This window comes from Pelodiscus sinensis, chromosome 4 (assembly GCF_049634645.1).
Source record: "Pelodiscus sinensis isolate JC-2024 chromosome 4, ASM4963464v1, whole genome shotgun sequence".
NCBI classification, from domain to species: domain Eukaryota; kingdom Metazoa; phylum Chordata; order Testudines; family Trionychidae; genus Pelodiscus; species Pelodiscus sinensis.
In genome coordinates this window covers 11,717,564-12,005,921 of record NC_134714.1, presented here as the reverse complement: position 1 = coordinate 12,005,921, position 288,358 = coordinate 11,717,564, and the positions used below count along the sequence as shown (strand labels likewise).

At 45.7% G+C, this 288,358-nt stretch overlaps 1 protein-coding gene and 2 long non-coding RNA genes across 3 annotated transcripts; 1 reads left to right on the top strand and 2 right to left on the bottom strand.

Moving 5' to 3' along the window:
• Window positions 1-5,495: 5,495 nt before the first annotated feature.
• On the top strand, window positions 5,496-28,902 carry LOC102461683 (potassium channel, subfamily K, member 16-like). The gene is given in 7 exon segments (XM_006135254.4): window positions 5,496-5,611; window positions 8,465-8,665; window positions 11,353-11,473; window positions 15,575-15,741; window positions 17,433-17,601; window positions 28,316-28,444; window positions 28,447-28,902. Coding segments are annotated over 6 exon segments (975 nt in total). The 5' UTR covers window positions 5,496-5,611; window positions 8,465-8,470; the 3' UTR covers window positions 28,641-28,902.
• On the bottom strand, window positions 15,581-17,505 carry LOC142829058 (uncharacterized). The gene is made up of 3 exons (XR_012903262.1): window positions 17,372-17,505; window positions 16,736-16,813; window positions 15,581-15,717 (listed from the first exon to the last, which is right to left on the bottom strand). It is a non-coding gene; the product is annotated as an uncharacterized LOC142829058 (long non-coding RNA).
• An 82,560-nt stretch (window positions 28,903-111,462) lies between the features above and the next one.
• LOC142828946 (uncharacterized) lies at window positions 111,463-287,166 on the bottom strand. Its single transcript, XR_012903121.1, has 4 exons — window positions 287,121-287,166; window positions 257,882-258,030; window positions 143,704-143,896; window positions 111,463-111,836 (listed from the first exon to the last, which is right to left on the bottom strand). It is a non-coding gene; the product is annotated as an uncharacterized LOC142828946 (long non-coding RNA).
• Window positions 287,167-288,358: the final 1,192 nt, after the last annotated feature.

The window sequence follows — 288,358 nt, the reverse complement described above, 5'->3', positions numbered from 1 at the left end:
CCCCACGGGCCCCCAAGAGATTAGCAGAGGCCTGGCACTGGTAGCAGAGATCTATTCCCCACACATTCACCGGTGCAGGCGGAAAGTGGAGCAACTTGGCCCCAGCCCGCCCCTCTCCCCTGGCTCCCAGCCATGTCATGCGGCTTCCCGCGGCCAGTGAGTGCAGAGCGGTGGTTCTGTCCCCCAACCTCCAGTCCCAATGACGGCCTGGGGCAGTAATGAGGGACCTGACACAGGCTGTTGGGGTTGGGCCCCCTCCCCGCTCTCACCAATGACAGGAAGTGTCACTTGGGAAAGGAGGCGTGGGGGATGGGGTGGAACTGCCCCACCCTGCCCTCACCGGAGGTGGGAAGTGGAGTGGTACAGCTGGGAGCCGGGGAGCAGAGCGGGCTGGGGACAGGTCACTCTGCCTCCTGCCTCCACCACCAGTGAGTGCGGGGAGAGGGGGGTCTGACCTCTGCTGCCAGCACTAGGCCCCCATTAGTCTGCTACTCAGGGAAAGGACTGGAATGGTGTAGGGAGGGGGCAGAGCAAGGAAGGAAAGAGGTGGGGCGTGGGCTTGGGGGAAGGGGTGGAGCGGAGGCAGGGCTGGATAGGTAAGAGGTGGGGTTTGGGTGGAGTCAGGGTGGGACGGGGCAGAAAGAGGCAGGACCTACCTCAGGCCCTCCCCAGGCTAGGGGTGGCGCAAGGAGGAGTCATACAGGGGGCAGTCGACTGGTACCCCCTTTGTGTCCCTCCCCAGCAGTAGCCACTGGTAGCAGTGACGGAATGAACGGCTAGCTTACGTCAAGTCTCTCGTTGCTTCCAAATCTTTGGAAGGTCCTCAGTCCTTTGGCTAGAGTACTTCCATTAGTACAAAGTCGCAGAGGGGTAGCTGTGTTGGTCTGTAACTTTAAAAACAGAGTAGTCTTTTGGCAGCTTAGAGACTAACAAATATATTATATCATGAGCGCTTGTGGGTAAAACCCACTTCATCACATGGGTTTTGCCCATGAAAGCTCATGATATAATATATTTGTTAGTCTCTAAGGCTACATCGAAACTACACCCCTCTGTCGGCAGAGGGATGTAAATTAGACATTTCGAAAGTGCAAATTAAGCGGGGATTTAAATATCCCACATTTCATTTGCATAATTACATAATTGTGTCATGGCGCTGTTTCGAACAAGCGCCATTTCGAAACTGAAACCGCGGTTCGAAACAGTGGCATGACGCGATTATGCAAATGAAGCGCAGGATATTTAAATCCCCACTTCGTTTGCCCTTTTGAAACATCTAATTTACATCCCTCTGCTGACAGAGGGGTGTAGTTTAGACGTAGCCTAAGCATTTATCTTGAATACTGCATATAGATGTAGTCGCCTCTAAGGATGTTCAGGACTAGTCGACTATCCATAAGCAAAAGCTTATCGAATTCCTCCCTTGCTGCCTCTATTAGATAAAGGGGATACTTCAAAAGGGCAGCACTGCACAGCTGACTGTGCTCAACTCTGCAGGGCTGCCCCTTAGAAACACGGCGGCTCAGCTGTGCTGCGCTGCCCTTTGAACTCCGCCTCCGTGTTTCAACGAGGCAGCCCAGCACCGGCCTCAGCTTTAGCTTTTTCTGCAAAAATGCCACAGTCTAGACCTAGCCTGAGGGGCCAGCTCATTAGTGATATCAGTTGTGCTATAGCACCAGAGGAGAGTGGTTTGGGAATTTCCATGGCTGTGGTGACCTTTGGGTGTGGTCCACATTTGAGCCTTCTCTTCCCCCTGGCTTGGTGCTCATCATCAGAATCTCCCCCATTCAAAATGGCAGTCACCACGTTTGACCTGGTATGGAGGTGTGACTCATTCAGCCAGGCCTTCAATTCAAGACCCTCCCAACATTCCCAACCATCCATGCACTCACAAAGCAGAATGCAAAACAGAGGCGCCTCCAAAGGCTCTATCACCACTCCGGAAGTCAGCAAAGCTACCTGGAAATGGTATGAGAAGTGCCCTTCCTTAGTAGAATTACCAGTACCGCCTCACAGGCAGCCTGAATTCTGGCATTTTGAGTGCTTGGCGTTGCAACCTGAAAGGTTTTTAATGTAATAATAAAAAACGTGTTTATTGAACTAGTGTTGATTTTTTAATATGTAGGATGCAAAATTGCAAATGGCCAGCAGAGGGCATGGAAGGAAATGATTTCTTCAGTGCTGCCAATGTCAAATCAAGTGCACAGAAGTCGATAGACCTGCAATGTTTCCATGCGCAACACCAAATACAATTTAAAAAGCAAATGAAGAACTAATTAAGAATGGGTTTGATAGTCACCGCATTCAAAGATTACGCTGGATAACCTATTTTAATGAAAAGCTGCTTTCGAAACCCTTCTCTCTAATCCCTCTTTACTGGAGCAATGTGAAGTCAGGGTGAGGAGTAGACACATTTTTTGCTATTTTAAAGGAAACAGGACTGCACAAATATGCGATTATGTATTTGATTCTCCAGTTACTATGGTGATTGGGGCTCTTTGGATGGCCCTGAATGGCTGCAAAGATTTGAAGCCTCTGAGAGTAATTGTTATTTTAATTTCAGCCCAACATAGAAAAACAATGTAACGGTGAAAATCTGTAAACCACCTTCTTCCCCCTTGACTTGGCACTCCCCCACTGAGGGACACTGGAGGGGCAGGATGGGGAATGGATCTTATTGATGGAGAAATAGAAGACTCCAGTCTCCAGCACTGGAAGATGACAGCTTTTGCCAAAATTCGAGTCACATTTCCAGTGGCCTGCCACAAGCTAGTCACAGCCCTTGTATTCCCTCTGTTTCTTTCAGCCATCCTGAGGCACACTCATCATCTCATAAGACAGGAAGCAAGGCCAGATCCTGCTACTCTATGTCAGCCCACAAAGCCTTCATGTACTCCAGGAAGAAAGCATGCCCTCCAGGAGGTATTGTATAGCCCCTCCCCAGGCGACACTGCGGTAGGGTGGGGCTGCAGCAGGCTGACTCAGGAATGGACTTCAAGTGCACAGCTACACTCAAACTGCTTTCATCACAAAGCTCACCATATTTGATGGTTTTCTTGATGCCCCACTGCCTGGACTCTTGTCAGGAGGGGTGAGGCTGAGGCCCCATCTTCACTAAAAAGAAGATCAAAGCTGCAGTGATTGATCTTCCGAAGTTTGATTTAGTGGGTCTAGTTCAGAGTCACTAAATCAAACTCAGAGGGCATCCTCCGTCAGCTTCTGGTACGCCTGCTTCTGTGCGGAGTACGGCTCCTGTCAGCCTCCTGCTGTGAGGATGGTGGGGAAACTCAAATTAAGGTGCGTTGACTCCAGCTACATAAATAATGTAGCTGGAGTTGTGTATCTTGATTCCACCTTCCCTTTTAGTGTAGCCCTGGCCTGAGCTTTCATTTTTAAAAAGGTTCATTTCTAGCCACCATGTTTGCAGAGAAATGCTTGAAACTATGAGCCCCCTGCACTCAGAAAGCTCAGACGCTAGGAAACACATGGACTTTTTTTAATCTTATGATTTTAAGCCATTCTCCTGATTTGTGAAACCTGACTCATGATACCAGCCCTGTCCCCAGGGTACAAAGGTAATACCACAGCCTGTGCCCAAAGCCTTAAGGATGGAATTTACAAAGAGCACCCAAAAGCTTTAGAAAAGCCCAGTCTAAACATGCTCTCTCTCTCTCTCTCTCTCACACACACACACACATCATACCTAAAAGGTTCAAATGTGCATCCTGGGGGCACACCAGGCAGCAGCATGTGCAAAACCTACCCCCTTGTGCTGAGCAGTGGTTAGCTGCATATGGAATGGGCAGTGCAAACATAACTACCCATTAGTGCACACAGACAGAACACCACACATCTTGTTCCAGAAATGTACCCCCTTTTATGTACCCATTGGTGACACTTTTCAAGGTTAACCGAGGTGTCTAGGGTCAATCACAACCACTCACAGTAGGAAGGAGCTTTCTCTGTGACCACCAAGGGAAACTCTCTAAATATTGATGTGGGCCTGGCTTGATATGATCACCAGGACATGGGTGAGGCCTCATGCCTTGGGAAACAGGATTAGAGAGGTCAGTGGATCAGCAGGCTGGAAACAACTGTGGGCAACACCAGAGCTCCACTCTGAGCCCTGCTCTTTCCCTCTGCAGCCTAGCAATTAGCACACCTCACCTTCTTACACACGAGTTTCCAGTCCCTGATCTCCAGGACACCCAAAATGGACAGCAATCTGCTGTCTCCATGGAGACAGAACAGCCCAGTTCACTGGTTTCACCTCAGTTCAACACTCCTCAGACCAAGGCACTTTGCTATGTCAATAGTAAAACCTCAAGAAAATGTATTTAACTGATCTTGAGGAAAAGATACAACACACATCAGGTGGAGCCCCTCTCAGCAGCCTGGGACAATCACACACCACCCCTAGGGCACGGTTAAGAATGGCCATACTGGGTCAGACCAAAGGTCCATCCAACCCAGTATCCTGTCTGCCGACAGTGGCCAATGCCAGATGCCCCAGAGGGAGGGAACACAACAGGTAACGATCAAGTGATCTCTCTCCTGTCACCCATTTCCAGACAAAAGGCAATACTTCCCCTTTCCCACGTATAGCTGTCACCAGGTAGATCTGAACCTGGAACCTAGTGTAGTAGCCGCTACATTTTGAGCTATGAAGCCAGCTGGATCCCAACTTAGGCTGTAGAGCTCCCTTGTTCTTATCCCTCGCTGTAAGTGGTCTAAGTGTCACTACATGGGACAGTGAACCACACTAGGTCTATGGGTTACACAGGCACAGAGTCTGAGTGTAGAAAGAAACTTTTAATGAAAGGAAGGACGTCACCCAGCATTAATTTGTGAAAAATGGGCATTTTTCAAACTCACTCTCTGAAAACACTGGGCTTTGGAGAGCAGAGCTGGCTGGTATACTTAAAGCCTTCATCAGTGGCTTATTTACTTTTATGATTTTTAAGGCAGCAGCCAAAGAGCTGGGCACATTGAGAGATCCAGGTTGTAAATCTAAGACTGAGCAATTTCATTTGCACCATCTGTAAGGATGTGTTGGGTTAACCAAAGTCTCTTCTGTCCTTTCCTTATCTCTGCTGTCCAAATATAATGCCTGCCTTCAGGGACTCTCAATGACTTTGGTGGGGACAGATTCGGACTCTCTCAGAACAATTCCACATCCTTTACTTATGCTGGTGACACGTAACGTATGTGCGTGGTCCTTCTGAAGTCAATAGACGCTACATGCATAAGTGTGTGCTAACCGATCGTAGTACAGTGGCCTTTAACCTTTCTCTAAGGGAATCTGAGCTTATCTGCCATAAGAGTGCAAAGGGACACCAGTCTGGTCACACCAGGGACTTATGAGGCCCTGGGGCTGGTAAACAGAGGGGAGTGTATCAATGACCTCACAGAGACCTAGGGGGGCAGCTAAGCAGTCCCACCAAATACAGGGGGTGACTATATCAGTGACCTCATAGAGGCCATGGTGCAGCTAAGCAGCTCCCACCTAATACAAAGGCAGTAGCCCAGCTGTCAGACAGAAGGGGAGGTGCTGTGAGTGTAACATAGGGACCTGGGCAAGTGGGCAGCTTTGGACACAGGGAGAGGAACGGTGAGTGTGTGCCTGTACAGAAGGCTGTGAGGCTCAGTGAAATACCAATTCTACCTTGCTTTATAACAGATGGGTCGCCCCACTGGCTGCTGGGGATGGGGTGGAGGGGCGGTGAAGGGGAGAGGAAATGAGCCAGCTGTATAGAGAGGGTCAGTTAATTCAGGGTGTGACAAGCAGCAGGTGAGAAAGTACTAAAAGAGGAAGCCAAGCTCTCCACAGTGCTCAGCTGTCGGGCTTTACAGACAATGCTGCTGGGAGAAGCAAATCATCACACTTTTGACTTTGGAAATCTTGTTTTCCAGATCACTACTTATGAATCAATCATGTGCCATGGGAATACTGCTTTGCCAGCCAATAATAGCAGCAGCAGGATTAGCAGCTAATTTTGTCCTTCAGCTAATATTACACTATCTTTAGGGTGCAGTGCTAGGATGGGATTGAAATGCATTAAGAAACAATAGGTCTAAAGTAAACTGTTGGGGTGACATCACTGGCACTGTAGAGAACTCCTGGCTGAATGAGTTAAGTGAATAAACCGTTATTCAATCCTCGCTGGAGTACTTTCCAAACCTTAAAAACAGCTTCTAGACTAGAATATTGTGGGTCTGATCTACCGAGAGACGGGACGGGGAGAGAGAAGGACAGAGAGAGAGATTTGTGCTGAAATCAACAGGCGTTTTGCCTGGATAATGTCTAGAATTGGGCCCATAGACACTGATTCAACAAAGAACTGAAGTATGTGCTGAGTGCAAAAGTATACCAGCACATTTTAAAGCTAAACTCCTGTTTAAATGTGTTGCTGAAGCAGGATAGACCTAGGCATGGGCTGAAGGTATTGAATCAGAGCTATACTAAAGTTGGTTTCTTCTACCAACTTCTCCTCCATGACTGCCCAGAACACCCACTAGACCAGAACAGGGTGTGAGGTGGAACATGGGTCCCCAGATAGGTTTTTAACAGGAAGAGCTGTCTATAGGAGCGGCAAGGCCCTGCTGCCTCTCGCTGGGGAGATACAAAACAGAGGACTGTGAAGCGAAGTGCAATGAGACCATCTCGACACCCTGAGACGCAGGGCTCGGGGATGTCTAGGCTGCATTGTTAATCTGGAACAATGGGAGCTGCCACACCTGTTGCCAGGCATTCACAGCGCACTGTAAACCTGGCCTTGCCATAGCTGGACCTGGGTGTGATGCGAACACAGCCACATGGCATTAAACCTCCTGGCATGGGGTCTGCGACTTGAGTTGCAAAATGACAGGGCTTGGACCTACTTCAAGGTGGGTCCACGGGCCCAGATCTGCAGGGCTTTCTGACCCAGTCAGAAAGATGGGGGTGTGGATGGTTGGGCTTAAGCCTGAGTTCGTACAGCAGTGTGGCCACACCCTTCACGCGGCACTCAGTCGAACGCAAAGGATGCGGCAGGGGGCACGCGGCCGTGAGTCGGTGTGGATGTCTACGTATGGGGCTGCGACATCTTGTAGTTGTGTGGGATAAAACACAGAGGAGGGTGCTGCACAACAGAGATTAGAAGGGTTTGGTGGGATATAATTCAAAGTCTTATGTGTGAACAAGACACACAGAGCAGCAGGGGAATTTGAGGCATCCCATGAAGCCCACTGCTCTGGGGACTGGACTACTGCCTCCTTCCCCCTGGGGTATCTGTGGGGGCTGTTCACCTGCCCCTAGGCCTTTGTGAGGTCACTGACGTAGGAACTCGCTGCTGGCAAGGCTGCGCAGCTGGGACGGGCTGGAGATTGTGTTTCTGAGGAGGCCTGACTCAGCTATCATCCAACGGCTGAGTGGAGACCCTGGCGCTGGCTGGTTCTCCGAGGAAACATGGGGAGATGGTCAGGAGCTCTGTGTGAACACAGGGCGGGTCCCAGTATGGAACCCAGGGGGCCAGGTGCGTGTCATGTCCCCCTCCAATAGTGGTTCCATAGACAGCAACAGCCCGTTACTGCTGCCAGTTGAAGGAATACCTCGTTTAGCTCAAGTGATAGAGCCTTGCATGGGCATTGACTTTCTTCTTCATCTGCATGCTCCATCCCAGCTCTGCCCTGAGGCCCTGACCCCACTTCATCCCTTCCAAGGCCTCACACTTCCCCTGCCTCTTCCTGTCCTGCCCCCTCCCCGTGCCTCCCGCCCATCACCGCACAGTTGTGTACCCATGGTGCTACAAACCTGGCACATCCTGGAGCTGACACCTATGTTACTTTTGGGGATGAACATCCTACCTGCTTTTCCCTGCTGGCAGCCTATGGGAGGGCGGGGGGGGGGGGGGGGGGGGGGCTGCCTGGCTGGAGTTTTGAGCTCTGCTTGACTTCGGACAGCTGGGTGAGCTTCTCCGACTTCCCCACCAACAAGCATCTCCCTTGTGTGGCTCCAGGGCCTGGTGTTGTGGAGACGCAGGCTCGTGCTGCGGTGTTTTGATGAATAGCTCAGCAAAATATGTGGAGTGGAATCCTTGTTGCAGTGGGAACAAGACGACATGTGGTGCAAGGCGTTGATCTATTCTTGCGGGTATTGGTTGCACCGGCCCTCTCCCCCGGCACCCTTCCAGCAGAAGCAGGAGGCATCCAGCCAGTCTGCTTCCTGCACTCTGACCTGCGTTCCTGAGAACTCAGCCAGGCAAAGTCGCACAGACTGCAGACCCACGCTACTCCAAGAGAGTTGGAGATTTTATCTTCCCTTGAATGGTCACATTAGCTTGCTGTCTGAGACTGCCTGCGGTCACTGAGGAAACCCAAGCAGTTGGGAGGGGCGCATAAACCCCAGGCTCTGATGTACAGGAAGTTGACATTAGAGAGTTATATGCAAATAGAGACAATTCCCTCTTCCTCCATTTGCCTGTAGGGTACCATGTGCAGTAACAAAATCCAGGCCAGTCTGCTGGTGGTCAGCTATTCCACCTACTTACTCTTGGGTGCAATCGTCTTCCGGGCTCTGGAGAAAAATGCTGAGAAAGAACAGAAAATGGCTGTAATCCAGATGAAGGAGGCTTTTCTGCAGAACTTCACTCGCCTCACTGCGGCAGATGTTGAGCAGTTTGTGAAGGTAAGGGGTGCTGCGGTAGCACGCGACGGTGGCCTCCAGCGTCGTCCCGTGCAAGCCAGCCTGGTTTTCACTTACATTGTGTTTACTGTGACACAGGCAGGTAACAAGCATTGTGTCTTTTCCTGTGCATCCATTGGGGTGGTGGCATTTAAACGCTGAAGGTGAATCCTGAGTCCAATGGCCAGTCGGAGTAGACAGCCCACACTCTGGGCAACTGACCAAAGCAGCAGCTGCTCCACTCCCCAAAACCACTGGGGCATCTCCACAACCCTGGCTCATCTAACCCAGCGATCTGTTCCCACCCTACCCCCGGGCATGCTACCCTGCACAAAAAGCTGGGCCAGCAACCTGGTAGAGAGAGAGAGGAATTTCTAGTCACTGAAAAGGAAACCGAGTGGATTCTGGCTCTTTCTCTACATTTTAGACCTTATCTGTTACACCACATGAGAGCAGGGGACTGGACTTGATGGTCTCCCTAGATCCCTTCAAGTTTGAGTATTCTATGAGAACATAGGGTTAAAATAGTCCTGCCGTTAAGTGTTACCATATGGGAATCTAAAGAGGGCTTTTAATAGTAAAAAAAAAGGGCAGTTAATAAAGAAACCATTGATCCAGCTGCCACTTTACCCTTTACTCTAGCTTTCTATTTGGGAAGGGGGGGAAAAAACCTTATTCAAGAGAATGAAAATAAACCTTTGTGCTGGCCCTGTGGAGTGATTTCTGCTTTTCCGGACTCTGGGACACCAGCAGTGCAGGGTGCGAAACCATGGTGTGAGATCATTCTGGTGCAATTTATCCTGTCTTGTGTCTAGCTTCTGGCCAGTCTCATCTCTGGAATTGATCTATACTGTGACTGTATCAAATCAGCCTTACTTCAAGCTGTCCGGCCCCACTTCCTCAGGGTGTTATGGGCAGGCACAGCTGGATGCAGGTTTTGTTTAAAGTTTTATCTTAACATACACCCATCACTTACCATTAGAACAGAGAAAGACCGAAGGCGTCTGAAAACTCTTCTTTGTGAATATCTCGTATCTATTTGGGGGAGGGGGGGAAATGTTCATAGCAGCACAGAAATATAAAGCTGGAAGAGATCTCATCTAATCCAACAATGGACAAGCTAGGGCTACTTCTATGCAAAAACACACTTCAACTGTGTTTTTGTGCAAGTAAATTTACAGTGAATTGACAAAACAGAGGGCTTTTTGTGGTATCGGTATTCCTCTTTCTACGAGGAATAACTCCTTTTTGTGCAAGAGCTCTTGTGCAAAAAGGTGTGTGTGGACAATGGCAACCAGAGCGTTCTTGCAAGAGAACATTCACGCAGTCTGGACACTCTCTTGTGCAGCTTTTGCAGTGTGGACGCACTTTTGCGCAAGAAGTTTTTGCAGAAGGTCTCTTCCACAAAAAGCTTCTTGCGCAAGAAGCCTGCAGTGTAGACATAGCCTAGGCTAGTGAGCGGACTGCATGAGTGGCCCTCCATCTCAGTGGGCTGCAAGATGGGTGTCACCAAGACAGGCTCCTGGGAAAGGGTAGTTTTGTTACCTGTGCTGGTGTACCTAGAATTTGCGGGGTGTGCCAATTGAACTGTAGCAGCTGTTTGATTGGATGCAGCAAGAGCACCCGGCTCTCACAGCCAATGTTGCGTACAGTCGGCACGCACCTCACGTGTGTCACTTTGGTAATACTAGCAGGAAAAAAGCTACACAGACAGAAACCAGTGGAATCTGGCCACTCTGCACGTGGATTACAGTAAACAAAATATTTCATGGGCCACACATAGAACCCTGGTGGGCTTCATGCAGCCTGTGGGCCATGGGTTGCCCACTACTGTTCTAATCCATCCCTTTGGGCTGAGGTTGGACCACCTAAACCTCCTAGATCATCCCTGACCGATGTCTGTCCAGCTTGTTCTTGAGAAGCCTATTCCAGTACTTAGCCCTTGCGCTAGTTAGCCCTTTTCAATTGCTGGGTCTCAGGGCAACTGTTCCCTTTGTCCGCCTGTTGGTGACCCTGGCTTGGAACCATAATTGTCATCACCCTATGGTTCTAACAATTGCTCTCTCCATTTCTTTTGGCAGACTAGCTGTAGTCCCCAATGAGCACTGCAAGTTAGAATCTGGAAGGGAGGGAACATATACAGCAAGGCATTGGCGTTTGCTTTCAAATAAAGCTACAGAATGTAGAGGGATGATTCAAATACCCGGGAGTGTTCCTTACAATTCCACCATGAAAACAGTACCTCTCAAACTGCTGGGGGAGAAAGAACCATCGCAAAAGACCCAGGGATGGAGAATAACAAGGCACAATGTTAAAATGCAGCAGGCTGAATTAATCTATCCAAGCCTTTTCCATGATTTCTGCATTTCTGATGCAAATAATTTAGGATAAAACTCTATCAGGCTAGGTCTGGGTGGAAATCAATGTAGTTCTGAAACACCCAAGTGAAATGAACAGGTAAGCACAGGACTTGGTCTGAAATGCTGATTGGCTGCTGGTGAGCCGGTGGTTGTGGAAGCAAGAGGGCCGGTAGCACAGGCAGCAGAGAATGCCGAGCCCTTTGTGTACTTCTGCTTACAGTCTACGGGTACTCACAGGAAAGGGGCCTTGGTGGGCTGATTCCTCTGTGTGATCACAATGGACCTTGAGAAGGGGGAGATGCTCATATCAAACGTTGCTTTCGCTTGCAGAACCTCACCGAAGCGGTGCAGAGAGGAGTCTATCCAGTAGGAAACGAATCACAGACTGAACTCAGCAACTGGGATTTTAGTAACTCCTTCTTCTTTGTGGGCACGGTGGTATCCACAATTGGTAAGTTCAGGGCTTTTCCCCTCTGTCATATATAGTTACCATCGCCTTAACAGACTGTGCTGTAGACAAATTCAGACTGGAAAAAAAGCATACATTTTTAATAGTGCGGGTATGTCTACACTGCAGAGTTTTTTCAGAAAAAAATGGCCTTTTTCTGAAAAAAACTTCATTTATGTTCACACTGCAATCGCATTCTTTCAAAAAAAAATCGAAAGAACAAAGGTTTTTTTCTGACACTGGTAAACCTCCGTCTATGAGGAAGAAGCCTTTTTCTGAAAGAGCTTTTTCAGAAAAAGGCGTGTGTGGACGGGGAGGAGGGAGTTCTTTCGAAAGAAGAGGAAAGAGGAGAAAGCACAAGTGCCCTGGTGGCCACTCCGTCCATAGTAATCACAGCTGACATGCGAGTTAGCGTCCATTCAGTGTCGACGCTATCTGTCGAAAAAGCAGATCACTTTTTTGATGCACTTTGGCAGTGTGGATGCTCTCTTTCGGAAGAAAGTTTTTTGGAAGATCTCTTCTGGAAAAGTTTCTTCCGAAAGAAGCCTGCAGTCTAGACATAGCCTGAGAGTAATTAACCACCGGAACCATTTGCCAATGGTGGGGAGGCAAAGTCTCCCTCACTAACAATTTTAAATTCAAAACTGTTTCCCTAAAAGATCTGCTCTAGGGATTATTTTGGGGAAGTTCTACACCCGGGGTTTTAGAGGTGGTCAGTCTACAAGACCATGGCCTGGGATGTCCTGGCTATGAATTACTGCTTACCGTGGGCCAGGAGGATTAGAAGCAGCAGCAGACGTGGCCTTGAGGCTTCCCAGCTGCAGAATCCATCATTCATGGCACCGTTTTAGTTTGAAATGGAACAACAGCCTTTTACCTCTCAACCTCCCCTTCCCTATCCGTCCGTTTCTTTCTAGCCACGGAGTCGTCTGTTAAACTCTTGGCTGAGCCAGCCACCAGGCGTGGGTGGCAGACGGACTTCCCCTGGTTTTCATTCCTAGGTCAAACAAACTGTAAATAATTTCCAAGGCAGCTGTATGGCAACAAAGGAGGACAGGAAACAACTGAACACAGCTGGGCCGTGGAAGGCTGTTATTCTAGTACTTATTGCACCAGTGCATATATTAGACGAGCATACCCACAATTTTCACTGCTGCCAGGAGAGAAGATGGGGGAGGGATAAGGCAAATACCATCATTTTTTCACTGCTAGTTCAAGCACCATGCTGTTCTTAACACTAACAGAAATTGGGGCTGCCGGATGTGGAGGCATAAACCAAATTGTGCCCCAAAACGAGTATGGCCTAGAGCAGGGCTACTCAACTTTGAAAGCCCTGAGGGCCACAATGATACTCACAACACATGCCGAGGGCCACATCTTAAGTGTGGTTGCATTTACATGCAAATATATATGCAAATTGCTTCTTTTACACTGACGGGCATGAATACAAAGATTAAGGCAAGACAACACACCACACAGGCCCCATTTAAGTCAGTTCTGCTGATATTAATAAAATGCAATATTTACCCAATTTTCACCCCTAGGACAGCACTTTTAATGAGCAATGACAGTCCAGGAATGTAACTACTAAAATGCATATCAACAGAAGACCAATATATTGACTCACCATTGCAGAGCGTGTTCCCCATGGAGGCCATGTTCAAAGGATCCCACCCACGGGTCGCATGTTAAGCCCTGCATAAATCCAAACCACACCGCGGGCTACAAACAAATGGCCTGTGGGCTACATGTTGAGTAGCCCTGGCCTAGAGGTCTCCACCAACCTAGTAAAACCACCTCATGATCCAGCATATCTCTGACACCCAGAGAGGCTTGGTAAGGGCTTCACTAGAAAGGTGTTTGAGCTGGATGAAAGAGCCAAAAGCTCAGTGAGATGAAGACAAATAGCTCTGTCTCATCCAACAGAGATTGCATCAACCTTCTGGTTGGCCGAAAGTCCAATGAACTTACCAGGGAATTGTCTTAGTTTCTATTCCCCCTAAATAGAACCATTATATTATCAGTCAGTGAACAACTTGTGCTGGGATAGATCCACTTTGCACATGCTAAGGACATGAATCAAGCATATAACTATCCCTTTGTAAAACTCGCCTTGCAGCAGCTGAATGGCTATGGGGGAGAGGACATGCTACAGTAAATTCTTTGAAGTATGAAGCCATTGACTCATTTTTCAGATATTGCTCCCCTTTAAAAACAGCTGATGGCAAATTCATCCCTAATGTGAATAAATCCTTTATCTTTAAGGCCTGGTCTACACAGTGATTTCGTACCAGTATAACCATGTCAGAAGCTGTGTGAGGATTTTCTTACTGATGTAGTTATGCCAGTACAAACCCTCATGTGTATGCAATTATACTGGTATAATAACGCCTTTCACCTCTATAGCTTATTCCACTTTCCATAAGGCTCTGCATTGCCATAGTCTTCCTAGTGTAGACGTACCCTTATACTGTTATAGCTATCTCTGCAATAGAGGGATTATACCAGTAGAGTTCAAGTGGTATAACTTTTGGATCCAAATGAGCTGACTTATAAGCATGGATGCATTTGTACTTTCTTCACGGTTAGAATGTTGCTGTATTCTCGGTGTGGGTGAGGTCAGCGGAACACCAGGAATTTGATCCTAGGTGTAGCTTGTTGGTTTGTTTTTTCAATGGGGGCGTGTTTATTTCCAGCATTCTAGGCTATGGTTCATCTGATCTCACAAGCTGAGCAAGGTCAAACTTGGAGAGCGGTTGAGTGACCAAACTCCCCTCTCCTGCCAAGGAAATCTCACTGGGCTACAAAACGCAGTAGGGTGGTATGCTTCCCTCTGGTTCCTCTTTGAGACAATACTAGTATGGGGCTAAGGTGGGGTCAGGGGGACTGTGATTTTGGAAGGTGTCATCTTTCCACTGAAACTTAAGATTAAAGTCCTCACCATTTATAACTATTAAAGATCCAGTAGTGTCTTTTGCAGAAGGATCTTAGCCCTGGTGTCCTAGCCAAACTCCACTTTCTGCCTATGTCACTGGTCTCTGTGTTTTCAATTGGATATGAGGTGGCTGCCTTTCAGTGCTGGGTGAAGTGAGCCCTCTATATGGCAATTTACAGTCCCTTGGGATGAAGGGCATTATTAAGGGTACTACTATTTTATGAACAACTGCTCACATGTTGGGTTCCCAGAGCCATTGAAAATAAGAGGGAAGTTGGAGGATTTTAAATGTTAGAAAGCTGCAGAGGGGTAGCTGAGTTAGTCTGTAACAGGAAAAACTTAAAAAACAACAAATAGTCTAGTTAGTAAAGACTAACAAAACATGCAGATGGTGTCATGAGCTTTCATGGGCACAGCCCACTTCTTCAGATGACAGGAGTATTAGAAGTCCAGATCCAAGAATAAATAAGGGAAGGGGAAAGGAAGGAGAAGGAAAAAAAAGAGGAAAAAAATAGAAAAAAAGAGGGGAGGAAAAAAGAGAGACAGTAGATAGTTCAAATAGTTACAAGAGGCTGAGTCACTACATTAAGAGAAGGCAAAGGGTTTGGATACCTTTTTCCACGTATGAGGCCAACTCTACCCAGTCCGAAGCTTTCAGAGGGTTACTTAGTGTGGTACAATGCACTGATCCCTGAGGGATGGCGTGACAAGAAATGAGATGTGGGCTAAGATTCAGGAAGGGAGCTTATCTGATCACTGAATGGCAAACAGCCCAAACACCAGCCTTGACATCTTCCAGATCCTTTGACTTCTGGTTTCTCTATTTCCATGTTGTATCTATTTGCATCCTTTGTAGCAATGGATAGCGTGTTTTTATAGATTGCTTTCAGATTATAATGTAGTTCAAATGAAGGTCAGGCCAGACCCAAACATAGCACTCTCTGAACCCTAAAAATATGCAGACCATGTAATTTAACCAGTCATTGTGATTTGGTTGGAAAGAGCGTGCACGTCTGGCTACGGAGCACTAGAAACACTCGTGATGTGCTAAAGCAGTGCTGCATGAATGCAAAATGGAATGCGCCAACACGTGTAAGCTAATTAGAAGCCTAATCTCCAAGAAGAAGGCTCACTGGAGGGGTCCCTCTCCTCCTTTTGTGTCTCAACAGGCTATGGCACCTTGTGTCCTAAAACGGCTGCTGGCCAGATCTTCTGTGTCTTGTTTGCCTCATTCGGAATCCCTTTGAATATCGTTTTCCTGCACCAGGTCGGGAAGATGCTTTCTCTGCTGTGTGAAAGGCTTGGGCGATGGCTGTATGCGAAGGGAATGAAAAAGGTAATCAGTTCCATTCTCTCAAGGGTTGTTTGTACGCGGGGTATTGAGTTTCCTTTCGATGTTCCTTACACAGCCAGCCGGCGCTAGGCACTGAAGGGAGAATCCCTGCTCTGAAGATTTTAAACTCTAAAGAGATCAGGCAAGGTGTGTAGGACGGTGGGAAATAGACACCAAAGCAAAATATCTTCCGCACCGTCGAATATCAGAGAAATGTTAACAAAATACCTGGTGTATTGCAAGGTGCACAGCTTGGTAGGCCCATGATACAAGCTACTCCGTCCCTATCCTCCTGTTCCCCGATGGCCTAACCTGCCACTTTTCACACCACAAGCCAGCTGCCCACTGTCCAGTGCTCCACAGGGTGAAAGACAAGGAACAAACAGCCTATGAGAAGAGGGCCATTCTAGTCAATGTGCTGGAAGACTGGGATGGGTCTCGTGGAGTCGGAGGCAAGGGCTTTCAAGGCCGACCAGGCCTCACAGGGTATGTCTACATTGCAGCAGGACGCAAGTCTTCTTCCACCCTCACTAGACAGGCTTCTACTAATAGGGCTCATGCTAACGTGCTGTAGAGAGCTGTGTGGAGGGCACCCGCGGAAGCCCAAGCCTCTAAGTCTGAGCTTGGGTGGCCAGCCGGACCCATTGCCAGCACGACAATGCCCACGTGGCGATGTTAGCATGCCAGCGCAAGCTCTGCTGCCCCAAGGAGGCTCAGTCCCAGCTGCAGAGTAGACACACGCAGAGTCGCTCGCTGTTCCTAATGATCTCCCCTCTGCTTTTGAGGTGGTGGGAGCTATCCTTCTGGGGCTGCTGAATAATCTGAATTCTCCCATAAAAAGGCCAATTTCCTTCAGTTTGCAAGAGCAAATGGGATAAATGCTCACTTTTGCCAAAACAGTCAGGCCAGCCAGGACAAGGCTTAAAAAAGGGACCGTCCAAGCCAACACGCAACATATGGCCACCCTAAGAAGGGACTAAGGGTCTATACAGCTTACCTAGCCCTCTGCAGGGTGGGCACCAGGGTCATCCCATTTCCTTTCCTTTAATCCAATTTCTACTTGTAAATTTCATACCTACAAAAATAAGAGAGAAATTTTTGCATACACCAAACTCTTGCCTCTGCCAGCCTCTTCACCCATTCTTGACTGCAAGGACATGGGATGGTCCAGATTCCCTCAGCCTTGGGGTGCACCTCTTGAGCATGACTCCATGCAATGCAACGCCAGCCCTGCACAACCCAGGGTCTGGGCTTCATGACAGCTACTTGGGCTGGTTGGCAATTTTCCATGGAAAGTTTATTTTTTGTCAAAGAATTGAACATCCACAAATCCAACTACACCTGAAATATTGTGGCTGAAAAATGGAAAAGCTTTGATTCTGAGAGGTCAGCAGGGTGCCTCCAGGGAGATGTAGTTCAAGTGTGTCATGCTTTCATTCATTCCTGGGGTGGGGACTTCGTCTCCCATGATGCACCGAGGCTACGTGATTGTCATGATACGTGACCCCTTCTCCCCGAGAAGCGAAGCCACGGTGCTTCATGGGAGACAGACCTTTTGTCTGACTGTTGTCAATCTTTAACTCTTGCTGGCCTGGAAGGAGTTCCTGTCCAGCTATTTATCCAGAACACTCACATTGGGTAGGGTTTGCTCTTGGTTCCAAGCAGGTCATAATTTGTGTTGGTTTATTTTTCAGAAGAAAATCAAGTTTCTGACCCTTCTCTTCTTCCTGGTAATGGGCATTCTAGTGTTCCTGTGTCTGCCGTCATTTGTCTTCCAGGTAGCGGAGGGCTGGTCCTACAGCGAAGGAGTTTATTTTGCATTTATCACCCTGAGCACCATTGGCTTTGGAGATTACGTAGTAGGTAAGGATAATAGAACTGCTCTTGGAATTAAAAGGTGGCAGAATTACTAGTGCAGTGATTAACAAAGCACATGTACACTAGGAAGCAATGCTGCATTCACTGGTCTTTCCCATCTCTGGCTTTTGTAATTCTATGAGGAAAGGCCAGTTCCCTGAAGGCAGCCCAGAGTGGTTCAGACACCCAAATGCCTAGACGCGATGAAAAATGGGGCTTTATGAACGGAACAAAAACATGCAGTAGTTTGGGCAATGCAGATGCAGGGAATCTGGGAATCTGGGGAGCAAGAGAGGAAACTTTGAAGTGTCCTGACTACAAAGTTTTACATGCATACGTGACACCTGTGTTTTACACAGTGATGAAATAATTGGGGCTTGTTTTAACCCCACTAATTTGGAAGCTATGCTTTTCACTGCTTCAATCTTTGATGAAAAGTGGGCAATGGAAAACTTATCCTGGGGGCGGGGGGAAGACCTATTCTTCCACTGACATGACTCCCCATAGAAATTAATTCCTGTAACCCCCCCATGTATCATTAGACCCTCCTGGATTTCACACATATGGGAGTTCAAAAGTTCTCCCGAAGCTAAACCATATAAAACACAGCCTCGTAGGCAAAGTCATTCTGCAGACACCTTCATGTATTTCTCACCAAAATAGTTTCTCTCTTGGATCCCCTAGAGACACCCTTCAAGTGAACCCCAGAGTCCAAACCACTAACAGCAGAAATGATCCAATATTTGTATTTTGTCAAATTGAACGGAATAGATTCCTCCACAGTACATGCAACACGTTGGCAACCAGAACTCCCTCTCAATAGAGAAATGACAAGGAAAAAGCATTTACAATGGTACTGGAAGTTTAGGGGCTTAAACGCCATGAGTTTGGAGCCTCACTCCAATTCTCAGCAGACAAGCCATCCACAGCAGAAAAAACCCACCTCTGCCAGCATGTTTAAGTTCAGCAGAGAGGTCAAGACCTGCAGGGCATGGAGACGGACTGACCTTCCTTCTCACCCATTGGGAGGTCTCCTGCAGGCTAGGGCTGAGATGTGTTGGCAGAATGGGGTAGGGAAACGTACACTGTCATTGCCTGCATTCTGCCTCTTTTGTGAGTGTGATGGATCAGGCCGTGTCTGGGCACAGCTAAGGGCGTCCACTCAGGGCGAATTGCTCAAATCCGGGGCTACTTACAGCCCCCGACTGGCGACCTCTCCACACAGGCCACAAACCAGTCCCACAGAGCGCTTCAGCAGCCTGCCTGAAGCCTCCCGAGCAAAACCCCTCCGACACCCCAGCAATATCCGTGCCCCAGATGGCCCCGGGCCTCATACACAGGTGGGGGGTCCTAGCACCCAATCCCACCTACCCCGAACAAGTTCTGTCCGGTTCCAAGAAACCAGCCACAGATCCCTGGTCAATTTACCCTCTGGACCTTACCACAAATCACGCTGGGCCAATCCTTTAGAATCTATATCTAAAGGTTTATTATTACAGGAAAGAAAAGCATGAGAGTAAGGTTATTAAAGTACAGTACGTTACATGCACCGAATCTCCCAGTCCTCGATGCAGGCTCTAGCAGAGATGTTGCAGTTGCTGGTTACAAGTCCTTATTGCACATCCTATGATCAGGATGGGTTCCCAGGTCTTCCGGGCTCTTCAATCCCTGCAGTGCTGCCTCTGGGATGAAGTGCTGAGCTGAGAACAAAATGGCATCGACCACATGGCCTCTTTATACTCCTTCCTGGCCTCTTCCAGTATGTAGCAGGTCACCTGGTCCTCAGCCTCTCTGTGTTCCCTGCTGGCTGCTCTCAGGACAGCCCCCATTCTTTGGGTGTGTCTTTGGCCCATTGAGAACCATTGTCCCACAGGTAATTAGCATGTCCACAGGCTCCACAGGCTCGGCCCTGCCCAATGCTTAACCACATGCAGGGAAATCTTCAGTTTCTACACAGATTACAGATCTACACACACAGACATTATGTACTCACATAAACAGTGTACACAGGATCAGAAAACAACAAGCTCCCATTCAATACCCCACATGGCTCCCCCCACACCAATTTCTGGGGCCAACACCCCCACCTAGGGGTGCAGCAGCGACCTGGCTGCTTTCCTCCAATTCAGCAACGTGACACCCCCAACGCAAAATTGATGCAGGAAGTGATGCCAGTAACATCACTGAGGGCATCACAGGCCTCCCCCGTCAAAATGGTGGTGTGCCTCAGTTTCCCTTCTTACACAGGACCTTCTGGCTGGAACCCTTTTTGTCCTGTAAGAAGTTCCAAAACCAGTTACAAGTGTTAACCATGAAATAGCCACATCACAATGTCCCCTTACATACCGTCTGTCGTTTGGTACATCTCCAGACAGATTACATGGTATTTTCATAAGCTCATGCACACTGTATACCGTTACAATTCTCTGCAACAATAATACATTGGTTACAAGAATTAACATCAGTAACAAAAACAATCCTATATCAGGTGTATATTGACATTCCCCATCATGCCCCTTCTCTGGCCCCACACCATTGCAGTTTTTTCCCTTCAGGTTCAACCTGCAAATCTTCTTTGTCAAAGCAAGTCCTGCCCCTCCCCCTTGTGCTCTGGGCTCCAGGCCTGAAACCTCTGGCCTGACCAAGACAAAGGGCTGGCTGGGCGTGACTCCCTGGCTCACAATGGCCCTGGAATTCTCCCCCTTCCCCCACTCAGTGGGGTAACAGCAGTGAGCTGTAGACTCCCAAGTCTCTCCTCTGGCCACCTCCAACCTCTGTTTCCACATGGAACCAGATATCAACTTCCCTGATTGAGTATGAGTGTCCACAGTGTCCAGAGATGGGAGCTTAACTGCCATCTCCTGCATCCTAGGGAGAGTAACCACACAGCTGTTCTGCTCTGCATACTTGGCTACACCGTCCTCCTCCTGAATCTGAGACACTAACTTCCCACTCTCCTCATTCACCTGGGAACAATCCTGTCCCACACACACTGACTTCCCAGCAAGCTGGTCACCCACAGTCACTGGGTTAGCAGCCTGCTCCAGTTCTCTGGATGTTCCTGCCTCATCTGGAACAACCCTCAGTCCCTCTGAGACCTCTCCAACACCATCCACACTGGGTTTCCCTAAACCCAAGTCAGTGGAGTCACTGCTAACAGACAAATCCCGTCTGTCAGGCACCAAAACAAGTGCCTCACACAAGAAGCTGCTGCCTTTTACAGGCAGAGCTTTCTCCTGAATGCCTTCTCCAAGCCAGGCATCGTCACCTCTCTCAGTTACTGCAAACTGCTTGCTACAAGCACTGCCAGGACTCTCCTCCCTATGAGCTCCCTTAAGCAGCAGTTCACCCTTCCCTGGCTCTGCAGCAGCCTTGCCCTGCTGAGCCACAACCAACTCCTCCTGCAATTCCCTTACTCCCTGAATCATCTCTGGCCCCTCTGGTGGATTCATAGACAATCCCCTCTCTGGCACACAGACAGACCCACAAGAGACAGGGTCAGAGGCATCTTCACTCCCTGTGCAGCTCTCTAGATGGCTGTAAACATCCACACCATCATTAGGCACCAGAGTTAACACACCCTCATTCTCTCCTTGTGCCCGGGCTAAGGGGTCTCCCTGCTCCCACAGAGTCGCTCCCCCCTCTGCCAGCAACACAGCAGCATCAGACACAATATCAGGGTCACCACTGTCTGATCTCTGGGGTTCTGGTAAAACACTGACTGACTCTACCTGAGTCACCTCATCCCTCTCCCCAGCAGACACAAACCTTGGGCCACCCCCTTCCTGGGCCTTAGCCATATCCAGACCCAACTCTGGGACAACAACACTGCTCTCAGCCTTCACAGGCTGTGGGGCATCTTCCTTAGACAAAGGAAGAAACTCTTCCCCACACACAGCCAGACAACCAGAGACAGCTTCTCCCTTGTTCCAACACCCCTGGCTAATCTTAGGCATACAGCTAGCCACTGGGACAGCTTCCTTTACTGCCCCCCTGCTACTTCCACCAGCCAAATTGCCAGCTTGCGCACACTGTGCTTCTTCACACAACTCAATTTCAGCTTGTGCAGGTTCAATTCCACAAACCTCACCAGCCACCAACTCCTCAACTAAAACTTCACTCTGGCCAGCCACTCCAGGCTGCCCCAGAGAAACATTTCCCTGATTTCTGGGCTCTTCTTGCCCTGGTTCTGATTCCAGCCTCACCTCTGAGGCATCAGACGGGCACTCACCCCCAGGCTCACTGCCCCCCTGCACAGACACACAGCCATCTGCCACAGGCACACATGTAAAGACACTTTCCCCTTGGTTACAGGGAGACTGACCAGCTCCAGGAAACTTTCCATACCCACATGCACCCCCTTCCCAAACCTCCCTGTTAGCTACAGGTAACACAAAAGGTTTGCATTCATACATGCTTTGGGGTTGGGTCATCACATCAGCTGGGCAAAATACGTCTGCCATATCATAAGCACACTGCATACCCACAGAGTTATACATTGAACCTTCAGGAGGATACAGTCTTTCTTGTTCTTTTAGTCTCTTAAGCTGGAGGTCAAGTCTAGCATTTTCCTCCTTGGCTAGGGCCATCTTCTTTGCATGCTCTGCCATTCTCTCTGCATGTTCTGCTTTTCTCATCTCAAGTTCCCGATCCATCTCCTGCTTTCTCTTAGCAATTTCTTCATCTGCCTTCCGCCTTCTTTCAGCAGCCTCCTTGGCTTGCTTCTGCTCCTTTTCATCCACATCTCTGGTTAATAACAGCACTACCAGATCTAGTTTAGAGGCCCTTTTCCTAAAGGCAATGCCTCTCCCCAAGCACAAATCCTTCAGAGCACTTTTGCTCAGACTCTCATATAATTCCGGGTTCATCGCAGCGGCTCTTTAATCAACCAAACTCTCAACACCAAAAATCAAATTTAGACAGCGTGGGGTCCTGATCCCAAAGCTCAATTGACCAAGATCTGTGGATCCTGCCGACTACGCCACTGTGATGGACCAGGCCGTGTCTGGGCACAGCTAAGGGCGTCCACTCAGGGCGAATTGCTCAAATCCGGGGCTACTTACAGCCCCCGACTGGCGACCTCTCCACACAGGCCACAAACCAGTCCCACAGAGCGCTTCAGCAGCCTGCCTGAAGCCTCCCGAGCAAAACCCCTCCGACACCCCAGCAATATCCGTGCCCCAGATGGCCCCGGGCCTCATACACAGGTGGGGGGTCCTAGCACCCAATCCCACCTACCCCGAACAAGTTCTGTCCGGTTCCAAGAAACCAGCCACAGATCCCTGGTCAATTTACCCTCTGGACCTTACCACAAATCACGCTGGGCCAATCCTTTAGAATCTATATCTAAAGGTTTATTATTACAGGAAAGAAAAGCATGAGAGTAAGGTTATTAAAGTACAGTACGTTACATGCACCGAATCTCCCAGTCCTCGATGCAGGCTCTAGCAGAGATGTTGCAGCTGCTGGTTACAAGTCCTTATTGCACATCCTATGATCAGGATGGGTTCCCAGGTCTTCCGGGCTCTTCAATCCCTGCAATTCTGCCTCTGGGATGAAGTGCTGAGCTGAGAACAAAATGGCATCGACCACATGGCCTCTTTATACTCCTTCCTGGCCTCTTCCAGTATGTAGCAGGTCACCTGGTCCTCAGCCTCTCTGTGTTCCCTGCTGGCTGCTCTCAGGACAGCCCCCATTCTTTGGGTGTGTCTTTGGCCCATTGAGAACCATTGTCCCACAGGTAATTAGCATGTCCACAGGCTCGGCCCTGCCCAATGCTTAACCACATGCAGGGAAATCTTCAGTTTCTACACAGATTACAGATCTACACACACAGACATTATGTACTCACATAAACAGTGTACACAGGATCAGAAAACAACAAGCTCCCATTCAATACCCCACATGGCTCCCCCCACACCAATTTCTGGGGCCAACACCCCCACCTAGGGGTGCAGCAGCGACCTGGCTGCTTTCCTCCAATTCAGCAACGTGACAGTGAGCAAATAACTTTTGTCTGTAGGACTGACAATCCAAATTCTTTCACAAACCCTAAATTCACCCCCCAACCCCCACAAAAGAGAGGGAGAAGAAGAGAGAGAATTCTGACTGGAACATCAAAACACCATCTGGCCTGTCAGATGCTGAGCACCCAAAACTCTTGCTGTCATCAAGTCAGTGGGGGGTTGAGCCTATAACACAGAGGGCTGAGAGACTGAGGCAGCAACAGAACTGGCTGTGACATCTGCCCCTGGTCCACATTAAACGGGCACTTTAAAATAACTGGAGCAAATTACATTCCGAGGAACAACATCTGAACAGCATTTTCCGCAACTGTTGATGTGCGACTTTGTAAACACAGTTAAAGAACAACATTTATGCTAAATTCATGGCCCTGGATTTTCACCATCATCGACTGGTCTAGCAGGCGGATGCTGAAATATTTACCCTGTAGTATAGGTTTACATCAGTGCTAAACAATAGTAGCAAAACTATGGTTAGTCTAGCAACTCATGCCTTTTTCATGTGATGGAGCTTGTTCCCCATAAGAACAGCCATACTGGGCCAGTGACCAATGCCAGGTGCCCCAGAGGGAATGAACAGAATGGAATCATCACGCGATCCATTCCCGTCACCCATTCCTAGCTTCTGACAACAGAGGCGAAGGACGCCATCCCTGCCCATCCCCATGAAACAAGAACCGGGCTCTCCTGATTGTTGTGTACTTGGCATTATTTTTAGACAAGCAGCCGACTCTGTCTACTGTATATGGCCAGATGTGAAATAGCCAATTGGAAAAGAATTTGCTTGAGCTCATTTGCATGCAGCAATCTTACTGGGTAAAAGAGGATTATGCAGCTGTTGGATCACAGCAGCAAGATAATGTCTTTTGTGTGGTATGAGAGAGCCCACATATACGATGCTGAGTAGATGAGTCTGGTCCCTATTTGTTCATTTTAATTCTGTATATAGGTAACACTTCCAGGGTACAATTCCCCTCCATGCAGAAGGCGACAGTTAGGTGGTGAATTGGTCTAAATCCAGGCCTGGGCAAATACAGCCTGTGGGCCGTATCCAGTCCACCAAGGCACTGATACAGCCCACAGATACTGCGGGGAGCCCCAGGCAGGCTCCCTGCTTGCCTCGCCCCACCCACACGTCACTCAGAAACATGGCTGCAGGGAGGTTTTTCTTTAAAAACTGAGGCTGGAGAGAAGGGGGAAAAGTTTTAGGAGCTGCTCCCACCCCCAGAACAATCCCATTGGCTGGCTTTTGGCCAGAAACCGGACAATGGGAGCTTCCTGTTTCAATAACAGGCAGCCACGAAGCACAAGGGGCTCCAGAGCACATGGCTGCTGCCTATGTAGGGGTGGGGCAGGCAGGGAGGCTGATTTGGGAACGGGCTGCTGGCTAGTAAGTCTCCTGGCAGAGCCTACTTCTGGCACCCCAGGCCCTCCCTCCCCCAACCCTCTGCCCCCCACTCCACATAACCAAATCTGTGCACCCCCTCCTGTACCTATATCCCCTCCCAAATCTAGCACCCCAATCCCTGTCCCAGATCACAGTCCCCTCCTACCCTAGCTCACAACCCAAATCTCTGCACTCCCTCCCTGCCCTAGGTCACAATCCAACCCCCTGTATCCCAGTCCAGTGCCCCAGGTCACAACTGCCTCCTTCAGCCAAGCTCCCTTCTGCACCCAACCTCCTTCCCAGACCCCACACCTCCTCCATTAATATCATGGAAGAGTGCAGCCCTCGACTACTTTCCAAATTCTTGGAGTGGCCCCCCCATCAAAAAGTATTGCCCACCCCTGGGCTAAGCCATATGTTGAGTAATTAAGTGATGCATCGGTCCTATGCTGGCTCACTGCAATGGGGAATTTCGCACCTCTACAGCTAGACAGCTCCTCTGGAGCAGTGATTCCAATTTGTTTTGTTCAGACCATGTAGAGGCCAAATCCTGTTTGTGGCTCTCAGCCTGAATAACTGGGCCCAGTGGGGAAGGGGAATCTTCCCAGCCTCACGGCTGCTCTTGCAACTCCTATGCCAACTTATTTCCACCTAGAAAGCAAGGGAAATGGCTGTGAGTGGCCAGTGGATACGCCTCCCTGGCCCATTCCTCTCCCATCTACAAAATCCGTGTGTGCTGGGGCACAAGAAACCCACAGAGAGCTCTATGGCTCCCCAGTGTGGTAGGGGTTAGGGCTCTTCCACACCCATGCAGGCCTCCACGCCAGAGGATACTCTTATCCTCTCCATTCCACCCACAAGGGATTAGCCATGAAAAACAATCTTCAGTGTAAGTCCCTATCATGGGCGGACGGTATGCTAGGCAGGGAAAGGTACAGCCTTCCCAAACCGCCAGCCTGGCCCTGCCCACACTCCGCCCCCAGAACCCCTGCTGTAGACATTCTGGGGGCGGAGTGCTACTGTCCCCAGTGCCTCCCTCCCCATGCTCTGGGGCCAGGAAAGCTGGGAACATGCCCTCTCCTCCCTCTCCTGCTCTCGAGCCGCGGAGACTGGGGCCGCGTGCTCTCCTCCCTCCAAGTGCTCTGGGGCCAGGAAGGCTGGGCTGTGCACGCCCACCCACCTTCCTCCTCTCCCCGAGGTGGTGGTAGGGAGGCAGCTTGGCTCCCATGGGGGGCAGGGCTTCAGCAGAAAGGGGCAGGGCTGGGGCTGGGGGCTTCCCTCCCCCAGCTCTACCTTCACTGACCACCCATGATCCCAGTCCTTAGACCGACACGTCCTTGCTAAACAATATTGTCAGGTAGACACTAGGACTGTAACTGAAGAGCAACTTAGTACATGGGTCAAGAACAAGCAGGCCTGCCATTGTGGGGTCGGAGGGGACGGGACACAAAGGAGGCAGTTGCCCTGGGGCCTAGCATTTGAAAAGGCAGTTGCCACAGCCTCCATTACTGCAGCAGTGGTGGCACTCGAAGCCCTGGGCCCTTTAAATCGCCACCCAGTCCTCCGGGCGGCTCTTAGGGCTGCCTAGGGAGGTGGCGGCATAGCTGGGTGCACTCCAGGCAATGCTGAGGGCAGGAGAGGCGCGTCAGGATGAGGTGGGGGCTTGGCAGCACTGAGGGCGGGGTGGGGTGGCAGCTGTCCTCCGGCCTCACGGCTTCTGCCTGAGGCCGTGCCCCTTCTGGGTGCATGGAACTGCCCCACACCTTGTCCAGGAGCCCGGAAAGGACATCATCTTTCCTAATCACAAGTTTGCAGGGCCTCATTTGTCCCAGGGAAAAAATACGGGACACCCGACCCCCCACCTGAATCCATTCCCTTTAATTTTGATACAAAAATGTAGCAAACCAGTAGAGTTTTGGGTGCCAAGGCAGGTCAGTCTTTGGCGACACGGCTTTGGAGTTGCACAATGTGAACTGCACGCAGTGCGGTGACTCTTACAGAGCCGAGACCTGTTATTCTGCAGCTCCCAGGCTGGTGTTTCGACCTTCTGCACTCGGCGAACAGAAGTTTACATTTCAGTGAGCCGTCTTGGCTGCATTGTGCGGTGAACATCACACGTGACTAAACCGAGTGTGAACAAAGCGTCACTTGTTGGAGGATTGCTTATGTCTGAGTAGCCAAACTAAATGATCTGTGTTGCACAGCAGGTGGAGAGCTCCTAGTGATGCTAAAAGGTTTGGACTGCATGAAATACACATCAATCCAATGGGCTCCAATGCGGAAAGTTGTGCCTTCAGTATGTAGCAGGGAGTTTTCATCAGTTGCATCCATTGTATTTCTTTCCTTTTAAATGGAGTAAGCCCTGCAGCCTGTAGAAAGTAATGTATGAATTGTAGTTTTCGCCCTTACATCCAAGGATCTCTGCTGTTTGAGACAGCTGTTTGTTAGGTCACAATCACCCGTTGCCAGGTAAGCATACAGAGATGGTATAAATTGGTAACCATGGTACATTTCAGCTACACTCCTCCATTGCACTCCGTCCCTGTCAATGCTACTGAAACACATCTTGGAGTATCTTAGTACTAATATATTATCTTACATCATTGGTTACCGCTATAAATATTAGGTTTGCCTGTGGTAGTCCCCACACTTCAATCCAACAAAGCATTTTTCCAGTGGAAAATGTAGCACAATTGCATCCCTTTTGGAAAGATGAAGTAACATGCTACATTTTAGTCTCAAAGGGGTAACCATGCTAGGGTGTGTCTTCACAGCACCCGTAGCTTGAAATAAGCTATGCAATTTGCGCTACACAAATTGCGTAGCTTATTTTGATGCTATTTTGAAATAGCTTATTCTATAATTCCACAGCACCAAATTTTGAAATAACTTGCTATTCCAAAATTCCCCTTAACCCTCGTAGAACGAGAGTTACCGGGATGTCAGAATAAGCCACCCGTTATTTCGAAATCTATTTAGAAATAACGAGATGCAACAATAGATGCGGAAAAGCTATTTTGGGATACTACCAGTATCCTGAAATAGCTCCGCAGTGTAGACATACTCTTAGTCTGTCACTATAAAAAACTATCTGTAACTTTAAAAACAAGTAGCCCAGTGGCACGTTAGAGACTAACAAATATATTAGGTCATCAGCTTTGGTGTGTAAAACCCACTTCATCAGATGAGTGACCTTTTAGGGGCATTTAACATGAACTATTCTGACCAGTATACTAGCACAGTCAATTGTATTCAGGTAAACTGAACTCAGCTTCTTAGCTGATTCTCCTTTCCTTCTCCTTGTTTTCAGGTAAACAGCCTGACAGGAATTATCCTCCCTATTACCGGTCTTTGGTGGCCATCTGGATTATCTTTGGTCTGGCCTGGATTGCTCTTCTGTTTAATTTATTAACAACATTACTAGAAGACACTGAAAAAAAGTTGCCCAGGATCTTGATAAAATGGGAACAGCAGGTAAAGACAATAAGGAAAACCGACAAAGATATTGGCCCGCTAGATTTGTTCCTGCAGGAGAACCATCATTACTGGATTTTGGAGGAGCTGCACAGAAGAGAGGGTCCCTAGCAGCACATTTTGGAGATGCAAAACAAGGGGAAGCTATTTTTTTCTTATAGCAAAATATTGTAATAACCCACTGGGACCAGAATTATTAAATGCAAATTACACTGGTCCAGTATTGTAAGAACTAGACCAAAAGGAGTAAATCCTGTGGAAATATACTGGGACTTCTTTGAGCTATGTCTCTGTAACTCATCCTTCTTCCCCTCCCTTGCGCCCTCTTGTGGCTCTATGTGCTGCTATTCCGACAGTACCTTTATCAGGAAATGATCTTTCTTTCCTGTTTCTATCCAGTTTTCCCTGTTTCTCCACTCCAGCTCATCTGAAGAAGTGGGTTTTGCCCACAAAAGCTCATGATATCATATATATTTTTGTTAGTTTCTAAGAGTCTGTCTAGACTACATGCCTCTGCCGGCAGAGGCATGTAAATTAGACTACCCAACATAGTTAATCAAGCGGGGATTTAAATATTCCCCGTTTAATTAAAATTAAAATGGCCACTGCACTGTGCCGGCTCAGCTGATCGTTGGCACAATGCGGCAGTCAAGACGCGGATCAGTCAATGAGGAAAGCCTTTGCCGACCCATCCTTTATGCCTCGTGAAACGAGGTTTACAGGATCGGTCGGCAAAGGCTTTCCTTGACAACCGCATTGTGCTGATGATCAGCTGTGCCAGCACAGTGCGGCGGCCATTTTTATTTTAATCCCCACTTCATTGACTATGTTGGGTAGTCTAATTTACATGCCTCTGCCGGCAGAGGCATGTAGTCTAGACATACCCTAAGTTACATACTAACAGGGCTATCCCTCTGAGATGTCTATTCAAGTAAGTTATACTGATCTCATCCCTTCACAGTCATTAATGGCTTTTATCCTCAATGCCCCTGAGAGATGGGCAGACCTAACCTCTATTTTGCTTTTGGGTAAGAAACTCAACCCTCCTACTGTTGTTTAAGAATCAAAGGGATGGAACATGATAAATAATCCTTGGAATCTTACAGAATTTCCCACTCAAGACCCACTCAAAATCAAAACTAGAACAAGGCTTCACCTCAATGCCACAGGCTTTTTGAAACAGTCCTGAAATATTAAACAAATGCAATCCAGAGTCCACTAATAATGCAGCGTCTACTGAAAGGACCTATCTGTCCAAGGCCCAGAAAGCAGGAATCAAATCCATCCTAAAAATAATTCTCCAGACAGGGTTTTCTCTGCTGAGGGATCTCTACGGGCTGGAGTAGTAGCAAAGAACAATTAAAAAACGTTCTTACCAACCTGATGCCACCACACGGCTAATAGAAATCCAGATTTCAGAGGCAAGCCTCCCATGCAATTTGCAGTTCCCCGGCTGCTACTCTGTCAAAGGGAAGCCTTTCTAAAGCAGGCCAACTCCTTTCCCATCCATGAAATCAGTTCCAGCAATACCCTCGGAATTGGGTTGCCAGGTGTCCGGTTTTGAACAGGACCGTCTGGTATTTGAGCTTTCTGTCCAGGAAACAGATTGAGAAAATACCGGACATAGAAATGTCCGGTACTTTCTAATTAAGTAAGTTTTATTATTATCATGCACCATGCAGGCTGCGAGGGGCTTCATTTCCCCCTCCCCCCACTCTGCCCCTGCCCGACGGTGCCTCCCAGCTGCAACGGGGCAAACGGGCGCCACTGGAGGCGCGTCCCACTGGAGGGGTGAAGATGGTGCTGAGCGGCAGCAGGCAGCTCCCCAGCCTCCTCTTCCCACTGGTGCTGAGTGTGGTGTTGGCGCCGCTGCTAGGCTGAGCAGAGGACACAGCGCTGCCCCCCATCCCCGCAGGTGAGCAGTGGGGAAAGGGGGGGTGTACTCCAGCCTCTCTGCGTGCGCTCCCTCATGGCTCATTCATTCCGGACAGGACCCACTGGGAGACCCGGAAGACCTGCCCATCCTGCTGGGATGCTGTAGGCTCGGCAGGTATCCCCACCCCCACCCCCACCGTCGTGTGGGGGAAAGTGCCGGGCTTTGCTTGGGGCTGTGTCAGCCAGATGCGGGCTCCCAAGTTTTGAAGGAACCTTGGAAAGTTTAGCGGCCCCCTGCCGCTGCCCTCTCCTCCCCCTGCTCTCTTAGTGATGGTTGGAGGAGAAGTTTGAAACGCTCCGATAGCTCTCCCAGCCCTCATGTGGGCAGGAGATGCTCTCCAAGAGCATCGCCAGCTCGGCCTTCTGAGTTCCAGCGGACTTGGTGGCACATGTGTTCTGCTTACTCCCCTGTGCGGCCTCCCTCTGAAAGATAAGACGACTTACCTCTTCCAAACTCTGGCATGATTGGCCTTACGAGACCACTTTATGCTGAAACAGGGGTCTTTTTAAAAAAAATGAAGTGCAGAGTGTGACGGGGTGTCTGCCCCGCACTGGCCTAGCAAGGGTTAAACTCAGCCCTGGAAGAGGGTTGAGATTGTAGAGCCCACAGCTGAAGCCAATACAGCCAATTAGGGCCCAGCTGAGGGCTGTATAAATGAGGGTTCCTGGGACCCACATTGCTACCACAACTCTGCAAACAGCAGTTCTGTATGGTCGGGTCATGGGATGGCTGCTCTCACCAGCAGCCAAGGGAAAGCTGTAGAAGGCCTCCACTCATTTTCACAGCCCCCTGGCTGTCCCCTCTCAGGGCAGCACAGTTCCCACAAGAGTCAGGGTGTATCCACCTCGTGTAGCAAGAGATTTCTCTGCTATGAGGGTCACCCTGGAGATTGGTTGTGCCTTAGACCCCATCCCCTCCTGCCCTCACCCACTTTCAGAGCCCCTGTCCCTGGAGGGACAGGTTACTTCTGTCTGGGAATAGTGATAGCAATCGGGGCACGTTGTCGGCTGTTTTAGGATGATAAATGGTTCCAGCTTTTGAAATGTATTCTTGCCAGAATGTGATCCGAGTGGTTAACTGCACCTTTAACTTGGAATGTGAACCAGAATAGTTCCAAATCCATTCAGAAAGCTTGACGTTTTTCTTTCCTGGAGGGGTCTGGATAGTCCTGTAGGAATCCTTTAAGAAAAGCTTCCGAGTGGCTCATTTCACAGTTAAAAATCAAGGAAATTACTGCCATCATTTAATTACCAGTCCAACATGGTTTGGGAGCCACCTTTCCACAAAATCTTGCTTTTTCCTTTAATTGCTCTCACAAATGTGGTTGGAAGACATGGAAGTAATTTTGCAGCCCCGAGTCAGAGCATGAAATAAAATCCTTCCTCCAAAGACAGCCAATACAGCAATTAAGTAGAGCGATAAGGAGTAAAAACCATGCACCACTGAAAACTGACGAGAAGCGTGATCCATGATTTAGATAACATCTTCTGGATTAGACAGAAAGGATGCCAAAAATTCAACAGAGAATCAATATTACTTGAGATGAACCTTGAATCCCAGATAAAGTAAAGGCTGGGTGTTTGTCAGAGCAAAAAGTTTGAAAAAACCCCTCGCATTGCTATGGCAGCAAATGAAAGTCAGCATTTTAGCTGACAACCCTGCAAAAGTCGCACCACAAATTCCCCTCAAATACACTGCTTTCTTCTCCAATTTTAAAAATGTACTAAAAATAGGAAATGCAGCCAAATAGGAGACATTCACATAAGCAATCTCTCTTAGGGAGCCATGTAGATGAGATTTCTAGACATAGGGAAATGAAGCGGTGATTTAAATAATCGCCGCTTCATTTACATCAAAATGGCCGCTGTGCCGTGCCGATCAGCTGTTTGGCGACACAGCGTGGTAGTCTGGATGCTCCGCGGTCAACAAGGGAAGCCCTTGTCGACTGCCCCGTTATGTCTCGTGGAATGAGGTTTACTGGGGCAGTCGACAAGGGCTTCCCTTGTCGACTGCAGAACGTCCAGACTGCCCCGCTGTGTTGCCAAACAGCTAAGCGGCACAGCGCGGCAGCCATTTTGATGTAAATGAAGCGGCGATTATTTAAATCGCCATTTCATTTCCCTTATGTCTAGAAACCTCATCTACATGGCTCCATCGACGGAGTCATGTAGTCTAGACATACCCTTAGGGCTGTATATTACAGCCCATCACTACAGTGTGTGATGCTACATGTACAGTCAATAGCAGTAGAGCTTCATGGAGATTCTGGCTGTTCTCCCTTTTCTGAGGGGGGTGGTCAAAGCTCTTCTTGGGGTAGGGATTTGAGATTGTTTGGGTGGAGCTGTTAAGGCTTTGGAAGTAGCAGAGATTATCTGAATTGGGAATGTCCCTTATAGCTGAAAGGCTTTCGCAAGGAGGAAGGTTTGGCAGTAATTCCTAGAGATGGGCAGGTTTGCGGCTTCCCTTGATCTCCAGAAGCCTGTTTCAGAGCTGGATCTCCTTGACAGAGAAAGCTTTGCTCTCACCGTGCCCAAGCCTTGAGAGCCTCATTGTCCCAGAGAGCGCATAGACTCAGATACAAATGTGGTCTCTGGGGTTGTGGGGGTTAGATTTAATGACTTTGAATGAGAGGGTCAACATCTGAAATTGGGAACTGAAGCAGACTTGGAGCCAGTGAGAAGGACATGAGCACAGGCCTGCTTGGAAATGGTGAGGAGTCACATTCTGTATCAGAGCCTGTGCATCCTCTTTACATTCGTCATCCATAACCATCATCGCCTCAAACCCCCAGCCAGCAACCTGGGAAAGATGAAACACCTTCCTTGGGCACCATGCCAGGCCATACTTCCCTGCCTACAGGCATGCACATAAAGCAAAGAGAGACTTTCCTGGGGACAAGGGCAATCGGACTTCACTAAGGGTACGTCTAGACTACATGCTTCTGTCGCCAGAGGCATGTAGATTAGGCTACCAGACATAGTAAAATCAAGCGGCGATTTAAATAATCGCCGCTTCATTTAAATTGACATGGGATGAGGTTTACCTGGGTGGTCGACAAATACCTTTGATGTCGACACCCGTGCGTCCAGACTATAGCGCTGAGCCGACAAACAGCTGATCAGCTGTTTGTCGGCTCAGCGCGGCAGCCATGTAAATTTAAATGAAGCGGCAAAAATTTAAATGAAGCGGCGACAGAGGCATGTAGTCTAGACGTACCCTCAGACCAGGAAGCAGAAGAACCAGCTGGAGGCTATGTCTAGATTACAGGGTATCCCGGAAAAACTCCGCTGCGTCCAGGGAACGTATCCACTCTTCCTCTTCTTTTTGTGGACAAGTTCAGTCCAACACCCATTAAAGTCAATGGGAATTAGAGTCACCCCTCTGGTTAGTGGTTTTGGCATATAAATTTGGAAACCAGGCTTGGAAGGGTGCAAGCTCTTTCTTTAAAATCCCACTCTTGGGGTGCATGCTTTTCTGCACAAGGAAATGTGTCAACATTTGATTATAGCATTAATGTACATTGTACATCATAAGGGTAAACCAGGCTATTGCCACGTCTGGAACGTTTTTACACTTACTTGCATTACGTGAAACGTGCAACAGGAATTCTCCACCCTAGCTCCTCTCCATCAGCTGGAGGTGCGTCTGCACCTGACATTGAGAATGGATGGAAGTTGTTTCAGTGACGGACTGCTCTGAAACAATCTCCATCCGGATCCCAAGGAGGAACTCCCAGGTTGCCAGCTGAAGGACTGTCACACAGTCGCCAGGGCCGTCTATCAGTCGGAGTGATGGAAGGGGGAGCAAAGGTTATGTAGAACAGCAGTCTGCAAAAATCAGTCCAAGATCTAATAGTTCTGAAGAGAATACTGACAGCAGCACATGCTGTCCCGGGGTCTTTATGGTAAGACCTGTCCACAGTGCAGTGAGTCACCTGTCAGACCTAAATGCCGGCGGTGACCCCTCAACCTTTCCATAAGGTCGTAAGCAGTGAGGGTCTGGCAAAGACAGGCAAGCACGAGAGAGGGAAGTAAGGAATGGGGGTCTGAGGAAACCAGAAGGGATCAGGAGAAACTGGAGTAATTTAGATGACCTATCAGAGAAGGCCTGAATAGAAACCTTCCATCACTGTTCAGCCCAGGAATTTTAGACAAATTTTAGCCTCCACTCTGCGCACCATTCTGTCCCCTTCATCCCATCCCCAATTGGGGGCTCATTCTCCTTCCCCTCCCCCAAACGTAGGTCTCTCCTCCCATCCTTTCCCCTCCCACTTCCCAATACATTTCTCCCCCACTTGTGAGTTCTCTCCTCTCTGATGGTGCCTATGCTGGGATCACTGTTAAACAAGAGCCGTGGGGAGGTAACAGGGGACAGGGAGGAGAAGGGGAAAAACAGGCACTTAAATACTTTTAACTCCTTACCCCTCCAGCAGTTGGATTGGTCCTGTTTTGGGCAGGGGACTGGACTTGATGACCTCCTGAAGTCTCTTCCAGCCCTAGGATTCAGATTCCCTTACATGGGGGCCTGTTTCTGGTTCCACCGACACTGAAAAGAACTGTGTCATTGCCTTCAGTGTACTCCAGGCTTGTATCCAGATCTACCCACGTATGATTTGATATTTGACATTTGTTTCTGGGGTTAGACTTCTAGGGAAAAGAGGAGGACTTCCTGGCTCCGAATGGGATAACAAAGCTACCTGAAAACAATTCACAATGGTTCCAAAGGAAATCTAGTTTGATTACTGTGTTTGCTTTAGTGTTTAGTGATAATACCAGATTGAGTAAAAGGTGCTACATCAAAAAGTGACATGACCAAACCAGCTCATTTGTTTGCGGCCCGCGGTATTGTTTGGGTTTATGCAGGGCTCAACAGACGGCCATTGGGTGGGAGCCAAAACAATAAAGTAGTCATTATAATGGTCTTCTGTTGATATGTGTTTTAGTAGTTAAATTCCTGGACTGTCATTGCTCATTAAGTGCTGTCATATGGGTGGAAATCGAGTAAATATTGCATTTTATGAATATAAGCAGAACTGACTTAAATGGGCCCCGTGTGTTGTGTAGTCTTGTCTTAATCTTTGTATTTGTGCCCGTCAGTGTGAAAGAAACTATTTGCATATAGTTGCATGTATATGCAACCACACTTAAGATGCAGCCCTCGGCATGTGCTGTGAGTATGATTGTGGCCCCCGGGGCTTCCAAAGTTGAGTAGCCCTGCTGCACAAAATTATGTATTCCCCACCCTCATTCACAGAGCGTGATTCATTTGTGCAATGTCACTTCTTTGCCTCTAGGTGTCAGCATAGACAAGGAATTGAGAATGAACAGTGCGCCATGTAGCATAATTACATTCCTTTGACTTTTTCTTCTTAAAATGATGCATTAAAATTACTGCTATCTGGTTTTGTAACTAATAAATAGAGGGCTCCTGATTAACCCACAAAAACATTCAGTACAGACAAAACCATCTGGGAGACAAGCGCACACACTTTGGTCTGACATTTCAGCACAGAAAACCAGAAGGATATTTTCCCACGACTTTACATAAAAATGTTTCTAGGCTTTTATATTTTCAAGCAGCCTTTCTAAAAGCCCGTCTGCAGCTCCCTCCACTTCTCTCAACACTCCCTCCGCTTGTGCCATTTATGAGATAGAGTTTGAGCTTGGGAGAGAATGGATTTTAAAGTACAGGGGGAAATATTCTGGATGGACCCTCCCTTGGAGTACAGCCGCAAAGCTGCATGGAAGGCAATGTCACAAAGCCTATTTATAGGCACTCAGGAGTTGGCCTGCTTCTGTACTTACATTTAATCGGGCAAATTTTTTACTTTTCATTGTTTTTTAATGATAGTGGAATGTTGAAAAGACAAATCCAAACCTTCCTCCTCCCCCAGCAGTGAGGCATGGCGTGAGGGGAGGGGGAAGCAGGAGATATGCTCTTTCACTTTTTGCAGCAGGGTCTTGTGGGTGAGAGGTGGCATGGGAGCGGGGCCTTGAGGGGAAGGGGTGGTATGAGGACAGGGCCTAAAGGAAGTGGGGTGATGTGAGGGCAGTGCCTGGGTTCAGGAACCAGTGGCCCCCGCACACTTCTAAGGTGCTTCTGCCACCCCTCTCCCCCCACCCGGTTTTTGGATGTATTCAAAATTTATTCTAAAAAGATTATGCAGAATGTTTCTCTTAAGATGAAGGAGCTATAGTAGTTCGCACTCCGAGCACCAGGTCTCAATTTACTCCTCTGCCATGTGGGAGCATCAGTTGTCTACCTGCCACGAGAGCTATGAGGTTAAAATTAAATCATATTTGTCTTTGCAGATGTATCTGGCATTGCTCGGGTCTGTAACTTTTTTTTAGGGGGTTGAGAGGTGTGGGGGAGCTCAGGATATGTGGGGGGGGGGCCCTCAGGAAAGCATTGGGGGATGGGGCAGCTCAAGGCAGGAGATGAGAGGGGTGCGGGGGAGCCCCGAAGCCAGACAGGGCTGAGCTACCCTGCTGGTGGCTCCCTGGAGAGGCCGGGGGCAGCAAGGGCTGTGCTGCCCTGTCAGCAACTCCTCCAGGGGGCTGTGGCAACAGGAGTTGCACCAGTCAGCGGCTCCTCCTCAAGGGGATGGGACTGCACTGCCCTGATGGTAGCGCCTCCCGGGGGAGGATGAAGAGAGGGGCTGCGCTACACAACCCCAGCCAGTGGCTGCTCTCCAGAGCTGCCCTACCCTGCTGTAAGCTCCTCTGGGGGAGCTGAGGTGTGGGGGGGTTGCACTGGCTGGACTCTGAGGACGGGGGCTGCTCTGCTCTGACGCTGGCTCTTGCTGCAGCTGTAACATGTTATTGGCTCTGGTTCTAGGCCTGGCCTGGTTTCATTAGGCTGAGAAGTCACAGAGACGGTAGAACCTCGGAGTCAGGAACTGACGGGTGAATCACACCCCTCATTTGGAACCGGGAATACGTAATCAGGCAGCAGCAGCGGGGGAAAGCAAATACAGTGCAGGGCTGCGTTAAACGCAAAATACTAAACAAAGGTAAAGTTTTAAAAACAATTGACAAGGAACAGAAACTGTGTCTGTGCTGCTTTCGTTTAACTCAAGATGGTTAAACGGAGCCCTTTTCTTCGGCAGAGTAAAGTTTCAAAGCTGCGTTCAGTCAATGTTCAGTTGTAAACTTCTGAAAGAGCCATCATAATGTTTTGTTCAGAGTTACCAACATTTCCGAGCTAAGAACAGCCTCCATTCCCAAGGCATCTGGAACTCTTAAGATTCTACTAGATGTCAGGTGTACCCTTGGTGTAATTGTAGCACTGACAGGCAGAACCAAACCTGGGACCTCAGGAACTTACTGCTTGAGCCCCTACACACGTTGAGCGAAAAGCCAAGTAGCTCTCAGCTAAGGCTGTAGATCAGGGCTACTCAACTTTGGAAGCCCCAGGGGCCACAATGATTCTCCCAGCACATGCCGAGGGCCGCAACTTAAGTGTGATTGCATATACTTGCAAATATATATGCAAATAGCTTCTTTCACACTGACGGGCATGATACAAAGGTTAAAGCAAGACTACACAACACGCAGGCCTCATTTAAATCAGTTCTGCTGATATTAATAAAATGCAATATCTACCCAATTTCCATCCATATGGCAGCACTTTTAATGAGCAATGACAGTCCAGGAATTTAACTACTAAAACGCATATGAGCAGAAGACCATTATATTGACTCGTCGCTGTGGAGCGTGTTCCCGGTGGAAGCCATATGCAAAGGATCCCACCTGCTGAGCCCCGTGTAAAACTACACCGTGGGCCACAAACAAACAGGCCATGTGTTGAGTAGCCCTGCTGTAGAGCAAAATCATTTCTTCTCTCTGTAAGGGTATGTCTACACTACCCCGCTAGTTCGAACTAGCGGGGTAATGTAGGCATACCGCACTTGCAAATGAAGCCCAGGATTTGAATTTCCCGGGCTTCATTTGCATAAGCCGGGCGCCGCCATTTTTAAATCCTGGCTAGTTCGAACCCCGTGCTGCGCGGCTACACGCGGCACGGAGTAGCTAGTTCGGATTAGGCTTCTAATCCGAACTAGCTGTACTCCTCATGGAATGAGGAGTACATCTAGTTCGGATTAGAAGCCTAATCCGAACTAGCTACTCCGTGCCGCGTGTAGCCGCGCGGTACGGGGTTCGAACTAGCCGGGATTTAAAAATGGCGGCGTCCGGTTTATGCAAATGAAGCCCGGGAAATTCAAATCCCGGGCTTCATTTGCAAGTGCGGTATGCCTACATTACCCTCCTAGTTCGAATTAGGAGGGTAGTGTAGACATACCCTAAGTGGTCTAAGTGCCCCTACCTGGGAGAGTGAACCACACCCAGTAGGTGTGTGGGTTACATAATCTTGTTTAATTTAAAAAAGCCCACAAAGTCCTCTTTCCCTGAGCACAAGAGGAACAAAAACAGCCTTGCTCAGAAATCTCCAGGTCTGCTGCTCCTGTTCTGTGCCCAAGAAGCATTATCTCTCTGCTTCCTCTTTGGGTCACATAAGTCCTGCTACTAGCTCTCTGCCATCAACAACCAGTCTCCTCACTCTTGTGTTTGCAACTAGGGAAACCCCAAGGTCTGCATGACTTCAGCTCTGACCTGCCAGAGAGCCTAATGCCATAGGCAGTTCCTACTCAGATCTGCAGCTGTTTCTAGTACATAAAAGGGTACCGATTTGATTGCTTCTTCTGTTGAGCCTGCAAGAGACAGCGTGCCACTCATTAGCGTTAATGTAGTCGGATCGGCCTATGGATCAGACACATCTGCTGTCAGCCATGAGCACCTTTTGACATGACATGATTATTATACCTGCTGATATAAGTACCAACGTGATTCGGGAAAACCAGGGGCCATTTGCTGAAATCCCACTGTTCCATCAAAGCACTTTTCACTCAAAAGAAAGGATCCACAGAAGTGTTTTAAGCTAGTGGAAACTGTATTTTAAAAGAACTGAACCCCAGAACATTACACATTTGTACTGGTGTATTGAAGTGCTGGTCCAGACACACCTACAAGAATTCCTTTTACTAAGGCTGGCAGTGTTACATGCACCCTAGCCCAAAAGATTATTTCATCCAGTTTCTGTCACGTTACACACTAGCAGGATGCTGTCCGAAGAGCACAATTAGCACCAGGATGTAGCTGTTTTAAAGCCCTCTGTGTAAAGGGCCTAAGCCTTTTATGCCAACGGATCATATCTTCAAGATTCCCTCGAGACGAAGGGGAAAGTGGAAAGAAAGAGAAAGGAAATCCCTTATTTCATAATGGTGCAAACAGACGTGTCAGGAGCATTACATCAACGCGCAGGGGATGTGAAATTTAATCCCATGCCTAATGCATTTATAGGAGGTAAAATGCAGAGTCTGGAAGTGCCTCTGGGGCTAATACAAGGAGGACGCTTTCACCACCAAGAATCAAGGACTTTCTGCCTACTGTGGAATTCGAGCTTTTGTTTTCGAAGCCTTCCTGAGAGATTCTAAAAAGCGAGTGTTTAAGGGTGTGTTCCTGTACGCAGATCTATTTTCCCAGCACGATCGGCCCAATTCTCTTTGTTGCCACTGCGAATCAGGTGTAATTCTCCTGACATCCGTGGGGGGGTTCCTGGGCATTAAACTGGGGTAAGCGAGAGGAGAATCAGGTTGCGTGTGTCTGAAAAGCCCAGGATATACAAACAACTATATGGAGGCTGTCTCCTTGGCTGGTGCCAATAGGTGTAGCTCCATTAAGTTGCGCTGAGTCATACCAGCTGAGGGCTGAGCTGTAAATCTATCAAACAGGACATACCACACTAATACCAACCCTGGTACTTTCCCTTGTAACAAACCCCGTTGCCAGCTTTGTCCACATATTCACTCTGCTGATACCATTATTGGACCTAACCAAGTGAGTTATAAGATCAAGAACACATATTCCTGCGCATCCAGAAATATAATTTATGCTATCATGTGTTGAAAGTGTCCGTCTGCTTTGTACATTGGACAAACGTCTCAGACACTTCGCCAAAGGATCAATGCCCACAAAACAAATATTAGACAGGATCACAAAGAAAAAACAGTTTCTTGCCATTTCAACCAGAAAGGACACTGTCTCAACGACTTAATTACCTGCATCCTGCTTCAAAAGCCTTTTAAATCTGCACTTGAAAGGGAATCCTCTGAACTGTCATTCATGCTAAAATTCGACACTCTATGCGGGGGGCTCAACAAAGACTCTGGCTATCTTACCCATTACAAAGATAGCCTCCCCAATTATCACCTCTAATACCATTAGCTCACAGACATTTACCTTCCCCCCCCCGCATCCCCCTTCTGTTCTGATATTTGATTTGTCCTTTTCATATGTGTTCTTTTTTTTTAAATTGTATCCTTTGGTATATATGGTTGTGACTATTTTTGTCCACTATTTGATCTGAGGAAGTGGGTCTGGCCCACGAAAGCTCATCATCTAATAAACCATCTTGTTAGTCTTTAAAGTGCTACATAATCCTGTATTTTGTAAAACAGTGGTAACTTCTTTGGCGTTCGCAAACTGAAAGCCCAACGACTTTGTGTGTCAGGCCAAAGATGAATGTCAGTGAAGCCGAGGGCCGTTTAGGATGTAGCTCAGAAGTGGCTTGGATTCAGACGATCGACTTAAAGTGCTGACTCTTTCCCCCTGTTGCAAATGAGCCATGTATTATGTATGAAGCTATCGCCAGGCACAGATGGGGTGGGAATAGAAGGTGCTAGCTGGCAGTGACGTCGCCAAGCACTGGTGGAAAGGACTCAGCAACTCGTTTGCATATTTAACAGAATCCACATATAATATGCATTAGGGACAGGTCTTGCTTGAGAGGCCCAGCCTGCTGGGTTACTGCTACACGAGGCAGACACGGTCAAGTAACTGCTCCTTAAATCTGGCAGGTTATGTGCAGAGATCCGGTGGGATGATCTGTCACTGCTCGGGCATTGCCCCCGGCAGAGTTCAGCTGCACTGCCATCGCTGTACTGAGCACTGTGATAAAAAGCCCAGTGAAACCAGTCAAAATCCTTTCCTTGAATGGGCTCTGGATCACGCCCCGGTCAGAGCTCCCTCTCATGTTTCCCACGCTGTGCGGGATGACTTTTGTTACATGCACCCATATGGAGATGCTGTGTGATCCATCACCTTTTTGGGGGGGCACATAAAGTCCATATGATGAGGGTAGGGCTGGAGGGTTCAGAGCATGAGAAAGGGCCCAGGACTGGGGTGCGGCCTCTGGGGTAGGACCAGGAACGAGGGGCTCAGGTCTGGGGTACAGGGTTGTGGTGGGGGCTAGGAATGATGGGTTTGGGATGCAGGAGGGAGCTCCAGGGCTAAAATGGGGAGAGAAGACTCCCCCCAGCTCTTTCCCTGCAGCAGCATGTGGGTTCCTCCTTTCCCCACTGCTGCAGCTCAGGGGGATCCCCCCCCCCACACACACACACAGTCCTGGCAGGTCCAGGCCTGGGCGGGTTTCAGGCAAGGTGAGGTGTGCCTCAGCTGTAACAGATCTGGGCCACAGCATAGCTGAGGATGGGTTAGGGGCACTCCACAGGCGGCAGGGCTCAGGACCCCCGCCCCTTGCCATGGCAGGTTGGAAGCCAGGCTGGGCTGGAGCCCCAGCACTGGCACATCCCGGATGGGTTCTCTGAGTGCTCGTATGGTGTTAAATTGGTTACTGCATGGCTGCACAGCGTACAGGGAACTTGGGCCCGGTACTCTAGCACTCTGGATTGGATTCTGCATTCGCACTCTGCGTCTGAAGAGGCAGAGTCCACGGGCTGCCATGAAGTTGCTCTTGGCCAGCACAGTTGTAAGCAAAAGGAGCATCAGGCCTACCAAATTCAGCAAGTCGTACATGGCATGGGCGGGAGAAGGCTCAGTAGTGTCGCAGCCAGCGCTGTGTGAGAAGAGGGCATTAATAGGTAGCAGGCGTTTAATGGGTAGCAGGTTTAAAACTAATAAAATAAAGTTCTTCTTCACATAGTCAACCTGTGGAACTCCTTGCCGGAGGAGGCTGTGAAGGCTACAACTATAACAGAGTTTAAAGAGAAGGTAGATAAATTCATGGAGGCTAGGTCCATAAAAGGCTATTAGCCAAGGGGTAGGAACGGTGTCCCTGGCCTCTGTTTGTCAGAGGCTGGAGATGGATGGCACGAGACAAATCGTCTGATCATTGTCTTCGGTCCACCCCCTACGGGCACCTGGCATTGGTCACTGTTGGCAGACAGCCTACTGGGCTAGATGGACCTTTGGTCTGACCCAGTATGGCCGTTCTTATGTAGGTATGCCATGTGTTCAGGACACAGATCATTTTTAAGAGCAGGTGAGCCAATCCCCTGTCGGGGACGGTCTGTAATACTTAGTGCTAACAGGAGTGTAGGGAACTGGACTGGATGACGTCTCACGGTCCCTTCCAATCCTGTGATCCCATAATTTCCCCCTCAACCTTTCACAGCCAAAAGAAATTATTGCCCATCCCTGCCGTAGAGGCTTCATTCACTAAGCTCCAAATGCCCCAGGTTTGATCCTGCCTTCTGATGACCAGAGTCTGTCAGTGTTACACAAGCACAAACACACAATGAAATTCTTTAAAATGATAACCCTACTGTAAAACCAACACGGTAGAGGGTTAAATATACCCTCCAGTTCAATTTGTCCCCTGGAAGATGGTGCATTGGATTCTGCTGTGCTAGAGATATGCATAGTGAACATGGATGCCCTAACTTAAGAACAATAAAATAAGACACTGACCCTTCACCTTTCATTGTGGGGAGGCTGGGTGCTGACGCTCTCCTCAGGAAATGGGAGGTGCTGGAGGCCTGGCTAGTCAAGTACCATTCACTGCCATGGCTGAATCGTGTGCCCTGTGGGCAGGGCCGGCCCACAGCATTTTAGCACCTGAGGCGGGGAGCTCAAATGATGCCCCCATGCCCCCTCGCTTGGGCCAAAACTTTGAAAGGTCTCAATTCTGTGGGTCCTACTGGCGTCCCCCCCTCCCCCCCACACACAGTCTGGCACTTGAGGTGGCCACCCCAGCTCACCTCATGGTAAGGCCAGCCTTGTCTCGTGGCCACAGCCTGCTGGAGCCAGAAAAACCCATCAAGTGTGTGAAGAGGAGCAAATGCCACTTTGACTGTTTCTACCCTCCATCCTAGCCTATTTGTATGCCACACGCACAAACACCGCGCTCCTCACCAGAGCCATTCCTCGGCCTAAGCTCCACCCTGCCGTTTTCCGGTAGTCGGTTGCCTGTTTTTGGATGTACCCAAACATTTGGGAACTAGTTTTCTCTGTCCCCGCTTGGCATCTCCACCGACCTGAGTAACAATATATATGGATCTAGCTGCCTGGAGTGGGCTCTACTCCTATCTGCAGCCAGACAGAGCTCAGATAAGGAGGGTGAGGGAAAAGTGTCTCCAAGCCCTCTTTCTACTAGGGTTGCCAGGTAGATCCTGCCAAAAAACTGGACACACTTGATTGGGGGGGGGGGGGAAGAACCGGCCGGGAGGGGGGTGGGGCAGGAAGCAGAGCTGGCGGGGGGAGGTGCCGGGGGGTTGGCCAGGAGGAAGGGGGGGTCGGAGGGGGGCTGGATGGGAGGAGAGGGGGGCCCGGAGGAAGGGGGGCGGGAAGCAGACCTGGCGGGGGGGCTGCAGCCACTGGCCACAGCCAGAGTCCTTCGGGCCGTGCCCCCGGCAGGCACTCCCTCTAGTTGCGAGCAGAAGCCGGGCGGGGGTGGGACTGGGAGCCACTCCCCCGGCCCGGCTTCTACATGCGACCAGAGGCTCCCAGTTGGGAGGCGGGGCCGTGATTGGTGCTGGGAGTCTCTGGTCAGGTGCAAAAGCTGGGTGGGGGGAGTGGCTGGGAGTCCTGGCCACCCGGCTTTTGCACGCCACCACAGGACTCCCAGCGCCAATCGCAGCCCCACCTCCCAGTCGCTCCCCTGCCCCCGCCAGGCTTCCCTCCGGCGCACAGCAGGGAATTCAGAAAATACTGGACGTTGCACATGTCCGGTATTTTCTGAATTTTTCTACCGGACAGAGGGTGCAAATACTGGACTGTCTGGTAAAATACCGGACACCTGGCAACCCTACTTTTCTACCTTCCTCAATCCTGGGGCTGCTTACGGGGCAAACCAGCCCTCTGTCAAAGTTAGAATAAACCAAGTGTTGCAGTACCTTCCTCTGTCCTGGAAGGCCAGCCGAGTAGGGGATTATGTCAGTAAACCAGGCTGTGAAGACCAAGAGCAGCATGCATGGAGTTGGCCATGCTGACTTTTTCTCCATGCCAAGCGTGGCTTCTCGCCAGTGGAATCCTTTGCTGATCTTTGAAGTCAGCTTTCAAGTCCCTATGTGCTGGGCCAGTGACACCATGTGACCTTACACAGCACAGACTCTGGCCCAACTGTGAGCACGGACAGTGCTTTCATCACTCTAGTTATACCTTGCATTTTAAAGCAGCTCGGCACCTCCTGTTTAGCCGCTGAGTTCACCAGTAATACTGGATGTATTTCTTCCTATTGCTTTCATGGAATTGCTACCTTTAACAGCAAAGCAGCAACAGGCCATACTCCTGTGCCAGGCCAGAACATCCCTGCCAAGGAGTCATTAATCAGTTGTAGCTCTGGTAATTACGTGGCCCTAATCAACCTGGTATCTAAGCGTCTCGCCATCTTTCAATGAATTTATCCTCAGAACACCTTGGCAAGGTGTGTGCCTTATGGTACATGATAAAATTCCAAGTGTATTTCACGTTGGCTTTATCTGAAGGGAACTAGATTTGAGGACAATACATCAGCCTTGGTTATACCAAGGCAGGCTCCCCTCTCAAAGCGTAGCCTAATGTCACACTGGAACAGCCTCTCTTTGGCCTTTGACTGTCTTTGAGCAGGGGTGAAGCTATTTTATGCACCTGATCAGTTAAACAGAGAGAGCTACTATAATAGGCAATGTAATTTCTGTCAGGGTAAGTAAATGTGAGTATAGTCTGTCAGGTATTTATATCCCCCTCCCCCTCCACCTCCATTAGTGTACTAGCTAAGCAACTTGCAATATTTAATGTATTTAGCCTGGCAAGGCAGGGGAATGTTATTATCTACGTTTTATATGTGGGAAATCAAGCCACAAAAGGCTAAATGATGTGCTCGAGAAGTCTGCTGCAGAGCATACACCACATGCCCCAAGTCAGTACCCTAACCACTGGACCATCCTTGACATAATCCCCTAGTCGGCTGTGACACATCCTGTAACACTGTTTGCTCCTACTGATTCACAGTCTTGATCATTTAAACTAAAGAAAAGGCCCTCACAGGACCTTTGCTCTGACTCTCCACAATGTTCTCTCCAATCTTTTCCATCCACGTGCAGATTTTTTCATCTATGTGAGGCATAAATGTTACATGCACCCAGGCATGTGCAAATGTGCACCACCCGCAGAAACAAAACCTGGCGGTGGGTGCTCTGTTAAATCAGCTGCGCAGCATGTGAATGGCTCCTGAGGAGCCGCAGAAGTGCATGGTTACAGGGAACACTGCTCTGCCCCCTCAGAAATGGAGAGAAAAATGGAAACTGGATCCCAGCCACCTCTAGCTTTGGCTTAGTAACAACCAGAACTTGACCCCTCCTCACACACCCCAAATTTTCCTAAATTAAAACGCAGCCTGCTCTGCCCATTTCTAAGGCAGAAATTCTTCCCTGGAGAGAACAAGTTTGTTTCCTACAGCATTAAAACGTGCTGCCTTCTCCTCCCTGTTGTTGCAGCTGTGAGGTGCACAGGCCCACACAGTCCAGTCAGTATTTTTACAGGCAGAGTTTCGGACTATAATGCTGATATTTTATGAATGCTGCCTAGAGCAACATTGACATTGGGGGTTGACTGTAAAGCGGAGACGAAACGGATCAGGAAGCAGCAGATGGCAAAACGATTAAGGCTCCGTGTCAGCGTGGAAAGAAAAAGAGAGAGAGAGAGAGAGAGTGTGAGGGAGACACACACCCCACCTTCATTCCCAATGCATCACAGCTCTCTGGAGCACGGCCAGAACATGCATGTTTCTCTGTCCCTTTCCACGGCTACAGACTCCCTGGGCTACAACAGGCCAAGAAGCCTGCTCCAGCTCACAGCTTAGGGAAGGGGAAACAAAGCTGGCTTGTTACAAAGCAGAGCTGCAGCAAACCGCATGCCTCGGAGCAGAGCAAGGGCCTGCCTCACACAGATACTGCTCGGAGGAGTCGGGATCTGAAGGATGCTCAGAAGTAGACTGGAGCTGCCTACTGGCCCCCTCAATGCCAGTGCTGAGGCATGTCCCCTAGTGCAGGCTGCGCACCAGAGCAGGTAGGGTAAATCAGTGTAGGGCGGGTGGGCCAGTCGTCTGGGGCAAGCCAAACTGCAAAGGGCCTTTCCCGACCCCTATGAAGCTCCCATTGGACAAGCATGACAGCCCAGGTGAGCTCTGGGGGAATTCCGGCTGCATCTCTATTTGGGGGCGTGGGGCGCGGGGCTGCTCTGGGACACCAAGGAGGGCCCCAGAACTATTGGGTCTAGACAATCCTCGACTTTCCTACAGACAGATGTCATGAGAGCACTGGGCATTGTGATGGACCGAATGGCGCAACATAGAAAATCATTCCAGGTGTATCTCTGTGGCCACAGGGGGACATGCTGTAGGCACAGACACAATGTCTGAGGGCAGGAAAAACTCAAGGAAGGGTGAGAGGAAGGGAGTATGGGGTAACTCCAGGAGAGAAACCAGAGAGAAGAGGGGGATGGGAGAAATCTGAGATACAGAGGCTAGATGCATTATTTGCACACAATCACATTACCTCATTGACACAAACCCTCCAGATTTTTGGCCCTACTGCAGGGGGCTGACTGACTCTGCAGGCCCCTAGGCAAGGTGTGTGTTTGGAGGGGGCGGGGGAGGGGATGGCTCCGCACTCCCCGAAGGGGCAGGACCTCAGGCGGAAGAGGTGGGGCTGGGACAGCCAGCCCTCCGTGCCACCCAGAGCGCAGCACCCTCCCCTCACCCTCAGCAGCTGGGAATCACCAGGCCCAGGGCAACTGCCCCCTTTGCCCCGCCCTGTCTGGGGGCCTGGCTAGAGGTTGTGTTTCTGGATCCTGAACTCTCCCTCGTTCTGGGCGAGTTTGGGGCAGCACAGCCCAAACCACTCCCTGGGACTAGTCATCGGACATGTCCGCAGGCTGAATTCCAGCCCCTCTCGCCAAGCACCAAGGTTCTCCACATACAAGAGCTGACCACTAGCTGTGTGAGACTTCCGGCGTCAGCCAAACGTGTGGGGAGGCAGTCAGATCATTTGACAGCTACCTCTATAAACCGACAATGAGGCGCACGAACTTCAAGTCCAGACACAGAAGCAATGCAGAAAGTCACTCGGTCTCACGCAAAAGGGGCACGAAACACAGGAGCAGACAGGTTCTTTCCCTACACCTTACCGCCAAGTGAGCCCTGAATCAGGGAGTTTGCCACCTGATAGCCAGGAAACTAAGGGGAACTCAGTCAAAAGGGAAGACCACCTTTGTTTTTTGCAAAAGCAGGATTCATCCCCATGGGCCACAGGGAGCAGACAATGGCAAAGGAAGGGTCTAACCGACTTCAGAATGTCTAGGAAGAATAATTGAAAACATCTAAAAGGAGAAGGCAATGTTAATACTAGCCACCCCAAAGTGGCCAAAGGAGCTCTCCCTCTCGGGCCCAAGTTGAATGTTCACATAACCCTCAGATATACCTTCCTCCTGCACACGGGGTCTCCTGTCACAGGATCTTTATTCACGCCTGACAACTTGACTATCGAAAGACCAGACCTAACGGAGATGGGATATTTGGTCAAGGTTACAAATTCTCTTGGAATTCACTGGGAGTTTGATTTTTTTTTTAAATTACCACACTGAACATAGAACACGTGTCAAAACTGTGTATCATTTCTGTGGCATGATCATTCTGCTTCCGAAAATCAGTCGTGAAGATTAATTTCCTCTCTGTGACTGACTAATTATTATCAGGGTCCTTTAAGTGCTCTCAACTCAGCACTTAACTCTCTTGTATTGATTTTCAAGGGAACTATACAGAGCAACAGACAGCCCCACAGCACTGACCATGGGGGATCAAATTGAAAACGGAGTTTTATATCACCAGCCATAGGCTGGAGAGATCACACCCAAGTTTTCAGAAGAAACAGAAGAAGGCAGCGCGTGTACGACATTAGCAAAGAGTTCAGATTTGCTCTGTTCTTATGATCGAACGACAAAACCCATAATGGACCTAAGCATTTGGGAAATGTGAACTCAGAGCACATTAGGGATTTTGGGAGGGCATGCATTGGGTTCTTACTGTCTGGAAGAGTAAGTCTAGAAAATTTCCCCATCCAAACAAGTTGATCCTAGATCTTATCTCCAGAAGACAAAGAGCTTACCAGAAGCTGTCTCTTTCCTTTTCTGAAGAGCTAGGGGAATAAGAGCTCCCACTTGTCTTCATCATCTCGTATTTATTTTTAGCTTTGTGTATTTGGTTAGCAAGGTCAGTGCAGACCAGGCTTAAACATGTTTCAAGCAAATGTTACCCAGATCTGCCAGGGATCTGAATTGCCTTTGGCTAAGGAGAGCTTGAAGTAGCATAATATTCTCTTCCATGATTAGTTATGTTAGCATTTTTTGTTAGACTTCAAACAACGATGTAACCTAATTTTCTGAGATAAATTTTTTGGATACAAAGAATGTAAAAACAACAATTCTCAGTAAGTAGAGCCAAAAACATTTGATGAAACTATTTGCTGGTGAAGGCAGCCCATTGCCTTCTTCATTCATTTTGCGATCAGGAGTTTATTTACAAAGTTTGGGGCCCAAAAAATTCTTAATTTCAAAGTTAGGGGGAAAAAAGATACTGAATTTTAAAGCATTTATCTGAAATACCAAGTGACTGATTTTTGGAGTACCAAATGCTATCTGCTCCCAGTGATTTTGGCCTCTTCTCCATTAGAAAAAGTTTGCCAGTACAGCAAAATCTTTTAATGTAGATACACCTTATGCTGGCAAAAAAGTACTTTTACTATTGCTGTGTGTCACAGTTCCCTGAGTGAAATATGCTATAGCAGCAAAAACACTTTTATTCTAATTAATCCCCCTCTGGGCCTTTCCTGATATACACTGCTGCAAAATAATCACATCTTTAATCAACATTGCTATAGCAGGAAAAGTTTACAGTATGCACCTGGTTTGACTGCAGTTGAGGGATGAAGCATTTCCGAAAGTCACAAACAACTCAGAAGCCACTGAAACCTAATCCAACTTTTGTTTATTCTCATAGTATCTAAAGTTCTGACAATCTTCATTAGCACAGAGTCCACAAAGATGACTACATAAGTGGAACAGGTTAAAAACTGGGCAGGAGCAGGGAAAAACATGTTCATGAACTTCCATTGAAATTGGGAATGGTTTTTAGGTTCAACCTTTGTTTGTACTTCCTTTCCTATTTGCTGAGAGGGTTTGTCTGTCTGTCTAAGAGCTCCTTCTAAACTGTAAGAATTAGGATCATTAAATTTGGTAGATAGCTTCCTGTTATCATAACTTAAAGCAAGGTCAGGGTTTGGTTGTGCGAGGGCAATGGAATGTGGCCAGAATGGAATTGCTTCTCAGAAAACCATACAGAAGAGAGACAGACTCTTCAGGCAGGTGAAAGGGGCTGACTGGGGGTACACCCCCTCCCAATCCAGAGCTGCTCCAGCCTCAAGACTCCCATCTGCCAGGTGCTCATTAGAGAAGGCAGACAAGGGGCTGAAGCTTCCCCACCCCCTCCAGATTCATATGGGAACACTGCTGGCTGTTCCCCTTCAGCATAGCTTGCTGCATTCCTCACTCTGGCTGGGCAGTGCAGGGGGCAGATGCGTTGCACACTTTGCTCTCATTCACTGACTGGGACAGTAAGGGATAGAGCAAGCAGCCCTGGTATGAATCTTAGGGGAGGGGGTTGGTTGGGCTTTGCACTCCCCCTCCCTACCTGCTCCCCCCACAAACACACGCAGTCCCCTGCCCAGAGCCCTCCTTACTCCCCAACCCTGACTCCTGCACTCCCACCCGCCTGCTGTGAGTCTCTCAAGTACCCAAGCAACACCGAGTAAATGTGCTAGTACTCATGAAAATGGAATTTTATGTGGTATCAGTGCTTGGAGAATGGCTGTTTGTGTAGTGAATGCATCCATTTTGTATGCAGCTAGGACAGCCATGCGTTACCAATGGTACTTGCTAACCATATTAGTAATTTACTATTAGTCATTTGTGAGTTGCCTTTTAATAATTTCAGACACCGACCGAAAACAGAATGTGTGCCATGTGAACCGCATCAGTGTTTCTCAACCAGTGGTATGAGTACCTTAGGGATACTTGAGAGAGGTCTGGGGGGGGTATGTCAACACAATTAAAATTTGGAGAAAACTGAATTCTTGTTTTAAGTTTTGCAGCGCGTTATTATTTTTGTACTTTTTAGGCCCCAAAATTTCATCACCTGCCCAGTTACGATTTAGTTGTTTAAATAAATGTGTTGCAATGGTAGAAAAAATTGTGTGTGTCTGAAAACTGTAGGTATTGGGGGTACTTATAATTTTTTTTAAAGGGGACCTTTATTAAAAAAAAGGTTGAGAAACACTGAACTAGATGATGAGTCCCCAAGCCACATATATCAAATAGTCAAAGATGAAGCCACTCAATGAAATGCTGTTCTTCCCAAATGTCCAGCAAATGCAGAGCCGCAGTGGGAACGGTCTGGAAACAGAAAAGCAATGACTAAAGCCATCAGATAATCTGACAACTCTGATCACAACAAATCCCTGTGTCTGGAGGCATTAAAGCTGCATTACTGAAGGCAGGAGGACCGAGACACACCTACCAACATTCACTTTGAAATATCTTTCAACAGCGATCAACGAGACCAGATGGAACCGTGACAAGTCGTAGCTATTGGGCTCTAGGGAGACTTATAGTAGAGAGAAAACGGAGCAAATCTAGAAGGACTGAAGTGATACAGGATCCAATTTTCAAACATGGGCACATCTACAGGAAATGCAAAAGCCCATATCTGGTTGCTGAGATCGACAGTCGGATGCCTGAAGAAGAGCTCTGTGAAAGCTCAAATGCTTGTCTCTCATACAAACAGAAGTTGGTCCAATAAGAGGTATTATCCCACCCACATTGTCACACTACTATCCTCGGACCAACACGGCTATATCAGTATTGGATACATAAAGCAGAGCAGGGGTGGAGAACCTTTGGCCCCGAAGCTGGATCTGGTTATCACCCCCTGCTCCTCTGCACACACACGGGGCTGGAACATGAAGGCCAACTCACCTTGCTGCTAGGGGAAGCCACACATGGGGCTGGATACTAATTGCTAATGGAGTCCTAGTGACCCAAGATGAGCGAGAGGTGTATTTTTAGGTTTTGCATCTCACTTGTGTGTGGCCCACCCTGATTTTTCTGTGGGTCAGTGACCCTGACCAAGAAAAAGCTCCTCACTGGCAAATGGACATATGTATTCTTAGACAAGATTTCCAAAAGCAACTAACCATTCTGAGTGCCTTTAAAGGGGCCCTGTTTTCAGAAAGCAACAATCAAGCATCCTATAGAAATCTCCAGTTGGGAGATGCCAACACTACGGCACGTGTGACTATCTCGGTATCACCGTCACTCACCATTGTACAGAAAATCTCATGTTTGCCTTTAGGCCCCAGTCCGTGGAGTAAAGTGATTTTTGTGAAAAATTTGTTGTCTAAGCTACTGGAAAGTTCAGACAGTTTTCTTTACTCTCCTTTATATTCCTGATGCCCAGCTTTGATTTCATCCACTTGGATTTCAACGGGGCTCGCATGGACCAACAGCTGATCAGATTCATGATCCTAGTTTGTTAGAACACGTGTGCTTATATCCAGGGATATGTGGCATTCGACTCTCAAGAGGTTAGTCTTCCTTGTTGCCCTGGCACTGGTTTCAAAGCTTATGGAAGTCAATGGGGATCATTCTGTTGAGTCAATGAGCTTTGGATCAGGCCCTAGCTTTTTAGAGGGTGGCAGGAGAGAGAGGTGCTAGGGAAGGTAAGAAGAGTGCTTTGGTCACCACAAGATGTTGCAAGCACCTCCCCTTTCTTCATTGCTGCCATGGTCTCTGAGTGGAGACTGGAGATAAGAGGGGAGAGGAGTAGGTGGCGTTGGTCTTTGCAAGTGAGCAATGTGGTGTGCAGTGATCATGATGCTTGCAAGGGACTTTTGCATTCCCTGGCTGGTCCCACTGCAAAGCTGAGCAGGGATGGCCAACCTGTTCCAGACAAAGAGCCAAAGTAGCAGTGAATAAAGTGTGAAAAGCCAGGGCAAAGTTGTTGAAAAAAAAAAAACCCAACAACTGCCCCTTTAAGAAATGCGCTTAAAGGCTTTTTTTTGGCCACATCAGGCTCCTGCTGGTCAGCACCATCTTCAACATGTCATTTTAAATGGCCGCACCAGATGGCTCCCCTACCATGGAGAGCACAGGGAGCCAACGGCTGTTTTCAGGGGCGGCTTCACGAGGGAGGGAAGAGCCGCATGCAGGTTGGCCACCCATGCCTTAAAGGCACAATCCCTAATATCACAACCAGAGCCAACCCTACAGCCGCTCTCTCTCTCATTGCTGTTCCAATCCGCTAAATCAGTGACTTTTTATTCTAAAGCATGCCTCTTTGTTGCATCCTCAGTGTCTGATCCCAAAAGTTGTGACCAGGTGAAGCAATGCTTTTTAGTTGACCAAAAACCCCAATACAACCTTCCCCCCCCCCCCCGAAACCTATACACATTTATGCAATGAAAATATTAAATACATTTATTTTACTTCTAGTTACAGACAGTACAGCCACCAGAAAAGAGCAAGGACTTTCTTTCATACTCCAATCATCATTTATATCTATTAAATCGGCAGGCAGCTGAAAAATTGTTCTTTTTGTGGAACTGCTAATATCATATCCCATTTACTCATGTCCCCAGAGAAATCATAATAAGAGACAATGAGTTTACCACCCTCAGGCAGGAAATTGCTGCCTTTCTAATGCTTCCTAATTGCTTCACATAAAATTACTTTGATTTCTTGGCACTGAAACAGTATTTTAAACCTGAATTATGACTGAGAAAACTTCCTTCACCTACCGAGGGATCAAGCCATTCAAAACTGGCATGAGCAGGTCTCCCTGTATTTTGGAGAAATTGCAAACTCTTTTATAAGTCACTAACAGATTTCCCCAGCATTGCTCAGGTCTTTAACTCAATATTTTTTGAAAATAAAAGGAAAATGCACATGCTTTATTGAAATGATTGTATTTTTCAAAAATGAAGTGCTATTTGTCTGAAGTTAATTTTAGTAAATTTTTTTAAATGGGAATTCCATCAAGCACATTTTCTTCGTTATCTCTATGAAAGGTTATCATTCGCTAGGTTTTAACAAAAAAAGGCTATTGTCAATGTGGTTTCCAACAACATTTCCTTCTAGTTTTCAAACTGTAAGCACTGACTTAGCTGTGCCAAAACAGAGCACTACTCCAAATTGCTCCATTTTATCTCTTTTCTGCAAGGCTTATAGAGAAGTAATCCTATTCCAGGTTCATCTTATTTTTCTGGCTCATCTTGGTTCAGTCTCCTTCAGCATTCACTCGGTTAGGTATGGTCTTTTTGTCTGTTTGATCAAGAACGCCTCCTAAATGGTAAGAATTAGGACGTCCAAATTCAGTATACATATTTCATGGTCCTAATTTTTACCATTTAGGAGGAGTTTCTTGATCAAACAGACAAACTCACTCTCTAAAATATATAGTAGACAAAAGATTTTTTGCTCCAGAATGAAGGTTGCCATGTCTCCATAAAGCACCAAAAGCTAAAGCATTATTTTATTTATATTTAGTCTATATATGCTAAATATACATGAGATTGTGAGATAGCTGTCGGTAGTGATCATTCAAAAATTATTCCAAATAAGCATCTGGTAGATGGTGACATGTTTGTACCTTGCTTATGGCTATCTACTCCACTGAGTGGTGTGAGGATTGCATAGGGTTTTTTAAAAAACTTGATGTTTTCAAAAGTGGCGGTCACTGTAGTGCAATTTGGTCCTCAGGTCAATGATATTACAATGCGAATTATGGTGAGACCAACACTAACTTGACTGACATGCTGGCATTGACACTAAAATGCTGAACTCATTCTTTACTTGCAGAAATCTCGTGGTTTTGTGGTTCTAGATGCAGCAATCATTCTAGTTAGCAATGCCTTGTCCACACCAGTCTTTACAGCAGAAAGAATTTTCTACTTGATAGGGAATACTTCGAGCAATCTTCCATAGCTACACTACAATCAAATTGTTTAAACTGTAGCCTTTAAAATGGAACTTGAATCTAAACAAATTATCATCTATAACCTACTGAAATCGAATATGATAGAATGGAACTGTATTTTATCCTTCAGCGTAGGAGGCTGGGACAGTGAGGGATGCAGGAGTCAGGACAGGGACTTGGAGGGCCCAAGACAGAAAGCTAGGGGTATGGAGGGTACTGGAGTCAAGGCAGGGGGTGAAGGGCTCAGGGCAGAGAGTGGGGGACGCCGTTGGCCTGAGCCAGTGGGGGCCATGCTGTCCAGCCTGCTGGAGGTGCTGCTCTCCTAGGCCAACCTGGGGCGGTAGGGGACATGCTGCCTGGCTGGCAGCTATTCCACATCTTTTTGGAGCTATCGAGGTAGCAGAGCACACCTGCTTGCTGCCCCCCTGTGGTGATACAAGAGAATAACTGTCCCTGCTATCACAGCCCCTTTCCATTTGATGAGAAACAATCACATTCAGTGCACATCCCATTGTCTCGGCACAACCAAACCCCGACCTTGCTTTAGGGTATAATAAGAGGAAGCTGCATACTGAATTTGATGACCCTAGCTCTTACTGTTTAGGAGGAGTTATTGAACAAACAGACTCACAGATGGATGGACAGACAGACGCACAAACTCTCTCAAATATATCATAGATATTTGCTTCACATTTTGCTTCTTTAGCTACTTCTAAGTGATTTGACAGCTAAGCCAGCCCTAAACCTTGTTTTTGTGTGTCTTTTTCTGACATAGCCTCCCTGAAACAATAAAACACAACAGTTCTGATAAGTAATGTCCTTTCTGAGAATAATGTGCCACTATAATCCAAATCTTAGAAGTTCTCTCTCAGCATTAACTCTACATGGGGGAAGGATATACTGTGGTCAAAGCATTGACCCAGGAATCAAGGACTGATTGTTTGCACAAGTGAAGTTACACAAGCACATAAAGGGTGGATTTGCAAAAATGTTCAGTGCTGGCATTACTATGATTCCCCTGAAGCCAATGGGAATTCTCTTCACTCAATCACTTCCTGGGCTCATTTGATAGACAAGCTTTTTCCAACATAGCATATGATAATTTTGTCCCTCATGATCTGAAACAGTCAGGGCTCCCTTCCTCTGCTTGACACAGAAGAATCAAAAGTGTGTGCACTGCCTTGTGATTTGCTCTGTGGAATATCAGTCGTGGGGGCAGCAGTCTCTTATTATAAAATAGCTGAAATATCACAATGGAAAGCAAATTAGTTATAAAATGCCTATTGTGTCCAGCTTGAAATCTTTCCTAGCAATTAACCCTAACTTCTTTTTATTTTAAATTTTGAGCTATACGACCCTTTATTTTTAACAAAAATATTCCAAGCTTTACTTCTTTAAAAATATCTGGATTTGCTCATGTAACTTCTTAGAAAAGAAACAGCTTTCCCATGTTCAGAGTCTGAGCACTATGCACAAATATATATTCACTAAAACCTTATGATGATGTACAGATATAAATAATTAGTGTGTATTTGTGAACCAAGTACAAGCACACACACAGAAAAATCATCATGAACACACTTCCTGTTGCCTTGCTTACTGTGGCAGCTGTCAGTATAAGACACTAGAGAACTATTCTAGAGCAGTAGTGGCAATAAGGAAACATTCAGAGTCCTCTACCTAAGGGAAGGTCTACATTTACCTTGAAATCAATGTTCTAGAGATCGATCTTCCAGGGTTCAATTTAGCAGGTCTAGTAAGGACCCACTAAATCAAACTCTGATGGCATCCTAGTCGACCCTGGTTCTCCATGGAGTTGTGGGGAGTAAGGGAAGTCAACAAGAGAGTATGTCCTGTCAACCTCCTGCAGTGGAGATGCCGCAGAAATTTGACTTAAGGTATGTCAACTTCAACAACGCTACTCTTGTAGCTGGAGTTGCGTATCTTGGGTCTATTTTCTCACATAGTGTAGACCTGGCCTAAAACCTTGTCTAACTTAAATGTAGGAAACCATGACCAAAGATGTGATAGGGGCACAGTGGGGGCGGGGGGGGGGGGGGGGGGAGAACCACAGATTTCTCCATGTTAGGGCAAATTTTCAAAGTGTTATGCAGGAAATGCACAGACAAAGCATGTCAAGTTTTGCAGGACCTGGGCAATGTTTCAGAAAATGTCCCTGTACTAGATTATCTAAAGCAAAGGAAAATGAGATTAAGGGCTAGCTCTTCAGTTGATGTACACTAGTGAATATCCATTGAAGTCAATGGAGCTATTCTAATCTACATCAATTGTGGATCTGCACATTTATCTCTAAAGAACATGAATCTGAATAAAAGCGTGATCACCAAATAATCACAATTCCAATGTCAAGCATTTACAAAGTTAAAACATTCCTTTATGACTAGAGTGTCCTTCATTAAACCATGGTCTTGGGACAATAAAATGAGAGCACTTAAGGCTTTATTAAGATTGATGCTTTGGAAATCAATCTTTCGGGGTTCAATTTAGTGGGTCTAGTAAGGACCCATTAAATCGACCACTGATGGCACCCCCGTCAAGCCCAGTACTTCATCAGGTTGTGAGGAGTAAGGGAAGTCAACAGGAGAAACTCTTCCATTGACCACCTGCAATCCCCATAGTCGATAAGGGGAAGGTGGGGCATTTGCAATCCCTGCTATGCCTCTGCCTTTTAAATGCAGTAAGAGCTGCCCACAGCTCTTACTACATTTAAAAGGCATAAGAGCAGCGGGGAACAAGGGGTGAGCGGGGACTCAAGCAGTCCCCGCTCACCCCGGGTTCCGACTGCTGCACTTCTGCCACTGAAATGTAGCTCTTGCTACATTTCGAAGGCAGAGGCGCAGCAGTCGGGTTTAGGGATATAAGTGACTAGTCGACTACCCGATAAGCATATGCTTGTTGGGTAGTTGAGTAGTGACTTGACTAGTTGCTCCCCCCCTTCAACCTTGCTGTTTCTATCACAGAGAGGCACTAACACTAACTCACTCTCTGAATGCTGCCACACAAAATTCTTATTCTGGCATGAAATGTAACCATAACTGACGCAGGACTTGTTTTCTACACTGTGTCATAAGATGAACCATTAGCTTGTTATGCACATATATGAAAAAAATCAACCCCATCCCTCCACAATAAACATATGCACCTTTCTGACCGTTTCTCTTCTTCACCTCACTTCCTTGACCTTTACCATTCTCCCAAGCACTTGATGAAAGACATACACAGTTCATGTCACGAACTGAAACTTAATTTTTTTCTATCAAGCTTCAGAATATTCCCCAAACATCTCATATGCCTCTCCAGGAAATCCCTTTACAAACAATCTCTACTGGGTAATAAAGGCATCAAACCATCACATAGTCCATCTCCGATTTCAGCTAATAGCTAATGATTAGATCAAATATCTGAGAAGAGTGCAACTTTTCTCATTTTTAGGTAAATGCTAAAAAGACTGGACATTTCCAGCCTACAGACACTAATTTATATAGTTGAGAGTTTGTCTTTCTATTCACTAATTCCTTTTAAATAATAAGAGTTTGTACCATACAATTTGGTATTCAGCTTTCTCATATCATAACAAAGTAAGATCAGGGCTTGGTTGTGCCGGGACAATGGGATGTGCCTGGAATGGGATTGTTTCTCAGAAAACCATACAGGAAAGAGACAGAATCATCAAGTAGGTGACAGGGGCTGGCTAAGATCATGCCCCCACCTCCTCTGGGATTGCCCTAGCTCTGAGCCTTCCACCCCCAAAGCACCCTTTAGGCAGGACGTGATTCACCCAGGGACATTGCTGGCTGTTCCCCTTCGTCAGGGAGTGAGGGAAAAGTGCACAGTTTGCTGCATTCCTCACTCTGGCTGGGAAGCACACAGGGCAGACAAACCTGGACCTGTCCCAGCCAAAGGACATGCACTCCTTCCCCTGCTGTGCCTGCTACGGCTATGGAGAGGCAGTTCTCACCTGACCGCAAGCTGCTGCAGTGAGAGAGGGCTGGGGTTGTTCTCTCCCCCCGGGGTAGCCTGCATACTGAACCCTCCTCCCCAGCCCCACTCCAAAGCATTGATTGCAATGCTCATCCCAACAGTGCAGCGCTGTGCAGGAGTCGGCATCTCCCACAGGTGCAGATGAAATGATGGGATGGAGAACAGTGCATTGTGGGATGTCAAAATCATGTTCTCAGTCACTCCGTGCAACTTTAAGCCCCATTGCTAAACTTTCTCAAAACATCCTGGCTGTGTCTACACTGCACCCCTTTTCCGGACAAGGGATGCAGATGAGACAAGTCGGAATTGCAAATGCAGCGGGGATTTAAATTTTCCCCGCTCCGTTTGCATGAACATGGCTGCCGCTTTTTTCCGGCTTGGAGTTTTGCCGGAAAAAAGCACCAGTCTAGACGGGGATCTTTCGGAAAATAAAGCCTTTTCCGAAAGGTCCCTTATTCCTTTTAAAATCAGGAATAAGGGACCTTTCGGAAAAGGGTTTATTTTCCGAAAGATCCCCGTCTAGACTGGCCCTTTTTTCCAGCAAAGCCCCGAGCTGGAAAAAAGCGGCAGCCATGTTCATGCAAACGGAGCGGGGAAAATTTAAATCCCTGCTGCATTTGCAATTCCGACTTGTCTCATCTGCATCCCTTTTCCGGAAAAGGGGTGCAGTGTAGACACAGCGCCTGTGTCAAATGGTCACGAGTTGCACAGTGGGGGAGCTACCCAGGCATGGTTCACCGCTCATGGTATCGAGGCAAATGCCGTGGGCGAGGATGTACACTGCTGACACAAGGAGCACAGTGTGCACTCACAAAAGCAATGTAATTACTGTGTCAGATATAAAGTCTCGGGGGGATAGCTGTGTTAGTCTGTAACTTAAAAAAACTTAGATGGCGAGTGGTCTTGCAGCACCTTAGAGACTAACAAAATATTTATATTAGGATCATGAGCTTTCATAGGCGCAACCCACTTCTTGGGTACGTCTACACTAGCTCGTTAGTTCGAGCTAAGTAGGGTAATTAGGGCAAGTGAAGTTGCAAATGAAGCCCGGGATTTAAATATCCCGGGCGCCGCCATTTTTAAATCCCCCTTAGTCTGAACTCCCTGCCCGTGGCTACACATGGTATGGAGTAGGTAGTTCGAATTAAAGATCCTAATTCGCTCTATCGTTACACCTCATTTCACGAGGAGAAACGGTAGTTTGAATTAGGATCTTTAATTCGAACTACCTACTCCATGCCGCATGTAGCCACGGGCATGAAGTTCTGACTAAGGGGAATTTAAAAATGGCGGCGCCTGGGAACATGCAAATGAAGCCCGGGATATTTAAATCCTGGGCTTCATTTGCAACTCTGCTTGCCCTAATGACCCTACGTAGCTCGAACTAACGAGCTAGTGTAGACGTACCACTTCAGATGAATGGAGTCTACTCCACTCGTCTGAAGAAATGGGTTCTGCCCACAAAAGATCATGATTCTCTCTCTCTATATATTTTTGTTAGTCTGTAAGGCTTTGTCTACACTACAGCTTTTGTCCGTGTCCACGTCCGTTTTGCACAAAAAAAAACCCTTTTTGAGCAAAAAGGAAATCTCCACACTGCTTGTTTTTGCGCAAAAACCCCTTGTGCAAAACCGGCTCGGAATAGATTATGCAAATGAAGGGTGACAAAAAATGCTAATCAGCACTTCATTTGCATTACCTCTTCCGACAAAAGCCGTAGTGTAGTCAAAGCATTGGGTGCTACAAGACCACTTGTTTTTAAAGGTTTTTTTGTGTCAGCTATATGCAAGCGTAACTTAGATTGACAATTTTGTAGTGTAGAGAGATCCTTAGTTTTAAGATTTAATGATTTACTAATAAACAAACAGAAAATCCCAACCAAACAAAAAGAGAAATTGCTCTAGGATTAAAAAAATGCCTTTTTAAAGTCTGAGTCTAGGAGAAAGTATCATCATACTTATATGTATATACACACACACAAAGGTGGGTTTGCGTGTGTATTTACATATGCATCCACTTTTTTTTTTAAAGAAAATATTTGGTTTCCTGTTCTTCGTCTCTTAAAAAACAAAGAGGTTTATAGTTAATTGATTACACATTTAGCTCTTTTAGAAAACAAGACGAGTTATTATCCTTTCAAAATCCCATGCTTCTATGTGTGTGTTCAGTATGTGCTGAGAACCTAACAATTCTCATGGCTTTTGTAGAATGCATCATTATTCTATACATGCACATCACCCTCTCCAAAATGATGAAACTTAACCAGACTATAATTACTTCCCAGCACAACAGACTGCATTTGCTCGCATCAAGGAAATATCACATAATGTTATAATTTACCTACATACAGTAATTATGTATTTGCTCTTCAGAGCCATAAATAATAGAGTGCAAAGGGTCTCTTGTTCATCTATTGTGCCAACTCATACATTTTAATTACTTGATTTTAAAAAAGCAAATAGAGAAACTTGGATCCTAAGCATCATGTTCAAATCAAGTTACATTGGGAAATAAATTGTCAGCATTTAGGAAATGAGTGAATGTGTCCCCATCCCCATCTGGAGGCCCTGTCATCCTGTCAGTTCCACGTACACGTCTTAGAGTTCTTGGTCAGGTTACTCAAATTTTCTGTCAAAATCAGTTCTTAGTGGAAAACTGAGGGTTTTACTCAACAACATTTGCAAAAATGGTTTGCTTTATCTGTTTTTTAATTTTTCCTTGAAAAAAATGAAAATTGAATATTTTCCACAAAACCTAAAATATTTTCATTAGGTTATCCCATGCTGCTGCCTCACAAAAGAGACAATTTAGTTTCCTCATGTCCTCATGTCCTCATTCCTCCCTGGGCTAGGCTTCCTAGAAAGACTGCAGCTCCCATGATGCATCATGGTTAGGAGCTCCCATGATGCAAGTGTCTGACTTCACCGAAAGGGGAGACCGTGGTGAATCCGGGAAGTTGTAGTCCAATTGTGGAACTGTAACTCCTCTGTAGCTATAGAAAATGAGACACTTAAACTACAGCTCTCAAAGAGACTACAGTAGCATTTCCAAATCAAATGAGTTCATTTGCTAGTGAAACAGTCTAACTTTTCCACAGAAAATTTTCTTCTAAGATTTTTGTGGAAACACCCTATTGCCAACTGACTAGTCACTGGGATTTGTATGACTACATGTGGTTGCAGCTGAGTGCACTGATGTTTAAGCTAAGGGTAAGAAGAGTTTTGCATGGGCTCGTGAGGTTTAACAATTTAGTACACAGCACGAAAAAATAAATAATTAAAAAACAGCAAGGCTGGTACATAATTCCCTGCTTTGCACATCATTGACTCTGAGAAAGCATTCAACTCTATTAACAGACAGAATCTGTGGGAAATAGGTAAGTAGGATGCTTTTATCATCAAGCTGATTCAAATACTTCAGAGTCTGTGAGGCATAGCCGGGCATACACTATGAGGTGTTGTTGAGCTGTCAGAGTGGTTTGAAGTGAAAACGGGGGGCCTGTTTGCGTAATCAGCCCTATACTTTTGGCTCTATATTCCTTTTGTCAGGATCCTGAAAAATCGACTGTCTCATGATCACTGTTTCCCAGGTTGCCACCCACATTTACCTCCCCTACTACAGTAAACTTCCGATAATCCGGCACCTTTGGTACCCAAAGCCTGGCAGCACCCCAGCTGCTCTTGGGGACTCCTGGGGCAGAGCAGCTGGGGGGCTGCCAGATTATCAGATTTGCTGGACTATCAGAAGGGGGGGCTATGAGGGGCCTAGGGTGGGGTGGGGGGGGATGCCGCCCCAGACCCCTCATAGCCCCCCTTTCCAATAGTCCGGCTCTGCCTCAGGCGTCCCTGATTCAGCCGCTGCTGATCAGTTTCAGCAGCGGCTGAATCGGGGACGCCTGCAGCTGGAGTGCTGCGGGGTTGGTCTGGTAGCGCCGTCCTTTGGCGCGGCGAGACCAGCCTGGCAGCACCCCAGCTGCTCTTGGGGACTCCTGGGGCAGAGCAGCTGGGGAGCTGCCGGGTTGGTCCCGCAGCGCCACTCCTCAGCGCAGTGGGACCAACTCGGCAGCCCCCCAGCTGCTCTGCCCCAGGCGTCCCCAAGTCAGCCGCTGCTGAAACTGATCAGGGGCTGATTCCAGGAAGCCCGGGGCAGAGCAGCTCTACCTCGGGCTTCCTGGAGTCAGCCACTGGTCAGTTTCAGCAGCGGCTGAATGGGGGACAGCTGGGGCGCTGACGGGTTGGGCCCCGCAGCCCCGAGGGGCAGCGCTATGGGACCAACCCGGCAGCGCCCCAGCTGCTCTGCCCTAGGCTTCCTGATTCAGCCGCTGGTCAGTTTTAGCAGCGTCTGAATCGGGGAACCTGGGGGCAGAGCGGCTCCAATGGTCCGGCTGCCCAGAGCACTTCCGGGTTCCTGATGGTGCCGGACCATCAGGAGTACCGGACCATCAGATGCCGGACCATTGGAGTTTTACTGTAGTTCCTCCCTGTTTGTGAGCAGCAGGTCAAGCTGCGCATAGTCCCCGATTGGTTCCCTCAGTACTTGTACCAGGAATTTATCCCCAACATTCTCCAAAAACTCCCTGGATTGTCTGTGTACTGCTATATTTGTCTTCCAACATCTTGTCCAGTTCCCTTATTGGCACTGGAGGAGTCAGCAGGATATTGTGCAATTTATTAATCATAATTATGCTTACGGAAAAATACAATCAAGAAGCAGCAACTAACATGTACACAGAAGTCAGAGAATGAGGATTAAAGATGAACAAACAAAAGACCAAACTAAGGATAACATCACCCCCACACATCCCAAACAGGTGAAACTAGTCATTAACAGTGTGTGGACCTCAAACAAGTAGACGCTTTTTGCCACTGTTGAATCATAACATATGGGAACTGCTATGAAGAGGACCTTGAAGCAGCTCACTACTAAAACCACATGATCTACAAGGGTTAAGAACAATGGGAACTGAGAAAGCATGTGTAGAAAGAGCCGCAGCCTAGCTGTGACAAGGCTAGACAGGCTAAAGAAATGACAAAAATCTGTAGAAGACTGAAAGCGATTTCCATGATTACTCTCATCAAACTGTGCCAACTTCAATGGTTTGACCATGGTGCTAGAATGACCCCGAACTGCCTTCCTAAAATTGTTCTCTTCAGGAGAGCACATGGAGATGCTGTGTAAAACCATCCAGGCAATTCCTCGTCTGCCCCCCAACAAAACGCAAATGGCAGCTCACTTGGACTTGGGTGCAACCTGCTCAGAAGCTTGGAGCTACCCAAGCTGGCTGCTGGAGAAAGGATTAAACAATGAAAGCTGGTACATTCCACCCAGGTAGTAAGTATAACTGCAAATGCAACAGAGTGAGGGGATTCATGGAGCCTTTGCAATGTCCGTTTCTCTCAATGCCTACACCAACCCAGAGAGAACGTATACGAAGACCTTAAATCGATCTGTTGATTGGATACTAGCCAAAGCAACTTCTGAGAGAAATGCCCCAAGGAGCTAACCTTGGATGCATGTGTTCTTATTAGAATGTTCATACGTCTATTCAGTAACAGCAAAAGTAATTTTATGACTTGTGACGGGGTGTACCAACCCTGCACTGGGCAGGAAAGAGAGAACCAGGGATACCTGGCTGAGAAAGCCCCACCCCCACAGCCCTGCTGGGCATGCTCCAGCTGGAAGACAGGTATAAAGGTCAGGGGAACAGCTCCATCAGAGCAGTGAGGAATATGCTGCTACCAGACCTCTGCAGGGGGAGTTATGGGAGGACCAAACTGTGGAGGCCAGTCAGCGGAGAATGGCCAGGGGAGCCCTCAGCCCAGATGTGACTGGAGAAGCAGCCAATGTCAGGAAGGCTGGTAGGAAGTAGCCCAGAGCGGGGAGGAAAAAAGCCAGAGAGCTCAGCATGTTGAGGGCAGATTCCCTGCTGAGCTACTGGTGAGACACACCCACCCCTGACAGGGCCCTGGGCTGGGACCTGGTAGAAAGGAGGGGCTCAGGTCCCCCTACCCCACCCCATTAAACTTCTAGACAGAGCTATAGCAGTGACTATTGACTCTGGCCACTAGGCCTTACTACCCTGGGACAGGGAGCTATTGATGCTGATTCTGGCCACTAGGCCTCACTGCCCTAAGGGAAAGATATGATGACTGCTTCAAGCCACTAGGCCCTACCGCCCTGAGGGAAGGGGGCGGAAAGGACCCGGGATGCTGGACCCCACTACCTTGAGAGAAGGGACGTTGGAGTGATCGTAGCTGCAAGACCAGACTGTTGTAGGGGAGCAGGGACACAATGAGAGGACCTTGTCCATAGAGACTGAGACCCTTCTGGGATGGAGCACTCAGTGAGAGACCTGAAAGGTGTAAGAAGGGGTCAAGCCTGCCCACCCCATGACAGGACTCCATAAGTACAACAAATCGAATGCGTTGGGCATAATGGATGGAAGTCATTTAGTGCGAGTGCTATTTAATTTCTCTCTTGTGAGTATAAAGATCTCTATTGTGAAAAATTCCTAGATAATGATCTGAGGGATTGTTTTAAAAGTCAAATCTTTTCAAATCCAGATGGAGGACAGGGTTTATTGCAGCTGAGCTGGAATGAGGGTATTGTTATTGTGAACTTTGTGGACATCATTAAAATTCCAAAATCTGCTTTCTTTTCATCTTGCCTAATGGGACATTGTCAATTTAATTCACATTTGTGTCCGAAAATGTTGTGTCTATTATGATTACAAATAGCACCTCAGGTGACTGGAAGGGAAAGAGGCTAGTGGGGGGAGTACAGGAAGGTGTCAGGACTGTTCCCCACTCTGGCACTCTGAGTGCAGAAGATGGGCCCCGCAAAGAGCTCAAAAGACCAAAAAAAAAAACCCAAACAAAAAAACCCTTTTGCCTCTACAGACACTGGTTACAAAAACATCTCCCCCAGATCACAATACACAGATTTTGGGGAATTGCTGCCACCACCAAGTGATTTTTATCCCTAAAAAACAGGGGTGAACATTTGAATCCACTGCCAAGGGTACCCCAAGCTCTTTAGCCCTAAAAGAGCTTGAAAAAAGAAAAAAGGAAAACAAGCTGCCATCTTTAGTAACTGACCTCTCAGGCTACATCTAGACTGCAGGCTTCTTGTGCAAGAAGCTTTTTGCGGAAGAGATCTTCCGCAAAAACATCTTGCGCAAGAGTGCGCCTACACTGCAAAAGTGCATCGGAAAAGCAATGCACTTTTGCGCAAGAGTGTCTCCGGACTGCATGGACACTCTCTCACAAGAAAGCTCTGATTGCCATTAACAGAATGGCCACCAGGCCACCTCTGCTTCTTTCAATAGGCTGTTTTTGTGCCAAAAAACCCTGTTGCCTGTCCAAACACATCTTTTTGCGCAAGAGCTCTTGCTCAAAAAGGAGTTATTCCTTGTAGAAAGAGGAATACCTATACTGCAAAAAGCCCTCTGTTCTGTTGATTCACTGTAAATTTAATTGCACAAAAATGTGCTTGAGGTGTGGACATTCCGCGGGTTTTTGTGCAAAAACAACCATTTTTGAGCAAAAACCCTGTAGTGTGGATGTAGCCTTATTCTAAAGCATACAGATACACAGACAGACAGACCTTCCAGAACGTCTTCCAGGACACTAGAATCAAATCGTCAACTTAAAAAAAAGTGATTTTTATTACAAAACAAAAAATATACTTGATAAAGCATACTTGGTTGCTAGATGTTACAGAGCAACTAAGGTAAAACTAATTAAAACTCAGAGAAAAGTCTCCGGGCACAATGCTAGATGGTAAATAGGAAGGCATAGATTCACTCAGAGCAGTTCAAACCAAACCACAAAATAAAGAAAAATACCCTGCATGTGACTAGATTCACTTTTTCCCCCTTTATTTACTTCCAATCTTTTCTTGGTTCAGTCCACTTCCATGCCCTGAATTCCCTGGAGACATGGTAGTCCTGCTTGGGTTTAAATCATTCTGTGTCTCTCAACTCCTGGTTTTTCACTCCCACACCAAGAAAGCAGGCAAGGAATCTTATACAATTCAAATTTCATCCCTCTATCTCGATTGGTTCTCCCGGCCCCCTGGCCAACACCTTTGCTAGCTACCTGAGTTTAACCACTTAGTCACCGGGTGCTGGTCAGCACTCCTCCTTTACATTACAGAGGGAAATTTTCAGTTTGTTGTCATCATATATTTGACAGCATTTTTCAGTAAAAGCTTTATCATCTGCCATGTTGGGAGAATGGGGGGTGTTGGTCTAAGTCCAAAATTCCAATTAACTACAAGGATGGAGTTTGCGTGTAGGAGGGGAGTAAAGGCTGGAAATTGGGGTGTGGAGCACCAGTTCTGAGAGAGAGTTTGGGAAGGGGGCTTGGAGCTGGGAGGGGTTTTGAGGTGCTGGCTCTGGGCAGTACTCAATTCAGGCAGCTCCCCGCAAGAGGCAACATATCCTCACTGCTCCTAGGCAGAAGTGCGGCTAGACAGCTCTGTACACTACCTCCTCCTACAGGTGCTGTCCCCACAACTCACTGGCTGTAGTTCCCAGCCAACAGGAGCTGCGAAGCCAGTGTGCGGTGGTAGCAGAGAGAGTCCCTGTGGCTATTCCTCCCCCTAGGAGCAGCAGGGATATGTTGTCACTTCCAGAAAGCTGTGCAGAGCCAGGTAGGGAACCTGTGGGCCCTGAACAAATCAAAGTATAGACAGGACATTCAGTGAAGATCAGAAATACCAGTTTATGAAAGTTTCTGGTTGACAAAGAGCCGGATAACACTGCTTTTACTGTACGTGGAATTTTCAAAAGCATTCCGCCTTGGCCTACTGTGAAAAATCATACCATTGTGTACAGTCATTTTCACTCTTCCCACAGTACATCCAGATAAGTCCAGACTCTTGCAATTAGTTTTGTCCTTGTACTAACTAACACAAAGCCCCATTGACTTACAATTTCTGGATTAAGACTTTAGTCAGTTAATTTCTTCCTTGTTTATAAGGTTCTTTTCTAATCAAAAGGAAAGCAAGAAACCCTTACATTTTCTTTTAAAGACTTCAAAAAAATGTCTACGACATGCTGTTACAAGCAAATAAAGTTGTGTCGTCATCAAAATACTTCATGAAACCGTACTGATTTAGCTAAAATTTAGTTTAAAAAAAAGCAGTGCCAAAATTCTGATGGGGTAGATAGGACCCATTTTGATATTTTGGAATGAAATGTTTGGCTTTTGAATTTTGAAATGACATACCAGGTGGAATGTTTTTTTTAATTTTGTATGATATCATGTACATCACAAAAAGTCAAAATCAAGATGTTTCAATTTTGTCGAAAACAAAACATTTGACCCAGTCCCATATGAAATGATTATGGGTATTTCCCTTCAGAGAATTTTGAAAATTTCAAGTTTTGTTCTGTTTTGAAGCAAAGCCAAACTTTGAAATCCATCACAACAACCAGAATCACCATCAAGTTTTAATTGAGTTTTTCAGACAGGGAATTCAGCAACAGAAAGGCTAAATGATTTGTCCAAAGTCATGCTGAAGTCTTTAGCACAGTAGGGACGTGAACCTGGAGCTCTGTAAGGCCGTGTTAACACCTGGCTTGCTAGGCCACCGTTTTTCTCTTGCAACTTTATGTGTTGCCAACCAAAGAAGAGGAAACCTATCCTATTTCCTGTTCCAGGCGCTAAGCATGAAATACGGCTTTAAAGATGTAAAACAAGCTTTCTGAGGCCAACTGCATTCATCTTAGTGGTGGCCACTTATACTTTTTATTAAAAGTTTGTGTGGAAGTTTTTATTGTTCACCATAAAGCCCTTTATTCTAAAACTGTTACTGTAATTGGTAACTGCCTTAATCCACAGGTAGGAGGCACTGTTTAAAGAGAAAACATTCCTTCTTGCTCTAAATCAAAGAAACTTTTGAAGTACAGCCCAAAGATGGAGTGTAGACAAAAAAACAAACAAACCAGGTTCTGATCCAGAAAGAGGTTGAGAAAACCAGCCTGTTAAAGACTAAAAATGTATTATAAGGCAGAAACATGCAATGAATTGTACAATCCTTTCCAGGATCGCCTTTCCTGCCGGTTTAATTTCAGAGCCCACTGGTTTTACCCACAAGTGTAACCCACCCAAACAGTTTGCTCTTTAATTTGCACATTATATTATAACAGTCTGCACAAGGAATTATAGGCTCTGGGACAAACTGTGTTCTCACACCCAGGTCACGCACAAGGGATAAATAACAGAACAAGTTTTGGGTCTACCTTTTGGGACAGCGGCCCCTGGAGTTTAATCCTATATTTGCAGAATTTAAAATCTTTAGTTGGTTGTTATTTTCTCTTTGCATAGGCTTAGCTGAGACATGAGCTACTAAAAATCTTCTTGGAGTATTTTAAGCCCTCCCTTGGTGCTCAGAAAAGCAGAGGAGCTGCTATTTGGGGCTGATGAGCAAGAGGAAAAAATCCTGAAGTTGAGGGCAGAATACCGTTAAGTTTTTAAGAGAAGACCAGAAGATCTGGGTTTTATTTCTAGATTTGCCACCGACCTCCCGTGTGACCATGGGCAAGTCACTTACACTCACACTTTCAAAAGTGACCACTATTTTGGGGTGCTGCAAAATTGTGGGTGCCCAGCCTTAGTTAGCTATCATCTGTGCTGAGCACCATGGTTCCTATTTAATTCAACGGGAACTGTCGCTGCACAGTACCCATAGGTGCTAGAATTTAGGGGTGCTATTGCTGCAATCCCTGGCTTGAAGTGATTTCCATCTTATCTGGGGTCTGCAGCTTGGTTTAATGGCTCTCAGCACCCTCACTAAGCAAATTGTTCCAGCACCTTTGTACTTTGGGCTCTAACCCAACATTTCACAAAAGTGGCCCCAGATTTGGGATACCTCCTGTCACTTTCTGGAACTGCTTCTCCCCGTATCTCCGGCACTCCATCATCTAGTCTCCATGGGTGCTTCTCCACCCCTTCCTCTCTCCCTGAAATGAGCCACAGTCTGACTTATATAGACCCCAGATCACTCCCATGAACAGCAGCCTCTCAGAGGAGTGGTTAATTGCAGTCAGCTGCTTGGGGTTTTTTATTTTCCCTCTCCATGTGTAAGTTCATGCTGTTAGATCCTCATTAACTGAGCATTGTCCATTCTATACTCTGAATGAGGTAAGGGTCCTGGGAGGGAACACAAATAGAATGTGGTCATGTAATTAAAGATCGTATTATAATGCATACACATGTGGGGGCCAAGTTAAGGTTACACATGCAGCCTTAATTATGGCATTTCCTAAACTGTGACAGCTTGATGCTGGAGCCTTAATAATGTTCTTTTAACATGACTTGTGTGTTTTAATATATAAATATGTTACCTATGGCAACATGGAGGTGCAGGCTACACAATGGCATGGGGAAAATATGTTAACAGAGAAACATATTTAACAGAGAAATATGTTAAAAGGCCTTCTGAGTAAACTTGTCTTGTATGTTCTGTATGAAAGGAAAACTTTATTAAAGATGTAGTGTCAGTTACCATGGTATTTGAATTCTATAATGGGCTATTAATGCACTGAAAATATAACTAGATGTGAGCAATGCTGGAGCTGTGGAAATCCAAAAAGCTTTTACTTTATCTTTAATGAGACGTGTCACAAGATTATTGTGACACAAGTGTGGCTCAAATCAGCTCAATAAGTGGATGTAGTCATCCTACTTCAACATTAGTGATTTGGTTAGGGCTGCTAACATTACTGCCCAGGAACATCTCTTTTTAATAGCACCTTCATTAGTGACCATTCAGCTCTTAGTAGCAGGTAATGGGAAGAAGGAAGCATCCTGCTCTAACAGTTGCTACATCAGAGTGTCTGAAATAGTGGGAATACCAAAGCAGTAGACGCAGCAATTTAAAACTCACAAGCGAGACACAAAATTAAAGGTCACTTAATGTAAGGTTTATACTTGCTAAAGATTAAAGTGATTAGGGGTTATAAGCATGCTACAGTCATAAATAGCATGTGTTATAGATTATAACACCTTCTATGGATATGCACATAACAGATGGTTCCAAGCCATGGCTATCGACAATGTTCTTGGATTCTGACAATTGATTGACTATTTATAAAGACATTCATTACTCCTGTATTAACCATTAATAAACTGATTCTAAATGTACCCTTACTATGTATAATCAAACTAACAAATACGTAACTATCTGGCTTCTTTTTATTTCATGGTCAGATAAAGGATTCACCCAAATAAGGAAAAGTGTTTTGGTTTTCTACGTAATTATAAAACAAGATGTTGTCTGAGTTAAATGTTTCCAGAGAAAGTGATCATTGATAATAGCAAGAAATACAGAAGATACACACAGCAATCTGTCCCTGGAAAAAGTAGAAAGAAAGCTAAGTTGTCTGTAGCTAATGACTACATCCAAAGACCAGACCTTCTCCCTCCCCTCACCACATTAACATTAAAAAGACAGAACCTAATCCAGAGCTCAAGGAGAATCTTGGCACTGAAATCCACTGTCCTGTCACTTAGTTCTTGTCACTTTACATCTTCTTTCTCCTCACGTACGTTTTTGAAACTTGCTTTCACTGTAGCAGGTTTCCTTCTGCCTTTTTAAAGGACAGCAGGAGCCTTTCTGATATTGGGTGTACTTCCCTGACAAAGGACATTCAGCAACCAGGGAGATGAGCAGCTGGTTATCACTGAACCTAGACAAGATGGAAGTCATGCCAGTGGGAAGAGGAAGACCATGAGGAGAATTTTCCTAATCCATAACGTCTCCCTCCATCAAGGCCATCTGCCCTTGGATTGTTAAATCAATCTGCATCGTGGGGCTCCCCTAAGATTTCCCATTGCTATCAGATGTCCAGATAGCCACCGTAGCCAAAACTGCCCACTTCCATCTGGAAAGTGGCATCCCATCCTCTCGGGCAGAGTTACTCATGAAGATCCATGCATGTGAGACCTCCAGGATGGTTTTTAGTCATGAGTGTCAATGAAATCACATTCTAAAAAAGCCCCAGCGTGTCCACTTAGCAACACAGATCACCAGTAAACACATTGCCACACTTCTCTACTCTCTGCATTTGAAGGGGGATGCAACTGGTTAACCCATTAACCAGTCAACCGGTTGACCCGTAAGCATCATCCTTAACTGGTGGGGGCTGGAGCATCTCCCCTCCAGCAGCGAGCAGGTGTCTGCTCCAGCTCTGCAGGGCCTGCCGTGGACAGGGGCGCTCCAGCCTATCCCTCCCTTGAATTGGTTAACCAGTTAGACATCACGTTTAACCAATTAAATGTGATGTTACATCCCTACCTTTGACTACAGAGTGCAGTGTAAGGCCTAGTCCTGATTTTCAGTGGGATTGGCCCTAACTCTAAAATTGCCTTTCCCTCCCCAGCTGTAACCTCTCAAGTTAGCTACACTCTGGACGCCCAGCGGAATGGTTGTCTCCTCAGCATGCTCTCCATGGAGGTGGGTGACAGGGGAGGGCTCACATGAGGATTACCTGTTGTGGTCCCTCCCTCTAGGGCATTTGGTACTGGCCACTGTCGGCAGACAGGATATTGGGCTAGATGGACCTTTGGTCTGACCCAGTGTTGCCGTTCTTATGTTCCTGAGTGTCTGATACAGGACCTTCACAGCAAGGAGCCCTAAATTACAAGGCTGTGTCTAGACTGGCCAGTTTTTCCGGAAAATCAGTCGCTTTTCCGGAAAAACTTGCCAGCTGTCTACACTGGCCGCTTGAATTTCCGCAAAAGCCCTGACTTCCTAGTGTCTGAAATCAGTGCTTTTTGTGGAAATACTATGCAGCTCCCGTTTGGGCAAAAGTCCCTTTTGTGCAAAACTTTTGTGCAAAAGAGCCAGTGTAGATAGCTCAGATTTGTTTTGCGCAAAAAAGCCCCGATCGCGAAAATGGCGATTGGGGCTTTTTTGCGCAAAAGCGCGTCTAGATTGGCCACAGACGCTTTTCCGCAAAAAGTGCTTTTGTGGAAAAGCGTCTGTGCCAATCTAGACGTAGCCCAAGAGTAAGTCTGAGAGTTTACTAATCTCCCTGGGTTCAAGACCCAAATACAAGACTCATGTCTGACTTAGCTTTCCAACAAGAACAATATGGATGTCTTTTAAAAAATAATACATAGGAGGTATTATGTAGTGATGGTGCTACTGTAACAGCCCAGATAGACAATTAGATCATATCAGGCGTTAAACGAAGGGAGCAAGGTCAGTAAGCTGTTAACAGCAGAAGGGATCCCCTTCCTCTCTTGGGGCTGGATAAGCAGTCGTCTCCCTCCTTATGGGTTGGTAGAGCTCCCTCTCGGTTTTTATTTAACTGCTGGACAATACTTCCCCTCTGGAACTTCTCCAGCACAACATCCGTGCTTCTCTTCCGCTCCTTCCTTTGTTTGCATCGCTCCCCAAGGTGGAAGTTCCAGGCCTTGCTGGGGTAGCTCCCAGCTCCACAGAGAGCAGCTGACTTGGTACACACCTTTTGCTTTAATTAAGCGGCCAGAGAATGCAATGCAATTAAACCTCTTCTGCTCTTCAACCGAATGCTGGCTTTGAATGCTCCCTCGACGGTTACATAATATTCCCCACTCTCCCTGCATTTTGGAACGGTTTTTCGCACACGTGCCAACTCTCACAGCTTTCTCACGAGGGTCACAATTTCGGAGTAAAATTAAGCCTTACTCACAACAAGGCTCAAATGTCAGGGTCCCCCCCACCCTAACCAGCTGTAGCACATTCTTAAAATGTGTTTCCAGTCAAACCCCACCCTGAACAAAGGAATGTGATTTCTCCAAGGCAATTACTATCAAAGAATTTTGAAAGACAATGAGAATTCATCTACCTATCAGATAAACACAGCTATTGAGTTAAGGGCGTGGGCCCACCCCCAAGAGACAGGGTGGCTACACCACAGCAGGGAAGAGAAACTTCATCTGAGATATAAAGGTGGGGAAGGAGGGTCTGGTAAAACTCAAATAAGGAAAAGAATCAACTGAAAAAAATCCTCACAGCTGAGAGTTCTAGAAATGTGGCTTAATTAGAAAACCTGTCAGCTGCCCTGGATGTGGCCAGGCCTTCCTCTGTCAGCCCCAGACAACTGCTCCCTTGCCATCCTGGGAAGGGGGAGAAGGGACCAGTGTTCCCTGTAAGTTAGGCACTGGAGGAGCCACCCAAGAGAGATTCAAATGCTGCCCAACTGATTAGCAGAGCACCTACAACTAGGTTTTTTGTTTCTCCTGGTGGTGCACATGCACACTTGCTTTGGTGCACATACAATTTATTCCACACATGGATAGAATAATTTTCACGTGGATGGAAAAGATTAGAGGTAACGCTGGAGGGAACCCCACAACTCCTACCCAGGCTTGGGAGGGTGAAGAACCCTAAGAAGCAGAGATGAGGTTGGGGACCGAAGCGAGGAGGACTTAGGCTAATGAGGTGGGGGGCTGTATTGAGGGTGGGTTCTGTGCAGATGGGGTGAGTGCAAGGTGGGTGAACTGAGGGTGGTGGGGGTCAATGGGGTAGGGGGCCTGAACTGAGGAGGAACTGAATTTACGAGGATTGGGTGGGGAGAGAACTGATGTGCGGCTGGACAGGGGACTGGCAGATGGAGTGAAAGCTTCTACAGCAGCGACCAAAATTCCCCTTATCCAGTTCATGTGGAACTGTGGGTGACACTGTCAGATGCCCACACGCTGGATATGGTAGAGGAGACTGATCTAAAGATCAATAAATTGACCTAAAAGCACAATAGAATCTACTTTAAAAATATCCATGATTGGGGGGAGGGGTTCAACTCATTATATTTGATCTCTTGAAGTTGGCAATGCTGGTTTTGTAAGCAACTAAACAACATGAAACATTCCAGAGTCATTTGTTCCAGTCAATTTTATCTTGGTGAGCTCTGTGTAATTTAATTTAGTAATGCAAAGGCACCACCCTTCTTGCTTTGGCCCACGTCAGCAATTATAATTCATAGGCATTTACAGCCCTGATCTTCAGAAATGGTTGGGGAGAGAGTTAAAACTTCCTGTAGCAGCCTAATGTATTAAGATTTTTTAATTTGGATTTTCTTTCATCTATTGTTTTTTTAACACAAATTTGCTTGTTGGTGATGCCACAAAATAAGATTGAGGACTACTATTGAATAGATCGCATAGTTTCATGTTAGGTTTGTATGAAATACATCGGGGGGAGGAGGTGGAGAACCAATCCCACGAAAGCAAAAGCTGTACCCAAACAACTCTACATTCTGCACCATGTTTAAGGGTTCTGACACCGAGAAACAAAGGGGGAATTTTAATTACTATGAACAAAATAAAGAAAGGCAAAGTAACCAGCTATGGTAATATAATTTAGAAGAATCATGCCGGATTATTAGACTTTCCAGAAAGACTCTAGTTCAGTGTTCCTATCCTTCATCTAGGCTATTTTCCCTTTTCCTGTGGCCAAATATTGCTATGATATAACACTCACACTTTTCCTTCTGTAAATGAAGCCCTTGTTTGCAACAGACCTAGGTGCCCATAATTTTGTTTGGTTCTACACTAAAAAGCTGGGTTTGCTGTGAATTCCTGCCTTGTGGCTATATGGGTTACAAAAGTAAATACATTTCCTGAGTCAGCCAGGCCCAGAATTCCATGTGGAATATGACAGCCTATAGGAGGAAGCTTAGAAACTTAAGGTTGTTGTGTTTTTTTTTAAATAGGCTTCTGAGCGCAGCAAAACACAAGTGTGCTTTTGTGTCATATTTACTGTACATGATGGATCCAGTGCATAAAAGCTGCATTGAAGATTTGCTGAGGGGGATGGTCTCCCCCTAAATATGTGCAGGATGCAATGGAAACTAGATGTGCTTGCTTTTTACTAACTCCCTTGTGCCCTCTCTACAGGTGGCTACAGAAAGACTAAACACTCAAGGGTGAAGGGAGAAGCAGCCAAGAAAGTAACTTGACCGACTCAGATGGACTTATTCAAAAAAATAAAAATAACATTTGTTGGCAGCTTAGCTCCTTCCTCCATCATTCAATTGTGGATCATTAAAAGTCACTGGAGTGTTTAGTGTGGCAACCCTGACCAGATATCCCCATACAAATGGACCTGTAGTGTAATTTGGATGTTTTGAGATGAAAATAGCAAATTGCCTAAAATCTATCCTGGATAATCACGGCCCATTATCACTAAAGACTTCATCTGGCATTCCACGTCTAGAGAAGCAGCAAAGAGTCCTGTGGCACCTTATAGACTAACAGATGTATTGGAGCATAAGCTTTCGTGGGCAAAGACCCACTTCGTCAGATGAATGTAGTGGAAATTTCTGAAAATTTCTGATGTCTAGAGAGGATTCCCTTCCTGCCAGCTATCACTGACTTACTGTTAGTACAGATTTCTGGATACAGAGAATAATAATTGGTGACACTTAATTAATTCTTTTATTGCCAGGTAAATAAGTGAATGCCAACCTTCTCATAAGGCCTCTTTGGAGCTCTGGATGTGGCCTCAGTGACTCTGCCTGTTGGCATGGCTTGTATTTCAGGCATGAAAAGCAGTTTCCTGCCACATTCGTACTGTTGTGATTGATCTGTGGCCAATACAGCATCTCTCCTACTCGATGACACTTCTCAATTCCTAAATGACCCTCATGGATCTTCTGTAGCATTTCTTTCGAGAGGCTCATGGAATTACAATCTTACTGCCCGGGGGGAGGGGAAAATCACACTAAAGTTATGTTCCAATAGTCTCATACTTGGACAGCAACTGCTTATTTCTTCGGGCCACCCTATAAATTATCATTTCAAGGATTCCCAACTGTTCATCTTTGTTTCTTCGCTTGTTTGTTGCCGTTTCCTGTTGCTATGGGAACGGACTTATATCAAATCTACATAGGCTTTTATCTCTGGTTCCATTCGTTTTTGGCATGCAATGATTCTCAAATTTAGTCACTATTGTATTTCATGCTTTCATCTTCTTCAAACTTAAAGTTGTTATAAATATCCAATGCTTCCTCCTGAGCAACATGCTAAAAGATTGATGATTTCACTTTATCGATTTTCAACTCTGTCCTTATGGCTGCTAAATACCCTTCAGATCTCTGTCTGAATGTTTTCCAGTTTTCTGCAACATCACCTGACAATTGCAGACTGGATGGAGGTTGCAACACATCAATTTTTGGCTTCCCCTCCCAACATAGACAGTGGATCAATGCTGCAGCGATCGATCCACCGGTGGTTGATTTATCATGTCTGCTTAGACACGGTACATCGATCTCTGAGTGCTCTCCCGTTGACTCCAGTACTCCATCAAGATGAGAAGAGTAACTGGAGTTGATGGGAGAGCTGCTCTCGCCGACCTTACTTCATGGACAACACTGCAGTATGTACGTCGACTTCAGCTAATGAGGTAGCTGAAGTTGCGTAGGTTAGATCCACAGGGGAATGTACCGTAGACCTAGCCATAAGCTAGTTAAGCTAAAAGCATGCTTACCAAATACATGCAAAAGCCTGTGAGTTTGGTGCTCCACATGCTTCTCTGGGCCTCCCTTTGTCTCTGCTTTCAGTTGCCAACACAGGAGTTCACTTCCAAATGACTTGCAGTTTCCTTCTCATTCAGCACGGCTGACACCACGTGATGAGCTTGGGGTTCATGAAACAACAAACCAGTTAATGAGAAAGAAATAAAAAACTTTGATAAAACAAGCTGGCGAGAGTCTCTAGTGAACTGCCCTGAAAGATTAATAGACTTGCTAGCCTGCTTGGAGACGGGGTATTTCAGGACTCAAAAGTGATTTGTTGGTAACCTGTCCTCTCTGGGTGGTTGACACATTGATTTTATGGAAGTGTGATTAGATGGATTGAGAATTTAATGCATGTGTTATTAGGTAGTTGTTAGCTGTTTTTATACGCAGGAGTTAATTTGTTTTTCTTTAAGGGTATGTCTAGACTACATGCCTCTGCCAATGAAGGCATGTAAATTAGACATACCAACATAGTCAATGAAGCGGGGATTTAAATATCCCCCGCTTCATTAGAATAAAAATGGCCACCGCGTTGTGCCAGCTCAGCTGTTTGTCAGCACAAAGCGGCAGTCAAGACAGGGATCGGTCGGCAAGGAAAGCCTTTGCTGACCGATCCCTTATGCCTCGTGCAACGAGGTTTACAGGATCGGTCAGCAAAGGCTTTCCTTGCCGACCGATCCCCGTGTTGACTGCCGCTTTGTGCCAACAAACAGTTGAGCCAGCACAATGCGGCGGCCATTTTTATTCTAATGAAGTGGGGAATATTTAAATCCCCGCTTCATTGACTATGTCGGTATGTCTAATTTATATGCCTCCATCGGCAGAGGCATGTAGTCTAGACATACCCTAAGAGAGGGAAGACAGGGAGAGATTTGTAGAAGATTATAATTTAGATATGCTCCCTCACACAAGAGTGTATTAGGACCATCATGTGGTTGTAGCTCTCCAGAGTTACTCTCCAGTTTGTTTTATTACTTCACTGGGTTGTTATTTAATGAACCCCAAGATTGTTACATGCAATGGCTAAGTGATTTGCCCAATGTCAGAGGAAGTCTGTGACCCCAAAGTTTCTAGTGTGCAAGGCTAGGTCACTAACCACTGGACTGTCTTTTGCTCCCTTTCAGATGAAGATGTCTATACTACTCAGCCAGCTGTGGTGAGCCTTCTAGACAGCTGGAGCCTGAGCGTAAGAGGCTTTTTAAAGAACGTGATTTCTGTGCCATCATTTCATCATTGCTGTGGGAAAGCAGCAACGCTGACATGTTTGTCAACACAACAGTTATTGCTCTTCTGGAGTTTTGCATGCGTGCAGGATACTTCTCAGCTGCTTATAACTTTATTGTTGGATTCACCAGATATGCTTGCAAGGGTGTATGTGCATGCGCACACAGGCAGCATAAACAACCTACTATTTTCTGATGTCTAATGAAGAGTCCCTGCTGTCTCAGGCTCCTAGATCTAAAATACAATAGCACATTCGCCACACCAGAGTGCTCTTATTATTTAGGAGTTCTTAAACAGATTCACTGATGGACAGACACAAAGGCTACGTCTACACTGGCCCCTTTTCCGGAAGGGGCATGTTAATTTCAGAAGCCGTAATAGGGAAATCCGTGGGGGATTTAAATATCCCCCGCGGCATTTAAATAAAAATGTCCGCCACTTTTTTCCGGCTTTTAAAAAAGCCGGAAAAGAGCGTCTACACTGGCCCCGATCCTCCGGAAAAAGCGACCTTTTCCGGAGGATCTTATTCCTACTTTGAAGTACCCTCTGCAGGCCAATGGGGTTATAGCTGTCCCAGTCCCCATGCTGTCCCCCTATGGTTGTTCTACAGTATAACTGTCCCTCCTACCAGACCCCTCCCTTTCCATTTTATGAGAAACAATCAAAGTCCGGGCATAGCCCATTGTCCTGGCACAACCAAAACCCTGACCTTGCTTCCAATTAAGAGAAAGCTGCATACCAAATTTGAGCCCTAGCTGACCATTCCGGAGTAGTTCTTGAACAGATTCACAGACGGATATACAGACAAAGCTGACTTCATCTATGAATCTTGGGGAATACAAGAAAATGAATCTTGGGGATATACAAGAAAACGCAGACACCTAAAAAGGAACACAGTAGCCTGGAAAGAATGAGAGCCACTGACCTAGTTTATCTTTTCCACCTCCACTAGCCCGGACTCTGAATTAAGGTCTTGATCCTTCAAACACTTAAGCACATACGTAACTTTAAGTAAGGGTACGTCTACACTAGCCCCCTAGTTCGAACTAGGGAGGCTAATGAGGGTGACCGAAATTGTAAACAAGTGCAGGATTTAAATATCCCGCGCTTCATTAGGGCCAGTCACCATTTTGGAAATTGACTAGTTCGGAATAACTGCCCACATCTACACGCGGCAGAGAAGCATAATTCTGAGATAAACCCCTTAGTTTGAATTAACAGTTAAACCTCATTCCATGTACGTGTAGACGTACCCTAAGTGAATAGTCTTGCTGTTATCAGGAACAGGAATCAATGGGCACAGGATAGCAGCCATAGGGTACATTTTAAAATTATTTTTCCATTTAAATTACCAAAGATGTTTCAACCATTTCTTGTAGAAGATGATTCTGAGGTTTTATAGTTCTATTAGTTACTGGTATGGGTTCTGTTCACTGACGTAGTGAAAACTGAACAAACAGAAGCTTATTTCAAGCTTGTTTGAACTAGAAGACCAATGCCCACCTAAATATTTGAATTAATATTTTATTTTTTTTACCTTTTTCTAGCAAATGTTGGAATTATCTTCCTCATTTCAAGCACCTTGTAGCTCATAGGAAAAAAATTATGACCCAACTGTGCTTGGACTGTAAGTCACTATTGAACTATTTTTAACCATGTAATTTAGCACATCCAGACAGAGGTTCGCTCTGCAGCCACTCTAATTCCCCCTAGACCCAGGAACATCCAAAGGCCATGGGAAAGAAGTGATATTAGTTATCAGCTCTCTCACAGTTGCTGCTGTAATTATGTCTCTCCAGAGCTTATCCGGCACTACAACCAGATCTTTCCAAACACCACGGCAAGTATTACTCAGTCAGGAGTCACCATGCCTGCAGAGGTTCCTCCTAGGGCCACATTACTGTCGGGGAAGTGTGCAATGCAATATGAGATGAGTTTCATGGAGATTATCAGTCTAGTCCAACTGTCTGGCTGTTTTATTGTACACTGGGGGAATAGAGCAGTGACCCTTTAGCTATGGCCAGAGACATACATGCTTGGAGAGTCAGACCCTCCGGATGTTTCAGCCAGTGATTTATAGATTTTTGCAAAGAATTATGGCTCTCACTGATGAGCTAGGGCAGTTACAGTAAAACCACTAACTCCATAATGAAAGGGCTTCTCTATGCTTAATAACGGTGGCAGCGATGGCTGCCAATTTTGCACAATTCACTTTCAAGAGGGGCACAAACTGGCTTAAGATGATTTTTGAATGATGAATGGCAACTTGAAGGGTTTCCAGTACAACATAATTATATTGCATCAATGTGCAATAGACAATGGCCTATATGTATCTCAGTGGGGATTTGTGGGCATCATGCCAATTAAATTCCAAGGGGAGCCAGGCTCACAAATCCCAGCAGCCTGAAAGAAAAATAGATCCCACAGTCATCCCCGAATTACTAGCATTTGGAATGGTGTGTTAGAGATTTGGAATCCTATTCATGGAGTAAGGCACGACAGTCGTATTGATTTCCGTGAATGAGGCCCATTTTCTTTTCCCCTCTCATTGGCTCTTTGCATTTTGCTCTTGCTAATGTAGGTACACCTTCACTTTGCACGTGCCTCTGGGTGATTAACAAGCTTCCTGCAGCTTTATTTGATGATCACATAATCAATAAAAAAAGAAAAATCCACCTTTAGTTTTGAACAACATAGGAGAGCAGAAATGCCGAGAAGAATTCATTCAGTCATGCCAAGCCAAGCACTGTTCAGTGGCTTCGTTTTTCTCAACATCTGTCAATCTCATTCAACCCACCAATTCATTGTAATCCTCCAGAAAAATCCCTCTACGCCTAGAGAGCTCTGGCACCTTTGCTAAGCAGACAATCCATCCTGTGTTTAGTAATACAGTCTGAAGTAGCAGAGTTACTAATTCACATCATTTTGACCAGTATTTGAACAGCCCAAATGTAGGGGATGTTTAGATCTGGTCTTTGTAAAATATTAGACAACTTGATCTCATATTTACTTGATCTCATATTACAGGCACATTATAAATACACTCAACGAGAAATTGCACAGTCCCCAATCCTGGGTCAGATTTCTAACATCTCCCAAAGCTCAATGATATTTGGGTGCACAGTTTTCATTTTGGTTCATCTTTAATTTATAGTAATATTTATACTCACTCTGCTCCAGAGCAATGCTTTTAGGCCTACTGTCATGTCAATTGGCTAGAGTTCTCATCATGTCAAAGAAAGCAGACAATTGTTATTAATAGCAATAATTTTTCTTGCTCTGAATGAGGCATACAGATGGCATTTTATTATTGCTATGGCGACCATATTTTCCAAATCAGCACACATGATTTGACAAAGGATTTCTTCTGATTCGTGGGGGGGCTGGAGTGCGGGGTCTCAGCAGGGCAGTGAGTGAGGGGGCTGGGGATGCGGGGTTTTGGCATGAGGGGAACGGCTTTTGTGTGGCTCCCAACACTGTGCCACACCACAGGCTCCGCCTCCTGCTGCTCCTATTGGCTTTTCCCGCTGCTCCAGAATCTGGCCTCCAGGAAGCAGATCCCTGCGCAACTGTTCCCTCTGCCAGGGGTGGGGAAGCGGCAGTGTGTGCAGCCACTTCTAGCTGCCCTTCTTTCCCACAAGCCAGGTCCAGCAGGGAGCCATGGGGCTCTCTCGCTCCCCTCCTCCCCCCTGCCGAAATATTGGCATTTCTGGGACATTTCAATAGTTTATGGCAGGTCTCGGTAAAATACAGCCCGTGGGCCGGATTCAGCCCACCAAGCCTCTGGATCCGGCCCGTGGATGCAGCAGGAATCCCCAGGCAGGTTCCTTTCCTTGCCCTGCCCACACACTGCTCAGAAAAGCAGCTGCCAGGTCATTTATCTTTCACAACTGTGATCCTAGAGGGGAGGGAAGGCTTCAGGCACTGTTCCTCATCCCCAGCATAATCCCATTGGCTGGTTTCTGGCTAGAAACCAGCTAATGGGAGTTGTCTGTTTGAAGCACCATGCCCCGCCCCCCGCCAGCTCATAGTTATTTATATATGCACATGGCCCTGCAGCCTGTGTGGGGGCAGGACATGCAGGCAGGCTGGCTGGCTGGCTGGGAAACGTGCTGGGCTGCTGGCCAGGAGTCACTCAGGTAAGTCTGCTGGCCAGAGCCTACCTCTAGCACCCCAGCTCCTCCCTTCCCCAGCCCTCTGCGCCCCCCACTCCTGGCCCCCCAATCCACATACCCAAACCCTGTGCCTCCCTCCTTGTACCCATATCCCCTCCCAGATCCAGCATCCCAATCCCTTCATGCTCTAGGTCACATCCCAAACCCCTGCACCCTAGTCCCCTGCTCTAGGTCACAACGCGAATCCCTGCATTCCAGTCCAGTGCCCTAGGTCACAGCCAGCTCCCTCACCCAAACTCCCTTCCAGACCCCAATCTCTTTCCCTAAGCTCCCTCCTGCACCCAACCTCCATCCCAGACCACACATCTTCTCCATTAATATAATGAAGAGTGCAGCCCTCAATCACTTGCCAAATTCTTAGAGTGGCCTCCCATCAAAAATTATTGCCCACCCCTGGTTTATGGGGAAAACGGAATATTTGAAATCAGGACTGTCCCGGAAAACCTGGGAAGTATGGTTGGAGTAATTATTGCAGAATCTCTCTATGCTTTTAATTCCAGGTTTTATTTCCTAGTTCAACTTGTTTTGCTGTTTAGTAAACTCCCACTCTGGCTACAAATTTGACTAGGGAAAAATAACCGTGGCCCCCTTCTGACAACAAAAATGACTACACAACCCGAGGAAGGGGGGACCAGAGCCAGAGCCCCACTGCCCCCATGTGCAGGGACCAAGCCCTATGTCCCATGCTTGGGGGACAAAGTCTGAGCGCTACCACTCTGGGCTGAAGCTCTGGTGGGGTTGGGGCTTCAGCCCTGGGCCCCAACAAGGCTAAGCCAGTGACCTACTTTGGGGTCCCGACCCCCAGTTTGAGAACACCAGTAACACACAGTGACCTTGCTCATGCATCTTTGAACAGCATTCTGCAAATTTAGCTCCTGGACATTAATAAAGCCACTCCTTCTAAATGAAGTTCATTTGGCATCAGGCTGACAACTACAGATATGTTTCTGGCATGCCTGAGCTGCAAACTAGCGCTTCCAAAAGGCTGGAGACTGTCAGGATTTAGCAATAGGCTACCACAGCTTTTTTTAACCTCCAGCTCACTGGTTCAAATCCATGCATGCAACCTATCGGGGTTCTATGTGTGGCCCTGAGACATTCTGATTGCTTACTGTTATGTCGTGGGGAGTTTCAGAGCATAGGAAGAAATCAGTGGAAAGGCAGAGAGCTGGAGTAGGTGCAAGTGTCCATTTTATTGCATAGCACAGAACTCACCAGAACAAGCCCAGACTAGCTGGGCTGACCCCAGTGACCTACTCAGTTACCATAACAACAAGATCTAAATCTACAACCCAATATACAACACTTACAACAGTGCGAGAGCCATGTGCTCCCTCTGCGTCCAGTGCAAATGCTGCTGCGGTTCAGTCAGAGTATCCTTCAATTTCTAGGTCCACGAGCGCAGTTAGCAAGACTTTCCCACCCAGGGAGCTCATTTTGGTTACGACAATCTTGTGGCCCACTGAGATGAAGAAGGGCCACTCGTGCGGCCCGCTCACTAGCCTAGGTTGCCCATCGCTGATCTAATGGCTGCTTGGTGCCCTATGGAGGCGAGGGAGCTGGTGGACGCCAACCGTTTCTTTGTGGAAAAAGGGTCCGCATCCTACAAAAACTGTCATATTTGGAACCACTGCTAGAAGAGCAAGTAGAGAAGCCAAGGCGTAAACAGGCATGAAGACGGAAGGCCTTTTCCTGCCTAGCAATTGTCCCTTCGGGGACAGAGTGAGGCACAGTATTGAAGCTGAGTGAGGAAAACAATGGCTGTTGGCCCCTCGGAGAGGTCTTCAGGCACCAGTGCTATCAATCTGGCATCTCTTACCCACACAGGCCCCATGCTGAGTAGCAGTTTACTCAGTGTAGTTCTGCTGACGTGAACGGAACGGCTGCTGGAGTAAAATATCACTCAGCAGGAGTTAAAAGGGGAGCAGAATCTGTCCTTAATTTTAAACGCAAAATATAGACTCAAATGCCAAAGCCCTGTCATGCCTCAAAGGGCTCTCCACAAGGATAGAGTCTCTATATGGAGTTAAAACAGATGCTGCTCTGGAAAGTCTGCCAACAATGGATGTGTATGTGTCTACCTCTGCCAGGAAGCAACTAAAACCCCCCACATTCAAGAGTCTAGAAAACATTGTGCAAGAAAAAACAAACTGCTGATGGCATGTGTGTATACGACCCTGTTAATGACATTTTTACATAAACTCATCAGTGTCAGGGGCCGGACTCACTGCTTTGGCACCTCCTGCTGGTAGGTCTGGGGAAATTAGTCCTTCCTCAGTAGGGCATCCTCATCTGGCGGTGTTTCCCCCCATCTGTGCTCTATGCTCTTACTCCAGACCCACATTGCTCCCAGACCACAATGTCCTCTGCGAAACACCGCCCTTCCCGTAGTGCCTAAAGTGGTCTCTCATCCCCCTTCTGGGGGTTTATCAGCAGTCCTGTGTCTGCTGCCACTGTGGCTTACTGTGGCTCCCAAGCCTAGCTCCTCTGTCTCAGGGGCAAGCCGCAGTTTGTATAGGCCATGCCATGGTGGCCAAGCGGGTTATAAGTGGAGAAAGGGAGGACAGCCAGGTCCACTCACTACTGTGTCCCAACTCAGGGATCCTATGGCAGCAGCCTTGTCCTGCCCTCCTCTACTTCCCCTCATTTCGAGCTACTTCCTCTGTGACCCTTTGCACCCTCCTGGCCCTTGTAGCAAGCCTGCCACCTGGCAGGTATCAGACTGGAGCCTCAATTTCTAGTAAACTTCCCTCCCACAAGTCTGCCCAGCACTGGTCTAGCAAAGGTACTTTCTCTGGAAATCAGGTCCTGCACCTTTCCTAGTCAGACACTCACTAATTCTCTCTGCTGGGCAGCTCCTTATATACAGGGCTGCCCAAGCAAGCCACCCTGTGGTTGGCTCTTTAAAAGCTTCTTCCTCATTGGTTGGGTTCTGCACAGGTCCCTCCTACCTACCTGCTTTAACCTCTTCAGACCATTGCAGGGCAGTTGCGCGCGCGCGCACACACACACACACACATACACGCTTTAAGTCTAGGGTTGCCAGATGGTTTCAACAAAAATACCGGACACACTTGACATTACATCACAATCTACATTATATCTCATTTAGAAAATACCGGACATTTATATTTTCTCAAATTGTTTCCTGAACAGAAAGCTCAAATATTGGACTGTCCGGTTTAAAACCAGACACCTGGCAACCCTATTTAAGTCATTAGCTGTTTTTCACCATGTCTTACAATATACACTAATTTTTGAGTTCATAAAGTGAAATCTAGATCAAATTCTATTCTCAGCTGCATCTGTGCAAATACAGATTAGTGCCAATTAAGTCAATGGAGTTAATCAGGATATATATAATATAGCTCAGCTGAATTTGGCCTTTTAACATTTGGTTCTTTAAATGCAGCCCAGGAAGGGGAAATGAAGTTTGGGGTTTTGCCATTTTTTATTGTTGTTCTTACAATTTCTGTGGCTACAGGGCGGTCTCATATTTTTCCCCCCAAACCTAAGCTATGTCAGAAAAACCACATTCTATTTTGTTGTGAGATTATACATATTGATAGCTTTTTCAGCCCTTTAGTGATTTGGTCCTACAGCTTTAACTAAGAGATTTCTCCCCCCTCCCCACTCCTATATTCTTGATGTTAACAGACAAACAGTCTGAATAAAAATATTTTGCCTTGCTTGGTATTTCTCATATAATAAAACTACTAGCTTTCCAGTTGTCCATAGAATCTTCCAGGGAAAAAAAATTTCTAATGTAAAACACAAGCAGGAAAAAACATGTTGGGGAGAGCCAGACCCAGATCTGGTATAAATCAGCATAGCTCCATTAAAATCAATAGATATATGCTGTTTTTTTAGGAAAAAACTTTTAGAAAAACTTCTTGGGCCATCTATCTACATCATAAAGAGATCCTCCCCCCCCCCCCCCCCAAAAAAAAAAGACAACCCCATTCTCTTTCTTTGCAAGTCAAGGTTAAGGGATATTTTCACTCTCACAAAGGTGCTTGGGTCTCCTGTCAGACACCATCTTCAACTGCATTCCACTCTAGAGGTCTGATTTATCAAAGAAACATGCCCATTTAATGCAACCAATGCAAGGCCATAAAGGAACACATACCTTAGTGTTCTGCAGTGAGAAAGCTTTGTGCATTTTATACATATATCAGCCATCTCACTTTGATTTAGTGATGTATTTTGCAGCTCTGTCTGCAGAATGCACACGGGTATCAAAGTAACTTTTGAAATATATGAGTTATATTCCAAGAATAAGATTGCTCTCTAGTTAAACCTCTGCAGAATTCAGACCACCCACTTACAAAAGACAGCAAGCAGTTTGTTCCAAAACCTCAACAGTTCAGATTAGCACACTAATTATCTGCACAAATTATGGGACCTTGGCATCTATCAGAAAAGTCCAACACACGCGGTGACACTGTTCATCCTGCCCAGGGTCTTTCAAAGGTAGACCTGGAAGAATTGAGATATACCCAGGTTTGCAACAGTCTAATCTTCAACTCAACACGTCAGCATTTGCAGAGCATGTGAAGAGCTTTTTGAATTTCACATGCATTCCACGGAGTTCCTTAGAGTCCTGGATGCCTTGTCACTTTGCGACATGTCCATGTTGTTCTGAAATAACTAAATTGTATTACTTTTCCTTCCTTGTATCCACCCAGTGGTGTTTTCAGCTAGAGATCCAGAATCCAGTACGCTATCCTATTAGCTAGCACATTGCCTATTAGTAAGGTTTTTTGATCAACAGAACCTCTGGAGGTAACTTGCCCAGGCAATTAACTGAGTACTTTTGTATTCCAGGGGAATCCTGTACCAAAAAATTAAAAATGTTACAAAATCCTCCATATTTTGTCAAAAAACCCACAATATAATTATGCCAGTTTCAATTATTTTGGCAGTTTTTGAAAGTTACCTGTCAGCAAGTATGTCTGTAAAAATACAGACAGCAACAAAAAATTCCCCCAGGAGTAGAGTTAAAGAAACCCCGGGGCCCACATGGATCCTCACAGCAGAATCAAGGTATAAATTACCCTAAACTGGGAGAGATGGGGAGGAAGGCAGCAAGCAGATTAGCCAGTTAAGAGAATGTATTAGCTTGGGCGGATGTGTGTGTGTGGGGGGGAGGGGGAGAGGGGGGGGGAAAGGATGCTCAGGGAGAGGCCAGGGTTCTCCCAGCTTCTCTGAGGGCTAACAGACCCCAAGACCTACTAACCTGCTCCTAGCCCTCTGCCCTTCTTCAGCTTCCCCTCTCTCAGGAGCCTTGCCCCAGGGACTGTTCTCCTTCAGCCGCTCCTCCCGTGCTCACGGCCCCCTCCCTTGGGGCACAGATCTATGCCCTCATCTCTCCCTTCCCCTGTAGATTGACTCCCCTTTCACACTCCACTGCCCCTCCTTCAGGATCCAAAACCCGCTCCTGCCATTGGGGATCTTCTCTTTCTTCCTCCCACTACCACCACCACCACAGAGGCCTCTGTGCTCCCTTCTACCCCTACCATGAGGTACCCGATGCTCCTCCTACCACTACTGGGTACTGTGCTCCCACTCCCATCCTGACTGACTCCTCCTTTGCCTGCCCTGTCCCCAGAGGATATAGTCAGAGGGTGAACCCCTGGTTTGGGGACCAATGTTGTTGAGAAAAAAAAGGCATTGCGCCTTTAAATGGCCCTGCGCTCCTCACTCCCCCACTCCCGTCAGACACGGCAGGGGAAAATTGTCCCCGCCAGGCTTCCATCCGATGGAAATAGGAAATACCGGACATTTCATATGTCTGGTATTTTTTTTTACCGGATGGGGGATTCGAATAACAGACAGTCCAGGTGAAAACCGGACACCTGGCAACCCTGTCCACAGAGCCGTGGATGCACAATCAAGATGCAGGGTAGATGAGCGAAGAGAAGGGTCTATCATGGGCTGCTAAGAGAGTGGGTGGTCTGACAGCTGCTGTGTTTCTGCTGATGTTCAGCACCTAAACTAGGCGGGGGCTTGGTATGCACAGGACCACAGAAAGCTAAGTCTAAGGCTGCCATTATGAATAGCTGTCATTAGAGGAGGTGTCCTACCAGGTCCAAAATCAACAGGAGAAAAGTAGCAGCGTAAGCAGGATCTGCTGCCTCTATAAACAGGCAGGTAAAGCATTTTACGTTCCCAGCTAGCCAAACAACAAAAAAGTCTTTCCTGTTCTATAGACGCTCACAAATGAGCTGGAACTGGTTTTACTGTGTATTGCAGAGAGGAACAAGTTTGGCTTCTCATTCACTGGCACGCTCTCCTTTTAGCAAAGGCTGTATTGGTTTTGCTTCTGTAATACAGTGTTCAGGGGAGGAACATTTCAAAACTGTACCCATAATAATCACCAATGGATGTATTCTCAAAAGGTTTGTACTTCCCCCTCCTCAGGAACCAAATAAGCAGATGCTTTAAAGTAATAACACATAATATGAAGTCTGTTTTCCTCTCAGGCCAAGAAGCTGACTTTGCTAGATCATATGGGTGCCTCAGGACTCCAAGAGGCTTACCCTTTAGAGAAAGGATTTTCTTCCATAGTAGAAACTGGAGAAGGTAGAGATCTCCAGTCTGCTATGCTAGCAAAAGGCAGGGAAAGGCCTCAGAGGACTTAGTAGAGACTGACATCCCCTGAATAACTGAAAGAGGAATCTAGGAACACTGCAGCTGCCCCCAGACAGGGCTGACTGTATGTTACTGATGGGAAAGGACTCTTGAGGAATAGTGAAGGGGGCTGAATAAAAATGGCAGTGTGATCGAGCAACGCCAAAGAGGCAGGTGGTGGCTGGGCTTGCCTGGTTGCAATTCAGATATTTTATACCTGAATACAGGTGACAAGCCACAATTCCAATTCCCCCTTTCAAGGTATAAAGACCTCCTTTGAAGTTAATAGACATGACTTACATCCGATGGCAGAAGATTTGGACCTGCAGAGACTCGCTCATGGAGAGCCAGCCAGCTGTGGAGCATAACCAGAAGCCGCAAATCTGGCAAGCAGTGTTCATGAGGCAGGAGCTGAGGGCCCACAACTGTTTTGTTTCTTGCCCTTCATCTGTGTTGTACTGGATCTGAAGATTAATGTATTAAACTGGGAAACCACTGAGCAGGAGCTGAACAACTTACACACGAATGTAAGCAGGATGATACCCTGGAGAAGCAGGGCAGAGCTATTATTCCTATTTTACAGCTGGGAACGGAGGCACTGAGAGGATAAACGTTTTTTCCAGAGTCGTAATTTAGTGCCTCGACCACAAGACTGTCCTTCCTCTGTTTCTCTTACAATTTGACAATAAGTAGGAAGAGGAGATGGAGCCCAGCCTTCTAGTCCCTTTGGCTCGCTGATCAGCCAGCCAAGAGCGATGCTTGCAGGGGTTACAATGACTGGTGTACAAGACAGAAAACTGTGTAAACACGTGCAGTCAGACACTGTAGGGCATCAAGTGTGACGAGACTGTGTTCTGCCCGTGCCCACAGTGGAGCCATTCTCAAAAAGCTGTGGAGTGGAATTGGGATTTGCGTGCATAGCTCCAGTACCCTGCTTAAGCCTTTTTACTGCCCTCGCAAAAAGTGATTCGTTTGAGGGTCAGTTCCCCTCCCCCCCCATTTCATGCCCTTGACTCTCACTGCAAAATAATCAGCATTTCACATCCCAGCCGCACACGGCTTCCTGTTCTAACTAACCCGTCTGTGTTGCTCCCGAACAGCTACATATTTATGTGGATGTAAATTTAATGAGACACTCAGTGCCCCATGATAATGAATTGGCTGTTTCAAGAAACTAGAAACTACCCCGAGAGTTAGTGCATCTCTAACCCGTTTCTTTTCAACAGCATTGCATATTTTCAAGTTCTTTAGCCACAGCCGTACCTTTTAACACAGAGCTTCTTTGAGCAGCTTGGGGGGGAATTCAAATATTGTTGCTTAGGAAAATTTCCAATTCGGCTCCAGGGTAACCGAGCTTTTGCTTATTTTTAATGAACTTTTAAAGGCCATCCAGTGAGACTGTACGAAACCCAACATGCTCCACGCCACCACAGCATGGGTAGAAGAGTATGCACGCAGTCACTGAACTTGCTAGCAAATAAATAATCAATAAAACCTAGCTCTTATATAGCGCTCTCCCGCCACAATCTCCAGTGACAAAGAACGATCTCATGAACTCAGTCTGGCCAAAAGAAAGGGTGAAACTTTCCTTATATATTCAGACAGCTGCCCTTTCACAACAGTGACCCTGTCTCCTTGTCTTGTATTGCACCTCCTCTGCTCCAGCCAAGGAGGTCAGCAATGTCCAGATCTGAGGGGGCTTGACTGCTCCGTGTCCATCTCCATGTTACCCCGGAGGCATTGAATACTCATCTTATCTCTGTAAGATACTGATATAGCTCCCCCCTCACCATAGTAGTCAGGTGCCTCAAAATATTCAATATTTTTATCTTCACAACATCCCTGTGAGATAGGGCAGCAGTGGTGTCCCCATCATACAGACGGAGAACTGAAGTGCAAAGACTTGGGGCACGTCTACACTAGGAAACTATTTCAAAATAACTAAAATCGCTTTCATAACTCTCGAAATAATATCGATCTAGTATGTCCTCACTGCAAAGAAGTCTTGGAATTAGTCCGGGGCAGGCTCCATTAATGTGGAGGCGCTACCTCAACAATTAGAACCCCAGGAAGCACTGGGGAGTAATTACTTTGAATGACTCTGGGGAGGTGTTATTTTGAAATAGTGGCACTGGAGCACCCACACTACCGCTATTTTGAAATAACTATTTCGAAATTAGTGTTATTCCCCAAGGAAAGCAGAAGTACAGATTTCAAAATAAGTGGCTCGTTATTTCAAAATAACAGGCTAGGTAATGTGGACGCTCAACTTATTAATTCGACCTAAGGGGGGCTATTTCAAAATAAAGCCCCAGTGTAGACCAGGGCTAAGTGACTTTCCTAAAGTCTTCCTCAACTGATCAGGGAGGTCTCTTTCCTCCTTCAAATCCCTCATAAAGACCTACCACTGACCAATCCCATGATTCCCAAGGGGGTTGGAAACCCTACATTTTCAAAATCAGCCTGTAAGTCCAGGTGCCCCATTCTGGGGTGCTTCAATTGAAAGCTACCAGCAGTTATTGCCACGTATCACTGTTTTCTCACAAAGGCAAGTCACAAGTTTTACTCTTGCTGGAGTACTGTGAGTGTGTGAGAACCCTAACTTTCACTATTTAAAAGGTAGCTGTGTAGCCCTGGTTGTAGTGAAAAACATGAACATGTAATGCGAGTTCACTCAAAAGGCTCAAAAACCAATAGGCAGAGAAAAAGTACCCTAATAAGACAGATATTATCCATTGATTTTTGCGGCAATACCGCAGTGACCATGAGATTTTCATCCCTCTCTTTAAGTTGACTAGTAGCAGAGCTTAATGTAATGGCTGATGACCAAAGGCTACCATCAGGAGGTGTGACAGTGTGTAGAACACTTCAGTGGTGGCCGTAGCTTGTAGACATTTGCTGTGCGTAATTGAGAAAAGCTGCTCTCCCTGCCAGCGTAAACCACACGCCTGCTGGGTGTGGTTCACTGTCCCATGTTGCGGCACTGATGCCACTTATAGAGCGAGAGAATGAATCTGTTCTACAGCCTGAGCTGAGAGGCTGCTGGTTTTTAGCTCAAGTGGTAGAGGCTCATATACTAAGTTCTGGAGGTCCCAGGTTCGGTTAGAGCTGGATGCCATTTTGTTTAGTGATACAGATCGCCACAAGGGAGACACGCACAACATCCTCTCTTTTGGAGATCTTTTTTTTTTCTATCTTGTTTTGTTCTCCTGAATATAAAATAAAAATCATTATCACTGGAAGGATACGGTTGCCGTTTCTATAGGGAAAGACATCATAATAATTTGCTTGAGTTGAATTTGGGGCCTTACAGGATCTATAGAAAGATCAGCACAATCACTAACAAAACAAACAAACAATATTATTCATCTCACATAATGCAAACAAATTCCATTTTCTAGGGAAAGAATTGTAAAAATTAAACAGCACCTTTAATAAACATTTCTTGTTCAGCTAATATTCCCCAATGTAATTTTTATTCCCTCCTCTCAGTTGATCATCTCTTTCTTAGCAGTAGTGAGAAAAATTAACCTGCCCAAGGGAGACACTTGCAGCATTGTCCTATACCACAGCAAAATAAAATAGAAGTTCATGTGGCAGGCTTGTACGACACATTCTAGAACATCTAATTTGCTTGAACACCCATGCTAGAGATAAAGGCATTCAAAAAATTGCTTTTTCAAAAGCACAATGGTGCTAAAGCACCACAGATACAGAAACAGCTATGTCATACTTTCAAAAAGAAAAAAGAAAAAAGAAAAGCAGTCCTTTAACACCACATTGCTTTCTTGTCCACAGATGCATCTAAGAACCACTTCTTAAGGGAAGCAGAATTAAAGCAGAACAATCGGACATCTTGCATTTGCAGCAGGGCACATAGCATCAATCTGGCGTTTTATTAATATGAAAAGGGACCCGGCGTATTGTGACAAAGAAGGCAATCATTTTTGCAAAAAAGTGTCACCGAACGTGAGCAGAATTCAGGTGCTAGCTTTCAGCATAAACCCTTTAATCTCACACTGCCTGGATGCAAAGGTCCCCAGAGAGGTTAGGTGGCTGGAGTCTAATCAGAGTCATCTCTGTGTTTCCAAGTGCAAGGAGTCTTTTCTGTCAGAGCCTTGAACAAGGTCATTGTTCTGTGCCTGTAATGCATGAATGCACACTAGCCCCATCAGACCACTCATTAGTATTCTATACATTGCACAGACTAAATTTGCCATTTCGTTTACAATGCTTCTCTTTGCATTTTCCCCCCTCTATATCATAGGCCTCCTCAGAAAAACAGGTGCCATGGGTAAGATTTGACAGGCATTTAAGCACATTTTGCAACATATTTACAGTAAGGCAGCAGAAATTGCCTCTTATTAACATACTAGGAAGTGATTTATTCTATATACGGGGAAAAATGAAAGGTGAATTTGGAAGTAACGTGACAAAGACGTGCAAGGGATAGAACGTCAGAAACAAAAACCATGTTTAAAAAAGGCCTTATCTTGTCACATGGGCAATGGGAACAGGCAGCTATGGAGCCAAGCCCAGTGTTGTACTCTGAGTTCAGTGAATTAGGGGACACATCCAGTTTGATAGGATCATCCTGAAGCTTACGCTACAGTCAGTTCATTAGGGCCCTGATTTAGCAAAGTACATAAATGCCCGCACTTAAATCCATTCAGAAAAGCACAACAGCACGTTTTAAAATTTCTCCAGTACTTCAGTGGGAGCAGGGTCATTATTCAGCAAAGCACTTAAGTGTGTGCTTCAATTTAAAGACACCTATTCCTGTTCAGCAAAATAAGAAGCAAATGCTTGAGTACATAGCTGAACTGGGGGTGAGAGGCTTGCTCTTGCTTCCAGTAAAGCTCAGGGGAAAATTCACATTGATTGGAGCATCACAAGAGCCAGCCCTAGGCTCGTACTGTGTAGCTCATTGAGTTTCTTCTTGTCGATACTGAATTGCCATAGAACCATGTCCATGTCATTATGGATCCAGTCCTGCAGGACTGGGCTGGCAGACTGCTTTGCTGTTATTTGTCTTTCGGGCAGCAAAGTATAATCCAAGGTCATATGGAATTTATTAGATGGCAATATCTTATGTTCCCAGTTTATTCTAACAACAGCTAAGAGGCATGAACGAATTCGGGATACAAGAGCTCGGATAAAAGAGCAGTGAAGAGTGGTTCCACTCTCTAGTCTGGCACCACCTGTTGGCCGTCTTGGGGATCGCTCTGCAGGTCAGTACGTCCTCTCCTGATGGTGCCTCATACACAGTCATATCTGCTCTTGGACCCATGTCACTCAAAGGATCACCGTGTCCTCTTTATGACACAGCCCTCTGGCCACATCATGATCTGTGTGCCTCTCTTCTGGCAGTCAACTGTCCAGTCACTTCCCCAATGGCAAGTGGAAGGAGTGGTGGACCTAAATTCGCCATTACACCGGGTCCCATTACAATGGCAGCCATGTGTTGCGTCCTGTCCAACCTCTCAGCACATTTCCCTGGGCTGCTTCCCTGTAGCCCCAACACCTTCATGCTCAAGGCCTCAGCATTCCAGTCCTAGCAACCAACTAACTACACCAGACAGACAGGACTCCCCCCCATCCCGTTCCTGCCCAGAACTGCTGTTTCCAGGACGCTAGCTACCATCCTCAATCCTAGCAAGTCACTCAATCCTTCCTCCTAGAGCTCCAGCAAGTAACTAACCTTGCAGTGCCCTGGGACTCTTCTTATATGGGCCTGCTGAGCCTAGATTGGCTACTCCTCACAGCCTCTCTTCCATTGGCCCCTTCCCATGCAGCCTTCCTCAGACTCTATTAACCCCTTACATGCCAGTGTGGGGCAGACACCCCCTCACAGATACAGCCACTTGGGTTAGCAGCTCAAGTTCAATCTCAGATTCCTCTACAGGAGCCTATTTTAACCCAGATTGGCTATGCTAATTAAGAACATATTTTTTCCCCAGTGCTTTAGTCTTCCAAATGGAATAATGAGATAAGCCCCACTGAATTCTTTTCTTTTGGAATCAAGAAAATAAGGCCTCTGATCTGTGAAACCACACGGAACGTCACTGACTTCTCTGGAACTCTGCATATGCATAATGGTCCAACCATACAGAACTGATCATTGGATTGGGGCCCAGAAGAGGTTTTTTGGATGAGAGGACTTAATCCTCCCTTGCAAAAAACTGACTACCCTGTTTGTGTGCCTTGTAATGCAGCTGTGGAACTAATGCATTCTCAAGCCTGCTGCTCCGCTAACACATGTTTTATGTGGTCACATCACTGCATAGAAAATAAATACAGTAGAACTTCAGCGATATGAGCACAAGGAACAGAAGTTGTTTATAACTCCAAAGAGCTGAAAAAAACATTATGGCGGTTCTTTCAAACATTTACTGCTGACTTAATACAGCTTTGAAACTTTACCGTGCAGAAGAAAAATGCTGCTTTTAGCCACCTTAACTGAAATGAAACAAGCACAGAAGCAGTTTCCTTATCTTGTCAAATCTTTGATTTCTAAACTTTCCCTTTATTTTTTTAGTAGTCTGCATTTAACACAGTGCTGTACTGCCTTTGTTTACTTATTTAACTTTGTTCCCAATGTGGTGTGTGGTTGACTGCTCACTACGCAACTCTAGTGTTCGTAATGCTGAGGTTCTACTGTAATTTAAAAGGAATCATTCTGCCAAATTCAAAGTTTTAATGCACCATTTAAACTAAATTCTGAGACAACTCTGACCTCTGAAGGAAGACTGAGCCCTAAGGGTATGCCTTGGCTGCACCTCTGTCAGCAGAGGTATGCAGATTAGGCAGGCTGACATTGCAAATGAGGCAGGGATTTAAATATCCTGCACCTAATTTGCATAAAAATGTCCGCTGCATTTTGCTGACTCAGCACTTTTTCCGGCAAAAAGCGGCAGTCTAGAGTGGGATCTGTTGAGAAAGAAAGCCTTTTTCGACAGATCCTGTAAACCTCCTTGCAGGAGGCATAAGGGATCTGTCGAAAAAGGCTTTCTTTCTCGACAGATCCTCCTCTAGACTGCCGCTTTTTGCCGACAAAGTGCTGTCGGCAAAACGCGACAGCCATTTTAATTCAAATTAGGCGCAGGATATTTGAATCCCTGCCTCATTTGCAATGTTGACCTGCCTAATCTGCATCCCTCTGCCGACAGAGGGATACAGTCTAGACATACCCTAAATGCAAAGCTGTCCAGTGCACATTTTTCCTGTTATCTCCCTGCAAACCATCGAGATCAGCACATAGCACTGTCCAGTCTTTGAGCCCCATTCTAACATGATCTTGGTAACTAAGGGTATGTCTACACTACAGCGCTAATTCGAACTAACTTAGTTTGAATTAGTTAATTCGAACTAAGCTAATTCAAACTAACGCATCTAGAACTTAAAACTAGTTCGAATTAGCGTTTCGTTAATTCGAACTAGCGCGTCCACATTAAGTGGACCCTGAAGTGGGGTTAAGGATGGCCGGAAGCAGTGCCAGCAGGGCATCAGAGGAGGACTTAGAGCGTGGAGATGCTGTCTCAGGCTAGCCGAGGGCTGTGCTTAAAGGGTCCCGAACCCCACCCCGGACAGACAGTTCTCAGGGGTGCCCCGCTTGCAAAGCAGTCCTGGCTTGGATTGCCTGGACTACCCACAATGGGCACATCACAGCACTCGGCCATCAGCCCGGCTGCACTTGCCGCAGGCTGCCATCTGGGGAGAGGGGGCAATTGGGGGGCTGCAGGAGAGCTTCCACCCCCAGAAGCTCGCAGAGCCAGCCCAGTCCTCCCCATCGGGGGCTCGTGCCCCATTCCTCCCTCACCTCCTTCCACTTACCCTTCCCTAGCCCCTCTTCTTGATGTACAAAATAAAGATAACGTGTCTTCCAAAATGGAATCTGTCTTTATTGAACAAAACTGGGGGAGACTGGGAAAAGGAGGTGGGAGAGGGGAAGAGAGAGGCTGGGAGAGGGGAGGGCAACTAAAATGATCAGGGGTTGGGAACAGGTCCCATATGAAGAGAGGCTAAAGAGACTGGGACTTTTCAGCTTAGAAAAGAGAAGACGGAGGGGGGACAGGATAGAGGTCTCTAAAAGCAGGAGTTGGGTGGAGACGGTGCATACAGAAAAGTTCTTCATTAGTTCCCATAAAGAAGGACTAGAGGACACCAAAGGAAAGGAATGGGTAGCAGGCTTCAAACTAGTAACAGAAAGTTGTTCTTCACAAAGCAAAGAGTCAACCTGTGGAACTCCTTGCTGCAGGAGGCTGTGAAGGCTAGAACTGGAACAGAGTTTAAAGGGAAGTGAGATCAAGTCATGGAGGTTGGGTCCATGGAGTGGTATTAGCCAGGGGGTAGGAGTGGTGTCCCTGCTCAAGGTTTGTGGAAGGCTGGAGAGGGATGGCACGAGACAAATGGCTTGGTCACTGTCTTCAGTCCATCCCCTCCAGGGTCCCTAGGGTTGGCCGCTGTTGGCAGACAGGCTACTGGGCTAGATGGACCTTTGGTCTGACCCAGGACGGCCATTGTAAGCTCAGGGCTCACGTCGGGGGTCTCAGTGGACCACCTTGATTCTCTTGCACACCTGCTCCTGGGTGGCCAGGCTGGCAGCTATCCTGCCCAAGCCGGCCACTTTCCTGTGCCTAGTGCGGAGATCGTGGACAAGGTCCACGATGTCCGCACTAGCCCAGGCGGGTGCCCGCCTCTTGCGGTCCCGGGCAAGCTCCTGGGAGCCGCCAGCCTGGTCCTGGGAAGAGGGGGGGGGGGCTGGGGGGCATCGGGTAGCTGGCTCAAGCCATGCCAGATGCAGGGTCTGCTGGCTGGGTGCTGGCAGGCTTGCACCTGGCACGGGCACCGTAGCCAGCCCGTGCCCCTTTAAGGGGTCCAGGGCCGGGAGGGGGGCAGACGAGTTTCCCTGGTGTTGGCCAGAGTGGCCACCAGGGAAACCTGGGGAGGGCTAGCCTCCCACTAGTTCGAATTAAGGGGCTACACACCCCTTAATTCGAACTAGCTAGTTCGAACTAGGCTTAATCCTCGTGGAATGAGGATTACCTAGCTCGAACTAAGCACTCCGTTAGTTCGAATTAAATTCGAACTAACAGAGCGCTAGTGTAGTGCCTATGAAAGTTAGTTCGAACTAACGTCCGTTAGTTTGAACTAACTTTGTAGTGTAGACATACCCTAATTGACCATTCATTATCAGTGGGAAATAGGTCAATAGAGGGATGATAGGAATTACGATAGAGAACTTTCTTGGTGTCTGGCTGGTGAGTCTTGCCCACATGCTCAGGGTTTAGCTGATCGCCATATTTGGGGTCGGGAAGGAATTTTCCTCCAGGGTAGATTGGCAGAGGCCCTGGAGGTTTTTCGCCTTCCTCTGTAGCATAGGGTACAGATCACAGCTGGAGGATTCTCTGCATCTTGTGGTCTTCAAAGTATTTGAAGGCTTCAATATCTGAGATACAGGTGAGAGGATTATTCTAGGAGGGGTGGGTGAGATTCTGTGGCCTGTACTGTGCAGGGGGTCAGACTAGATTATCATAGTGGTCCCTTCTGACCTTAAAGTCTATGAGTCTATTCTGTGAGGTATTGAGAACTCTCATCTCCTATGTGAAAGTTAAGGATAATCAGCACCAGCCAGGGGACATACAATTTCCCAGAAGTTTGGGTGCAGATCCATCAAACTGGGATACAAAGGTCTTGATTCTGATCTCTCTTTCACCAGTGAGAATCAGGAGTAAACCCCAATGAACCTACACAACTGTCAACTGAGTTAAGTGAGATCAGAAGTGGTATCAGAAGCACAGCCATAATCCAACTCAACCTAGTCTTGGGTTTTGGAGGTTTCTTTAGGAGTCACCCATTCCTGCATTCTTTCCTTCCACAATGCTTAGCCCCAGCGGTGTCAACATCTCAGGGGGTGTAGATTCCACTTGGCTCATGTATATAACAGCTATTCCGGTTAAATGAGGAAGAATGGCCCCCAGAGAAGAAAGCAGTGATTGGCTCAGTCCTGTGCCTCTTCTCAGAACATCCTTACCATCCCAACATGCCCAAATCTGAAAGTTTGATGTATCCTGCTTTCTATAATGACACGTCAAAGTCGTTCCTGTCCCAGTACTTACACTTCATCAACATAAGGGGAGTGATGTTCAAGAACTCGGCAGGGTAGTTTTTGGATTGTGTGCCTAGCCCCAGATGTTAAGCGACAGAATAAGAAAGATATAAAGCCCAATGGCCCATGGAGGTACCTCCTTTTAACCTCATGAGTAATCTCACTGGTGTTAAGAACACTATGTACTTTGCTGGATTATAGGCAATAGGGAATCTGGGGATCACCTGTTTGAGGCTTTGTTCTTGGATGTTTGTAAGTCTGCTTTCCAAGACCACTGAAATTCACAGACCTCATTCTAAAATTCACATTTAGAAGTCAATGGCAAAATTACCCTTGTTTTAAGCAAAGGAAAATCAGGCTCTAAGTTCAGGTAGAGTACAGAATTAATAGGACATAGTTCTAAAAAAAAGCATCTGATTAAGGCAATACATTTACTTTTTAATGGAAGTATTAATAATGCATGTTATTTGACTTCACTTTCTTTGAAGAAGCAGTTATTTTAATTTTCCAGTACCAATATCCAAAATTAAAAAGCTTCTACCTGTGTCAATAAAAGGCATGTACTTCATTATTTGTCATTTCCCAGTGATAAATTCAGTTCCTGTCTTGAAAATGTAATTATCCTTCCAGACATTCATTTGAATGACTGATAAATTGATTGATAAATGCGCCAAGCAGGAAAAGAAAATTGTGATGGAATGATATTTGCTAATGCAATATGCATATCCACGAGAGTGGGAATAAATAAAGGTTGGGCTCTTTCTTGGAATATCTTCATTCGTAATGTCGAGGACATAGATGGCAGGAATCTTTGCAAAACCAGCAGGGCTCAGAATGAAATTAAATTCTGTTTGTCTTGCAGATATGAGCTGTAAATGACACCATTTCCAATGCAGCAGTGTTTAATGTCTGTCCTCTAGTATGTATTCTGTGCCAGTTCAATTAAAATAGTCTGTTCTAGGACTTGATTCAAAGCCCGTGAAAGTCAATGGAAACTGGTTAAGGGTTTGGGTGAGTTCTGGTTATAATCAGTTTCTCCTGACTGCTGACTTTCTACCATTTTCCATAACAATTTCAGTCTCTCCTCAGCTGTTCTCTCATTCAATCTTCATATCGTAACAGTGTTTTTAATTTACTAATAATGTTCTGTGGAATCCTTCAAATACCAGTTCATGCCAATGACAGGACAAAAAACTGAGGAGAAAGTCTCAAACAGATGATTGCCAGATTCCCTATGAGCGTTAGTCAAGATGTATCTTTTCTAGAAAGAATGGAAAGCCTACATCTGAATACAACAGCAGCTGTTAGGCCTAGTGTATTGGCTAGGCCTCTCTAAGTTTAGTGAGCTACTTTATTCTCACCTAAGTCCTTTTAAAAAGGCATAAGGCTTAGCAATGTCAGAGAGGTCCCTAGTGATATCACAAGAGTATCCCAGGAAGTTTCTTGGTGTTTATACATATCTTGGATGGTTTCTGTTCAACTTTCTTCACATTTTGAATATTGCTCACATCCAGGGTGGCCATCAAGGTACCTCAGGAATAGAGGACAGTTACATTTAGTGCACAGGGGGCCCAGAGGAGGAGGATGTGGGGATTAAGGAGTCGGGACTGGGGATGGAGGGCCTCAGGGACGGCGGGTGTAAGAGTGAGTGTACAATGATGATGACATGGGCAAGAGCACCATTTTGAGAGTGCACGGGGAGGGCACAGCAATCGTGGGTACCAGGACGCTGCTTGCTTTTCTTTCCATTCCCCTGACTATAGGGAGCTAGGGGAAACTACACAGATTTTGTGAATTACTTCTCTGCTCTGTCCCTTCACCAGTGGGGAGTGAGAGGGTATGTCTACACTGCATTCCTCTTTCAAGAGAGGAATGCAAATGCAGACAAATGAAATTGCAGATGACACGCGGATTTGAATTTCCCGCGTTTCATTTGCATAATCGCGGCCGGCCGCTTTTTTGAAATACCCTATTTTGAAAGAAAAAATGCAGTCTAGATGGGGTCAAAATAACCCTTACTCCTTAAAAAATGAGGTTTAAGGGTTATTTCAAAAGAAGCGTATTTATTCAAAATAACCCTGTCTAGACTGTGTTTTTGCTTTCGAAATAGGGTATTTCAAAAAAGCGGCCGGCCGCGATTATGCAAATGAAGTGCAGGAAATTCAAATCTGCACTTCAATTGCAATTTTGTTTGTCTGCATTTGCATTCCTCTCTCGAAAGAGGAACGCAGTGTAGGCAAAACCAGAGACATGCACACGAGCCATGAAGTTTCCCTTCTCCTTCTGATAGTCAGGAGAATGGGAAGAAAAGTAAGCACGGCCTGGTACACCTGGACGCTGCCCTTGCTGCCTTCCTGAAATGGCGCCCTTGGACATGGGGGAGGACAGAGTAGAGTTCTGAGCCAAAACAATGGGCAGATCTTTAGTCTTACAAAATTCCGTGCCCACACAGAGCAGAGAAGGCCTCCACATTGGTTTTAAAATGACGCTCTGTCACTCAGCAAAACCACTGATTGCTCTATTTATCCAGTTGGGGGGTGGAGGGATTAGCTCAGTTCCAAGAGAACAAATGGTGATCTGTGTTAATTGCAGATTTATATACATTAATTTTGGAGTAGGCAATTGTATTGGCACATTAAGGTTGTCAATTGATACGCAACATTGACGATGGCCAGGCCCGTCATGGGGGGAGGGGAGGGGCAAAGGGGCAATGCCCCAGGGCCTAGAGATTCAAAAGGGCCCAGAGTCCAGCCACTGCCACTGCTGCAAGAACAGCAGTGGCACCCAAGGCCCCAGGCCTTTTAAATTGTCGCTGGAGTGCTGTGCAGCATGCTCCAGAAGGCTCTACAGGCTGAGGGGGGCAGGGTGGAGGTGGCACAAAGTGCTCCAGCACTGCTGAGGACTGGCAACCCCAGCCTCACTCCTTCTGCCCAAGGAGTACAGCTCCACCCCCTACCTTACCCAGGGGCCTGGCACAGCTGTTGGCTCCCCTGACAATGGCATAAAGTTCCACAGAATTTCTTGAAACTAGCTATGTTTGTACAGTGAGGCAAGGTGCAAGAAAATTCAGCTGGCCTGGTTCCAATCTCACTTTCTCCAATGTGACTCGACTGGAGTGAATTTTCCCAAATTTTCACTTGTTGTAACTTAGAACAGAACTAGGCCTAGTATCTGCTGCAACAATGCTGTCTTCTCACCAGAAAAAATACCACTTGAATACTTTCTACTAATTGCCAATCTGCTTTTAATTCATTAAGCTGTTATGCAAAATTATGAAATAACTGTAGATCTCCATGATAAAAGTCTCCCCACCCATCAACGGAATGAAAAAAAAAATCAACAGCACAGTTATAGTTACTCTCATATGATTCCCACAACAGGAGCTTATTAATGTGGCCAGGAAAATTGACTCACTTTGGGCATGTTTTTTAAGTAGCTCCTAAGTTCCATACTGCCAAGAGATTTAGATCGCAGGAGAGAGAAAAGAGAGGGGTGTATTACAGGCCCTGCTGGTTCCCATAAAAACTTTAAAAAACCCCAAACCAAATGGCAGCACCTTAGAGACTGGCAAAAATATAGATAGTGTCATGAGCTTTCATGGGTACAGCCACTTCTTCCTATGCTGTATTCCCTGCACTCAGCTGGGAATAGAGGGTATGTATCAATGGCGGGCAACCTGCAGCCCAAAAGCCACATGCAGCCCACTGGAATTATCAGTGTGGCCCATGAGAAATTTTGTTTACGGCTGCCCACAATGCCACTGGTTTCCATATGCATAGCCTTTTTCCTACTAGCATTACTAAAGTGACCAGGACTGAAAGTCAGGGCACGTGAAGTAAGGTGTGTATTGACGGCAGACAATATTGACTATGAGAGCCGTGCACTCCCTCTGCATTCAAAGTGCTGCTGTTTGGGTTCAGTCGGCACACACTGCAAATTCTAGACATGCGAGTGCCATTAGCAAAACTACCTTATCCATGTTAGTCTGTATCGGCAAAAACATCGAGGAGTCCTGCAGCAACTTAAAGGCTAAGGGTGTGTCTAGACTACAAACTTTTTCTCAAAAAAGGGATGTAAATTAGACACTTCGAAATTGCAAATGAAGTTGGGATTTAAATTTCCCATGCTTCATTTGCATAATGGTGGTCATGGTTTTTTTTTTTTTTTAACGGGGCTTTTCAACAGAAAAATGGCAGTTTAGATGGGGATCTTTCGAAAATAAACCCCTTTTTCAAAAGATCCTGCACTCCTCAAAAAATGAGGTTTACAGGATCTTTCGAAAAAGGGTTTTATTTTCGAAAGATCCCCGTCTAAACTGCCGTTTTTCTATCAAAAAGCCCCATTTCGAAAAAATCGTGGACGCCATTATGCAAATGAAGCATGGGAAATTTAAATTCCAGCTTCATTTGTAATTTCGAACTGTCTAATTTACATCTTTTTTTTTTTTCCTCGAGAAAAGGGATGTAGTCTAGACAAACCCTAACAGATTTATTTGGGCATAAGCTTTGGCTGGCAAACCCCCCCCCACTTCATTAGATGCATCTGACAAAGTGGGTTTTGCCTGTGAAAGCTTATGCCCAAATAAATCTGTCAATCTTTAAATGGCAACGCTCTTACATCCCTATCTTAAATGGTTAACCAATGAGCATGAACTTGTCGGTTGCCCAAACGATTACACATGGGTCCTGGAGCTGGCTGCCGCCCTTTGTCTTGGTTACAGCAGTCTCGAAGGAGAGCACCTCATGCGACCCACTCTCTATCTTAAGGGTGCCCATCGCTGGTGTACATGGACCAAATACTGCACAATATGTTACTGTGCTCTTAAAATCACAACTTTGTAGGGTGCATTGCTGGTCTCGGTAGATAAGTCTTTGTATCTGTACACCTGGCCCTAAGATCTCAGTAGTTCATATGGGGCACTTCTGGTTCCTTTTAGGTCCCTACATGGGCACTTAGTCCAAGTCACATAGTAGTAGCCCATAGCAAGTCTAGTCCTCCGTTTCTCAGGGCAGTTTGGGCAGTTCTGTCAAAGGATGTGGTGGTTTTGTGACAAGAGGGCCCCAAACTGGCCTGCTGCCTCAGCGAGGCACAAAGGCGTTTTTTAAGAACAAGGCACTTGAAAGACAGAATTGGCCTGTCAGCAGCTAGGTTTGGGACAGAGTCCCTGTACGGAATTCTCCTGTGTCTCTATGCGGTGACAGCTCTGTAAGGGGTGCTCCAGTCTGGTGAGCACTGTGCTAATTGCCTGATGTGGAAGATTGAGAAAAATAGCTGCTAAATGACTCATTTCCCATTAAGAATGAACCTTAGACTAATGTAGCCCCCTTCTGAGCAGCACTGTGCAATGAGCCAGTACTAATAGTGCCCTGAAGGGGGACACTCCTCCTTGCATTCACACTGTCCTGGCTCTCCAAGAGATTCCGCTCATGATAGGAGTTTTCTCTTTGCCGCGGTTTGACAGCAGTATGAATGCAATGTGGGTCAGCTGTGGGAACCGCACACAGAAAACAGGCATCGCCTTTCTTAAGCGACATCATAAACCTGGCCGGAAAACACAAGCTGAGTAGCAGGTCTTCTCCCACACGCTTAGCTCCTGCTTCTAGACATTCTCTGGCTAGCAGCTTTCCCAGCACAGGAGGGAGAGTCAGGGACGTCTTTCAGCAGAGAACTCAGCTCACAGCGTTCCTCAACGTTTGGTTGTTCCAAGCATACTGGGCTGAGCCAACAAGCACAAATACTGCAAGACCATTCAAATCAAAAACGCTGGGCCCAGACTTTGATTACAGCTGGACCCCTTTCCATCTGTCTGGCAGCAGAAAAAAGGCCGTAAAGTAGAGAGAAATGGCCCCTTGAAAAATATATCCTGTGTAAGGGGTTTCCTTGTCCCACCAGGGTTACCTGTCATGAGGACTGCCTCTGCCTCCCAAGCCAGCTGCCACTGCACAGAGCCAACAACCTCGAACATCTGTGGGAGACTGAATAGACCAAAGACAGCTCTTGCAGAAATCTGTAGCCGGCAGGTGATCCCATGTGCACCCCTGCCATCCCTACAAACATTGCCTCCATCAGCCCACAAAGCTGGGATCCCACGTTTGTGGGGACAAAAAGCACTCTCTTTATTATTCCCTCTGTGATGGGCGAGGTGCTTGTTTGTCTTTCCCTTATGTCCTCAAAGTTTATTGTCTTTGCACCTCTGAGTCAGGATAACCCCCTAGTCCCTAAGATGCTGCCAGACTGTTCGTTGTTTAAGTTTCTCCTGTCATTCAGTCTCTGTCTTTGGCCCCAAGGTGTCTTCACATACTCCTGTGTGCACACATTTGGCTTCCATTGTGTTGGTTCACAATGCTTAATTTACATTTCAACGGGTAGAAGCACAAACATTTCTGGTTTGTCAGGAAACCAGTTTCTCCACTCCCCCCCCCCCCAAATAGTCTTAATCTTTAATAATTAAAGTTAGATAACAATTGGATCCAGTGTTATGCTTATATAGAACAGCAAGAAGCTATTGCACAATATATCAGAAGGATTTCCAGTAGAAAGGAACATATAAAAAATTCTGTCACAGAAGTCCCTGGATATTAATTTTTGGTGCGGGATGCTAACAAGTCTTTTGCTACATTTATTTTGTTGCTAAGTAGGGAGATCCACCTTCATCAGGGTGATTTAAAATCATGATTCTCTTATGAGTTGTTCTTGGTATAGATGAACTTATGCCTAAAATAAGACTAGCTTCTTGTCTACCCATTTTCTCTTCAAATCCTCCTTTATAGCAGGATGAAAGACTAGAGGTTGAAAACTTACCCTCTTCTGCTGGGGAGTAATCTCTTGATAGAAAGTCTCAAAGGAGTAGCCATGTAAGTGTGTAACTTTAAAAACAATGAGCAGTCCTGTGGTATTATTCCAAAATAACAAAGAGGGTGTCTACCCTTCAAGCCATTATTTCGAAATAACTTACTCCAACTCCTGCAACCCTCATTTCACAAGGAGAAAATGACGTCAAAGGAAGAGTGTTCTTCCTTCAACTTCCTGCAGTATAGTCAGTGCCAAAAGCCTAGTTAAGCTATTTCTACATAAGCTAGACAACTGACATAGCTCAAGTTGGGTAGCTTAATTTGACTTTTGCTCTGCTGTATAGACATGCCTTTAGAGACTAACAAATTTCATGGGCAAAACCCACTTCATAATATAATACGTATTCAGCATGTGTAATCTCCACCAGGCAGATTTGAACTTGGGACCTCTGAAACTTAGTATAGGAGCCTTTACCCTCTGAGCTAAAAGCCATGCCATAGTGTAGAGGTCTCTTGTTCTTATCTGTTGCTGTGGTCTAGGTGCCACCGCATGGGACAGTGAACCACACTAGGGCTACATCTACATTGTAGCCTTCTTGCAGAAAAGCTTATGCAAATGAAGCTCGGCATGGAATAGCCCTGCGCTTCATTTGCATAATTAATGAGCAGCCGTTTTTGCACAAGAGGCTTTTGAGCAAAAAAGAGCCGTGTAGACGGCTCCTTTTTGCGCAAAAATCCCCTCGGGAGGAAGAACGGCTCTTGCACAAGAGGGGGTTTTGCACAAAAAGGAGCCGTCTACACAGCTCTTTTTTGCACAAAAGCCTCGTGAAAAAATGGCTGCTCATTAATTATGCAAATGAAGTGCAGCTATATGCCACTCTGAGATTCATTTATATAAGGTTTTCTGCAAAAAGGCTACAGTGTAGACATAGCCCAGGTGTGTGGGTTACACATGCAGGCATAACTTTTAAAATATCAATCCATACATTTCATTAGCACAATCCTGGTTTTCCCAGAGGATCTCAAACAACATTCTTTATGGATAAATACCATGGCAGTAGTGAGTTTGTCAGATCTAATAGGAATTACAGTGTAATCCTTTGCCCCCTGGAAGTGAAGAATTTTAGGCTCACAGTGAACCTTTATTTGATGTATTGTAACTGTTGACACGTTCCTCCTAAAACTTAATTTGGACAGAACCCAGTAACAGGGAACTAACTTTGCAAGCTGCAGTCCTGCAATAGGTGATACAGAAGTTCAACTGTGCTCCACATTTTTGGAATCACACATTTTGCCATAAAAAGCCTCACCCACTTCAAAGCTGACTCAACAGGATATCTTTGAGCATTTGCAAACTCCCCAAAATAATACATCTGGAGTCAGTAGTAATGTTGAAACAGAAATCCCTGACAATGGGCCATATTCTAGCCTTCATCTGTGCACAAGCTCCTGTTGTTGTCAGTGGGAATTCTGGAAAAGGAAGAAGAATAGATCCCACGCCAAGAGTGGAAGGATACATGCCAGAACTGTGTTAGGGATGTAAAAAACTCTGGTGAAGGCTTAGGGATGAAATGCTGGCTCTGCTGAAGTCAATAAGGAGCTTTGCCATTGATTTCAATGAGGCCAGGATTTCACCTCGCTGTGGAAGCCATTAGATTTAATCTATTCACTTCTGAGTAAACAGTCCAAATAAAAGGTTCTGCGTGTGGTCAGTGTGATGGTTGTGGGAGATTAATTCAAAGACTCCAGAGAGTCTGCAAAATAATTGTCCAGAGCAGTCCGGTCATCTCAATTTATAGCAATTCTGTGGCAAATTACTCTGCTTCTCATTCATTACTGCACTTTCGCCTCTCCACTAATGCACAGATACTGTAACCCTGGATGTTTTCACATCCCACATAAAGTGCAATACAAGCTCTGTGATTCAGCCAGTCAAAAACTGTCTCCTTGCCATCAATCCCACAAGCCCTGCAATTAGCACGTTGGTCAGAGGTGTGCAGCCGGCCGCGTTACCAGCACAGTTGGCCTGCCTCAGCCTTGTGCTGACACATCTGTCAAACTTAATGGGCAAGGCAGTGGCCAAAGGCTGCCAAACTCAGCGGTCTGGCAAGAGTTTTGCAAAGCCAAACAGCTGAGCCATTTGCTTCAGTTCAAATATGGGGAAAACCCACACGATTAAACAGGAAGGAGCAAGACTTTTCTACTTCAGCCCTCTCTGCTTCATGAGCAATGTCAGGCTAGCACTAATGAGAGGAAAGAAGAGATTATCCTGCAGGAACCATTCTGTATGCAGCATTTTGCAGGAACTGTTCTGTATGCAGCATTTCCTATTCAAACCTTTAGATTTCCTGCCCTTGTCATTTGATTTCTGTAAAGAGGGCCTGTGTATTATTGTGACATTTGAAAGAAAGACTGTCATGGTTTACAAACCTGTCCGCCGTCTGCTCCGAAATGCAAAGTGCACTGGTAGGTCCTGCCTTTTCCAGCCCTAAATTCAGAGTAGCATGAGCATTAAAAAAATCCCCTCCACTCAAATTCCAGCTCAACCCAACCCCTACACTGCACAGACAGGTCTGGAATGAGTAGAGGAGAGAAAATGAACCAGACACTGCAGATGTGGACCTGGGGCTTGCAGCAGTACGGGCAGATGCTCAGATCTTACGGTGTAGAAGGGAGAATAAGAATTCATCCAGAACAGGAGAAAACACCTTTATATGGTTAGGGCAATAATTTCAAGCCTCTGTGTTTGAAGTTAGGCTCCTAACTTGACATTTAGGCATCGGAAATGAGATGGGCTGTCCAAGCAGCTCCAGGGAGGACCAGGCAGTGGCTGGTTCTGGCCAGGGGTGGAGTAAACCATGCTCCGGGCTGGGGCATTGGGTGGTGTAAGGTGCCATCTGGAGAACATGGAGCTCATAGAATCCTAGGGCTGGAAGAGACTTCAGGAGGTCATCCAGTCCAGCCCCCTACCCAAAGCAGGACCAATCCCAGCTCACCCAGACGGCACCTGGGCTTATGTTCCTGCCGAGATGTGGACCACACCAGCCGGCCACCCAGCCCAAACTAAGTCCCACAAGTAATTATGCCAGCCCTAGCCCTTACTGGTCCACAGAGGGCTGTATTGGTCCAATATAGAGACCATTGTCCTGAACTGTGACAGCAACATGTATGCACTTAAAGCTTGACAGCAGCTTTCATCTCAAATTTCCATCTCTGGCAGTGCCATTCTGTCCAGCAGCAAAGGGAAAATTTCTAGATCCATAAGGCCATCTGCACTGAGTTTGGGAGAGCATTGGAAAGGTAGCAGGATCTAAGCCTGGAGCTAGAACTTCAATCCATATTATACCACAGCCAGGAAAGCATGGAACGTAAGGGAACGGGGAGGGAAAGGAAAGTAACAAAAACACAATCATGCTGACTTTAGCGGGAAAGATTTCCACACTCAGCTGGAACTTTCATTCTTCTCCGGCCACACACATTCATTCAGTCATCAGAATGTATTTTGGCTGCATGCGTTGTCTTCTTTTCCCACATCTGTCAGCTAAACCACAGGCAAAACAGAGTGCTTCAGCGTATGATGTGGATTTCTGACATGCCCTAACCAATAGGCTTAGGTTCCATATAGCAATGAATGAATCACATTACAGGAAGAGAAGCAGGATTTTCACCTGTGCCGGATATAATGGTGCTCCAGCCTTGTTCGTTTTGGGTTCAGTTTTACCTGTCTCCTTCACAGCAGCATTCTAAGCAATGGAAATGAAATGCCATGAGCTATCTCAGAAACATGTAAGAACGAGACTAAGATCATGTGTAAAAATCTCATTGTTCCGAAGGAAGGAAAACGAGGGCATTTTTCCATGAGTTACCTTTTGAGAACCATACCTGACTGAACACACTGGAAAAGAAATGGTTCATCCAACATGCAGGGAGCTTGTTTACATTGTGACATGGGCTGATTTCACGGACATACATCGATTCTGCTCTTTTAGGACAAAAACAAATGTTCACAGATGAACTCAGTTTTGCGGTGACCCCTGTTTTTCAGTAGTGATACTACACTGGTTTCAATTACTCTTTCAAAGCACTCAAGTCAGTGGGAGAGGTCTAGATTAGCTATTAGGAGAAACTATCTCACTAGGAGGGTGGTGAAGCACTGGGATGGGTTCCCTAGGGAGGTGGAGGAATCTCCATCCCTAGAGGTTTTTAAGTCCAGGCTTGACAAAGCCCTGGCTGGGTTGATTTAGTTGGAGTTGGTCCTGCTTTAAGCAGGGGGTTGGGGTCGATGACCTCCTGAGGTCTCGTCCAACCCTAGGATTCTATGATTATAAGTAAAAATCAGGCCTGTGATTTTGAACTGTAAAGGCATGGAAATGCTAACTCACAATTCTTTAGCCATGGACACAAATACTTGCATAATTGGATACACAAAAAAACAATTTGCTTGCTGAAGTGCAGGGCTGCATGCAATTTTTGCATCTGTACCTAGGTCTCTGCTATTTGACACACAGGTTTGCAAAAATGCTCCAGTACTGGTAACCTCATTTTTTGAGGAGTAACATTAGTTCGGACTAAGGGCTTTAGTCCGAACTAACGCATCCCGGCGCGCACTTCCTGGTTCGAATCAGCCGTGATTCGAACTAGCGCGCTGGCGAGATCATGTTAATGGAGCGCGGGATATTTAAATCCCCGCTTCATTAACTACTTCGGTCGTCTCCATTTGCATCCCTAGTTCGAACTAGGGATGCAGTGTAGACGTACCCTCACTCAGTCCATGTCTGCGCTACACGGAAGAGTGCCACTGCCGCGATCGATCTTCTGAAGTTCAATTTAGCGAGTCTAGTTAAGACTCACTAAATCAAACTCAGAGGATGCTCCCGCTGGCATCCAGTACTCCTGCTCTTGTCAGGAGAGAGGGAAGCTAATGGGAGTGTTTGCTCCCATTGGCCTCCTGCTGTGGGGATGCCACCAACCTCAGCTTAAGGTAAGTCGACTCCAGCTACATGTTCTATACAGCTGGAGCTGCAGACCTTAAACCAAGCTGCCAGGTCAAGCATAGATCTTGCCTCAGGGAGATGACCAATAAACCCTGCTGAGAGGTTAGAATCTAAAATAAGGCACTTTGAATTTTAAAACAGACAAACTGCAGTTAAATTTAGCCCAAGAGAGAGGACTCGCTGTTGCAGGAAAACTGACTATGTGTTTCTGAAATGCAGATCTGACCAAAAAAACAACAATGAAACAGACCAGATCCACATTTATGACAGAGATTAATTTGGCAGAATCAGGGCAGTCCAGATGGCGTGCAGAGAAACAGTGAGGTTTTCTGTTTAAGTTCTTTCTTTATGAGGGAGGAAATAGCTTTCTAAAGTTTTATACCTCGCAATGCCCACTAGATGTGGCCGTCCAAAATACCTTGTCTTGACCTTGTCAAACAGAGTTCTTAACCACAATCCAGCTTGCTTTGTGACTTCATATAGCACAACTCCAGTCATTGTAAGGCTCTGAAGTTTCGATGTCTCAGAGGGCCAGTAGCACGCTTCTGCTGAAACAGTGTTAGAATTTCGCCTTTCCCAAGGAAGCTCATCTGATACAATCAACAGATTTAAGAGGATGTCTACAAAGCAAAAAGACAAACAGCCAACTTTCAGAGCCTAGATCGAAACCTCTTCTGCAAAAAGAATCGGAAGAAAATATGCAAATGAGAGTGTGATTTGCATATCCTCTTCCGCAAAAAAACCCGGCAGTGTAGCCGTAGCCTGAGTTCTTTGTCTGAGCTCCAGGGATTAGCCCAAGTCTGTTCCAATGCTACAACGTCTACAGTGTTATTTTGAGTGCACTAGTGCAAGTCCCCCAAGCACAAGTAAATCTACCCAGCTGGGAAGCTCATGGCCAGCTGCCATTTAGAGGTGCACTTTGCTGCTTTCAGAAATCTTGGCCTCTCCTCCCAATAAATTAATACCCAAACATCAAAGCAAACTCCACAGCCCTGTCAGTTTTCCACTGGTAACATGAATAATCTTTTCAAGTTTCAAAACAGGTCTATTTTATTTTAACCTGGAAGACTTACCCGGTATTGCCCAGGTCCCAGGACCATGCAGACTATCACTGGCTACTCCCCGGAGCAGAGGTGGGGGGAGCCACGCACCCTGACCACTGACTTCTCCCTAGGGCCAGCCCAGGGTGGGGGGGCAAGGGGCATAGAGGCCATCCACCGGCTTCTCCCCAGGCCTGCAGCCTACTTGGTGGCTACTTCCTGAGGGACAGGCTAGGGTGGCGGGGGCCATGTCGCTGGCTAGTGGCTGCTCCCAGGACAGGGACAATTGCTGCCCCCTTGTGGTCATTCGTGAGTATAACTGTGCCTCCTATCACACCCCATTTGATAAAAAACAAACAATCTTCCCATTTGATAAAAAACAAACAATCACATTCCATGCACTTCCCATTGTCCTGGCACAACCAAACCCTGACCTTGCTTTAAGTTATAAGAGGAAGATGCATACCATATCTGGTGGTCCTAGCTCTTTCTGTTTAGGAGGAGTTCTTGAACAAATGGATTCTCAGGCGGACAGACAGACACAAACTCTCTCAGATAGGGTATGTCTACACTACCACCCTAGTTCGAACTAGGGTGGTAATGTAGTCAACTGGAGTTGCAAATGAAGCCCGGGATTCACATGCGGCACGGACTAGGTAGTTCGGACTAGGCTTCCTATTTCACGAGGAGTAACGGTAGTTCAGAATAGGAAGCCTAGTCCGAACTACCTAGTCCGTGCTGCGTGTAGCTGCGCGGCACGGAGTCCGAACTAGCGGACATTTAAAAATGGCGGCGCCCGGCAAGATGCAAATGAAGCCCGGGAAATTCAAATCCCGGGCTTCATTTGCAACTCCGGTTGACTACATTACCACCCTAGTTCGAACTAGGGTGGTAGTGTAGACATACCCAAATATAGTAGATTATTCCTCTTTGGTAGTTCAAGGGTTCAGCTTATGATAACTCCCCTGTATTGAGCTGTGCATATTTCAGATTGCAGAGAGAAAAACATATTGGCCGGATTCTGATTCCAGACACAGAAATCCATATATATAAGTGTTTGTCACTCATGTGACATGATCAAAGGATAGAAGAATCATTAACAGGTTCCCTCATCTCCCAGTACACACACCAGAGTGAAACCCAAATTTGCATATGTCACTGGTGCTACTGTAAGGAAGGCTTACTCATTATGGGCTTAATTTTCATCAGTGGCCTCTCATTTTGTGCCTTTAATTAACTCTGAGAGCAGAGTATCCCGGATACAACCGTCAAAGCCATTCTTGAAAATTTACCTCCACCATTGTTCCAAACCCTCTAGAGAAGTGATGGACCTTGCAAATACACTGGCAGTTACTCAGGCTGTGTCCAGACTCCATGCCTCCGTCGACGGAGGCATGTAGATTAGCCAGCTCGGAAGAGGGAAATGAAGCCGCGATTAAAATAATCGCGGCTTCATTTAAATTTAAATGGCTGCCCCGATCTGCCGATCAGCTGTTTGTCGGCAGATCGGGAGAGTCTGGACGCGATGCCCCGACAAAGAAGCCTTTCTTCATCGACACAGGTAAGCCTCGTGAAACCAGGTTTACCTGTGTCGATGAAGAAAGGCTTCTTTGTCGGGGCATCGCGTCCAGACTCTCCCGATCTGCCGACAAACAGCTGATCGGCAGATCGGGGCAGCCATTTAAATTTAAATGAAGCCGCGATTATTTTAATCGCGGCTTCATTTCCCTCTTCCGAGCTGGCTAATCTACATGCCTCCGTCGACGGAGGCATGGAGTCTGGACACAGCCTCAGTTTCTGAACAGACCTCTTTCAAAGAATCCATTGGCACAACTAGCCCATAATGCACAGAGCACAGTTCAGCCTTCGAACAAAGCAGAGTGTAAGGACACTCTCTCTTTGGAATGCATGGCTACAGGAAGTTGCTATGGACGAGAATTAAGCAAGGTTCAGGAAAGGACCGGACACGTGCCTGAATATCAGGAATATCCAGAGTATTTACGATGAATAACAATGATCATTCTGGAAGGGATGCTACCCATCATGCTTCAGGGCTTAAGCTAATCTCTAATTATTAAAAAGCAGGATGAGACTTAATTGAGAGATGGAGGAACAAATTACCCCATGTCTGGTTACTGCACAGCTCCTCTTAAGTGTCTGGTTATGGCCAGCATCAGACAAGATTAGATTAGATGAACCTTAGGTTTGATCTGGTCTGTTGATTCTGTCACGAGAATCACAGGTCCGATGATGCATACCCAAGGAGGGAAGGACAGAACCAGGTGGACCGTTTTAGCAAATAAATATTTATTTATAACAGTGATGAATTTATAGTATTTATTCTAAGATTTTTAATAGACCGTGTTAATAATGAATTTACAGCATTTATTATATTTATTCTATGATTTCTAGTTTAACGTGTCAGAGATATAAGGATGGGAATGGCAAGGGGAATAGTCTCTATTCTAAAAATATCCAGCTACACTAATTAAATAACAGTGATAAATACAAACTCTATGTACTACCCAAAACAACTACAACACTAAGCTTATACAACAAGAAAAAATCAAATCATATGTACCAACTTACACAGCACATGGAATATTTGAAAGATATCGGTTTGGTTGCGAAGGCCTTGGTTACACCCGAGAGTTGGGGGAGGTGGCTGGTCGGTTGATCAGGCCGGCAGCGCTTTGGAGTATACGGGAAGGCACACGCACGGTGGTACGTGTGTTGCGAAGACCTCCTCGAGTGAACTGTGCGATGGGTATTTATCCCCAAATCTACACATCGCTTTCCCGCACTTGCATATTACCATATATGGCCCAATGGTCACCAAGTGGGGGGTCTGTGTCCCAGGGGTTGGGTCAAAACTGTGCAGGTTTCATGCGACCAGGTAAGCCCCGCAGTTCTCACGCCAAGGTGACGGGTGGGAGAGTCTCAGGCTATTTTCCTCTTTTCACACCTTCCTTTTTTCTAAAGGCAATGGTATGCAGGAAGGGTGCGGCTGGTTTCTCCCAAGGAGTACTGCAGCCCACTGCAAAAGTGCTGCAAAAGTGGCCTGGCCAAACTTTTTACTGGGGGGGGGGGGGCAGTTTTATCTCTAACAGATGCCTATGTTCTTGTAACATGATATTTGATTTTTTTCCTGGTGCAGCAGAATTGTGTGTTTCTAGCTCTGGTCCTTCTTCCAACTCTCCCCTAGGCACCATGCAACCTCCCCAATCCAATCCGTAAGAGGCCAACTCTCTTGATTCTCTATTCTGCTATGTTATTTACAGTGAGTTGTCCTACCTTTATCAACTGCCTGTTGTTCCTTTTCCCTGAAATCTGTCTAGTTCTCTGTCGGTCCTTAGGAGAGGAGTTCTTTGGACCAGAGAGCAGCCGATTCTTACCAACAACCACAGGACATACCACACTAATACCAACCCTGGTACCTTCCCTTGCAACAAACCCCGTTGCCAGCTTTGTCCACATATTCATTCTGCTGATACCATTATTGGACCTAACCAAGTGAATTATAAGATCAAGAACACATATTCCTGAGCATCCCGAAATATAATCTATGCTATCATGTGCCGAAAGTGTCCGTCTGCTATGTACATTGGACAAACATCTCAGACACTTCGCCAAAGGATTAGTGCCCACAAAACAGATATCAGACAAGATCACAAAGAAAAAACAGTTTCTTGCCATTTTAACCAGAAAGGACACTCTCTCAAAGACCTAACCACCTGCATTCTGCTACAAAGACCTTTTACATCTGCACTTGAAAGGGAATCCTCTGAACTGTCATTCATGTTAAAATTCGACACTCTCCAAGAAGGAATGAACAAACACTCAAACTATCTTACCCATTACCAAGATAGCTTCCCCAATTATCACCTCTAATACCATTAGCTCACAAACATCCCACTCTCCCCACCTCTAATATCATCAATTCACAGACACTTACCTTCCTTCTTCCGCCCCCCCCCCCCCGCATCCCCCTCCTGTTCTGAAATGTGATTTGTCCTTTTCATATGTGTTCATTTTTTTTAATTGTATCCTTTGGTATATATGGTTGTGACTATTTTCTTCCACTATTTGATCTGAGGAAGTGGGTCTGGCCCACAAAAGCTCATCATCTAATAAACCATCTTGTTAGTCTTTAAAGTGCTACATTGTCCTGCATTTTCCTATTCTTCCTGATTGTTTGGAAAACACCTACTAGATTGACATCACTACTGCTGATAAATAAGAGTTACTACTCAACTATTAGGACATTTAAAAACCTTAGTAATAGCGTGTCAATGAGGCTGACTCAAAGCACTATTGGGCATGGTTTACTGATTAAGAAATCCACTTTACTCTATTTTTTATTTAATTAAATACAAGTGCATGGCACCCTAATTGTCACTTTTTAAAAAAAAAAGAGATACCAAAGGTTATAAGCAAAGCATATGGCTTAGCAATTCTGTCTGCCAAAGACAGAGTTGTGTGGGCCAGTGTACCAATGACACTGCAAAAACCATTGCTTTTTACTGCAAGTGTAAACTCAATAAACCCCCAGGAGAGCAATAAAAATGCAGTAGCCAGCAAATTTAACAAGGACACACTCGGTGCACAATGTAATCATCTGTGCACAATGCCCATTGGAATTCTCAAGAATTTGATACGGCAGTCTCAGATCACAGTTTCTCAAAATGCACTGACTGCTTATAAATTAAGGGTACCATTTGGGGGGGAATTGCTTTTCATTTGTGTTTATGAAACCTTACACCGTGTTTATTCTTAAGGGAGCGTTTTATACTTTTAACCTGCCTTTGGGACATAAGCTGCAATGACGGAGCGCTTCCCTCTGCAACAATGACAGGAGCTCTAATTTTTCATTAAATCTTGGGTAAGTGTTTGAGCCCAGTATGCTACACATGCTCACAGCATCTATTTCATAGTTTCTCAAACCTCTTTGAATGTGTGAATGAATGAATTTCTGGCCAAAGACTCTGCTTTTTCTCCATCGGTTTCACTGGAAACAATATCGTTTGAAAGCCAGTGAAAGCCTGCAGATGTGCTATAAAGAATTGCTGTTTTGATTAAGTGAAACAGTGTCCTAGTGACCTTAACTGTGTCTCACTGTAGCGCCTTCTTAGACTCATTTCAGCTAATCCCATTTCAGTATGTAAATGAACTGGAGAGAACTTGGCAGTGATTGGCTGAGTTACCTTCTGAGTCGCAAAAATGCCACTACTTAAGAATGACTTGAGCAGTTGATTCGACAGCATAATGCAAAGAGGCCAGGAGAGTGTCGAGAGCAGTACTGGAGTATAAAGAGGAGAACAGCGGGGTAGAGCTGCAAAAGAGCAGGCACCAGGCAAGGGTGGCAGTTGAAATGGGGAAGAGGCACTAAAGAAGCACAAGAGAGGTAAAGGGGAGGAAGGACTATGGGCCAAGTAGTGCCAACCCAAAGGTTTTTGGCACCCTAGATGAACGATGACCTTGGTGCCCTTCACCCCACATTCAATATAGAGAAAAATGAGAAGTCTAGAATGTATGTATGTATATAGCTTTCTACCCCCTGAAACCTTTCCTGTCGAGTTACTGCACATGCAATGACATCACAGTAACATAAACTTTCTACATTTTAATTTATTTTTATCATTTCAATCTTCACTTAAAACTATTAAAAATTAAACAGAAGGCCAGAATTTCTATTATATCAAACATTATTGCAATTAGAAGGGAAAGGAGTGCATATGTTAAGTGGTCTTTGTTAACATTAGCAGTCAGGTGTTCGAAAAGTAGGGTTTTACTATTACTTTAACAATAACAGTCTACAATAAATATGCAATCTTAATCTCTCAAGTACTTGCAGTTCTCCTTTTACAATTTTGTTAAAACCTCTTAGCAAAATTTTCAAAGCCCTACACAATACAAATTCTTTGTGGGCACTGCGTCTTTGGGATCATGTCTCGGAGCATGGCAGAAGAGCTGTTGCAGGTTGCTGACCAGCCTTCACTGAGTGATGAGCTCTGTGACTGGCCAACACTGGGCCAAAAGGACAGAATTGCCAGAGCCATGGCCCTAGGCAGCAAACCCAGGTGGCGCTCTTTGAAAATGTGTCACGGTATATCTTCAACTGTGTTTATTTGCACAGCCATGCTCCATAACGTGGAATAAACTTCTGACATGGCATTGAAGCACTGTTTCTGAAGTACAATATTTGATACTTTCATTTATAAGAGTCTCAGGGGGTAACGGTGTTAGTCTGTAACTAAAAAAACAACAATGGTCCTGTAACACTTTAGCCCTGGTCTACACTAGGGAATTATTTCAAAATAACTCCCCTTATTTCAAAATAACAAGTGGAACATCCACACTCCCGAGCCCGCTATTTCGAAATAGTGGGCTGGTTATTTCGAAATAATAACTCCCACAGGGAATAACGCTTATTTTGAAATAGTGGTAGCGTGGATGTTCCACTTCTGCAGTTTCGAAATAACGACTCACCAGTAATTCAGAGTAATTACTCCCCAGAGCTTCCTGGGGCTCTAAGTCGAGGTAGCACATCAACATTAAGGAATAATCATGAGCTTTTGTGGGCACAACCAGGCCCGTATGCGGCGGGGGGGGGGGGGGGGGTGAAGGGTGTAAACTCCCCGCCCCACCGTCCACAGTCCTCTAACTAACATTGTCCCAGCCTCTCTTCTCCATGCTCTGGCCAGCCTGGGGAATGCCGGGGCTGATTTCTGCCCACCCCAAGGAGTGAGACCAGGATAGGGCTGAACCGGGATGCAGGACAGCCACCAGCCCCTCCCACGGATTACCCCCCCCCCCCATACAAATTCCTGGGTATGGGCTTGGCACAACCCACTTCCTCAGAAGACCATCTCTAGAAGTGGGTTGTGCCCATGAAAGCTCATGATACTTTTTTTGGTGAGTCTAAGGTGCTACAGGACCATAGTTGTTTCTTACGTTTTTTTCATTTATAAGAGATACGGGTACATCTACACTTGCTCCCTACTTCGGACAAAAAATGAGGAGTAACATTAGTTCGAACCAAAGGGTTTGATTCAAACTAACGTGTCCCGGAGCACATTTCCTGGTTCGAATCAGCTGGCGAGCGGAATAACACGAGGGGAAAGATTATGCTAATGAAGCACGGGATATTTAAATCCCCACTTCATTAGGAATTTCTGTCGGCTACATTTGCATCCCTAGTCCGAACAAGTGTAGACTTACCCTTACATGTTAATATATTTTTAAACAGAGGAAAAAAATCACTTCTATCTAATGTAGTGTCCCTTAAAGCCTGGTGCCATAGATGACTGCCTACTTCAGGGGTTCCCAACCTTTTTTGGTCCCCGTACCTCCTTGGCTTTTAGTAAACCTTCCCATACCCCTATTCAATATGAAAGGAAAGAAATTCTAGACTCTAGAATCCACAACTTTTTTCACTAACGCTACTACTTTTGGAATATTTCAATTAGGATAATCTAGTTATTTACCAAATATTCCCTGTACCCCCTTTACAAGCTTCTCGTACCCCCTGGGGGCACGCGTACCCCAGGTTGGGAACCCCTGGTCTACTTCATCTATATAGTTGGGTCGGCTCTGGCAGAGGTGGTCCCCATCTTGGATTGGGTTACCTCAGTATCTATATGATCATTCCCCCCTGAGGGTACGTCTAAACTACATGGCTCCGTCGACGGAGCCATGTAGATTTGTTTGTTCGGCAAAGGGAAATGAAGCCACGATTTAAATAATTGTGGCTTCATTTAAATTTAAATGGCTGCTGCGCTGAGCTGACAAACAGCTGATCAGCTGTTTGTCGGCTCGGCGCGCTAGTCTGGACGCTCCCGCGCCGACATGAAAACCCTTTATTGATCTCCCCGGTAAACCTCATCCTACGAGGCATAACAGGGAGGTCGATAAATGACTTTCAGGTTGGCGCAGGAGCGTCCAGACTAGCGCACTGAGCCAACAAACAGCTGATCAGCTGTTTGTCGGCTCAGCACAGCAGCCATTTAAATTTAAATGAAGCCGTGATTATTTAAATTGCGGCTTCATTTCCCTTTGCCGAGCAGCATAATCTACATGGCTCCATCGATGGAGCCATATAGTTTAGACACACCCTGAGTGTGCCTGAAAGAATTTCCCTTGAACTCCCATTGTTTGCTGCTCATCTGGATACAGAAAAATCTCCACAACCTGTACACGTGGGAAGAGCTCTTGTTTTCCTAACCAAGTCAGCCAGTGTCTTCTGAAGGCTCAGTTCATCTTCCTCTGTGCTCTCCTATGTTCTCATTCATTGGCCAGCTCAATTCACTGCAGCCAATAGGGATGCACAATGTCAGTTAATTGGAGGAGGGACTTACGTCTGGTGTCACAAAGCCCCCCAGTGAAAGAGATTACCTATTCACAGCATAATAAAAGACAAGGACTTAACAAGTCTTTGAACTTTCTCACCCATTATCAAGACAGTTTCCCCAATTATCACCTGTAATACCATTAACTCACAAACATCCCACTCTCCCTACCTTTAATATCAGCAATTCACAGACACTTACCTTCCTTCCTCCCCCTTCCCACCCCCCCGCATCCTCCTTCTGTTCTGCAATGTGATTTGTCCTTTTCATATTTGTTCATTTTTTTAAATTGTATCCTTTGGTATATATGGTTGTGACTACTTTCTTCCACTATTTGATCTGAGGAAGTGGGTCTGGCCCACGAAAGCTCATCATCTAATAAACCATCTTGTTAGTCTTTAAAGTGCTACATTGTCCTGCATTTTGCTTCAACTACCCCAGACTAACACGGCTACATTTCTATTACCATAATAAAAGAGGAAGAGAAGCGAGATCTGTCCATTCCCACCACGGACTCCTCACAACCCCTCTAGTGACTTGGGGAAAGGTGATACCATATGGAGCAGGGAAGAGGGGGATGTAGAGACTGGAGTAATTTGATGACATGGCAGTGGATGCTCCTGGAACAACCCTGGGGAAGAGAGGATGTAATATCAGGAGTGATATCAGAGAGGGTGGTGCTCTTTGGTACCTAATGTAGCTTCTGGTAAACCAGATATTTGTGAGACACTAGACCAGGAGGCCGGTTGTAAATGGCCCTGCACAGCTTCCCCACCCCCCACATCTGATCCCTCTGCCCACAATTCCCACCATTCCTTGTAATGCTCCTTTTGTCTCCTTCTCCCATGCCTGATTTCATGCCATTTTCCTTATGCTTTCACCTTATGCTTGAATCAGCCTCATCCTTCCTGTGAGCAAAACTCCATTCCTGTCCTGCTCCTTCAAAGCCACTTCTTTTGCTTGGCCTGCACCCATCTTTCTGTCTGTTCTTTTTTATTGTAAAGCTCAGCAGGGCAGAGACCTTTTCAAAGACTTTTGTAACGAACTGTATATGTAACGATTACACACCCCTCACATGGGTTACTGGTGGGGACTGAACCTGGGACTTCCAGCATGAGCTCTTCCAGTTCAGCTAAAGCAGTCACTCCATTAGCTGGTAGCAGTAGAGTACTCCAAGCTTCATCTGTGAATCAGCTATTAAAAGGATTCCTGCCCAAACTTTAAGCAAGAGCTATTTGATTCATGTACGATGCAGGAAGTAAATGGACAAAAATACTCCCTTTTTTCTAACTATTATGTGTCTGCCAATTAGTTACATTTATTGCTCTATGGTACAATGCTAACAAAATCAACTGGACTTAATTGAGTTGAATTACCTTGGAGTTTTTTTTCTATAAAATGTCTGCCCCCTTCCTGTAAAGAACTGGAAACTCTGAAACTCCCCTTCCTGTTGTCTTGAGGTGTGCTCACTTATTTTGCCCGGTGCCAATGGCTGCCGCATGGAGCAAATGATCCACTGCTGAGGTACTGGAACAATGATGAGCTATTGGAGCTGATCAGTGGTTGGAGAGGAGGAGGAGAGTGGTTGGAGAAAGTGGATTTTTGTCGACAAAACTATACCTGCATCTACACTACCAATGAGTTCTGTCGACATAACGTCGACAGAACTCAACAGTTTTGTCAACGGCTGTTAACCTCATTCAACGAGGAATAACGCCTTCTGTCGACAGAGTTCTGTCGACAGAAGGCGTTATTGCAGCTACACTGTCCTTTGCATCTACACTGTCATGTCGACAAAGCGGCTTGCTTTGTTGACAGAACTGGATGTAGTCTAGACGCTCTTTGTTGACTGAAGCTTTGTCGACAGTATCTGTCGACAAAACTTCTGTCGACAAAAACGTGTGGTCTAGATGTACCCTGGGATAGCTGCCCTCAGGCACTGCTTTCATTGGTGATGGAAGTGTTGCAAATGTGAACACGAACGATACCTGTATAAGTGAATACACAAGCTAGCTTCTCCCCTCCTTCACTGAAACGGATAGCAAAAATACTGCAGATGTAACTGTAGCCTTAGTAACCTTAAGAGGATGTATGAACTTACTGCATTTGTTCCAAAACCACTCAGACTAAAGGAACCACTCAGTGCTTCCTGATAGCTAAAGCCTGGAATACCTATAAGAGCAAATTTTCCATTAGGTCTTCCCTGACTTCCAAAAGGATTATGGTCAGAGCTAGGTTTCTGCCTGTAATTGTCATACACTTAAGTCTCATGGTATGTGCTGGTTTTACCCTCTTTTTCTCTGGATTTCATGACAGATTTATGTGCTTCTGTTCCACAATATGCTCCTGCACAGTGAAGTGAGACTTTGTTACGGCTTTTTAATAATTGAGTAAGTGATACAGCAGACATGCAGGGGACAATGTTAACCAGAACTTTGAAATTATACCTCCATAAATATCATTAAAGAGAACCTCACAAAAACACTTGCGCTTGACAATGGGGAGTGGAGAGGGAGGGAAAACAAGCACAAAAGGGGAAAATGGTGCAAAGCACACACCAGCTTTTTGGCATCTCAGTCCAATTATATGATCAAAGTTAATGCTTTAATAAGCTAATTGGTAACAATAGGAAGCCTTGCATTTGATCCAGTCCTCCCACTGTTGAAAGTGAACTCTTTTCAGAACTAGCAGTTAACACCATGGCATCTCACCCGTGCGAGAATAGTGATATTTCAGCAGTCTTCATTTCCAAAGGGTGACTCTGAGCTGTGAGAAGAATCGCTAAACAATCGGTAGCTCTTAGAATGAGCAAGTTCTGTCAGGGACATTTGCTCAAAACAATACAACCTTCCACATGTGACATTTTGCAATAGGCTTCAGTTCTATAATCAGCCGAGGGGCCGATTCAAAGCACACAGAATTTCCATTTACTTCAATAGGTTTGCATCAAATGCCGTGCCCTAGAGCAGGGCTGGGGAACCTTTTTTGGGTCGGGGGCCACTGACCCACAGAAAAATCGCTTGGGGGCCACACACAAATGAGAAGCAAAACATAACAAAACAAAAACCCCTCATTGACGTGGTCCCCGACTTTGAGATGGAGAAAGACACCCCCCCGTTCCTCTCCCACACCAGAGCCCAAGGGTGCCCAACCTAGTAAAAATTATGTGCTCCAGTCCTGTGATGGGGAAGTAGGGAGACTGGAGCACTTGTACAGGTTTCCCAATGCTGGGGGAGGCCCTGAGCCTCAGGGGCTGATCCAGGTGAGTCGGGGATGCATCTGGCTCCCTGCCGTAGAGGTTCTGTGTATCACTACAAGTATAAGTTAGAGCTGGCTGGAAGTTTTTGCAACCAAACATTTTGCTTGCTGAAAAACAGGAGGAGAGCGTGTCGAAAACAAGGTATTTTCTCCCCACACGAGAAAATGTCATTTTCAATAAACCTTTTCAGACAGGAAATGTCTAAGCTAAATTCCACAAAAGTTTTAGTTTCACTTCAAATTGACACTTTTCATTTTCTGTTTGCAAAACTGAAACAAAGCAAACAAAGCAAACAATAGAATCTATGATTCTATGATTAATTCTACATAGGAGAAATGAATTTATTTCACACAAAAAGTTTTCTTCACATAGTTCATGGGACCCAAAAAATGGGGTGGGATGGGGTGAGGTGTTTCTGACTAGCTCGTAGGTAAGATGCTTTCTGAAATGTGTCTGGCTCTATTTAAAAAGGCCAATCTAATCAACCTGGTCCCTGTCAGCTTGCTCTAAGAAATTCCAAATGGAAGCATTTAAACTGTTTCTTACTAGTTCCAGTGGGCAGTGGGATTTTGGAATCAATCCTAAGCAATTGCTAGGCTACTGAGCACTAGAAGCCAATAGAAAACAGTTAAAGGGTTATAGTGGAAAAACCATAAGTGAAATTTTGGTCCCAATGAATACAATAGCAGAACTTCCGTTTACTTCAAATGGGCATGACTTCCCCCCCCCCATGTGCCAGGCTCTTCAGGGTGCACAGTGTCTCCAATGAAGTGCTGAGCGCCCTCAACTCCAGGCACTAAAACTAGGAAAGGGGAAGCTAGGATCTTTCGCACCCCTGTAGTTATACCTTACACATGACTGTTACAATCTTTGTATGAAATATGCCATGGGAGGCGTCATTTGAAAACTACTAACTCACTGATCATTGATAGTCTTGCATGATGTACATGGTGTGTACTAAGAGTTATGGATATATGCTGGAATTATACCTGAAAGCTGCTTAAGCCAGGCATGTCAGGGCAGTTGGTAAATGGGATGTGTACCCGCCTCTCTGAGCCGCCCAATCATCAGGAAGAGACAATAAAGGTCTAGTCACAAATCAGGTAACAAAGCTATTAAGTGGGAGAGGAAACCGAATGGCATCTATGGAGGTTTTCATTTTTATTTGCCTATGACTCTTTCTAACTTGGTTCCTTATACTTAACATCACTTAGCCTATATCCGGTCAATAAATTGGGTTTACATTTATTACAAACTAATTTAATGCCCTGTGTCTGGGGAACAATGTATTTGCCCCACTTAAATTTATAAGCTGTGCTCTGCTTTGTTTAAATGAATAGTATTTCTCTGAACTGTCCCGGGGAGTAGACACTCCATTTTGTAGAGCCTTTGTAGAGCGCACCATTTTGGGAAACCTCAGAACTGGGAGTGTGTTGGGGTTACCTTACCCATGGTAACCATGGCTGGTGGAAGCCAGAGTTGGGCTGTAGACGAGCTGCTGACCTAAGGCTGTCTAGCAACCTGATATTCAGAGTGTGACCTGGATATTTGTAGGCTGTCTGTGAGCACCCCAGGCAGGGAGCTACAGCCCCAAAGCATTGTAATGTACCTTGAGCTGCAGATGAAATGGTGACAACCCCTCTGTGGTCCGTACTGCACACTGAACTCTGTGACTGAGGCCTGGAAATAAAAAGTTCTAAGAGCAAGGTTTAGAACCGTCAGAAATGTTTCAGGTTTGACTGGAATTTGGGCTGAAGGTTTGGAATAAATAAGATTTGATCCAAATAGTTTAATCTTTTCCTAACTCTCAATACTTTCAATAGGGGCAAGAGTGCCTTCTGTATGATCTCCAGTCCAACCAGAAGGACCCCGCTCAATGTGTGTTACTACCTTACTTCTGATACACTCCAGCCCAATTTTCACAAAGACATTGGGTTGGATACATTTTAATGGCAGATCCCAAGGACATCCTTGTGTGTTTAAGAATATCACCTTACCTATAATTTAGAAACCAAATTCAACATCTTCCAAACCCCTTCTTATGTCAAGCAAGCAATCTGGCCACCCAGGTCTAGACAATGTATAGAATCAGGGGAAACATATCTCTTGCCTCTTTGTAAGTCTAGTAAGTGCTCATCAAAAGTAGAAGGAGGGGGTCTCTGGGCCTCCAACCTTCTCCTTAGTTGTTTTCAGCTGAAAGCAGCAATAAGATTAGTCTGTTTTCCATAACTGTATTTCCTGAAAGTCTTTTAGTAAGATGATCGGGTGTATTATAGAGAAAACAAATTACTCATTCTCCATGTCTCCAGGTGACTTCCATGTGAGGGTTTTAGCTTAAACAAGCCATCGAATTAAATGCCTGCTGTGCATGTTAAGTTATAGGAGCTAGGACAGAAATGCAGGGAATCATTCCCTCTCATCATGCCCCATTCCACATAGCTGCACACACTGCTTTTTACTACCTTATTTATGTCCTTTTCTGTGCAGTTGTATGATAGACGCACTCTCACTCTTGCTCTCTTTCCACACCATGGTCCAAATTCTGTTCTGTTACAGTTGGATCACTTAAAGTATCTCTGATTTCGGGAGGCCGGAGGGTGCAGTTCTGTCTACATTTAAGGCTTCTGAATTCTTTCCATTCTAAGACACTATTTTCAGTTGCATAGAATTTTTCCAAACTTTAGCCATGAGGGCTGAAATTTTCTATCCCAATTGTCTACTCTAGGTTGACTTTTGGGGGACTGTTCCACTTATACTGGTACAGCCATTTGAGACTGAGGCAAGGGGGGAAAAGGTTGAAAAATTCTTACAGCCATACTAACTCCTCTATGCTTTGGATCAGTGAGTTGAAATATGAGTGGGAGTTACACTGATGTCAGGGATGTGTCTTTTCACATCCCCTTCAAATGTCACCCAAATTTGTCCAAGTTTAAAATCCTCTTTACAAAAACAAAAAATCCCTCAGTTTGTGTGTGTTCAGGAAAGACGTGGTAATGTTCAGCTGCCTAATTCTCTTCAGATTTCATCTGCTGCTACACTAAATATCCCTCTCAACCCAGGGAAGTAAGGGCTCACAACAGGACTTTCCAGCAATTGCTTTTCTTGGCTGCTGTGGTGCCAGACACCAAATCTGAGATCAAGAATATTGTCCCTTCTGTGCTCTTAGTGCCTCCCTGCTATTGCCCAGGCACAATTCAAATACAGAGAGAAAAGAAATGTAGGGTGTTTGTGTGTGTGTGCGCATGCATGCGCGCACGCAGAAATGGTATAATAGTGCATTTACACAACGGGGCCAACTTATGGTTAAAATGGGCAAGCTTGATTCTGACATTCCCGTTTTGAATGCTTGACTTTACATTAAAAGAATGTCAAATCTGTGCTCAATACACAGTGCGAGGCAGATATACAACCTGCCACTCATTTGTTTATGAGTACTACAGAATAGCTTTTGGTAATTAGTTGACCAGCTTCATCCAGTACCCATCCAAGTGTAACTCGGATATCTACTGCCCATTTGAATTTATTGCCTACCCCTAACATAACAGAGCAGTAGCGGATACTGGGAGGGCAGAGGCAGAATTCTATAGAGTGCTGAGTACTTATTTGGGGATTACTTACAGAGAGCCCAGCATCTCAGCAGGGGCTGAGATACAGCTCCTTAGCTTTTCACATCTGTTGAAAGGCAAAAGACAAGAAACTCTAGAATCTAATAATCACCAGGTTTTGTAACGTACAATTGCAGTAAGACATTGTTGCTCCCTGCTGCCAAATGCTAAAACCACCATGTGCATTGAGTTAACAGCAGAATGGATGAGTTATTAAACCATTTCTAGCTACATGCTGGCAGAGTTTGATTTGTTAATTAGGCATTAACTTATCCTGATCTGAGGCATCCCCCATGGACGCTGTTGTAGGACTGGGTTGCTCCTTCTACAGACTATTCCCTTCCCTTGCTCTCCTCCAGAGCAGTTCTAAAGATGGGCTGGCAAGAGACGAGCTGTGCACTGAACCTGCTCTACAACACCACCAAGACCATAAATATCCTAGCAGGAGTTAGGAAACATAGAAGTTTCTTCAGGCTCCGCTCTGTGCTGCCAAAGGAAGGGGGCAGAGGGTGGAGGGAAGGTCCATACAGGTAGCTTCCTCTAAGCTCACTGGGCCTCAGAAAGCTCCCTAAATGCTGTACAGGAACTCAGCGTGATTCCTCTAGTTTTTTTCCTAAAGCCTGAGCTTAAGCCAGAGTCCACTCCATGTTTTTGACTCTCTTGTTCATTGTCGCGTCTAATGTGTTTTCACCTGTAGAGCTGCACACATGAGCATCCTCAAACATACTTTTTCTCAGCTTGTGACTCTTAGAACACACTCATAACTATTTCCACCTACAGAACTCAAAGCACCTAGGGTTACGTCAAGACTGCAAGCCTCTTTCGAAAGAGGCTTTTTCAAAAGAGCATCTAGACTGCAAGCAGTACTTTCGAAAAAGCAAGCCGCTTTTTTGAAAGAGAGCACCCAGGCAGTCTGGATGCTCTCTTTTGAAAAAGCCCTGTTTGCATTCAAGAACGCCTTTTTTCGAAAGAGCACTTTTGAAAAAAGGCGTTCTTCCTCGTGAAATGAGGAGTACCGCCGTCGAAAGAAAAGCCGCGTTCTTTTGATTTAATTTCGAAAGAACGCGGCTGTAGTCTAGACGCAGGTGAAGTTTTTTTGAAAAAAGGCTACTTTTTTCAAAAAATCCCTGCAGTCTAGACACAGCCTAGTTGACAGACACCATTTCCCCCCTCTCCCTTGTGGCTGCTTCTGTGGTCAGTAAACTTTGCTATTCAGTGCTCCCCTTTTGGTCATCAATCAAGTTGGGCCAAATCCTGCCATCCCTTACTAGGTAGGTTTTCTATTCATGTCAACAGGCATTTTGCCCAAAGGTGGGAGAATTTGACCATATGAGCTAACTTATGCATGCCTTCTAGATAAGATATCTGAAGGGATTTGAGAGGTTTATTCCTTGGCCCAGCTGGAATTCAGAGGCCTCTGCTTTTCAAAAGCAAGGGTCTCTGATGTGAAACTAGAGGTCCTGGTCTCTTTTCCTCTTCTAGCAAGCAAATCAGAGGGAGGCCGGCCCTAACACTGTGTTGTGAGCAGCTACATTTAAATCATCAAATATTGTATTTCCCAGTACATTTGCAGGGCAGTTACATACCAATAGCAGACCAATGCAGCTGGCGCTAGAGGCTAGCTGCTGATCTCAGGACACAAGGGCTCTCTGTGTCCAAGCCAAACATCTGCAACAAGCATAAAATATAGGGGTAAGTAATGTGTTAGTAATGTGCTCTTAATACAACCAGACCAGTTTGGCTGGTGACAGCATAAGAGGTTCAGAAAACACAAAATAAATTTTTAAAATACACGTCTAATTAAAGTGTATTGAAGGCACATTTATTAGCTCCTCCATAGTGGAAATCAAATGAATAATGCATACAGAATGAACACAATAAAAATTTTAAAAAACAGCAACAGTCCTGTAGCGCCTTAGGGTATGTCTAGACTACATGCCTCTGCTGACAGTGGCATGTAAAATAGGCTACCCGAGATAGTCAATGAAGCGGGGATTTAAATATCCCAGGCTTCATTAAAATAAAAATGGCCACCACGCTGTGCCGGCTCAGCTGATCGTCGGCACAGTGCGCGAGTCAAGACGCGGATCGGTCGACAGGGAACGCCTCTGTAAACCTCATTTCATGAGGCATAAGGGAGCGGTTGACAAAGGCTTCCCTTGTCGACCAATCCGCGTCTTGACTCGCGCACTGTGCCGACGATCAGCTGAGCCGGCAAAGCACGGCGGCCATTTTTATTTTAATGAAGCCTGGGATATTTAAATACCTGCTTCATTGACTATGTCAAGTAGCCTATTTTACATGCCACTGTCAGTAGAGGCATGCAGTCTAGACATACCCTTAGAGACTAACCAAAATATATAGATAGTAACATGAGCTTTTGTGGACATAACCCACTTCCTTAGATGACAAATATCAAGAAGTGGGTTGTGCCCATAAAGCTCATGATTTATATATTTTGGTTGGTCTCTACAATGCTATAGGACCATTGTTGTTTAAGTTTTTTTTAGTTATAGACTAACACGGCTACCCCTCTCAGACAATAACAATTGTTTTCCTTTACTGCTTTCAAAGGGCCAGATTCGGCTCACAGTTATGCCTGAAGCGGTGGTGCATGTCGACTTTACTGAGGAGATCTATCATCACCCTGCTAATGTAGAGTTTGCTTACATGCCACCCCCCAAAAATCAGCACACGTTTCAATACAGAAACAATGAAAAGACTCACGTCAGCACCCTACTTTTCTTCATCTCGCTCATTTCTTGATCAAGGTTAGCCTTCTGTGACCTGCTTTGAAGTAAAGGCCTCTTTGATGATTGCCTTGTTGGCAATCTGCTGAGATCGTCCCCTTTTCAGTACCAAGCTGTCTCCATAGGTGCTGGAACTAATGATGCTGGGGTACAGCGGCATCCCCCTGGCTTGAAGCGGTTTCCATCTGATACAGAGTTTCCAGTTTGGTTCAATGACTCTCAGCACCCCCCCTATACAAATTGTTCATGGCCTTTCCCTCCATCAAATGTCAGTTCGCAGCATGGTGGGAAATGTGACAGCTAGGTGCTTTTGTCACTTTTTAAGCAGAAGTGACATGCAAAAAAGATTTATTTAGTCCTGGATGGCAAAAGGACACCATCTTAGCACCCCTGAACACTTTCATCTTCCAGTAAAGTATCAACAAGATTTTGCTCTGCAGAAGTTCTAGGCTCTTTTGGTTTGTTTAATTCAGTATCTAAGTGCTTCCCCATCTAACAGATGTAGACTTTCTAAAAATGCAAGTTGATTTAGAACTAAGTCAGGACCCCACTATTCTCAACATCAGACCATAACATTGTAAATTATATTTTCATTGCAAAATGGTGACTCTAGATAAGTAAAATAAATAGATGAGATGTGAAGGGTTAAACAAGCATCACTTTGCTACTTTCAAGAACCTCTCTGCTACCCCCTTGCTCAGTGGAAGATCCAGAGAGAGTAGTAAAAGCTTCTGTGACTCAGATTTCTATTGATATTAACAAGGATGCAGATGTAACAGAGTCTAATGTTGTTATCCAAACACAATGCAGATGCCTGTGAAACATTTGGACTGCTGATTGCTTTTGATCAGGACAGAGTCCTTGGCCAGCTGTTAGCATCGTAACAGGAATAGGATAATTCCTGATCACAAGGCACTGTCACAAAACACTATATCTGGCCTCTTGCTTCACTTTCGAAGCCACTGTGTGCAATGTTACTCATCAGGTGTAGAAATGTATAGGATATTTCAGTGGGAGAGCTCAAAACTCATTTGCTATCTTTCTACTTTTGCTCTAAACACTGAGTGAAATTTGTCTCCTTTCTCCCTGTTCCCCCGTTACTAAAACACTCATGCCAAATATATTCACTGTACTCTGATAAAGAATGCATGGACCATATTAGGTGGGGCCAGGAATACTTAATCTTTGGAAAAGCCAACATACATTGAACAATGGAGACAATCCAGTGTTTTCCAGCTTGGAGGCATGTAGCATTCTCTGCAAGAGCTCATTAAATCTTAAATATCAAATAAATGAATCATATAGGGAAACAATAGGAAGAAAACCTGTTCTATATTTTTAGGCATCTTAAGTGAAACCAGACCTGGCCTTGAACTTCCTTTGTGGTCCAGGTGGAAGCTTCTTGTCCTAAGAAACTAATGAGAATGTACAAAGAGCTTTCTTCAGCCCAGCAACCCCCGTTCAGGATCACAGCTGCCTTCCCAGTTTGAAAGCTTTCCTCCTCTTGTTATACAACTTATGGGAAGGAAGCAGAGGTTGTTATTGCTACAGTCAGCTTGGGCTTTTGATAATGTTAAGCTGTTTAGGTTGGATCCGAAGCCTGACTTTGTTGAAAACCATATGGTGCTTAAACAGTGTTACTGCCTTGTGATTCCATGGGACGGAACACAGCCAAATTCTACAATAGCTGTAAAATTACCAAAGCTGTGAATTTAATGAAGAAAGAAGAGATTAAAGAAGTTCTGGCTTTGCTGGCAAAGACGTGACTGAATGTGGGAATGCCCAGGGGCGTCGGATAGTCTATCTGCAATAAATTACAGGAGCAAATTCAGGTACAGGTCTAACTTGTCAGCTTCAAGGAATGAGAACACTCACGGAAATGAAAAGTCCATGACCCTTAACATATACAGCCAAGTTTGTAGGATCCCTGTCATGATAAACCTCTTGCGTCTCTTTTCCTATGGGTACAACAACATTTATATTTCTCATCTTTGCCCTGTTGTACAGCATCTGTGAACTAAGGACCATGTCTTTAGTTGGTGTAGAACCATCGAAGTCCAGTCAACTTTCCCCAGATGAGGATCTAGTCCCAGGAGTTCACGTAGGTGCCACTTCCTATCCCAAAGATGGCTACATTTTGGTGGTGCCATATGTACTTTGTACAAAACCTTGGGACCCTTTAGGATAAAAAGGTGCTACAACTGTGAAATAATATTAACTATACGAGAACTGTATGCACCAGTAGCCTGGAATCATTCCCCATACATGCAGAGAAGAAAAAAAAAAAAAACAATCCAAGTTTCCTGCAAGTTAATGAGGAATATGGAAATCATTTCCCCCCGACGTGCCCAGGATCACGTGTTACATTTATGGCCACATCAAGGATTTAAAACAATTTAAAATGCATTTTCAAACATCTCTTTACATTTTGTTCTATTCATCTTAATGAAAGGCAAAGCTGCTGGAGCGTACATGGCACTGCGGGGAAAATTGTGTTTCAGAACAGGGGGACTGGGCTGCCAAAGTCTTGGTCTTCCAGGTGTTCATCACTTTAGCAGCCTTATGGTGAATTTGATCGCAAAGGACAGGGAGTCTTAGGCCCCAGTTCTACAATGGGATCTATAGGAGTGGATCCTTTTCCCCACCCAGAGCCCCACTAGTGGCAATGTAGAACTCAGACAACGGCTGAGTGGCATTTACACTGTGAGTCTGCCCACCCTGCAGCTGGGAGAATGCTTCCCAGCCCAGGTAGACAGACCTATGCTAACTCCGCTAGTCCAGTCAATAGTGGTGTAGCCCTAATAGCACACGTGGCTACAGGGGCGGATGAGAATTCTGCGGAGCCCACGGCAGCACAATTTCACGGGGCTCCCCCTTTAGAGAAAAAATAGGAAAAAAGTGTCAAATGCGCAAATTGAAGGCTAGTTTCATATTAAAGGTGAATTGGGTAAATTTGATAGAAACTTAATTTAGTTGGATAATTTTTATTTTAATTATATTGTAAATCATTCTTAAACAAAATTCTGCATTAATAATTAAAAATGTTCATTTGTATTTAAGTCTATTATAGCTATCTAGATCTTTTGGCAGCACATTCTTCAATTATGTCATTAAAGTCCATTTCTTTACACAGTTTGTTTTCAATCGATATAATCAAAAAACCTACAAAATGCTCCTGGCTCATAGTAGATCTTAAGTAATTCTTTATTAGTTTCAATTTTTCCATAATACCTTTTAGACTGAGATTACATTCTTCAAATTTTATTTTTTTCTTTAATTTCTGGCTTCCCGACAAATATTTTCTACCTGCGTCTCTCGCTCTGCTAGTCATTTTATAATTTGGGGTTGTGGGTGAATTTACACTTATAAAATTGTTACTTATCTGTAAAAAACAGAGCGAGTGACATGGCACATGCACCACGGACACAGCTGACAGTAGCACGTGCGCAAATCAGTTTCAATCCATCACCCGTTGCATATTCACATTACTTCATTACACGTTTCACATATCAATATTAAATGTTCGTTATTAAAAAAAAACTAGCCAATAGCCCATCATAAGACGGTATTTTTGAGTCTCTCCTCCATGTCTCTCTCTCTCTCTCATCCTCCTCCTACTGTCTCCCCCATCTCTCTCTCAGCTCTCGTCTGCCTCCTACCTCTCTCTCCGTCTCTCTCTTTCTCTTCTCCCCCTCCTGCCTCTCACTCTCTCTTTCTCTTCTCCTCCCCCTTCTGCCTCTCACTCCCTCTTTCTCTTCTCCCCTTCCTACTTCTCACTCGCAGAGCCCAAACAGCCGTTTGCACTGCTTGCTCCCACGCTGCGGCTCAGCTGAGTGGTGCAGAACTCAGCTGACTCATAGACTTTAAGGTCAGAAGGGACCATTACGATCATCTAGTCTGACCCCCTGCACAGTACAGGTCACAGAATCTCACCCACCCCCTCCTAGAATAATCTTCTCACCTATCTCTCAGATATTGAAGCCTTCAAATACTTTGAAGCCCCCAAGATGCAGAGAATCCTCCAGCTGTGATCTGTGTCCCATGGTACAGAGGAAAGTGAAAAACCTCCAGGGCCTCCGCCAATCTACCCTGGAGGAAAATTCCTTCCCGACCCCAAATATGGCGATCAGCTAAACCCTGAGCATGTGGGCAAGACTCACCAGCCAGACACCCAGAAAGTTCTCTATAGTAACTCCTATCACCCCTCCAGCTGAGCACCACGGCGGGAGGTGAAGGCGGGGCGGGGCGGTGACATACACGGCCGGGGGCAGGACCTGGAGCCTCTGTCACGCCCTTCGCCTCCCACCATGGCGCTCAGCTGAATTCTGCGTGGGAGCAAGCAGCACAAGCAGCTGTTTGGGCCTCGTGCTGCACCCTCATGCTGCACAGGGAGCGTGGGGCCCAAACAGCCGCTTGCTCCACGCAGCAGCTCGGCGTGAGGCCTATTGAAGTGCGGGCTAGCCTGAGCCTGAGCTGCTAACAGGACATACCCAGGAGATCCAGGAGGTTGAACAGCGAAACTAGAATTTATTTGCAAATTTATCACTATCAGCTTAGCACTGAATAAGGATCTCAACTGGTTAACGCATTACAAAGGCAATTTCCCCTCTCCGGATATTCCCATCTCCACACCAAATGCTGAGAAGGCCCCACTTCCATGTTGACTTAATTAGCTTCATTAACACAAGCAACTTCTTCCTTATTTATACCCCTGCTTCTGTAACTTCTACTCAATTCATCTGATGAAGTGGGTTTTACCCACAAAAACTTATGCCTTAATAGCTCTGTTAGTCTCTGAGGGTATGTCTACACTACCCCCCTAGTTCGAACTAGGGGGGTAATGTAGTCATTCGGAGTTGCAAATGAAGCCCGGGATTTGAATTTCCCGGGCTTCATTTGCATGATGCTGGCCGGCACCATTTTAAATGCCGGCTACACGCGGCACGGACTAGCTAGTTCGGATTAGGCTTCCTATTCCAAACTAGCTGTACACCTACCCTAACATGTGGCTCAGGATAACCATGTGAATGAACCTTAATTCTCCTTCTTCAGCCAGCCTGAAAGAGGAAGGGGGAAGACGAAACCCTATACCAATGCCTGCAATGCCATCACTATACAACTCCAATATCTTAACATCCAGCATCAGGGACTTCTGTGTGCCTGCATTTAAATAAAGAAAAAGGATATGCCTACTGGCACAGCAGATGGAAGACAAGGAAGAACCATGACTGGAATCCCAACTCCAGAACCCATCAAAGCAAACAATCGTATCCTTTAAAAAGATATATAACCCCCAGACTAGGTCATTAGGACTTTGTGTCAATCAGCTAGCCCCATTGAGGTCACTGCATCTATGCTGATTTACATCAGCTGTGATTTACATAGCTCATTCTCTGTTACAGAAGTGAAACTGCGCAGTCCCAAATCTAACATTGGAAACAGAAATCTGGAGAGCCTCTCCCAAGCTATGAAGACACGATATTTCAAAGTGTTTGAATGAGAAAGAAAGAAATACACATATTCCCCTTAGAGAGTTAAGATTCCGATCCACAGTATGGGAAAAACCTTTTCCCACATAGAGCTAACTTGGTGTTTTGTCATCTGTGAAGTTTGAGAGCAGTAATTTCCTCCTGGGCATTTGCAATCTGTCTTATAGGCGCTGTTCTCAGACACACATAGTGGTGTCAGACAGCAATAGCAGAGCAGATTTGGAATGGCACCCATGTTTATGCTCCAGAGCGGAACATTTGACTAGCAAAATAAAATAGTGGGAATCTTCTTAAATCCAAGGGACCAACTCCATCAGTTTACACCAGCTGAAAATCAAGTCAATATATGGAAATCTAGCACAGACTTCACAGCAGTGTCTTTGGCTGCCAGTCTAAAAGAACATGGGTCATATTTTCAAAAACACATGAAGGTACATTTACACAGGAAATGTTGGCTTTCCAGTTTCACCTCTTTTGTTCTACTTCCCCTTCCTCCTGTCCTAGGACACCAATACTATCTGAAGCCTGGAGAACACACACTTTCATCAGCACATTTTCTGGTACGTGAAATCCTAAAGCTTTCATTTGGATTGTTTAAATGCCTCCTAAAATTCCCCTCACACCACATCTGTGCCCTTCTACTATGCCCAACCTCAACTGGGGTAGAAGAGTATCTAAGGCAGTGTTTCTTAAACTATGTTCTGCGGAACACTGGAGTTCTGTGAACAACTCACAGGTGTGCAATGACCTCTTCTTTGTTTTTGTCTTTTTTTGTCTGACTTTTTTTTTGAAGAAAATTTTCATAGGTATTCTGCATAAAAAACTATTATTGTTTGGTGTTCCGTGGTCTCAAAAAGTTTAAGAAACACTGATCTAAGGTAACTCTCTCCAAGAGGACTAGGCCATATAAGGGCAAAGAACAGGCCCCAAAACACAGAGGAACTTGGAAGTGGACCTAAGGCAGGTCTGTTGCTGGCAAGATATCTCTGGAAACACTCAGACCTGCTGCCTAAGCCCCCAGCCTCGTCATACAAACAAGTGACATTCCATTGGCCTGTAACAGATTCAGAGATTAAGGCCAAAAGGGACCACTGTGACCAACTAGTTCAACCCCCTGTATAACGCCGGCCATAGACCTTCCCTAAAATACTTCCTGGAGCAGAGCTTTTATGAAAAAACAACCATTCAATCTTGATTTTAAAAAATTGCCAGTAATGGAGAAACTAACACAACCCTTGGTAAATTGTTTCAATAGTTAGTTGCCCTTACAGCTGAGCAGAAACACCTTAAGGTTTTTCTTAGGTTTGTCCATGCTGATGTAACACCAACAGGCGGAACCGAAACTAGGACCGCTGGAGCTTAGTGCACTAGCCTCTACAGCTTGAGCTAAAAGCCAGCTGACTTGCAATTAATGCTGTAGAGGAAACTCAGTCTCTCTCTCTGTAAGTGGTCTAAGTGCCACTACATGGGACAGGAAACCACACCCAGCAGGTGTGTGGGTTATACTGGCTCATTTGAACAGACAGCTTGGTTGGGCTGCATTCTGGATTCCTGGAGGAATTCTTCTTTCACCCCAAGAGTTAAGGTACAGAAATTTTATGAAGACCTACTAAATGATTTCAGTCTCCATCTACCCACAAAGAACAAACACATTCAGTGTTGTTAACCTACTAATTAAAGTCTGGTTGGAACATAAATTAGAATGATTACTAATGCTGCCGTCATTCTGGGTTGGTCAGTCTTTCCATTCTAAACTCCTCCCTGTGTCAAATGAGCCAAAACTTGGTCATAAAAATATGACACTAGGCTAAAGCCTTGAGAGAGAAAACAAAATACAAGTCTAGAGCTGAGGCCTTAATTTGAGTTGGGAGTGGAGGAAAGGTTTGGTTGTTTTTAGGGACTGGAAGGGGCAAATTAGAAACCCTTCAAAGATCTGTTTGAATCGTAACCAATTGCTCAATTGGCTTTAAATAGAGATTTTTTGGCTAATTTTGCATAATATGCTTGAAATGCTTTTGACACAGCAGAACAAAAAAACAACAACAACAAAAAAAGAGAGCGAAATAATTAGGTTTCTATGTCAGCCACTCCGGAAAAAGAAAATGTGTACTCTTTTTGCATGTGACATTCAATGGACTAAATTCATCCATGGTGGAACTCCACATCTGTGGGCAACCAGCTTAACAGAAGAGGTCTCCGTGATAGCCCCTAATAACTCCTTGCTCCCTCAGTGCAGCCTATCAGGCAAAAATGTGCCGAGTAAAACAGATTTAATCCACATTTCAACATGTATTCATGCAAGTAAAACAAAACAAGAAGTCAAAGTATGTACCAACAATTTTTTCCATCCACAGTTAAGAAATATCTTTTCCCTTAACATTAAGAAGAAAATCAATAAAAAAAATGGTGCTCTCTGGGAACATGATGAGTTGAATGCAAAACCTCCACCAAAAGAGTCAGAAATCAGGGATGAAATCTTTGCCCCATTGAGGTCAATTAGCATAATTCCAGTTATTTCAGCAGGGCCAAGATTTCAGTCTAGGTCTCAAAGCAGCCTGTCTCCTTCTTGGTTTTTCAATGTTGTTAAACCCTAATTTTATGCATAATGGGTGTTGGTGAACAGACAATTTTGAGTCCATACTCTATATTAATCAAAAATAAATGTGTCTTATTTATAAAAGATTAGTCTATCCACTCATGGAAGAGACCAAATACCATGTAATTTAAGTGATAAAACAATGCTCAAATAGTGAATTCCAATTACAGGTTGAACCTCTGTAGTCCAGGACCCTCTAGCTGAGCAACATCCATGGTCCATCAACATCCATGATGTTAGTTAGCTGGATGTCCACTTATCATGGGTGCGGCCAAGTTTCCCGTAGTCCCACCAGTCCTAGTGTAACCCACACACCTAGAGCGATGCAACTGACATCTAGACCACAGCAACAGCTAAGATCGAGAGACCTCTACAGCATGGATTGGGAATCAGCTGGCTTTTAGCTCAGAAGGTAGAGGCTCCTATACTCAGCTCCAGAGATCCCAGGTTCAAATCCTCCTGGTGGTGGTTACAAGAGCTTTCAGTATTCTGTGCTGTTATTTAGCTCTAAATGTCTTAAGAGCCCAGGAACCAGTGGAAGTATTGATAATGCTGCTAGACAATACTGATCTCCTGTGGTTTGGCAAATTCTCTGGTTCAGCAGCAGTCAGGTCCCAAGGGTGCTGGACTAGAGAGGTTTATCCGTGTACTAGATCATGTGAATACTCATTGCAGACAGTCATAAGTTCTTAAATTCTAATTTTTCTACAATTTCTAATAGTCAACGACTGCATCATGTAACTGACCAGATTTGACAACTAGCATGCAGGGGAAATACCTGGATAAAAATTGTTCCCACATTGATAACCACCTCTGAACCAAAGCTAGAAACTTAGCTCAGGCTCCAGACATTTTGTCTATGTCCAGTCAAGAAAAGCACTGTGCTGGAAAACATGACTTAACACGGTATCAGACATCACTGTCCCTATCTACACTTTATGTTAAGTCATGCTAAACACTGCATTGCTTACAATGTTTGTTAATATTTTCTGGCACTGCTTTTTTCTCAGGTCAGATTCCCGTAGGAGGTTGGAAAGTTCACAATGGTGGTGATTTTTTAAAAAAAAGCCAGATAATTCCAAATTAATGATCAGCTCCTGTACTGAACATTTGCTGAGCCAATACAAAGTACATAGAAATAGCTTCCCAGAATTGGTGATTGTTTCTTTTCTGCCTACAGCTGCTTCTTGGCTTACGAGATGCTATTTCTGGAAGCACTCTTGCAGAAAGTCCCGTTTATGGAAATTATGTTTCATAGCAGGGGAGAGCTAGTGAATTGGGCAGGTGCTAGTACGGCATTATAAGGGTGAGGTGGCATTTTAAATGTCAACAACGAGGAAATATTTTCCAGTGATGCAAGCTTTAAGAAGTTGCATTTCATGGGTCACTGGAGAACTATTTATCATGAAGGCACAGAACCCTCCACCTAGATCAGAGGGAGGCGACAGGACATTGTACAAACACTACTTACATTGAGGACATTTTTTCTCCTTTCCTACTTTGCCTCCCATGTCGCTCCCCTCCAGTCTATCCAAAGCACTGTACCTAACTCCCTTTTCTTGATCCCCTCCTGGACCATGTCTCTCCTGTTTTCTCTGGATTCCACTCTCCATCCTCAAGATTCTGCATAATTCTCACTCTGCTTCCATGTCTTCCTACTTCCACTCCCATCATGCAGCATCCCCACCCCTCCCTGCTCCATTTGTACCCTTCTTCTCTATCCTTGGTGGTCTCTTCTACCTTGCCCCTCACAGGGCTGGCCCACAACATTTTGGCACCTGAGGCAGGGAGCTCAAATGATGCCCCTACGCCCCCTTTTCTCCTGCCTGTCTGTTATGTCTCTCGTGCCCTCCTTCCTCCAGCACAGCACTCCCCCATCTCTGTGCATCTAGAGCAGAGAGAATACATACGCACCAGCAGCAGACACAATTTTCTACACTCTGGCTCCTAGTGGCGCCCCTCCCACAGTCTGGCACCTGAGGCAGCAGCCTCAGTTTGCCTCATAGTAAGGCCAGCCCTGGCCCCTCATTGCCAAAGCAGCCAACCTCTTGCAGTCACCTCCCTTCATAAAACCTGCTTCTCCTGCAGGCCCCAATAACATTGCCCCACCGTGTTAAAGATGATGCCGTGGCCATGTTGCACTAAGACAGAAAAAGAAAGAAACACCTGGCAGCACTGTCAGATCAGTGGCGTTTCAAGTGTGCAGTGTTGGACTCTACTAGGTAAGCTCTGCGGGGTCTGCCTGTGAATTTGGAGCAATGCTGTGCCCTGCATAATGCTGGAGGTTCCTCAAACATCACGATTCACAAGTCCCACCACCCCCATAGAAGCCAGAGAGTGGCTCATCCTACAGGGTAAGGGCAGGCCCTGTCAGATGGGGGGTCGAGGAGGATCATTTGGCCCAGGCCTCCGGAGACAAAGAGCCCTCAAATGTTGACGTTTTTCTACCAAGTCATTTCCAGTATTATACACCTTGCAATTATAATAGAGACAACAAAAGAAGTGATACACACACCTACAAAAAACTGATTTAAATCATCGCAGGACCGAGGGCCTTCGCCAATTTTTTGGTCACACTGGGATTTTCATCGGCATGACTGGAGACTGGAGTAACTTCTGTGATTACTGACTCTACATTATGAAATGCAGTTTACCGTATTTGTATAGTTTAGAGGTTTTGAAAGTTGTAATAAATTCTATCACTGTAAAGTGATTTTGCTTGGTCTGAAGTTGAGTATAATCTTTAAATCAGATGTTCATGTATGCTTAGGAGATTTTTGTATTCCTGTTTTTTCTTATGTGTCTGCATATACAATAATCATATACGGCTCAGCTGGAAGCTACTTCTTCATCCAGTTTTAGATTCACATTTAAAGGCTTTTTTGTGATGATAAACTTAATTCTAGTTGTTTATTAACCTTTATATCTAATCTGGCAATCACCCCGTGTTCATATTCATAATAATGCTCCAATTATTAGAGGATTTTAATAACGGGAACATGTTAGCAGATGACATTTCAAGACTTTGAAATAAGGCTATAAGGGCCGTAGTAAATAACACTCCCAAACCATTGTTATAGAATATTCACTGTGAACTATATACAATTAAAAAAAATGTTGTGTAACTAATAGCCTTTAGTGAATTAATGTATTGTGTGTTACTGTGTTTTAAAGGAACTCCTTTATAAAAATGAAGCAAAGAATTGAAAGTGGTAGAAGTAAGAGACAGTGAAAGCAACAAACTGAAGCAGCAGTTAAAAGTTCAAAGCCAATAACATAGTTTCTTATAGACAAGACACCTCAGCCATTATACAGTGACCATACTGACAGTGACACTTCCAGTTCTGATGCTGAAAACTCTGTACTCCCCAAATGACATTTCAATGACATTCAGTGTCTCAAAATGAGGAGGTCATTAATCAAGACATAGAAATAGCAACAATAGGGATAAATACAGAAAATGATAACTGGAAAAAACTTGAGCACATATTGAATATCATTCTTTTTCTTTTCTGAACAGGGATTTGTCTTTGTTTGGTTCCAGTCAATGTATTAGCAATCCTACGAATGGAAACTTTTAGTATACTTGAGCTTCTTAGCAAGTATGACCCATTTTTATCACGTCATGTTAAGCGTGTCCGTGAATCACAAGAGAGCGGAAAACACATGCAAGTCCATTATCTGTCTACCAGAATACAAAACGTGTTTATTGAGCTGTGTGGAACATTTGTGCAAACAACAATTCTTGAAGAGATATGACATGCAAAGTACTTTCAATTATTATTAATGCGACTCCAGACTGTTCTCACAAAGAAGAGATAACCTTGGTTGTTCGATATGTTAAAATTTCAGGAAGTTCAAAGATTTCAATTGAAAAATGATTCATTTTGTTTGATAATTTCACACAAAAAATCTGGAAAAGAAATCGCCACTCGAGTAAAAAATTCTGGAAGGCTTCAAATCAAATTTTCAAGTCTGCATAGGCCAAGCCTATGACAATGGATCCAAATTGATGGGAAGTACAATGGAGTACAAGCAGTCCTCCTTGAGCAAAATCCAAACTGTATTTTCTCCAGTTGTGGCAACCACACAATAAGTCTTGTCGGCATTGATTGCGCTAAATCATGCAATGACACAATGACATACTTTGGAACAATCCAGAAATTGTACAACCTCTTCAGCAGCAGTCCTCGAAAGTGGAAAATTCTGAAGCAGCGTCTGCCTGTTTCCCTTCAAGAACATCGACAACGAGATGGTCAGCACAAATTGATGGTGTTAAACCAGTTGCACAGCATTTGGACTCTGAAAAAGGTTTTAAGTGAGCTTGAATCTCTTACTCTCACAGCACAGGCTTGCAATTTAGAAGTATACATTCAAATCTGAATGCATTTTAATGTTGTCCATGCGGATGAAGCTGCTAAAAATGATCCATGAAACTAATTTTGTAACTGAAGCATGCAGTGCTACAGTAGATGCTGAGAGGGATAACATTGAACGACTTCTTAAAGATATTCAAAAGATTTATGGTCAATGGGATGCAATTCTTTCTGAGTCCAAATCAGTAGCACAGGGTATTGACAATTTCATCTGAGTTTTCCACCAATCACAGCCTAACATCTCAATCTGAGGCAGAAAGGCACTTTTGATTCAATGTTTATGGGGGGTGGGTTTGTTTGTTTGTTACGATTGGCTCCATCAAATCTGGTCTTACACATCGATTTGAGTCACTGCGACAAATTTGTACCTTTTTTGGATTCCTTTGAGAGTTCAGAGAACGAAGTGATGAAGATCGATAGTCAGAGATTTCAAGAGGTCTCTGTGATGAGATCATCTTCCTGAAATGTATACATTCCACCAACTTTTAAATCAGACTGCAAGCCAAAAGAACTGCTTCAAAAAATATTCGATCCGTGCCTGTTGACTATTTCCTAACATCACAATTGCATATTTAGCAAGTTAAAACAAGAACTATCATTATTTTATAGTGGAACAAGAGTACTTGAATGGCCTCACACTTCTTAACATTAGCAGTAATGTTGCACATAAATTAGATTTTTCTTCAATTATAAACAAGTTTTCACGCAACAAAGCCAGAAAAGCATTGCTAAAATGAAGAGTTTTGCTTGCAGTGGAAACTCACAATTAAAGTTATATTTTTAATATACATGCTAGTGGTACCATGACATAATGGTTAATAAATAAATGTCTCCAGTGTTCATTTTCATATATTCTTTTAGGTTTAGAATGACCCTGTTGATGAGAAATTAGATGTGTCAGGGCCCTGGGGAGGGGTTGGGGTGGGGCCTATAAAATAAAATTGGCTCAGGCCTCTGTCATTCTGAGAGAGGGCCTGGGTAGGGATAGCCCCCTTCCCCCCCAACAGGTTTTTGAAGCACTCACCTTCCTTTGTGTTGGAAAAGCTTTTTTCAGTCACGATTTTCACTTGTGGATTTGCAGCCTTGTGGATTTTCCTCTTCCAAGGAGCTCAGCCCAAGGAGGGACATCACACATTTTAGACATTGTTCTCTAGTAACAAAACTCCATTTGTCCAAAGGGGGCAGTAGAGGGAATTACTCCATAACCAAGGCTTTTCCTAGAAGAAAAGGAAGATAAGTGAGTCTGCAGAACCTGTTTGCATGAGGTGTTAGTGCACAGCAAGCCAGAATGTGAATCTACAACACACTAGCTTGTCATGCACTAAAGCCCCACTGCCATTGCTGCAGTGCACTAAAAGTTGAATGTTGCACTTTGCTGTTCCCTTATTGAGTGCGCTCAGATTAACTTACTGGCTTGCCATGGACTATTGTTCTATGTAGAGAAACCCTTATACTGTTAGCAGTATCTTGAGGGTAACTAGATCTGGAATGTATTGTTCTTGGCTCTATACAAACATGAAATGGAATATTATAATGCTCATGTAATGCTCTACGATGCCCACAAGAAGTGAGCTTAATCATTTGGGTAGGAAAATCGCTAGGACTTCCTCACTCCTCCCATTTCCTAGACTGTAAGTTCTTTAGGGCAGGGACAGCAAAGATCAACAACATGCAACATCAACAAATATTACACGGATCTGTGGAATAGAAAGTGTCACATCCAGGAAGTGCAGCACAGATGGTACAGTCCATCTCTGCTCCTTCCAGAGTCTGGGCTGCATGGAGGCCAAAATGGCCCCCCAAGCATAAGTCAACTTGGAGCAGCCCACCGACTGCTTTATGGCAGCTGTTCCAAGGCTTCGTAAGGGACTACAATCAGCATATCCCTATGCCCAGGGCTTGAGTGATGGGCAATATAGAACAGCTGTGCCCACTGACAGGGGCGGAATGTGTCTTTCTGGTTCCTGCATCAAAATTGTGCCACAAAATCTGGCGTAGTGAGGGGGAAACTGAAAAACCTAACATTTCGGTTTCCTGTGGGCATCCCAAGGCACTTGGGCTTCATTTTGCCAGCTGCACCAACATCACCCTGACATTATATATAAATCCTTTCCTTCCACCTCACAGTTCTAGGCAGCAATTTCCATCTCCCGTGTAGACACAGTGCTGGGAGGAGGGCACGCTGAAATATATTGCGGGTAGTCCTTCTGCACTTGTGAACACTGTAGCTTTATTAAGAGTGCCTGAAAAAGTATTTGCTATGCTGACAGCAGACAGATGTGCTTTAACAGAACATCCTGATGTTTCCCTTCCCTCCTCATGACCCCAGGATGTCTAGAAAGAGTTTCCAGTCTAACGCTCCCCCAAAGTACTAGAGACTAAGAACCACATGGGTGTTAGACTGGAATGGCCTATTTAACACCTTTTGATGCCTTGTCTGCCCACCAGAGAGGGTAGCGACCGGACCACTCTGGATAGGGAGGCCTATCAGCCACAGAGTTTATGTACTACAACCTGCATCAGGGCAGTACGGCCTAGCGGGCACAGAATCTAAACATTTCCCCATGTGTTCAGAGTAACAGGGCCTAGCAACCACAGTCTGCACCTGACCTTGGTTGTCCAAGTAGTACATTCATCTTGTAAACAGCTCCACACAAGCAAGACCCATGTGTCAAGCAGTGCTGTGCAGCTGATTGAATTTACACCCACCCATTTTTGGTTTTCCCAATGAACTGGGGAAAAAACAGTCATTTAGTATCAACCAAAAGCAAGAGGTTTCACAGTTTTCTTGGCAAAACAAAACAAAACAAAAAAGGAAAAAGATAGCGGGAACTTGAATTGAACCTGTCACAATCACCTTTTCATATCTCAATGGACAGCTTCCAATATCTTTTCCAGAAAATTTGTTCAGTAGAGTATTTAGTTGCCCGGCATGGACAGAAAGATCTTTACTATCATGCTATAGGTAAATGGTGTTTGTAAACATATAGTGAGGGTTAGCCAAAAACTGATCTTTACAGACAATGTAATGTGTGTAGCATGTTTGCGAGAAAGAAACCACTAATATCCGTGGCATGCTCAGAGTAAGATGAGCCAGTCCTTGACCAGTAAAATTAGCTTTCCAGTGTCAGTCTGGCTGTGTCTGAACGTAAAAGCTCGCCCTCTCTCCCTATGCCAAAGGCAGAACGAAATGCTATACAAGTGACTGCCTCTAACACAGTGAGAGTACAGTATTCAATCTGCTCTGGCAGCACATTACAGAGGCTGTCAACTCCAAACCAAGCACTGCCATGCTGCTGCTTTACTTGTGAAATTATTTATCATGATTTGGTTTATAGTCTTTTATAGACACAATATTGGCTAACAGCAGCCTGGGGTTCTTGTGTTGTCGGCTTTGACAGATTCCACATTTATGAGATTGGAAGCCTGACTCCTGGAAGAGATTTGCAGACTGGAGCCAGTCTGTCTGACTGACCTATATTTATGCAATAAGACATGCTAGGGGGAGCGTGTCACGCTGGGACATCACTGCCTTGTGCACGCTGCTAGGCATGAGGCTGGAGGCAAAGGGTTTGTGGTGTCACAGCAGGACTCACTCTGTCACATGTTGCAGGGCTGGTGATGCAGGCTGTACAAACCTACGTTTTTTAGATACGAAAAGTTTTTAAAATTGGGTTTTTTTCCTTATATGAAACAAAAGAGATATTCTTGTGCCAGATAGTATCACCATGTATGTTAAGAGCAACAGAACAATTCTAAAATAGGTGAGTTTTCCTAGCCTAGACCCATTTTCTCTGGGCAACAACCTAGACAACCCTCTTGAGAGTGGGCGTCTTCACGCAATTCATAGTTAATCTGTGGAACTCCTTGCCAGAGGATGTTGTGAAAGCCAGAACTTTAACAGGGTTCAAAAAAGAACTAGATAATCCACAGAGAACAATGGGGCTTTGCTCCTCCCAGGTAACTTAGACACATAGGTTTAAGTACACAAAAATCAATCAATACCGGTTAATCAAACAAAAAGAAAACACTTTTATTATCAAAACAAGACTACTGTTGCTAGCATAGTAAATGACTGGGTGTTAAAAACCATGGAGTGAAATGGACTCAGGAAGAATCTCTGGGTTGTAATCCATAGTTACAAAAGAGATAAACAATTAACCAGCTCAGAAATGATTTCCAAACCCCCAAACAAAGAAAACAATAAAACCTGATGGACTATCTAAACTTTTCCCTGCTCACACATTTCAAGGAGTCCATTCCTGGGAGAGCCCATCTCTCCTGCTACCTGGGGAAAAACTGCTCTGATCTAAAAACAAAGGGAGAGAAAGAGAGAAAAACCCCTCTCTCGGTTTGAAATTCCTACCTGCATTTCATTGGTTGAATGCCCAAAGTCCACTCCCTCAGGTGCATCTCCAGATTTGCTTAATCCTTTCCTCACTCTCCAGATATGTCAGACTCTCCTTAGCAGCTCCTATTCATGACTGGGGGCATATATGCGTCAATATAGTGGCACCATTCCAGGAGGCTCCCCACTGACCCAACTGGTACCGCTGAGGAAAAAATCTTCCAATGACCCATGCACGCAGCGTGCACACACCTACGTGTAATGGATATGAGCAATCACTCGAAGAATAATAGATACATAGGAAATGCCCACACAATAGAATATTTAAAGAAGTGGCAGTGAACACTGTAATAAACTGTGAACAAAAATTAAATTACCATATGTGCAATTTTTTCCACAGACAATGCTGTAAACATGGCAAAGATGAGAAGATACTTAGGAGGATTGGAAGTATGTTCCTTAATAATATATGGCTGCAGTGCCCATTTAATGCATCTTTTAGCCAAAAATTAAGTATGTCTTCTTCAGGAATAAAAGAAAATGTTGAAGTCACAAAATACTTCGGTAACAACCATTTTGCTTCTGCTTCACTGAAGAGAGAAGTATCCAAACTAAGTCCACCACAAAATATTCAGTGGAATTCTGTGGTTGATTGTTTTGAACAATTTATTAAGAATTGGCCTATTCTTTCAAAACTTTGAGAAGAAAACCGTGATTAAATAGAGGGAAGTATCTCATCCAAAGTATCTAACATTGGATTAAAGAGGAATGTAGAATATGTGCTCAGTATACTGAAAACTATTATCCACAGCCTTAAACAGACTTCAGAAAAATTGCTGTTGATGCTGTCAAAATTTGGAAGATTCTTCCAGAGACATCGCTGAAAGAAATACCTCCCCAGAAAGTTAAACTGCAGGCAATAAAGAAGTGAATGGATCAAACTCTAACTCCACTTCATTTTCTTTTGAGCATTCTAAAACCCCAGATATAAAGCCTAACATCTGAAGAGGCTGCTGCTATCATGGCATGGGCATCTCAAAATCACTCCTCAGTTATGTCAGCCATAATAAATGTCAGGGCTGGAGCAAAACCATATAATCAGTACATGCTTACTGACGATGTTGTGAACAAAGTCTCTCCTCTGAATTGGAGGAAATCATTAGCCAGGCAACTTGAAAAAAGAGTTTCTTACATTGCCAAGCCAACTTTTCACAGCTGTAGCTTCCTCTGCAGGCAGAGAGAGAATATTTTCATCATTTGGTATTATTCACATAAATCTCTAAGAAATCGACTGGGAGCTGAAAAAGCAGGAAAACCCGTGTTAGTGTTTCAGTCTATAAATCCAAATGACAGTGGGAGTGGGGAAGATGAGACCTCGTTGTAGAAGTTTTAAGGATACTGTGTATGTGGTGTTCTGAGGACTTGTCTACTAGAGTTAATAAAATTAGAAAATTAAAAAAAAAAGAGTTTAAGGACAGTTATAAGCCAGCAACTCAGGAGACTGCTGCAGTCACAAATGTGAAATATTTATGTAACATTTAAGAATTAGTTTAATCTACTATATATTTGACAGTTTATCTGCGTATCTGTCTGTCCGTTCAAGAACTCCTCCCAAATGGTAAGAGCTAGGATCACCAAATTTGGTTTGGAGCTTCCTCTTATAATTTAAAGCAATGCAAGGATTTGATTGTGCCAGGACACTGAGATGTGCCTGGAATGAAACTGTTTCTCATAAAACACAGAGGGAGGGGTCTGCTAGCAGGGACAATTATACTGTATAATGACCACAAAGGGGGGCAGCAGGGGCCAGAGATGGGGACCGAAGTTATAACCCCACTGGGCCAGCAGAAGGCGGGGATGGAGAAAGGGACAGCTATCTACTATATATTTCAGAGAGTTTGTCTGTCGGTCCCCCAGCTGGTGGGACATATACCCCTCCCCCAGCTGTGCTTGCTGCAGCTGCAAAAGCCATGGACAGGTGGTTCTTACCTGGCCCCAAGCTGCTGCAGTGACAGAGTGCTTGCTGTCTCCCCGGGACAGCCTGCTTAATGAACCCCTCATCCTCAGCCTCACCCCAGAGCAATGATTTGAACAAAAATTATTTGAGTTAGGGACATGAGCTATACCAGGTAAGACTAGTAAAATAGTGCTATTGTGTTTGTGTGTGTGATTTACGGTATGTCTACACTTCACCCTCTTTCGAGAGAGGGATGCAAATGAAGACATTCGAAATAGAAAATAAAGCACGGATTTGAATTTCCCCTTCATCCCCTTCTTCGGGAAAACCCTTCTTCCCGAAATAACCACATCTATACAGCATTTGTTATTTTGAAATAGGGTATTTCGAAATAGCGGCAGTCCATGATTATGCAAATGAAACGCGGGAAATTCAAATGTGCTTCATTTGCAATTTCACTCAGCTGCATTTGCATCCCTCTCTTGAAAGAGGGTGCAAGTATAGACATACCCCTAGTTCCTACCATTCCTAATGTACGGTTGCTGCATCTGTTTGACACAGCTAATAAGCATTATGTGTTAATTCTCAAATAAATAAAAATCAAGTTATCTAAAACAAGTTACACAAACTATAGACGCCTAGATGTTGTAAGATGCTGTACTGAGTTGCTAATTAACGTTTTAGAGATCAGATTTACACCTTTAAGAAATATGTAAAGTAGCATCAGTGAGAAACTTAAGTCAGTTATTTAAATCACCTTGATTTAAATCAGTCCATCCTGTGTTGAACTGATCTACGAGGGGTGGGGAACCTACACCCAGAGGGCCAGATTCAGCCCTATCTAGGATTGACAGGTGTCTGGTATTCTACTGGACAGTCCAGTATTTGCGCCCTCTGTTGGTTAAAAAAATTCAGAAAATACCGGACATGTGTAATGTCGTTTTTTTTTTCTGGCTGGGCGCTGGATGGAAGTCTGGTGGGGGCGGCGGGAATGGCTGGGAGGCAGGGCCGCGATCGGCACTGGGAGCCTGTGGTAGTGTGCAGAAGCCGGGCGGGGGCAGGGGGAGTGGCTGGTGGGCAGGGCGCAATCGGCGTTGGGAGCCCTCAGCTGATTGCGTCTGAAGAGGAGAAGAAGCCCTGTCCCTACTCCTGAGCGCTGGTCAAGCGCGTTATGGCGCCGTAGTCCAGGAGAGAAGCCCGCAGGTGCTTTATAGGTGTATTTAGGCACCTTCCATGGGCTCTCAGCCAAAACTAACTGGGGTGGAATTTCTGCTTCTTCCCCCTGGGACACCCAAAGACCTGGCTATGGGGGAGTAACCTTCCTACCCATGGTCACCCCCCTCCCCTCACCACCCTGCCATTGTGTTGCCCCGGTGTCTGCCTTTCTCTTCTTCGGGTAGCAGGCTCCGCTGCCTTACCCTTTGTTCCCAGCTTGGTGGCTCTTGGTAGTAGTTCGGTGTGGATGGTTTTTTTTGCTCGAGAAATTTTTAGCCCATGTGTTCAGTATTTTTTGGGAGACCATCTGGCAACCCTACCCATCACTCAGATCCTGAATCCCCAGCCCACTCCTGCATTTCCCTCCCATTCAGACCTCGCACTCCCACTTCACTTTTGTACCCTACCTCCCACCCAGACCCCCCACCCCCAGCCCACTCCTGCACTCCCTCTCACCCAGAGCCTGCACTCCCAGCCTGCTTCTGCATCCTATGTCCCACCCAGCCCACCCACTCCTGCACCCTAAAATCCTCCCAAAGACACCAACCCCCTACCCTCTCCTGCCCAGACCCCAAATTACATGCCTGCTTTCCAGCAGTTCCCTCCCATGCTGAGGGCCCACCCCAGAGCCTAGGGAGGCCCACAAAAGCTACTAACGTAGGCCCTATCCCTAGGCCCCACCCCTTTCAGGAGCACAGATCCTGAGCCCCCTGCCCACCTTGCTCAGGGGCCCGGCAAGTCTATCGACTCACCCACCTGCAATATTTTTAGCTTGAGCCCTTCTTTTTCCATTGTACTGAAAGCCCCATCTCTTATGGGAAATGCAACACACACATATTAGTAAGGAAATAAGAATATAAACAAACCCCCTAAAATTCTCTCTCAGGCTAACAAACAGGCTCACATGCTAACACTGACCCGTGCTCTTCAGAAAAAAACTTTCTAGCACATGCTTAGCTATTGCATTTGATGTTATTCATTAGAGCACACCTACCAAGTCACATTCTCCAGAGTCAGATATACCGGAGGTTACCTTGTTAGCATCGTATTTCCATGTGTAAGTCTATAAAATATTGGCATCACTACCCAATTCACTATGTTAACCTGTCAACACCACGCAACGCTGTATATTTGAGCCAAGAATGTGGGAACACAAAGTGTCATTTGTGTCATATAATTAATTAACAGAAAACCTAGAGATTCAACTGCAGACCAACAAGAACTAGGCATTAGTGCAGTCTGCACGTCTAGCAATTTGCACTTCTTCTATGAAAAGCCTTTTGGGAAAAAATAGATAGCCCCTCTCTTTGTAGGATTAAACCTTTAATAATTGAATAACCTTCCTAAGAAGCCTACAGACTACACTCTTCTTGATCTCTTGCTCTCTCCTCCCTGTAATGATGGATTTATTAGCAGATATGCTGCTATGTCAGCCTGTGAGTTACAGAAATAAAGGTGAGGGGAAGATAAGATGCTGCAGTGAGAAATAAAAACAAAACCTAATGACCCCCAACTTGACTTACATGGCAGATCTTCATTAAGACACTGATTCACATTCATGTGACTGAATGGAGAGGCAAACCCGGAGCTTGATTCATATCACACCATGAAGGCTTTGCACTCCTCTAGCCTTAAAGTAGGATTAAATTATATCTATACCATCTTTAAGGCTCTTGCACACAGCCAGAAAATCTTACAGGCCTAAACTGTAAACAAAAATCAGAGTCCCATTAACTCTGCCAGCCATAAGGGGAACCTAGGTTGTTTTCCCATCTTGCTGATGCAAGGCTTCCTTTCTCCATTCATTTTAGTTTTATATTTGCAGGATGTGTTTTAGATTAGTGCCAGTCCTCCTTTGTGTGTGTTTCATCACCTGGGAGCTACTCTTGAGCCACCAGAATCAAAGATTGCTGCAGAGCAAGGAGTCAAATCCTGAGAGTCACTAGGACTGACCAGTAGATTTTCCAGAGTGTTTTGTGTCTTTAAACAGCCCAGGAGCCTTCAAAAGTATTTACCAAAACAGGCCAAAAGGAGACAAAAGATTCTATAGTTAAGCAGGAATTTTTAATTATTAGGAAAATTATGGTTTTGCTACCCCACTGGGTACAGTTCACTAGACACAGTTCTGGGCTGGCAAATTGAGAACTAGTCTGGAAGCCAGAGGAGCCAGGCGCTTCTCCTGACTCAGCCCGGGAATTTGAGCAAATTGCTTGGCTTTTGTGAAACTGGGGGGCGAGGCTCCAGATGCACCTCTGTAAAAATGCTTGCAAGTTCGCGACTGATGTAAGCTTGCCCATGACTCTGTCTTATGACACACGGTCATATCCGCCGGCTATCTGGCTGTGGCCTCATTAACGGTTTTAATTTGTATCCTGGTAACATGCAAAGACCCCACTCAGGATCAGGAGGAGCCTACTGCACTAGGTACTGTACAAACACAGAGGAAGACCTGGTCCCAGGCCTAGAGTTTACAATCTGATTTCTAAGGATACCAGATGTCCTGTGACCATCAGATCCCAAGATCACTGTAGAAGTCTCAATTAGTAGGAGAAGACGACAGTCAGGCCCACCAATGGGGAAAAGAGAGCAGTTGCCCTGGGGCCCAGCAATTCACAGGGATCCCAGCTGTTCTGGGCAGCTCTGAGGGCGGGTTGGGAGGGGGCGGAGAAACTGTGCTCTGGGGAGCCCTCAGCCCTGCCCCTTCTGCTCAAGGCCCCACCTCTTGCTTAAGAGCCCGTATAGCAGTGGTCCCCAACGTTTCGGGGCTGCCGGGCGCCTGGGGGCGGGGCCGCTCACAGGCCACGTATCTGAGGGCGGAGCCAAGCATGCGCTGCGCGCCCGGGGCCGGCACCGGCACCGGCATGTGCTGCGACCCCGGGCAGGGGCCGCCCAGGTGCTGCGTGCCTGGGTCCAGCACCGGCACGTGCCGCGACCCCAGGCAGGGGCTGCCCAGGTGCCGCATACCCAGGGCTGGCACCAGCATGTGCCGCGACCCCGGGGCAGGAACCACCTATGCGCCTGGGGCTGGGTGGTACTTGACAGGTACTTGAAGATGCGCCTGGGGCCAGCCCAGATTGCTCCACGGGCGCACATAAATGGCCCGGCGGGCACCATGGCGCACGCGGACACCGCGTTGGGGACCACTGCCGTACAGGCTGTCAGCGCCCCAGAAAAAAAAACAACAAATGGTCTGGTAGCACTTTATAGACTAACAAAACATGTAGATGGTATCATGAGCACAGCCCACTTCTTCAGATGACTGGAGTTTTGAGTTTAGCATGTGCAGACCCAAAATAAATAGGAGAGGGGAAGGGACGAAAAGAAAGTGGATGGGAGGCAGGGAGCTAGAGGGAATCAGTAAGGATCTGAAGATTGGGTAGTTAAAACGAAGCGGATAAGAATCAAAGTCAATTGATCGTATCCTTCCTGACATAGGAGTCTATACAAAGAGCTGTTTGGCTGCTAAGTTGGTAGTGCCCCAACCAACTTTCATCACGACTGAGTCCATTAGCATGTGAATTGAATTTGCGGATGAACTCTAATTCCAATGTTTCTCTGTGGATCTGGCTAGTAGAACTCGTTTGTGACAAGACAGGTACTTGAAGAGCTTTTAAACCGGTTCAGGTTCCTCCTCTATCCTCTACCAGTTGTCAGTGCACATGAACACTGGAAAGTGTTTACAAGACTGTCCCTTCCAACAACTAGGGACTCATTGGGGGAGTCTGTGGCAGCTGGCCTGCTACTGAAGAATTAGCAGGGAAGGAAACAGTGCTGTGGATGAAAATACTTTTAATCCAAATGCTCTGTGCAACAATAGCATGGGAGGCTCCTTGCTCTCCTAAGTGCTTCACTTTCAAGCAGGGCAGGCAATAAATGGAGTGGGCTTGGAGTGCCCCATTTACTATCATATACCATCAGAACTGAACACATCCCTTCGTTATCCCCAGCAAGCATTTCTGGTTTCCTTTCACATCCATGGGTTGGTTAAGCGACCATAGCGTGTGCTGGAAAGCCTACACTGTAAGGCCCACAGAGTTATCAAAGTCTGCAGTCTAGGAACCTTTAACTCCTTGAAAACCCCTTCGGCGCTCCTGCCTAATGCCTCTGCATTTTGTGCAGCAGCAATACAGCTGATCCTACAAAATACCATGCAACTTGGAAGGGGCACCCACTGCAGCTCAGCCTCACATGTGGCACTAGCATCAAAGTTACTCACAGCAACCCAGACGAAGGGAGCACAAAAGAGCCAACCAAACAGCCTGCTTTATTGGTGCCTTTGCCATCTGCTCCTCAGCATTTCCATCATGTACTGCTCTGCAGCCTCTAGGGAGCTTATAAAGCTCACTCTCTGAGCACAGGTTATTAGTACTTAACTAGTCCTAAGATGGGTCCTTTCCCATCAATCAATACCTCTGATTAAGATCACAAGCCCACCAATAGCTTCCTGGATAGATGTCAAGCAGGATGTGCAGGCAATTAATTCCCCACATGCTGATTTAATTGTAGGTCTCCACTCCCCACACAGGGAAGCTAGGTAGCAGTGTCTGATGGGGCTAGGAACAGATTTGTGAAAAGCTGGGTTAAGGCTCCTCCCACAAGGCAGAAAGGAAGATATCAGAGGGGGTCTTTGTTATTGGATAGAAGTCAGGACCCTAATTACACCCCCATCCATGGCTGCTACATTTTGTGCAGCTCCATGGGTGATGTTATGCAAAATATGTTGTGTGTTCAATTGCTAATAATGTTCATATAGATTTGTAGTCAGCGCAGCCTGATTCAGGCAACAGCTGGAGTAGTAACGGGAGCTGCACAAAAGGTGGCAGTTACACAAGGAGCAATGGAGGGGTGCTGAGATAAGTGTGTCCTGGAGATGTGGCTTGTGGGGGGAGGTTTCTGGAGTGTGCCTGGGAGGGGAGACTGCCAAGGTTGAGAGGAAATGTGTGACCAGTACTGACTCCCTGTCTTCTCTTGTCCCTCCCACTACTGACACCACCGGAAGTAGCTCATGCCTATTAGGACCCAGCAGGGGGTGCAGTCAGATGGGAAGCAAAGTGGCTGCCAAGCTGCCAGTATAGCATGAGTGCCACAGCAGCCACTAGTGGCCACGAAGAGCGACCGCAGGTCCCCATTCATGCAAGGCAGCTGGAGGAGTAACTGAATGTCACATGAAACTTCCTCACTCTTTACTCTGGTTTGGTCCCCCACTAGTGGCTACCGACTGCAGTTTTTCTCCCATACCCCTCTGTCTGGAAGCTGCACCTGGCTCAAAATACTTATTTTTCAGAATGTTATGGCACTGGAATTTCTGCCCTCTCCAATGATGATCAGCATCTGATAGGGAGATTGCAACGGGGGCAGAGTTGGCTTGGCAGGGCAGGATGGAAACCTTGGCTTAAAATTATAACACAATGGATCCTGGGGGAAAAACCAAAGGGAACAATGGAACGGCCTAATACAGGAGAAAGGAATGGGAAAGGAAAAGATGAGAATAAAAGGTTTGGGGCAGATGAAAAAAGAAAAGTTAGAGGTAAAAGAACTACATCTATTAAGAGGTGACTTGATCATGGTTAATAAGGTTTAGATCAGGGATCGGCAAAAGGGCTTCCACAGGCCGGCTCTTGCCCACAAAGGAAGTTGCTTCAGCCAGCTGCTCACCTGCCCCCTGGCCAATCAAGGCCTGGAGGTGGGTGGGAAGGACTCAAAGTCTCCTCCTGTCCTGCCCCCACCCTGCAAAGGGTGTGTGGTACTTAGAAGTGCCACATGCTCCTGGCAGGGCAGGCAGATATTTTGCGTGCTCCACCTGCTCCCAAGCCCTGATTGGCCTGGGGATGGTGGGGAGTGCGTGAAGTCTCCTCCCACACTTCTAAGCATCACACGCTCCTTGCAGGATGGGGGCAAGGTAGGAGGAGAGTTTACGTACTCCCCCCTCTCCCAAGCCAATCAGAGCTTGCGGGCGGGGAGGGCGTGTGAAGTCTCCTGCTGCCCTGCAAGGGGCTCAGCACTTCAAGTCAACCACTAGCTGCTGCTCAGCTGGCGGTTGACTCTAAGCACAGCACTTCCTTGCAGGGCGGGAGGCAGGGAGCGAGAGACTTCACATGCTCTCCCTCCTCAGGTCTGATTGATCAGGGGGGAGCTTCAAAGTTTCCTCCCACTGCCAAGGGCACGGGTACCTTGTGGGAACCGCCAGCTGTTCAGAAAAACTGGCGGTTCTCTCGGGGGGAGGGGCAAAGACTTTGCATGCTCTCCCCCACCCCCAGACCAATCAGGATCTGTGGGTGGGGAAGCACAGACGTATCCTGGCCCAGCCTCTTCTGTCTGAGGCTCCGGCCCTTCTGGGGTGGTCCGGGGCCACTTTAAAAATTGTGGAAGTGGCCCCTGGTCAAAAATTATTGCCCACCTCTGGTCTAGATTCTCAAAGGTATTTAGGCTCCAAATTCCTTGAATCCAAAGGGAGTGAGGGATCTAGGAACCTTTGAGGATCTGGTCCCTAAGTACCTTAAAGGGAAGAAAATCTTGGGTACTAAAGGGCTCTTTAATTTAATAGAGTAATATACACCAAGAACCAATGGCTGGAAATTAAACTCAGCCAAATGTGAATTAGAAATGATACACATGTCTGACAGTAAGGGTGATTAACCAGAGGAACAAGCTGTCAAGGGAAGTGATGGATGCTCCATCTCTTGACAAATTCAGATCAAGACCGAATGCCCTTCTGGAAGACTTGCTTGGGTCAAACACTAGTTTTTGGGCTCAGTTTGGCACCAACTGCAAGAAACGTAATGGCTTATGATACATAGGAAATTAGACTAGATGGTTTAATGGTCCCTTCTGGCCTTAAAATCTACAAACAAGAGGAACACAGGAAGAAAGAGAAAATACAGCCTATGACATGAAGTAGTGAGACATGCCCCTCAAATGGGGCCATCTGATTGACCATTTTTGACACTATGGCAACAACCCTCCTAGCAGCCTAGCATGCAGATTAGACAGATGCTCAGGTGAATCACCTTTTTTAAAACACTTTACGTATAGGGTTCACCGACACAATCTCTCTTGCTTTATCCCTCCTCATCTGCTACAAGAAAGCAAAGGGAAGCAATGGGGTGGTAGAAATTCAGTGTAATATTTACTCCTCCTCAGTCTCCACGTCTCTGCCACGGTTCTTTTGCTGATTTCAGCAAACTGTTGTGTGGTCTGCGCAAGGGGGCTGCTGCTGCCTGCCAACACTTTGCTCTCCTCAGCCGGCTTAATTATTCTCTCGTAAGAACTCTTCCCCTTTTCTATGAAGAACAGATGATCAGAATGAATTGCCTGGAGACTCAATGCTGTTGTGCGTCTTGACAGAACGTTTTCCAATCTCCTTTTATCCAGCTGAAGCGTGTGAGCTCACTGTGTTTTTTCTGTCGCCTCCCTGTCAAGAGCGAAGGAATTGCCAATACAAATATGAAACTAAAAGGCCGTCCATGATGGGCACAATAACCCATTGTCAATATTTTGGTGAAACTGAAACATAGGCAGCAGCTCCAACAGGGCTCCCCAGCGAGACACAACACACCACCGGATGAATTCCACACTCAATTCTTCATTTCTAGCTGATGAAAAGATGAATTAAAAAGCTGACATAATAGTAGCCTTAGGCATTGTTTTCCAGCAACATCATTCCAGAAAGCTTTTGAAATCTCCTCGAAGTCAGGACATGAACTCAAACCAAGTTTAAATCAACGTTGTTTGGGAAACTGACATCCCCAATTAGCAGAGTGTTTCTTTAAAAGAGATTACTTGTGGCCATCATATTTAATCATTGGTGCCACACGTCATTACCAGTGACAGAAATACTCTGTAGAACGGTGACAGAGGGAGAAAGGCTTCATGCTGGCATTATTTGAAGTCTGAGTGAAGGGCTTAACAAGACTTGGAAAGCTAGATTATATGCTTGCTTTTCTGTTACACTTTGAATTCAATTTGAGAGGCAGATTCTAAACAGACCTCAGCAAGACAACTGTTCCCTTTACATTGCATAATCTGGATTGGAGCTGGATTTGGGGAAAATCCCTATAAAATCTGGGATGCTTTTTGAAAATATATGCTCCCACTCAATGGTAAACTATTGGGTGTGATGCAGGAATCACTGGATGAAATTCTATGGCCTGTGTCATACAGGAGGTCAGACCACTCAACCATAACAGTCCTTTCTGGCCTTAATACTAAATCTATGTATGAGAACAGAATCTGGACCCCAGTGTGTTGTCCATATAAAGTTTTAGTATCAGTTCTACCATGATAACCAATTACATTTCAAGAGACTTCTGCCTTATATTTCAAAATCTTGGCCCCCTGCTTCATATTTGTCATTGGGAGAAGTGGGTTGTGCCCACAAAAGATCATGATACTATTTATATGGTTTTGCTAGTCTCTAAGGGTATGTCTACACTTGCACCCTCTTTTGAGAGAAGGATGCAAATGAAGACATTCAAAATTGCAAATGAGCTGGGATTTAAATATCCCGCGCTTCATTTGCATAATCGTGTTATGGCGCTATTTCGAAATAACAGATGCTGTTAAGATGCAGTTATTTCAAGAGAAAACCCTTCTCTCAAAATAACCCTTATTCCTCATACAATGAGATTTACCAGTTATTTCGAGAGAAGGGTTTTCTCTTGAAATAACTGCATCTTAACAGCGTCTGTTACTTCAAAATAGCGCTATTTCGAAATAGCGCCATAACGCAATTATGCAAATGAAGCACGGGATATTTAAATCCCAGCTTCATTTGCAATTTAAAATGTCTTCATTTGCGTCCCTTTCTCGAAAGAGGGTGCAAGTGTAGATATACCCTAAGATGCTAGAGGCCCATTGTTATTTTTTAAGTTTTTTCATTGAAGTTAATATAATTCTTGGAATGAATTAGCAGGGAAATTCATGTTAACTAATGTTGCAAATCTACAACAAGGGAGATCAGTAAACATCAGCTAAACGAAAAGGGTATGTCTAGACTACAGGGTTTTTTCCAAAAAGTAAATCGAAAGAACGCGGCAGTTTTTTCGACCGTGGAAAACCTTGTTTTATGAGGAAGAATGCCTTTTTTCGAAAGTGCTCTTTTGCAAAAAGGCACTATGTAATGCAAACTGTGCTTTTTCGAAGGAGAACATCCAGACTGCCTGGGTGCTCTCTTTTGAAAAAACGGCTTGCTTTTTTGAAAGTATTGGTTGTAGTCTAAATGCTCTTTTTCGAAAGAGACTTTTTCTAAATTATCTTTTGAAAAACCTCTTTCTAGACGTAGCCAAACTCTCTCTGTTGAGTCTATTACTTTGCTTGGTAGGTATTTACCACGTTATAAGAAAAGTTAGCCAAATTTTGGTGCAAGTGAAAATGTGGAATAGCATAACTAATGTTCTTAGAGCTTTCATGTGCTGCTTTTAGTTTAGTGTCTAGCTATATCTCTACTGCACAAAAGTGTAGGCGACAATCAAGAAAACAGCTAGTTCAGAAGCTATAGTATAACTAGCCAGTAAAGTTAGAAGGCATTTGACTCTCTCGGAGTCTCTCTCCCAAACAATATTGTATTTCACAGTAGTTTCTTTTCTATTTTCAAGATGTCTCCCTAATTATTTGGATCACCCTTGTATGAACTCTTCATTTCCACTTACTGCCAGATTACATCTGGATGGACTACAATAGGGTTGCAACAGCTATACATTGGGTCCACATTTGATCCCGCATATTGCCTGGGCTAGATCTGAATGCAACTATGTGATGGAAGGCAAGGGGAATGGATTAGATTAGTTTTGGAAATGCTCTCCCATCATGAACTTTGTTAAAGTTTGATGAGGGAATCACAGAAAATCCCTTTCTAGCTATCTATAGCACCCCACAGAGCTCCCCATTTTTGTAGCATCGGAGTGCTCAATGTCTCTGCATATATTTATCCTCACGTTTTATGGCTGGTGAACTGTGGCAGAGAGAGAGAGACTAGGTGAAATTTTCAAGTGTGCCTAAATGACTTAGGAGCCTGAATGACATTTGAAAATTATGTAATGCAAAAATTTCAAGGTATTTAGGCACCTAGTAGGATTTTCAACACATCTTGGTGCCTAACTTCCATTGGTTCTAGTAGGAGTTAGGTGCTCAGGCACTTGTGAGTCTCACCAGGCTCTTACTTACATCTTTAGGTACCTTTAAATATCTGGCCCTGAGATACACACATACATCTGATTGAAAGTCAATGAGATTAGACTCCAAAGGACCAGATCTCAAAGGTATGGGAAGTTGGTACCTAAATATCATTGAAGATCTGAGAGTTCTGTGCCAGTTTCAAATGGAACAGGCTCCTAAGTCACTTAAGCCCTTCTGAAAATGTTACTAAAAAGTGACTTATCCAAGTTCTCATGGGGTTTTTGGCAAGAGGAAGCCTCAAGCCAAGTCTTCTATGTCAGCCTAGCACCACTGGCCCACCCTTCCTTCAGTTAGAGTATAGAGCAACCACTGGAATGTGTATGTTACTCTAGTCTTTCTAGCTGTATGGATCACAGGAGACATGCACTCTTTATAGACATCACATTAAACAGCTTGAACAATTTTACACGTGATCTCTCCGCTCCTCAATGAGCATTCACTGCCACGAGAGAGTGACCAATATTAAGGTCCTAGAGAGAAGAATCACAACCAGCACTGAGCTGAGTCAGGGGAGCTGAGTCAGGGCAAAAAAAAGACGGATCCTCCATATAAGTGCTTCAAAGATAACCTGAAGAGCAGTCTCCATTCACTCAAGCAAATGGCCCAGTACTGGTGGTCTCTGATAAAATCAGCATGTACCAAGTTGGAGCAGGATCGACAAAATCATCTCCACAGAGCCGCATTATCAAACATCATAGACCTGGACTTTCTACACCCTCAATGCGGCCGACGCTGTGCATTAAGGTTAGGACTTTGGAGTCATATGTGTAGTCGTAAATGAGAACTGTAACAATATCCAAATCAGCAGCAAAGGGCTACCAACAACATGTGTACATGAAAAAAGTGCCCTGTGGCCAGACACTGAACGACAAGGACAAAATAATCAGTGTGGCCACAATGACACAGGATGCTTTCAATGTAACCCAAGCATTGTTTGTACTGTACTCACATAGCCACATCTAGAAAAAGGATACAACTGCACAGAAATTTCAGACAAACTTTTGAATCTATTTTAATTTACTTAGAAGCCAGGAAGGAGGCTCAGCATACAACCTAGGTATTTATCTAGCTCCCATTATTGGGGTATCTTAACTCCTTTTACATGGTACCTTTTTGTTCCTTTGATATTTCAATCATATAAAAAAATAGACGCATTTGCCCTAGGGATATGAATGGTTATCCCGTTAACCACTAAGCCTCACCCTTAACAGTGGTGTGTGTGGGCGGGGGTGGGGGGGGGGTGCTCTAACCTGCCAAAAGCAGCCCCTGTCATTGCTAGGCCCGTCATTGGGCCCAGCCCTAATTTGCTCTACTTTCTGTTGGGGCTTGGCCACTTATTCCTAGTTTTCCTGGAGTTCTGGACCTTGGGTTACTTCACTAAATCTGTTCCAGAAATGAACAATGGCTGGGTTTTCTGAGCAGCTCTGCATTCCTGTACCTGACTTATAGTGAGTACTTGGGTACATTATACAGGTGAATAGAATTCCAGGGCCATTCTCTCTCACTCACTCTCCCCCTTTCCCCTGTGGCAAAAGTGTTTTTATTTTCTAACTTCTTTCTTGAAAAAGAAAATCTTAGAAAAATCTTTTATAGCTCACTGATCTGCCCCTTATTGGTCTTGATCAGGCCCTATCAGAGGGGGGACCAGGAGGGCCATTTTGGCCTGGGCCTCAGAAGACAAAGGGGCCTCAAATTTTGAAAGTCGAAATTAATTCTGTCACTGTAAGGTGATTTTGCTTGATCTGAGAGTGAGTTTAACCTTTAAATTAGATGTTTATCTATGCATAGGAAATTTTCGTATTCCTGTTTTTTAATTTTTTTCTTCTTCAGTTTCTGTGTATATAATAATTATATCAGGCTCAGCTGTAAGCTACCTCTTCGTCCAGTTTTAAAGACATTTTGGTGACAATACATTTTTAATTCTCGTTTAATAAAGTTTACATATAATCTGGCAATCGCCCCCTGTTAATATTCATAACAACACACCAATTATTAGAGGAATTTAATAACAGGAACATATTAGACGAAATTTCAGGATCTTGAAATAAGGATATAAGGTCCATAGTAAATAATAGTAATAAACTGTTATATAATATTCATTGCGAAGTACATGCAATTTTTACAATTAAAATTTTGTTTAATCAATACCCTTTAGTGAATTAAATTATTGTGTGTTACTGTGTTTTAAAAGAACCCCTTTATAAAAATGGAGCAAAGAGTTGAAAGTGATGCAAGTAAGAGATGGTGAAAGCAACAGAGTGAAGAAGCAGTTAAGAGTATAAAGCCAATAACATCATTTCTCGTAGAAAAAACGCCTTAGCCATTATACAGTGACCATACAGACAGTGACACTTCCAGTTCTAATGATGAAAACTTTGTATCCACAAATGACATTTCAATGCCACTGCCTCAAAATGAGGAGGTCACTAATCAAGATACAGAAGTGCCAACAGTAGTGATAAACACAGAAACTGATAACTGGAAAAACTCCTTGAGTACATACTGAATGTTGTTCTTTTTCTTTCTGAATGGGGATTGGTTTTGTTTGGTTCCTGTCAACATATCAATGACCCTACAAACAGAAACTTTTTTGGTATACTTGACCTTCTCAGCAAGTATGACCCATTTTTATCAGGCCATGTTAAGCATGTTAAACTTGGACAGATGACTAGGGAGAGGTATAAATGTATAGCTCAAGAATGCAGGGGAGTTATCAGGAAGGCAAAAGAGCAATTGGAATTGCAACTCACAAAGAATGTGAAGGATAACAAGAAAGATTTCTACAGGTATGTAAGCAAGAAGGTGGTGATCAGAGAGGGTGTGGGGACCATACTGGATGAGGGCAGTAACCTAGTGACAGATGACGTGGGGAAAGCTGAAGTACTTAATGCTTTCTTTGTCTTTGTCTTCACGGAAAAGGTCAGTTCACAGACTAATGTGCTAAGTGACGCAATATGGGATGAAGGTAGACATTCCTTTATGGGGAAAGAACAGGTTAGGAACTATTTAGGAAAGCTAAATGTACATAAATCCATGGGTCCGGACTTAATATATCTGAGGGTACTGAGAGAGTTGGCAAATGTCATTGAGGAGCCTTTGGCCATTATCTTTGAAAAGTCGTGGCGATCAGGAGAGATCCCGATAATTGGAAAAAGGCAAATGTAGTGCCCATCTTTAAGAACGAGAAGAAGGATGACCCAGGGAACTATAGGCCGGTCAGTCTAACCTCAGTCCCTGGAAAAATCATGGAGGGGATCCTCAAGGAATCCATTCTGAAGCACTTGGAAGAGGGGAAGGAGATCAGGAATAGTCAGCATAGATTCATGAAGGGCAAGTCGTGCCTGACCAATCTGATTAGCTTCTATGATGAGATAACTGGCTCTGTGGATATGGGGAAGTCAGTGGATGTGATATACCTTGACTTTAGCAAGGCTTTTGATACGGTCTCCCACAACATTCTTGCCAGTAAGTTAAGGGAATGTGGATTGGATAAATGGATAAGATGGATAGAAAGCTGGCTGGAAGGTTGGGCCTAGCGGGTAGTGATCAACAGCTTGATGTCAGGATGGCAGTCGGTTTCTAGCAGAGTGCCCCAAGGTTCGGTTCTAGGACTGGTTTTGTTCAACTTCTTTATTAATGACCTGGATGAGGGGATAGTTTTCACCCTCAGCAAGTTTGCAGATGACACTGAGCTGAGAGAGAGGTAGACACGCTGGAGGGAAGGGATAGAGTCCAGAGGGACTTAGACAAATTGGAGGACTGGGCCACAAGAAATCTGATGAGGTTCAACAAGGACAAGTGAAGAATCCTGCACTTGGGACAGAAGAATTCCAAGCATTGTTACAGGCTGGGGACCAACTGGATAAGTAGCAGTTCTGTACAAAAGGAGCTGGGGGTTACAGTGGATGAGAAGCTGGACATGAGTCAACAGTGTGCCCTTGTAGGAAAGAAGGCTAATGGCATATTAGGGAGCATTAAGAGGAGCATTGCCAGTCGATCCAGAGATGTGATTATTCCTCTTTACTCGGCTCTGGTGAGGCCACATCTGGAATATTGTGTCCAGTTCTGGGTCCCCAATTACAGGAAGGATGTGGATGAATTGGAGAGGGTCCAGCGGAGGGCAACCAAAATGATTAGGGGGCTGGAGCATATGACCTATGAGGAGAGGCTGAAGGGGGTTGGGTCTATTTAGTCTGCAGAAGTGAAGAGTGAGGGGAGATTTGATAGCAGCCTTCAACTTCCTGAAGGGAGGTTCCAAAGAGGATAGAGAAAGGCTGTTCACAGTAGTGAGTCTGGCTCGTGAGTTTGCCCACATGCTCAGGGTTCAGCTGATCTCCATATTTGGGGTCGGGAAGGAATTTTCCTCCAGGGTAGATTGGCAGAGGCCCTGGATGTTTTTTGCCTTCCTCTGTATCATGGAGCATGGGTCACTAGCGGGAGGATTCTCTGCATATTGGGATCTTTGAATCATCATTTCAAGGACTTCAACATCTGAGATATAGGTGAGAGGATTATTCTAGCAGTCAGTGGGTGAGATGCTGTGGCCTGCATTGTGCAGGGGATCAGAGTGGATGATCAAAATGGTCCCTTCTGACCTTAAAGTCTATGGCTACGTGTAGACTGGCATAATTTTCCAGAAATGCTTTTAACGGAAAAGTTTTCCGTTAAAAGCATTTTCGGAACAGAGTGTCTAGATTGGCACGGATGCTTGTCCGCAAAAGCACTTTTTGCGGAAAAGCGTCTGTGGCCAATCTAGATGCGCTTTTGTGCAAAAAAGCCCCGATCGCCATTTTCACGATCGGGGCTTTTTTGCGGAAAACAAATCTCAGCTGTCTACACTGGCTCTTTTGCGCAAAAGTTTTGCACAAAAGGGACTTTTGCCCAAACAGGAGCAGCATAGTATTTCCGCAAAAAGCACTGATTTCTTACAGTAGGAAGTCAGTGCTTTTGTGGAAATTCAAGTGGCCAGTGTAGACAGCTGACACGTTTTTCCGGAAAAGCGGCTGATTTTCCGGAAAAACTGGTCAGTCCAGACACAGTCTATGAGTCTATGAGTGATGGATGGTAGAAAAAGGAACAATGGTCTCAAGTTGCGGTGGGAGAGGTCCAGGTTGGATATTAGGAAAAACTATTTCACTAGGAGGGTGGTAAAGCACTGGAATGGATTACCTAGGGAAGTAGTGGTGTCTCCATCCCTAGAGGTGTTTAAGTCCTGGCTTGTCCATTAGTTGTCTACCAGAATACAAAATGAGTTTATTGAGTTGTGTGGGATGTTTGTGCAAACAATTTTTGAAGAGATGCGACATGGGAAGTTCTTTCAATTATTATTGATGCACTTGCAGACTGTTCTCATAAAGAACAGATGACTTTGGCTGTTCAATATGATAAAATTGTAGGAAGGTCAAAGGTTTCAATTGAAGAACGATTCAATTTGTTTAATAATTTCATGAAAAAGAACTGGAAAAGAAATTGCTGCTCATGTATTAGAAATTCTGGAAGGCTTCAAATTAAATTTTCAAGTCTGCATTGGCCAAGCATATGATAATGGATCCAATATGGCTGGGAAGTACAACAGAGAACAAGCAGTCCTTCTTGAGCAAAATCCAAACTGTATTTTCTCCACTTGTGGCAATCACACACTAAATCTTGTCAGCGTTGATTGCGCTGAATCATGCAAGGAAGCAATCACATACTTTGGAACAATCCAGCCATTCTATAACCTCTTCAGTAGCAGTCCTTGAAAGTGGGAAATTCTGAAGCAGCATCTGCCTGTTTCCCTTCACAGTATGTCAACAATGAGATGGTCAGCACGAATCATTTGTGTTAAACCAGTTGCACAGCATTTAGACAATGGGAGAAAGGCTTTAAATGAGCTTGAATGCAGAAATATACATCCACATTTGAATGAATTTGAATGTTGTTTATGTGGATGAAACTGCTAAAACGATCCACGAAACTAATCTTGTAATTGAAGCACACTATGCTACATTAGATGTTGAGAGGGATAACATTGAATGAGTTCTTAAAGACATTCAAAAGATTTGTGATCAACGGGACTCAATCCTTTCTGAGTTCAAATCAGTAGCACAGGGTATTGAGATTTCATCTGTGTTTCCCACCAATTGCAGCCTAACATCTTAATCTGAGGTAGAAATTCTCTATCAAGTCAATGGTTTTCTTTGGTTACTATTACTCTGTCAAATCTGGTCTTACATGTCAATTTGAGTCACTGCGACAAATTTGTACCCTTTAGGATTCGTTTGGGAGTTCAGAGAACAAAGTGATGAAGATCTATATTCAGTGGCTGAACAGTGTCAACAAAGGTACAACACTGAAATTTCAAGAGATTTCTGTGACAAGTTCGTCTTCCTGAAACCTATACATTCTACCAACTTTAAATCAGATTGCAAGTCAAAAGAACTGTTTCAAGAAATATTCAATCTCAGCCTGTCGTCTGTATTTCCTAACATCACAATTGCATTACGTATTTTTGTCAGTCTCCCTGCGTCAGTGGCTTCGGGTGAATACACATTCAATTAAAACAAGTAAAGAACTATCATCATTCTACAATGGGAGAAGAGCATTTGAATGAGCTTGCAATGCTTAACATTAACACTGATGTTGCACATAGATTTTTCTACAGTTATAAACGAATTTGCATACAACAAAGCCTGAAAGGCATTGCTAAAATGAAGAGTTTTGCTTACAGTGGAAACTCTCAATTAAAATAAAATTTTTAATATACAGTACATGCTATTGGTATGATGAGTTAATTGTTAATAAATAAATGTCTCAAGTGTTCATTTTCATATATTAGTTCTGTCTTACCCTGTGGATAAGAAGTTAGAAACGTCAGGGGTCTGGAGGTGGGGTTTGGGCTGGGGCCTCTAAACTTGAAGTGGCCTGAGCTTCTGTCATTCTCTGAGAAGACCTGGTCTAGATACAGCAAGTCAATCCTCAGAGATGGCCCCTCAGATAGACACTGGTGATTGATTATTCATAGGGAGCAGTTTTCAGGAAGAAGGTGTTCCCTGTGAAATTTAGAGCATCATGTATATAGTTTGCGGCTCATAAGAGGATGCTGTTTTTGCAAATAGCTGGAAAAAATTTTAAAGTGGGGCCTAGGACGTTTCCCTCTAAAAGTGTCAACACAGACATGAAATGGAAGAAAGAACAAGAACTCTTGAGCACTAAAATACGAACACTCTCAGTGATGTGTGGACATGTTGCTAGCATAAGCTGAACTTCACAGGACTGAAGTCTGCTGATTTTTATTAACAGATTCACTCTCTTTACATTATGGATGTGAGCCAGCTGCCATGAAGACAATTAGGCCTCTTCTCTTTATCATCAGGCACATTGCGCCTGATCAAACTATACGCTCTGATGACAACATCAGTGGGAGCTCTGTGCTGGTGGGTGGGCATCTAGTTCTAGGTGGGCTGCTGACCTTATAAACCTGTATTCCCCTCCACTGATCACAAGCAGCAATTGTGTGTGATGGACACATCCTTCTTCTGAACTATGAAAGGGAATTAGTGCTTCTGGGGCAGCTTATTCCTTAGTGTCTCTTGATCTAAAAAAAATGCAAAAACTGCATGGAATTAGGTTAAGAAAAATCTAAATGCAGCTCACTTAGGTCCTGGCTTGAATTAAACTGGTCTCTGAGAGACAAAAGTCCAATACTGTATCTGACAAGAATCAGCTCTGCCAAGTAATCAGCTCATGATTACTGTTGGCAGTTGTGTAATGTGACTGCCAGTCCAAAGAAATACCACCAATGAGGCTCCTAGGAGAATCCTGGGAGGAACGATCCTCTACTAATACAAAGGGAAGGACTAGATGCTCTAAGAGATTTTTTTTCTACACGTAGTTTGCAAGTCTGTGCCTTGAGTTAATTAAAATTTGTATATACAGTTACATGAATGGGCTTGGGTTACTAATTGTATGGTCTCAGCTCACACTGAGTTTTAAGCTTATGGGAAGGTAACTTGGGTGCCTGTGAAAGGACTAATAGAAAAGACGAGTGCCATGTACATAATGAACAGGCACAGGACAAGTGTCCCAGTGCATCAGAATCCTCTCCTGCAATGGCCCTCCTGGTCTAACACATGGTGTCTTCTCAGCAGAGACTGGGGGGTCCTAGTGAATTAATGCTGAACTGTGCCTTCATTTAGTGATGGGAACAGGCTTATGCTTGACTCCAGAACAATGTAGTCCCCCTCACTTTTGCTCTTCAAATTTCTAGCAGCCAAAATCTGGTGCATCAATCCACTTCATTATTTTATTTAATGTGATATAGACATGAATATTTTAAAGCATCTAACCGAGGCTCCAAATACCTTGTCAGTGTTTAATGCAATAAAGAAGTAACACCAGCAGCCACCCTAGCTCCCAGAATATGAAAACACATCTAAATGGGCCAACAATGTTGCAATAGATCTTTCTACTTCATCAAACCCATCCAATGCAGACCACCTCAAAACCTTAAATGCCTGGAAGGTCAACAAAATTTTGCAATTATACTGAGCCAGGAGATCTCAATTTTCACCTTCCACAAACTTCTTTTCTACAGATGCTTCTCAATGAGCATAGACTCCCACATGTGTCAAGCAGAGCTGTATCATTTGGGATGGTCATGATGTGAACAAATGTAAACTCTACATACAAGTCTATGACACTATGTCACTGGCTTTGATTGTGACTCTGGCCAGATCTACACTTATTGGGAATGTCAAATCAAGAGAAGCAACTCCAACTACATTGATTACATAGCTGGAGTCGACATACCTTGTTTCGAGTTTCCCCATGGTCCCTACAGTAGAAGGCTGACAGGAGCAAATACTTCCATGTTCTCTTACTCTTCGCAGAAGCAGGGGTAACCAGCCTACAACCCTCTGAGTTCAACTTAGTGAATCTTAAGTAGACTAAATTGAACTCCAGAAAATCGATTGCAGAAGCGTCCATTTAATGAAGACATGGCCTTAAAGCCCATATGGCTCATTTTCCATAGATTGGTGCATACTATCTTGCAAGGTACGGAAAACATTACATTGGTCCTAGTATCTTGAACATTCCAGTTGGCCTACTTTAATCTTACTATTTAAGGAAACCTGTGTCTGCTGCAGGGAACTCAAAATTTACTCTGAGCCAAGGACTGTAATTCAGGAAATGCCTGTAAACAGCCAACTGAGCAGTCACCAACTTGTCAGAAAACTGGAATATTTTCTATTTAAGGGACAACAACAAAAAAGATTGCTACAGAGCTAAGACCTTTCCACAATGAGAGCCCGCTGGATCCTTGTGGAAAAAGAGCAACTCCATCAGCAATTCTCTTTCATTGAAACCCGTTTTGATTCGTTTTTTTGGCACTCAACTATTGTTTTTGTTCCATTCGCTCTTTTCAGTGTGCAGAACCCATGATATCATCTTTAGATGTTCATTACACTGAGATTTTGTGTCTTAAATCTAGGTGGGTCATTTTTCAGAAGATGCCCTGATATGATTTGGTGTTGGTGAAGTGTTCAATCCCAGTTAAGTTTCTGCTGAATTTCTCCCCCACTTGTAGGATTTATAAGAGTCTTTTTTTTTCCATTTTGGTCCACTTCAACATACCTATATACTGCAGGGCCAACAACCACCGTGGGACCCGGGGCAGGGTGTGTGTGTGAGAGAGGGGGCTCCAGGCTAGAGGAAGGGGTGGGGCCTTGAATGGAAGAGGCGGGGCTAAGGGCAGTCAGTCCTTTGTGCTGCCCACACCCCAGCACCTCCCCGAAGCCCTCAGAGCGACGCAGAGCAGTGCTAAAGTACTCTGGAAGCAATGCAAAGGGGCCCAGGGCTCCGACCGCTGGCACCGCCACAGTAGTAGCAGCAGCAACGGGCAGCTCTGCGCCCCTTTGGATCTCTGAGCCCTGTTATAATTACCCCCTCTATTCACCCGTCGGTGGGCTTGTCTAGATAGATGCTTGCTACAGTAGGAGACAGATTGACTTTACATTCCACCCAGATCCGAATGTCTCATATTTTTCCTAATAATCCCCTCCTCATATCCCTTTGGAATATGTTAGCCAGAGATTAATGCCTTCAGTTTCTTTAGGGATTGTTTTTGCTGTTTTTCCCTTGCTTGCGCGCTGCGATGCAGCTATGCTGCTTTGTATTCAGACCAAGGGGTGTCGGCCCGACATACAGCTACAAGGGGCCAGAAATCCCTCTGATTTCCTACTCAATGTGTTTTTATCTGCCGTCTATTGTAATGGCAACTATCATAACAAATTCTTTCGACACTCGTTAGGATTTTGTGTTGTTCCAGAAGAGGGCTGTTATGTAGCACTGCGACTGCACGTGAAATAAAAAGGTGAAGTGGTTTCCCTGGCAACAGTAACCATGTATAAATTATCAGAAACCCCTCTGTATCCTGTGCTATGCTTGCCAGTTGAACATACCTTTGCATGGATTAGTTATGCCAATGAGGAAGTCATTGTCTAATGAATGCCCTCTGCTAGCCAGCACACCTTCAATCTACTCAGCTTCTGCTGGATATTTTTAGATACAGCAGAACCCGAATTTTAGCCAGGGCCAGATTAAGCCAGAGGCACAATAAGCTTGTGCTTATGACCCTGATTCCTGGAATCACACAATGAAGGCAGAATCTTTTTTTTCATTAAAAAAAAAAAAGACTATGTTTCTAGCTGACACGATTGCACAGAAAAGCGTGAACATATGATCTGTAAGTGATGCTGCACTGTCTGCCTGAGTCTGCAGACAGCCTGAAGCAATAGCACTGAAAATTGTCCATTCATCCCAATGGGGTGTTAATGCCATTTCTTTAAGGCAGGGAAGGGGTACCTAAGGCCCAGGGCCTGGATGCAGACCCCAACTTGCCTGGATCTGGCCCCTGAGGCTCGGGGCTCCCTCCCCAGCATTGGTGCCCCAGCCTCCCACTATCTCCCCCACGGGGCTGCATCACACAAAATCTACTATCCAGGCCCCCTTAGGCTCTGGTATGCAAGAGGACTGTGGGGAGTGTGTTTCTCCTTCTCAGTTGGGTGAGGGTGCTTCTCACTTGGGTGTGACTCCTGACCCGAAAAAGGTTCCCCACCTTTGTTTTAAGGGTGTGGCAGGAGGAGAAGAGGGCAGTGGGCTGAGCCCAGCTATCCCAGCACTCAGGTGAAAGTGTTCCAGAACCCCAGCCCACTCACACCCCTACTTTTTGATGAGGTGGGTAGAGGGAACATCCTGTTGCTCTTTGGTGGAGTACAAGGTCCTGCTGCCCTTCCTGGGGGTTATAGGAAAGTCCTCATAGGGCTGCTGCTCAAAGAGGCCCCTGCCGCATGAGAAATAAGGAGCAGGGTTATGGTACAGATCTGGGAGCATGGGGATATGTCATGCTGTGCTTACGACCCACCCACCCCCAGTCTCCCTACTGAAACATCAAAGCTCCATTGAGTCAAAAATGCTAGTGCGTCTCTGTGGCGACGCATCGGGGTTCCCTGCCTCCTGCACCCCCATAGTGGCATGAACAGACTCCACCAGCTGGTAGAATAGAGGGAGTTTATTGCTTCTCCAGGATACAGCGCAGCAAAGATGTAATCCGGTTACAGGGCAGGCCTAGGATGCCTCAGCCCCCCTTGAGATGGGGAGACTGGGCCCCTAAATCCCAGCCCGTTGCTTAGGCTGCATCCTCCATGATACCAGATAGAAACTAAAACTCTTCCAGCCCTGCCCCACAGCCAGCTGCTGGTCTCCGCCCTCCTTCCTTTGTCTCTCTCCCTGGGAGGCTGAGCCTGGGTGTCTGGGTTAATACACATTCGGGAGAGTCAGTGAGAATCTCCCATCACAGTGCAGGGGGACCCCAGGTCACAGAGCAGACAGCCCCCCACTACGGCCACCCCACTATGCCAGTCTCTCCCCTCTCCTGTCTACAAATGAATTATAGTGCTCCCCCCCTTTTAGAAAAGGTTTGGGAGCCCCCCAAGGCTTCTGTGAAATGAGGATTCTACTGTAGTGGGGGTGGAAGGTCAGGACATGGGTTATAACGTGCAGAACCCTTCACCTCCAGGTCACTGGTTTGTACCTAGCCTCAGCTGGAAGCAAGCGACTGCAAGTCACCTCCATCTGATGGTGATTTGGCCTGTATGCAGGGACACCGAGAGACTTGACAGGCTCCTGGGCAAGGTGGGGAGGCACCCGCTCGGCGCTCCTGGAAGGAGTAGGAACTTGGGCAGAAAGGGCAGGTTTGGGTCAGCACGGCTCGGAGCGTGCCACCCTGTTCTCTCCCCTCCCCCGCCGGCAGCCCTCAGAGTTGCCTGGAGCACAGTGAGGGCACTCCAGAGGCAATTTAAAGGGCCAGGAGCTCTGTCTGATGCAGCTGACAAAGTGGCAGTGGTAGCAGCCAGGAGCCCCAGGCCTTGGGGCAGTTGCACCCTTTGCCCCCTCTCTATTGGCAGGCCTACCCCTACATGAAAGTAGTGGATGTCTTGGCTCCTTATGGGCTCTAGCCAAAGCCCACTGAAGGCAGGAGGTGTTTGCATCAGGACCCAGTGCTGGCTGCTATCTATGTCAGTCAGCTCAGCAGAGAGGTCAAGGACTGAGCCGGTGCAATGGCTTATCCAGCGGCGGCTGAGGCCCAGGGTCAGTGCAGTGCAGCTTGCATGTCAGCCATTGACACGGACCACTGTTGAGTCAGGGCCAGATGAAGGCACAGGCCTGTGCTTAAGGCCCTCGCTTCTGGAGTCATGTGATGAGGTGAGACGCGGCTCCACTTTCACTTTAAAAAGATGCGTTTCTAGCCTTCTTGAAAATAAAACTTTTAAAATGTGATATGAGCATAAAAGATGCCTGAGTCTGCAGCGAGCCGCGCGCAATATTACTCTTTGTTTGTACTGTGGTAACACCTAAGAGCCTGGCATAGGCCAGGACTTTATATATCCAAGTGCAACCCCAAGTCAATTTGTTCTGGTCCTTAGACGGGGGAAAGAGGCATTTACAGTGGAAGAACTGACATCACCTGGAGTCTGATCTCATGGAAATTCGGGGCACTATCTGAAAATCTGTGATCGTGTTGAAAGGCAGCTGTGTCATAGGAGTGGTTCAAGGAAAGTCCCATCCCTGTTAGAGGAATAACGTTGGTCCCCGAAGGGCGAGCGTTACCCATTATGCAGCACAAGAGTCTGGACCCGATTGGCTCCTGTGAGGCAGCATCACGTCACGAGGCTCTTGTTCCAGGTCTCTGCTTTAGCTGAGTTAGCAGGAATGCAGTCGGCAATGAGAAAGTGATTCTGTCACCCACGTACAAAAAATGTTCTTGTTACTCCGAGAGGCCCAGCGGGAACAACACTCCTATCCCAAGATGCTTAGGAGACAAGATTACAGACACCAGACCTGAACACCTCTCCTGTCTCGTGGGGAGCTTTGCAAGCACATTGGGCTGGATTTTGCATGAGAGGCACAAACTGCGATGGAGAGGGTGCAAAGCTGCATTGCCCTGGGTGATTTCCAAGAGGCACAGTATCTCCAGCTGGCCTGACACAGCACCTCGGGGCTCCCAAGAGTGCAGATGAGCATGACGGCTGCATGAGCCCTTAACTGGGTGCAGCATGCACCTGGCTCTGTAGCTGGATGGAGCCATTCTTTGCCTCTTCCCTCACCTAGTGGATGTCTAGCCTCCTGGGAGGGAGCAGCCCCTGCATTCAAGAGAGTCTCAGGGATGCAGCGCATGATCAATGGATGCTGAAGAAAGATCTTATAAGCTGACAGCCCCAGGATTTTTTTATCTCAACCTGTTACCCTCAGGGAACAGTTCACCAACCAATCAGACACATCTTACTAGTATTAGCTCTGGCCGTGGGCTAGAGCTGAACTTTGCACTGCTGTGCCCAAACCATTCCCGCAAAGCACACTCGGCCTACTGACCATTACTAGTATAAACTGGAAATCCTGTAGATAGAAACCATTTCAAGTCAAAGGGGGTATGTCTACACTAGCCCCCTAGTTCGAACTAGGGAGACTAATGTAGGCATTCAAAGTTGCAAATGAAGCCCGGGATTTAAATATTATTTGCATTTTCCCATCCGGTCACCATTTTTAAATTCCACTAGTCCGAAGTAACTGCCCGCGGCTACATGCAGCAGTGAAACGGCAATTTGAACTAAGTCCTTAGTTCGACTTAACTGTTACACCTCATTCCTCATGGAATAACTGTTACTCCTGTTATTCCATGAGGTGTAACAGTTAAGTCGAACTAAGGACTTAGTTCAAATTGCCGTTTTATTGCCGCGTGTAGCCGCGGGCAGTTACTTCGGACTAGTGGAATTTAAAAATGGCGCCTGGACGGGAAAATGCAAATAAAGCCTGGGATATTTAAATCCCGGGCTTCATTTGCAACTTTGAATGCCTACATTAGTAGGAAGGGAGCTCAGTGATCTCTTCTGGCTTATTGTCTGAAATTTAGCGAAGCAACGTTTGCACATGGGATGAGAGTTGCTCAGGGCAGGTGCGAGGGGAGACTGTGCAAAAGTCTTGTAAGGAAAGCGCTGAGAAATAATCCTGCTACAAGGCAAAGTTCCCTAGTGCTTCTTTGATTAGCTAGAGCTTATTCTATCAGCCAAGAAAAAGGATAGAGGGAATTTTCTCTGTGTTTGCTGGCTGCGGGGGAGAATTTAGGGAGGATTTAGCAATGGGCAGGAAGTTGGAAGGGGGTCTTGCTTGTATTGTTCTTTGATTTTGGATAGATAGCCGCCCCCCCACCCCCAGCGATGGAGAAAGGGCAAAAGGGAAAGGGAGGTGGAGGAAGGGAATCATCCCAGCCCCTCTTGCAAAGAGAGGGACAGGAGCAGGCCAGCCCCAGATGTCTCCGAGCCACCCCCGACATTTCCCACAAAAATGCCGGTCTGTTGTTCAGAACCTGAAATAATTATCCCAAAAATGACAGGTTGGAGGGGAGCCAAAGATTGCCTCAGCAGCATTGTCGCAGCATGGGGGAGGGGACAGGAGAACTGTGCAAAGGCAGGATATGTTTCTTCATTGCCCTCTGGTGCCCTGCAGCCAGCTCGCACGAGGCAATGTAAAGCCACCAGTCTGGGACACCCGCCACAGACGGCTCAGGAGACAACACAGACCCAGCCTGTGCACACGTGTCAGATTTTACATTCAGCCACTCGCCAGCTGCGACGTTCGGAAAGCAAAGCAGCGGGAGCTGTTGCACAGAGCGGGTGAGCCCACTAATCCTGCTCCACGGGCAGAAGGCTTGACCTAGCGCTTCCTCATCCCTCCTGACACTGACTCACTGTCTGATTCTCCCTTCACATCTGGGTGGGAGATGGTCTTTGGCAAAAACCCACAGCAGCCTCTACACAGAGCAAGCATGTTCCTTAGGCCTTGCTCTTTTACCAGCACGCAGCCAAGATCTAGCAAAGGCGGCAGAATGAGAGCGCCCTTTGTGCTGTGCAAGGGACCCCGTGGTTTTCACGTATTGTCAGTCGACTCTGCCCCTTAGGCCAGGGTTGGGCAAAATACGGCCTGTGGGATGGATCTGGCCCACTAAAGCTTCCGATCTGGGCTGCCAGCATCCTCTGGGCTACCAATGTTCCCTGCCTTGGGGGTACCCCTCAAAGTGTCCGGCTCCTGGGGCCAGCCTGTGCATCTCTGCATGGCACGTGCCCCATGGGGGTGGCTCCTGGCGTGGCCCGCACTTCCAGCACAATCCTCACAGTGCCCATTGGCCGATCTTGCAGAGCTCTCCCCACGTCATGAGGAGCACAGCAGGTGGGGAGCCTGCAGGACTGCTCGCTAGGAGCCGCCTAAGATACGTGTCTCCCAGCCAGAACCTGCACCTAGCACCCCACCCCCTCCTCCGCCCCGATTCCCTGCATTAGGTCACAACCCAGACCCTCTGCACCCTCTCCTGCACCCCTACCCATGGTCACAACTCCCTCCCAGACCTGGCACCCTCTCCTACATCCCTTCCCCAGGTCAGAATCCTCTCCTGCACCCATAATACCTCCCAGACCCTGCACCCCAATCTTCTGCCCCAGATCACAGCGCCCTCATTCACCCAAATTCCCTCCCTGACCCCAAATCCCCTCCTGCACCCCAATCTGCTACCCCAACTCCCTTCTGCACCCAACTTCTATGCCAGACTCCACACCCCTGCCATAGAAAAGTGCAGCCCTTAACCACTTACCAAAATGTTGGAGTGCCCCCCCCAACAGAAATTATTGCCCACCCCTGGGTTAGGCAGTCAAGATAGCAACAGCAGAAACAGCCATGGCCTGACCCCTCAAACCCGGCCTTTGGGGAGGCTGTGCAAACAAGCATGTGCCATTTAGCAGAGGAATGGCTGTGACTTCCGCTGTGCCCGAGAGGGAGCATTTTCTTGTCACTAACCAACTGTAAAGAGGCTGTGTGTTTGAGTGGTTAGAGCAGTGGGCTGGGTGCCAAAAGTAGCTTTGGTTCTAATCCCTGCAGCAGAACGTCCCAGAGTGGTACCTTGGCTACACAAAGAAGCCATTGTACTGCTTTGTGCCTCAATGAAACCCAGATGAGAAAACGGAGGCCCAGGCTGAAAACCATGATGCTGTATCCGATCTGAGCTTTCCAGAGTAAACACATGCAAAAACACAGCCTCCTAAGCGTGGAGCTACAAGTGAACTCAGTGAGGCGCTGCGCCACGGACACGAAGATGTGGGACAACTTGCACAAGGCCTGAAATCTCTTTTGGGCTGCTTTGCTCTCCTGCAAGCCCAGCTTGCTGACGTCAGGAAAGTCGCATCAGAGGGAGTTTCCAGTGAACAACTTCCTTGGTGTTATAGGAGCACAGGCTTGAGTATTTGTCCATCTGCCACTCACTCGCAGCCCTCACCCCGCCCCTCCTCTGCATCGTAGCAAACATCCTCCTCCTCCTCCTTCCCCTTCCCCTGCTGGTATAAATCTCCCTTCCTGGTTAGCCAGCCTTGCCCCATTATAGTACCCACCAGCTCTGCCTACCCTCTTCTGTTGTCCCCTCCAATCTCTCCCCTCCTCCTACCAGCTCAGATCCAGTTCCCGTACCTTCCTCCTCACCTCTTACAACATTTGCCCCAATCCTCTCCCCCTCCCATATTCCTCCCCACCATCACCTCTGACCCTTTGGTGCCACCATCCTTGCCCTCACACCCAACCCCCTCTCCCCACTCCCTTTTTCTTGTACTCTCTCAACAACACAGACATCCCTTCTAGCTCCTGGCTCTTAGAAACAGCCTGACCCCTTTCTCTGATACTGCCTCTCCAGTGCTCCTTTTTACAGGGGCCTTTTCCTCACGTTCCCTGGCCTGAATAATAACAGGAGGGATTGAGCTTCTCCAGCTTCACGCTGCCATCCAGAGGGGAGGATGCCAAAAGTTTTGCTTGACTTTTATGTTTGTTTGTTTGTGCCTTTGGGGAGGAAGGCCTCCTGGCCCTTACAGTCATGTCTACGTTGGATCTGGGAGCGAATCCACCACCCAGTTCCACAGACGCGTGCCAGCAGGACTTGTGCTAGTGTAACCCACACACCTAGTGTGGTTCACAGTCCCATGTAGTGGCACTTAGACCACTTGCAGCGAGAGATAAGAACAAGGGAGCTCTACAGCCGAAGCCAGTGGTCCCCAACCTTTTGAGGCTGCCAGGCACCCAGGGGTGGGGCCGTGCACGCGCAGTACGCCCAGAGCCAGCTCAAGCCATTCCTGTGCCCCAGGCAGCGGGCACACGATGCACAAGAGTTATTTTGGGAGTTATTATTTCAAACTAATTTCCTAACGTAGACATGCCCTGATGGAGCAAGAACTTGATTCCAGGTCTTTCTAAGGCCTCAAATAGTACCCTAATCATTGGACTATCCCCTTCCTCATCCTAGCATCACTGGGAGCTACTGAAATTAACATTCTGCATATCACAGGCTTCATCTAACTTTTACTAAAGTTTCACGCTGCCTTTTTAGCATCTTTCCTGATTAGTTTAGTGGATTTTTGTTTGCGATTTTCTGCCCTGAGCAATTGTAAATCAAAGCATCCAACTCACCAATACAAATGTCAGGAACAGCGGACATTATTATTGTTTCTATTCCAGCAGTGCCTGCAAACGCCACTCATGATCAGAGCCCTGTTGCTCCAGGCCTTGTACAAACACCTCATCCTGTGCCCTGCATCAGCATGCTCCACACCTAGGATCTGGTAGACCTATGGTAGATCTACAAGAAATGGCCCGTCTACACTGGGCCAAATGTTAGGAAAAAAAACCCCTTTTTTTGCAACATCCCTTCTTCTTCGTAAAACGAGGTTTACAGGGATTCTGAGAAAACGTATCTGCTCTTCTGAAAAATATTTCGAAGAGCAGACACGTTCCTTGGATACAGCAGAGTTTTCCCGGGATACCTCTGGTATCCCAAAAAAACTCTGCAGTCTAGACATACCCAAATTAGGTATCATCACTTCTAGCAAAATGAAATGTGGTTCTCACATGCCTAATACAAGCATCTTAATTTCTGGGATGAACTGTCACTACGTGCCTGGTGTCACTATCCTAATTCCTGCGCTATCAACGGGGCATATTTTTCTGTCCACAGAGCAAGTACATAAGAACATAAGAACGGCCGTACTGGGTCAGACCAAAGGTCCTTCTAGCCCAGTATCCTGTCTGCCAACAGTGGCCAGCACCAGGTGCCCCAGAGAGGGTGGACTGAAGACAATGATCAAGCGATTTGTCTCCTGCCATCTCTCTCCAGCCTCTGACAAACAGAGGCCAAGGACACCATTTTATCCCCTGGCTAATAGCCTTTTATGGACCTAACCTCCATGAAATTATCTAGCTTCTTTTTAAACTCTATTATAGTCCTAGCCTTCACAGCCTCCTCTGGCAAGGAGTTCCACAGGCTGACTACACGCTGTGTGAAGAAGAACTTTCTTTTATTAGTTTTAAACCTGCTACCTGTAACAGAATTAAAATGTATCTGTCCTTGAGATATGGTGCGTGTATCAGTTTTGAATGTAACAACTGTAATTGAGTGGAAATGTAACAACCTTGCTCAGATGAGTTCATAATATGTATGCCTATGCCTTAAATTGTGGAGACCCATTACTATAACATCTGTCAATCAATGGGTAACTGTCAATCAATTGGGGAGCCATGGCTCAAGTAAGATATGTTACGTACCACACGTCTTGCATGTATAATGTTTACCTGTCTGTTCATATTTGAAATTTACCTGTTAAGTTCTATGTTAATTTGTTATGGTCCCCTGACCAATAGGTTTAAAATTATGCATATGAGCATTCCAATTTGACCAATCATTTCAAAGTGGAATGCTCATGAATATTCATTAGCCTACCTTTTATAAGTCCACGCAATGGCGGTTGAAGCGTGGCGTCGGGCTTAGTTAGGTTGAGCATCCCCGCCTAGGCTCTTCTCTTAAGGATAGATGGAAGGTCTATTCCCTACCTTAGGTTTTAGATAGGGTTAGTTAGGTTAGCTATCGTTGTCGAGTCTGTCCGTCAGGTTCGCGTCGGTCCTCGCACGTTGGCTGTCGTCAAGCTTGTCCGGCGGGCGCATCACAACTTAGTTAGTTTTCCTTTTAGTTAGGTTAGGGTAGCTTAGAATAGGTATTCTACCATCGTCTGTTCCAGCGGCGCCAAAGAGCCTGAAGAATCATGCTTCGCGGAAGGTGAAGTCAGCATTTCTTCTCAGCTCTTCGTGGGACTCCTGGCTGTTCCTCTCCTGAGGCCCAAAAGGACCAAAGGCTCGTAGGTCACCAGCACCTCAACAATCGTCCCTGCGCCGTAAGACTTTGTGTTTTCTTTCTTCTTTGGGACTTCCCCAAGGAGTGTATGTTCAATTATTATTTCTGTGTTAATATAGTCCTGTGGTTTTAAAATCTAACCAAATTGTAGGTTTTTATTTCTGCGCCAGTTCCTGAGACTACCCGGTGACTAGATACGGGAGAGGGTCCGCATTTGCAATCTTCTTTAGAGTAATTAGGCTAATTGGCATTTAATTAATTAGCATACACCGTTACCTTACGCGTGTCCAGGTAACATACCCATTCTCTTCCTGACTGCAGCTACAGTCGTGGTCCCGCCACTGGAATAAACATGACACTGCCCTACTCAGGGAGAAAATAGGAAAGTCACACCTAGCTCAAACAAATGTCCCTTCATCATCTCATTCTATACACCATGCAGAGCTGCTAAGGGAAGAGGCCAGCTCTCCTCCAGGAAGGAACCAAGGCGTGGCATCTGCCAGGGTGTCCCAGACTGCAGTGCAGAGTCCACCTGTACCCCCATTCCAACAGGTGGCTCCAAATCCCCACTGTGGACACATCATTAAACAACAGAGCAATGCCTGGAAGAGCAGTTTCAAAGGTTAAAGAAAAGCTTTTACGAGAACATACATGGCTAAGATAAATGAGAATGTCCCCCTAAGTTTGACCACGCTGAAACTGCCTATGGCTGATTTAGACAAGGAAATGAACAGTAGTAAACCAAAGATGTTCTAACAATAAACCTGCCTTATTTTCACTTGCAGTCAGTGAAACGATCATAGCTCCTGGGAGGTCAGGTAGGGAGCAGCAAATATTCTATTTAGCATAATCACCTTTCAGGAAGGTCTCCCAAGGACATGCTCAGTATGGTGCATCTGCATGCATGTTTTTATTTGTATTAGCTGATTGACACTGGATTCATCTTGCAGCAGGGATTTTTCATTGTATTGTGCTTGCTTTAGCAAGCCGCGATTTAATTGCTACACTCCTGTTTCCTGTCGTGCTAGGGCTCAGATAAAGGAGGTCTTTTTTTCTTCTACAATATGCACATCTCAGAGCACTTCCAGGGTTGGGATCAGAAGCTACAGATTATCTAGGACCTAATTCACCACATTTATGTGTTGAGAATCGGAAATTGCTTTTGATTTGCTATAATAACCATTACATAATGATGTTAGACAGCTTGTGGAGCAGCTATTTATGAAATATTCTACCTGTGGCTTTCTACAAAGCCAGGCAATCTCCTAAAGATTCCAGGAGTGAGAACTGGTTGCAGTATTGATATGCTGGCTCTGATCCATTACGTTTCTTACACAGTCACATCTGAACTAGCTGTATTTGGCTATTTGCCATAAGCACCATAAGAAAAGCAGGAGATGGCTAAACTGTAGGTATCTTGAGCACCTTTTAAACACAGATGCTCAAAATATTCAGCTAACTGAAAATTTAGAAATTGTTTGTTAAAGTAGGCACGGCTGCTGACCAGACAGAGAGAGGGCCAACAGAGCATTAACTGTAAAGTATCCTGAAGGAATTTCCTTCCTTTGCCGTTCACTTCTCCTTGTGACCCCAGATTTCTCCAACAGTATAGTGACCTGACCACTGTGTGGTCTTTCCATGACCAGTGGATTTTATCCTAACTGTGTTCCCTTTTTTTCCTGGAACCCCATTTTTACAGAGTGGGAAAAGGAGGCCTATGCTCACACAGGAAGTCTGTAGGCAAAGCAGGGGTCAGTTACAGGGACATTGACTGAAATGGCCAGTTCTTCTATTGGCCTACTAAGTGCCCCAAAGAAAGAAGGAATTTGTTCCTGTTGTGATGACTAGAGACCAGTGTTCCCTCTAATTTTCTGTGTCCATGTGCGGAGTGAATTGTGTTATGTGTAACAATATGGGGGTGGGGCCAAAGGGTTGGGAGGGTGAGAGGAAGGGGGACTCAGAACTGGGCAGAGGGTTGAGATGTGGGGGAAGTGAGGCTTCTGGCTACGAGTGCAGGTTCGGGGGTAGGCCTGGGAATGAAAGGTCCCGACTAGCCCTGCAGAAGGGAGAGAGGAGGACTCCCCCCAGTTCTGTGCCAGGTAAGAGGCACCTCTGCAGAGCCATGGCAGTTCCCGTGGGGCTAGGCTGGAACAGGGGAGGGGTGCCTCTCACAGCCCTGGATCTCCTGCTGAGCAGCTCTGCAGCTTAGAGAGAATTTAGCCAGAGACAGGAGCTGAGATTTATTTTTAAGTGCAATTAGAATAGGTCGTCTGTTTGCACTGAGACTCGAGACTCTAGGTTCAATTCCTGGCAATGTCACAGACTTCTTCTGTGACCTTGGCAGCCCACCTAATCCCTGTGTCTCTCATTTGCCCATCATCATATGGGATTCATTCATCCTTTGTCTGTCTTGTCTACTAGGACTGCAAGCTCTTGGGGACAGAAACTGTCCCTTACTCTATACTTGGTCCTGCCTCAGCCTGGAGCACACACAAGCACAATGGAGTCCTAATCTAGCGTGTGTCCTCACTACACAATTGGCATGCTAATAATGAATAGCAATAGTTTCTCCCTGATAAACTGTTGTCAGCTGTCAATGACAAAAAAAAACAGAACTGTGTTAGACCAAGAAGTTACAAAACAAAGTCCTAGACTGTCAAAGCCAAATGGTCATCTTGTCTCTTGAGAAAATTCACTACTGTCTCAAGGGGGTGTGTAACAATGCCCCACTACAGCCTTCATCAACAAAGCATAAACCTTTAGCCAAAGGAACAGTTTTCCTAACTAGCAACGACAGTAGGCTGTTATCCTCTACTACTTCAGCCTGCATACAGTTCACCAGTGGGACATAGATACCACCCCAGGGAAGTCCAAACATTTTGCTCACTTATGCTAGCAGTGATTTTGACCCAGTGTTTTTACAGTCATTGCAGCTCATAAAAATACAATATGTCAATTAAATAAGAAAAGTATTGCAAAAGCCTCCTCGTTTAGCTGCATTCTTTTTGTAATCCCAGTGAAGAGGATGTGCTGAGCCCCAGAGTTGCTTAGAATTGTCTTTCCAAAATGTACTGTGAATTTAGCAATGGAGAGTGCAAGTCAGACATACTGGGATGCTGAAGCAAAATGCAGGACAATGTAGCACTTTAAAGACTAACAAGATGGTTTATTAGATGATGAGCTTTCGTGGGCCAGACCCACTTCCTCAGATCAAATAGTGGAAGAAAATAGTCACAACCATATATACCAAAGGATACAATTAAAAAAATGAACACATATGAAAAGGACAAATCACATTGCAGAACAGGAGGGGGATGCGGGGGGGGGGGGGGAGGAAGGAAGGTAAGTGTCTGTGAATTGATGATATTAGAGGTGGGATGCCGTGAGCTAACCTGTGAGTATTAATGGTTGTGCAAGGACTCTGTGTGTGCATGTGTTTTCTTCACCACTCAAGGGCTTGTTCAGTGAAATTGACATGGGGGGGAGGAGGAAGGAGAGGTTAAACAGGTTTCCCATTCATACCCAGGTCAAGTAATAACCTAAATGCAGAGGTGGGCCCTGTGAATATGTGTAGCTAAACACCAATGGTTAAAAACTATTGGCCGAGTCTCACTCTTTGATGGACACATACTTTGCTCTATGACACATCTGGAATCCATATATTATAGCCCTAGCACGATAAGAAATATTGTTTCGGTCATGTTAGAGTTAGTATGGGCCTATTAGCCAGTTACTATATTACCCACATACAAAGAGCTTCAGGTTACTTTCATATAACAGAGATAAAGTCAAAAGAATAACAAGAATTCTGAATGAAATCAACCAGAGGAAGGACAGCCTTGGAACATTTCAATGCTGGGGCTATTTCTTCCCACGCACCAATCTTTTTCTAATATCCCATGAAATGTCCCTGCTCTGAGTCCTGCGCTTACAGCACATCCGACAACAATACATTCCCCTGTAGAATTAGCCAAATGTCTGTAAACTACATGGAAAAACAGTCAACTTGGCAGCGCTGCAGATTATTCCAGGGAAGCCAGAATGTAGCTTGACCTCCTGGAGACAAGCACAGCATTCACTCTCTGCTTTCAAAAAAAGAGAGCTCTAATTCTAGGAAGCATGAGGAGCAATTAATAATCCGGATAAGCATTGCCAACAGAAGAAAATAACAGGACAGATAAGGGACATGCTTTTTTTCTGAAGAGGAGCCTAAGCCGAGTAAAAAAAACACAAAACTTTTTCACCAAGACCATTCCCAGCTGTTGGTACATCCGGAAACGGACATTTTGGGGAACACTATAGATGTTCCTTAAGAAGGGTCTGATGTGGGTAGATAAAGAGGAAATGAAAGGTTATACTTTCATCCCTTATGAAATAGACCAGATGGACCCCAGCATGTCCAGAAAACAGATTAGAGCTGTCTTTGCATTGCATCAGAATCTTTGATCCCTTAGACATGCTATATACAGATCTGTAGGAAGATACCTGCAATCAGGGTGCCCATGTATGCCAAAAACTCTTTAATGATGAGCCAAGATAGGGAACAAATGATGCTGATGATAAATCCATCACCTGTGGCTGGGACAGACAGGGATGGCCACTGCTAAAACAAATAAACTGTTCCAAAGAGCTGGTGGGCTTGTTTTGATTATGCTTGGGATAAGTCTCAGTGCCCTTTGATCCCATGATGTTTTTGGAGCCTGTGTTGCTGTCTAGCAGCAGGGTATATTTTTCTATCCCAAGGAGCAAGTGGATGCAGCTGCCTATAGTTGATTTATAGTAGGAAGTGACTGCTAGAAAATCCAGTGCTTCTCACAAAGTAAAACTGCTGTATTTTCACTGCCAGAGTCAGCAAAATAATTAGAGATCTGGCAATTTCAGGTGTGAAGAACAGAAAAAGCATGTTGCGTTTAGCATAAATCACCTTCCCAGATGATCCATCAAGGATGCTCTCAGCATGCCGCCACTATAAGCTTTTATGCATTGGAGCAATTGCATTTTGATTCCATCTCTGCTCCGGGGATTTTAAATTCTAATTTTTGGGCTCGCTGCAGTGACATTGTGAGTTCACTTCCAGACTTCGGTATCCTGTGTTTGTCCTGCGTTTGTTTGGAAAAGTGGAGGCTTCCTTGCAGCCCTTCCATTTCCACCGTATGGGGATCACAAGGACACATGGGGGCTGCTTGTGTCTAAGTCCTGTCTCAGATTTAGACTGAGCGCTCTCTGGGGGAGGAAAAGTCTCTACTTGTCTACAGCATCTAGCAAAATGGGGCCCCAGTTCTTGACTAGGGCACCTAGATCTTCCAGGCAGGCAGGTAGGCAGGAAGGAAGATCTGACTTGGCACATTTAAATTTTAGGACTGGTTATTACTTTTAATTATCTGTACATTTTGTTTCCATTTTAGAGGCTAATGAAGCAGCTCTGTATTACTATAACATTTGGGGCAAGGTTGTATCCCAGGCATTCCATACAGACAGATGTTCCATGTGCTTCTAAAACCCATGTCAGTAGGAAATTCAGTTCTTGTTCCATCTCATTTTTACACATGCGATGGATACATTTGCCACCAGCATAATCAGAACCATGGTGAAGGGAAGGAGTGAATTAATTGTTGGCTGATAGTAAATATATGTCATCGTCTGATTAATTGCATGGAAATGTCTATGCTCAAGCTAGTGATAAAAATCAAATGGAAAATGTGTGAAAACTCAGCTCTGACACACATGCCTGGCTAATCTGATGTGGTGTTATAGGGCACACAAACACACAGAAAAGGCCAGATTCTCAGCTGATGTAAATCAGCCCCACATGCCTGAAAAACAAGGAACACCCCCAGCCCATCCACCTCCCCAACCAAAAAAAAAAACCCACCCAACCTGAAAATCCTGAAAAGGTTTTTCAACTTTTCTCATTATGTAAATAGCCGCCTTCTGTTATGTCAACATGCTGTGAAGCCCCTTTCAGCACAGATGAAAGGCTCATGTACAGAATTCTCCTTCTCTTCCCAGATTCAGACAAGATGCTTAGAGACAAAACGGAGCTTGTGCCCTGCAGCAGTGCTGGATCACAGCCCTCATTCCTCAGAAGCAGGCCTGACCTCCACACAAACCAGCAGGGAAGAGCAGCCCAGCTCACTGCAGTGACCTGTCCTGGCCATTTCATGCTGGATATAGCAGAGAAACGGTGGAAGTCAGCCATTCAGAGCGGAGAAGGAAGCGCTGCAGCAGAATGGCTTTGAACCTCTCATCCCGGATGCCTATCACCAGCCATTAACACACAGCTGCATCCTGACCCATGGAGCGAGTTTGCCACTAGACTGGTGCTCCTCAGCGGAGTGGCAAGAGGGACAGTACTTATCTCTATTAACCTCTGACCTTGCACAACTCACATCTGCAGAGCATCAGGGTAGTGGAGGAGGAGCCATTCTTTTCTCTTTTGTCTGTTCTGAGGCATGCTCCCCAGGGCCACCAGGGCAGCTGAATCTTTGGGAAAACCTCCACTCTGCTGGGAGTTTTCCTCAGGCTGCTTTTTGCAAGCAGGGTGTAGAGCTGAGTTCTGGAGGAGGCAAGAGGATGATGCTTGAAGATGCTGCCGCTTGGTGGAAGCAATACATTGCCGTGCTGTGATAAATAGAAACTCCTGCCTAGGTGTACCTGGCCTACCGACAGCAGTTTTAATTAGCAGGAAACACAGAACCACTGAGATGTACAAAGTAATATAGACACGCACCCACAAAAAGCAACAGAACGTGTGCCGTTCCACCGTTGCAAGGGTGGGAAAGCCAACGGCAGCCCATGTAGCAGATTCTGCACCTAGGCGCAGTGTGGGGCTGAGCTCCTGTAGGGTTCCAGCCAGGGCAGTGCAGAGGAAGTTGGCAGGTCAATACTATAACTGCTTGGATCTACCAGCTAATCTTCTATGTAACAGAATGGGTAGCCGTAGCAGCTGCCGAGCACTTCCAATAGCATTCCAGGGGAGGGATTCTATATTCTAGATCAGTGGTCTCCAACTTTTTTACACCCAAGATCACTTTTTAAATGACAGACCAAGCCAAGATCTACCGCCCCGCCCCTTCCTGGAAGCCCCACCCTCTCTATTCTCCTCTTTTCCATCACTTGCTATCCCCAATCCTTATCCTGCTACTTAAAAAAAAAAATTCCCACCATTCCTCACAGCTACTCACCTGTGCTGTTGCTCGGTGAGTAGCTGCTCCTCAAATGAGGAAATCTAATGTAAATGTACTGCGCAGGCGCGCAGTTCAGAGAGGGCTCGAGAGCTACTCTTAGAGCCTCCGAGATCTACCGGTAGCTCGCGATCTACTGGTTGGTGACCACGGTTCTAGACACACGGTGGAAATACACTTTACAAATCTCTCTTTCTCCTCCAGTAGTTCAATGGCTTGACCTGTTAGAGCCAGTAAGCCCGTCCCCCCCTCTCCTTTTTGTCAGCCATGTTATTCTTTCCAGCCAGCATTTGGGTAGGGGCCCTTTTTTGTTACCATAGAAATAACGTATGTATTGGCTGCTGCAGCCACAAAGATTGAGAGCAAGTATCTGTCTTTCATTTCAGCAAATCAGGATAGTTCCTTTCCAACACGCAGACAGTGATTTGGGAAATCCATCCCTGTACTATGTCTTTCATCAGTTTTCTAACTTGAGATTTTTCAATTTGGTACTTTTCCAGAAGCATGAAAACAGTTCCCTGCAGCATTTGGTTCTGAATTTTGGTTTTCAAGAGCAGCCCATGAAAAGATCTAATTTTCCTGTTCCACCAGGATTCACTGCAGGATGGGCTGTGTCTAGCAGTATGTCTTTGCTCTAGGGAGATTTGCTCTAGGGTTCATTTCCTTCCTCTCTGACCCATCCTGACCCGGTAAGCATCACCCTAAACAGATGATGCTTACTAGGTAACAGTTAACCACTACCTAGGAGGAGCCTGATATGTAGCGGGGGTGCCACTCCAGCCAGGCCCTGGCGGGCTGGGGGGCTGATCCTGCCCAGCAGGTTTGAGCATCCCACCCCACCTGCCCCCATTTAATCAGTTAAATTTAAGGTTTAACCAGTTAATTAAACAAGATGTTACATCCCTAATCCTGACACTGGCACTATTGCCCTGCTGAGTATCCAATCTACCGATCTGTAGGGTTGCCAGATGGTTTCGACAAAAATACCAAACACACTTGCGCTCAAATGGGTGGGGAGGAAACCAGCTGCGGTGGGGGTGGGGGGAGAGGCGCTGGCAGGGGAGATCGAGGGGGAAACCAGCCAGCGGGGAGCAGGGCTGGCTAGGAGGAGGTCAGGGAGAGCGGGGCTGGCTGTGGGAGAAGAGTGGGGGGAACCAGCCGTTGGGAAGCGGGGCTGGCCCAGGTGCACGCAGACCTCAGGGTATTGTATCAGCAAGAAAATATGAAAGTCCTGGTTGTTTTTATCTCCAGATTTTCTGGCACCCAGGAAATTACAGGATAATCAAATTGCTTGCAAAAATGCCTAACATCATTTTGTTATATATGGGTACACATCAGTCTACCGAACTATATGGAAGTAGTGACAACATGAGGCTAGGATGGGGAAAGGAAATGAACAGTACTTAAGTCTAGATGACCGATCAGAGAGAATGCTAACCACCAAGGAATTCATATTCAACAGAAGTTACTTAATAGCAGCTGCAGACTTTTAAAGCTGATGCTGCTGCACATTCGCTGCCCTGCTCACCTTGGAGAACCTTCTAGAAGACGGTATCGGTTGGGCCTATACAAGTCACTCGCTGCAGCCTCAAACATTTAGACCCAAGGTAATAAGCGGCAATCTCCAACCCCCAAAATTTCTTTCTGCTGCAGCCCAGAGTCCTTCAGCACAAATTCTGAGGAAGGCGGGGAAGGAAGAAATATGCACAGGCAACATAGCCCTAAATATGCTACATCTGGACAAAGCATGGAAGGAGACAGTTTATTTGCTTCCCTAGAGAAAAATCGCTTCCATTCCAGGGAGTAGCAGTTTACTGTGGACAATTTCCGGTGCTGCAGCCAGATATTCTGCATGCTTGACGACCATTCCAGATCAGCAGCCATCATCACCACCCCTGTTTTACAAATGGAGGATGGAGGCACAGGGAAGTGGTGTATCTTGCCCAGTCACACAGGAGAGGAGTTTTGTGGAGTTCTGAATTGCAGAGCTCCTCCTCCTCCTCTCTCCCAGGTCATCTTTTCAGGACGTCTAAGGCTAACTCAACACACAGGTTTTGGCTACTCCTTAAAGAATTGGATCAGGAGAGGAGGGGCAGGGCTCCTTCATTTTTTACTGGCCATAAGAGTGGAGTGATGGTGCATGTGAGAGGAGCAAGTGGGGGTGGGGCTTAGCAGAACGAGGTGGTGCATGGGGTCTCATGGTGAAGGGGGTGTGGGCAAGGCCACTGTTCAGGCACCAGTGCCTCACTACACTTTTAGGGAGCTTCTACTGCTCCAGACCCACATAGCTAAACTGGCATTGCCCCCCCAATGTAGACACAGCTAGTGGGCAGGAAAGCTAATGTCATTCCGGGAGGCAGTGTTCCTACATCAGCCGAAAAATTCCTTCTGTCAGCACAGGCTGTGTCTACACTGCAGGTCTCTGCGTGGGTAGCTATGCCAGTGTAGTCTCCAATATCTTGTGCCACAGAAAGACACCATCCCATGCCATATATGTGCTGGGCTGCTTTTAAGGCGGGCTTTTCCAGTGAGAAATATTAAGGAATCACATCGTCCTAAATGTCTACATCTGGGATTAAGGAAAGCAGCAGTTTCTACTCTGCTTCCCAGTTTCACCGCCGTCACTGCTTACAGCCAAAGAACTCTTGAGATTTTGCCTCTGCTGGATCAAGATGAGCAGGGCGTGGAGTACAGCTATTCACTGATGACATTTCAGGTCTCTGCAGAGAGCCCCACCAAACTGGTTTTAAAATATATTTCTGCAAAATGCAGGGCTGCTGCACCGTTGCAGAATTCAAACTTGCCAGAGCCTGTTCTGGCTCCATTTATGGGTCACAAGAAGGCTCCCTGTCATTTCTAAGGAACCAGTCCTTTTGGGCTTGACTTTCTGAGGGTTGGCCTTGGGCTCTAAATGCTATCCTGGAACTCAGCAGATCTAGGATCTATTCCTAGCCCTGCCACATGCACCCTGCTTCCGTTTGACCCTGGCCAAAAACTGCTGGGAACTCACAACTCCTAGCCCTGGTCTCCACTAGGGCTTTATTTTGAAATAACCTGCCCTTAGGTTGAATTAATAAGTGGAGCATCCATACTACCAAGCCTGTTATTTTGAAGTACAGGCAGTCCCCAGCAGACCAGGGAGACGGGTCCGCCGCCCGCGTCTCCATGGTCTGCTGGGGGGGGGGGGGCGCAGCTAGTACTCCTCCCCCCTCCCCCCCCAGCAGACCAGGCTTTTCTCCGGACGCCTGTGGTAGAGCAGCTGGGGCGCTGCCGGTTGGTCCCGCAGCACCGCTCTGGGCGCTACTGGACCAACCCGGCAGCACCCCAGCTGCTCTGCCCCAGGCGTCCTGATTCAACTGCTGCTGGTCAGTTTCAGCTGCTCTGCCCCAGACGTCTCCAAGTCAGCCACTGCTGAAACCGACCAGCGCTGACTACAGGAAGCCCTAGGCAGAGTTGCTCTGCCCCGGGCTTCCTGGAATCAGCCGCTGATCAGTTTCAGCAGCAGCTGACTTGGGGATGCCTGGGGTTCTTAAGTTGAATCTGTATGTAAGTCGGAACTGGCCTCCAGATTCAGCCTGTTGAAACTGATCAGCGGCTGATTCCAGGAAGCCCGGGGCAGAGTAACTCTGCCTCGGGCTTCCTGTAGTCAGCGCTGGTCAGTTTCAGCAGCGGCTGACTTGGGGACGCCTGGGCCAGTTCCGACTTACATACAGATTCAACTTAAGAACAAACCTACAGTCCCTATCTTGTATGTAACCCGGGGACTGCCTGTAACGGGCCTCTTATTTTGAAATCTGTACTCCTGCTTTTCTCGGGGAATAATGCTAATTTCAAAATAGTTATTTTGAAATAGCAGTCGTGTGGATGCTCGTGTGCCTCTATTTCAAAATAACTACTCTCCGGAGTCATTCAAACTAATTATTCCTCAGTGCTTCCTGAGGCTCTAAGTTGGGGTGGCATGTCCACATTAATGGAGTCTGCCTTGGACTAATTTTGAGGCTTCCCCATAGGGAGGACACACTATTTCAATGTTGTTATTTCGGGAGTTATGAAATCGATTGTAGTTATTTTGAAATAGCTTCCTAGTGTAGACATGTCTTTAGTGACTTCTGGAAATCAGGCTCTTCATTTCTCTCTGCTTCAATTTCTGACCTGTAAAATGGGGGCGGTGATATTTCCATACTTTGCAGTACAGGTTGAAAATCTCTTGTCCGGCACCCTCAGGACCTAACTGGTCCCAGATGAGGGAATTTGCCAGACAAAGGGAGGTCCCCTGATACCAGCCCCTCAGCCTGCTTCTCCTCCCCACTGCCAGCTCCTTCAGCACAGCTGGGCTGTCTACAGGTCAGCCCCAGCCTGAGCTCCGCTGCCGGCTGGCTGGGAAGTTCCAGCCCCACTGCCAAACGGCAGATTGTCCAGTTCGGCTGCCTCAGCCACACGGATTCTGCCAAGCTGCTGTGGCTGGTTTCCCCTTCCAGGCTGCAGGCAGCCCCAATAACACTGCCGCCACCACTGCCACCACCACCTGGGCTGCTATGGCTCCACTGGCTCCCAGGCTGACCCAACCCAGCCAGACTTCCCCTCTTGGGCTGCAGGGGTCCGGGCTGTGCTGTCAGGTGGCAGACAGTCCTGCTCACTGTCCTCTCAGGCTACTGTGGCCCCGTTGCTGGTAGACTGGCAGGATTGCCCCAGCTGTTGGCCCTCCTACCCCCGGGGCTCTCTCATCCAGGAACATCCACGGATGTTGCCGGACGAGAGAATCCCAGATTTGGGAGGTGCAACCTGTAGTGTCGTGGCACAGTCCGGTCCTAGAGCCATGGTGTCCAACCAGTTCTGAAGCTATTGTAACAATGTGGTTTTTCTGTAACTATGTTGGAAGGCCTGTAGCCATATTGGAAGGCCTAAACTAAAGCCTTCTTCTGCAGCCAGAGTGGAGAGCAGCAGCCATTAGCTGAAATGCCTGGAGTCACATACTCACAATTCCATCTAAATTGCATTAAAATAGTGTCACACTAGGCTGTGAGAAGGAGATCCTGTCCTAATAGCACCCACTGTCACCAAATAAAGAAGCAGATCTCAAGATGGGTCAAGAAAACTTCATTAACAATATTTCGTCTGGCTAGACACTGCTTATCAATAGCTGAGGTTGTGGAATTCTCATTCTATGGTTATTGTCCTCACTTTCCTATTGTCTGTCTGTGTGGTCTCTGTCTGGTCTGTAATGGTTTCTGTCTGCTGTATAATTGATTTTGCTAGGTGTAAATTAACTAAGGTGGTGGGGTACGATTGGTTAGGTAGTTCTGTTACGGTATGTTATGATTGGTTAGTAAAATTATACTAAAAAACATAGGTTAAGGTATAGCTACGCAGGACTCAGGCTTCACTATATAAACTGGGGTCCAAGAAGGAGACCAGCTAGAAGAGCAAAAGGGAAACAAGAACAAAAAGGAACACCGAGAAGAAGGGGGAAGACCTGGAAGAAGAACTCACTTCCAAGACCAATCCGTAGACCAGAACTGCCAGGTTTCTTCTGCACAACCATGACGTGCAGCAGCTAAGATCCAGAAAGACAGACCTGGCCTGGCCAACAGGGGAAGTCTGTCTGCCTGCCTGTATCAAGATTGGTGAGCATGACACTGTGTGCTTAGCATGTGTATTCTGCTTGCTTGGGAATTGTCAATAAGTCGAGAATAAGAATATTACCGTGTGAGGCTCTTTCAGTGGCTGAAGATCCTGCAAACCTGCAGGAAGTTTCTCCCTGAGCCCTAGGAATTGGGTAAGGGTGGGTGTGTAAATTAACAGGGTTGCACCTTGAGCCCTAGCAACTGGGTAAAGGTGTGTGTCCCTAAAGTGTGGAAGGGACAGAGAAATTTGTGCAAGTAACACTATAGCGAACTAGCCCCATAATTCTGAAAATGTAAATAATTTTGTGAGCCATCTAGCCACACTCAACCAGCCAAATAGCCATATGTGGACATCACAGTAATAGAGTGATGTGTTTTATAAATGAGTCCCCAGTGCTAGCAAAAATGGTATCTTTGTTTAGATAATTTCAGTGCTGCCATCCTGAGTCTGCAGCAGAGAGCTGTTGTGTCTCTGTTGCTGCTCAGGGAGCTGCTAAGTGAAAGCTGACCGGTCCTGTCCCTTTTCACGGTTGTCATATGGAATCCCTTGGCCAGCATTGAAACAGATTGTCAATTTCACTCTACTTCTTGGGAAACTCGAGATCAGAGCAAGGCGCACGTGCTGGAACTCTTCAGTGGGGAAGAGGTTTAAATAGTAGGACAGGAGTAGAGTAATGGAGACACACCCGCTCACAGCAGCCAGAAGGCTAAGGGAGAGACAGAATCACACACACACACACACACACACACACACACACAAACACACACACTTCTCAGGCCCACAGTCAGGAATGTTTGGGAGGGATAATGCCAGCAACTGTAGCAATACAAATATATTTTTTTAAAATCACACCCACTAACTGTAGTATTTACACTGGCTCAAAAACTGTCCCCTCTGAGGTCTGCTCTACACACAATCTGGCATTTAATGAGATTAGCCAAATAAACTCATTAACTGGCAGTTAAAAAATTATTCACACAGGGGTTCCAACCTGCCAGGTGCTGAGTCTGCTGGCTCTGACACAGCACACCATATGAGCACCTGTGTAATTCAAGCAAAATGCAGGACAATGTAGCACTTTAAAGACTAACAAGATGGTTTCTTAGATGATGAGCTTTCGTGGGCCAGACCCACTTCCTCAGATCAAGTAGTGGAAGAAAGTAGTCACAACCATATATACCAAAGGATACAATTAAAAATGAACAAATATGAAAAGGACAAATCACATTGCAGAACAGGAGAGGGATGCGGGGGTGGAGGAAGGAAGGTAAGTGTCTGTGAATTGATGATATTAGAGGTAGGGAGAGTGGGATGTTTGTGAGTTAATGGTATTAGAGGTGATAATTGGGGAAACTATCTTGGTAATGGGTGAGATAGTTCAAGTGGGACTCAACAAACACTTGAACTATCTCACCCATTACCAAGATAGTTTCCCCAATTATCACCTCTAATACCATTAACTCACAAACATCCCACTCTCCCTACCTCTAATATCATCAATTCACAGACACTTACCTTCCTTCCTTCCCCTCCCCCCCTGCATCCCACTCCTGTTCTGCAATGTGATTTGTCCTTTTCATATTTGTTCATTTTTAATTGTATCCTTTGGTATATATGGTTGTGACTACTTTCTTCCACTATTTGATCTGAGGAAGTGGGTCTTGCCCACGAAAGCTCATCATCTAAGAAACCATCTTGTTAGTCTTTAAAGTGCTACATTATCCTGCATTTTGCTTCAGCTACCCCAGACTAACACGGCTACATTTCTATCACTATTCTCTGTGTAATTCAGGTATCCATGGCGTCTCATTGATTTCTGTGGGGCAATGCTCACGCTTAAGTTCCTTTCCTGACTGGGTGCTGAGTACCATGCAGGATTGAGCCCTTGGATGAGTAACTCACTCCCCTGCCCAATAAAACAGTGAAAATTTTAGAAAGGTTTTTGTTTGGCTAAGGACAGTGTTTTCAAGAAAGCAGAATGCCTCGCCAGAAGTATTAGCTATACATTTGTTTAGATAAGCTGAAAGAAAGGACTATGAAACATCGGACTCAGAATATGTTTGTTACAACTCAGATTTGTTCTAATTTGCCATCCAAAGAAGCTCTCTTGTAAATATTGGGTGGGAATGAGGGAAGGGAACCTGAGATGTAAACAAGAAACAGGAAAATGTTTTTCAAACAGTATCCAGGAGTGTAAGCTCTCCCCAGACTCCCATGGAACTGCAAAACAATTGTAACACCAAACACGGAAAGGCAGGCTTGAGAAAGCTACATATTCCCTATAGGACAGACCCACTGGAGTCCATGAGAAGACGTCCCTGAGCTTTGGGTTGGGTCCTTTAGAAACAGAAACAAAAGGGGCAAGTGTCAGGCTTTAATTGAGAAGTCAGATCCATCACCAAAACCTGAACTCCGGCTTGACAATTGGGGACAAACAAGCACAAATTAAGTGCCCATCATCTAACCTCCCTACTCTTGCTGGTTGTAAAATCGAACTTTTGACCTTTGTGCCTCATACATCACCACTCCGCAGAAGCTTGTGGCTCAGGCAAGCTGAAATGTGCCATGCTTGTAGTCCTGTGCAAGAGGCAGCTTTCATATGCTAAAGGCCCCACGCCATCCTCCAAAGTTGCTGCAACAATAGAGAAACAAAGTGGATGAAATGAATGGAACAGTCCCTGGAAAAATCTGTGGTAACTTCTTACGCTGAGCAATCTGTTCCAGCTAGTATCTAAATGTGCACCTGAGCTCTGTGTAAATTCTTCTCATCAACCAAAATAAAAGCTTTTACCTCACCCACTTTGTGTCTCTAATGTCCTGAGATCCACACGCTAACAATGCTGCATACAACACTATAGTGAAGGGCAATGTGAGAATCTCCACAGCAAAGGTCTGCTCACCAGGATCACATCATTAGGGAGCCCTGAGATAAAAGCTTGGATGGACTCCGCATTATCTTTATGCTAAGCCTTTGATTTCCAAAGGGAGGCTGATTGGAAGCATCAATCACCTCCTTTTCTCGAGCGGAGGGGGGGTCATCAGTCCAGCCAGTTGGTGGCCAAAGTCATTATCAGACTCTGCTTGAAAGGGGTTTAGGCTATGGAGAATTTGGGCATTTCATTGAGAGTCAACAACAGTTACTTAGGAAGGAGGCCAGGAACGGAAGAACTCTCAGGATTCTAGGGCAGTACTTGAAATCCTTCATCTTATCCCATGTTAGTGTTGATAATTTAACTCCAGTGTAAACAAGCTAAGGAAAACCCACTAGAATATACAGTCAGTTATGAATTTATAATGGCCTTTGGGCTACTGGTGACGGACATGAATCTGTACACTGATGGCTCCTTGAAATGTGAATGGATTTCTAGTCTAGTGACAGAATCACCCATTGAAGATATTACTGCTTCAAAGGTAATTTACGAGAAAGACTTGAAGTGCTTCAAAGAGCACCAAACCAGATTCAGCACAAATAGCTGGTAATTACTTGGCAGGGCACAATCATTTTCCTGCTAGGAGCCTTATTACATTTATCCTCAAAGGGTGCTGTGAAGAGATGCATTTGCCATAAGGTCATTCTTACAGCAAAAATTGGAGTGTGGGATGGAGTTAAACGAACAACCCTCAATCACAGCATTGTCAAAAGGAAGCATTTCGCAGTAGCAAACAGACAGATCCATGTCCCTCTCGGGCACGGAGGAGCTGAGAAGCTGTATGCAAAGAGACTGTCAAATAAGCTGCTAGTTGCTATGTGCCAGAATTTATGCCCTGACTGGAAACCTATAATTCATGGATGAACGAAAGCCCCTTGTACACCGGAGAAATTTGCACCATTATATGAATGTAAAATGGCCTCCACAGAGACGTGCTGCCAGTGTGGTTTTTTAACTATATCTCCGATAAATTATCAGCCGCACCTCCATGGTGTGAATTCCTGCCAGGGTTTGCAGACAAGGCTTCTGACAAAGGTTCAGTTCAGAGTGAAGAGGCAACAGCAAAACCACAGGCTCAAAAAGATAATGCTGCAAACAGTATTTTTGTTGATTCTGGTGGCGCACATCACAACTATTATTTATCCCTAGCATGCTGCTTAAAATATGGCTTCTAAAACCACCAGATGGGAGATGGCTTCATAGGACATGTTCTGAGCAGCCTTGTCTGGAGGATAACAAATAAATACAACTATGATATCATTGGTATTACAGAAACCTGGTGGGATGGGGCGCACGATTGGAATGTTGGTATGGAAGGGTACGGCTTGCTCAGGAAGGACAGACCGGGAAAAAAGGGAGGAGGGGTTGCCTTGTATATTAAAAATGTACACACTTGGACTGAAGTGGAGATGAACGTAGGAGATAGCTGTGTAGAGAGTCTCTGGGTTAAGCTAAAAGGGGTAAAAAACAAGGGTGATATCATGCTAGGAGTCTACTACAGGCCACCTAGCCAGGTGGAAGAGGTGGATGAGGCCTTTTTTAAACAATTAACAAAACTATCCAAAGCCCAAGATTTGGTGGTGATGGGGGACTTCAACTATCCAGACATATGTTGGGAAACTAACACAGCGGGGCACAGGCTATCCAATAAGTTTCTGGACTGCATTGGAGACAACTTTCTGTTTCAGAAGGTTGAAAAAGCTACCAGAGAAGAAGCTGTTCTGGATTTGATTTTAACAAATAGGGAGGAACTAGTTGAGAACTTGAAAGTGGAAGACAGTATGGGGGACAGTGATCATGAAATAATAGAGTTCATGATCTTAAGGAAAGGTAGAAGGGAGACCAGCACAATTGAGGTAATGGATTTCAGGAAGGCAGATTTTGATAAGCTCAGAGAACTTGTAGGTAAGGTCCCATGGGAAGCAAGACTGAAGGGAAAAACAACTGAGGAGAGTTGGAAGTATTTCAAAGGGACGTTGTTAAGGGCCCAAAAGCAAACAATTCCGCTGTGTAGGAAAGATAGAAAATATGGCAAAAGACCAGCTTGGCTTAACAAGGAGATCTTGCATGATCTCAAAATAAAAAAGGAGTCATATAAAAAATGGAAACTAGGACAAATAACAAAGGATGGATATAGGCAAGCAACACGGGAATGCAGGGGCAAGATTAGAAAGGCAATGGCACAAAATGAGATCAAACTAGCTACAGGCATAAAGGGAAACAAGAAGACCTTTTATAAATACATTAGAAGCAAGAGGAAGACCAAGGACAGGGTAGGCCCACTGCTCAGTGAGGAGGGAGAAGCAGTAACAGGAAACTTGGAAATGGCGGAGATGCTCAATGACTTCTTTGTTTCGGTCTTCACCGAGAAGTCTGGAGGTGTGCCTAACGTAGTGAATACAAGCAGAGAGAGGGTAAGTTTAGAAGATAGGATACACAAAGAACAAGTTAAAAATCACTTAGGAAAGTTAGATGTCAGCAAGTCACCAGGTCCTGATGAAATGCATCCCAGGATACTCAAGGAGCTGATAGAGGAGGTATCTGAGCCTTTAGCTATAATCTTTGAAAAATCATGGAAGACAGGGGAGATTCCAGAAGACTGGAAAAGGGCAAATATTGTGCCCATCTATAAAAAGGGGAATAAGAACAACCCAGGAAACTACAGACCGGTCAGTTTAACTTCTGTCCCAGGGAAGATAATGGAGCAGGTAATTAAGGAAATCATATGCAAACACTTGGAAGGTAATAAAGTGATAGGGAATAGCCAACATGGGTTTGTGAAGAACAAGTCATGCCAAACTAATCTGATAGCTTTCTTTGATAGGATAACGAGCCTTGTGGATAAGGGAGAAGCGGTGGATGTCATATACTTAGACTTTAGTAAGGCATTTGATACGGTCTCGCATGATAATCTTATTGATAAACTAGGCAAATATAACTTAGATAGGGCCACGATAAGGTGGGTGCATAATTGGCTGGATAACCGTAGTCAGAGAGTTGTTGTTAACGGTGCTAAATCCTGCTGGAAAGGGATAACAAGTGGAGTTCCGCAAGGGTCTGTTTTGGGACCCTTATTGTTCAATATCTTCATCAATGATGTAGATATTGGGATAGAGAGTACGCTTATTAAGTTTGCAGATGATACCAAACTGGGTGGAGTTGCAACTTCTTTGGAGGATAGGGACATAATTCAAAATGACCTTAGCAAGTTAGAGAAATGGTCAGATGTAAACAGGATGAAGTTTAATAAAGAGAAATGCAAAGTGCTCCACTTAGGAAGGAACAATCAGTTCCATACATACAAGATGGGAAGCGACTGTCTAGGAAGGAGCATGGCGGAAATGGATCTAGGGGTCATAGTGGACCACAAGTTGAATATGAGTCAACAGTGTGATGCTGCTGCAAAAAAAGCAAATATGATTCTAGGTTGTATCAACAGGTGTGCTGTAAGCAAAACTCGTGAAGTCATTCTGCCGCTCTATTCTGCACTAGTTAGGCCTCAGCTGGAGTACTGTGTCCAGTTCTGGGCGCCACATTTCAAGAAAGATGTGGAGAAATTGGAAAGGGTACAGAGAAGAGCGACAAGAATGATTAAAGGTCTAGAGAACATGACCTATGAAGCCAGGCTTCATGAACTGGGCTTGTTTAGTTTGGAAAAAAGAAGATTAAGGGGGGACATGATAGCGGTTTTCAAATATCTAAAAGGGTGTCACAAGGAGGAAGGAGAAAATTTGTTCCTCTTGGTTTCTGAGGACAGGACAAGGAGTAATGGGCTTAAAGTGCAGCAGGGGAGGTTTAGATTGGACATTAGGAAAAAATTCCTAACTGTCAGGGTGGTCAAATATTGGAATAAATTGCCAAGGGAGGTGGTGGAATCTCCCTCTCTGGAGATATTTAAGAACAGGTTAGATAGACATCTGTCAGGGATGGTATAGACAGAGCTTGGTCCTGCCTTGAGGGCGGGGGGCTGGACTCAATGACCTCTCGAGGTCCCTTCCAGTCCTATGATTCTATGATTCTATGTACCAATACAAATCTTTTTGCAAGTCCAGGAGGCTCTGTCCTCAGGTGGCTAGTCCAAGCAGCCACCTCTTCTATTCCAGCTGCACTGCAGTTTTTCAGCATGAGGTTGAACACGTCTGTTTACCCTACACTAGGAAACATGCTCTCAGCTGCTGTGTAGAGATGCCTGAAATGTCCCGGTGCCGTAGTCTGGTTTACACTGGCACTTTACGGCATTGCTGCACTCAGGAAGGGTCACACTCCTGAGCCAGAAAGTTGCAGCTCAGTAAAGTGCCAGTGTTGACTTCACCATAGACTGTAACCTCTTCAGCACAGATTTGTGAGGTGCAATGCTGGGCCCAGAGAAGTCAATGGCAGAACTACCACTGGGCTAGGATAACATCCACTGTCTCTCACTAGCTTGTTACGATTTAATAACCAGCTATATTATCAAGACACTAAGTGGTCCTCACTTGTCTTTCAACTTAACTTTCTAAGCAGCAGCAGCAGAATCCCTACTAATTAGCTGTCTAATTAACATTCCTACAGATATGGTGATGTGTGTTAGCTGTGGCAATTTTTAGCACCGTCTCTGGTCATTTTTGTATAAGTTGCTGACAATTGCATTAAGATTTTTAAACCTGTTTCAGTCAGGATGCAAGTAGCTGTTGGGTTAATTTCCCTTCCTCTTTACGCCAGAGTTCTTCTTGCTCCTTCCTCATCGGGGGAAAGGAAAGGGTCTGAGAGCCAGGATTCCTCAGTCCTTCAGGCACGATGGAAGGAGACTGCTCTCCGACCATTTTTCTGACAGTTTGGTGACTCCCAAGTAGGAGAAGCCCATCTCTACCTTGGGGTGAGAGGGCATCTGCCGGGACTTCTCTGGAAACTTCAGCTGTCAGGCCCAAGTTTTTGCAAGGTCTCTGCTGAATAGAACCAGTTCCATGTGGAAATGCACTGCCCGAAGTGACGTTTTCAGTGAAGGACATGAAGAGCTACGCTGTCTGTCGTGTACTTTCCAAGATGTGCATTTACAGTCACTCCAGTTATTGCTCAGACCGGACATTGCCATCACCAATGAGTAGGCAAAGAAGATCACCATGGTAGTCATCACCATACCATTTGAGAATTGGGCAGCAGCCTTTCGTGCAGCCCAGGTGACGAAGATCGAGAAATACACTCCATTGTCTGACACCCTACGTTCCAGAGGGTACACCATCTAGATCTACTTCTTACTGGTGGGGGCCTTGGGCACGTGGGACCCCTGCAACGAAGAGGTGCTATAGGCCTGTAGCATCAGCCAACGTTACGCCTGCCTCATGTGGCAGTTGATGGTGTCCAAAACCATCAAATGGTCCTGGGACATCTATACTGAGCACGTCACGGGCCACCATCAGTACCAGGAGAAATAAGCAGTCGGCTTCCCTCACAACACCCACTGCAACAATCCCACAGACCCTCTCTCTTCCTTGGCATAGACTATTACAAGGGACACGGTCAGGGAATGCTCCTAGCAGCCTCCCTGACAGACTATGGACAACGTTTTTTTAAAGAACTTTACTTGATCACCCACAGAGGAGGGACATAGCTATGGCCACAACTGCATCTCTCCCCCAGAGGTTTTGTTCCCCCTCAGGTGCCAGAGGAGACCATCCACAGACATCAATCGACCATGACAAAAGGACGACAGACAACGGACTAGGGACACGACGGAGGACGATGAGGGATGCGACGACGAGGGATGAATTCAGGGGAAGCACTGGCTTCCTGTACCTGATGGGCTAAGTTCAATTTTTTTCTTTCTTCCTTTCTTTCACGAGTCTAACAGACAGAGAACTGATCCCCCTCAATGGGGCATACTCCACCCACTGATATATGGACTATACTAAGGGTATGTCTACACTGCCCTCCTAATTCGAACTAGGAGGGTAATGTAGGCATACCGCACTTGCAAATAAAGCCCGGGATTTGAATTTCCCGGGCTTCATTTGCATAAGCGGGGAGCCGCCATTTTTAAAACCCCGCTGGTTCGAACCCTGTGCAGCGCGGCTACACGGGGCACGAACTAGGTAGTTCGAACTAGGCTTCCTAGTTCGAACTACCGTTACTCCTCATTTCATGAGTTACGCTGCAGAAATGCACGTCTCCTCAGAGAACTTTTCAAGGACCATGTGAAATGGGAACATTGTGCTGCTGCTGTGGAAAGGGTTTAATCCCCCTTTTTATGACCTTCCCTGCAGCTGCAGCAAATCGGCCTTATGTTTTTATGTCCTGGGCTTTCCCAAGCAGCACTTCAAAGGCAAGCCAGGCAGGGAGCGCCTCGAAGCGCTTCGGGAAATTTCAGAAAAGTTCGGACTCACTCTGCAGCTCCACCCAAAGAAAAAACACCGCCTGCTAAATCCCGAGGAGCAGCCAAGCACTAAAGGAAATTCCAGCCGGCACTCCTCAGCCACAGGTGCAGGCCAGTGACTACTAAGAGTTCAAGCCAGGGAAAGAGGCGATTTCTCAAAGCCAAATGAGAGAAAGCTCCCAGGCAACAATAGAGGTACCGACTTCCCCAGTTCCCATGGGGTGCCTGACCCCTGTGCTGCTCCTAGCCCTGTCCCCACCCCACCTCTTCCCTCCCCCAATCCATTCTGCCCCCTACCCCTGCCTCTTCCTCCCCACGCTCCTCCCCCTCTGCCTTGAATGCCACTGAACAGCAGATTCTGGTGAGTGAGAGGTGCTCGGAGGAAGCGGGAGGTGCTGACCAGTGGGGCCCACTGGCAGCAGGGGGAGGAGCGGATTGGTAGGTTGCTGGTAGGTGCAAAGCACCCATTTTTTCCCCCCACGGATGCTCTAGCCCCAGTGCACCCACAGAGTCTGTATGTGCGACAGTCAAGCTCTTCTTCTCACTATCACTTTTACCTGCTTTCTATGCCCCTAGGCCTACGGAGAAATCGGAGTCTCACCGTCTCGCTTTTCAGGTGCTGGAGAGGAAGGAGTAGCACCACCAGGCATCTAGGTTCTACATCGGTATCTGCTTCCACCATAATAACGCCTCCGCCAGCAGCATACAAAGGGGAAAGGAAGGGACCTACATTTGTGTCTCAGACACCAGAAACAAACACTATGGGCTGCATCTAGACTGGCATGATTTTGCGGAAATACTTTTAACGGAAAAGTTTTTCCATTAAAAGTATTTCCACAAAAGTGCGTCTAGATTGGCAAGGATGCTTTTGTGCAAAAAGTGCTTTTGCGCAAAAGCATCCGTGGCCAGTCTAGACGTGATTTTGCGCAAGAAAGCCCCGATCGCCATTTTAGCCATCGGGGCTTTTTTGCGCAAAACAATTCTTCCCTGTCTACACTGGCCCCCTTGCACAAGTATTCTTGCGCAAGAGGGTTTTTTCCCGAGCGGGAGCGTGAAAGTATTTGCGCAAGAAGCACTGATTTTGTACATTGCAAAGTCAGTGCTCTTGTGCAAATTCAAGCAGCCAGTGTAGACAGCTGGCAAATCTTGCCAGTCTAGACGCACCCTCTGCTGTGCAGATCTGATTTCCCCCAAAATACTGAAAAAGTGCCAAAAATTTCCTAACTTTATTGAAACTCTTCATCATGTACTTAAATCTGTCTCGCTTACTATCCTGACATTGAAATGCAGCTTTTTCCCTGTTTACAGCCCTTTATATTTTCTACCCCGGCACTTCAAAACAAAGTGGATTCATATGAAATAGACACTATATATTTATTTATTTTTGTTAGTCTGTAAGGTGCCACGGGACTACTCATTGTTTATGAAACAGACAAGTGAATTCTCAGTATTATTAACTGAGCTCCATCTCTGCAGTAATAGTTCTCTTTGTTTCAGCACTGTAAGGAAGCCCCTCAAGTTGTCATAATTTTGAAAAAGTTTAGAAGGTGGAAACCACCGGGCCCATCTGCTCAGGAGAACAGTTGTAGGCCTGGCTATGTTTGACCATAACAAGTGAAGTTCATTGTCTCCACTGAGCAGGTGTAAATCCAAACAAGGGCACTTCCAACTGACTGAGATCATCTGAAATATTGCAATGCTAGTGGGCTGGTTGAGGCCCTGGAAAGATGGCTTTGCGGGATTCATGAGATGAAGGGCCATGACATACAATGGTGTTTAGGTACCTAACTCTCATAGGTTACCATGGGATTTATGCAACCAACTTCCCTTGGAAGAACTGGGTCTTAATTCATCTGTTTCAGATCCTCATCTATAGAATGGATAATGTTTCATTTCTTCTGCCCCTTGCCTGCTCTGTCTCCTCAGACTGGCAGCTCTTCAGGAAAGAGAGCCTTTTACTCTGCATTTGTGCAACGCCTGCAGGGCTGGCCTTACTATGAGGCGAACTGAGGCGGCCACCCTGGGTTCCAGACTGTGGGGGAGCACCACTAGGACCCAGAGTGTAGAAAACTGTGTCTGCTGCTGGTGCATATGTAGGTAGCAGAGCAGTACCATGAGAGGAGTAGAACAGGAAGAAGGCAGAATTGAGACCTTTCAAAGTTTTGACCCAAGCGAAGGGGCATGAGGGCATCATTTGAGCTCCCCACCTCAGGTGCCAAAATGTTATGGGCTGACCCTGAGGAGCCGGGGGGGGGGGGGGGGGGGGGGAAGGGCGGGGACTGTTGTAATGAGTCACAAAGAGCCGAGCAGAGATTGCAATTAGCAGCCTGCTAAGAAATTGGCCAGTTTGCAATCTGCATTCATGAAAAGGGCCCCATATGAGAACCCTGAAAGTGGGGGGAAGGGCACAGGTGCCAGAAACCTCCCATGCGGTGCTGCCCCCCCAAGGCCCTGACACCTCATCATCTCTTCTCCCTCAGTCCCTGCCCTTGTGCCACCCACTCCCCTGAAGCCGCAGCCTCACACCCCAGCTTCTCGCGCCAGGTCTTCCCCCAAAAACTGCCTCTACCTCACCTCTTCCCTGGAGGCCTCATTCCTACATCACATCTTCCTCCAATACCCTGTCTCCCCATTTGCACTCCTCTAACCCTCTACCATCACTCACCACTTACAGCTGGTAAAAAGTAGGGGGAGGGGCACGTTCTGGCACTCCTGGACTCCATAAAGACAAATTTCACCTCAAAATTGATTCAAATAAAATGACTTCAACTATGTGAGTCAGTGCTGCTTTAGATAGTTGAAGTACGCACGCAAATACAGTCTGTTCTCAATAAGGGTATGAAAGATCAGCTTAGCTCTGATGAGGCAGAGGGAAAGGTTTGTAGCGAGTGAGGAAAAACAGATGTATACAGGAGACGTAGTTTGAAGGGAGAGAGGGTAAAGCTAGAAGAATAGGAGCTAGATTAAGGCACAGATTACACTGGGTCAAGAAACCAGGGTGAGATCCTCCACTGGTCTAAACTGGTTTAGATCCAGCAGTGGAGTCACACTGATTTATAACAGATGAGGATTTGGCCCATTGATAAAATAGTTTTAAACCAGTTCAGGCTAACTTTATTGAACACAACACCATAGGGAAGGAGTGTGTGTAGGTGTCTCATCCTCCCCTCCTCCAAATCCCTCTTTCAGGCCACTTCTTCCAGACAACAGGTCCTCCTTAGTCCTTGACCTCAGGCATGTGTCTGTAAACCACACTGGAATTCTTTTTTCCCCCCTCACACAAATCTGTACTAATAACCATTCCTGCTGTGTTCTACAGAGGGACCCTGGTTAAGACAGAAGAGAGAAATGGAGGGCAATTTTTTTTTGCTAGGGTAAATGGGCAAAACTCGTTGGAAGTCAATGGAGGTTCCACCACTACTTGACACGGAGTGTACACACTCAGTCTGGCCCAAAATTATTCCAAGGCCAAAAACTAAACGTCAAAAAAGCAAATAGGATGCCAGGAATTATTTTAAAAAGGATAGAAAATAAGACAAAGAGCATCTTACTGCCCCTATATAAAACTATGGTACACCCACATCTTGAATACTGCATACAGCTGTGGTCTCCTCACCTCAAAAATATATTTTGGCATTAGAAAAGGTTCAGAAAAGGGCGACTAAAATGATCGGGGGTTTGGAACGGTTCCCATATGAAGAGAGGCTAAAGAGACTGGGACTCTTCAGTTTAGAAAAGAGGAGACTGAGGGGGGATATGATAGAGGCATATCAAATGAGTGGTGTGGAGAGAGTGAATAAAGAAAAGTTATTTACTTGTTCCCATAATAGAAGAACGAGAGAACACCAAATGAAATTAATGGGTAGCAGGTTTAAAACTAATAAAAGAAAGTTCTTCACACAGCATACCGTCAACCTGTGGAACTCCTTGCCAGAGGAGGCTGTGAAGGCTAGGACTATAACAGAGTTTTTAAAAGAGCTAGATAAATTTATGGAGGTTAGGTCCATAAAAGGCTATTAGCCAGGGGGTAAGGAATGGTGCCTCTGGCCTCTGTTTGTCAAAGGCTGGAGATGGATGGTAGGAGACAAATCTCTTGATCATTGTCTTCGGTCCACCCCCTCTGGGGCACCTGGCACGGGCCACTGTTGGCAGACAGGATACTGGGCTAGATGGACCTTTGGTCCAATCAAGTATGGCCATTCTTATGTTATGGTCTTATGTTCTGAACTTATGAAAGTTGCATGAAATCACCCACAAATAGCCAGAAGCAGCTCTGTGTGTGCATGTGCGTGTGTGTATGTGTGCGTGTGTGTGTACACGTGTGCATGCCCTGTTGTCAGCAGATTAACGTTGTGGTCAACAACAACAAAAAGCAGCTCCAGATGTTGGTTTTAAAATCTTGAAAGATATTTTATATCCCTGTCAACACTTTACAAAGAACCCCCCCCCCCCTTCCCCATCACACACGCTTCCTGAGAGAGAAACATCTGTTCCCTCAACTTTTGCTCCATGTCAGATGGTCCCTGCTAAGTGTACCTCCCCAGACACAGTGATGGAACGTCTCTGTTGAAAGGGAGGAGAGTTGTTAGACCAGCTGGGAGCAGAAAACTCTCCTAGCCGCAGGGGATGGAGCCAAGATGAAAGGCCTCTATATTTTCCCAGGTGATCCCTTTCCCACTAGCACTTCCGAGCTCCGGTTTTCTCACTCCCGCTTTAGCCCAAAAACAAACAAACTGGAGCCGATTTGAATATTCTAAGGGTTAACTGGCTTCGCTCTCTGTTGTCGCATCCCAGACAGCAGTTTAGTAGAATTCAAAGAAAAATAAAACCAGAGAGCAGACTGAGAAGCCCACTGAACCTTTTGTAGGGGACCAAAGGCTTTAAGGAACTGCAAAGCTGTGTGAGCTGTATCTGCATGATAAGCCACAAACCAGTGTTATTATGGCACAGCGAAAGAATGATGCACAAAGTAAAGAAAACCAAAAGGGAGCCATCAGAGCATGGATCAGGCAAGCTTTGCCTTTGCTCCTGTCATCTCCAATGGAAACCGTGTAATTTATAAGTAACATTGATATCCTCCTGTGCCCACAGAAATCAGTGGCAACACTCCATGGGGGTAGAAACAGGCCCAACTGCATAGGGGTAGGAATTACCTTCCATAAGGAGATTAATCCATACATGTGTGTTGAGATTATTTTTACACATGCTTCCTAAGCATCGCCTCACAGGATACAGGACTATGTGATCCAATGATCCAATCTAGTGTGGTCATGCCTATGTTCCTAGGACGGGAACAATTCTGCCTCTTCGGAGTGGGCAGGCTTAGCAGTGCAACATCAGATGTGATTTTTTTGAGACCCTCGAGGTCTCGCCTGCACATACAGTTGCAGGATCAGGATCATAGATTGCTACACAGTTGTATGTCCAGTTTTCAGACGCAATCCTGCTCGGTCATCAGGCTCCCCCCGAAAAGCAGAAACAAACAGCAACCAATGATTTTCACCAGGGTGGGGAATATGGGAAGGGAAGAATGGTCCCTACTGACTGGAGCCAGTTCTCATGTATTTTGCCAAAAAAAATAAATGAAAAAATGAAAAACAACCTTTTTTCAACAGTGGCATTTTTCACCAGAAACTAAGTTTTAAATTTTTTCCACCTTTCTAATATATTTAATACTTGAGGGGAAGGGGGATTTGGGTTTCAGTTTTCCATTTTGGTTTTATGAGGTAAGGGATTTCTGATCCTTTCCCCTACTTTTTTAGTGGCAAAAGGACCACAGTAGTACAGCTACTGCACTACAGCCATGCCAGCACAACCCCATGGGTAAACGCAGCCCACAGCAACAGAAGAGGCTTTTGTGTTAGTGTCAAAACACCACCTCCCCAAACAATGCTGTGTGTACCTCAGGGGTTAGCTTGTCACAACTTTTGTGCTCCAAGGATGGATTTTTCACACCCTGACCAATGCAGTTATGTGGACCAAAGTTTTTAGAGTCTACCAGGTCTGAAATTTTCTCATTTTGAACATTTTTCATTTACTTTTCCCCCAAAATTAAACACACACACTCACAGCACATACATGCACATACTCCCCCAACATTGGTCCTTTTTTACAGCACTAAAATTATTTTGCGAAAACCTTGTAGTATATTTTAATCAGCTCTACTCCTAGCAGTGCAGCTGCTATGGCCCCCAATCTACTCCTGAAAGAAACTCCCACACACTCTCTGCCATGGATTGCAAAGTTTCTGAAAACATGGTTTTTCACATGGTACCATCTGGTCAACCAAACACTTACGTGCAGACTCCTATTTGCCTTTTAAAAATAAGACCATCTAGACTGCAACATGTGACTGGCGCTCAGATGCCCACTGTGTCAGCATTCACTTGCATGATCCAAGACTGCACTAGAGCGTGCACAGTAAAATGTTAACAACCCAACTCCAAATAGGTTGCATAATTGTGTAACAGTTCACTGCCCCGATACTGAAAATGCATGCACCTGCAAGGACCCATGGTCCTCAGACAGTAGCATCTGGTGGTGCCAGGCTGATTCCGTTCTGAGGGCGATTCAAAGGAATGTCCTCTGGAAATTTTTTTTCTCCTTCTCACTTAGGCCTGGTCTACATTGGGAATTTAGGTCACCCTTAGCTGCATGAAGTCGATTTTCTAAACGAGTCCATTCTATTGACTTTAAGGTAGCGTAGACAGAGAGCTGTGAAAATCAAAGTTCTTAGCCTCTGGAAGGTGTCCCACAGGGCCCCGTTGTGACTGCTCTGGCCAGGACTTTCAACTCGACTGCTTTCCAGGGGAACAGGAAAAGTCACAGGAAAAATTGAAAATAATTTCCTGTGTTGCCAGCATGGTGAGCAGACTTCATGGCAGGTAGTACACCCAACCATAAGTTCCCTGGGTTGGAGATATGCGCCAGTGTGGAGAGTATAGGAGATCCTGGACCTCTCTGGGGAGAGGAATCTGTTCTTGCAGAACGAAAACCAGCAAAAAGAATGCAGATATCTATGCCAAGATTGGAAAAGGCATGGAGGAGAAAGGATATGCCAAAGATGCCCAACAGCGCTGCGTGAAAATAAAGAAGCTGACCCAATCATACCAGGAGACAAAGGAGTCTAACGGGGCTGTCTGGATCATCACTGCAAACATGCCACTTCTATAAGCAGCTGCGTGCGATCCTATGGGGCGACCTGACCAGCTTCCCTAGCCTGTCCATAGATTCCTTCTCAGGCAGCAATGTGGAGGACAGCGTGCATGTGGAAGAGGAGAAGGAAGAGCAGAGTGGTCAACAGGTGAGCAGGGCAACCAAGGTCACCAGCAGCTTGGACTTTTTATATCTTCACAGATCCTTCCTCCCAGGATGTCTCACAGCTGGGCACTGCTCCTGAGAGGGCACGTCTGGTGAGTTCACATTTTTTATCATGCTCCAAGTGGGCGAAGGCAAGTGGGTGCGATCTGAGGCTGCCGCTGTGCCTCCAGCAACTTAAGTTACACCAGCAGAAGTGATCGTGCACAGCGCTGCATCAGCAGGAGAGCTTCTCTCTCCTGTTGGCATAGAGCATCTGCACCAGCTAGGCCACTGCAGCACTTTACATGTAGACATAGTCTTAGACTTTGCAGACCGTCTATTGCCCTGAAATTGCTGGGACGTGACAACTCCTAGGCCTCCACCCATGCCTGATGCCTACATTGCCATCTGTATGCCAGGGATACACAATACCTGGCAGCCAGCAGGGGAAGGGAAAGGCAAAGAAAAAAAAACCTGGGAGGAAGGGGAGAGGAGGAAGATGATTCAACAAGGAGGATTGGGACTGTCAGGTAAGCAAGCAAGGGGAGGTAGGGAATGCCAGGCAGGCAGCAGGGGAAGGGTGTGAGAGCAGGGAATATCCTGCAAGCAATAGGAATAGTAGAGAATGGGTGGCAGGAGCCTGGGGTGTGTCAGAAGAAAATATCAGGATTCCAATAGATTGGCTCTAAGCCCCTCACAGTCCCATTAGTAGGCTGCTTTCTCCCCATGGGCTTTTTTTAAAATAAGATTCTGGCGGAGACTCCAGCCCAGCATGCATCCCATCCCTAGCAGTGATTCATGCCATGCTCAGCATGGAGCTAAAGGGATTAAGAATAATTATGATTAGTCCCTGGGAATCTCTGCAAATGTCTGGCGGATGGCAGCCCCTTTGATAAAGAAGAAAGGAGGCAGCCTACTGGGCAAATGTGCTCTCTTCGGTTCCCGCACCAATTGCAAAATGCTTTAGCCTTAGCAGAAACTGTAGGGCTGGGGAGCTCCGATTCACAGGGCTGCAGGAGTATCAGCAGGACAAGAGAGTCAATCATAGAATTATAGAATCCCAAAACTGGAAAGACCTCAAGAGGTCATCGAGTCCAGTCCCCCGCCCTCCTGGCAGGACAAACACTGTAGACCATCCCTGATAGAAGTCTATCCAACCTGCTCTTAAATATCCCCAGAGATGGAGATTCCACAACTTCCCTAGGCAATTCATTCCAACGTTTAACTACCCTGATAGTTAGGAAGTTTTTCCTAATATCCAGCCTAAACCTCCCTTGTTGCAGTTTAAGCCCATTGCTTCTTGTCCTATCCTCAGATGCCAAGGAAAACAATTTTTCTTCCTCCCCCTTGTAACACTCTTTTAGGTACTTGAAAACTGCTATCATGTCCCCTCTCAGTCTTCATTTTTCTAAACTAAACAAGCCTAACTCTTTCAGTCTTCCCTCATAGCTCACATTCTCTAGACCTTTAATTGTTCTTGTTGCTCTTCTTTGGATCTTCTCCAATTTCTTCAAATCTCTCTTGAAATGTCGTGGCCAAAACAGGACACAATACTCCATTTCAGGCCTAATCAGCGCAGAGTAGCGTGGAAAAATAACTTCTCATGTCTTGCTCAATGTTTTTGTTAAAGCCCCAGCTCCTGGAGCCACGTGATTATGTGAGCATTCCAGCAGAGAAGAAGCTGGAAAATGTGATGCAAATGTACGCTACAGGTTCAGAAACCTGAAGGTGAATAAAAAGAACTAAACTTTAGAAAACACAGTCTTGATCATTAAGCCAGTCTCATGGTTTTGGGGGGAATGACTGGCAATTTTTGAATGCTTTGGTTTGGCAATGCTGAGAGTGGAAAACATTTCCAAATCAGACGGGTATAACTGGCAACACATGCTAGAGGACAATTGGCAATAAGCCCAGCAAGGAATAAGAATAGCTGTTTTTTTAATGTTCTGGTCATCCATTTATGATATAATACACTTTATCAGCACCAACGCAAGAGGAAAGCCCACTCGTGTGGCTATAGCTGTGCAAATAACTCCTTTTTCAGTTTATTGGCCAAACCAAAAAATATTGTTTTGGGTGGAGCCAAAATAAAACTTAAAAAGAAAAAAATGGGGAAGCAAAAAAGAAAAAACACAAATGGTTTGGGGTCAAATGAAACAAAAGATTAAATGTTTCATTTAGTTTTCAGGGCTGTTATTTTCTGTTTTCCCTGCTTTAAAAATAAAACTGAAGTAAGCTGCTAAACAAAATAATGTTTTGAATCAAAAAAATGGACTTTGAAAAAGTCAAACCAAAATGTTTCCACTTGGGGGATTCAGCAAAAGCCTCATGAAATGTTTCCATCAACACGAATCTGCATTTTTCAGCGTGTGTGTGCGGGGGAGCTTTGGCTGAAAACTTATGCTTAGCTCTGTGTGTGCGTGAGGAAAGCCAGTACTGTAAATATCTAAGCACAACTGAAACTTGGCTCCCTTTCCCTTGCTGTCTCAGAGCAAACAACTTCCCTGGCAATGAAATTAGGTAGAGAAGAATGAAGTGGCAGCATAGATGTGATACTGCAGTAACACCTGTAAAAACAGGAGGAGGAAAAGAAGAGCGAAATAGAGAGGGAGACACCTGGACAGAAGACAGGTGGTGAGAACTGAGCAGGATGAAGATGAGGGATCAAAAGAAATAAAAGAAAGTGGGGCTAATAAAGGCAGAGAAGAAATAATCAGTATCAAAGTGACTGAAAAGAGAGCAGAGATTGCAGGAGACTCATTCTTTGCTCTTCTGTAGAATGTTTCGTCTGGGGATCTCAAAGCAATGTACCAAGGAGGATCCTGGTTTAACAGGTAAGGAAATAAGTGCATAGATATGTTGTGCTGTCTCAAGTGAGACAGACAGTGGCAGTCAGGCACAGAACGCAGGTCTGGCTCACAGGCTCCCACTCTGACCAATAGACCACACTGCCTGCTTCACAATGAATATTCCTGACAGATAGAACATGTAGAACTTCTGGAGAAATGACCCCTTGGCACCAGACTCAGACACATTCAGAGCAGTTCATGCCAGAAAGTCATTCTGCAGACAGCAAATACAAATATTGTATATTTCTCCCATCAAGCAGAACAATAATTTGTCTTTGAATGTTACATTTTTCTTGGGGGGGGAGGAGATGATGGATGGATTTTAACTAACCAGAAGAGAACTACACAGGAATGGTCCTCCGGATTTTGGCATGACACTGATTTTTCCAGCGTAAAGAGCATTTCAGCATTTTACAAAATTAACCATTACAACACAGCAAGCAAGAGGCAAAACAAAGACACTAAGGAGCTGTGTTCCCTCTAAGTTGTGCACTTGGGCATCCTCTCAGGAGAGATTCAAATGCCACCCAGCTGACTAGCAGAGTGCCCACAGCTAGGTGTGTTGTTTCTACTGGTGGTGCACATTCACACATACCTCAGTGGACATAAAAATTATTCTGTATATGGATGGAAAAAATCCACACACACGAAAAAGATTAGAGGGAACATTGCTCAGGAGAGTTCTTCTCTAGAATTTTCCAAGATAGTATCAGGACTATTTTTTTTCTAAGGATTCATCCCCTCTAATGTTGTACTCCCCACACAGCCTCAACTATTAATCACAGTTTGGCATTGTTAGCCAGAGCAATCTCCTCAGATTTATTTAGGATTCAGAAGTAGTAAGACACATTAATGGCCATCTTAACTCTGTAGATTGACGGCAAATTCTATATCGGTCTATTTTGCACAGATCTTTCTACCCCACTCGTTACCACAAAATGTAGCCTTCTCAAGTCATGAGGAACATCTGTCAAGTGTACCTCATTCCCTCTCATGTTCTCCCTTGGGGGAGAATTGGGCATACAGTGGAGCATTTTGTCTTGGGAGGGTTTCCTTCGTAAATGTCCATGCAGTTCTGAGTGACAGATGGAGAAGGCAGCTTGAAGAGGTACACCTTGCCTTAGAGGAGAAGGCGAGCAGGTCAGTGGTGCTCCATAGCTCCTATGGAAGTTAATTCCACATCAGTTACAACTGATCAACTAAGACATATCACTCACTATGGCAACACGTGGAAGCCCAGTTTGAGCTGCCCAGAAGAGGGCATTGATGGCGTATACCCACTTTCTACAGCCAGATCCTGGAGATCTGGATAAGCTCCCGGTGAGCAAGTTGAGTGTTCAAGTGGAGGGCATTATACCGCGATTGCTAACTGAGGATCTGCAGTGAGCGTGAAAGGGGCTGCTCACACACCTGCTGTACTTGCCAGGTATCTATAGTCCTTTCACAGGATCCGCAAATGCAGGGAGGAAACTCAATAGCTATTCTCCTCTGAGACCTCCTCAGTTACAGGCCATCGCTCTCCTGCCAGCCTGTGGCACTTGGAAAGAATACAAATTCCTCTAACAGGATTTACTAATACAAATATGAAATACAAAGACTCAATTACGGCTGCACTGCAGCCTGGCTACATAGCCAAAAACAACACGCCATGCTTTTATAGTGTGCGCAGTGCAAGTCTCTTGACAGACCAATATTATTACAGCTCAGGCAATAGCATCAAGCCAAATAAAGCAATGAAGTTATGCTGGGGGGATGGGAGGGAGGATTTTCAGGAGGTTCCTAAACTGAACCCAGTACATTTGTGAGCATGGTGACTGTGCAAGCCCAGATGACACTGTGCTCTTACATGCAGGATTGGATGTACAAACGGGTACTTGACAGCACCATTACCAGCTTTGTATGTGAACATGGAAACACTGCGGGAGCAAAAGTAAACACGCCCAAAGAAAAATGTGATTCTTAGAGTTTAATGGAGCTATCACCACAAAGTGATAAAAGTGGCAAGAGGTCTTGTATATTCTAAGGGCCACATTTCTAAAAGTAGCCACTCACATTGTTAGGGCAATTCTGCATGTTTTCTGCATGTTTGGCCACCTAAATTTAGAGGCCAAGCCCTTTGAAAACATGACTTTCAGTGTCAAGATCTTACCTTGATAACTCAAACCACTCAAAGATCTCCTTTATTCACCCAGGCTCCAGGAGACTCTCAGAATATAATCTGAAGAGATTATGGAGGGAGAAGCAGTGTTGCATCGCATGTTAGGAGATCAGTTTGGAAGAAAAAACATCAAGAGCTAGTGCAGAGTACACAGGGCTGGAGCTGCAGTTCAGGGATAGGGAATCCCAATGTCTCAAAACTTTAGGAGTCTTGGACACTGGTTTTTGGTTTGGCTCATTGTAAAGATAGAGGCATGATGCAAAGTTCAGATTTTGGTCTGGATCCAAACTTTTCCAAAACTCAAGGATGCTTTGATCAAAGGGTTTGGCTTGACCTCTTGACTAGTGTCAGTAATAGGCGCTATAAGATACATTGCATGCTGAAGAGTGCCTTGCAGGCCGGGGATGTATTACCACCATCATTATTTATATAGTACATTTCCCAGTATTATTGCAAGACAAGTAAAACTTTCAAAATGCCTGAGTGACATAGGAGCCTATGTGCCCATTTCCAAAATAACTTGGATATTTAAGGCTTAAAAAAAAAAATAATAAAAAAAAAAAAAAGCTTTTAGATGCCTAAAGTTGCAGAAAGGCATCTAGCGGGATTTTCAAGACCTTCCATTGCAACCAAGGATCCTAAGTGTCAGTGCAAATCAATGGAATGTAGGGTTTTAAGTCACTTAGCTGCTCTTGAAAAATGTTACCATCAAACTCTATCCATGCCCTGGTGAACCATGTCTAGAGACTGATACATAAACTAGTAAATACACAGAAGGGACAAAAGGGGAACTGGCAGAACATACATTCTTCAGTAAAAAGTCTCAGAGGGGTAGCCATCTTAGTGTGTAATTTTAAAAACAACGAGCAGTCCTGTGACACCTTAGAGACTAACAAAAATATACAGGATCATGAGCTTTTGTGGGTAAAACCCACTTCTTCGGATGAGTTGGAGTGGAAATAACAGAATCCAAGATATACAAAACAACAAAAGCAAACTCTTTGGGTGAAAAGACTGTGTCTTATATGTGGGTGCAACTTGTAATACGATGGTGGTCAGCCTCTCACTGGCTATCTGAGCACTACCACAATGCAGATAATAAATACAGGCAGTCCCCGGGTTACATGGATCCGACTTACATCGGAACCATACTTACAAACGGGGTGAGGCAACCCTGCACTAGCTGCTTCCCCCCAGCAGACCAGGGAGACACAAAGCTAGGGCCTTCCCCCTCCCCCCCCAGCAGACCAGGGAGACGCGGAGCAGCTTTTCTCAGCAGACACCTCAGCTTGAGAATAAAGGACTGAGGGAAGTGAGGTGTGGGAGAATAGAACTGAGCTCTGGAGAAATGTTTGGCTAGAGTTTCCCCTACAATATGTACCAGTTCCGACTTACATACAAATTCAACTTAAGAACAAACCTACAGTCCCTATTTTGTACGTAACCCGGGGATTGCCTGTAATAGGATCCAATTTATGTAAATAAATGGCTCAGTACTGAAAAGACACAGTTCGGTCTTTTGTTTCAGTACTGAAAGGCGCTGTGCAGGAGAAATTGCTATTTCAACCAATATGTCCTTTTAAAGATACTCTGAAAAGCAGATATAAAGTTCATAATGAAATTACCTGAGCAACACTCCCTACAAGTTAATGAGGATAATGAAGTTAATGCTTTATACATGGTCACAAGCAGACAAGCACCTCATACCATACAACAGCTCCAAAACCCCAATCTCATCACTTTCAAACACGGCACTTTTTAGAGCAAATCACCTGGGTTTCTTTAGGTCTTGCATTATTCTGAAAGTGTCTCATTAGACCTTGAATGTTGCCAGATCAACTCAGCTGGTCTGTTTAAGGTCACCATTGAACATCCCCTCTCCATCTGTATGATTGCTTCAGAGCCCAGCAAGGCTGTCTGAGATTCAAGGTGGTCTGCCAGTGGTGACTCAGTCAGCAAATTCCCATAGGAAACAAAAAATAACAGGGAGGACTTGCAGAGCAACAAGCTAGATAATAAGCTGCAATTCAAAGGGAAAGGATGTTACTTATTCCATCTGAGTTATGTCTTATCAGTCCCTTCCATTTTGCAAACTCCAATCTGAGTGCTGCCTTTCACGAGTTAATAAATCCCCCCCCCCACTCCTAAACAAATGACAAAAATTAGTCATTGCAACATGATTTTGCTCCTGTGAATTCTTTTAAAGTTCTCCAGCAACGAGCTGAAATTATCTTTATTGAGATCATTGCTTTGCTGTAGACTGTTTGGCCTTTCTTTTGTAAAAGGAAGAAGGGCTGAAAGTTTAAACTGTTCCATGCCATGTTCTTGTGTCAGCATGCAAACCCCCGTGCATTCACTGCACACAGAGAATGAGTCACTTTCGCCATCCCACCTTTGCTTTTCAACCAGCATCTATCTGAGAGTCCGTGAGCTGTGCTGTTCTGACTCCCCATCTCATGAGTCCTGAAAGAACCACTGACCATGTGTTAAAAACCGAAGATAAGGACAAAGATAGGTCACCACTGCTCAAAAGGCCTTCTCCAGGGGCTTGTTCATGTTAAATATTTAACTCCTCTCCAGTCCAAATGGATACAAAATCAGCCCTGTGCAGATACAAAATTCATACCCACAACTGTATTCACAAAAATGAGCCGCAGAAATCCGCACTGACATCCACTGATGCGGATACCTGCTGATATAAAGCAGATATCCACACATTTGTAGGGTTCTGGATACAACATTTGTACCTGCATCTGCATCCATATCCACAAAAGTGAGCTGTGAATATTTGCATCCCACGGACGTGGATACTCGCGGACATAAAGCAGATATCCACGGACTTGCAGGGCTCTACCAATGGAGGGTGGTGAAAACCTGCAAGAAAGTCAGCCCTGACTAGAGGAACCCCAGCCAGAGCAATCTGTGTTTGAAAAAGGGCTGGGCAAACCTCAGGAAAATCAAGAGTGTGTCAAATTTTCAAACTATTTTTGATGATGTTGTTAGGATTTGCAAAGCTTTTCTACTGGAAGTTAACCCAGTGAACTGTCTCATTCCCCTGTCTGGGACAAATGGATGGCCTTGTGAATACCAAACACTGACTGATGTGTTATTTTTTTTTATTATTATTTGTATTATGCTAGTATCTAGAAGCCCCAGTCAGTGATAAAGACCCTGTAGTGTTCAGAGCTCCGTGAAACATATAATTCATTAACATTTCTAATTCTCATCTCATCTCGGCTCCTTTTCTTGACAGTCTCCCTGGATTTGATTCATAGCTACATAGATTTCAAGGCCAGAAGGGACCGTTGTGATTATGTATCTGACCCCCTGTAGAACACAGGCTGCAGAACTTGACCAAAATAATTCCTTGAACAGGAATAATTCCTTTTAGAAAAAAAACATGTATTGGCTGTTGCTCTGCCCACTCTTTGCTCCGTTTCTAACCTGCGTTTTTTACTCCTGCTGAATCTTTTTCTTGTTGCTCTGGGGGACATGAACATTATAAAGTTTAAGCTGAATTATTATGTCCATACACAAAAACAACTACATCGGCTCTTCGGGTCCAGGAATGAGTCTCAGCTATAGACATGAACATTATAAAGTTTAAGCTGAATTATTATGTCCAAACACAAAAACAACTACATCGGCTCTTCGGGTCCAGGAATGAGTCTCAGCTATATGCTTAGCACAATGCAGACCCGATCCTGTCTGAGGTCCCTGGATGATACTGTAATGGAATCCAGTCTACTCCCCAACTATCTTAGCTGAAAGCAAAACTAGCACGGAGATCCTATTGTGACACATAACTATGGCTTTCATCATGTTTTCCCTGGAACTCAACAGCTTCCTATGCAAATGTTCCCATCATTTAAACAAAAGCTGTTGCACAAACATGATCCAGAGAATACTTTCTCTAGCCACTTCAATATCCCAGCTAAGTAGCTGGGTGAACATAAGGCTCAGTTGCGGGCCTCCTTCAATTAAAACTGTCTCCGTTCATTGAGGGGATATTAAACATCTCTCTTTTTTAGATTAAGTGGCTACCAAGATATAGAAGAAAACAATGGCAACTTGCATTTATCATTACATCCCATAGCACAGGTCTGCAGAGCCATCTGTTCAAGGCTCTGACAAGCTCAGCATGGGACAGCCCTGTCTTGCTCCTCCCACTCTACACTTGCACTTTGACTCTGAAATTAGAACCAGATGATACCAACAAGAGTTCACCAGGATGTGGGGGGTTGCGCCAAACCACGTGCGCAGCAGAAGATCAGCCAAGGAAAACCTGCTACTTTCTGAAAGGAAGTGATGGATGACCTCACATTTTCCATGATTCGCTGTCACCCACTATGTGCTCCCCTCGCAAGCTCAGACAGTCAATACTAGGCTGCATCGGGGAAATAATAAAATAATCAATATTGGGAATAATGTTCTTAAGTAACTGATAACCATCCTTTGGGTATCAGATGACCCTGACAATCAATAAATGACTGGTTAAAAAAAATCTGTCACCATGCAGATTACATTGTCAGAAAGGATGTCTGACTGTTTTTCTATTCTCATTTGATTACCCCTCTTACTCCTTCAGCAGTGCATAAATCAGCTGTTTCTAAACCCACCTGGTCCCCATTATGCTTACAGCACCTAGTTTATATAAACCAGCCTGGAAACCTATAATGGCCATCAGAGCTTTCTTGTGCAAGAGAGCGTCTACACTGGCACGGATGCTTTTGCGCAAAAGCAAATCTTTTGCACAAAGGCACATGCCAGGATAGATGCTCTCTTGCGCAAATACTTTTAACGGAAAAACTCTTCCGTTAAAAGTATTTATGCAGAATCATGCCAATGTAGACGCAGCCCACATGTGTATGGCTCAGCCATACAAACTGAGCATGCTAGCCACCAAGGACATAATGGCAAATCACACTCAGCTTAACAATACCATTAGCATGTCTTCTCCTCGTCTTTTTACGTAAGGATCCAGCTCCCAGCTGCTCCAGGCAAATGACCCTGCCACACTCCTCAACATAGACTTGATCCAAGGTTGCGTGGTGCAATGCAAGTGAGCTGTTCCCATGGTCTGTTGACACCTTCCGTTGGGGAAGCTCACACTGCAGCCCTGCCAAACTACCGGCCCAGACAAAAGAACTTGGCCCGTCTTCTGAGCCAATACCCCAAGTGGGAGAGGCTGTGTCCAAACTGGAACACAGGGAGAAGAGAAGCTGGGGACTCTGTGGGGTACATTTTAGCCATAAATAACTTTGCCTGCAGTGGGGGGGCCCACAGGTCACAAGGGTTGCCAGGCCATTTGTCAAGTGGCTGCTCCTACTTGCATTATCATCTCCTTTTCCCAACGTCATGATTGGGTAGGCCCGAGGTGATGAGCAGATGCTGCCCGAAGGTTGCCAGGTGTTCAGTGTTCAACTGAAACACCTAGTCAAAAAGGGACACTGGAGGCACTGGTCAGTCCCGTTAAAAATCGGGCTGGTACAGGGCTGGCAGGCTTTCTACCCAGATCTACACAGCTCCTGCAATCAACATGTCCTCTAAGGTGCAGGGATGACCAGGGAGGCTCCATGCGCTGCCCCTGTCCTGCCCTGAGCACTAGCTCCACAGCTCCAACTGGCAGGGAACCATAGTCAATGGAAGATGCAGAGGCGCCACCTGAGTGTAGAAGCAGCATGCAGGGCCCTCTGGCCACACTTCCACCTAGGTGCCAAGGGACATATCACTGCTTGTGGGGAGCCACCCAAGGGAAACAGTTCATCACCATCACAGGCCATCCGTTTTCCTCACCTTGCAGTTAGAGGAAGAAGGCAGCTGCAAGCCATGTTTTATGTTCAACAGGCTGCACTTTGGGATCCTGGTCTACATGTCATTTTCTGACTTGGGCATCCTGGCTGTAAATACAGGGCAATAAAATCGAGTGGTTTGATGTTTGACAAGTCTTCCGTCAGAGGGATACAGCCTGACCATGCAGTGCAGATACAACAACAAGTATAGCTCATCACGTGTAATATTTCTTTCCCATCTCTATCCAGGGAACTATGCACCTAACCCTAGGCTGACTGATGGTGGAAGTCGTTTTTAGTCTGAAACAAAGAACAGCTGAGAAACATGGCCCTGTCTTTCCTTAGCAAGCTACACTGACCTCAAGCATTTCTACCAACAGAACTCATTTGAGCGTCCGAACTTCTGGTATAATTACTATTTATACCCAACAGTGACAAAAGTCCTCAATTGAGTCCAGGACCACATTGAGCTAGGCACTGCACAAACACCAAGTAAAATACAGTCTCTTCCCCAAAAATCTTACAGCCTAGATAACCAAGACAGACAAAGGTTGGGAGGTGAGACAGAGGCACAGGCAGGTGAAGTGACGTGTCCAAAGTTACACAGCAGGTCAGTGTTAGAGCTGGGAATTATATCTCCTCATTCCAAGTCTAGTGCATTATGGACTTGTGTGTAACCCACACATCTACTGGATGTGGTTCACTGTCCTATGTAGTGGCTCAGACCACTTACAGAGAGAATAATGAATTTGCTCTACAGCCGTGGTCACCAACCGGTAGATCGCGATCTACCAGTCGATCTCGGGGGCTCTAAGAGTCACTCTTGAGCCCTCTCTGAACTGCACATCTGCGCAGTACATTTAAATCTGATTTCCTCATTTGAGGAGCAGCTACTCACCGAGCAACACCACAGGTGAGTAGCTGCGTGGAATGGTGGGAGCTGGGAGGTCAGAAGAGCTGAAACACCCCGGCCAGCTGGCTGTGGCTTTCAGCTGAAAGAGGCTGCCCCGCGCTCCAGCTGATCGGGCAGCTTCTTCTCTGTGCCTGCCCACGGAGCGTGGTACACCCTGGCTGAGCACCACAGCCAGCTGGCCAGGCAGCTTCCCTTCTGCACCAGCCCACATGGAGCATGGTGCACCTTGGCTGAGCACCATGGCCAGCTGGCCAGGCAGCCGCTTCTCTTCACTCCAGCCCGGCTGCCCTGAGGTCAGCCCGGAGGGAGCGCAGGTCGGAGGCTTCCCTCTGTGGCTGGTGTAGGGAACTCCCTGCTCCCCACCTTGTTCCCTCTCCCCTGCCCCAAACCTGTCCTCTGCCCTCCTGTTCCCTCCCCCTTGCCTCCCCGCCCCGCTACAGAAACCTGCCCCCCCTCTGCAGAAACCTGTCCCCCGGCACCCTACCCCCCCTGCAGAAACCAGTTCCCTCTGGCACCCTGTCTCCTACTGCAGAAACCTGTCCCCCTGCCTTCCCCACTACAGAAACCTGTCCCCCTGCTCCCCTCTGCAGAAACCTGTCCCCCCAAGCACCCTGTCCCCTGCTGCAGAAACCTGTCCTTCTGGCACCCTACCCCCTTCTCTCCTGCCCCCACTGGCACCCTGCCCCAGAACCCACTAGCACCCCTCCCCAGTACTGTGTCTCCTTTTCTATGGGTCAGTGACCCCTGACTCAAGGCAGGTTCCCTGCCATTCTCATAAATAAAGACAATGCAGAAACTTTTTGGCTATGTCTACATTGGCATCCCTTTCCGGAAAAGGGATGCTAATGAGACGAGTCGCAATTGCAAATTCTGCAGGGGATTTAAATATCCCCTGCGACATTTGCATTTACATGGCTGCCGCTTTTTTCCAGCTTGGGGATAAGCCGGAGAAAAGCGCCAGTCTAGACGTGATTCTCCGGAAAATAAGCCCTTTTCCGGAGGATCTCTTAGGGGTACGTCTAGACTACATGCCTCTGTCGCCAGAGGCATGTAGATTAGGCTACCAGACATAGGAAAATGAAGCAGCGATTTAAATAATCGCCGCTTCATTTAAATTTACATGGCTGCCGCGCTGAGCCGACAAACAGCTGGTCAGCTGTTTGTCGGCTCAGCGCGATAGTCTGGACGCGCGGGTGGCGACATCAAAAGTATTTGTCGACCACCCAGGTATACCTCATCCCAGGAGGCATACCTGGGTGGTCAACAAATACCTTTGATGTCGCCACCCGCGCGTCCAGACTATCGCGCTGAGCCGATAAACAGCTGATCAGCCATGTAAATTTAAATGAAGCAGCGATTATTTAAATCGCCGCTTCATTTTCCTATGTCTGGTAGCCTAATCTACATGCCTCTGGCGACAGAGGCATGTAGTCTAGACGTACCCTTATTCCTACTTTCAAGTAGGAATAAGAGATCCTCCGGAAAAGGGCTTATTTTCCGGAGAATCACGTCTAGACTGGCGCTTTTCTCCGGCTTATCCCCAAGCCGGAAAAAAGCGGCAGCCATGTAAATGCAAATGCCGTGGGGGATATTTAAATCCCCCGCAGAATTTGCAATTCCGAAGTCTACATTAGCATCCCTTTTCCGGAAAGGGGTGCCAATGTAGACACAGCCTCAGTGTTTAACATAGTATTTTATTTAAAAATGAAGCCTGGACAACAAACCCCCAATGGGGGCCAAGCCCCCATCTGGCCACAACCACTCCTGCATTCCCTCTTCCCCAAACCCTAGATCTGAGCCTATCAAACATTGGAACCCCCTGCCCTGAGCCCCTCACATATCCCAACCCAAATTCCTGCACCCTCACATCCACAAGCCTGTGGCTTGCTTAGTATCTCAACACTGCCCAGCCTGGAGCCTCCTTCCCGAGCCAGTGTCCCCTTCTCCACCTCCTCCTGCATCCAGATTTCCTCCCAGAGCTTGCACCGCTCACCCCTTCCCACACCCAAATCCCTCATTCCCACCTCAGAGACTACACATCCTGTCTCAACCCAGCAAGGGTCCGGCTAAACTGCAGGAGTTTTTCAGGAATCCTGAGATATCTCAGAAAAACTCTTCTGCATCAAGGGTTGCGTTTGTTCTTCTGCTTTTTTAGTGAAGAGCAAACAGGCTCTTTCGGTCACCCCTGTATTCCTCTTTCCACAAGGAATAAGGGAGCTTCCAAAAGAAGGGTTTTTTTCTGACATTTGGTCCAGTCTAGACAGGCCAATTGTTGGAAAACCCTCTTCCTACAGAAGAATTTTTTTTTTTAAAGCAGCAGTATAAGGATTGGGGATAGCAAGTGACAGAGAGGAGGGGAATAGAGAGGGTGGGGCTTCAAGGAAGGGGGGCTGCTTTAAGGAAGGGTCGGGGCGTTAGATCTTGGCTTGGTCTGTCATTTAAAAAGTGATCTTGGGTGTAAAAAGGTTGGAGACCACTGCTCTACCGTTTTAGATGAACGGCACCTGGCTTTTAGCTCCAGCGGTAGAGGCTCATGCACTAAGCTCCAGAGCATCCAGGTTTGGTTTTGCCCGTCGGCGTTACACGAGCTCTCAACCTCTACTTCTCTTCGGCTGTGTCCAGACTCCATGCCTCCGTCAACGGAGGCATGTAGATTAGCCAGCTCGGAAGAGGGAAATGAAGCCGCGATTAAAATAATCGCGGCTTCATTTAAATTTAAATGGCTGCCCCGATCTGCCGATCAGCTGTTTGTCGGCAGATCGGGAGAGTCTGGACGCGATGCCCCGACAAAGAAGCCTTTCTTCATCGACACAGGTAAGCCTCGTGAAACCAGGTTTACCTGTGTCGATGAAGAAAGGCTTCTTTGTCGGGGCATCGCGTCCAGACTCTCCCGATCTGCCGACAAACAGCTGATCGGCAGATCGGGGCAGCCATTTAAATTTAAATGAAGCCGCGATTATTTTAATCGCGGCTTCATTTCCCTCTTCCGAGCTGGCTAATCTACATGCCTCCGTCGACGGAGGCATGGAGTCTGGACACAGCCTTCTAGTTCAACTTTTCTAAAACTGATTTTATGCCAATGGAAGAAATAAAGCCCATTATTCTTGCTAACGGCCTCCTAAATATGAAGCATTAAGTAAGTGTCATGGTTTAGTCTCAAACTCTTTCTTTTTATCTTTGCACACAATGTAGTCATTGTTGTGCAGTGTGACTCAGGAGTCCTATGACCCAGAAAAAAACAGGTTGGATTCATTTACATTGAATATGTGGTTTAATATGGTGGCTATTTGAGGAAAATGTAAGACACTCTGTCATGATTGTTAAGTGTCTGTATGAAACACAGAATATAAGTCAACGGGTCACGAAATGCACTGTTTCTTTCAGCCTTATCTTCCTTTTTCACCTTTCCCGCCTGCTTATTTTATATATATATATATATATATATATATATATATATATATATATATATATATATATATATATATATATATATATATATATATAGCACAGTCTGACTTCCAGAATGGAAAAATATTCATCGTTAAAAGAGGCTGGTTTTTGCCAGTGAAATCAGTGAAATATGCAGCAGTAACTGCAGGAAACATGATACTATTTAATATTATTAAATACTTAAATAACCTCTGACAAGCATCTGAGTTGGGCTGTAAGAAAACGAAATCTGTCTAGCAAACATGCTTCCACATCCTGGATTTATGGAATGTTGAAATGAAATAAAATGGACATTTTAAAATAAGGGAGGGGAAGAGAATCAAGGCAGCAAGAAAAGCTAAAGTTGGATCTCAGACTTGAGCCTCAATTAGCCCAATTATCTAACTCAATTAGATAGTGCATGGCTATCTAGTCTTGATAAATGGTGTGACAACGTGACATATAGTGGCAGACCCTCAGCTGGCATGAATTGTCACAGCTCTCTTGACTTCGATGGAGCTATAAGAATGTACACCAGCTGAGGAGCCGCATATCAAAGACCTATATGAATAAATATTATGCACAAATATACATATTATATATGCAAACACATGGAGAATGGTCAATTATTCATGGTACTATCCTTTACACTTTACTGGTAAATAGTATAAATAAGCTTCTTTCCGTTTGTTTGGGCTGGTACAATTTGGACACATAGCCACATACTGCAGAAAAATTCGTGCATAATTAATTTCAGGAGGAGGAGCCGTGTTAGTCTGTAACTTTAAAAACAACAAGTGATCCTGCGGCACCTTAGAGTCTAACCAACGCCTATAGGATCATGAGCTTTCATGGACAAAATCCACTTCATCAGATGAATTGGAGTGGAAATAACAGAAACCAAATGCTGGGGGGTATGCACATCCCTCCTTTGGGTTTTAAGTACCCAGGGGTGTGGCCGCTGCCTGGTCATCTGGCAGGTTGCCGGCCACCTCTCTCAGTCTATACTAACTAGTCTCTGTCTAGCGTAGCATGACCTGTCAATAAGGTATGGCCCTTTAACTCAGGGTGGCACGGCCCAGTGGCCAAAGTCAATATGGGGTAGCCCTTTGTGTCATTCCAGAGTCAATTAGTTGGGGGGCGACTGCCCCAGTAGGAGTACCTGGGCCCACCCTACTCCACCAGGTCCTGACCCAGGGCCCTGTGAGTAGCAGAGTATTCTACCACTCACTCAGCTAGAGTCCGCCCAAAACACAACAACCTCACCTGGTTGGGAGATACCATTGACACCCTCCCTGGGTCACTTCCTACCAGCACTGGAACAGGTCCATTCCAGGAGGTCTCTGGATCCTCTGGTTTCCCTGCAGCTGGGGCTCCTCCGGCACTGGTAGCTCATCGTGGTCTCCTGGGTCTCACTGTCTGACTCTGGCTAGAGCAGATCTGGTTCTCCGGGTGGAGGTCCTTCCCCTTCAGTGGCCAGCCCAGCTTGAGGTGCGCTACTGCCTTTTATGCTGCCCCCCAGCATTTGGAGCATGCCCAGTTTGGGTTAAGGGGAGGGACTTTCTCTGCCCAGACGGTTTTAACCCCACCTGATTCAATGCAGAGTATGCACACCTCGTCACACCAAGATCTATATAACAGCAGAAGAACACGGGTCCTACAATTGACAGGTACTTCTGCTGTTTTATATATCTTTTCTGTTATTTCCGCTCCAATTCATCTGATGAAGTGGGCTTTGCCATGAATGCTCAAGAGACTATATATTTTGGTTAGTCTCTAAGGTTCCACGGGACCACTAGTTGCATAATTAAGTTAATTGTTTGTGATGTGGCCTTTCAGTATATGCTCTACAAGAAACACACCTTTTTAACTAAGAATTCTCTGCTTGCATGAGGAAATCGTTTAACATGAATGATCTCCAAGTTTTCGTGTTATTTTGTTTAGTTAAACCACAGTTTGCATTATATGGATATTTCAATATTCCATACGAGTGTTTAATTCTAACCAACATTTCTACCCACCTGAAGTGAAACTTCTGATGCTGGCTTGTTTGGAGTGAGCTGGGCATGTTACACCTAAAAACTAGATAGAGATCTGTGAAAAACAGCATCCAAAAGGACCCAGGGAAAATTCACATGTATCTGCAACAGTTTTATTTGTTGGATTAATATTGTCTTTATAAAGGTACATTTAAAGTCCCAATTCAGGATATTCTCAATATCACTTAAGCATGTTATCAACCTGAAGCCAGGTGTCAAAATGTATAACAAATGGAAGAAAAGGGAAGTTGATTGTTGTGACGATTTCAATTACAGAGTTCCCCTTGGGGCTGTCACCCAATGTGCTGATCATGCCACTGAACCTGCCTGCCTGCTCGCTGGGGTGCCGCAACACCCTGTTTTGCTACGCTAGAAACTCTTGTCTCCTCCAGCCAAGCCATAGAGTTGAGATAATAGCCCCCCGGCAGAGCAACACAGACGCTGAACCAGCTCAGCTCTGGGAGGGCTCAGCTATAGGGCCCTGACACCATCCAGGAATACAACCTGCAAAATGGACCCACACCCCAAATAAATCTCTATTACTCTGCATAAAAGTTGTACGCAGAGAGAGCTCATAAGGTTAGCTCTCTTAATCAATGAAAGAGAGAGATGCACAGTTGTGGCTCCTTCCCTCCCTCCCACCCCCAGCTAACAATGATTTACACTGGACTTGATAATAAACAAAAGTGTTTTATTAATTATAAAAAGTAGGATTTAAGTGATTGCAAGTGAAAACAGACAGACCAAAGTTACTAAGCCAAAATAAACAAAACACACCAGCTAATCCTAGTACACTAAGTGAGATTGTTACAGATCATAATTCTGACTCCAGTCCTAATCTCAGATTCGGTTCTTCAGAAGCCAGAGCTGATCTTTCTCTGGCTTGGATACAACAGTCACTTCTGTATCCTCTTTGCTTGGGAAGGCAATTTCCAAGGCCAGCTGAAGACAAAAGACTGATTGCTTTCCATTCCTTAATTTTTTGCCCTAATTGGCCTGGAGGCAGGGGAGCAGCCGAGTCACCACGGGCCAGATCAAACTGCTTGGCAGGCTGGATCCAGCTCGCAGAAGCCCTTTTGCCCATCACTGCCTTAAACAGAATTTCCTTTCCCAAGCTGAGAGTCCTTTCTTTAACACTCTTCATCCTCATTGAAACACAACAGATTCAAGAGGTGTTCTAGCACCAGGTGATATGGCTAAATGTCTTTGCAGGATCAACCACAGTTGGGACTTACAGGAAAAACAAAGTCATTTACAAATCATTGCCTTGAGCACTGGGCCATTATGTTTCCAGAGTATTACTAAAAGCCCTCATTTATACATTTAGAATTACAAACAGATTCACACTTCATATTTCTAACTTCACATGCAAGAATGATACATGCACAGAAATAGAATGTGGCAGTAGACTGTAACTATAAAAATGATAACACCACATGAACCATTTTGCCTCAAGCATCATCGAGTTATGCATATTCGTATTCTTAAGCCAATTTTAATAAAGCATGGGGGCTGCGACAACAGTACAGTCGGTCCCCGAGTTGCGAACGGTTGACTTACGACTGTTCGCAGTTATGACTGAAGCTGTCGTAAGTGGCGGACCCCAAGTTATGAACGTGATCTACGCTTACAAACAGCACGGTTGCGTGTAACTCTATGGGGTCCGACTTACGAACAAACCGAGTTACGATCAATTGCTTGGTCCATAACCGGTTTGTAAGTCGAGAAGAGGATGTAATGAACATATAAATCAGAAGGTAAGAGTTGTAACAAAACAGATAAAGAAAGCAAGGATACACAAGGAATAATCTCTGATCAGCAGAGTTAAGGACAGTACATTTTTAAGCAAATTTAGAACAAAAAGAATCCTAGCAAAATTGCCAACAAACAATGTTTCCACTGCCTGATTTTTAGCAACTCAGCTGTGTTAACACTGCCGTGTCACTAAAAGCTGTGTAGCGTAGACATACCCTCTTAACATGAGTTTCCGCTGGAGCTGCAAGATCCACACTGCTATTGTCCGCAAGCAAGCCCAAGGCTGTCTTCCCAGCTGGGAGGCTCACAATCGGGGAATCAGCTGATTCCTGCTCAGGTGTGCTTACTTAGCAACTAACTAGTACTAGTCACTAGTAAAGCACGCCTCTCACCCTTAAAGGAGCCACATACCCCATTAGAGACAAACACAGAGCAATAACTATAATTTAGATTTTTTTTAAAAAAAACAGACAGTACCAAAACAAGAGACACCGCTGCACACACTTGTCACCCCTGGGAGAGGATGAGAGAACAAACAACATATGACTGAGGCATTACTGGAAGGGGCTCAGATACAGTGGCAATGAACACAGTATAAACACTAGAATAGAATAGAATAGAATAGAATAGAATAGAATAGAAGTCCACTGGGTTGAGAATGGGGAGCTGCTGCAGGGAAGAGAATGCAGGGAAAAGAACAGAGGAAATTTGCAAACAGAGGGAAAGAGGGAAACAACAGAGAGGATGGGGAAGGAAGACAAATAAAGGGATGAGACAGCAATGACCTAAGGGGGAGCAGATTTTTTTACTGAGGAATCAATGCAACAAGAAAGCACTGAACAAGTAATAAATAATGAACATTTAGTTCCTGCATTAACTTCATATTCATCCCTGGATCTCTATGTAAGCCTCTTACTAACATCACTGTAGCATTCTGGAAAGAATACCATCCTGAATTTATATCCTGGCTGGCCCACAGAGAATGTGTCCACTTTTTTGAATGAGTGTGACAGCCCTGCATGAATCATATGCTTCGGTCCCATGAAAGTCATTGGCTACGTCTAGACTGGCATGATTTTCCGCAAATGCTTTTAACGGAAAAGTTTTTCCGTTAAAAGCATTTGCGGAAAAGAGCGTCTAGATTGGCACAGATGCTTTTCCACAAAAGCACTTTTTGCGGAAAAGCGTCCGTGCCAATCTAGACGCAGTTTTGTGCAAGAAAGCCCCGATAGCCATTTTCGCCATCGGGGCTTTTTTGCGCAAAACAGTTTTTAGCTGTCTACACTGGCCCTCTTGCACAAAAACATTTCCGGAAAAGGGCTTTTGCCCGAACGGGAACGGCAAAACATTTGTGCAAGAAGCACTGATTTCGGACAGTAGAACGTCAGTGCTTTTGCGCAAAATCAAGCAGCCAGTGTAGACAGCTGGCAAGTTTTTGCACAAAAGCGACTGCTTTTGCGGAAAAACTTGCCAGTCTAGATGCAGCCATTGGGTCTAAGTACATGCTTCAGTGCTGTCCTGAATAAGCATAGCCTTAAGAACACCCCGGAGTGCTATCCTGAACAGGGACCAGAGAAAGTGAAGGTACAGAGTATTTTAATCAATATGGAAAGAAGGAAAGTGTCAAGAGAATGAAAAATCTTCTGCTGACATCAACTGCTAGAAAGTTGCCAGTTAGCCAGAGAGAAAAAACTTGCTAATGGAGTCATTTTCCCCACACCAACCAGGAATTTGTGCTTTTTCCTTTCATTTTATTTTTTATATTTTCTGAATGTTTTCATCCTATGGAGACTAAAAAATTGCCCTATGCCCAGCTGTCAGAGCCAAAGAAGCTAGGAATTGCCAAGGGCTGTCTGACTCCTCACAAAAGAAGGACAAACAGTGGAGGACGGTGCCTTTAGAGAGGTTCTCATGAATCAAGTTCCAGAGAACGCTTAGTTGCCATCCTTGCCAATCGGCTGAGAGCACCGCTTCAGGCTTGCTGCTGTGAGGTAGCACTAAGGGTACGTCTAGACTACAGAGTTTTGTCGACAGATATTGTCAACAAAGCTTCTGTCGACAAAGAGTGTCTACACTACATTCAGTTCTGTAGACAAAGCAAGCTGCTTTGTCGACATGGCAGTGTAGATGCAAGGACAGTTTACATGCAATAACACATTCTGTCGACAGAACTCTGTTGACAGAAGGTGTTATGCCTCGTAAAATGAGGTTTACCAGTGTCGACAAAACTGCTGAGTTCTGTCGATGTTATGTCGACAGAACTCAGCGGTAGTGTAGACACAGGTATACATCCTATGACTCCAGGCTGGCACTTTCCAGAGTTTGCTAACTTTGCTGCTGTTGAGCCAATGGGAGTTTTGTTTCTCCTGCAGCCAAGTGCAAAGCTCACATCTAAGAACAAAGACCTTAGGTCCAGATTGCCAAAGGTATTTAGGGGCCTCACGCCCAGTATTTTCAATGAGAGTCAGGCACTGAACTGACTGAGGGCCTGGGGCATAGTTCACACAGACTGAGGGACTGTATCTTGGAAAGGATACTCTGCGTCTAGCGCACCCATGGGAAAAATTAGTGAGCAGGCTACCCACTGGTGCCAGGCTCTACCCCTCTGCCTCTCCCCCCACATTTCACACCTACCGCAGCCCCAAACTTAACCTACTCCCCCCTCCTCCTTCCCAGTGCTTCCAGAACTCTGCAAACAGCAGATTTGTGGCAATTAAGCTCCAGGAGGGAAGGAGAGAAAGGGGGATGGGGCACGCTTGGGGGGAGAAGGCAAGGAACAGATAGGGCAGGGATGGACGAGGGACATGAAGAAGCAGAGCTAAGGGTTGGGGGAAGAGATGGGGTGGGGGAGGGGCCTAGAGCAAAGGTGGGGGCCAAGCACCCCTCAGCAAGAAGAGAAGTTGGCACCTAAGCTTGGGAATCACAGGTGAAATCCAGCTGAACGTGAGCTTCCACAGCCATGTGTAGGCTAACAGAGTGAATGGGCTCCTTGAATGTACAAACAGGAGAAAATGGAGAAGAAACAGAGTGGTGTATAGCATTGATAGTCCATTACCTCACTCCAGCATGTCCTCCTGGTGTCCCCATTTAAAAAACAATATTGGCCTCTTCTGGCATTGAAATCTATGTATGAATTTCTGTCTTCAATGGAAGCAGCGTTAGGACAACCCTGAATGTTAATTTGTATTATATTGTTCAGCCACTAGATGGCACAGTATGTAAAATACCTCATTTTAACAAACCTATTCCTGGGGGAGCATTAAAGGATCTTATGGTGAACACATGATGTGTGTAAGCAAGTCCTGTGACCTGTCCGTCCCTATGTGGTACATGACATGACATCAGGAGTAAACTATGAACAGAAACAGAAGGAAGAAAGGTTGCAGACAGAAGGAACAACAACAAAAGTTGCAGGATCCCATCAATATGCCACTCTTCAATGACCCAGAGAACTTCAGCCCTGATAGACTTTCACAATGGACAGACAAAACAGGATTTTGCAAGATTTCAAACTGAAAACAAACTCCACAAAGAAACTAGAGATCTACAGGTATCTTCTTTAATTTATTCTATCAGGAAGGAGGCGGAGCATATCTTTAAATCATGTAAGTATACTGAAGACAGTCAAAAATGATTATGGAAGGGTTCTGAATAAGTTTGATGCTTACTTTATTCCTCAGATAAATTTGGTTTATCAAAGAACATGTTTTCACCAGAGAATTCAAGAACCCAGGGAATATGTTAAATGTTTTATAAGAGTGGAGCATACACTGGCTGAAAACGATGAGTTTGAGAATGCAAAATACAAAAATATCAAAGACAAACTAGCTGTTGGATTAACAGATTAATCTTTCATGGCAGCTATAGCTGAAGAGAGATTTAATCCAAGCCACATCTACACAGTCAAACAGAACAAAAGACTGGAGGGATTTGAAAAACTTGAATCTAGCAGTCCTGTGGCACCTTGGGGTACATCTACACTATGGGACAAAGTCGAATTAAGATACACAACAGCTACATTAATTGCGTAGCTGAAGTCATATTAGCTTAATTCAACTTTTGGCACCGTACACACTGCAGGAAGTCAAAGGGAGAACACTCTTTCTTCAACTTCCCTTAGTCCTTGTGAAATGAGAAACATCTGGCATTGGCCACTGTCAGCAGACAGGATACTGGACTAGATAGACCTTTGGTCTGACCCGGTCTGGCCATTCTTCTGAGGGTTACAGAAGTCAGAGTAAGAAGTTCTTTATCTCGACATTATTTCGAAAGAATGGCTTGCTTTGTAGACACGCACTATGTTATTTAAAAATAATGTCATATATTCTGAAATAACACTGCTGTGTAAACATACCCTTAAAGACTAGCAAATATATATATATATATATAGCATCACAAACTTTTGTGGCCAAAACCCACTTCTTCCAATGAGCTTAACTTTTAACAAGTGTTAAAAAAAACCCTGAGGAAAGGAGAGAAAACTCCTAGTCTAAGGCCAAGTCTACACTGGCTTTACAGCGCTGTAACTTTCTGCCTCCGGGGTGTGAAAACACACCCCTCTGAGCGCAGCTAGTTACAGCGCTGTAAAGTGCTAATGTGAATCGGGCTATAGCCCTTGTGGAGGTGGTTTACACAGAACGCTAGGAGAGCTCTCTCAGAGTGATGTTGCCATGGTCACACTTTCTGCCTTGTCTCCACTTACTGCACTGCAGCGGCACTGCTGTAATGTCTAGTGAAGATCGCAGGAGAGCTTCTCCTTTTGGCTTAGGTACTCCACCTTCCTGAGAAGGGGTAGCTATGTCGATGGAAGTGCTCCTGTCAACATAGTGCTGTCCACATTGGGGATTCAGTCGGTATAACAGCATTGCTCAGAGGGGTGGATTTTCTACACTCCTTAGCCACCTAGGGCAAATGTACATTTAAAACACTGGACTGTTGCAGCTGCACCAATGCAACTGCACAGCTGTACACTTCAGTGAAAACGCTCTATGCTAGGGCTTCTCAACTTTGGAACCCCCGGGGGCCACAATGATACTCACAGCACATGCCGAGTGCCGCAACTTAAGTGTGGTTGCAAATACATGCTTCTTTCACACTGGCGGGCATGAATAGAAAGATTAAGGCGAGACTACACAACACACAGGCCCCATTTAAATCAGTTCTGCTGATATTAATAAAATGCAATATTTACCCAATTTCCACTCCATGACAGCACTTTTAATGAGCAATGACAGTCCAGGAATTTAACTACTAAAACGCATATCAACAGAAGACCATTATATTGACTACATTTTGTTTTGGCTCCACCAAATGAGCTTTATTTTTGGCCATGTGTTGAGCCCTGCGTAAGCCCAAATCGCACCTTTGGCCACAAACAAATGGGCCGTGGGCCACATATATTGGGTAGCCCTGCTCTATGTCAATGGGAAAAAGCTCTCCCATCAGCATAGTTATTCTACCTTCAAGAGAAGCAGTAGCCATGTTGGCAGGAGAAGCAACAAAGCACTGTGTATCCCGGTGCTTAGGTCAGTATAACCACATCACTTAGGAGTATGGATTTTTCACCCTCCTGACCGACATAGTTATAATGGAGTATTTCTTACTTACAATAACCTTCAACCCCTCCCAGAGCTGAAATCACCTAGCACTGCTCTGACTAGCCTGGAGGTATTTTGAATCACATGGACCAGTTCTCCATGGAAACAATGGCAAAAGCTACGTATTCAGTATATGCGATCAAAGGACCACAGACCAACATCCTTCTCAGCTATGGAGTAGCAGCCATAATGGGCCAGGTGAGAAGAACTCAAGCAAGAATTTGATCATCTGTCTTTCAAATGGAGATTCAGGTACAAATCAACTTAAAAGACAACGCTGAATTACACTGGGAACAAACACCTCTACCAGACAGACCCTGAAAGAGACTGTCTGCAGATTTATGCAGCTTCAGAGGACATTAACTAGCCATTTTCCAGGTAAATGATAGGGATGTGAACAACTATCAGAAAGAGGCAGCAAAGGAGGGGGGAAGAGAAGGAGGTGCTTCAAAGGAGCAGTGCCATGTAGAGCCTGGGATCAGTTGGGACTCCTCCGCTGACTCTGGTCTCTATGTGGCACTACCTCTTTGAAAGGCCACATGGAGTCTGATGCTGGGCTCCCCATGGCATTTCAAAGTGGCAGCACCGCAGGGAGCCCAGGGTCAACTGCAGACTCAGAGTTCCCAGCTGACCCCAGGCTCCCTGCAGCGCTGCCGCTTTGAAACTCTGCAGGGAGGATGGGGCCAGCGGGGGACTGCTTGAGTCCCCCCATTGACTCTGTGCTCCCCACAGCGCTTTTGCCTTTGAAATGTAGCAACAGCCCTGGGGCTGAAATGCCCCCCAGGGCTGTTGCTACACTTCAAAGGCAGATGTCCTTATTGACTAATCAAATAGTCGGTGCAAATTGCATTGACTATTTGATTAGTCAATTAATCTAAATTTAATATCCCTAGTAATAAGAGATAATGCATTTGAAAGATGTAAGACAGAAACTGAAGTCTACTTTTGCTCATGTCAAGATCCCAGAATAACTAATAATGAACAATGAACCACAATTCACTGCAGTAGAATTTAAGTCATTCCAAACAAAATATGATTTTATCCATATTACCAGCAGCTCAAATTACCCACAAGCAAATGGAGAGGCTAAGCAAGCTGTACCTACAGCCAAGAATATTGTGTGGAAGATCCATTCCTTGCCATTCTGAGGTGCAAATAAAATACCCACAGCAAATACTGAATGTAGTCCAGCATGAGTCCTGAGGGGAAGACAACTCAGAACTACTCTTCCAGATTTGGAAAGAATCTATCTCCAAAGTGGCCAGGGATGAAGTGAGTAACTTATGGACACACTTAAAACAAACATCAATCAAGGAACTGCCACATCTAGAACCTGGTGTCCATGTTAATGTCAAATAGGATGGAGAAAAAAGATGGACTACACCAACTGAATTCAGGACCTACTTCATACATGATTGAGGGTAACAGTGGAGAGCTCAAGAGAAACTGTTGACAGCTACAGTTTATTCCTCAGAAAGAACAAACAACAGAGCAAACTCTACAGATGCAGAACAAGACAATGATGACTCCAGGATACCAGACAGACCACAACTGTTGCAACTAATAGCCTAATGACCACTTGTTACATGTTCAGGTCATAGAATTATAAAACCCATATGAGTCAGGGACACTACAGACTGATACAGTCTGACAGTATGATAATGACAATATGAGTACTGTAAGCAGTAGGAATGTAAAACGCAAAACAGTGATATAATGGAATGCTAATCTGTATTACACTGCTTAGCCTCTCTGTGGTGCTGTGTGAAATATGTTATTTCAACAGACCTCAGCCATATTTAGCTGAGCATTATGGACTCCTGCAATGAAGACATTTAGTGTATATAAAAGCAAGTTTTGTAGCCAGTCCGTATCTGGTACAAAAGTCCGTAACACTGAGCACTTTTGCAAATCCTACTCCCAGGCTACGTCTACATTGGCATGATCTTGTGCAAATACTTTTTAATGCAAGAGTTCTTGTGTTAAAGTATTTGCGCAAGAGAGCGTCTACACTGGCATGTGCTTTTGCGCAAGAGTGTCCGTGCCAGTGTGGACAATCTCTTGCGCAAGAAATTCATGTTGCCTGTCTACACTGGCCTCTTGTGCAAGAACAGTTGCGCAAGAGGGCTTATTCCTGAGTGGGAGTGTCATAGTTCTTGCGCAAGAAGCACTGATTTCACACATTAGAACGTCAGTGATTTTGCAAAAGAACTCCCCGCCAGTGTAGACAGGCAGCATGTTTTTACGCAAAAGCGGCTGCTTTGGCGCAAGCTCGCACCAATGTAGACACAGCCCCAGTCTTTTCAGGCGCTGAGTGCCCGGGACTCGGGGGCTATGTCTACACTGCTCCCTATTGCACAAAAAAATATGCAAATGGAGCCTCATTAATTATGCAAATGAGGTGTGGCAATATTCCACACTGCGCCTTATTTGCATTTTTTTTTTGCGCAAGAGGGGCAGTGTAGACATAGCCTCAATGAATGGCTCAACACATTAGAGAATCAGGTTACTGAGGACGTGCGAGCTCTTAGACTCAGACAGCTGGAGAGAAACCTCTGATTTGAGCTCAGTCCAAAAGTTGGGCTCAAGGCCTGCCTTCTCTAAGAGGCAGGACTTTGCTTTGTAGTGTGAGGAGACATAGAATCCTAGAAGATTAGGGTTGAAAGAGACCTCAAAGGGTCATCTAGTCCAGCCCCCGCTCAAAGCAGGACCGACCCGAACTAAATGATCACAGCCAGGGCTTTGTCAAGCTGGGACTTAGAAACCTCTACAGATGGAGATTCCGCCACCTCCCTAGGGAGCCCATCCTAAGACTTCACTACCATCCTAAGAAATGGTTTTTCCTAATATCCAACCTAGACCTCCCCCACTGCAACTTGAGACCATTGCTCCTTGTTCTTCCATCCATCACTACTGTGAACAGCCTCTCTCCATCCTCTTTGGTATTTAAAGGCTGCTATCAAATCCCCCCTTACTCTCCTCGTCGGCAGACTAAACAAGCCCAAATCCCTCAGCCGCTCATCACAAGTCATGTGCTCCAGCCCCCTAATCATTTTTGTTGCCCTCCGCTGGACTATCTACAATTTGTCCATATCCTTTTTGTAACGGGGGATCCAAAACCGGACACAATACTCCCAGTATGGAATAATCAATCTGCTGGCAATTCTACTAATGCAGCCCAACATGCCGCTAGCCTTCTTGTCAACAAGGGCACACTATTGACTCATATCCAGCTTCTTGTCCATTGTAATCCCCAAGTCCCTTTCTGCAGAAGTGCCACTTAGCCAGTTAGTCCCTAGCCTGTGACAGTGCTTGGGATTCTTCCGTCCTAAGTGTAGGATTCTGCACTTGTCCTTGTTGAACATCACATTTCTTTTGGCCCAATCCTCCAATTAGTCTAGGTCACTTTCTACCCTATCCCTACCCTCCCGCCTATCTGCCTCTCCTCTCAGGTTAGTGCCAACCACAAACTTCCACCATTCCAATCATTCATGAAGAGTGATATAGGGTGCCAACTAGACAGCAAGCCATTGATCAATACTTGTTGAGACCAATGATTTACTCAACTTTCTATCCATCTTATCATCCATTCAGCCCAGCCATGTTTCCTTAACTTCTTATCAATAATACTGTGGGAGACCATATCAAAAGCTTTGCTAAAGTCAAGGAATATCATATCCATTGCTTTCCCCATATCCACACTGCCAGTTCTCAATTAGGTTGGTCAGGCATGACATGCCCTTGGTGAAACCATAGTGACTGTTCTTGACCACCTCTCCTCTGAGCGTTTCAAAATGGATTCCTTGAGGACCTGCTCCATGATTTTTCTAGGGACTGAGGTGAGGCTGACTGGTATTGAGTTTCCTGGATTCTCCTTCTTCCCTTTGTAAAAGTTAGGCACTACGTTTGCCTTTTCTCAATTGTCCGGGGCCTCCCCTTGTCGTTTCAAAGATAACGGACAGTGGTTCTGCAATCTCATCATCCAACTTTCTCAGCACCCTCAGATGCATTAGATCTAGCCTCATGGACTTGTGCACGTTCAGCTTTTCTAAATAGCCCTTAACCTGTTCTTTCACCACTAAAGCCTGCCCACCTCTTCCCCATATTCCTCCCCATACTATGCGGCCCAGGGCAGCAGTCTGAGGGCTGACCTTGCCTGTGAAAAACATTGAGTACAAAAAAACATTGAGTACTTCAGCCAGAATGAACCCACGTAAGGTCATCGAAGGAGAGGAAGGATGCAGCAAAATAAAATAACAGGGAGACGTAGACAGGACCCCAAAGTGCACTGACAAAGTGGGATAGTCTATTTTTTAATCTTCTCTTCATGTTAGCTTGTGTTCTTGGCCAGTTAACATTTTGTCTCCTTTCCCAAAATGTTCAAATGACACCTTGAATCAAATTTGCAGTCAGCATCCAAATTTGCACATGCAGCAATGGACAGATGCCTACTCTGCATGCACAGGAAGGCCGCATGTACACAACTAAATATGGTAACTGCATAACTGTCATATATGCATAGACATTTGGATAGTTGCATGTGTAACAAAGGTGCATTTCAAGGTGCATGGCTGCCAGTGCAAAAGTGAATGAGGAGGGGAAAAAAAAGAAAATAAAATGTAGCCTTTTGCCTCGAAAATCTTCACAAAGTCTAAAATCTTACATTCAGCATGCTTACAACTTGCCTTCCAATAGGTTATCTTCTAACTGCTCCTTATTTAGTTTCAGCAGGAGCTTAATGCCCTAAGCAGACACGATAATTTCTCTGTAGGATATAAAACCCCTGTGTGGACTTGGTTATCTGGCTTTTTAAAGTAAAATATTGGAGTATAAAAATATCCTATCTTCTTAAAAGGATTATTAGCTTTCTCTTCACTTCACTTCACTTGTTAATTCATTTATGCTAGGCTGGTTCATATGCTGTGTTCTCTCTTCTGTTTTAGACACACACGAGCTAATTCTCATTTGTCCCAGCCAGGAGCGGCTTGAGGCCGGCTGTGGCAGCTGAAGGCACGATCGGCGCCCCCGCCTACACGGCTGTCAATGGCCATGACATCATCATTGGGCGCCTGGGCCGGCAGCACCCTAGGCAATTGCCTAGCCTCACGGGCCGCCTCTGGTCCCAGCCTATATCTTGCGGCAAGATTGAGAGAGAAAACAGGGACAGAATGTAGCGTCAAGCTTTTGTGTTCCCCATTTATGAAACAACTGGGGCTTACCTACATCCTAGTGTAAATAAGAGCAGTCATAGGGCTGTTCTAACTCGTACTTTGCCTTTCAGTGCACTGGGAATTAGAGAATGACTAAAATGCTGGAATGCAAAGGCTATGGCAGAGCTTGGAGCAGGTCCCTATACTGAGGCTGAAATAGCATACCCGTTATTTCGAAAAATATTTCAAAATAACAGGCGTCTTGTGAAGACGCAGGGTAGGTATTTCAAGATGCCTCCAGTATCCCGAAGTAGCCGAGCAGTGTAGACATACCCAATAACTCTCTTTCTGGTGATCCTAGAGTGGCAGTTGGCCTCATGCAGAGGTGAGGAACCTCAGGGCCTAGTGGCTGGATGCAGCCCCCGCCTTGCCTGAATCCAGCCCCTAGGACTCAGCATTGGAGAGTCCATGTTGGCGCTCCAGCCCCCCTGCCACTCACCCGCAGGGCTGGAGCATACAAAATCTGCTAACCTGGGCCTCTCTAGGCTCTGGTGTGCAAGGAGAATGTGGGGAGTGTCTTTCTCCTTCTCAGTCAGAGGCATCTCACTTTGCTTCTCACTTATGTGCAGCCCCTGAATGACTTTTCTGTCGGTCAGTGGCCCCCGACCCAAAAAAGACTCCCCACCCCTGGCCTAGTGGCACTAGAAGGGGATTCAGTAGAGCTGGGTGCTGTTCCCAGCTTTGTCCTGACCTTGAACAAAGTCCCATTGCTTTTCTGTGCCTCGGTTTCCCCATCTGTAAAATATGGCTCACAATGCTGTCCTCCTCTGTAAGATAGTACCCGAGATGTAGCCGTGTTAGTCTGATCTTGCTGAAACAAAAGAAAGGGCTACGCAGCAGTTTAAAGCACTTAGAGATGGCTAGATGAAGAAAGTGCTCTGCAAGAGGGAGGCACTGTAATAATTAGCCAAGAATCACACAGCTGAGGTGAAATCCATACGTCAGTGTAAGGGCTGTGGGAGACCTTCACACAAAGGAACAGCGCTCCACGGCAGGGCAAATCTATGCCAGCAAACCTCTTCTGGTGTCATCCTGGCCTTAGCCGGCAAGCTCCCAGGGACAGGGAAGCTGACAAGATGTAGGTCAAAGCAAATTAATTTTGGCCGTTAATTTTATTGGGAGCAGGACCTGCACTTACATTCCTAATGCACTCTGTTAATGAATGGCACTATCTCCATTATTAACAATCAGCATTAGCCCATGCAAACCAGTCTCCCTTACTTACTGAAATCTTCTCCCGCCTGTCCCTTCCCCCCGCTTTCTTTAATTAAATGAGGAGGAAGTGAATCTAAAGCAAAGTGTGTCCTGAGCCATCCTCCACTTTACTTCTTCATCAGGAGCCAAGGGATAATGATGGCTGAATAAGGGATATTTAAGCCAGGTGGATTATTTTGTTACTCCTATAAGCAAAACAGTTGTCAAGCATAACCGTGTTGCATTACCTCACTGAGTGTTAGTCGGACAGGAAATGCAGCACTTCAGACCCAAGCAGACAAGAATGGTAACAAGCCCTTAGCAATCTGTTTCTCCAGATTAAATGTGTTTGCTAGTCTAAGTAGAATGGCACATTGACGTTCATGCCAGTGTTTTATGTTTGAAATTCCAGTGTTCGCCTTTGAAGATGACAGGACTATCTTCTTGATCTTTGCATTTGGGCTGGAAAAACCCTGGAGCGGGGAGGAGTTGTGAAACTGTCACTCCTATTTGTAAAAAAAAGTTTGGGATTTCTTTTTCAAGCTACTCCCAAAGAGCAGAATTCAACCCCACTGACGTTAAAGGGCATTTCATCACAGATGTTTTAACAAAATGGAAGAGAGTGCTATACACACCACAGAGGTTCTTGCTTGAACATCATTCTTTCCTCTATGGGTACTGACTTTTATCTACCCCCTAACCCGAAGGGGTGCTCTGCCCTTGCTCCTTTCTGAGGTCCCTGCCCCCACTCTGCCCCTCATCAGGGGTGCCACCAAATAGCTGATCAGCAGCATGGTCACTGAGCAGCCACTGTATTTTATGTGGGTGCTCCAACCTCAGAGCACCCACAGGACTGGTGTCTATGCTTTCCTCTCTTTCTAGGATGTCCAAAGAAAGGAAATACAGTGGCCCCCATGCAGCAGCCCAGAACTCATGCAATGCCTGGAACTCAGGCTTCAATTATGTTCAGGTCTCTTTTTAAAATGGGATTCCAGATAAGTATCTCTGTCCTCTCTGAGAAAGGGGGCCAATTCAGCCCCAGCCAAACTCCCAGTGAAGTCAATGGACGCTCAGCTCCACTGAAAAAGTCGGGGTTGAGGGCAGCTCTGGTTATATTTCTGTAGCCCTCCGTAATGAGGGGACTTCCTCCCCCAAAGCACTCTCCCTGTCAAAGGCTTCATACCATTTCCCACTGGGACTTCCAGCACTGATGCTGTGCACACCAGAGACCTCTTCACCTCCAACTCCTCTCCTCTAGCGCTCCTCACTTTCTGGGAGGCTTGCTTCTGCCCATAACAAAAACGGTTTTCTTCTCTGTAGACCAGTCTCTATATCAGGGGTGGGCAATAATTTTTTACCAGGGACCACTTCTGAAATTTTTGAAGTGGCCCCGGGCCACACTGGAAGGGGTGGGGCCTCAGTCAGAAGGGGCAGGGCCAGGACACTTCCCTACCCACAGACCACGATTGGTCTGGCAGTGTGGGAGAGCATGAAGTCTTTGCTCCCGCAAAAATTCCCCCTAGGCGCCCATGCCTCTGGTGGTGGGAGGAGACTTTGCACACTCCTCTTTCTGCCCTCAGGCCAATCAGGGCTTGGGGGCGGGGGAGCGCACGAAGTCTCCTCCTGCCCTGCCAAGAGCATGTGGCGCTTCTAAGCACCGCATGCTCCGGGTAGGGCAGAGGAAACTTCGTGTGCTTCCTCCCACTCCCGAGCCCCGATTGGCCTGGGGGTGGGGGAGCAGCAGTGCCTCTGCAGGCCGGATCAACCCACCCCTGTTCTATATTATCCTCTCACCCCAACCTTCTCACATTGGGCACCCAAAAAAGAGAAGCATCCCAAACTGATAGACTCATCTGCAGATGTGACCTCTCTCTAGATCAGTGTTTCCCAATTGGTGCTCCGTGGAACCCCAGGGTTCCGCAAAGCGAAAGTAAGGGGTTCCCCGAGAAAGTGGCATTGCCCCGCCCCCTCTTAAAGAGACGGTATTTTGCAGGTTTTTTTGCTCAACCAATTCTGGCGGGGCTTGCCAAATTTTACTCTGGGAACCCTAGGGGTTCCTTGAAATTATTTTAAGATGAAAAGGGTTCCGTGGCCAAATAAAATCAGGAAACACTGCTCTAGATCATTTTATCCTTCCATAAGAATGGCCATATTGGGCCAAAACAAAGATCCATCTAGCCCAATATTCTGTCTTCCAACAATGGCCAATGCCAGGTGCCCCAGAGGGAGTGAACAGAACTGGGAATCATCAAGTGATACCTCCCGTCATCCATTTCCAGCTTCTGACACCATTCCTACCCATCCTGGATAACAGCTATTGATGTGCTTAACCTCCATGAATTCATCTAGTTCTTTTTTGAATCCATACATGGGGGGTAACTGCATGCAGTCAGAAGCCTTTTGAGAACCTCAGCTGAACACTACTATGGAACTATTAGTCTCATAATTGAACATCAGGAAGGTTTACTTTAAACCAAATGAACCTTTTCACTTAATGCTTATTACGCTGATAAAAGATGCATCACCTTGGAAACCTTTCCCTTATGCAGTCAATACCAATACAAGTGCAAGCGTATATTTAAGAAATCCCACTTGTGGCCTTCAAACTCAGATTCCCAGAGGCGTTTACCACATTGTAACTTCTCCTTTTCAATATGCGCCATTCATACTTAGGTACTAAATACTCATTGAGCCTCCAGCCTGAATTTCTGACTCAGGTTTTGAAAAGAGCAAGAACCAATTATTTTAATGCATCTGAAAATATTTATACAGAAATGGGGATCGCTATGATTAATTGTCGAATCCGCAGACACATCCTGTGCAGGGGAACAATTAAAATAAATTCTGCATGGGTTGTTTATGATCCAGCTGTTTCAGTAATTGTAACCTTAATTCCTACTCTTGCTCTCACAATCAGAACAAAATGATTCATCTCTGAGATTGCAAGCCTGAGTGTTTTCCAGGGCAGTAAAGCATTATGCAAAGAAAGAATTTAGTCTCTGTAAGTATAGACCATCATTAGGGTCACTTTTGTAATTGTGAAACTCCTCTCATAATGATATTTTCAATCTGGAAAGGGAATGTTCTGAGCAGTGAAGAAATCTCCTGGCTATAACTCCTTGAATCTGTGTATATGTTTTCGTAGTTGAGAAAAGAGGGGCTGGGATGGTAGGTTTTTTTTCTTTTTTTGCAGGATATTCCATTTAAGTTTCCCAGCTGTTGGTAAGGCCTCTTGCTCAAATGGGGATTTATTTCTCACACATTTACCATGCCTCAAATATATTGCAAGGAAATGTTTAGCACACTCTATGGCCTGCAGCCCCTAAATGGTGGCATGCTTGCCCGTAATTATTCTCACACCGTTGAAACACTCTTTTTTGTTGCTGATGTTGTTGTAAAGGGGATTGGATAGGGCTATATTCTTTTTGAATGCCCAATGTGTCTATAGGACCCTCAGGGAGCCTGGGACTGTTGGGGGGGCGGTGTAGATTAACCACCTGCTTTATTATGGAGGAAATATGATATTTTAATACAATCCGCAGTTGGAAGAAAAACTGTCCAGATTTTTGAACAAGGCAAAGAAGCAGAAGCACAAAGTCCAACAGCATCTTCTCAGCAGGGTCTCCGGCTAGGCAGAGGCGCCCCCGAAGTCACTGATCATGTGAAAATCTTGGGGTTTGTCTATCTCCTTTTCTTTGGGTTTTCCCTTCTCTCTCCCCTGACCTTTCTCTCTTCTCCCTGCCCCCTTTCCTGTTCCCTTCAGGAGACCCACTCCCCTCCTGTTCAACTGAATTTTACCCCATAGCTCAGAGGAAGTCAATAGGTGGACTGCGGATATGGGCCAAACCCAGACTACCAGAAGCTGTTGAACAGATCCCAAGTTTGTTTTTTTATTTTTAATTTATTTACTATAATTATTCATGTGGGGTTTTTTATCATCATCATCATCTCTGGATCGTGTCTATACCTTGACCAAGAAATCTGGATCTTGACAAAAAAAATAATTGACGTCCTCTGCCCTAGCCCCTTCACTTTTATTGCTCCCTTCCTTTCTTCAGAAACATCAGATCTCATGCATTCAGCCTGCGATGCAGCCACTAACAAGTTTTTTTCTCTCTCTCGGGCCTTCTACCCAAACAAGGACTCTTATGGTCCTTGCAGAGCCTGTGTCACTTGGTTGGACGCTCTTAGCATCTCTGCCTTCTCCTTCCCTGCTGCTTTCCTACAGCTATTCACTTTTTCTAGAGGCCATGTTAAGTGAGTGGCAGGCCTGCCAGGCTACAGTTTCGAGCACGGTGGGATTCATCTGGCACGAGTCTCTTTCCCAACTGAGACAAGCCCAGGACTGTTTATCTGAGGGCACATGCACTTGGGAGAGTTCACTGAGGCACACGGCAAAATGTCATCAGGAGGGAGAGCCTCTAAAAACCAATTTAAATGCAAGGGATGCGGCTGCTTCATAATTGAAAGAAAAACAGAAACTGGTGAGTGCCATCCTGAGCATAGGGTTTGCCATATCAGATCAGAGTATTGGTCCATCTAGTCTGGCATCCTGTTTTCGGCAATACCCACTGTTACTTTGTAAATTCTCCTGGGAAGGGTCTGTTTGTTGGGTGACCGTATAGCACCTAGCACAGGGATTTTCAACTCTGGGTTGCAGCTTGCAAGGACAAGCCACTAGCTGGCTGCAGGATGCTTTGTTTACCTGCGCCTCCACAAGTACAGGCAATCACAGTAGCAGTTGGCTGAGGACTGATGTTCCTGGCCAATGGGAGCTGCAGGAAGCAGTGTCCTGGTCTACACTCCTTCCTGCAGCTCCCGTTGTCTGGGAATGGCGATCCACGGCCAACAGGCGCTGCGATCGCCCTTACCCTTGGAGGCGCAGGTAACAAAGCGTCTCTCAGCCAGCTTGCAGCTTGACTTCAGAAGTACTGATCCAGAGTCTAAAAACCCCTGTCCTAGCATACTCGGGTCCTGATCAAAGCTGGGGCTTCAAGACCTACTGTGGTTGGCATTCTTTCAGCTGTGAGGGATGGTGAGATTAGCAGCCTATGATACTGATGGCTTGCAATGTCTCATATGACTAAATAGCCCTATCCTGAGATTTGCCTGATCTTTTGGCAGCGATTGCAAATGTACGCATCTTGGTTGGGAGCTGCTTGCTTCCTGTAGGCTCTTTTCTCTTAATGCTCTAGGAGCCAGCTTCTGTCATGGACTCTGATGCCCTGATGGAGATGACGGTACCACTTGTTATGATCACTTGCCAAGATTTACCATTGGTCACTATCAACTCCCATTGATTTCAAGGGGCTTTGGACCAGGTTCTAAGTTAGTGATACTCAGATCTCAGAGATTCAGGAGCCAAATTAGTGATGCCCGTTATCTAAAACAGCCACATAATATACGACATACATAGCATTCTTGCAGCAAAATGACTGATTAGAGTATTATTTTATCAACTACAGCTGTTTAATAACATATTAAAAACATCCTGATTGGTTAATAATTTAATACCATGTGCTGCAAAGAGACGCAGGAGACACATTAAAGTGCCACTTGAGTATCACAGCTCTAAATGCAATGTAAAGTTACTCCCAGTAGAAAATTCTGGTGGAATGTTTCTCCATCAGAAAATGAGGTGTTGTTGAAATTGACATATTCCCGCAACAAGTTTTAATTTTCAACATTTCATTTAGAAATTTCATTTCTCGTTTCAAAACAGCTGCTGTTTTAATATTTTAAAGGGTTAAAATTGGAATAAAACATTTCAGTTTTATTCACACAGAACATTTCAAATGACCCAAAACATTTTAAAAATTCATTTTCTGGAAATTGTTGAAATATTTAGTTTCTGGTCCAAATTGGACAATTTTTATTTCAGGAAAAGGATGCAAATAGCGCTGCACATTTGCATACTTCCTCCAGGGGGGTTTTCAGAAGACGCTCTTCCGGTATTTACCCGCATCTACATGCGGCCAAATTTAGAACTAAACCCCTATTTTGAGAGACCCCTTATTCCTCCTACAATGGGGTTTACAGGAGTCTTTTGAAATAGGGGTTTATTTCGAAATTCGGTCGCATGTAGACGCGGGTAAATACCGGAAGAGCGTCTTCTGGAAAAAAAATGTAGGAAGTATGCAAATGCACAGTGCTATCTGCATCCTTCTCCCGAAACAGAAATTGTGTGTAGACATACCCTAAGTGTTTTATTTTAAAATGGCATCCAAACAAAAATATAACATCAGCTGAGTATCTCAATAATATTTTATAATCTCTTCTGCTGAACAGTTTCAAACCATTTTTCTTGATCAAGTTTCTGTTTACACAAGAGATAACGATCAGTTTTCATCCATGAAGGGAAAAAACTCACTTCTCTGCTGGATGTTAAGCTGTTCTTGTGCTGTTCATAAAGCATTTAGAGTGTCCCTCCCACATTTAATTGGTTAGCTATACAAAGCACACTTCAGGGAATTGAGGATAATCAAGCAGCTTGGTTTATTGCTGTGCTTAACTAGACTACTTCAAGCATCTGTGGTGGAGTGGGAGACAGGATATACATGGACGGGGGGGGGGGGGGGGAGCAATAGACAGAACAGAGACAGAGGCATATTAAAATTAATCCTTTGAGATATTTCAAGCACAAGCAACTGTATTAGCACAGCCTATTAGTAAGATTGCCTGATGCTCCCAAATCTTCCAAAAACTCCAGTTTGCACATGCTCAGTGAAGACTTCTTATATTTAAAATTCCCTGAAGATTCTGTCCACACTGAGCATGCTCCAGCCTGGGGCTGAGCAGGGCTTCCCCTGCAACTTCATATCTGAGCTCTTGACTTACAGGTTGTGCCAAGTGTGGGAACAGATACCTGAACTGTCTCTTACGTTATCAGTGACCCTCTGTTATCCCCAGGCACCTTAGATGACAAAACTGATTGATTCAAATGCAAAGAGAACAAAAGCTGGCCTTTGGGAGACAGGGGGAATGGGGTGAGGAAAAGAAACTGGACCTGGGAACCAGTGGATGTGGCAGGTACTGAGATGGACAAAATAGTATGGTTATGTTATTAAAGACTAATAATGCAGATGCACAAGTGGGTGATGAAGGCTGCACAGAAAACCTAAATTCTGGCATTTCCTAAGTTTGGGGTGCTTGACTTCACTCCTCTGCAATGTCCTTTTAACTTAGGATTGTGTGTGTGTGATATATATTAATGTTAAACAAAAACAGTCAATCTCATTCTGCCTCAAAACATAGCAGCAGGACCCCTCCCCTAAATGCGGGGCAAGGACTTTTACTTCAACTTCTTCCTTCTTTCCCAACAAGCAGCAGTGAGTGAGAAGTAGGGAGCATGGGCACTGATGGCCTTTGTATTAAGGTATTTCTGGGATGCCGAAAATCTGGGTGCGATTCCTGGCTCTGCCACAGATATCCCATCTGACCTTGGACAAGACACTTAGTCATTCTGTGCCTCAGTTTCCCATCTCTACATTGAAGATAACACCACTTCCCTGCTGCAGAGAGGTGGGGGGGAGGGGAGAAGAGATAAATTCATTCATATTTATGAGGAATCCAGATACTGTGACGATGGGCTCCTTATGAGTAGATAGACACCTTACTCAATGGCAGCCCTGGTAGCTTCATGATTTTTTTAAAACCCCGCGCAATCAATCTTCAGAAACTCTGCATCACTTCCTAATTACACACAGTGCTTTTTCTTCCTACTTGCAAGTTATTTTAATGGCAAAACTAATCCAGATATTTAAATAGCTACTGAAGATAAGTTTACGTACAGTAAATGGCATTTTAAAAATCTGTGGGCTAGAGATTTCTGTAAATGCAAATATACGACGACAGCAAATTTCTCTTTTAACATGGCTCCTGCAGAGTTTTAATACAAACAGGTCATCAGATAAAGGAACGTGCATGATTCATGTGGTGGGTTTCCATGAAGGAGGGGTCAGAAGCTGTTGAACTAAGTGGGTTAAAAACACATTACTTTATTACATTTCTAAAAATAAGCCTCAGAGTTTGTGGAGTTAGAAACTATGACTGCCTCTCACCTTGTATCAGAAAAGGAGTTTCTCATAGTGGGTAGCACCATAGGGCCTCAAAATTCCTTTTATTTGCAATGATAACTTTTTTTTTTTTGCAGCTGTGGGGGGCCTGGGAGGAGTTGCTGAGCTGTCCTTAGCTGAAAAAGGATGAAAACAGGAATTCACAGTTAGCTTTGCTGACCCACAATGGGAGCTGTTATAGACTCAACAGTCATTGCCTCCAAATGCTGCATTTTGGTGGCCTTGGAGAGGGCGATATCACGCTAAGTCACTGCAGACTGCCAAATATAGGAGCGGCTATTAGGCCAGGATCAGATAGTGGCTGGCTTTTAAGGTGCTGCCAGTTCTTAGTTTTACAGTCACTTTTGCTTCTTTGCCAGGAAGGTGGCCAAAGAACCTAGGATAGCTGAGATATGTTGCTATGAAATATGCCTAGTGCACATGCACTTTAAAGAGAGTTGGGTTAAATACATCTAGATCCCAGGGACTTGGGGTACATAGCACACTCTTAAAAGACTTGTATTCAGGGGCCTAGTCTTCCCCTCTTTTTAATAAAAACTGCACATTTTTTTTTCCATATGTCGTTCTAGGAGCTACTTTCAAGTCTTTTATTAGACTAATTTCTGTGATGGAAGGTGCAAGGTACACCATATGTTGGGATAAGCATGGGTAGCCCCACCCCCCAATATCCTAAAAGGTTTCTTAATGGTGTATTGTTCTTTGTAGCAATGGAGATACATCTGCAAGTTTTGCATCAGTTGTTTTGACAGTGCCAGGTGCTGTTTTGAGTCGGTGTGGCCTGGTCTTGGGTAAGCTTGATTCTTCTGATGCACTTAGTGAGTTGTCTGAAGGCTAGAAAAGGAGGGTTGGCAAACTTTTTAGGGATGTGTTCCCTGTCAAATATGGAAGCCAGATTAAACAGTTGAAGCAAAATGCAGGACAATGTAGCACTTTAAAGACTAACAAGATGGTTTATTAGATGATGAGCTTTCGTGGGCCAGACCCACTTCCTTTGATCTGAGGAAGTGGGTCTGGCCCACGAAAGCTCATCATCTAATAAACCATCTTGTTAGTCTTTAAAGTGCTACATTGTCCTGCATTTTGCTTCAACTACCCCAGACTAACACGGCTACATTTCTATCACAGATTAAACAGTGGCGTGGCAATGTGTCGGGGGGTATGAAAGGTCATGTGCCCCAAACACTGAGGGCAGGCGGGGCCAGCCAGCAGCAGGGGAGATTACTGGGGGATGGGGGCTGGCACCTGCAGCAGGGGTCTGTTCCCCCCTCCCCTCCCCCCCCACGACCACCACTCACCAGCAGCAGCAGGAGAAAAGCAGCGCAAGATGGCTTTGCTCTCCCAGCATGCCACTGGAAGGAAAAAGGAACAGGAAACCAACCTAGAGCTCATGCAGGAAACCCAAAACAACTAATCAGAAAAGTCTGGTGATAGCCATTCAACACAACGAAAAGTGGAATCAACTACAACTCCATGACCACCAGAACATGCCCCTTGGGAGAAATAAAGACACCATGACCCACCACATGGTAACCCAACATCATCAACCTACTAAGACTTCCTCTAACCAGAATTGAAGTATTTTTGTTCTCTAAGAAACTGAGTTTCTGCCACCACTACGGAGCTTGATATACAAATATGTGGAGAACTAGAATTCTTCTGCTGATTCCTCCTGAAGGAATTCTTTCATAGCAAAGCCGAAACCACCCCCAACCACCACATTCCCACCAATAGTCATAACAACAATGAATCATCTGACGGGACACCCCATAGCAGATAAAACCACACTAGACCATTGTACAACTTGCTTCAGAGAGGGGGAAAAAAAAGATTATACAATCCTCAATAAGCACATATCCATCACAATCTCTCTACCATTGAGAGGACAGCTATATAGTCCTTGAAATCCAACCACAAGACAGCGAGCAAACCTGAAGACAAAGGCGGCACTATCATAAACCTTATATGTAGCTTATACACTCATTTTATGTTTTATCCTAACTGGCATATTGGAAGGGCCTATCAAGTGAGGCTCCCTGGATCACTTCTGCATGGTCCGATTCTGTTCAATATCATCATCAATTATTTAAATGATAGAGAATATACATCAAATCTGTGTGCAAAACCAAGCTGGTAAGGACTGCAGGAGCTTAAAATTCAGATAGGACTAAAATCCAAAGTGAGACGGACAAACTGGAGACAGTCTGAAGAAAATACGATGAAATTCAAGGACAAATGCATAATATTCCACTTAGGAAGGAACAATCAGTTGCAAACATGAAAAATTAGAAATTATTGCCTAGGAATGAGTATTATAGAAGGGGATTTGGAGATCATAGGGCATCACAAGCTTAAACATGAGTTAACAGTGTAACACTTTTGCAAAAAAAAAAAGCAAACATGATTCTGGGATGTATTAGCAGCAGTGTTATAAGCAGGGCTCAACAAATAATACAATCTACTTGCCCGTGGCAAGTAGATTGTAACCCGGAAGAGCCAGATTTGGGCGATCTGCGCATGCGCAGAACGATCTGTCCATGCGCAGATTGCCGGACAGCGCGGCTGGCGAGCGGGGCTCACCGCGGTTTGGCGAGCCCCGGTTATAAGCAAGGCCCGACAAGTAATTCTTCTGCGTTAATGCGGCCTCAATAAGAAAGATTTAGATGTAGGGCGACATAGAAGACTTGAGTAGCCAACTTTAATTTGTATGAGGACTTAAAAATAGGATTTAAATTTAATAAAATGTGAAACATTTTTCAGTTTACTACGGTGCCATACAGCTCACCTCCACCCTCCTGGTCTCACCCCCTCGGCCCTCACTTGCCTGTAAATTTGAACCTGCTCTCTAATTTCAATTCCTGGGGAAGATACTGCTTGGGCTAGTCACAATCCCTCTTCCACAGCCCCAGGGGGCCCTTGTCTGGATATCACAAGGGGACACCTTCTGCCTAGCCAGGAATCTGACTCCATAAAGCTTCCCATATAACAGCACCATCGGGCAGGGCATGTGTGAGAATTGCCCAGAGGAGACTACAACAGATAATGGTGGAGCTAGCCGTTGGCTTCCAGTAGCCTCCATGAAGCAGCTTTGTAGTTATTGCATGGCCTGTGGTGGGAAGGAGAGAATTCCCTTTCCTCCATCCCAACCATCTCCCTTCCCTTCTGCCCAGCCCAGCAACATTGGTACCTTAGCTCCTTCATCTGTAAAAACGTGAGGGTTCTTTCCTCACTTGGTATTGAGACCAGTCCTTAATAACGTACTTTGAGTTCCTCAGATGGGAGGGACAAAGTATGTTGCTGTTCATGACTAACTGTACCATCCAGCTGAGAAACTGATGTCTTTACAATGTTTTCATTACCACTGGCGGGTAACTAGGACTCCCCCTTTATCACTGACAGGCTAAGATGTTGCCAGGTGGCTTCTCAATCCGGGCTGGCTTGCTAAAAGGAATGTAGCTGGAAGAAGCACTGATGCTTGGGAATTTCCATCGGGAAGTGTCAATTTAATCACAGTAAAGATGAATGGTAATGCCATTTCACCATTCCATGTTCCCTTTATCCCACCTGCTTGCAATGTGCAAAAATTAGTACTTACTTATTAAACAAAATGCTGTTCACAACTGTTATTCAATCAAGGGCGGAGAGATCATATAGCCCAGTTTGATTGCATTAGTCCCAGTTTTCCATATGTCGTTCTAGGAGCTACTTTCAAGACATCTGATATGTCCCAGTTTTTAAGAACCACAAGATGTTTGTTCAAGCTCTATTCTGCGCCACGTAGAACGTGCTCTGTGTTTAGCAGGAATAACCATCCAGTGGAGTGAGTGTTCCCTTTAACTAACCCTGTTCCTAAAAAAGCGACAAGGAGTCCTGTAGCGCCTTATAGACTAACAGATGTATTGGAGCATCTGACGAAGTGGGTCTTTGCCCACGAAAGCTTATGCTCCAATACATCTGTTAGTCTATAAGGCGCTACAGGACTCCTTGTTGTTTTTGCAGATCCAGACTAACACGGCTACCCCTCTGATACCTGTTCCTAAAGAAAATCAAAGGAGCATAGGTGCTACCGATGATCCTCTTTTGCTTGCTGTTTTTTTCTGTAACAGACTCACTCGGCTACCCCCTGAAATTCTTTTGTTCAAGGTGAGTGCTAATGACACATATTCAGGGTTTCATAATTAACAAGTTTGAGGAAAAAATCCGCTCCTCCAGGAAATGTGTCACTGGGTGTCACATGCAAACTACTTATTGCATAAGTAGCCTATTACCACGCTATCATCTCTCATTCATGATCAATGCAAATACCCAAGCCACCGAAACATCCCAACTCTGCAGAGAACGATCACCCAGTATCCTTACTCTGCTCAACCCACAAGCTAGTGAGCAGATAACAACGGGTAGAATAGCACCAACAGAGGAAGGGGAGCGGATTAAAACCAAACCAACTTCCATCTGTTCAGAACCAGGACGTGAGCTCCCAGGCCTTAGGGTTAGAACAGCAGGAGTCAGGGGTGTGAAGTGGAGGCAGAGGCCAGAGCCAAGTTCAGACCTGAAGTCTGGAATTGGAGCTGAACATTAGAACTGAATTATCTGCAGTGAGGCAGGGCTGGGTCTGAGGCTTGAGCAGGGCTGGAGCCAAGCTGGGAACAAGGCTATGGCAGTGTGGGCAATTGCTTTGAGCAGCCAGCAAACTCCTGCTGGGCTTAAGAGCAATGTGCTGGCTTCTTCCCCAGTCAGGTGCTCGGGACGCTCCATCAGGCCGTCTAGCTGATGCAACCCAGCTGTGCTCACAAGGCTGTCAGGAGACTGAACAGCTGCAGTTGCAGGGCTTTTCATTCCTGACAACGCCCAGGATGTTCATGCTGTGGCCAAATTGCAACCCTAGCTCAATACACTGAAGATGGCTTCAAAACCGGCAAAGATTTCAGGGGCTCTGATGGTTACCTGGGGCACTGTGAACCACGGGCCATTCTGCTGAAACACTGACAGTCCTGTTCCATAATGGCTTTTTGGGGTACACCAGAATAGCAAGACACACAGTTCTTCCTAGATAACTTGGCTCCTTCAGAACCTCCCCCTCCCCGCCCTTGCACGGACCTTGAACAGGACTATCCGTGTGCTTTCCACTGAGTGAGAGCGGGAGTGGCAAAGACAATATGACAATTCTGGTGACAATGTGACCAAATGAAAGCTGAAGACTGACCCAGTATTGGGGGTACACACGTTGCTGGGGCACCTCCTGATGGCTGGGCTTTGGAATTAGATCTCAGCCACTCTGGTGTCCCATTCCATCAGGTCCTGCTCCCAGTGGCTGCTAGGGGAGCCCAGGCTCACACACTACTCTGGACTCTAGACTCAATGCCTAGCAACCTCTCAATCTCAGACCCTGTTGCTCTTTCCCCGGGCTTCTTCCTACCTCTCGTATCTATCACCTAGCCCAGTGGTGCTCAACCTTTTTTCATTCACGACCCCCAGAGCCGCCGCATGTACGTCGGGCGCTGAGCCAGGAAAATAAAATGCCGTCTGGCCGCTGCGACCCCCAAGGAAGACAGACCCACGGGTTGCACACCGCTGTCCTAGCCCACCGCTAAATTTACCCATCTGAGTTTCCTCTGCACCTAGTGATTCATCCCCTTCTCAGCTTCCTGTTATCCTGTCCTGGACTACAGAGTCTGGCAGGACTTATTGTTCCTTTAAAATTCCTCCTTGTCCCTCACCAATTCCCTTTTTCTCCAAGGAGTGACTGCAAAGCTCCTGGCAGCAGCCCCCCCCTCCCCCCCTTGCACCTTGCTGGCTTTATACAAGCTCAGCCTCTCCCTTCAATCATTTAGGAATCATTTAAAGAGAGATAGAGAATAAGACAGAGACTAACTTATTGCCTCTATATAAAACCATGGCACGCCCACACCTTGAATACTGTGTACAGATGTAGTTGCCTCATCTCGGACAAGATATACTGCCATGCCATTGGAAAAGGTTCAGAGAAGGGCAACCAAAATGATTAGGGGTTTGGAATGGGTCTCATATGAGGAGAGATTAAAGAGACTGGGACTTTTCAGCTTGGAAAAGAGGAGACTAAGGGGGGATATGACAGAGGTCTATAAAATCATGAGTGGCGTGGAAAAAGTGAATAAAGAAAAGTTATTTACTTATTCCCACAATATAAAAACTATGGGGTCACCAAATGAAATTAATAGGCTTAATAGGTTTAAAACAAACAAAAGGAAGTTTTTCTTCACTCAGCACACAGCCAACCTGCGAAACTCCTTGACAGAGGATGTGGTGAAGACTAGGACTTTAACAGGGTTCAAAAAAGAGCTGGATAGATTAACGGAGGTTAGGTCCACCAATGGCTATTAGCCAGGATGGATAGGAATGGTGTTTGTCTGGAAATGGGTGACAGGAGAGGGATCACGTGAGGATTACCTGTTGTGTTCCCTCCTTCTGGAGCATGGTATTGGCTACTGTCGGCAGACAGAATACTGGGCTAGATGGACCTTTGGCCTGCCCAGAATGGCTGTTCTTATGTTCAGTTGACTTTTGTCAGCTTCTGCCCTCCTCAAGGGTTAATTGGTCTTTTTTAACCAGCATCACAGATCCAAAATGTGAATGTGGGGAACTTAGCCAAACACTTGAACACTGCCTGATCCAGTGTCCCCCCTCTTCCCTCTCCCATAACTCATTTTCCCCCAGGAACTGTTCATGGTAAGTGACACTGCAAGTTTTGGCTGTGCTTTTGGAGCTAGGATGACAACTCTAACAAGATGTCAGCTCCCAACTCTGCTCTGCCAATTATGCTAGTCTCCATCATGGCCTCACTTGTTAAAAGCTTACCAACTTGCATCTTTGTGCTTTATCCAGGGATTTCCCAATCATACTTGGGAGGAGTGCCCCATAAACATCCACAGAGCTACCACATAGCCCTCCTTCACATCCCCCACCCAAAAAACCTCTTTTACAGTAATGACCAAATAAAACTAGACCATTTTTTGGCAGAGACCACTGCTTATCTAATGGCTAACGTTGTCTTATTGTTTCTTAATACTAGCCCCAGCTGTCTGTCTGTAGCTACCTATTGTCCCTCATCTTATATTCAGTTTGTAAGTTATCTGGGGGCAGGAACCATCTTTTAGTTCTGTGCCTGCACAGCACCTAGCATAAAGATGTTCTAGTCCATGCCTGGGGCTCCAAGTTGTTATGGTAGCGCAAATAATTAAAAAGAGGCTCCAAAGCTTGCACTAAACACCTGCACTCATTTAAAGAAAAAAGCATTTTTATCTTCTGTATGATCCTAACAAATGCCACAAAAAATGTTCCGGTTCTCAGTTTTGCAAATGCAGTCACGTTAATCCAGAGATGAGAGAGGCAGTTTCAGCTCTACTGTGCTTTCTGCACTGCTGCCCAAGCTGTTCTAATTTCTGTAGGCTCTGCCTCCCTGTCAGCAGCACAACAAACACTGGGGGATGAAGGCGCACGCCACTTTGATGCACAGTACGTTAACATTCAGAGCTTTCAGGCTGCAGAGTGCAGACAGACTGCATGCCAAGAATACTGTGCTCTAGATCGCTCTGCTAAAACCTCTGAAAGCCCAGGAAAATGATATTTCCATCTCTTGGAAACAAAACACTGGGAACATGCCCCACCCCCACAATCCTTCTTACAATCTCCAACATTCCGATCGACACAAGGGACAGGCAGGGGTCAAACTTTTCCTGGCTTAATAGTGCAGTAGGATCTCAGACATAATTATGTGCATCTTGGGAATGGAGGCTGTTCGTAACTCTGAAACGTTCCTAACACTGAACAAAACATTATAATGGTTCTTTTAAAAGGTTACAACTGACTTAATTCAGCCTTGATGCTTTATTATTATGCAGAAGAAAAATGCTGCTTTCCCTTTAATGTTTTAGTAGTTTACATTTAACACAGTACTGTGCTGTGTGTGCAGGGAGGGCTGTTTCTGCTGCTGCCTGAATGTGTACAGGCGGCCCCCGACTTGCGACACGATTGGTTTCTGGGGAAGCGTTGCAAGTTGGGGATGTCGTAACTCGAACCTTCATTTACGATAGGCATAAATGCGGGGCCGAGGATGTAAGTCAGGGGTTTTTGGCCCCTTCCACACATACAAAAATGGTTGTAAGTTCAGGGAGTCATAACTCTGGCGGTTGGAAGTCGGGGGGTTTCAGTACACACTTCCAAAGGAGATGTATGCTGATTGGTCAGTCCGCAACTCTGAGGTTCAAATGTACTACTATTGTACATTAACCCCTTTTCTCTTGGTGGTGCTCAAACTCTCCTTGGCTCACAAAGACTTAGACATGGCATTCATATGCACAAGCAATTTTTCCCATCTTCTGCAACTGAGGAGGCATAAACCTGCCACAAAAGACAGCATAACCTCCAGAATTTCAATCAGCATTAATTACTGGATCATATTGCATGACATACTCCCATAGGATCAGATGGGTACCATGTCCATAGCTGTATGTCAAGGAGCGATGGGTACCATGTCCATGCTCCTGTATACAGGCAGTCCCCGGGTTACGTACAAGATAGGGACTGTAGGTTTGTTCTTAAGTTGAATCTGTATGTAAGTCGGAACTGGCGTCCAGATTCAGACACTGCTGAAACTGACCGCCAGTTCTGACTTACATACAGAATCAACTTAAGAACCCCAGGCGTCCCCAAGTCAGCTGCTGCTGAAACTGATCAGCAGCTGATTCCAGGAAGCCCGGGGCAGAGCAACTCTGCCTGGGGCTTCCTGTAGTCAGCGCTGGTCAGTTTCAGCAGAAGCTGACTTGGGGACGCCTGGGGCAGAGCAGCTGGGGTGCTGCCGGGTTGGTCCAGTAGTGCCCAGAGTGGGCGCTGCAGGACCAATCGGCAGCGCCCCAGCTGCTCTGCCCCAGAGTCCAAAACAAAAGCCTGGTCTGCTGGGGGGGGGGGGGAGCACACTAACTGTGCCCCCCCCCCCAGCAGACCAGGGACACGGGGAGCAGAGCCGCAGCGGCAGCGGGGTGCCGCGCCTCTGAGGCTTTGCTCTGGCAAAGCCTCAGAAGCGCGGGAACCCGCCCGGTGCCCCTGGTCTGCTGGAGACGGTCTCCAGCAGACCAGGGGCACCGGAGCAGCTTACGAACGGGGCTCTCTCGCCCCGACCTCCGGGGCGAGAAAGCCCCGTTCGTAAGTGCGGATCCGACATAAGTCGGATCCGCGTAAGTCGGGGACTGCCTGTACTTTGGTTTTCCATCTTCAAAAGTTAGGGACTTCCAAAGCATGATTAACATCTCTGGCCTGAAAATTGCAACTTCCATTTTTATGAGGGCTTTAAGGAAGAGGAATAATCCAGGAGTCAGATAACTGGACCACTCACCTCACCCTTATTTTCTCAGCATTGTGCTTCCACAGTCTGGAGAGAGCAGCAAGAAAGGAAAATGGGAAAGTTCAGTTGCTAAGATTGCTGCTATTTTTATTCATTCCACTTCAGAAGAATGGCAGGTAATTGTGTACGTACGGCCAAACCTGCAAGCAGGGAAGCAAATTGGGCAAATGAGCCGAGAGCTATCTTTAAATCAACCAACCGTAACAACATAATACTTTAGCAGCTGGGCACCACTGCTTACCAGAAGGTCAGACTCTACAAGTCTGTCACAATGGGACGCCGAGCTTCACGAATCAATACTGAACACCCAAATGTTGCACATTAGACAAGGATAATGAGACGACATTAGAGTAACCTTATACTGTCTGGCAGTACTTTTTAGTAGGACAGTTTGCAGCAGCCCAGCTGTCTCAGAGCTCAGGCGCTGTTGGGATGGTAGAATTTGGCCTTTAAAAGCAGCTGTTCGTGTTCCACATTTCCCCTTAGTGTCTGCCTTTGACTTTAACGAGGAATTTTTTGGTGGGTCTCAGCACTGCCTAGTCTTTTACAGCTTACGCATTTAGCTACAAAAATAGCACAGACAGTAAAATAATCATCATAAATCAGAGAACGACCAAGAAGAAGAGAGAGAAAGATATTTCTTTCTTTTCTCCTCCCTCTGCAAAAGGCAGCAGCTTCCATTCATATATTGAGTTTTTCATCCCAAAGTGCTTTACAAGTGTGTGGCCATCCCTTGCTAGATCTTTCATATCACAAAATACCATTGAAATAAACTTGAAATCTGCTGCACATAAGCACGCACTGATGGGACACAACTACAACCGGCCGTTAAAAGCAGCAGCATAGAATAGCCACAACAGAGCCATAAACTCACTGACTAGGACAACAGAAGGAGCCACAACTGATGGCATTTATTCCTTATAGTAGGTTCCCTAAATTGTAGCACCGAGTGGAAATATAGACCTGTGATTAAAGTACTGGATTAGGGCTTGAAAGAGCTGCGTTCAATTTTTGGCTCTTCCTTCGGGAGCTTAGCCCTCTGTGAAGCAGTTCCGTTTGACAGACTGGAGAGACTAATCATTTCTTTGCTTTTCTTCTTTTTATCTAGAATGTGAGCGCTTTAAGACTGTGTGTGTGTGTGTGTGCGCACGCACGCAGTACTCAGCACACTCCGCAGACCTTCCTAAACACTCCTGTAATACAAATAGCAGCACCTGCAGTTATGTTCGGGAAGTCAAAAGTCACTGGTCACCATAATTTGCCATGCAGAAGCTGCTTCTGAATATACTGGATAGGTAACCAGCTGACCCAGGGATGATGGGGTAAAGGAGGGCATTGCTCTGGGCTAGGGTGTAACACTGCACGAATGGCAGCAGAGTTCTCTGCTTTCATGGCCCAAGCCACCCTTTCTAACAGGTCTGGCCCATGTAATCTATACTATTATAAAAGGAGAGGCATCTGTCACGCTGTCTGTCACAGAGAACATTTGAGAAGTTTCTAGAAGGAGGCCGGCCTCCAGCCCCACCCACAGCCCTGCCCCCTCCACTGAGGCCCTGCCCCCACCATGGGGAGGGAAGGAGGAGCAGCGTGTGCATGCTCCCACAAGGGGGGGAATAGCACATATGCACCCCAGCATTCCTGGAGCAGCAGGGAGAGAAGAGGACGCATGGGCCCAACCCTCCCTCTCCCACTTCCATGAGCAGTGAGGAGGGAGGAGGCCCCCACAGCCTGAGCCAGCCCAAGCCGCCCCGGAGCAGTGGGAAGGGATGCAGTTGTGTAGCCCAAGCCTTCCCATCCCCTGGAACAGCAGGGAGGGAGGAGGCCAGGTGTACATCGACCATCACAACGGGATGGGTAATGCTAGTAATAATAAAACCCTAGCTTGTATATCACGCTTTTCATAGATAGCGCTCAAAGCACTTTACAAAGGTGAACACCATTATTCCCATTTTACAGATGGGCAAACTGAGGCACAGAGCAGTGAAATGACTTGCTCAGTGTTACCAAATGGCACAGCTAGACCTAGAAACAAGGCCTTCTTAGTCCCAATCCACTGTTCTATCCTCTAGGTAATACTGCCTCCCTGTAGCATTTTTCCAGTTTCAGCTTTCTGCAGTCTCCGTCTTCCATGTGTTTTCAGTGTGGGAGGACACTATACAATCGTATTTATAAATATATATTGTGCATATGCTAGAAAAAAGTCACATGGCAGTATCAGAGGAGAGAGAGAGAGATCTTAGCAGCATGAACTGGGACCACCTCATCACTGTAGAGCATCCACATCTGGGCTGGAACACGGCAACAGTTTATCAGCATGCAGCAACATTTTATAGCGTTTGAGACACAAAGTGCAGAAAAACAGCATCTTGGAAAAAAAACTGCAGGAGGAATTTAAGAAGGCAAAAATGCATTTGCCAAAGTCAGAGGTAACCTTAAAAGAAGTTAATTGATTCCAAGATTCCAGGGCCCAAGACCATTGTGCTCTGCCTTCCTGAAGGAAACATGCCATAGAACTTCCTCCAAAACAATGCCTTTAGAACTAAAGAATACCTTTAAAAAAATTCCAATCTTGATTAAAAACTGAGAATCCACCATGACCTTTACTTAGAAATTCACCCTTTATTTCCAGTTTAAACTTGTCTAGCTTCAACTTCTAGTCACTGGATCTAATTCCATAAGACCTAATGACAGAAAGGCTATGTCTACACTTGCGGCTTCTTGCGTGAGTAATATGCAAATGAGGCCAACCGTGGAATATCACCGAGCCTCATTTGCATATCTGAGCCACCATTTTTTTCAGAAGAGGCTCTTGCGCAAGAAGGAGCGTCTACACTGCCCCTTCTTGTGCAAGAAAAACCCTCTTGCGCAATGCCGTTCTTCAGGTATAGCGGCATTGCGCAAGAGGGTTTTTCTTGCGCAAGAAGGGGCAGTGTAGACGCTCCTTCTTGCGCAAGAGCCTTTTCTGAAAAAAATGGTGGTTCATTAGGTATGCAAATGAGGCTCGGCAATATTCCACGCTTAGCCTCATTTGCATATTACTCGCGCAAGAAGCCGCGAGCGTAGACATAGCCAAAGAGTTTAATGGAGTTGCGTTTTATGGAATCACCAGTACAATAGCACCCTTTAGCACCATACAGGTGTTCTTTTGGTTTTTTGACTAGGAGTAAGAATATTCAATATTAGAAAACCTACAACACTTCCTCTGTTTGCCCAATCAAAAAGCTGAGCAAGCTTGACTGTGCTTAGCTTAAGATAGGAGTTTTTAATCTTTGTTTCTGAGGTCCTCCCAAAAGTGCTATGAAAACTACACAGCTTCCTCCCCCCCCTCCCCCCCATGCCATAACAACTGGTTTTCTGCTTATAAAAACCAGAGCCAGCGTTAGGGCTAGCAAGCAGGGCAACAATCTGGGATCCCACACCAAAATCTTCTGGGGCCCCATGAAGCTAAGTTGCTCAGGCTTTAGCTTCAGCACTAGGTGGTGGAGTTCAAAGTCCCCGAGTTTAGCCCCATGCAGCGGGGCTCCAGCTTTCTGCCCTGGGCCCCAGTAAGTCTAGCACTAGGCCCTACTTGGTGGATCCCCTGAAATCTGTTCAAGCCCCCCACCTCTGCCAAGCACCCCCAGACCTCTAGTGTGGGACATGAGCCTATCTGGTCTCCTAAGGTGATATGGCTTCAGGCCAATATAAAGACGATTTGGGGAGAGTTCACCAACGCCAACCCATTTCTGACTCACTGTCTTGGAACAGCTGTTTTTATTTAGAAGCAAGTTATGACTGTGTTGCTAATGGTAGGTTTTTAAATACTTAAACATTTCAATATTTCTTTTTCATTCCTTCCCTAGTTGCCTGGGATAGCATGCATTACCAAAGGAATTTCATTAATCTTCCAGGTTTGTGTCTGCAATGAAAAGATGTAATCTTTCACAATGAAGTGCCCTGGCTTATAGCTAGATAATGGAAATATCTTAGTGATAGCCAAGAAGGCCACGCCCATTACCTCCAACACTCCAGCAATTGACAAAGACTTTTTCCAAATTACTTGACAGCAGAAAGTTTTATTATATATATTAACTTGGCTCTGACTATAAGCCACAAAAGAACTAGACTCACTGTTCTTTCCTGGGTTTAAAGTTGTTGAATTTCCCTGTGTGTGAGGCCTGTGCCTATACATTCCAAATGTTTCTATCACACTCTGGCTTTTCCTTAAAAAAAAAAAAAAAAAAATGTTGTGCAACGCTTACAGCTCTTTGACAATCAGCATTGCCTGTAGACAGCTCCATCACCCTCCAAATACTCTCTTAGATGTTAACAACCTTGTGATGACCACCATTGATATTGACAACTCCTAACAAAGCTATTGAGTGACATTTCAGTAGGAAATGGTGGTAAAGCTGCAGTCATCAGACAGAGCCATAAAAGGTTAATTAAGATGCGACAACAGTAAATACATAGGAAAACCATAGGTAACATGGTCAGGTTTTGGTGCGATTTCTTAAGCTGCAGCATAGCCTGAACACTGATACATTTCCTGCAATTCACAGCTCTTTTTGCTGGTTTCCAATAGCCTCAACAAATCTGTATCACTAGGTGAATTAGAAGGAATGGAAAGCTACTGCACAGGTGGTAGCATTTTTATTGATTGTGTTGTCAGATATTTAGATATGGATTAGGTGCTCATTTCCAAATTGAATTTGAACACAGAGAGAGAGAGCTGACTTCCTCCTGGCAGAAGATGTGTCTGGCCTTACAGTGTTACCAACTCTGGTGATTTTGTCATGAGTCTCTTGGTAAGTATTGTTTTCTAGAAATCCCCAGCCCCTGGAGTCAAGTGGATGTGCAATGATGTCAGCTTTCATTCTTAAAGAAAAAACAACCACCAAGGTTCTAGCTCTGGTCGCTGTAGAGAAAGCTTCAAAATGTGACCTTAGTGCACCCTACAGGGGCACTACAAGAAATAGACTGCTATTCCGACAAGTCTCTTAATCCTCGTGGAATGAGGCTAACCAGGACGTCAGAATAGCATGCACGTTATTTCAATTACATTTTGAAATAACGGGTGTGCTATCAAGACACAGAAAATGCTATTTCAGGATACCAAAGTATCCCAAAATAGCGCCACAGTGTAGACATAGCCTGAAAGTCCTCCTCACTTGTCAAAATCTTTCTGGCAATGAGATACCATAAGGGAGCATAATCCAGGTGTGATCATACCAGAGTTGCAGAGAAGTAGACTAGTAACTTTTAAGCTCCATAACAGTGGGTATTTGCATACACAGCCCATTGTTACTCTGGCTTATTTTGCTGCCATATTATATTAAATTATTCCTAATTTACTCTCCCCTAGGTCTTTTGCAATATAAAACTTTCCAGATTTCTCTTTCTTTCTCAGTTAATTTTTCCTCAGAGGAATTGGCTTCTCTCCTTATTGACTTTCCAGGTTTCTCTCTCAGTTAATTTTTCCTCAGAGGTATTTGTTTTTTTTTCCTTATTGAGCCATAGCCATCTTTCATGGGTCTTCTACACTGCTTTTTCTGTATCCAATGGCATTTGCAACTCCTCTCACTTTAATATCACCTATAAATTTAATTACTGTGCTTTTTATGCCTTCTTTTAGATCTTGTATGAAGATAGTATGTCACACCAGAGCTAACTCTAATAACTGCAGTAACCCACTAGATACTTCGCACTCACCAATTTAGAATGTTCTATTTCATTTATGACCTTTCAGCTAGTTTTCATTTCATATGAGTGATCATATCCAAGCCAGTTTGAATTAATTTTATGGGGTACGTCTAGACTACAGGCTTCTGTCAACAGAAGTTTTGTTGACAGATAGTGTCGACAAAACTTCTGTTGACATAGAGCGTCTAGACTACATTGAGTTCTGTCGACAAAGCAAGCTGCTTTGTTGACATAGTAGTGTGGACGCAAAGGACAGTTTACATGCAATAACACCTTCTGTCGACAGAAACTCTGTCAACAGAAGGCGTTATGCCTCGTAAAATGAGGTTTACCAGCGTCGACAAAACCGCTGAGTTCTGTCGACGTTATGTCGACAGAACTCAGCGGTAGTGTGGACGCAGGTATAGTTTTGTTGACAAAAGTCCACTTTTGTCGACAAAACCCTGTAGTCTAGACACATCCATGGATAGGATTTCACAAGACCCTGCATTATATTTGGCTTGCAGTAGAGCATATGAAATGACCCACAACAGATTTCATTGTAGATTTGAAATTCCATAGCAGAGGTACATATTTCTTAAAACCTGGAAACCTAATTGCTTCCTGAATAAAGTGGAAATCTCCCTCCACCCTCCCTTCCCCGCCACACCAGCTTAATGACATTCAGTATTTTGATGAGAAAAAGCCAAAGAATTCTTGAGGAGATTGCTCAGAGGGATAGCTGTGTTAGTCTGTAACTTTACAAGTAGTCCTGTGGCATCTTAGGGCATGTCTGCACTAGGAAATTATTTCAAAATAACTAAATTTGAAGTAACTCCTGAAATAAAATCAAAATAGCATGTCTCCACTACAGGGGAGACTCAAAATTAATCCAACGCAGGCTCCATTATTGTGGATACGCTACCTTGACTTACAACCCCAAAAGGCACTGGGGAGCAATCACTTCAAATTACTCTGAGAAATAAATTTAAAATTAAATAAATTAAATTAAATTTATAAATTAATGGAGATTGCCTGTCTCCTAGAACTGGAAGGGACCTTGAAGGGTCATTGAGTCCAGTCCCCTGCCTTCACAGCAGGACCAAGTACCATCCCTGACAAATTTTTGCCCCAAATGGTCTCTGAAAGGATTGAACTCACAACCCTGGGTTTAGCAGGCCAATACTCAAACCACTGAGCTATCCCTCCCCCCTTATTTCAAAATAACAGGCTTGGTAGTGTGGATGCTCTGCTTATTATTTTAAAATAAGTTTGAAATAATTCCCTAGAGTAGACGAGGGCTTAGAGATTAACATACAGAATCATGAGTTTTCATGGGTGAAACACACTTCATCAGCTGAGACGATATCGGTTAGATAATGGTTACAAATGCCAAATTTCATCCTCATTTTTATTATCTCTCTCTATATATATATATATAAAAAAAATTTTCCTGCCGGATGACAGAATGTTCCTGACAGGCAACAGAATGACTTCATCAGCATTAACAGGCTCTCTCAGTGAAGCAAAAGTAGCCAGAGAGAGGGGGTAGGCAGAGAGAAGGGGCATAGCGAACAGAGGGCTCAGACCCCTAGTTGCTGTTAATACTTTTTTTGTAGTAGGACCCAGATGGCCTAGTCAGCAGATAGGCCCTTGTCGTTCGATGCTGTACAAACACAGAGGCAGACAAAGTCCCTGCCAAAATGAGTTGTGTTTGTTTTTTTTTTAATTGAAACTAACCTGCCTTTTTTTCTTTCCCAATGTGTGATACTGACAAACTCATTGAGCAACAGAAGTTAGCAGGAACCTTGATCTGGATTTGCCAAAAGCCTATTGTAAGGATAAACCAGAGATAGATACTATCCCGTGTAGTCATAGGTGTATCCCTAAGAAGCATTCTGCTAGAACTTGGTTTGAAATGTCTTCCTAACACAGAGGAGGCTTCTAGCGAATGAAATGATAGCCCAAGGAGCTTTTTGGCTTTAGAGAAATACTAGACACAGATCTGGCAAGGGTGTCTAAAGTGATACAGGGATTAAAAGATGCAAAATAATGTACCGTAAAAGAAAAATAAGCATCCTCCATTCTAATTAGATTGAAAGGGTTGCTTAATATGGTAATTACAAAACCGTCACAGAGCAGTGGCACGTTGACACATAGGGAACAGTGCTCCAGCTGTTTGAAACTGCTGCATCTCTAGAATGGCCATATTTCAATGCATGTGTGTGATAAACCACCCAGGCCATACTTGTAGAAAGGGAAAGTAAGGCAGACAAGCTACATTATTACTGATAGTGATTGATTCTCTGCCTTAATCCTAAAGTACCTCAGCTGCTGCTACTGACAAAGGAAATGCTGTCTGGTGCAGTCTAAGCTTACATGTTGTGAATAGCAAAAGAGACCTCATGCTCAGGCTGTTCCAAAGATGGCTTTTTTTGTTTGTTTGTTTTCTTGCTGTGGAAGACAATCAGACTGTGGCCAGATTAATACTATTCTCTATTTGTCAGCACAGAAAAGTCTAAAGAACAATGGCTGATTTAAAAGGGTAGTAGTATTACCAATGTTGTTGTAGCCATGCTGGTCCCAGGATATTTTTTTTAAAAAGCTTGCCTCTCATCAACAGAAGTTGGTCCAATTCAAGACATTACCTTAGCCACCTTGTAACTGTAGTTTTATCAAGTAGTGTTCAAGGTTTGGAGTGGTGGTAATAATGCCTCCCAAAGCAGTTAGTTCTCCAACTTTCCCACACATCTTTATGTAGCTACCACCCTACTTCTCCCCTCCCTCAAATTCCCCAAAAATCAGCACTACAAAGCTGGGCTATAACTACAACAGTATGGAAAACAGTTTTTCCATCCTACAAATATTTTAGAGAATTTTCCTGTCTCAAATTGCAACGAAAGAGTCAATCTCAAAAGATATTAGCAAAGGGTATGTCTACACAGCAAAGTTATTTCGAAATAACAGCCCTTATTTTGAAATAATTTTCCTAGCATTTACACAGCCAAACCACTATTTCGAAATAAATTTGAAATAGCGGAGCACTTATTGCGAATTTGGTAAACATCATTCTATGAGGAATAATGCCAAATTCGAAATAAGTGCTGCATAGACACTTATATAAAAATAGGGGGCCTCCAGCCTTCCCAGGGAACCCTGGTGGCTACTCCAGCCTCAACCAAGAACACTCCACTCCCTCCTTCCCTCCCCGGAGCCCTTAAAGGGGTAGACTTTGGCCACAGTGCCTGTGCCAGCTCCAAGCCTGCCAGCCCAGAACCAGCAGTCACTGCCCCCGACCCAGTGGCCCCAAAACATGAGCCAGCCAGCCACCGGCAGCCAGCCCTCCACCGCTCCCCAGGAGCAGTCTGCCAGCTCCCAGGAGCCTGACAGGGCCTGCAGAAGGCGGGTGCCTTTCTGGTGCAGAGGGGAGATCATGGACCTTATTCAGGTTTGGAGGGGACGCCCCCAACATCCGTGATCTCCACACTAGAGGGAGGAACACGGCCATCTATGGCAGGGTAGCTGCCAGCCTGGCCACCAAAGGCCACAAGCGAACCCAGGAACAAGTTCACATGAAAATCAAGTTGGTCCAGCCAGACCCCCCACCCCTGAGTCCTGAGCTTCCCCTCCCCCTTCTTCCCCTTGCTTCCCCCTTCCAGCTCCCTCCTCCCAGGTTTCCCCCTCCCCTCTCCTCTCCCACCCTCTCTTCTCCCCTCTCCCGCCTCCTTTCCCCAGTCTCACCAGAGTTTCATTCCCTCCCCTCCAGTTTTGTTAAATAAAGAGAGTTTGTGTTCATGAAAATACGTGTATTGTATTTGACGTCAGGAAGGGGGGCTGGGAGGGTAAGTGGAAGGATGTGAGGGAGGAATGAGGCACAAGCCCCCAGTGGGGCAGACCAGGGAGGCTCTTAGTGCTCCTCAGGGTAGAAACTCTCTCGCAGGGCCTCCTGGATACTGACAGCCCCCCGATGGACCTCCCGGATGGCAGCCTGCAGAAAGTGCAGCCAGGCTCCAAGCAACGTGTCCACGAGAATCACCAGAGTGCCCAGGGGCAGCTCTGGCTCCATGCTGCAGAGTGCTGTGGTGTCCCGAGTGAGGGCAACCAGAGCACACAGAGACAAAACACTTTGCTGTCCCTCATAGAGGTAGACAAGCAAGCAGGGAAACCTGAGAACTGGCTGTCCGGGGGGGGGTCCCTTTAACCACAGACCTCAGCTAGCCTCTGGCAGCAGCCCCACACAGTAAGTCCTGACCTGGTGCCCTGCTGGAACTGGTTCCGGTCAGCCTTACATGTGATTCAGAGTCCACTCAGTGTGGACGCGCTATTTCGAAATAGCAAAATGGTATTTCGAAATGCATTTTGTGTGTAGACACGTTATTTCAAAATAAGCTATTTCAAAATAACACTGTAGTGTAGATATACCCAAACTGAAAAAAAATGTTGTTTTTTGCATTTGCATCAAATACTTTGATTCAGCCTCTTTCCAGCCTATTTAACTTACATCTAAAAACAAACAATTGGTTCAAAATGGAAGAAGGAATTTATCATTTTGAAAATGTTTAAACATTTTATCCTGACATTTTTTTTCTTGTTGGGAAATATATTCACAAAACAAGGTTAAGTTCAAAGTTTTAGTTTTTATTAATCAGCATTTTTGCAAAAATTCCCAACCGTCTCTAGTTATAACATGGCAGTCCTCTCCCAAGGTCAAGCATTGTTTCAAATGGTGCTTGCTTGCAACTAAAAAGAGCAAAGCCAAGAACATTAGCCTTGCTCATTTAGACTTTGCTTCTGCAACCACAGTGGACAATAGAAAGTTTTATCATGACAAAACCTTATTTTAAAAAGGTAATTAATGGTCTATTACTGCTGCTGCCACTTATGAGTTCTGTTCCGCAGAAATGAGCCCAAGCATTTTCAAAGGTAAAACTTGCATTGACTTTACCAGGACCAAGTTTTCACCCATGAACTCCAGAAGAAGACAGCTAGCTACAGTCAGGGCCCTCCAGGCTACTTTGCAAAGCAGCACTCTCAAACCCCATAGGTTACATGAGGTCAGTAACACGAGGTCCGGAGAATAGAGAGGTGCTGTTCTGCAACAGACAAGATGAGGGAAAGCAGGGTTGGTGAATGATAATCTCAAATGGAAGGATCAGGCTACTGCTGTTCTTTCTCAAACGGTTATAAATTCCCACCGAGCAAAAGAAAAACAAAGGGAGACCAAGAAGAATGCAGCACTGGCAGCTTTTCCTCATAACACCACAGACTACTAGGCAGCAGAACAAGCTCAGAAAACAATAAATCTCATTGCAGGAGAGTTCAAGCGTTCTCTGGATTTCATCTCACCAAGAAAGTTGGTGAGAAAGAACATTAGGTCGAAAAATTAATAGACCACCATCCTTGTGCTGCAATCTAAATCTCATCTATCATTCGGGGCATATCACCATAAATTACAGTAATTCTCAAAGCATGCTGCTACTTTACTGTCCATCACTTATGCTCAATATTAAACAGACTCCTCAATCGCGTAGGGTTATTTTAATCTGCAGTGGCTGTGCCTTGCGAAAGCCCTTCAGACAACTCAAGAACGGATCGCCTAGGCAATAAGCATTTCTACAGGAAGCTTCGAAAGCTTCACTGACATCGTGTTTCTGCTGCAGCTTGTCCGTTTGATCAGATGGGTGTGATTTCCAGCAGAGTTCACTGAAGTTGCGCACAAAAATTCCCCAAAAATACTGATGTGAGAACAGGCCCGCTGACCAGGGGATGGGTGGGGGGCCATAGCCCACTTCTTCAGATGATATCATGAAGTATCAGATAACCTCCTGTCATCTGAAGAAGTGGGCTGTGCCCATTAAAGCTCATGATAGCATCTACATGTTTTGTTAGTCTTTAAGGAGCAACTAGTCTATTGTGTTTTTTAACATGCATCTGACGAAGTGGGTCTTTGCCCACGAAAGCTTATGCTCCTACACTTCAGTTAGTCTATAAGGTGCCACAGGACTCCTCGCCGCTTGTGTTTTTTAAGTTTTTCCCTAAATTATGTTAATGCTTCATTCAAGCCATGGACTGCATGCACAGCTTATACATGATCCCTAAACATACAGAATTAGCATGATCAGTACAAAACTAATGGAAGTGAGAGATGGTGAATCTCTTTGAAAACTGAATACCACTCTTCAAGCTCACTGTCTCATTGCCTCTAGCACCATTTGTTTGTCCCCTAATTTCATATTTCCACAGATCACGGGCCCCACGTGTAAATAGATCTTCTCCAGAGAAGCCACATGTGTGGTTTAAGTGATCAGGGCAGGGCACCAAGTAGGCCGTTTGGGTTTAAGCTCTGGCTTTCAAGCCAGTTTTTGTAACAAGCTGCCTTGCTTTTGAAGCTGCCCTGCAAATTCCTGGGTCCCGCAGCCACAGAAAAAGCTGCCTGTTTCCAGGATCTTACGCACCAGCATCTCCACTGACTGCAAAATGTCAAGTTTGCTTGTTCTGGTTTGCACAAAAATCTAATCTACCACAACTCAGCAAGCACAAGCCTGCTTTTATTAAGGGAGAGATGTATTTTTTTTAAATCCTAAATTTTCCTGGACCTAGTTGTAACTACAAGTTATTTTTAAAATGCAAGAAGCAAGCACATTTCACATGCCATCAATGATGCCAGTTAAGATCTGAAATATCACTGAATTGTACTATAGGAATTATGCAAACTAAAGCCAGATTCAATCATGTCTGACCAGCTTCTGCAAGGCTCCAGGCTACATGCACTGAAATATACATTTTTAGGAGCTTGTGTTATCATATTCCAAAGAATGAACAAATTCAGTATAAATTGATCATATTGATTTGATACTTGACTTATGGTATAGTACAACTGTGGTATTATTTTTACTTATACAGAACAAAGAGGTGCATTATATGGCAACTAACATTCAAATCTAAGTCAGCTTTATTCCACAGATATGATAAAAGTCTATAACATCATGACTGGTGTGGAAAAAAAGTGAATAAGGAAAAGTTATTTACTTGTTCCCCTAATATAAGAACTAGGGGTCACCACATGAAATTAATAGGTAGCAGGTTTAAAACAAACAAAAGGAAGTTTTTCTTCACACAGCGCATAGTCAATCTGTGGAACTCCTTGCCAGAGGATGTTGTGAAGTCTAGGACTTTAACAGGCTTCAAAAAGAGCTAGATAAATTCATGGAGATTAGGTCCATCAATGGCTATTAGCCATTAGTGCCTGCAATGGCTATTAGCCATTAGTGCCACAATAGTGCCTGCAGTGGCCAGGAGCTCTGAGACCCTTAAAATCTCCAGGCCCTGGGGTAACTACCCCTTGACCCTCTCCCATCAGTGGGCCCGCCTTTCCCCCAGCACCTTCTGCCTGCCAGCTGGCCTTGCCACTCAGCACTTCCCTCACCTCTCAGCACTGTTACCTAAAAAGGGGGAGAAAGGTAACGTGCAGGAATAATCAGTGGGACAGGAAAAGGGAAAGCTCAAGAATATGAAACCCTCTTTCAGAAACGCAGATGCTACCCACTTACCTGGTATCTATCCACCCAGTGGCCTAGACTCCAGTGTCACATGGCACAATATGAAATAAGAGGAGAGGGGGAGGTACAACGGAAGAAGCGTGCATTGAGGGATAACAAAAAAGGGGATGGGGGGGGGGAAGAAAACCCCACATAAAACAATCAAGAGCTCCAGAATCCCACACAGCAAGCTCCGTCTGGCTCTGAGGGCTATGCGGAAGGGGGAGGGGGGAGGAGAGGTGCTGCATCATCTGGGTGTCACTGGGGGCTGGCTACCCAGTCCCATCCCTTCCGCCCCTTCCTGGAGGATGACTCTGCACTCCCCCATTGCCCAGGAATCTTGTTGGCTCCCCTGAGTGGGGAAATCCATTCCTAACCACTTTCAAGTCAGAGTTTTATGTAAACAACAAGATGGATGCCAGGGTCACACGTTATCAGACTCCATTTTGTTTAACATGATAATACATATCTCATACAAATAAAATGCTAACCATGCCTACTGCTGGCTGTGGGCCAGATGTTTTGTGGTCTCAGGAGACACGGGGAGGGGAGAGGAGTAAAGGCGCAACACGCTTGGGCAAGAGTGTAACTAGAGGGGGCAGAGCGGAGGTGTGAAGAAGCAAGGTGGGGGTGGGGCCTTGGGAAGGGGTAGAATGAGGACTGGGCATGGGGGAAGCTGGGGACACATCCCCATGTCTTCCCTGTAGGTACTCGTGGACCATGATGCCGTTATTTAACCTATTCATTGATAAACTAAAAAAAGTTGAGCAGAGCTTCTTTATAATAATATATTTCATAGTAAAAACAGGCTGACAATTGTCTATGTACCATTTACTCTGATTTCAGCTGTGACAGAAGAACAGCAGCTTTATTCTTCAAAATAATTCCTATGCTACCACTGTATTGTGTTGAGGTTGTTCTTCGGCAGCTGTAGCAATGCACTTGAGATAAAGGAATTCATTAGAGAAGAAACCTTTCTAAAAACCATGATAAATGCCTAGGAAACAAGACAAAGAAGAACCAGCTCCAAGAAAGGTCTTGAATGATTTAGCACCTCTATAAATTAAAAGCTAGTAAAAATAGCAATTACTAATGACAGACAAGAAATTACTATTCTCTTCATCCACCTCATCATACATATGTGTTTGCATCCTTATGGCTTAACTACATCAGCTCGGTTTGTTCCGTGTCTGCAGAACACCTAGCACAATGGGCGTCTGTTCCCTCCAGTGCAGGGGTTCCCAAACTTTTTGATAAGGGGACCAGTAAATCCATTCACAAACTTTTGGAGGACATTCATTTGCATATTCATTAATCAAATGATGAATATTCATATAAATTGTTTCTGGTCCTCCCAAAACCCCCAGTGCCAGCTTTAGCAAAGCTTTTGATATGGTCACCCACAATATTCTTGCCAGCAAATTAAGGAATATGGATTGGCCAAATGGACTGTAAAACAGACAGAAAGCTGGTTAGACCAGGGTTTCCCAAACTTTTTACTTTAGTTGGAACCCTTTTTTTTCAGTACTGTTTTTTCCAGCCCAAAAATATAAACGCATAAAAAACAAACTGAGAAAATACCAGACATATAACAGGTCTGGTATTTTCTCATTAGGTAAGTTTTATTATTACTAGATGTATCAGTTTGTAGTTTCGAACTGCCTGGCTGGTAAATGTGCTCAGGCTGCATGAGTGTGTCTACCAGCCAGACAGTTCGCAACTACTCGAGGGTGTGCGTGTGGGGGGGGGGGCAATAGAATCCCCAGGCTTGCTTTGCCAGGGAGAAAGGGGGGCAGCACCCCGAGATCTGCATATGGCTGGGTCAGTCCCACTCCCCGCCGCCTGATTCACTCCCGCTCCCCCTGCTGTGCCTCTGGCCAGCCCCACTTCCCCCAACTCCCTCCCTGACAGCCAGTTCTCCCCCCGCTTCTCCTCCCAATCTCTCTTGGCCAGCCCCGCTGCCCGCATCCAGCCCTGCTTCCGGCGGCCACGCTTCTCTCCCCCTCCCCCATCTTCCCCAGTCAGCTCCCTACTCCCGACCTCGTGCCCCCCGGCAGCCCTGCTTCCATCAGCCCCCCCCAATCTTCCCAGCCCACCTTGCCCCAATTCCCCCATCCAGTGCAGCTTCCGGTGGCCAGCTCGCCTCTCCTCCTCCCTCCACCGCCCTCCCCTAGCTAGGACTCTGCGGGGAGCCAGAACATCCGACTGCAGACTCCGCCCAGGCCGGCCGAGGGCTTGGGGGACCCGGCGCCACACAGGCACTCTGGGAGCGCAAAACATCCCAGCAAGCACGCTGAGGCCCGGTAGTTTTTTCCTGCGGCCCGGTATCGGGCCGCGGCCCACAGTTTGGAAAACGCTGCTCCACAGGGAATGAACAGACTAGGTAATCATCAAGTGATCTATTCCCCCTCACTCATTCCCAGCCCCTGTCAAACAGAGGCTAAGGAAACCATTCCTGTCCATCCTGGCTAATAGCCTGGGCTCGCCAAGCTGCGGCAAGCCCCGCTCACCAGCCACGCTGTCCAGCGTTCTGAGCATGCGCGGATCGCCCAAACCCGGCTCTTCCAGGATGTAATCTACTCGCCACAGGCAAGTAGATTACATAGATTGTCGAGCCCTGCTAATAGCCATTGATACACCTATCCTCCATGAATGTATCTAGCTCTTTTTTGAATTCTGTTAAAGACCTGGACTTCACAACATCCTCTGACAAGGAGTTCCACAGGTTGACTGTCCACCGTGTAAAGGAATATTTCCTTTTGTTTGTTTTAAACCGATACCTATTAATTTCATTTGATGATCCCTAGTTCTTGTGTTATGGGAGCAAGTAAATAAATTTTCCTTATTTACTTTCTCCACACCAGCCACAATTTTGTAAACGTCTATCATATTCCCCCTTTTAGTCTCCTCTTTTCTACACTGAGAAGTCCCAGTTTTATTAATCTCTCCTCAACTGGCAGCCGTTCCATATCCCTAATCATTTTTATGGCCTTTCTCTGAACTTTTTCCAATGCCAAGATATCTTTTTTGAGATGAGGCGATCACATCTGCACACAGTAGTCAAGATGTGCGTTTACCATGGATTTACATAGAGGCAATAAAATATCCTCTGTCTTATTCTCTATCCCTTTTAAAATTATTCCTAACATTCTGTTTGCTTTTTTGACTGCTGCTGCTCATTGAGAGGATGTTTTCAGAGAACTATCCAGAGTAACTCCAAGGTCCCCCTCGAGTGGTAATAGTTAATTTAGACCCCATAATTTCATACGTATTGTTGGGATTACTTTGCATTTATCAACATTAAAATTCATCTGCCCTGAATTGCAGAGGACCTCCATGAAAATTGCCTGGAAATCTTTATATAAGATTCCCAGGCCATTCCTGGGCATGTAAACCTGAATATAAGAACATATGACCCCAAATTATTACTTAAAATAACACACTCACCAGAGTTTCCTTCCCCGGCATCATGCTTGAGCCATTAGCAAGAGCAAGGAAAAGTTAAAGAGGGCAGAGAAGACTATCACTACCCAAAGAGGGACCTATTGGAGACTGGCATCAACCATAAAATGTGTACCAGTTCTGCCTACTTGTTTTTCCCTTTGATATTTTCATACCCTCTGCTCCTTGCTTTCTGAACCTTTCCTCTTTCCCTCTTTCCCTCCCCCCCCCCCTATTTATTTTGGATCTGCACATCCTAAACCCAAAACTCCGGTCATCTAAAGAAGTGGGCTGTGCCCATGAAAGTTCATGATACCATCTACATGTTTTGTTAGTCTATAAAGTGCTACCAGATCATTTGTTGTTTTTTAAGTTTCTCCCCATGTCTTTGAAATGTGACATAACCAGCCCTATCCTTTTTTTCACCTTAATGGAAGGACAAGTGGGTCTAGAGGAAAAGGTCAAATTTCAGAAGGGATTGTGTTGGGTGTGGCACCAGAGGGCTCAGAAATGCAACCAGAGGCCAAGCAGCAGTGCAACTGCCATCCCTTAGCCTGTATCACTGGCCACTCAGCACAAAGATCTGTCTCCTACAACTCCACCTGCCTGCCGCATCTCCCGCATCCTACGTCCATCTTTGCTCCCTTCAGCGTGTATCTGTGAACGGACTTAAATCTAACTTAACATTTTAGTTTAAAAGTGCAACAAAGAGGAGGAAAACCTGTAACAGCAGCATAAGGCTGTAAAAATGAAAGGCCAAGTACAGCTAGACAGACTTAGTGGCCTGGTGCCATTTCTGACATTTACCTTCACACGCAAGCTGCAGCACTGCTTAGTAATTTTTTTCACGACTGTGACTGAAGCAGGAATATTCAGGCAATGATCTCTTCACCTCAGCTAAGCCTTTTCCAGTAATAGCCAGTTCCACCTCTGCTTCAGAAGAGATGGATTTATTCCCCCCCAACAGTATCTAGTGCTGCAACGTTGAGGCAATGTGAGGAGATTGTTTTCAAGACTCCAAATCCAACTATCAGTCCTGTCTCCTGCAGGACAGGCTTCATGGTATAATCCCCTACTCACCAAGGCTTAAACAACAGCCACAACGTGCAACAAACGCTCTGCAACCCCAGGCTTGCCACGCTCCATTTCTGAAATAAATCGCTTTCCACGAAAAGGGGGAGGGGAGCACCAAAGATAGGGAACTTTCAGATTGAAATAAGGGGTGTCCCTAGAAACAAAACGCAGTCCAGAGGAGTGCTGGGAAGCTCTGTCTAGGTAGCAGCAACCGGGCCACTGACCGAGAGTGAGAAATGGGGGAGGGGGCAGATGCCCCAAGAGGGCCCAGTGATTTGAAAGGGCCCAAGGCAGCAGCAGCAGCAGCGTCAGAGCACCAGGCCTTTTAAAGCGGGGGGGGGGGGGGGGCGGAGTTTTTTGGGATGGGGGCCGCTGACCCACAGAAAAATCAGTTGGGGTAGGGTTACAAGATGGCTTAAAAAAAAAAACAGACACGCGATCTCAGATGGGGGGGCAGACTGGCTAAGAGGGGAGCAGGGCTGGCCAGGAGGGGGTTGGGGGGAGTGGGAAGTGGCCGGCGGGAAGCAGGGCTGGCCGGGAGGGGGTCAGGGGGAGAGAATCAGCCGGTGGGGAGCGGAGCTGGCCTGAGCACATGTAGATCCTGAGGTGCTGCCCATCTTGTGCACGGTCCCGGCAGAGCACGAGCGAGTCTGGCCCCAGGGATTCCATCCTGCCCCAGCTGCACCCCTGCCCCCACCCCCGTCCTCCTTTCTACTGCATAGTTGTGTACTGCCTGGCTGGTTGGTGGACACACTCATGCAGCATGAGCATGTCTACCAGCCAGGCAGTACACAACTACGTACTAATACTCATAATAATAAAACTAACTTAATTAGAAAATACCAGACATTTCTATGTCTGCTATTTTCTCAATGTATTTACCAGACAGAAAGCTCAAATACCAGACTGTCCGGTTCAAACCCAGACACCTGGCAACCCTACACAATCAAGAACCCAAAAACAAACAAAGCAAAACAAAACAAAACAAAAACATGCCTCATTGACGTCACCCCCGACATCAAAGGAAAAAGACATTCCCCTCACCAGAGCATAGGGGGCCCAGGCTAGTAGATTTTGTGTGCGCCAGCCTCATAGTGGGAGGGGAGGTTTGAGCATAGGGTTGCCAGATGGTTCAACAAAAAATACCGAACACCCACCCACTCCCAAAAGAACACCGGGAAAAAATTCTGTTGAGCAAAAAAAAAAAAAAGGGGGGGGGGGGGGGAAACCAAAGTTGTTAAGCAAATAAAAAAAAAAAAAAAGGCACTGCGCCTTTAAATAGCAGGGGAAAATTGTCCCCGCCCGGCTTCCCTCCAAGGGAAACAGGAAATACTGGACATGTGAATGGTTTTTCTACTGGACGGGAGACCTGAATAATGGACAGTCTGGGCGAAAACCGGACACCTGGCAACCCTACTTGAGGAGCAGAGTGGGCTCCCCAGTGCTGGGGAGGGGCTCCCCTGAGCTTCAGGGTCAGATCCAGCCAAAGTGGGGGCTCCGTCCAACTAGGGTTGCCAGGTAGACCCCGCCAAAAAACTGGACACACTTGATTGTGGGCGGGGGGCAAGGGGGGTAGGGCTGGCTGGGAGGGGGCGGGGCGGGAAGCAGAGCTGGGGGGGCAGGGGCCGGGGCTGCTGGATGAGAGGAGAGGGGGGCCCGGAGGAAGGGGGGCGGGAAGCAGACCTGGGGGGGGGGGGGGAGGGCAGCCACTGGCCACACCTGGAGCCCTTCAGACCACGCCCCCAACAGGCAGTCCCTTTAGTTGGGAGCAGAAGCCGGGCGGGGGTGGGGGAGGGGCTAGGAGCCACTCCCCCCGCCCAGCTTCTGCTCACAACCAGAGGCTCCCAGCCGGGAGGCGGGGCCACGACTGGCGCTGGGAGCCTCTGGTGACATGCAAAAGCCAGGCAGGGGGAGTGGCTGGGAGTCCCAGACCCCCCCCCCCCCCCCCGCCCCGCTCCACCCGGCTTTTGCACGTGACCCCAGGCTCCTAGGGCCAATCGTGGCCCTGCCTCCCAGTTGCTCCCCCGCCCCCGCCCAGATGGGAATCCAGAAAATACCAGACATTGCATGTGTCCTGTATTTTCTGTATTTTTCTACCGGACAGACGGTGCAAATACCCGACTGTCCGGTAGAAAACCGGACACCTGGCAACCCTACGTCCAACCCGTGGGCCTGAGGTTCTCCACTCATTTTAAAGCACCGCCAGAGCCCCAGGCAGCATGGGCCAGGCAGCACTGAAGGGCTGGCTGACTGGGGGAGGCTAGCCACAGTCTTAACCCTTCTGCCTGAGGCCTCGACCCAGCCTCCCCTGCACCTTGTCCAGGGACCCGGCAATTCTGTTGGCAGCCCTGAGTACCAACCACCAACAGCTTAACCAAAGAGGACTCTTAACCACAGCTATGCATTGCTGCGGTTACTTACTAGGTGAAATTGTGTTTGTTTCTAGATGGGGAAAGGGAGCAGGCTAAGAGTCAGACTGACTGCCTGTATAGTCTTCTGCCGTGTCACTGTGTGAACACTGGCATGAAAATGTGGAGTTTTGCTTTGTAATCTGACCTGTTAAGGACTGGGTTTGCACTCATCTCTTGAAGTAATGAATCCCGTAGACATTACTGAAAACCCCACAGCTCACTGAAAATCCCACAGCTGCAGATTAGTTTAGCCTTGGCCATCAGCAGTTCTGTGCCCCTAGTGATCACAGCAGAAACGGTGGGTGGGTGGTGGAGAGAGACCCGGTGAGGGCCTTATGGATGAATATCAACAGTTTGCATTTGATCCTGAATGAGATGGGGGCTAGTGGAGGTCTCAGGACATCACTATGACTTGCTGTCATTGGTCTTTCTCTCTTACAAAATGGTTCCGTGTTGCAGAAGTTTTCCAAAGATTGTTGGATTATAATTTGTAACTCTGCTGGGAGGAATGAATTTTTGACACAGAGGATCAGCGTGGGGGAGGTGAAGAAATCTAACTTTTTAAATAATTCATCTGTACCTCCAGAGATTACTGAATGTGTGCTCATGAGCACTTCCAAGCAACAATTTCAAAAGCAAGACTAGCATTTTCTCCTGCTATGTTACCAAAAAGTAGGTAGGGGAATAGCTACATTATACTCGGACATGTGCAAAAATACACAATTTTTATACAAGCGGTCTTATTAATAATCCCAGACAACAAAGATCTGCTATAGATGAGTCAACACACTTCAAAGGAACTACAATTGATTCTATGTGACTGGCTAAATTAGCCCTTTTTAAAATACATGTGGAGCAACTGGCCTTTGAGAGCACTGTAATTCTGATATAAAAAGCAGTCTGTTGTGCATATGCCTCAATGCTATGGAATCAGCAACAGCTCAGAATTAGGGACCAACCGGAACCAATCCAGAGATATTATTAGACTCAGTGAATAACAGCAGCAAGAGGCAGCGGAGAAACTAAATGATTTCTTTGCTTCAGTCTTCACGGCTGAGGATGTTGGGGAGATTCCTGAATCTGCACCGTCCTTTGTGGGTAATGAATCTGAAGAACTGTCCCGGATTGAAGTGTCATTAGAGGAGGTTTTGGAACAAATAGAAAAACTTAATGTTAACAAATCTCCGGGACCGGATGGCATTCATCCAAGGGTTCTAAAAGAACTTAAATGGGAAATTGCTGAGCTATTATCTGTGGTTTGTAACCTATCCTTTAAATCTGCTTCCGTACCTAATGACTGGAAGGTAGCCAATGTGACACCAATATTTAAAAAGGGCTATAGAGGCGATCCTGGCAATTACAGACCGGTAAGTCTAACTTCAGTACCGGGCAAATTAGTCGAAACAATAGTAAAGAATAAAATTGTGAAGCATGTAGAAGAACATAATTTATTGGACAAAAGTCAACATGGTTTCTGTAAAGGGAAATCCTGTTTTACTAATCTATTAGAGTTCTTTGAAGGGGTTAACAAACATGCGGACAAGGGGGATCCAGTAGATATAGTATACTTGGATTTTCAGAAAGCCTTTGACAAGGTCCCTCACCAAAGGCTCTTGTGTAAATTACATGGCCATGGGATAAGAGGGAAGGTCCTTTCTTGGATTGAGAACTGGCTAAAAGACAGGAAACAAAGGGTAGGAATAAATGGTAAATTTTCAGATTGGAGAGGGGTAACTAGTGGTGTACCCCAAGGGTCAGTCCTGGGACCAATCCTTTTCAACTTATTCATAAATGATCTGGAGAAAGGGATAAGCAGTGACGTAGTAAAGTTTGCAGATGATACCAAACTGTTTAGGATAGTCAAGACAGAAGCAGACTGTGAGGGACTCCAAGAAGATCTCACCAAACTGAGTTATTGGGCAACAAAATGGCAAATGAAATTTAATGTGGATAAGTGTAAAGTAATGCACATCGGGAAAAATAACCCCAACTATACGTACAGTATGATGGGGGCTAATTTGGCTACGACAAATCAGGAAAGAGATCTTGGAGTTATCGTGGACAGTTCTCTGAAAACTTCCACACAGTGTGCAGCGGCGGTCAAAAAGGCAAATAGGATGCTAGGAATTATTAGGAAAGGGATAGAAAATAAGACCCAGAACATCTTACTGCCCCTGTATAAAACTATGGTACGCCCACATCTTGAATACTGTGTACAGATGTGGTCTCCTCACCTCAAAAAAGATATTTTGGCCTTTGAAAGGGTTCAGAAAAGGGCAACTAAAATGATTAGGGGTTTGGAACGGGTCCCATATGAGGAGAGGCTAAAGAGACTGGGACTTTTCAGTTTAGAAAAGAGGAGACTGAGGGGGGATATGATAGAGGTCTATAAAATCATGAGTGGTGTGGAGAGGGCTGATAAAGAAAAGTTATGTATTAGTTCCCATAATAGAAGAACTAGAGGACACCAAATGAAATTAATGGGTAGCAGGTTTAAAACTAATAAAAGGAAGTTCTTCTTCACACAGCGTGTTGTCAACCTGTGGAACTCCTTGCCAGAGGAGGCGGTGAAGGCTAGGACTATAATAGAGTTTAAAGAGAAGCTGGATAAATTCATGGAGGTTAGGTCCATAAAAGGCTATTAGCCAGGGGATAAAATGGTGTCCTTGGCCTCTGTTTGTCAGAGGCTGGAGAGGGATGGCAGGAGACAAATTGCTTGATCATTGTCTTCGGTCAACCCTCTCTGGGGTACCCGGTGCTGGCCACTGTCGGTAGACAGGATACTGGGCTAGATGGACCTTTGGTCTGACCCAGTACGGCCGTTCTTATGTTATGTTATGTAAGATTTGATTAAGACATGAACAGAAGATTATCCAACAACATAAAAATTATCCTATGGGTCTTCCATTGCTTGACCCGTGCCAATTTCCCTTTGGTCCACAGTACTCCAGAGAGAGTGAATCACATTATACTTCAGAAGACAGCTGATATCATAGAAGTGTAGGACTGGAAGGGACCTCAACAGGTCCGCTAGTCCAGTGCCCAGTACTCAATGCAGGTCTAAGTAATAACAGGCCATCCCCGTCTAATTTGTTCTGAAAAAACTCCAGTGATGGAGAGTCCACAACCTTCCTAGCCAGTTTGTTCCACAACTTACCTGCCCTGACAGGAAGTTTTTTCTAATGTTCAACCTAAACCTCCCTTGCTGCAATTTAAGCCCATTGCTTTTTGTCCTGTCCTCAAACATTAATTAGAACAATTTTTCACCCTCTTCCTTGTAACAATCTTTTTTATACTTGAAAACTGTTATGTCCCCCTCAATCTTTTCTTCTCCAGTCTAAACAACCTTTTTTCCCCCCTAATCTTTCTGCACAGGTCATGTTTCCTAGACTTTTAATCATTTTTGTTGCTCTGGACTCTCTCCAGTTTGTTCACGTCTTTTCTGCAATGTGGCACTCAGAGCGCGACACGATACTCCAGCTGAGGCCTTGTCAAATATGAGGGTTTCCATCGGATCTGCGCACCCTAGACCAGCATTTCACTTTCACTGCTTTTCTGTTTGCCCAAAGGTTTGAAAGTCAATTAGACACACGCATAGAGCTCAGACAGTTCCTTCAATTCAGAAAAAAGTTGTCTGGTTTCATGATTTTAAAGGGGCCCATCCCCTCAGCCCAAGTACCTTGCAATGAGACCACTTCTAATCCTCCCTCTAGTTCACAATCTGACACCAGCAGGACACACGCTGTGTAGCTTCTCTTACAAATGAAACCTACAGCCCAGGTTTATGAAGTGATTTATTCTGTTGTTTTCCTGAATGCTAAACAAATTGGATTTGTAAACCGCCATCTATTAAACCATTCAGGAAGAACAAGGATTTAACACCTGCTTTGAATCATCTATCACTAAAAAGGGTCATTTTTCACATAATTAAGATGGAGAGTTCCTGCTGCCAAGAGCACTCAGCATGAGATCCAGATCCTTCCAGGGGCATCATTTCAGAAAAAAATTCAGAAGGCAGCAAAGTCATGTTAGCGTATAGACCGTTGTATGTTTATATTATATCCTGCGACGTCAGGGGGGACCAAAAAGTGTAAGACATATGGGAATATATAGACGAGGAAATAAAGGGTTTTTTTTGGGGGGGGGGGGGGGGACTGCTCCTCTTTGTCCCATAGCAAATGGATTCTTCCCTCAGAATGATCCCTTGGATAGCTATGAAAGAGAAGGGTTTTGGCTAAAACAGGCGGGTGTTTGTGAGAGGAAACCATGCCATCACTGTCTGGACTCTATGGAAGCCCCTTTGGCACATCTGGGGAGGAATGGTTGGATAGGGAATGGTGTGGATATCCATTCACCAAGGCATAGAGAGCCAGCTGGGAAGTGGAGTTTCCTGGAGAACTTTGATTTCTTGGTGGGGGATGGGGGCGGGGGACAAGAAACAAAAGCTGGGAAATTGCCATCTGAAAGTTGCCAAAAAATTCAGTGTTATGATTACAAAAATTAACTTTTGGAGGAGAGCAGACATTCTCCAATAAAGTAAAGAAAAGTTTTGATGGGAAATGTTCAGTCCCCATCCTCCATTAGCAACACCCTCCAAACCTGGGTGGGAATGCTGACCCTGTTGATGCCAAGGTGGGGGGGCTCCCCCCATCAGCTTCCTCAGGAACTGTGGGCGTACAAGGAAAGAGCGTGTTCGAGAGCATGTTCTAATATGCAAGAGAACTGAGAGGAAGAGGGGGACTGAGCAAGGATACATTTCAGGCTTTGGTTGGGGAAGGAGGGCAACTTTAACAGTGATTCCAGGAGCTACTTAGGCACTTGAAAACTTCTAATTTGTGTCAGGTAATCTAATTCCTATATTAAAGAAAAGAAAATTAAATAAAGATTAGACCTACTCAGATCTAATAGTTACATATTCTGACATCTTGTGGAAAGTCACTTAAGGGACATTGGTTATGTTTAAAATGTTAATGTATATTCTTAGTTTGTTATTAATTCTGCAGAAAGAGAGCGAGAGAGAGAGAAAGCCTGTCAGGACTCCTGAGTTAAATTTCAGCTCTAGTAAGAGAGTGGTTTTGAGCAGCTTACAGTAGGAGGCAAGATACATGTGGGTTCTATCTGAATGGCCATACAGCGTCAGACTAATGGTCCATCTAGCCCAGTATTCTGTCTTCCAACAGTGAAACAAGATGTTTCAGAGGTAATGAATACAACAGGTATCAAATGATTCATTCTCTGTTGGCTCTCTGTTTGCCAGAAGCAGTGAATGGGCGAGGGATATGCAGAACATGGTATTGGATCTCTGCCTATCCTGGCTAATTGCCTTTGATGGACCTATCCTTCATGAACTTATTTCGTTATTATTGAAACCCTGTTATAGTTTTAGTCTTCACATCACTGGCAAAGCATTCCACGGGGTGACTGTAAATAATTACTTTTGTTTCTTTTAAATCTGCTGCCTATTAATTACACTGGATGACCCTGATTCTTGTGTTATATGAAAGAGTAAACAGCATTTCCTTATTCAATTTTTCCACACAATTCATGATTATATAGACCTCTGTCATATCCTCCCTTAACCATCTCTTTTCCAAGCTGAAAAGTACCAGTTTTATTAATCTCCTTATATTGAAAGTGTTCTATAACCCTAATAATTTCTGTTGCTCTTTTCTGAACCTTTTCCAAATCCAATATATCTTTTTAGAGGCAAGGGGACAACATCTGCATGCATTATTCTATATTTGGGTGTACCATGGATTTAGGGAGGCAGTATGATATTTCTGTCTTATTATCTATTCCTTTCCTCATGATTCCCAATATGCTGTTCTCTGAAAATATTGTGAAAGCTAAGTATCCATGATGACTTCCTCTGTAGCATGGGGCACGGATCACTAGCTGGAGGATTCTCTACATCTTGGGGTCTTTAAACCATTTGAGAACTTCAGTATCTGAGATATAGGTGAGAGGATTATTCCAGGAGTGGGTGGGTGAGATTCTGTGGCCTGCACTGTGCAGGAGGTCAGACTAGATGATCATAATGGTCCCTTCTGACCTTAAAGTCTATGAGTCTGAGACATCTTTATTGATGGGTTCAACTAATTTACACCCCACGATTTTGTATGTATAGTTGGGATTACATTTAGCCACGTGCATTACTTTGCATTTATCAACAATTTCCTCTGCCATTGTGTTGCCTGATCACCAAGTTTTGTGAGATCCCTTTGTAACTCTTTTCAGTCTGCTTTGGATTTAACGGTCTTGAGTAATTTTCTATAATTTGCAAATTTTGCCATCTTACTGCATATGCCTTTTTTCAGATAAACTTATGAATATATTGAAAAACTTTGATCCCAATAGAGACCCCTAGGGACACCTCTATTTACCACTGTGCATTCCCTCCATTTTTACCTACCCTATGTTTCCTGTCTTTTAAGTAGATAGCCTGCTTATGCCTTTATCATCTAATGATCCTTCATTTACTTAATCATCCCGCCCTTGTTTATAAACAAAATCCCTGCCCCAAAGGCTATGCTGCCCAGCTTCTGAACTCATCACCTATTACACTCAAGCTGAATTGCTGTTAAAATCTCAGTCTGTGGTTAGGGTAAGTAGCCCTCTGGTAGCCACCAAATGATGCCCCGGAACCGGAGGAATTATGGGGAGGCAGTGGGCCTGCATGTAGAGGCCTTGAGGTTTGGGGGATTTCTGTGTGAACCTTAGGATGCCTCAGAGTTGAGAGGACCATGCTGACTGACCAATGCTTGGTGTGCATTGTCCATGACATGAAGTGACATTGCCCATTCATTCGGTACGTTCCTTGGCCCTTCTGTTCACAGTCTGATCTGCCCTCCATTCGGGAGGGCCACTCTAACATAGTTAGCGACTGCAATGTTAGGCACTGGAGTCAACAAAAACAGTTCATGAAACTCCTTTAGCCCTGGTCTACACTAGGACCTTAGTCCACAATAATCCCTCATGTTCGAATTAGTAATCGATGCGTCCACACTACCAAGGCCGTTATTCTGGAATAACAGGCTGCGGAATTCAAACTCCGTACTCCTGCTTTTCATCAGGAGTAATGCTAATTCTGAACTTCAAAGTCCGGAATAACGTGTGGAAGCTCCCATGCCACGAATTCAAACTATTTGGCCTCCAGAAGGCCTCCCACAGAGTGCTTCCTGGAGCTCTGAGTCCGAGGAAGCGCATCCACATTAACGGAGCCTGCCTCGGACTAATGTTGATGCTTCCCCTAGCTAGTTTGAATTTCTTAAGTTGGGAGTTCTTAAATCAAATTTAGTAATTTTGAAATAACTTCCTAGTGTAGACAAGGCCTTATTTAGGCTTTACCAACAAAAGGGCTATTGGTGGATTAAGACTCACTGGGATGTAGATGCAGACAAATGTTACTGGTAGTTCAGAAAACTGTACCTCCTCCATCGCAACCTTCCTCGCCTTCTGATTCCTTAAGCACTCCACCTTCGTATTTCTTAACCCAGACCCTCTCATTCCTTGGATTGGTTCTCAAGGCCAAATTCTACCTCTGCTTAACCTGCACTACCCCATTCACCAAAGTGAAAATTAGGTTCCTTACTACTCCTCATACAGATGGCTGGAAGGCTGAACTTTATCCACTGTTGGCTTTGAAAAGACCCTTTTTGCAAGATATTGCTTAACATACAATCCAACAAGAGCGTGTCCTGGTTTGAGAACACTATGTGGAGTGTCTGTCTGTCCCATGACTCAGTTACCACAACGAGCACTCGGCCTATAGCTTGGAGTTAAGAAGAATGTACTTGATCTTCATCTCTCCTCTTCAAAGGCAGTTTTAGAGATGGACAAGAGATTATTATGCTGCTTGCTGTACTGCCTAGAATATACCCCCTAGGTTCCAGTCTCTTCACACCACTATACTTGAGTCTTGTCTTGTTCTGCCTATGAAAAAGGAAGGATGTTATGGCCAAACTGACCACTGTAACTAATTTACAGTGCCAGCAGCAAACTGTTCTTCCTCACACTGCTGACAGCTGCCATGGGAAGAGCACTGTACTCTTGACATCCTTTTCTCTACAAAAAGAGTGCTTAATAAAGTGTTTATGTTGTGTCTGACATAAGGATAGCCAAGAAACTGGATTCTCTCTACATCGATACTAAGAAAAAAGCTGCTATGACAACACCCTTCTTTCTTCACTTCAGAGCTCAGCATTTCACTCTTGAGTGTCAAGGAAGACCAGGGAAAATCAGTCCTACTCCCAGGCTGCGTCTAGACTGGCATAATTTTCCACAAATGCTTTTAACGGAAAAGTTTTTCCATTAAAAGCATTTGCGGAAAAGAGCGTCTAGATTGGCACGGACGCTTTTCCGCAAAAGCACTTTTTGCGGAAAAGCATCCGTGCCAATCTAGACGCGGTTTTGCGCAAGAAAGCCCCGATCGCCATTTTCGCCATCGGGGCTTTTTTGTGCAAAACAATACCGCGTTGTCTACACTGGCCCTCTTGTGCAAAAGCATTTGCACAAGAGGGTTTTTGCCCGAACGGGAGCAGCATAGCATTTCCGCAAGAACACTGACAATCTTACATGAGCTCGTCAGTGTTCTTGTGGAAATTCAAGCGGCCAGTGTAGACAGCTTGCCAGTCTAGACGCAGCCCCAGGGTTTAATACTTCACCCGGGTTTATTTACAAGGTTTACAGAATAGACCTTCAGGCTGACTGAGGGTGTTTTATAAACAAAAACAAAATTACATTCCCCACCTCCTCCTGGGGTCCTGTGTCTTCTTAGGCTAAGTCTATACAGGCACTTTATAGCACTGTAACTTACTGGCTTGGGAGGAAGAGGGGGATGAAAACACACACTACTGTAAAGTGCCAGTCTGAACCAGGTTACAGTGCTGGGAGTGCTCATGCTGTAGCACACTTTCAGCTTAAAGTACTGCCACAGCTGCACTTTAAACTGTTACATTCAGACAAAGCCTGATGCTAGCTATCTGGCTGTGAGCCACCTTCCTCCATAATCCTTTCTGGGCCCTGCTATGCCAGGAACCACGCCCCTCACAAACCAGAAATAGACACAAGATTTCCCCTTCTAGGAAAAAACAGCTCTTTACTTACTGGAGAAGCTTTTCCCCTCACGGCACACAACTCTTCTACAGCTTACATCTCATCCCTCCTCCCTTTTTGCTTTCACTGGGCTTGGTATAGGTTTCTGAAGGGCACAGGCTGCTCTTAATTAGACTCAGGTGTCCATAATTAACTTGAGGTAACATGTTTCAGTTCATAGCAAACAGGGCTTTAACCATTCTGAGACCACCTCTCGGGTTTGATTTTGTCTCTCTGGCTGCTGCGTATCTGTCATGGTTGACATTGTAATGCAATCCCCAGGATAACAATGGGCTAAAACAGCATTAGGGTTAAAAATACAAAGCCTTTCAAAAAGCACAAATAAAAGGTTCCCATCCCAAGTGTAAGGGGACTGTTAGCCCCTTACTAAAACTCTGTGGGAGTTTTTAGTTTGCCAGCTCCCAGTATCAAAAGGGGAAGGGTCCATGAGAAATCAGGGCCCTGAAACTGACAGACCCCAGAGACAATGGGAAGCAGCCAACACTCCAGCTCGGCCTGATTGACAGGCTGGACAGGCCAGTGAGGAAAGCAAGAGGCCAGGCCCCGTCCTTCTTGTGAGCTGGGATTTTTCTGGGTCTCTCTGCAACAAGAGAGAGCTAAGAGGAGCAAGCTGTGTGGAGAGGCAGTCCTGCAGCAACAGAGCCAGGCACACACAGCCCAAGGAGCGCAGTCTCTGTGTTGAGCAGCAGACTGGCAGTGATCAGAGAGCCAAAGGGGACAGAGAGGCAACACAAGGAGCTAGAGACTGGCAAAGCAGCACAGCCCGCAGCTGGGTGTGGTGAGCAGCTGGGACCACCAAAGTGGGGGGAGAGGCTCTGGGCAGGGGGACACCACCAGCCAAGAGGCCTTGCAGGCCGGACTGGGAGAGGGGTCCTGCCACCTAGAGCCTGAGGCCATGTGGTCACTGCCAGAGCAAGCGTGTCCAGCCTGCAGCCCCCCGAAGCACAGCCAGGATCTATAAGGAACAAAAAACAGGACGATGTAGCACTTTAAAGACTAACAAGATGATTTATTAGGCGATGAGTTTTCGTGGCCCAGACCAACTTCCTCAGATCAAATAGTGGAAGAAAATTGTCACAACCATATATACCAAAGGATACAATTTAAAAAAAAAAGAACACACATGAAAAGGACAAATCAAATTTCAGAACAGAAGGAGGATGGGGGGGGGGGGAGGTAAATGTCTGTGAGCTAAGAGTAACTGCTGAGCTACAGTTCATCTTCAAGTT